The sequence below is a fragment of the Apodemus sylvaticus genome, chromosome 20 (genome assembly GCF_947179515.1).
Source record: "Apodemus sylvaticus chromosome 20, mApoSyl1.1, whole genome shotgun sequence".
Lineage (NCBI taxonomy): Eukaryota > Metazoa > Chordata > Mammalia > Rodentia > Muridae > Apodemus > Apodemus sylvaticus.
The window spans coordinates 54,316,050-54,603,549 of record NC_067491.1 but is presented as its reverse complement, the minus strand read 5'-3'; the positions used below and the strand labels follow the sequence as shown (position 1 = coordinate 54,603,549).

The following is a 287,500-nucleotide window of genomic DNA, read 5'->3' as shown; positions in this document are numbered from 1 at the left end:
CTGTATTCCTCCTGTATAAGTCATAGTTCTCTAATGGAACAATACTGATAGAATGAACATGTGCGTGCGCGCGCGCGCGCACACACACACACACACACACACACACACATGATTTATCAGAGCGGCTTATGGGCTATGATCACACACACATGATTTATTAGAGTGGCTTACAGGCTATGATCACACACATTATTTGAGTGGCTTACAGGCTATGATCACACACACACGCGCACACACACACACACACACACACACGATTTATTAGAGTGGCTTACAGGCTGTGGTGCCAGTTATTGTAACTGCTGAGTCACCTCTCTGACCCTGCATAAGTCTTACTCAATTTTTAAGAATGCTCTGTAAGAAGGCAGGTACACACTTCCAAATTTAGTTCATGGGGAATTGCAGAGAATATATTCAAGTCCCTCACCAGTGGTGAGAAGAGTGATTAAAGGCCTACTTGTCTTAGTCACTGTCCTATTTCTGTGAAGAGACACCATGACCAAAGCAACTCTCTTGAGTGGTGTTTTTCTTCCCATGCCCCTGTTCCCAGAAATAATGAGTTTAGGACTCCATTATGTTTACAGACACCTTGGCTGTGATCTTGGGCTTGTTCGCCCACTACCTCATCACTTATATTCCGTCTAATCTAATTTCTGTCCTGTGGCTAGTCACAGTCTGCTCAGCTCTCGAGTGTCTGTGCCTCCCCACCCCACCCCCACCCACACAAGTGCAGGCCTGGCTCTATCCCAGAATCCTCTACTGGATGGATGTCTGCTGGATGCCTCACCTTCTAGTCTACCCTTTCCTCTGGGCCACAGGTTTTTAAATTGACAGATAGTATATCCATTCAGTACATGAGAGATTCTCTCTTTACGACTCTGTTTTGGGTAGGACAGGAGGGTACTGGGAATGGAACCCCAGTCCTCTGTAAAAGTATCCAGTGCTCACAACAAGAACCATTGCTCCAGCCCCAACAACTTTTTTTTTTTTTTTTTTTTGAGGCAAGGTTTCTCTGTTGTAGCCCTGGCTGTCCTGGAACTCACTCTGGAGAACTAGTCTGGCCAGGAACTCCAAAATCCACCTGTCTCTGTCTCCTGAGTGCTGGGATTAAAGGCGTGTGCCATCAATGCCTAGTTTCAGCTGGATTCTTAAAGATTCCTCTTTCAGAAACTATACTGAGTCTAACCAAATAGGTTTTCTCTGATAACCGTATGGAAATACAGTATGGATTAGGAGAGAACACGTGATAAAAAAGGCCACACATTGTTGCCATCAACTGTTTAGGAAAGCCTCATCCTTTTTTATAGTTACGTGTGTCAATCTTAACCGTAGTTCCCACACACCAAGAGAAATAGAACTTATTCCTTCGGTGTTTATAGGAATAAATGGGACAGATAACATCATATTTTCTTTGTGGGATTAAATAATGACAATTTGTTATAAAAGTTGTTACAGTGACTCAGCGGACAAAAAGAAATTAGCACAATTTATGAGGGCAAAGGTTGTCCTATTCCACTGATGCCTTACCAGATTGTTCGGGAATTGCTGCGTTAGAGAATCTTAGCATTATGAACAGCTTAAGAGTATGGTAACCATGGTAACCAAGGTAACGTGCGTATATGGAGCTTGAAATACTGTGTCACAGTAAGTTCTTATGAAACCTAGGTCTCTGATATCATGAAGTTCATCCATGTGAAAATGCTCGTGAGTCTCTGATATCATGTAGTCCATCCGTGTGAGAACGCATGCGGGCTCTTTCAGGAGTCGGCGACCTTTGTGGACGTAGCCGCGCATGTCACCATGGAGGAGTAGCCTCTGCTGGATCTGTCCCGAAAGGAGCGCTACAAAGACGTGATGAAGGAAACACTGAGAAACGTGGCCTCCGTAGGTAAAGGCATTGTCATTCTCACAGTCGGTCATTCTTCATTCCTGCTGCAGAGGCTGAAATAGGGTAAAGAGCCAGTGGTTAGACTTCCCTGGCGCGGATAGGCTGTGATCAGGAACCATTGGTTATACTTCTTTGGCGCGGATACGCTGTGATCAGGAACCATTGGTTAGACTTCCCTGGCGTGGATACGCTGTGATCAGGAGCCATTGGTTATACTTACCTGGCGCAGATACTCTGTGATCAGGAAGGTGGTTTTTCTGGAGTGAGGCTCATCCGCTGTACTTGGGATGTGCCGACCCCTGAGAGTTCCCCAAATGAAGAAAACCTGAGTGAAGAATTGGGGTAGTGGGGCACCGTGTTCGCACTCTGACCTGAAAAGGTGGGAGAATGGGTAAATATGTGAGCTGGGCTTACCACAAGAATTTAGTTGAACTCTACTAATGTTTTTAGTGTAATATTATGATGCATAATGATTTATCTTAATCTGTATTTTAGGAAACATAAGCAAACACCAAAAGATTGAAATTGAATACCAAAATTCTGGAGGAAACCTAAGGTAATCCAGGCTCCTCATTTTATGCAGGTCATAGGACATTTTATCATGAGATAAAAGATACAAATGTATCAACTTTCAATCTGAGTTGACCTCAGGAAATTGCCTCCAAAACTGCTAATATGTTTCAGGTCATCAGTGAGAACTTCTCAGATATTCAAGTGTTGGGAACAATGGGAGTATCATGATGACAGGAGTGAAAATCAGTCATTCTTCACATGTACAAACTTTACACCATATACATTGCAGAAAATGAAGTATGAATTTATCAACCATCTCAGGTAGGAGGTGCATATGAAACAAAACCCAGAGAACGCTTTATACAGGAACTAATAGCTGACATAACACTCATGAGTGGGGGCGGGGTTGCACCTTTAACGCTAGCACTTGGGAGTCAAAAGCAGGTGGTTCCCTGATTTAGCTGTCACTCAGCACTGCAAAGTGAGACTCTGTCTCATAAAACCAAAAATATCTCAATATAGACTTAGATGGGGTTTCTGTTACTGCGAAGAGACACCATGACCACAGCAGAGTTTGTTTGTTTGTTTTTTGTTGTTGTTGTTGTTGTTGTTTTGGTTTTTTGGTTTTTTGGATTTGGATTTTTTGAGACAGGGTTTCTCTGTGTAGCCCTGGCTGTCCTGGAACTCACTCTGTAGACCAGGCTGGCCTCGAACTCAGAAATCCACCTGCCTCTGCCTCCCAAGTGCTGGGATTACAGGCGTGCGCCACCACCTCTGGGCAACAGCTGCTCTTATAAAGAAAAACATTTCATTGGAGCTGGCTTACAGGTTCAAAGATTTAGTCTGCTACTGTCGTGGCGTGGAAGCATGCAGGCAGATGTGGTACTGGAGAGGAAACTGAGAGTTCCACATCTGGATCTGCAGGCAGGGGGAAGCGAGTCTGATGCTAAGCCTGAAACCTCAAAGTCCGCCCAGTAACACACTTCCTCCAACAAGGCCATACCTCCAATATTGCCACTCCCTATGAGTTTATAGGGGCCATTTTTACCCAGACTGCCACAACGCTAATTAGTTCAAAATACAACATGATTGTTGTCGTCGGTATTGTGCATGAAATTGTGTACAATATTGGTACTGAAATGTCTGCTTAAATGTGACACTGCATTCAATATCTGCCAAACGTAGAAACAATAGAACACAACTTGTCGTTGTGCATTTTTAAAAAGATTTATTTATTTATTTTATTTATATGAGTACACTGCCGGGCGGTGGTGGCGCACGCCTGTAATCCCAGCACTCTGGGAGGCAGAGGCAAGCAGATTTCTGAGTTCGAGGCCAGCCTGGTCTACAGAGTGAGTTCCAGGACAGCCAGGGCTACACAGAGAAACCCTGTCTCAAAAAAACCAAATCCAAAAAACCAAAAATCAAAAAAAAAAATGAGTACACTGCAGTTGTTTTCAAACACACCAAAAGATGATAACAGATCCCATTGCAGACAGTTGTAAGGTACCATGTGGTTGCTGGGAATTGAACTCAGGACCTCTGGAAAAGCAGTCAGTGCTCTTAACTGCTGAGCCATCTCTCCAGCCTGTCATTTTATTTGTTTTTTTCATACCATCAGCCCACTTGCTTTGATTATAGCTGCCCTCAAATCATGCTGCATAACATCCAGTCAAAATATGTTAAAAATCACCAGAATGTATAGAACCGATATTTCTACTAGTCAATCATTAATAATTAAAAACTGAGCAATTCACTTGTTTATTTCTTACAGATGTCAACTTGTGGAGAAACTTCCTGACTGTAAAGAGGGTCATGAGTATGCAGAGATCTTCAAACTCTCTACCGAGGGCACCGTGAACCATAAATTTTATCCAGGAGTACATGTATGTAAAAGAAATGGGTTCGTCAACGTTCTCATTGGGCATTTAGTTATAAATGTGCGACTGAAACCTAGGCCGGGGCAGAAGTCAAATGAGGCTCAGAAACATGGAAAAGACGTGAATAATAAGGAATCTGAGGGCAACTCCCGCTCTCCCTGTCTCGTCGGAAGCGTCAAAGTGCTGAGCCTGCAGAGAAGTCTAATAAAACTAAACAGCCTCATGAAGACTTCAGACTTGGTCAGAATCACGAAAGAACTGCTGAAGAAAAACGCCACAAATGTACGGAGTGTGGTAAAGCATGTGCTTCTTTCTCTCCGGTCCTTGAAGAGGCACGAACAACATTTCCACACATAGAAGTGCTTTAAGTGTAAGCAGTGTGGGAAAGGCTTCCCTTTCCCGAGCTCCCTACAAGTCTGCGAAAGGATCCACCCTGGCAGGAAGCCCTATCTATGCATGTGAGCAGCGTGGGAGAACCTTTGTGCATTCCAGTTCTCTTCTAAGACATGAAAGAATCCACACGGCTCGAGTCCCCAGAGTGTAAACTGTGCAAGAAAACCTTTACTCGTCTGAATTTGCTGTTAAGGCATAAAATAATTCATACTGGCGAGAAGCCCTATGCGTGTGAGCAGTGTGGGAAAGCTTTTTCTCACTCTGCTTCCCTCCAAAGACACGAGACTCCACCCGGGAGAGAAAGCCTGTGTGCAAGCAGCGTGGGAAGGGCTCCATCACCTCTGTTTACCTGCAAGTTCATGAACGAACTCACACTGGGGAAAAACTACACGTAAGGAGTGCGGGAGCCCCTTCATGCTTTGGACTCAATTCCAAAAGCATAAAGTCGTTCACAGCGGGGTGAATCTCTTTGTGTGTAAGCCATGCGGGAAAGCTTTCACTCGTTTCGGCTCCCTACAGGTACATGAGAGAATTCACACTGGCGAGAAGCCCTGTGTGTGTAAGCTGCGCGAAAGCCTTCTTGTCTTTGACTCAGTTAAGGCAGCGTGAAATAACGCACAGTGGCGTCAAACCCTACGCGTGCGAGCCGTGCGGGGAGGGGTTTCTCTGCTCCGGTACCTTTCGGAGTCGTGGGAAGATGCACAGGGGCAGTAACCCGTAGTGTGTTCACAGAGTGAGAAAGTCGTGAGTTCGGAGAGCGCTTTGCGGAAGCATAAAATGCTCCACACTAGAGAGAAGCCTTGTGTCTAGCAGTGTGGCAAGACGTTCACTCACTCAAGTTCTCTTCAGTACCATGCACTGATGCACAGCGGAGAGAAACCCCATGAATGCAAGAAATGCGGGAAAGGCTTTCAGTCTCTTAGCCACCTTAAAAAGCACGAGAGAACGCAACACTGAATAGAAACTATATGCATGTTAGGAACACGGGAAAGCCATTCTCGGTCGCATAGACCCACAGGTTGGTTGTAAGGGTGTGTTTACAGCCTTTAAATGGCTACGGTGCTTTCACGTAAACTCCTGCGAGAAAAGGGGGCCTTTTTGCTACCGATGTGTGAAAGCCTCCTGTAAGATTGATTAAAAATAAATAAATAAATAAATAAATAATAATAATAATAATAATAATAAAAAAACAACGAAAACCAAAACCCGTGAACTAGCCACAGTGGAGGGGGAAACTTTAAAAAAAAAATAATATGGAAGCCAGGCAGTGGTGGTGCATGCCTTTAGTCCCAGTACTTGGGAGGCAGAGGCAGGTGAGTCTCTGTGAGTTCAAGGCCAGCCTGGTCTACAAAGGGAGTTTCAGGACAGCTGAAGTTGTCCTGTCTGAAAACAGAGAAACCCTGTCTCTAAAAAAGCCGAAGAGGTGATGATGATGATGATGATGATGATGATGATGATGATGAAAGAGGAGGAGGAGAAGAAGAAGAAATGTTTATATTAAAAGTTTTCTTCAATTACATGAATAAACTTATCCTGGTGAAAAGCTGTATGAGTGCCAAGTGAAGCTTAAACTTTTTGTAGTCCTAAATCATGGAAAAGGCACGGAAGTGATTAGATTGCAGAGAAACCTGGTGCATGTTTGCCATGTAGAAAGTCTTCACTTCTCTGCTTCCTCCAAATATGTAAAGAAGTCAGCTAGAGGAGGCTGGAGAGATGCTTCAGTGGTTAGGAGCACTTGTCTTAGAGAGGACCCAGGTTCGATTCCCAGCACCCACATGGAAGGCCACAACTGTCCCAACTCCAGTTCCAAGAGAGCCCTCTTCTGACCTCAGTCGGGGCCTTCATGGGCACGGCACACAGACATACATGCAGGCAAATTACACCCTCACACACACACAAAAGTCATAGCAGAGAGAAACCCTTTGTGTGTAGGCAATATTGAAAAGCCTTTCATTAGCACAGTCAGTTTCACAGACATTGAAGGTTACTCTACCCTAGAGTAACCTTAGATACGGGGCTTACTATTAAAAATCTTTTTAGACTATTTATTTCATGTGTGTGTGTTGCCTGCATGTGAATGTGTGTCACATGTGTGCAGTACCCGCCCCACCCTGAGGAGTGCAGGAGTTACAGATGGTTGTGAACAGTCTTGTAGGTGCTGGGATCTGAACGCAAGCCCCCTGTAAACACAGGGAGTGCTCTTAAAAAACTGAGTCATCTCTCCAGCCCAGTAATTCATTCTGGACTCGTATTTCTAAATTTTGTTTTGCAAAATAAGCATAAGCCGAGTATGTGAGATAGGATGACAGCTTAGACTCACGGAATGGAGAATAGTAATCATTTGAAGAAAACAAAACAAAACAAAACAAAAGGATGTAGAAATAAAGTAAACTATTGTGAAATGATACTGTAAGGCTTCTTAAAGCAGAAGTGCAGAAGTCTAGAATTTTATGGGTCATCTCGTCTTGCATTAAATCTGGAATGTTTCTGTTTGCATTGTGAATTGCATTAGATTCTTTTTTGTTTGTTTGTTTTGTTTTGTTTTGAGACAGGGTTTCTCTGTGTAGCCCTGGCTGCCCTGGAACTCACTCTGTATGTAGACCAGGCTGGCCTCAAACTCAGAAATCTGCCTGCCTCTGCCTCCCAAGTGCTGGGATTAAAGGTAGATTCATTGTTGAACTGACATTTAATTGCAACATGCCAATATTTATGAATGCCTTTTTTTCCAAGCAATTGTGGTTTAATTAAAAATGACTTTTTGAGAATATTGGAATTTTTGCACTGCTTTCACGTGCCTGGGTCTGACCATTTTGTATGAACTTTTATTCTTTTTATGAACAAAAAAATATGAAGTGTGTGTATGTAAGACCATGCATTTGTATATATGGTGTGTCTGTGTTCATGCTGAGACCATGCATTTGTATATATGGTGTGTCTGTGTTCATGCTGAGACCATGCATTTGTATGTATGGTGTGTCTGTGTTCATGCTGAGACCATGCATTTGTATGTCCGGTGTATCTGTGTTCATGCTGAGACCATGCATTTGTATGTCCGGTGTGTCTGTGTTCATACTGAGACCATGCATTTGTATGTATGGTGTGTCTGTGTTCATGCTGAGACCATGCATTTGTATGTATGGTGTGTCTGTGTTCATGCTGAGACCACGCATTTTTATATATGGTGTGTCTGTGTTCATGCTGAGACCACGCATTTGTATGTATGGTGTGTCTGTGTTCATGCTGAGACCATGCATTTGTATGTATGGTGTGTCTGTGTTCATGCTGAGACCATGCATTTGTATATATGGTGTGTCTGTGTTCATGCTGAGACCACGCATTTTTATATATGGTGTGTCTGTGTTCATGCTGATACCACGCATTTTTATATATGGTGTGTCTGTGTTCATGCTGAGACCACGCATTTGTATGTCTGGTGTGTCTGTGTTCATGCTGAGACCACACATTTTTATATATGGTGTGTCTGTGTTCATGCTGAGACCACGCATTTGTATGTCTGGTGTGTCTGTGTTCATGCTGAGACCACGCATTTTTATATATGGTGTGTCTGTGTTCATGCTGAGACCATGCATTTGTATGTATGGTGTGTCTGTGTTCATACTGAGACCACGCATTTGTATATATGGTGTGTCTGTGTTCATACTGAGACCATGCATTTGTATGTCTGGTGTGTCTGTGTTCATGCTGAGACCATGCATTTGTATGTATGGTGTGTCTGTGTTCATGCTGAGACCATGCATTTGTATGTATGGTGTGTCTGTGTTCATGCTGAGACCATGCATTTGTATGTATGGTGTGTCTGTGTTCATGCTGAGACCATGCATTTGTATGTATGGTGTGTCTGTGTTCATGCTGAGACCATGCATTTGTATAGATGGTGTGTCTGTGTTCATGCTGAGACCATGCATTTGTATAGATGGTGTGTCTGTGTTCATGCTGAGACCATGCATTTGTATGTATGGTGTGTCTGTGTTCATGCTGAGACCATGCATTTGTATGTATGGTGTGTCTGTGTTCATGCTGAGACCATGCATTTGTATAGATGGTGTGTCTGTGTTCATGCTGAGACCATGCATTTGTATGTATGGTGTGTCTGTGTTCATGCTGAGACCATGCATTTGTATAGATGGTGTGTCTGTGTTCATGCTGAGACCATGCATTTGTATAGATGGTGTGTCTGTGTTCATGCTGAGACCATGCATTTGTATGTATGGTGTGTCTGTGTTCATACTGAGACCATGCATTTGTGTGTATGGTGTGTCTGTGTTCATGCTGAGACCATGCATTTGTGTGTATGGTGTGTCTGTGTTCATACTGAGACCATGCATTTGTATGTATGGTGTGTCTGTGTTCATACTGAGACCATGCATTTGTATGTATGGTGTGTCTGTGTTCATACTGAGACCATGCATTTGTATGTATGGTGTGTCTGTGTTCATACTGAGACCAATGTAAAAATAACAATGCGTGGCTTGCTTTATTACTTTCTGCCTTGTTCTCCTGAGAAAATGTCTCTCACTGAACCATGAGCTGAACTGGCCGCAGCCAAACCCCTCTCCACTCCCCCATAGTGTTGGGTGTATGGGCATGACTGAAGGCCTGGGCATGACTGAAATCTTGGGCACAACTGAAACCTTGGGCACGACTGAAGCCCTGGGCATGACTGAAACCTTGGGCACGACTGAAGCCATGGGCATGACTGAAGCCTTGGGCATGACTGAAGTCTTGGGCACGACTGAAGCCCTGGGCATGACTGAAGTCTTGGGCACGACTGAAGCCTTGTGCATGACTGAAGCCTTGGGCATGGCTGAAGCCTTGGGCATGACTGAAGCCCTGGGCATGACTGAAGTCTTGGGCATGACTGAAGCCTTGGGCATGACTGAAGCCTTGGGCATGGCTGAAGCCTTGGGCATGACTGAAGTCTTCGGCATGACTGAAGCCCTGGGCATGACTGAAGCCTTGGGCATGACTGAAGCCTTGGGCATGACTGAAGCCTTGGGCATGACTGAAGCCCTGGGCATGACTGAAGCCTTGGGCAAGACTGAAGCCCTGGGCATGACTAAAGCCTTGGGCATGACTGAAGCCCTGGGCATGACTGAAGTCTTAGGCATGACTGAAGCCCTGGGCATGACTAAAGCCTTGGGCATGACTGAAGCCCTGGGCATGACTGAAGCCTTGGGCAAGACTGAAGCCCTGGGCATGACTGAAGCCTTGGGCATGACTGAAGTCTTGGGCATGACTGAAGCCATGGACATGACTGAAGCCTTGGGCATGACTGAAGCCATGGGCATGACTGAAGCCTTGGGCATGACTGAAGTCTTGGGCATGACTGAAGCCTTGGGCATGACTGAAGCCCTGGGCATGACTAAAGCCTTGGGCATGACTGAAGCCCTGGGCATGACTGAAGCCTTGGGCATGACTGAAGTCTTGGGCATGACTGAAGCCATGGACATGACTGAAGCCTTGGGCATGACTGAAGCCATGGGCATGACTGAAGCCTTGGGCATGACTGAAGTCTTGGGCATGACTGAAGCCTTGGGCATGACTGAAGTCCTGGGTATGACTGAAGCCCTGGGCATGACTGAAGTCTTAGGCATGACTGAAGCCCTGGGCATGACTGAAGCCTTGGGCATGACTGAAGTCTTGGGCATGACTGAAGCCATGGGCATGACTGAAGCCTTGGGCATGACTGAAGCCGTGGGCATGACTGAAGCCTTGGGCAAGACTGAAGCCCTGGGCATGACTGAAGCCCTGGGCATGACTGAAGTCTTAGGCATGACTGAAGCCCTGGGCATGACTGAAGCCTTGGGCATGACTAAAGTCTTGGGCATGACTGAAGCCATGGGCATGACTGAAGCCTTGGGCATGACTGAAGCCGTGGGCATGACTGAAGCCTTGGGCATGACTGAAGCCTTGGACAAGACTGAAGCCCTGGGCATGACTGAAGCCTTGGGCATGACTGAAGCCTTGGGCATGACTGAAGCCGTGGGCATGACTGAAGCCTTGGGCATGACTAAAGTCTTGGGCATGACTGAAGCCCTGGGCATGACTGAAGCCTTGGGCATGACTGAAGCCCTGGGCACGACTGAAGCCTTGGGCATGACTGAAGTCTTGGGCATGACTGAAGGCAAGGCTGAAGCCTTTCCCAGGTTTACATGAGTGCACAGGATTCAGACTCAGGACTTCATGCTTGCAAAGTGCTTTTACCCACCGGGATGTCTTCTAACCCCTTTAAACCATCCTTCTATTGATTTTGTATTGCTTATGTTTTGTGTATGTTTATTTTTCTCTTCAGTGTTTACTCTAGGAGGTTTGGCTTTAATGTTAGTTTGCCACTGATTGATAACACCTGAGTGAGGAGCCTCACCCGAAGATCTGTTCTGATTTTCTTGTTGATGTGGGAAGGCCCACTCTATCATAGATGGCACCTTCTGGTTCAGCTAAAAAGGGTCTGGCAGAAGGAAGATCCAGTTGGCTATCTCTCCAGCCTCCCAGTTAACCTGCCCTGTAGATACCGCTGTTCACTTCACAGATATCAGACCTAGTGTTTCTAAACCTTCTTTGTGGCTAGGGACCCTTGGCTGTTCAGGAAATTTCCGGGCTTCCTGCATCAGATTGGGGCAGCTGAGGCCTCTCCATCGCTCAGCCACCACCTTACTCACGCACCAACCCTCACACTCACTCGCCCACTGACTTACCCTGAATGCTGAAGCCCCAGCCTTAAGGACTTATTAATGGCCAGTTCTCAACTCTCAGCTCTCTCTCTCTCTCTCTCTCTCTCTCTCTCTATATATATATATATATATATACACACACACACACACACACACACACACACACACATACATACATATACATATATTAGATATATTAGTACTTTACTTAATTCCATTCCTCTACAGAAACCTGATAACTACAGTGTCCTTCCCTTTAAGGTTGAACTATTTTAAAATTGTTTTTAGAAGAGAGAAAATGTTAACTTTTAAAAAGTGCTAAGTAAGATACATACGTATTACATTGTATTAATCATAGATCTCTGTGGTGTTTCCAAGTATATTCAGTTTGTGTTGTGTGGTAAAAGAAGGCCTCCTCTGAGGTGAGTGGATTGATGTGGTAATGACCCCGGAAGTGGGGTGTTAGTGTTAGGAATTGTCTTAGTTGCTATCCTAGTGCTGTGAAGAGACACCGTGACCAAGACAAGCCCTGTCGTTGTTGTTGTCATTTGTTTTTCAAGACAGGGTTTCTCTGTGCAGCCCTGGCTGTGCTGGGATTCACTCTGTAGACCAGGCTGGCCTTGATCTCAGGTGCCACTTGCCTCTGCCTCCCAATGTGCTGGGATCAAAAGCACACAGCACCAAGGCCTGGTGACCAAATGGTGGTCTTTTGGGGTTCACGAACCTTTCCTGGCACAATGTTACAAACTTCCATTCAAACCACATAGGGCATAGAGGAAAAACCTGAACAACTTCACTCAGTTCCATCTCAGTGAACACACGAGATCCTGTGGTGACTGGCAGAAGCCCAGGTTACGCAAACCCACCTGCATCACTGAAAAGCCAACCCCAGCACAGCGGATGAGTCCTTAGGGCTTCATCCCTGCCGCTCCCTGCACAACTTCCAAGTTTCACAGGGCCAGAATCTCCTTTCCCTAACAATTGCTTCTTGTGAACTCTGTAATTCTCTGATTTTCCTGGGCCTTGTGTCATGAGACTGACTCACATGAATTTTCATTCCCTCTCTCTCGGGACAAATGTTGCAATGTGGAAGGAATAACGACACGAGACTCCAAGTCCTTTTCACACTCTCGTTTGCTTGCTTGCTTGTTTTCGAGACAGGGTCTCACCATGTAGCTCGGGCTGTCCTCCTCAGTCTGTAGACCAGGCTGAGCATGAATTCACAGAGATCTGCCTCTTCTGCCTTGCACGTGCTGGGATTGAAGGCCTGAAGCACTACACCCAGCTGTGCCTCTCCAGTCCTCCTCTTCCTTCTCCTGCAGTGTTCAGTGTTTGGAGTGTAACGCTGGAGGCGGGGATACCGATGTCTGTTTTCCTTCCTGTATGGCTGACAACCAGGAATGTGCATATGCACAGAGATGCACAGATGCGTACACAAGAAGTAAAAATAAAATCTTAAGAATAGAGAGCATGCCGGGTGGTGGTGGCGCACGCCTGTAAGGGATCACTCTGGGAGGCAGAGGCAGGCAGATTTCTGAGTTTGAGGCCAGCCTGGTCTACAGACTGAGTTCCAGGACAGCCAGGGCTACACAGAGAAACCCTGTCTCAAAAAACACCAACAAAACAAAACAAAACAAAACAAAACAAAACAAACAAACAAAAAACAGAGAGCAGTGCTGAGTAGAGCGGTATGAAGGAAGCAGCTCCTAACCCACCACACTCTGAGCCGCAGCCTGCTCTCCTTGGGCCACGGAGCTCTTTCGTCTTTAGGTGCTGTAGTGGCAGAGGGGTGGCTGCATGTGACCCTACCACCAATGGTCTTGGCAGGGCCAGCTTGTGGTTCTTGGCAAAGAATGGGCCCAAGATGTTAGGCAGGACCATTCCAGTTTGTAAAGAACCTTGATTTTGATTGAACTGGAACCGTTTCTGTAATGACAGTTATCTGATTTCTAGTACTTGAAGCAGTTCATTTTTTTTTCTAGGTTATTGCAGTTTCTGCTCCAGGGTTATGGAGCCTTTATCCCAGATAATGACTAACCAGGGATAAACCATCACCTAACATTGTTTAACTGACTGCTCACTGCCTCCCTGTAGCAGAGGGCAACTGCAGGCCTAACATGGAGCCTTGAAATGCCCTTCCCCCACTGTTTCTTTTCTGCCCTTAAACCACCGCAGTGTTGGCAGATAGAAAAGCTTTGATTTTTTTTTTTTTTTTTTTTTTGGTTTTTTGTTTAGTTTTGTTTTGTTGGTGTTTTTCGAGACAGGGTTTCTCTGTGTAGCCCTGGCTGTCCTGGAACTCACTCTGTAGACCAGGTTGGCCTCAAACTCAGAAATCTGCTTGCCTCTGCCTCCCAGAGTGCTGGGATTACAGGTGTGCGCCACCACTGCCTGGCTAAGCTTTGATTTTTATAGAGAATCCTTTTGTAGGCTTTTTCCCAAATAAAGGCCTTCCCTGTCTTAACTCACTCGTTTCTTTGTCTTTTCTATTCAGTAGACATTCAAAGGGGGCACAGAGCGGTGTCCTAACCTTCCAGTCACCTGCTAGAGCTGTCTATCTGGTTTGAACTGGCTCCTGGTCAGCAATATGTCCCTTATCTTTCCAAGACCACTGTTACCGAATGGAACACAAACTGGATGAATAAACTCTCTTCCTATTATACTTTTTTTTTGCAGGGGATAAATATAAAATATACTGGGAAGATAATTGCCCCGTTCTCAGGACTAGCTTTCTTAAAAACAGAGCAAAACAAAAACAAATAAAACACAAAAACCTGAGCTGTTTGTAACCTTACAGCCTCTGTGAATTACTTCTCAGGCTTTAAGTATTTTCAGAAGTGAATAAGCACTTCTTATTCACCATTTTTCTTATTACTCATATTCACACTAGGATCTCCATCTCAGCACCGGTCTTCCCGTGTTTGACTTTGAGTGGCCAGGGTAATCCCCTTTGTCTATTTTACTCTTCTTTCAATGCCCCTCCTTGGTCTCACATTTTAGGAACAGTTTGTTCAAATGATTCACATATTTCCTACTTCATAATATTTCTGTCGCACTAGGGGCTTCAGCTCAAGACCTGACCTCTTTGTTCTCAAAGGAAAACAGTCCTATTTTGGCCAAGTGAGCTAGTCAACATACACCGCCTGTGATGGCTGTTCTTGGTTGTCAACTTGACTAAAATTAACTAAAACTCTAAAACGGAGGACCTTTGTGTGTGTGTGGGGGGGGGGGATTGCTTAATTTAACTAGGAGGCTCCACTTCTTTCTGTTTTTGGATTTGGTTTTTTCCTGACAGGGCTTCTCTGTGTAGCCCTGGCTGTCCTGGAACTCACTCTGTAGATCAGGTTGGCCTCGAACTCAGAAATCCGCCTGCCTCTGCCTCCCAAGTGCTGGGATTACAGGCGTGCGCCACCACCGCCCGGCAAGGCTCCACTTCTAATCCAGGTTTTCGATGTAGAAAGAAGCCTTGAATTCAGATTTTTTGAGGGGGGGAACCCCACCTCTAATCTGGGCCACACCTTCTGGACACAGAAGAATGCTATTGCTCTTTGTCTTCTTGCTTTCATCTTACTAGCACATCCATTCCTTCACCGGCATGAGAGGTTACGTCTTCAGGACTCCATTTGCACTGAGAGCAGCTGAGACATCCAGCCGTACGGACTGAGCAGCCACCAGACTCTTGGACTTTCTGTTCACAGCCAGCCATGGTTGGATTAGCTGGACTGCAGCCTTTAAGTCATCCTAATACGTCCCCTTTCTATATATTTCTAGAGTCTAGACTAATACAGATTTTGGTATCAGAAGTGGTTCTAGAGTACCAGAACTGTAAGGATGAATCTGTTAAGTATCTGAAAGAGGCTTTTCAATTTGCCAGCATCCACAGTTACTGAAGCCTTTCAGTTAGTGAAGCCTTTGCTGGGTGTTTAGATCTAGAGGCCTAAAAGCTCATATAGTGAACTATTTTACAAACTATTTAGAGAATGCATTTGATTATCTCTATTCACCAGTTGCAGGTGGCAATAGGTTTGTTGATTCTCTATATAATACTTCTGACATTTTTGGGAAAAATAAGGAAAATGATGATGCTGGTTGGTTGCTCTCGGTATCTCTGAATAAATGACAAAGGATAGGAATGAACTTAGTGATGGGCATAAACACTCTAAAGGTTCCTAAGTGTCCCCTGAAAGAGAGTCTTCTTTCCAGCAGACACAGAGCCCAAGCTGCAAAAAAAATCAAATGAAAGCCCTCATTATACGTTTGACTGCATTACAGCAAAAATTCAAGTCCCAGACTCGAAGGGTGTTGGCAATTAAAGAAAGGCCATTAATTATTAAAGAATGAGATCTTGTAACTTGGGGTGTTGACATGTGGGAAGACCCTATTGAAGCTGAGAACATTGAACTCTCAGATTCTCAAAAGTTCATCTCACCTGAGGTAGTAGTACCCTCAGCCACCTCCTCTTGAAAATATTGCCAATTTTTTTCCACCTTTGACTGAGATTAGCAGTCATTTAATTCCTAATTGTCTGCTAAATCAGTAGTGACTTACTCAGAAGGAAGTGCCAGGCAAGACAATACTGTTGTCCCTCCGGGCCCACCAATAGTTGCATCTAGACCTATAACCAGACTTGAGGAAAATCAGGCTTCTAGAGAGAAGGTAGAAAGTGTAGTCCATGAGGAGGTTCGCTATTAAAGAGCTTAATGAGCTTGCTTAGTCACTGAAGCAGAAGTCTGAGAAATACGTGGGAACGGATTTTAACGGCTATTAGGATTTATTAGGATAATGGTAGAAGGAACTTAAAACTCAAAACCATATCAAACTGAGTTTATTGATATGGTTCCACTGAGTGGAAATTCTAGGTTTAATATGAAAGGTCACACAATTCAAAAAGTTGTCAAAAGTCTGCTTGAAAGGTTGGCTGAAGCGTTTGTCAAAAGATGGCCTACTGAAGAGGAGTTCCAGATGCCTGACATACCTTGGCTGAGGTAAAGAATTTTTAAGGCTCAGAGAAATTGGAACAAATAGAGTGAGTAGGCCTCGTAAAATCCAATCCGCCAAATGGGAAGGCCTAGAAGACATCCCCTTCACTAGTCATTGGTTTGTTTGGTGTTGGAGACAGGGTTTCTCTGTGTAGCCCTCACTGTCCTGGGATTTTCTCTGTAGTCCAGGTTGGCTTGGAACTCACAGAGATTTGCCTGCTTCTGCCTCCTGAGGGCTGGGATTAATGGCGTGTACCAGTGCTACCCGGACACCCCTTCACTAGTTTTATAAGACAGATGGTGAGAGGGGCACTGGCACATAAAAAAGAGCTTTGTTGTCCCCCTTTCTGTTAGACTTTAGGGTTGTGTTCAGCTAGATGAATTAAATGTCATGGGTTTAATTGAGCCCTCAAGGTGGCAGGGGCCCTCAAGGTGGCAGGAGCCCTCAAGGTGGCAGGGGCCCTCAAGGTGGCAGGGGCCCTCAAGGTGGCAGGAGCCAGGTGGCAGCACTGAACAGCGATGGCAAAGCGATACTAGTTATTGTAATGGGCAGCACAGACAGAGTAATGTCCACAATGGTCTAATCCAGGGGCTATCGATCTCCCTAATGCTTTGACCAACAGTTCCTCCTGTTGTGGTGACCCCTGTTGGGGTTTTGTCTAAGCTCCACCCCACAGCTACCTGGCAATGGCCAGGTATGCCCCGCCCCAGAGATCTGGCCCACTATAAGAGGGGCTACTTGCCCCTCCTCTCTCTCTTTGCTCACCGCTCTCCCACATACTCTCACCTCTCTGCCCCTGGGGCTCTTCCCCCCCCCTCCACATGGTCATGGCTGGCCTCCACTCTCTCTCTCTCTCTCTCTCTACCTCTCTCTCTCTACCTCTCTCTCTCTACCTCTCTCTCTCTACCACTAACTCCCATCCCCTATTCTGAATAAACTCTATTCTATACCATGTCTGTGTGTGTGTGGTCTCTCAGGGGCAGAGGTGCCCAGGCAAGGGCCCGCCTGGACACCTTCCCCCACGCCGCCTAGCCACACTCACCTAACTCACCTATATTCTCACCTAACCCCTTATATTACCCCCTTTAAGCCTCATCATCCTTCAACCCCCCCCCCAAAGTACAGTTATTTTCATTGCTACTTCCTAACTGTAATTTTGCTACTGTTATGAACCATAATGTAAATATCTGATACGTAGACCATCTGAAATTTGGTCCCTACGAAAGGGTCATTCAACCCTCAATGGGGTCATAACCCACAGGAAGAATACTGCTGGATCTTATCCCATAATGGGCCACTGGCAAAGTGAATTTTATGGTGCCGTGACTCATATGGGTCATTAAGTACTAGCTAATAAATCATACTGTTTCCAGGCGTGAGCTAGGTAAAAAGCCTACTGAATAAGAAAAACAGAAACAAAAACAAAACAAAACAAAAACTCAAACAAATGAAAGAAAGACCACATTGGATCGTAGCAAAAGAGACTCTCAGCTGCCGAATCAATGTCTAGACTGGAGTCATTTTGCAGAACCCCCGAGTCATTTGCAAGATCCCTTGTGGAAGGACCTTTATAAAATACCTAAAAGTTTTGCTATAAGCCTTTCTTCACTCTTTCCCCAGAGGGACCTATAACCTTTTACAAAGGTAACTAACTGTATCCTGCGGTAGAGGAAACAACCAGACTTCGCAGGGTTTTTTGGATACCGGTTCAGAGTTAATGCTGATTCCCAGAGAGCCCACACAACATTGGGGTCCTCCAGTTCGAGGATGGACATATGGAGGTCAGGTGGTTAATGACGTGCTGGCTAAAGTGTGACTCACAGCAGGTTTAGTGGGTCCCAGAACTCATCCTGTGTTATCCCCAGTCACAGAATGTATAATTGGGGTACTTAGAAATTGGTGGAATTCTCACATTTGTTCCTCAGCTGACCTGTGGAGTGAGGACTATTAAGGTTGGAAAGGCTAAATGTAAGCCTTTAGAGATGCCTCTACCAAGGGAAATAGAGAATCAAAAGCAGTATGGCATACCTGGAGGAAATGCAGAAATTAGTGCCACCATCAAGGACTTTAAAGATGGAAGGGTGGTGGTTCCCACCATATCTCCATTTAGTTCTCCTATCTGGCCAGTGTAGAGGACAGACAGATCATGGAGAATGACAACTCAGTCACACTGTGACTGAGATTGTCCCTACCGTTCCAGGTGTGGTGTCCTTGCCTGAGCAGATTAATGAATCTCTGTACGTGGTATGCAGCTATTGACCTAACAAATGCTTTTTCTTAGTACCTGTCCATGAGAAGCACCAAAAGCAATTTTTCTTCCAGCTGGCAAGGTCAGAAGTATACCTTTATAGTTTTACCTCAAGAATATATCAAATCTTTAGCCCCGCATCATAACTTAGTTAAAAGGCATCTCTCCCACAAAATATCACCTTGGTGCACTATGTTGATGACATTATGATGATTGGATCAAGTGAGTAGGAGATAGCAATCATTTTGGACTTACTGGTAACAATATGAACATCAGAGGATGTGAAATAAATCCAACCAAAATTCCAGGGCCTTCTACCTATGAAATTCTGAGGAATCCAGTGGTGTGGGGCACTCAGAGATAGTCCTTCAGGCCAAAGGAATTGTTTTGGTTTGGTTTGGTTTTTTGAGACAGGGTTTCTCTGTGTAGCCCTGGCTGTCCTGGAACTCACTCTGTAGACCAGGCTGGCCTCAAACTCAGAAATCCCCCTCCCTCTGCCTCTGCTTCCCAAGTGCTGGGATTAAAGGCGTGCGCCACCACTGCCTGGCAGGAATTGTTGAATGAAAACCACTGATGAGGAACCTCTTTATAAGTTGTCAGCCCCAAAGGCCACAGGATTTGCCCTTTCTCTGTTAGTGTCCTTAACTTTGTGTCTATGTTCTGTTGGAATTTGTAAATAAGGCATTTGTGACCTCTTGTGTGTGTGTGTGTGTGCGCGCGCGCGCGCACACTTATTATTTGGATTTCATTGTCTAAGATTTCATTTAATTCGCTTGAATTGGCGTCCACTACTATGGGGTTAGTAATTTTTGTTGGAATTATGTTTTCTTGATTTTAATGTTTATTATAGTTTTTCAGTAAAGCTTTTTAATTTTGGGTTAAATCACTGGTTATTTGTTGTTGTTTTTTAAATCATATTGCTTTTTTCAAATGGAATTGATTGCAATTTTCAGGTTGTAGTAGGGTTGACGTTTTAGTTAATTCTGTTCCATAATCTTTGGGCCACCAGGTTAAAAGGGAAATAATGTCTGTAAAAATAATCATTATCCTTGGGTAGGCCCACTATAAAAATATATTTAAAAATCACAAAGTATCATCCCTCAAATTCCAATCATTTTAGGAAAATGGAGGAATATTATGACTTTGTTTTGGTACAAGTGTATCAGTTACATTAGGTATGAGTAGAAAGGAGAAGAAAAATAAAGGTGGTGACATTTCTGCGTTGATGACAAACAGAAGACAAGAAAAAGTAAATACAAGGGGGCAGTAGGAACACAAGAGTGCAGTCGAGGTACGTTTGTTTAAAACTACAGAATTGCAACCTGATAACCTAAAGCAGTTCCAGCCATTAGCGGGCTGAGAACGGAAACACTGAAAACCAGGCCAGCCTCTGTTCTTTGGGAAAATCTCTGGAAGGGAAAATAATACAGAAAGGATAGGGAAAAGAACTAAAGACAAAAAGAGGTAAACAGAGAAGACAGAGGAGGACACCGTTGCCTCGCTAATTTGTACGTAAATATTAAATATCATTTTTATAAATGTAAATCTCCGCGGATGCAGTGCCCTCTTCTGGCCTCCATGGGCACTTGTACACGTGTGACATGCACACACACAGAAACACACATTTTTGCTTTTGTTTTGTATTTTGTATTTGGTTTTTTTCGAGACAGGGTTTTTCTCTGTATAGCCCCGACTGTCCTGGAACTCACTCTGTAGACCAGGCTGGCCTCGAACTCAGAAATCCGCCTGCCTCTGCCTCCCAATCACTTAAAACACCTCTGTCTATCCAAGCTTGCACCTTCTTCGCCTGGCTCACAGCAGGAATCTCCTATCTGCCCACTGCTTTTTCCCTGGCCTCTCATAACGCTTTCAGCCCCTAGAGCAGCCTTTCAATTCTAATCTTCTGTCTTCAAGGCTTCCTTTCTAATTTCTCTGTGACCTTAGTTCTACCTCCCCAGTCAGGCTGCTCCTCCTGATAGCGGGAATGTCTGCCCTGGAAGTCATCTAGAGAGTATTCCAGGTTTGTGTTCAGTGTCCTGGCGCTCCACTGCGACCTGCGCAAACTTGCACTTCTTGAAGCATCTTTGGAATGCTTCGAATCTTAAAAATAGTTCTCTGCCCCTCCATTCCCAGAACGTCCGTCATTTCTAGAGAAAAAACATTCTCTAGAATGTTGTGAGAGCAATAGTGGCAGGGTGGGTTCAAAGAGACTTTCAAAAGAGTAAACAGAATGGATAAATCCCCAGCCACAGAGACCTGGGTGACAACCATCGATCGCAAAATACGAGAACATTAGAAGCTCAGACAAATTGTCACAATTCACGTCATTCTTTTCAATGCTATTTCTCACTCATGCAAATAGAATTTAGCTGATATCTTTGCCTTGCTAAAGAATAGACTTCTACCTATTTTTAATTCCATGTAAAATACAGTGTATTCATCCCTTTCACACCTAACGCCAGGAGTGGAGCTGGGAATCTCATGGCCAGAGGAGACCCCAAGTATGCAGACTTGTGTTCGGATTAGAGATTTGGCGCCACAGTCCACTTTAGAGGATGTTTTTTCTGTCATTTAAGCAGTAGGAGGCGTGCACGTGACTCACTGGCCAGTAAGAAAAGTTGCTCGTCTGGCACAAACCGTCCAATGAGGTTTTCAGATGTTGGGAGAGGGCGGGCCCAGAAACGGAGGATGCCACTTCCTGTCCAGCCATTTTAGGCGTTTGTGTCTTCTGTGGAGAGAGGCCCGCAGGTTGTTTTCCCCCCGGTGTCTGCGTTCCATCCACTCACTGCAAGAGCTGCCGGAGATCAGCGGGACACCCGGTGATCGGAAATGGTGCGCGCGGCCGGGCGTCCCGGGTGTGGGGAGGAGGCTGCTGGAAGCGGAGGCGGCGCCGGGGACGCGGCCTTGCGGGGCAGCTGAGTCTGCGTCTCCTCGGGCTCCGCTGGGCCGCGCTGCCCGCGTCCCTCTGGGTGGAGCTGGGCCAGCAGGCAGAGCTGCGGTCCTGTCCTTTGCTGAGAGCTCGGTGCTGCGAGCCATGGCCTCCCTAGGCATCCGGGCACCCGCAGCGCCGCCGCTCCGCAGCCTGGGCGGTGGCGGCAGCGGCAGCGTCGTGGTGAGACTCGGGACCCTGGAATTAGTGTGTGTGTGTGTGTGTGTTGGGGGGGCAGGGAAGCATCAGGGTGTGGTGACCTTGTGTCCTGGGCATGTTGTCACAAACAGGGGGACAAGTTTGTGTGTTTCCAATGCCAGAATTTATCGAATAATTAATAATTCACAAGTCATGTGTATTTCGTTAATAATTAGTCAGGTATTCCCGATGCTGCTAACCAGCCATTAGCAAATCATAGGTTTTTATATAACAGTCTCATTACTACCATTAACCGGCAGATCACATTAATTGAACATTTCACACAAAAAACATAACAAATGCGCAGATCACAGAATGACTAAGAGCTCAAGTGGGTTGAGTTTAGAGTCTGGTCCGAAGTAGGAGGCATTGAGCTGAGGCGGGTGCAAAGAAGAATCTGAAGGGGACCCAAAAGTGATGTCCTAGCAGTGTAGGCACAGAGATGTCACGCATTCGTGCACCGAGCATGCAGTAAGTCAGTGGGAACTTGGCTGACGGTCCTGGGCAGGAGAAACCGCACTGGACATGGAGTCCAAGAATTGCCTCAGGTCTTCCTGTGGGTAAGTCTGACAGTTGCCTGCCATTCTTTGGTCTTGGGGCTGCTCCTTTGCGGTGCTAGGCGAGGGGATTATCTGTTGTATGCTTTGTGTGGTGTTTCTAATAAAATTCGGCATATTTTTAGTTGATGATAGTGTCAGTTTGCCCTTCTTAGTGTTCTAGCAGATAGTGTTTTTTTTTGTTTTTGCTTGTGTAAACAAGTTGTACTGACCTTTTTTTTTTCCGGGGTGCGTGGGGGGGGGGGCTCTTAAACTTACAGTAACTCTGGTCGAGGTTGTTACTTAATAAAATGGTGTCACCCTAGGCTTGACCCTGTTGGAAAGCAGATATTCCCTACGGTATAAAGTATCACTGAGCAGTCTGCCCCTGGCTCCCTCACTCTGTCTCTCCCAGGTTCAAGGGAAAGCTGTCTTTAAGTTCCGTGACTTGTGCCTGTGAGTTGGTGAATCTGACAGTAAGCCCCGACTTTCTACCTTCTTCTGATACTCCCTGACTCATTGGAAAGTAGTATCTCCCTGCAGGGGTAGGGCTGGAGCTGGCCTCTGTCGTCATTGCTGCTGCCCTCGGACGGTTCTGGACATTGAATGTTGTTTTTAAATTTTATTACTGTGCGTATGCGTGGTGTGTGTGTGTGTGTGTGTATTTCCTGCATGCTACAGCTTGCGTGTTAAGAGGTCAGAGGAGAATTTCGTGAACCATAGTCTCTTCTTTACATGGGTTCCCAGGATTGGACTCACGACGCCAGGCTTCTGCAGCCAAAGAAATGTCTTTCTTTACCTGCTGAGTCATTTTTGCATTCTCTACACATTATTTTAAAAGGCAGAGAGCCCTAGAGGAGGTAGGTCTTACTGTCTGCGAGCCCAGTATTGGCTTAGAAAACCCTAAGTGTTAGGCTATAAACTCCCCAATGGTTACCTAGAACAGGGCTTTTCTCATTCTTTTTTTTTTTAAATTTATTTATTTATTTATTTATTTATTTATGGTTTTTTGAGACAGGGTTTCTCTGTGTAGTCCTAGCTGTCCCGGAACTCACTTTGTAGACCAGGCTGACCTCAAACTCAGAAATCCGCCTGCCTCTGCCTCCCAGGCCCTGGGATTAAAGGTGTGCGCCACCACCGCCCAGCGGCTTTTGTCACTCTTGGGGAGGACAGGAGTAAGCAAGTATATACAGGAGTCAACAGAAGGCCCTCGAGCCTGGGGTGGCGTATTCGGGTGGCACAATCAGTTCTCGTTCGAGCTCTCAGTTTTTTTCCTTAGACAAGCTGGCTGCTTTGTCTGGGCCGTTTACCAGCTTCTGGCGTCTGCCTGGAGCACACACATTCAGTAGTCACTGGAGGCCAGGGTGGAGGCAGCAGTCACCTGGGCCCTGAGTCAGGCCCACCTCCCCACTCATCTTGTTAGTGTGAGTGGCTGTGGAAAGAATATGGTGTTAGAATCCAGCTAATGCTTAGGAAGAAACCTCTCTAGTGCCTTCCCCCTCACAGATAATGACGTCCGGTCTTACTAAGATATTGTCGGAATTGCTAGCTAACGGACTTCTAGGTGCCAGGATTTCCCACCTAGAGAAGTGAGTTTACATTAGAATGGGAACTAGTGGCCACACCTCCTGCTCCCCACCTCCTTCACTCCCTGGCCTCCTGCTTGGTAATCTGAGAGCCAGCTCCTAGCCTGCCTCCCTCTCTGAATCTAATTCCATCCCCAGGAAGCTGTAAGAGCACCTCTTCCAGGCAGATCACAGTCCTGTCTTTAGTGCTAAGGCCAGCAGGGCAGTGGTGGCTCACGCCTTTAATCCCAGCCCTCTGGGAGGCAGAGGCAGGCAGGTTTCAGAGTCGAGGCCAGCCTGGTCTACAGAGTGAGTTTCAGGACAGCCAGGACTACACAGAGAAACCCTGTCTCTGGGGAAAACAAAACAAAACAAAACAAAAAACAAAAAGAGCTAAGGCCACACTGCCTGCCTGCCTGCCTGCCTGCCTGCCTGCCTCACAGACTCTCATGGAAACATTCCCAGTGAGAACATTTTGGCCATCTTACATAATAAGGACTGAGAAAATGATCAGCTGGGAAACAGACTAAGACTGTTTCTGAGTGCATCTTGGGTTTTGTCTTAATCCTTTTTTATTTCTGTTATTACTGGGTTTTTTTTTGTCTTTTGTTTCTTATTTTTATTAAAAAAAAATAGAAATATGTGTCAGATCCCAAAAGTCAGATCTGGCGTGATCCGACCCTTCCATTCGTTCTCTGCAAAGCTAGATTGATTGATCAGACTGCCGTTCTAGATTGATTGATCAGACTGCCGTTCTTTTGCTCTCATTACTGTGACTCTCACTGGCAGTTTGGGACTGCTGGCCCATCTGTCATGGTGGCCAGAATCAGGATGTGGAGTTTTAGATTTTTGAGTTACTTATGAACTAGGAAATATTTGGACTAATTCAACTGGCTTAATTTATGTGAGCACTTATTCAACTTCTGAACCAGTTTGTTGTCATACAACAATATGAAAATATAAGCAGGTGTAGACACTATCCTCATCCAGCCATGCACAACCTTACATAGAAAATGTTAAAGCATTTATTTCCAGTTATCATTTGTCAGTCATAAGCTAAACTGTTAATTTAATTATTGTTCTCTCTCTCTCTCTCTCTCTCTCTCTCTCTCTCTCTCTCTCTCTCTCTCTCTCTGTGTGTGTGTGTGTGTGTGTCTGTGTGTCTGTGTGTCTACTAAGCATGTCTAGATGCAAAAGAAGACCAGAAGTGGTGTTAGATTTTTCTGGAGCTGAAGTTACAGGTGGTTGTGAGCTGCTTGTCTTGGGTGTTGGGCACCAGACTAGGGTCCATTTGGGAGAGCTCAGCCAACTCTTAAGCTCCTGTGTGTCTTTTCTTTTTCTTTTTTTTTGTATCTTTTCTATCATTTAATAATCTTCCCAGCCAGGCAGTGGTGGTGCACGCCTTTAATCCCAGTACTTGGGAGGCAGAGAAAGGTGGATTTCTGAGTTCGAGGCCAGCCTGGTCTACAGAGTGAGTTCCAGGACAGCCGGGGCTACACAGAGAAACCCTATCTCAAAGAAATGCCTCCCCCCCAAAAAAAACTTCCCAAAATCTGTACTTTTATAAATACGTCTATAAATATGAACAACATAGAAAATTTAAGACCTTTTAAAAATGTATATTTGTTTTTCTTTGAAAATATCCCACCGTGCACTCAGTGTATTTAGATTAAATCGATCCAATAATCCCACCCTCCCGGTCTCCTCCCAGCCCTACTGCACTATATTTGGCCCCAACTTGATGTACTCTTTGTTTAACCCACTGAGTCTAATTAGTATTTCCAGTATGTTCGTGGGTGTCGGCTCATCCATGGAAGCATCAGCAGCCCAACAGGAACAGCATTTCTGAAGAACACTGATCCCCCCTCTGCCGACAGCCATCAGCTGCCAATGAGTCTTCTGTTGGGAGTTGTGCTTCATTACTCTTTCCCATTTATTCTGAAATTTTGACTGGTTTCATCTTGTGCTGTTAAGCAACCCGCCACAGCTGCTCTGAGTCGGTGGATGCAGTGACCCTGTTGGCTTTGGAAACCACGACTTCCTGTAGTCCTCCCTGACCTCTGCCTCCTACAGTGTTTCCCCTCCTTTCATAACGAGCCTCGTTGGGGAGAGGATGTAATATAGATGTCTCATTTAGAGCTGAGCTCTCCACAGACACTTATCAATTTTGATCAATTGTGGCTCTCTGTATTAACTTCAAGAAGAGGCAGGCTTCTTTGATTAGGGTAGAAAGCTACACTGATCTATTGATTGGTATTACCATAAGTATTTAGAAGAAGTTTTAGTAGTATAATAGCACTGAGTTCTCCCCTAAGGCCTGTGACCTACCCAGCTGTCAGTTTGGCTTTTGGTCCAGTTATCAGTACTAGCTGTGGCTTCCATCTTGTAAAGCAGGCTGTGAATTCAGTCAGAAAGTGGTTGGTTGTTACCATTACATTGATGCCACAGTTGGGCTAGCAGGTGTGTCTTGCCAGGCAAGTCATTATATTTTAGGTTGGAGTGTTCACAGCTATATAAGACTGCCCCAGCAACCTACACAGCACCGTTGGTATTGTATAAGCTAGCTAGTAGGGATAATAATTCCATGTAAGAACCAAGTTCATGTCTTGTGACTCAAGTATGAGGTGTATTCAGTAATAGGGACTTAACATCAAGCTCTGGTGGGTAACCAAGAGCAGTGGTGATACCCTGGGCTGTAAAACTCAAGCCTTGATGACACAGAGTCTCCCCTGATCTCTAAGCAGGCAACAACACTTAGGTTTTAAAATACATTTTCTGTTTTTATTCTCCTACACAGTCCATAGCAAGAGCCTTGGAAAAAACTGCTGGGTTTGTGTGTATCACGGAGGAGAGCAAACAAGTGTGCAAGTGACTGTGTGCTTAAGCAATTCTCTGTCAGAATTTATCTGGAAAAATGCAAGCTGTGCTATTTTTCCTCCTTCCTAAGACATGGCCCATTCTGAGATTACAGAGTACATTTAGCTCTCTGCTGGAGGTCACTGGCTGTCGTGCTGCATCTTCTGAAAAGGCAGTTAAAGATATTTATTAGACACATTTTTGGTCAATATATCAAGCAATATAAAGCAATATAAAGGAAACGAGACTTTATAAGACTTAGATATTAGCACAAAGATTATTGGAAAAAAAGATATTTAGGGAATAAAATAGTAGGCATGGCTTTTCCCGAGGGAGAGTCTCAGTGGGTGCCTTTACAGTGAGTATATATAAGATCTTACAGTTAGCTTTTGAGTTAAATTTCTAAGTATTGGGAAGATTTTTATTCTCTTACCAATTTTAAAAAATATTTTAATGTTAAATGTGTGGGTCCGCCAGGCGGTGGTGGTGGCGCATGCCTTTAATCCCAGCACTTGGGAGGCAGAGGCAGGCAGATTTTGAGGCCAGCCTGGTCTACAGAGTTTGTTCCAGGACAGTCAGGGCTACACAGAGAAACCCTGTCTGGGGGGGGGGGGGGTATGGGTACTTTTCTGGCATATATGTGCAGGTACCACATGTGTGTAGTATCCACAGAAAAGGACATTGGATCCCCTAGAACTGGAGTTATGGGCATTTGTCAGCCACAGAAGGGGTGCTGGGAATCAAACCAGATCCTCTCCAAAGAGTAGTTCTTAACTACTGATCCCCTGCCTCCCGATTTTTTAACACATTGCTCAAAGAATACAGTTTACAACAAGGTTAAAAATACAAAGAACTTTCTTTTGTAAACAAAATTATATGCTCGATTGACAACGGGGCTTGTTTAAATTGGTAATAAGAGGGCATTATCTTTTTGACCCTATTGGCCTAATTCATTCTCTTTGATGAGATCTCTTAAAGAAAACCTATCGTGTGAGCAGTCTTAGCTTTGCCATTGGTGTCTGGCTTTTCCTGACTCCATAATCAGGAATGGCAAGCCCGTGGCCTCGCTTCTTTGTGTTTTCCCCTAGGTCCCAATAATCTCCTGCTTGTCTCATTTACCTTTTCCTTGTTTTGTTTTGTTTTGTTTATTAGAACAATACAATTTAAAATCCTTTCTCATTAAAAGCCTTTACATTTGTATAGTACTTTTTACTAAAAATGTATCCTTAGGCCTGTGAGTTGACTTGGTTGGTAAAGGTATTTGCCACCAAGGGTGACTTTCTTAATGAAGTCCCTGAGCACCAGCTCCTGGAAGCTGTCCTCTCAACTCCACAGGTGCACCATGATACCCAGGGTCTCTCCCACCCTCTTCCCCATCTGTCCCAGGCCAAGGCTAACCACATGGAGATGTGTCTCTTAGGTGATTCTAAAGTCTGTCAAGTTGATAATTAATATTAAGCATCATTATTCAGTCTTTGTCAACTTGATTGAGGTTGAGACTTTCCACTTCTTATCTCCATAGACTGATGGCCATCTTATAGTGTAATATGAATTTATCCCAATACCAGAAACGCCCCATTGTCATTAAGCTTGTTTAGACAATTGAAAATTTCAAAGTGTCTTAACTGTGATCTCTGATAAAATGAAAAACAAGTTGCATACTTCTAGTATATACATCTATTTATTTATTTATATTTTATGTGCATTGATATTTTCCACATGTATGTCTGTTTGGCCGTGTAAGATCCGCCCCCCTTCCCCTGCCCCCAGGAGCTAGGGTTACAGACTGAGTGAGCCACCATGTGGTTGCTAAGAATTGAACTTTGGTCCTCTGGAAGAACAGCCAGTGCTTTTGACTGTTGAGCCAACTCTCCAGCCTCACATACTTCTGATATCCAATGACCCAGAGCAGACAATCCAATTGTAAAATGGAAGAATTTGGGCCTGGCCAATTTTGCCTTGCTTTGCTGGGCAAAGCAAGATACAAATCCAGGGAGGCAAACCTCAAATCTGACATCTCTGCCCAATATCTAACTCTAATGAAACTGGATGTGGGGAGGGTAGGTGGTCCCACAACCCCAGCTCTGCTGCCTGCGGCACATATAGTGTTTCTTGGACTGGCTCCTCTCGGGGCCTGTAGCTGCCCTCGGCAGATATCTCAGGGTCTTGGCAGCTCCAGTATCCTGCAGTCTCCAGGGTCACTTAGGCTTCATCTTCAGATCGCCACACAGGGAATTCTGAGGGTCACTTTACTCAGACTCTCAAATGGTGCCTGGCCTCAGCTGTTCTGTATGGCCTCCATATCTTGCATCCATCATTCCGTCAGAACTATCTGACTAACTGTCACCCCGTGGATGATCACAGTGCCAAGTTTTACTGCCGCCTCAAGTAAGAACCTTTCTTACTGTTCTACTGTGCCCCAGCAAGTTTCCCTCCAGTGACACTGATATTTTTATAAATTACAGCTGGTCTTAGCATTGTTGTTTTGAAGCTTCCACAAGCATGACTCCTTAATCCCTGCTTTTCTAACCAAATACCATTTTTTCCCATGTTCCTTCCACAAACAATGCCTATACACATAACAAAGGTATATCACATAAACAACCCCAGTGTAAGGTACCAGTTTTCTGTCTTTGTTTCTTGCCTGGTTGCTGTGATAAAATACCCTGATGAAAGTAACTGGAAAGGGATTCATTCTGAGTTACATGCTAGGGAAGTCACACTACCAGGAGCTTGGATCTCCTGCCTTCATTACCCACAACAGGAAGCAGAACGAATACTGGCGCTTAGCTCCCTTTCTTCATTTTATACAGTTCAGGATCCCCTGCTCAGGGACTGCCTACACACACTTGAGGTGTTTGTTCCCACATCAGGTAATGTGATCTGGATAAGCACTCACAGCTGTGCCAGAGGCTTGCGCCCTAGGTGATTTTTGTTTTTTACTTTGTTTTTAAAGATTTATTTTGGGGTGTGTGTGTGTGTGTGTGTGAGTAAGTGACAGAGGGGAGGGGGGGGAGAGAGAGAGAGAGAGAGAGAGACAGAGAGAGAGAGAGAGAGAGAGAGAGAGAGAGAGAGAGAGAGAGAGAGAGAGAGAGAGAGAGAGAATATGTTCCTAGATGCCAGACGAGGACCTCAGATCTTTGGCACTGGAGGCACAGGTGGCTGTGAGTCATGTGATGTGATTAGAGTTTCTATTGCTGTGGTAAATACTATAACCAAAAGCAACCTGGGAAGGAAAGGTTTGATTTCCAAGGACAGTTCCCCATCATAGTCCATCACTGAGGGACGTTACAGCAGGAGCTCACTTAGGACAGGGTCCTGGAAGCAGGAATTGATGCAGAGGCCACGGAGGAGTGCGTGCTGCTTACTGTCTCGCTCTCTGAGGCTTGCACGGCCTGTTTTGTTAGAGCTTCCAGGACCAACTGCTCAGGAGTAGCACCATCCAGAGTCATCTGGGCCTTTCCATATCAGTCGTCAGTCAAGAAAATACACGGCACATTTGTCCATGGGCCAATCAGTTGGGGGCATTCTACCCACCCCCCCCCATTTTTTTTTCAAGACAGGGTCACACTATATCGCCCTCACTATGTAGACGAGGCTGGCCTCACACAGAGATCCCCCTACCTCTGCCTCCGAAGTGCTGGGATTAAGTTTATGTGTCACTCACTATGCCTAGCACCTGGTGTGTTTTTTCTATTGAGTTTATAGTTCTTCCAAAATGACTGACTGGTGTCAAGTTGGTGTACAACAGTGAGCATACTGGTCTTCACAAGAGCAGCAAGTGTTCCTCATTAGCAAGCCATCGCTACAGTCCGCCTAAGACGTCATCTTGATGCTATTTGAGGCTAGGCTATTTTGGCTTACAGTTTAAGGATACAGACTGTCATGACAAGAAAGGCATTGCAGGAGGAGCTTGAGGTGCCTGGTCACACTGGGAACCGGCAATAAGTGCTGGTTCTCTAATCCCTCTGTTCTCTGAATACGTTGTGTTCTCACCTGTGTCTGATGAGCACTTAAAACATTACAAGAGTTCTGAGAGAAGATAGATACTATAAAAGTAACATGTGATTGACATCAGCTGTTGGGAAAGCTACTCCCTTCTTTACAGTTGAGTGGGGGAAGAATTCGTCCAAATAGCAGTTGCAGATACCAGGAGAATTAGAATTATTTTCTTCTACATTTGTGAGAATATGCAGTCTTGGGACTGACTATTTTGGTGCATTGAATAATCAGAATTAACTGTAAATGTTGGCAGTGAGCCAATGTACAAGGAGAGCTTCGCATACTATATTGGAACAAGGATGGTCTTGTCCTGTTGGCGCTTTACTGGATGGCTCCAATCTGCTGTCAGAATTACTGTGTGAAAGATTCTTAGTGTGCATGAAACCTAAGAGTGTGATGGCCAGGACATGGATGACACAAAGAGCAGTGTATCTTATCAACTTATGAACTAAGATTAGATCACTACTATGAGACTCACACTTCCTTGTGGAAATGTATATGGGCTCTTTCAGGAGTCAGTGGCCTTTGAGGATGTGGCTGTGAACTTCTCCCTGGAGGAATGGGCTATGTTGAATCCATCCCAGAAGAACCTCTACAAAGATGTGATGCAGGAAACCCTGAGGAACCTGGCTTCTATAGGTATATCATTCCTTTAATCAATCAATCAATCAATCAATCAAAGAAAACATGCTTCTGTATGAGTTTAAATATAGTAAAGAGATTTGAATGAATACTTGAGTCATTTTATACTGCAAATTTTGTTATAACCTATTAATATATTTACTATGATATCATAATTTATAATGATTCTACTTTGATTGTATTTTAGGGAGCAGTTTGGAGCACCATATCATTGAAAATATATACCGAACTTCCTGGAGAAAACTAAGGTAATACGACAAAAGTCAGCTATACTTAAGGGTTGTGTACTTGTACACTTTATAAAGTAGTAAAAGACACAGGAACATCCAGTTTCAACTCAGCTACCCTTAGGAAATTTTCTTCAACACTAGAAACATAATAAACAAAATAAATCCTGAAAATGTTACAAGGATTCCAATACTGGAAATAACTTGAACATAATTATGCCCAAAGTGATTTTTGTTATATTTAATACGTACCAATTTTACTCCATACTATAGTCTTAAATTTTAAATATTGTTTTAATCACAAATAAATCAATATATATAAAATATATGTGACACAAAAATCAGGTATCCTTTTAGGCTTGGACTAAATATCAAAATCTCATTGTGGCCTTTCCTGTAGTTTAGAATGCAATGTGATTGTGATCATCCACCTTTACTTTTTTAGTTTAGTTCTGTGAGAGGTATATGGATTCTGTGTCCAATAACCTTTCTTTCTTTTTTTTTTTGAAACAGTATTTGTCTAGTCTTGCCTGTCCTGGAATTCATTCTGTAGACCAGGCTTGCCTCAAACTCTGAGATCCACCTGCCTCTGCCTCCCATGCTAAAATTAAAGGCATGTGCTCCCATGCCTGGCTTACAGTAGCCTTTATAGCAAGTTTTCTTCAGAATTCAACATGAAGCCTGCTACTGTTTCATGGACTTGTGTTACCTCTTCCCAGATTACTCTTTTTTTTTCCCCTCTAGGAATCACTTTTAGTTTGGTTTGGTTGCTTTATACACATAAGAAGTACATTTCTTGCTTAAGTAGAATTTGTTTCCATTTTAGACATAAACTCCTTAAGTTTTAAGAAGAGCTACATGCCTCCTTTGGTTCTAGAGTCTTTGCTAATTATAGCCAACAAAAATGGCTTGCACCTTTGGTTCTGGAGACCTTGCTTGTTTATAGCCAGCCAAAATGGCCTTCCACAGCAGCCTTTGAGACACAACTTGCTGATAGACATCCTGTTTTTTTAGCAGGTCTCCCTAGGTGCCAAGATGGCATTGAGAATTGAAATAGGTATTTTAATGTTATGTAAGACATGCTTGCTAGACCTGTGTAGGTGATAGAACAGCCACCTGTGAATACCACTGTTTTTGTTACAGTTGTCCTCGGTTGCTGAGCATTTAGGTACATGTATTAAAAAATTCAGATAGCAGAAAGCCTACATTTCTACTGGTAAGTAGTTAATAAAATATTAGTGATGTACATCTGCTTTCTTACAGTGGTCAAGTGGTGGAGGGACTCTATGACTGTAAAAATGATCATCAGTGTGCAGAAATCTTCGACTTCACTACACACAGTATTGTAAACCAGAACTCCTTACCAGGAGTACATATATGTGAAAACAGTGGATGTGCAACAGTAGTCATTGGCCATTTATCTCTAAGTGTACTCCTTAAACCTGACATAAAGCAAGAATCGTGTGACGATCAGGAATATGGGAAGGAATTATACAATATGGAATTTGGGGCCACCTCCAGTTCTCTCACATCATTTGAGAACTATGAAAATACTTACACTCTAGAGAGACTGTATAAAACTGAGCGCTGTGATGAAGACTATAGATATGGTCAAAGTGTTGAAAAGACTTTCACTGAAGACAAGCCCTTTGAGTGTAAGCAGTGTGGGAAATGTTTCAGTTCCTCCAGGTACTTTCGAAGGCACGAACGACGTCACCGTGCAAAGAAATGCTATATCTGTAAGCAGTGTGGGAAAGCTTTTGCTTTTCCTACTTATCTACAAACACATGAAAGAATTCACACAGGGGAGAAGCCATACGTGTGCTTGCAGTGTGGGAAAACCTTTGCTCATTCTCGTTCTCTTAAAACACATAAAAGAACTCACTCTGTTAGGGACCTCTTTGTATGCAATTACTGTGGGAAAACCTTACGTCATTACAGTTCTCTTCAAATCCATACAAGAATTCACACGGGAGAGAAACCTTACGTGTGTAAACCATGCGGTAAAGCCTTCATTACTTACCGTTCCTTTCGAATACATGAAAGAATTCACACTGGAGAAACACCTTATGAATGTAAGCAGTGTGGAAACACCTTCATGCGTTGGATTCAGTTACGAAAGCATGAAATAATTCACAGTGGTGTGAAACCCTATGCTTGTAAGCTGTGTGGAAAAAGCTTCACTTGTTCTGGGTCCCTGAGAACACATGAAAGAATTCACACTGGGGAGAGGCCCTATGTGTGTGACCAGTGTGGATATAGCTTTACTCGGTTGAATTCGCTTTTAAGACATAAAATAACCCACACTGGTGAGAAGCCCTACGTGTGTAATCATTGTGGGAAGACTTTTCCTCGTTCTGCTTCCCTTCAAAGACATGTTAAAATTCACACGGAGGAGAAACCGTACGTGTGCAAGCAGTGTGGGGTTGCCTTCGCTAGTTCTACTGACCTTTTAGAACATGAGCAGACTCACATTGATGAGAAGCCTTACATCTGTGAGCAATGCGGGAATGCCTTCGTGCTGTGGAGTCAATTTCAGAAGCATAAAGCACTTCACGCTGTCCCAGTTTCCTACGTGTGTAAGCAGTGTGGGAAGAGCTTCACTTCTTCGAGGTCGCTGAAGACGCACGAGAGAATTCACACTGGTGAGAAGCCCTATGAGTGTAAGCAGTGTGGGAAGACCTTCCTGTGGTCTTACTCCCTCCAGAGACATGAGAAAACTCATACTGACGGGAAGCTCCACGTGTGTAAGCAGTGTGGGGAAACGTTCCCTTACGACAGTCATCTTCAGGTGCATGAGAAACTGCACTTTGACGATGAACCTTTTAATTGTAAGTACTGTGGGAAACCCTTCTTCACTTTGAACCATTTGCATAGACATGAACTACTTCACACTACCCTGGATGCCAGCATTTTTTAGTAATCTGAGAAGTTTTTTTTTTGTTTGTTTGTTTGTTTTTTTTTCTTTGTGGCTTTCATAGAAATAAGAAAAATCATACTGGAAAAGGACTAGATTTGTGCTAGCAATGTGGAAAAATTTTGTTTCATTGAAACAAACATGAGATGTCACAATAAGGAGAAACTTTTTTTTAAGTCAATGTACAAATGGTTTTGAGCTTAAAGCTCCTTGAAGTACATCAAAGAGAAATGGGCCTTTGACTGCAAGCAGTATGGAAAAGCCTTCTGCAGTCCGGGATCTTTGGAGACAGGAGAAAACTCCACGCTGTAGAGAAACTTTTATGTGTATGTATGTGGTGTTGTGAAAAATATGCTTTCTGCTTCCTCATTCCCTTTGAATACATGGAAGGAGTCACTGGAGAGAAACCCTTCATATATAGGCAATCTTGGACAGTCTTGGGTTATCACATCCTTTTACAGACATGAAAGAACCTACTGTAGAGAAACCTTAAAGAGGATTTGTGAACTCTTCATTATCAACTTCATAGAACTCACAAGAATGTACATGGGGAGAATTCCTATCAGTGGAAACCTATATGAACACCATTTGGTTCAATGGACAGACAAGGAAAAAACTTGATATGGAGTGCTAATCTTCTCAAAAGAGATGTTCAAGGTTTCATTTGACACAGGTGGAAACACATACCGGACGAAAACCTTTGCTGTTGAAAAGCATTGGAAAATCTAGAGCAGTAGTGAATAAAGGAAAAGTCCTTTGAATTTTTTTTCATGTTTAATCTGATAAATGTCAGTATTATGAAGGACTGGACATATTTTTTTTTTTTAGCATGCTCCAGGAAATGCACACTCTGAAGAGAATGTTATCAGTACAGTATTTTGTATTTATTGAAAATGTTCAGGGGCTGATAGGGCTGAGTTGGCCTTTAAGAGCATCTGCTGCGCCTTCCAAAGGACACTGAGTTAGCCTTTAAGAGCAATTGCTTTTCAGCACCATGTCACAGGGCTCACAACTGCATTTGACTCCAGTTACAGGAGATCCAGTTCTTCCCTCACACACTTGTACACATAAAAATAAAACTTAAATATTTTTCTAGTTTTTTTTTCCCATAAAAGCTTTTGTTGTGTATCCCAGGTTGGCCCGGAACTTAATCTTCCAGCTTTCAGCTTTTGAATGTTTAAGATGAAATGTCTCTGCTTCCACATATACCATCATGTTTAAGAGTCCATCTCTTGACTTGTTTTTAAATTTTACTCTACAAAAGCAAGCAGTAAGCAGAGCATTGAGTAATGTGGAACGGCAGCTTAAACGCATGCACTGCAGACCAGTAAGACCTACCTACGAGAAATGCTGACAGGAATAGAAAGTACGTTTGATTACACTTGTGAGACTTCCTAAAGCAATCATGGATTAGTTTAATGGGTGAGATCTTTTTGTATCAAATAAGTAGATGCTTCTCATTGTAAACTGTGTTGGATTTCATTGGTGAATTGATATTTGAAGTATGCCATCCCCCTTAAATATCTTCAAAAGCATTTTAAGTACTTACGTGTGAGCATGTGAGTGTATGTAGACATATGCCCAGGGAGGGGCATTACAGACATTGGGACATGTTTGATGTGTGTCATGGGATCAGAATCCTAGTCTTCATGATAGAATAGTAAGTACTTTTAGCTGCTGAGCCCCTCAAGCCCTTGCATAAGTGTCTTTGTTTTTCAATCATGATTAATGGGTAGTTTAAAAAAATGACTTTGTGAATATTGGAATAGTCCTATTGGTTTTATTATTGTCCTATTGGCTGATTATAAGCATTTTGTGTATATGCTCATTTTTCATGGAAAAAGTGTGTGTGTGTCTGTCTGTCTGTCTGTCTACGAATGTGTTTTGGGGCACTGTTTATGTGTTGCTGGTATGGTTGGTAGTAGTCACAAAGTGAACGAAGTAATATATTGGATGTCTTGTTCTATAACTATAGGCGGCAGCCAGCAGAAGCATTTCTTGTCTCTACTCCCCATAGTGCTGAGTATAGCCACTGTAGAGGTTGGGTCTGGTTCTTCCTCCCAGCCTCATGTTCCCAGAAATAAGACTCAGACTCAAAATATATTTACAAATACCTTAGCCATATTGCTCAGCTCTTCTGACTAGATCATAACGAAAGATGACCCAGTTAGTCTAACCTACACTCTGCCACGTGGCTCGTTACCTGCACTGAGGTACCATGCACCCGTCTAGTCACATCTTCTCTATCCCAGAATCTCTTCTGCCTCCTGGGTGTCCCACCTTCCATTTCCTGCCTAAGTCATTGACCATGGGCTTTTTAATTACCGGTACAATACAGAAGATATTCTCTCTGGAGATAGTCAGTCCCAGCTTTTATTGATTGGGAATGAAACTCCTCATGATTGCACAGCAAGTGGGCCCCCCACTCAGCCACCTCCTCAGGCCTAAACCAGTTTTAAATAGTTTCTTTTGTTTATGTTGCTCTCGGATGTGTTCTCACAATCCTAAGTATGTGTTCTTTTAACTTTGATGTATTTTCAAAATATTTTTTAGAATAGCAAATGTTGATTTTGTTTTTCCCATTGAGAAGGTAGGTATAAATAAGTATATTGTAGTCATAGGCCAGACCATCTTTCCGAGTTGGCTTATTTCTTACTTTGAGAATTTCATACGCATATACAATAAAAGAGAATCATGTATACCCATTGTTTTCTCCTTCCAACATTCCCTATTTCTCCCCAACACCCTCTCTTAACTTTGTCTTTAAAAATAATCTACTAGTCTAGTTAGTGTTGCTCATACATGCATGAGTATGGGGCCATCTACTGGAGGATGGGTGACCTACCAGTAGTTACATCTTCACAAGTGATTCTCTGTGCCCCAGCAGCTATTCACAGACAGTAGCTTCTCAGTACGTGATAGGCTGGGGTTTGGGCATACTTAATATTACAATGTAGGTCTTGTGCATGCAGTCACATTTGCTAGGAGTTCATGATTATAGTAACCATCTCCAAAAAAAAAAAAAAACCAAAAAACAAAACAAACCAGCATTGCACAGAATTCCCTCTCCCTGGCTCTTATATTCTTGTTGCTTTTTCTTTGATTTTCCCTGAGCCTTGCTGATGATGGAGATTAATATAACTGTCTCATTTAGAGGTGAATATTCAGTCTCTTCATAGCCAGTTGTGCATCACTCCATTGACAGCTGTCCACTGTAAAAAGAAGCTTCTCTGACCAACGTTGAGAGCAGTCAAGGTCCTTTGGTACCCAGAACTGGATGGATGGCAGGAACTTAGTTTTTAGGGTTTTTTTCCCCCTTTTTCTTTCTTTTTTTTTTTCCAGATGGGGTCATGTTATCTGGCCGTGGCTGGCCTAGAACTTTATGTAGGCCAGATTGTTGTCAGCTTGTGCTTAATATTTATTTTAAGTCACGAACTATTATCGTGTTTGTGTTCATGTAATTTTAGTGTGTAAATTTTCATTTTCATTGTAATTAGTTATTTCACTAAGAGATATATTGTTATCACTGCCTTACTGGAACCATGTGTTAAATAAATGTACTAACTCTGTACATGTGAGTGGCTCATTTAAGAAAGGATTGTCCACATTGCTTCTGACAGAACTGGCGTTTTAATTTAGGAGGTCTTACAGGGAATGGTTTTGTAGTTTGGTGTCCCCTGTGTTGGATGCACTGAGGGTTGACTGTAGTTCTGCTCTCGTAAGCACAACAGTTGTTACCCAGAAGGCAGAGTGCTGGATTAAAGGGAGATGGAATTCATGAAATGTGCTAGTTAGTCCACCAGGGAGTAGGAGGTACTTTCCTATTTCATGAACCAAAATGTTTCACAGTTTTTCAACTTACGATGTCCTTTTATTTATTTTTTTTATTTTTTGGCTTTTTCAAGACAGGGTTTCTCTGTCCTGGAACTCACTCTGTAGACCAGGCTGGCCTTGAACTCAGAAATCTTCCTGCCTCTGCCTCCCAAGTGCTGGGATTAAAGGCGTGGGCCACCACTGCTGCCCGGCCTTTTTTTTTTTTAATATATATATATATAGTGTCCTTTTAGAATGCCTTTCTGTAGTAGTCATTAAGGAATTGCTCACTGGTGGAGGCTGGGGACATTATCCTTCAGTGGCAGATGTGCCTTGTTGTGTGACGTGTACAACAATGTTCTGGATAATTTTTGCATTTCTTAGTTTCTGTGTAAACACTAATATTTACTATAATATTGATAGATGCAGTTGTCCACATATATAGGTGTGCCTAGAGTTTCCATAACATTACAACATTACATTCTAAGTAAAGTGCGTCCAAGAAAAGCACTTTACACTCAACCTAGTGATCATCACACCTTAGCCTTGTCTACAGCAACAACTCAGCCTAGTGATCATCACACCTTAGCCTTGTCTACAGTAACAATTTTGGCCACACTTCTGTTTTCCTTAAGTTGGAGAAAGGGGCTTTTGCTTTGTATATATTTTTTTAATTTAAATGTTTTTTAAATTGTTAGTTCATATGTTGGCAAAGTTACAGGTTTTCAAATGACATTGTGACCCAGGTTTCCAAGCACTAACCGTTTCTTGTTCCGTTTCTTCTCCCCAGTGGTTCTGTTCTCTCAAATAGAACTCACTTAGGAGTTCATCTCTCTAGTTTGTTAAAATTTAGATTCTGTTCTGTATAGAAGGAACACCATTTGGAGCTGAGTTGTCACTTACATATTGATATCCAGTTCCATCCATTTTCCTGCCAATAATAGTTTTTGGTGACCTAGAATAGTCTACATTTTATATATACCACATTAAAAATTAAAAATTTTTAGTTTATCTATTGATGGGCACTTAGGCTGATTCTATAGTTCAATGTAGTGAGTTGTTTAGGAACGTGAGTACAAGTGTTTCTAATATAATCTGACTTAGATTCCTTTTGTTGTATACTAAACAATAGTACAGCAGGATCCTAAGATAGTGTATTTTGATTTTTGATGAAACTTCTATTTTCCCCGAGTGACCATGCTAATGTACATTTCCAGGAGCAGCCGTACATTCTCACCAGTTTGTGTTGTAGTTTGGTTTCTTGATAGCTATTCACACTGGGGTAAAGTTAATTGTATTGAGGATATTCATGTATTTATTGGCTATTTGTATGTTGTTTGAGAATGGATTGTTTCCACTTACGTTGCTTCAGTTACTTGTTCATTTGTAATATAATTTTTGTTGCCTTTTACTGGTTTTCTCATTGAGTGTTTCATGTACCTAAAGTTGCTTTTAAGCTTGCTGTGTGTGTGTGTGTGTGTTGTGTGTACTTTTTGTCTTTATGTTAAATCCCTTGTCAGAAGAATGTGAGTCCAAAGATTTTTTTCCCCACCCTGTGGCTTTCTCCGACAATTGTTTCCTTTTTCTTTATTAAATCTCTTTAACTTCTTGGAATGATTAACTCCCACTTATACTTTGGAGGGTTTTGTTTATTTTTGTTTTTAACATGGGTTCTTGTTTTGTAGGCCTGACTAACCTGGAATTTGCTGTATACATGGGGCTAACCTCTAATTTACAGCTCTTTCTTCCTCTGTTTTCTGGGTGTTAACATTATGGTCCTGACCTGCTAGTCAATGAAACTGTTCAGCTGAGAATGCCATTGTCTACGCCTGTAGCTTCATGTATTCTGTAGATTTTCCTCTGAGTTTCAAATTTTGTAGGCCTTACGCTAAGGTCTTTGGTTCATTTTGTATCGCTTTTATACAGAGTGATAGAGGGACTTAGGGATATTCTTATATATACGATGTTGATTTCCTGTTGAGGCCATTTATTATCCTATGCATGATTTGGATACCTTTGCTGAAATCAGAAAGTGTGGCTCCATGGTTATTCTGGGACTGTACCCTTCCATTGCTGTGTGTCTGTGTTTAAGTTCACTGGTTTTAGAGCATCATTTAAGTTGGTGTGGTGATAACTCTAGCATTGTTCTCTGTGCTCAGTGTTGCTTTGGCTATTTGGAGTATTTTGGTTTTCTTACAGTTACAGGATTGTGTTTTTTATTTCTGGAAATAATGACATTGGAATTTTGAGGGGGCGTGTGTTAAGTCTGAACCCTTTACACTTTTTCATATTATGGTGCAAATCTGAATAAATGATTTGTAAGCATGGGAATGATGTCTATGTTCTAGAGCCTTCGGTTCTTACGTGTTTTTAAGTTGTCGTTGTGTATTCATCGTGACTAAGTTTATTCATGGGTGAATTAGACTTTTTGTCTTGTTACTTGTTTCTTAGGCTTTTGGAAGACAAGTTTTTAAAAATTATTTTGCCACCATTTTCATTGTCATATAAATGGCTACTAGTTTTTCTATACTGAACTACTTGGGTGAAGTTATGATTGGATGTAAGAGTCTTGTGCGGCACTTTGGGTCTTTTAAAAATATGAACTTAGGAGCAGTCGAGCACTGGCTCCCCTCCTAGAGGACTGAAGCTTGATTCCCGGCACCGGTGTGGCACCTCAACTGTAACTCCAGTTCCAGGGAATCCAACACCCTCTTCTAATTTCTGGGTACCAGATATGCACATGGTGCAGAGAGAGACATGCAGGCAAAACACCCTTACCAGATAATAATAATTTTAATAAGATGGTCCTATTGTCCATAAATAGAGATTTGGCTTCATTTTACTTCCACTTTCTTTCCTCAGCGCTCAGGGTTGAACCCAGGAGCTTGTGTGTGGTAGGCAAGCGGTGTACCACTGAACTGCAACCACACAATTGTATCTCTTTCCTTTTTCTTTTTAAACTTTCCAGTTAAGAATGTAAGAGATGTATACAGTAGCGTAGAGAAGGTGAACACCTTGTGTAACTCCTGGTAGTTGAAGAGATACTTTTAGTTTTCCTGTTTGGTATAGTCTTGGCTCTAGTTTCGTTGTGTGTAACATCTCTTACAGTGAGGTGTCTTCTTTCTAATCTCAGAATATTTCCATCAGGGAACATAGAGCTTTGAAGTCCACTTCTCCATGTATTGAGATGATCAGTGGTCTCAATCCTTGAATATCTATATTCTTGACACTTAGTGATTGATATCTGTGGAAACATACTTACATGCAAAGAATGAAATTCACCTGATTATAGTTTGTGGTGTTTTTAATATGTTGCTTGGTTTTAGAGTGTAATCTTGAAATTTTTTTTCTATTTTTATCAAGGAAATTGTGTTATGGTTTTCTTTGCTGTTGAGCCCTTCATAGTTTTGGCATCATGGTAATAGAACTACCTTTTAAGAATAAATTAGTTAGTGTTTCTTCCCTTTGTATTTAGTGAAATAGTTTGGGAAGCTTGGAAGAATTGAACAGTGACTTCATCAAGCCCTGTGCTTTCCTTGTAGAGACAGTTCATTTCTAGCTTAAGGGTGTTGCCCTTTTACGCTGTTCACATTCCCTCGACTTATTTTCTCCTCTGTTGGTTTTGTTATTGAGAATTTTATACATGCACATAATGCATTTTGATCAAGCCCATACACTCCCATTTCTTTCCCTCTAATTCTTCCATCCTTCTCACCACTTTTGTTCTCAATTTCATTTGTTCTCTTCCATTTTTAACCTAAAGTCTCCTTAGTGCTTCCAGTATGTACATGGGTGCAGTGCCATCTTTTGTGGAATGAGTAGCCTCTCCCTTACCCAGCAGTCATCAACCGCCAATCGCTACTCAGAGCGGGCCTTTCTGCACACCACCCACCGCGGTGCTGGGAGTTTAATCTGGCTTGAGCGTGTGTATGCAGTCACAGCTGTTGTCAGTTAGGAGGTGCAGCTGTCCTGTTGTATCTAGAACACACTGTTCTACTGTAACACTCTGGCTCTCACAGGCTTTTAGCTTCCTCATCTGTAATGATCCCTGGTCCTTTGAGAGAAGAAATGTGATATAGGTCAATGTTCCATTTAGAGCTGAGCCCTCAAATCTTTTATTCTTTATATGTTCACCAGTTGTGAGTCTATTAATTACCATCTACTGCAAAAACAATAACAAAACCCATCTTCTATGATGAAGATACATTTTTCTATGGGTATAAAGATACCCTTTAACAGAATAATAGGTTAGTAGAAAGTTTCCTCATTAATACTGCCAGACTTGGGTTTTATCTTGTGGATTGTATGAAATGAGCCTGAAATCCAGTCAAAGTGGTTGGTTATTCCATTATTCATGCCATACTCAAGGCTGTGTCTTGCCAGACTGATCTGTAATAGTAACTCAGAGGCTTCTCGGCTGGGCAAACACAGCATCATCTAGCAGTATGAAAGCTAGCCAGTACAGTGAACCTCTAGGTCAATGTAAGCTAGGATTTAATGCTCTATGACTCAATGTGTGGTGTCTTCAGTAATAAGGTCTTACTGTCAAGTTCTGTGTGGGTAACCAAGGACAATCACAATAGCCTATAATATTTGGAGGGGGAGGCCTATGAAACCTCCAACTTTTGGCCTAATTTTGATATTTCATGTATGTCTTGAAATTCTTGAATTTCCAGTTCATTGTAATATAAGTTTTCAAAGTATCCTCAAATCATTCTCTGGATTTCATTTTCTGTGTATTGTAATCTCTTCCTTTTCAGTGCTAACTTTATTCATATGAATAAATGTATAAAAGAAAGCATAAGATAATAAACAATGAAGTACTTAGTTAAAATTTGTAACTATTATGACTGCCTGGAAGTTGTGTAAGGAGCAGCTACAGGGTTGAAGTGTTTTGAGCGGTCACCCCTTCTCAGTGTACTTTTTGGTGATGCAACTGACTTTGAGTCGCCTTTATTCCTGTAAGTAATCCCTTATTGATACTCCTATAAGTAAATCTCAATAAAAGCATTGTTCTCCAAGCTGGTCTTTGGCGGTATCATTACTTTGATGTGATGTTGGTTTCTTGTCTGTAGTGCATAGATGTTTGTTTGTGTCTGCCCTTGAACTGCCATACTGTATTCTCTAATAGCAGAATCTTCCAAGGAGGGACAGAGTGAGTCTAAGCAGGAGCCTCTTGTCATTCTGTCTTTCCAAACTGTTGCATGACAGCTGAGAACTGCCGTGACAAAAGCTAAGTGTGTGGACCTGCATGATGGCTCAAAGCTTAAAGACATTTTCTGTGAAGCCAGAAGACCTGACTTTGATTCTTGGGAAGCACATTGAAAACACCTTCTGCAGGTTTACCTTCCACCCACCTCACTCACTCAAAGAAATACTTGTAACTTGAATGGCTTTCAAGAGTCAGTTCAGCCTAGGAGTACCTTCATTTTAAAGGATGCCCTTTCCATGTTCATTGCTGACCAGGCTCCAGCATACTCTCTGACTTGCTGTTTCCATCCTGTCAAGCCTTGCCCACAACAGTTTTAACAATTAGTGATCACAAATGCCAAGATTTAAGGTATAGCCCCATCGTAAACGTGTGGGAAAAGTAAACTTAGCACTGACATTTGCAACAGAGTTGGCAACTGAGGAATCTCAGCATTCTGCCTGCCAGCCTTATACTTTTTCCCCCTCTTTTAAGCACTCAGTATTAAAGCAAATGAAGAAGGAGATGGAATGTGAGCTCATCCCTAGGATGTGAGCTTAGGTCTTCGTCTCCTTTAGCCAAAAACACTTGTATTCCAGGGTGGCAGATTCAGATTTAGAGGGGTGAATAATCACTGACTGCAGGCTTGGATTTATCTGCTCTTGCCCTGGCCCGCGGGGGTTTTCGGCAGGGGACCCTAGAAGAGAGGGGCAAGAAAAAGAGACAGGAGATGCGAAGAACGAGGTCAAGACAAATGAACTGCTCAAGACCTCACAAACTGCATTTTCTCAGGGAACTTATACAGGCAGGGGAAGAAGTGAGCAGGTGGGATTCTTCACGTCCTCTGGGCATTCAGCCAAGGAGAACCTCTGGCAGCTGCAAGATGTTTTCTTCTTCTGGGAGGGCACAGTGACCATTGACCACCCGATCTCTCCAAGGTCTGTAGCTGAGGAGAAGTCAAAACCTAAGCCTATCTTTAAAATGAACTCTAAACATAAAGTAAGGTCAGTTTGGCTCCCGGCAAGCTCTGACAGTTAATAGGCTTACTCATTCATAGACCCTAGGTCCCTTCTCAGGGTGGTGCCATGTTGAAAAACTAAGATAAATAAAAGCCCTGCCATCAGACCTCACAACCACCTAAGTCTGATCTCTCATCCACATGGTATATTGAACAGACAACCTAAAGTTGTCCTGTGACCTCCATACTCAGCTTTGGCAAATACATATGTGTAGCCATTTATGGCTTTTCTATGCCTGCCCTAGCTCCCGAATAACGACAAGAAGACATATTAATCATTAGCTTATAGCATTTTAGCTAGGCAGATTTTGAGTTATTTTAACCCGGCAATACTGGCCTGGCCTACATCCCAGCCACATGGCCATCCTGGTACTTGTTTCTCCATCCGTGTCTGTCTTGAGACTGAAGCTATTATTTCAGGTTCCTACTCTCTATCGGTCAGAAGTCCCACCTTAATTCTCCAGCCCAGCTCTTGGCCCTTTAGCTCTTTGACCAATCTGGTCTGATGGAGAATGAAATTTACAAAATAGTAACACAGGATGTGCTTGGTAATGACAATACCGAAGACCAGCCTGTAATCTGATCTCTGCAGGCACAGAAATCAACACAGTGACATCACTTGCACCATAATGTCATTCCGTTGTACATGTACATGAATACTAAATAAGCATAATTTAAAAGGAAGTCTTGTCATGGTAATGATGTATATGAGCCAGTCCATGAGAAGGACTTGCTTATGTCCCTTGTGTTCCTACAAATGAGGTAGTCTTGGTCTCAGGGGAGAGTAGGTGGTTATATTTCTGTTTCTCTCCTCCAGGTTTGCCTAATCTGATCCTGTCCGAGAATGCGAGAGGCTCTTCGATGCATTGTGTAAAGTTCTCCCCAATTCAAACCATTTAGATACGGTGCGTTTTCTGAATATAATAGTCTCCCAAATTTGGATCACAGTAAGACCCATCTATAGGACTAGTGAAATGGCTCAGCCTTTACAAGTTATTATTGCTTGTCTAGAGGACTGGGATATGGTTCCCAGCACCCATCTGCCCTTAACTTTAGGATCAGTGTATCTGACACCCTCGTCTAGCCTCTCAATACCTATACATATGAAGTGCACACATTAAAAAAACAAAACAAACCTACAAATCATGTTTTTTCCCTTTTTGTGTATTAAAAGCAGACTGGATATTTCTTTTATCACTTCCACTTCACTTCCTTCTCATTGTGTGAGTCTTCCTGTGAATTCCTAGGTTTGAGATCTTAGGAAGGGCTCTTTGCATTTATTTACACTGTACCCTCTAACCTTTGCATCCTGCTAGGTATTAAAAAATGCCAAACCGACACCTTTTCGCCTTTCCATTTCGTCTGTAAATAGGCTACTTTAGAGGATAGTGTCTTCTCATTGTAATCCAATTTCCTTTTAACGTGTGTATGTTGGGGGCAGGACAGACAGCTCAGCCTCAGTTCTGTGTCTTTTTATGCATAGCAAAGTTACTCTGCAGCTGATATAGCCTTGTTAGGATCCCTGCCTATACATAGTACTTACAGGAATTCCAATATATTCTTTGCTTCATCAACTCTTTCGAAGCATTCCTGTGTTTAAGGAGATGTTCCTTCTGCCTTTATACATGACTTAATGCTTTCTCTCACAACTTTCATTGTACTGTCTTAGCGTGGGCACACATGCATGTGTGTGTGTGTGTGTGTGTATGTGTGTGTGTGTGGTAGTGTATGTACTATTATATACCATAAGATCCTTTGGTATATAATCCAAAGGATCTCTGATCCTTTATGTTTGGTGTGCTAAAATGCCTTTTATTCCTGACTTGACTTCGTTCCCCAGAATTCAGAAGTTTTCTGGTATAATATTGAAAATATTTTCTTTGCCTTTCACACAAAATATTTCCATGCCTATAAATCAAAGATTTGACTTTTACAGTGTTAGAGCATTTCCCATTTACCTATCCATTCTTTTACTCATTTATTCCCCCCCCCCCTCTGTCTCTCTCTTTGCTGTGTGTGTGTATGCACATATGCTACAAGTACATTTGAATAATCACCTCATTCATGTAGAGGGGAGAGGTCAACCTTGGGTGACAACTTCCTCAGAAATTGTCAACCTAGTTTTTTGAGATAGATTCTTTCATGGGGACAGTGAGTATATTGGTCACTTGGCTAATGAGTCCAGTGGACCCACCTGTCTCCACTTTCTTTTCTTTTCTTTTTCTTTTTTTTTTTTTTTTTGAATTTGGTTTTTTTCGAGACAGGGTTTCTCTGTGTAGCCCTGGCTGTCCTGGAACTCACTCTGTAGACCAGGCTGGCCTCGAACTCAGAGATCCACCTGCCTCTGCCTCCCAGAGTGCTGGGATTACAGTCGTGTGCCACCACCACCCGGCCTGTCTCCACTTTCTATATTCTAGGATTACAAGTGTACCACTATGTTCACTTGGTACTTAGGGTGAGCTGAGGTCCCTGTGGCTTACAGGGCAAACAATTTACTAGACAAGCTGTTCCTTAGCCCATTGGTTAGATTTTGAGTACTCTACTGATTGTTCTTTTTTTAATTTTTTTTTAATTTTATGTGTTTAAATGTTTTGCCTGCATGTATGTATGTATACCATGTATGTGCCTGCTGCTCTCGGAGGCTAGAAGAGGGTTCAGATTTTTTTGGTTCTGGAATCACAGATGGTTGTTACCCATCATGTAAGTGCTAGAGATTGTTATGGAAGAGCAACCAGTGCTCTTCACAAACTCAGCCATCTCTCTGAGATCAGCCAGGTTATATAAGAATCAAATGAGGCCCCCTCAGCATTCTTAAAACAACTGATGAAAGCCCATTGTTACTTTTTCCATTGACCCAGAGGCAGAGGAAAAATCAACCCAGAGGTTGATTAACATAGTCTTTGTGTCCCAATTAGCTCCAGCCAGTAGGAGGAAGCTACATAAACTTGGAGGATTGAGGAAGAGAACCTCTCCAAACTACTAGAAATAACTACTAAGGTTTATAACAATAGAATCAGGAAGATAGACAGTCAAGAAAAGATCACTAAAACAATAATGGTGACTTTCCATGAGGACCAAGGCCTATATTGTAAGGAAATGGCCATTGCAAAAAGGAATGCCCCCTGTTCAACAAACCAAAACATAGAGTCCTTAGCCTTGGGGACAACTGAGAACTGAGGACATCCGGTCTTGGAATCCCTTCTGGAGTTCAGGGTAACTCTCAAAGTGGGAGGAAAGCGATCGACTTTTTAGTTGATACAGAGGTTCAACGATCAGTGATGCAACACCCAGAAGAACCTCTGACCAACAGACAGACCTTACTCCATAGGCTACTTATCCCTGGACTCCAACACCACAAACAGACCTCAGGAAAGGCACTGTGACCCATTCCTTTATTGCTATTCCTGAATGTCCATACCAACTCCTCAGACACTTATTGCAAAGGAGTATCTGATGAATTCTCACAGGAAGGGGGACCCATGGCTCAGGTTTCAAGCATTTGTAACCCTGCCCCTAGGAAAGGAATACCTCCTCAATCAACCCAGACATTGATCAAGTGTCCATCTCATTCATGCTGCAAGACAAGACTTTCAGCAGAAATAACCCCCAGGTATGAGCTGAAACCAACCAGGCTCCAATGATTGTCCATTTAAAACCATGAGTGGATTCAACAGAGACCAAGACAGGCATCAAAATTCACATCAACCAGCTATGGGATTCAGGAATCCTGGTTCCTTGTCCCCACAGAACACTCCCTTGTTGCCTGTGCAGAAGTCAGGAACTAATGATTTTAGACCAGTCCAGGATCTAAGACAGGTCAACAGAAGATATTCATCCCATATATCCAACCCATAGAGTATATGTTCACCAGAAAAATCAGAGGTATACAGCCCTGGACTTGAAAGATGCACCTCACCCCCAGCCATCTCCTTTGCCTTTGAATAGATGGACCTGTTTTAATGGACAGTTGACATGGATTTGTTTATTACAGGGATTTGAGAATTCTCTAACCACTAGCGAAGCTTTACATGCTGTCCTGGGTCAGTACCACCTCAACTTCTACTACTAGGTTACACTTCTACAATATGTAGATGATTTGCTAACTGCAGCCACAAACGAGGTGGATTGCAAAGAGGCTACTGATAAGAATCCTGTAGGCTCTGGATATGATGTGTCAGCAAAGAAGGCTCATCTTGGCAACCACAAAGCTGTGTACCTAGGATTCAGTCTCACAAACAGGTCACAGAGAGGCAAATAAGGGAATTCCTGGAGGTGGCAGGATACTGCAGACTAAGGATTCTGGGATTTGCTGAGATTGCTAAATCCTTATGTGAAGCAATAAAGAGCTGGAAGATAAGCCCCATGGGTGGAGTCAGAAGACAAGGCTTGTAACACAGCTCTGCCCTCAGCACTGGCATTGCCCCCACCTAGTATCTCCAAGCCCTTCCACCTATGTGTAGATGAAAGAAAAGGCATTGCCAAGGAGTACTAACCCAAAGATTTGGGAACTAGCATTGTCTTGTTACCTATGTATCTAAGAAATTACCTTATGTAGCTGCCAGATGGTCTGCCTACTTGAGAACTGTAGCCATTGCTTTACTAAGGGCTCTGACAAATTGACCTTGGGACAACATTTGATCATTACAACCCACTCCTCCATGCATTAGAGAGCCTATTAAAATGCCCTCCCAACTGATAGGTAACTAAGGACATGCTGACATGCGATCATGTGCTCTTGTTGAACCAGCCAGAAATGACCTTTGCCCATTCTTCAGCTCTCAACCCAGCCGCTTTGATGCCAGAGACAATCCAGAGTCCTCTACATGACTGTCTAGAAATTGGTGAAGATAGACCCTGTTTTTTCCTTCCAGACCACATGTTCCCAGAAATAAGATTCAGACTCAAAATATATTTGCAAATACCTTGGCTATATAGTTAGGCTCTCCTCTGACTGGATCATAACTAAAGACAACCCATTTATTTTAACCTATGTTCTGCCATATGGGCTGGTTATCTGCTCAGGTACCATGTGTCCTTCCCACATCTTCTCAGATGACTCTTCCTGTGCCTGGCTCTATCCCAGAATCCTTTCTGCCTCTTGGATGTCCCACCTCTATTTCCTACCTAAACCATCAGCCATAGGTGTTTTAAGTGACAGGTGATGATACATCCATACAATACATAGGATATTCTCTCCACAAGAAATCATCACCCATCTTCGGGGCCTGAGACCAGACCTGACTCATCCCATGGAAAGCCCCTGAAATGGAAATGTTCACTGATGAAAGCAGTTTTATAGAAAATAGAAAATGACTTGTTAGAGTGGTAATAGTGACATTAGAAGTTCTATGTGTACAGGCTCTCCCCTTAGGTATGTCTACTCAAAGGGCTGAATTGATAACTCTGGCACAAGTTCTCAACTTGGGCAAAGGGAAGACTGTTAACATTTACACTGATAGCCTTTACAACCATACATGTACATGGTGCTATCTATAAGAGTAGGGGGTAGGCACTTTTAACTGCAGAAGGAAAAACTATTTAAAGCAAACAGGAGATTGTAGACCTGTTGTCAGCCCTCTTGGATCCCAAAAACCCTTATATAATTCACTGTACTAGACAGCAGAAGGGAAATTTCTGAGATGCGGAAGGCAACAGAAGAGTTGATTAAGCTGCCAAAGAGGTGGCTAGACATCCGCCAGCCCTTGAACTAATAACCCTTCTAGTACCAGAACTGCCCGACTCTCCCATATATCCTACAGAAAACAATACTTTTTTTTCTAAAAACTTAACACCTCAATCAAAAAAGGATGGAGATACACCACTGATGGCCAGATAATCCTTCCTCAAGTCCTTGGAAAAACTTTAGTCAAATGACTTCATGAAAGCACTGACCTGGGTAAGACCAAACTAACCACTCTTTTAAACATAAATTAAATTACCTTATTCCCTCCTTGGTCTCAGTTCTCCAAGATATTGTCTTTGGATGTTTTGCCTGTCAGTCTACAATCCTGCACCCCAGTCTAATTGTAGCCAGGGGAAGTGAGAAGGAGGTGCTGCCCCTGGAATCTTCTGGAGGCTGACTTTACCAAGATAAGATCAGGACAATATAGATTATATTTACTTGTGTTTGTGGACACTGTCTTGGGGTGGACGAAGGCTTTCCCTACTAAAAGGAAAACAGCTCAGATTGTGTCAAAAACTACTTGAAGAAATTATTCCTAGATTTGGCTCTCCCACTGCTTTAGGATAGGATAGCTTTCATATCTCAGGTAGTTTAAGAGATCACTAGGGCCCTAGGGGTAAATTGGAAACTTCATTGTGCATATTACCCCCAAAGTTCAGGACAGGCAGAAAGGTTGAATCGGACCCTAAAGGAGACCTTGACTAATTAACCTTGGGGACTGGTGAGGACTAGATGGCACTCCTCCCTTTTGACCTTCTCTGGGTCAGAAAATCCCCTTATATAGAAAGTCTGACTTCTTATGAGATAATGTTTGGGAGACCTCCTCCAATTGGTCCAAAACCCAGATCGGATTTACTCACAGGACTATCTAACTTTGCCTTACTCCAGTCAGTGCAGGTGTTGCAACAGACTCAGGATGAACTCTGTCCTCCTCACCCTCACCTGCATGACCTACATCTGCGGAGCCTCATGACTACTAGACTAGTCCAGACTACTGGACATCTAGTCTAGGTGAGGCACCATGAGAAGAGACTCTGACTCTCCTATGGAAATGTCCCTACGATGTGATTCTGATCACTTCCACCATTGTCAAGATCAATGTCATTCTTTCTCAGATACATCATACTCATCTAATCTGTCCCAGATGGAAAACATGATACAGATACTGGATTAAAATGGGCCATCCAGCAACCCTCCCCCCAACCCATAAAAACAACTAGAGACTTGTCAAACCCTGACCCTGTTACTTTTCCTTTACCTGATGGGCCTATCTCCTTCATGGGCAGCCCCAAACTATTATTGACCTAAAAATCTATACTTGGGAAGTGAGAGACATACAAATGGGTTTGATAATAACTCAGGGCTTACAACACTCCATACAACCCCAGCCATCTTTAAAAATTACCCTCTGTACCTTATGACCAAGGTTAAGTCAGTATCTTATAAGCCCAGATACCTCAATATCAGGAGCATCATCAACCAAGCTTTCTGGTATGAATGTGGAAATCTAGATTTTGAAAAATATTTATGGGAATCATCCTCTTATGCATGCCCTGCTGAACCTGGTTCTACTTGCAAACCTGGGAATGCACATCATTATCTCCACTGAGGACGTGAGACATACACCTCTTGCTGGAAGATAAAGATCCTTACATTTACATTACCATAGAGTCCAATAAAACATGTAAAGCACCCAAACACTACAACCCCATGACTCTAACCTCGAGATTTGAGATGCGTTCCCTACTGGAAATATTTGGGAAGGAGATTGAGCTTGGGGGTCTCAGATAGGCTGAGTCCTGGGGACAGAATTTACTATCTAAAGACAACCGTTTAGGCCCAGGGCCAAATAGGAAGATCAAAACCAGAACCAAAACCTCCTATAGGGTCAGGGACCAATACATAACAGCAAAGCCTAAAATTCAAGCTCCTAGTTCAAATCCTCCCAAAGATAGGCAACCAGTTACCATGACTCCACACAGTTGGTAGATCCCACCCAAAGGAGGAACAATTGCTTACTCCAATGAACTCCTTCTTGATATTCTTACTGCTACTTTTATTTACCTCAATGCCACCCAACCCTAAGATGCCTCTGGGTTGTTGGCTGTTAGAACCTGGGTCCCCCTACTTTATTGCTGCCTCAGGACAGAACTCAGATAATGTCATGGTATCTTCAAGCCAGGCAGATAGCAAATGCCTATGGCCTAATCACTTGTCTATCACGGTATGAAAAGTCCAAAGAACAAGAACTTGTTTGAAATCTGTTGCTTTTCCCTTATTCAAATCCACCTACCAGTCTTATTATGATGCTAATCATGCATTTCCAGTTCCTAAAATGGAACCCTAACAAAACTTCCCTCCTACTGACATTCTCCCCCACCCCCTACAAACACACACACCTCGTTCACGTGAACCCTTGGCATTAGTCTATGCCTAACCCTGACCCATTTCTACACAAATTCTGAACTTTGTATCTTGGTTCCTATTTTACCCCAGGTTTTGTATTTCAATAGACCAGAGGGCCATGCCCACATCTAACTGGCGTCCACTTGGTTCTGAAGAACCGCCCCTCCATTCTGGTGCCCTTGCTTGTGGTTGTCAGCACTGCTGGTTCTGATACCCTGGGGACAAGTCCACTTATAGGGGGAGGGGAAACATCTCTGACTCCTAAGTGAACAAATAGATAAAGACCTAAGTCACCTTTACTTTTCCATACAACAATTAGAAAAACAAATAGACTCCCTAGCAGAAGTAACACTACAAAATAGACAAGAGCTGTATCTGGTATTCATCAAGGAAGGAGGCCTCTGCATGTCCTTCAGAGAAACCTGTTGCTTCTATGCCAATCATTCCAAAATGTCTGAGACACCTTAGCAAAAGTAAAACAAAAGGTAGGAATAAAGCAGACAGGCTGAGAGATGGTTCTTTGATTGGTTGGTTCTCTTGGCTAACCACCTGCTCTCCCCCTTAACAGGGCCGCTGGCCCTTCTTTTCCTCCTGCTCCTTGTAGGGACCTGTATTCTCAATGCTTTAGTTAAATTTATTCAACCGAGAGTTAATTCTGTCAAAGTCATGTCCTAAGAACCTAATACAATCATTTATACTCTAAAACCGATAAACAGATAACCAAAGATTTGAATAATGTACAAATACAGGGGGAGGGGGTGGGAGAGGGGGCGGGAAGGAATGTAAAAAGGAACCAGACTGAAACCATTTTGAATAAAACCTCCATTTTGAATATGAATCAAATTAAGTTTCCAAGCCTTCCAGGTAACTAACATCCTGCTTGCAGAGAGAGAGAGAGAGAGAGAGAGAGAGAGAGAGAGAGAGAGAGAGAGAGTAATCCTGGTTGGCAAGTTGAGATATGAGTGCTAGTCAAGTCACCCTGTCACAGTTGAATAAACCAACCAATGGGAAGAGGGTAAGTGTACCACAACAAAATATCCCTAATGAAGTCTCCTATCCCTAATTCCTAATCCTGATTGGTGGGAAACTGTAACAGTAACATGGTACAGATGTTTGTGGCTTTCAAGCTTAAAAGTTCTGTAACATCCTTTGGAGCTCAAGGCTGCAGTTCAGCTTCTGAGTCTGCTCTGTGGACCTGATAAATGAGTAGTGGTTTGATTGCAGTAAATTTTTGACATTTTCATTGACGTGGTGTTTGAGTTGTCCTGCAGCTAAATGAACCTCATAACAAAATATAATGTGTTTTTCTAAGTACAGACCAGTTTATCCTTGAATCAAGTGTTTAGATACTGTGATTAGATACTAAATTTGATACACCATTTCTTTATTAATTATTCTGTTTTTATGTTACAAAGTGTCCAGATGAAGATTGCTTTCTCTTATGAATTGTTTTCATTCGATGATTGTTAGTACCTTAGTTAAAGGATAGCTTAAAGACATTCTAATATGCTTTTTATTTGTATTACATTTTTATTTATTAATTACGTGTTTATGTAGGTGTTCATGTATTAATTTTGTGTATGTATTATATGTTTATGTAGGTTAAGTTCATGTAGAACAACTTGTGGGAGTTAGTTTTCTCCTTTCATCCTGTGGGTCCTGAGGACCAAACTCAGGTACCAAAGCTTTGATAGCAGATACCTTTACCCATTGAGCCATCTCACTGGCCTAGATTAATGTAATCTTTTATCTATATCAGACAAGCTATTACTTTCTTATTAAAAATATTGATAGATGTTTATTGCAGCTACTTTGTTTGGTCAAATAAATTTTGTTACATTCATTGCTTGTCTTACTTGTTTCCTGCTGCTGTGGTAAATACCCTGACCAAAAACTTAAGGGAGAAAGGGTTTATTTTGTCTCACAGGTCAAGAGGACAGTTCCTCATGTTCTAAAAATCAAGAAACTTGAGTAGCCAGTCAAATGACATTCACAGTCAATTGTGTGTTCTGTTCATTTTCTTCATTTTATATAGTCTGGGATCCTCTGTCCAGGAAATTGTCTTGACTGTAGTTAATTGTTTATTTTCAAATCAATTAATATATCCAACAAACTCCCTCCGAGATGATCTCAAGGACTAAATTGTATTTTTTTTTAAAACAGTGGGGGTGGGGGGGGTGGGGGTGGTGGAGGTGGTGGAGGTGGGGGTGGGGGTGGGGGTAGTGGAGGTGGTGGTGGTGGTGGTGGTGGTGGTGGGGATGGGGGTGGTGGTGGGGGTGGGGGTGGGGGGGTGGAGGTGGTGGTGGTGGTGGAGGAGGTGGTGGAGGTGGTGGTGGGGGTGGTGGAGGTGGTGGAGGTGGTAGGGGGGTTGGGGTGGGGGTGGTGGAGGTGGTGGAGGTGGTGGAGGTGGTAGGGGTGGTGGTGGTGGTGGTGGAGGTGGTGGAGGTGGTGGAAGTGGTAGGGGTGGTGGTGGTGGTGGTGGAGGTGGTGGGGGTGGTGGTGGTGGTGGGGGGTGGGGGGAGTGGTGGGGGTGGGAGTGGGGGTGGTGGAGGTGGTGGGGGGTGGGGTGGTGGAGGTGGTGATGCAGTGGGAGGGAACATCTCAGCGGCCCCATGCTGAGGCATCCCCCTGGGGAATCAGCCATAAAACAGCTTTAGTAGAGCAGGGAGTTTATTGGGGGGAAGGGAAGGAGACCTGGAAAAGGGATAGAGGCAGAGAAAGAAGGGGGGAGAGAAGGACAGTAAGAGAGAGGAGAGAGAGAAGAGGAGAAGAGGCCAACCAGGAGGGAGGCAGGAAGAGAGAAGAGAGGGAGCAGAAGGGGAAGCGGGAGTGAGATGGAGAGGAAGAGGGGAAAGGGAGGGGGCATTTTCTTACATGCCTGGATCCTGGCTCAAACCTGGTGGGCAGCTGTTGCTAGGCAACAGTGGGGCGGAGCCTGGAGGAATTGTTAACACTAACCTTAATCTAGATAACCCTTCACAGATATGCATGAAGGCTAGCTAGTCTCCTAGATCATTCTTGAATTTGTTGGTAATCACTCTAACCATTATCATGACTAATCTATCAACTACTACATCTAGAATCAGCTAAAACCCAAAAAGCTATGTATACCTGTGAAGGATTTCTTTTTCTTTTTCTTTTTCTTTTTGGTTTTTTCGATACAGGGTTTCTCTGTGTAGTCCTGGCTGTCCTGAAACTCACTCTGTAGACCAGGCTGGCCTCAGACTCAGAAATCTGCCTGCCTCTACCGCCCAACTGCTGGGATTAAAGGCGTGCGCCACCACCGCTCATCTGTGAAGGATTTCTTGAGTGGATCATTTGAGGTCCAATGACCCATTCTAAATCCAGGCTGTACCATCTGGTGGCAGCTCACATAAACAGACATGGAAGAAGGAAGCTTTTGTTTTTTGCTTACTTGCCTGTGTTTTCTCGCAGGTAAATTTGTCTCTTCTGTGGCTATGTCACTGATATTAAAACCTACTTCTTCAGGATGTCAGTGTAGACTGAAGATCAGCTGAGACATCTAGCCTTGTGGACTGAACAATTATCAGATTCTTGGTCTTTCTTTTGGGAGACAGCCATTGTTGGGTTAGCCAGACCACAGCCTGAAAACCACTCTTTAATAAATCCCCCTTTAAAGCATACAGATTCATTCTATGGGTTGTATTCTGAAGAATATCGACTAGTGTAACCATTGGACTATTTAAAGGTTTGTCTTAGAAATTATAGAATGTTATTTGCTTCTGTGAGAACAAGGTGACAGAGTGAGGGGTTAGAACTGTTCTGTAGAATATGTGAATATGGATCCTCCTTCCCTGGTTTTGCTTTCTGTTGACATTATTCTATAGAAACCGTGATATTGGGGCCTGCAAGATACCTCAGCTTCTAAATGCACTTGGCGTTTGAAAATATAACTCTCGGGAAATGAGAAAACATGAACATAGGAGGAGATAACACCTTCTACAGAGTTGCTCTTTAACCTTCAAATGTAGGAGTCTGCATGTATACATGCACACAAAATAAAAAGTATATATAAGTGGCTTTGTCAATTACTAGTGCAGTGACTTACCTTTAGTCAGATCTGTGTAAGCTGCTTGCTTCGTTGCTGTGGCAAGGTAGTTAAGAAGAGAACCTAAGTGAACAGGGGTTACTTTGGCTCAGAGTTCAAGGCTTGGCAACGAGAGTGGAAAGCCAGTGCTCACACTGTATCTGCAGTTGGGAGGCAGATGACGATGGTAGCATTTCTCTTGTTTTTATTCTCAGCCCAAGAAATGCTGCTGTCCACATTTAGGGTGAAACGTCTCATCTGAATTAATGTGATCAATGTATTTCCTCACATGCCCAGAGATTTGTCTCCTCATTGATACTCGGTCCTGCCAGATTTAAAATAAATGTGTACCCTCAGATGCTGTATTCAATATTTATATAAAAATATAGCAAGGATTCTAAGAAAAAAAAAGGTGATACCAATTAGCATATGGTTGACATAAACTCTTTGGGAAAGCTGTCATTCTTTGTATTCATGGCAAGGATTCAGGAAGGAATCCCCGTGGATAACAGCTCCCAGATCCCGGAAGAGGTAAACATTTTCTTTCTGAATTGTGAAGACCATGCATTTGGGCCATTAGAAAAACTCAGAATTTTATGAATGTTGGGATAGTGATGCAGTGTACAGAAAGAAGATAGCACGATCTGTGAGGTCCTGGTCACCGATGGTGCTGTTGTTTTAAGATAACTTCAACCTATTGTTGGAATTGCTGTGTGAGAGTCTTAGAATGTGAAACAGTCAGAGTGTAATGATGAGGCAAGAATTAAACATGTGGGATGTGGTATTATGTCAACTTTTAATATCTTGTGTCTTGAGCTTCAGTACTGTGAGGGTTACATTTCCCTGAGAAAATGTTTGCGGGTTCATTTACGAGTGAGTCTACAACCTTTGAGGATGCAGCTGTGAACTTCTTCCAGGATTCTATCCTGAATCTATCCCAGAAGAACATTTACAAGGTGGGGAACCTCGAGGAACCTAATCTTTATGGGTAAATATGTCATCATTCTCTTAATCCTCTCAGTCAAACAATTAATATTTGTGGTTTATCTTTGCTGCTGCATAAACTGAAATATGCTTAGGAAACATTAGTGAACAGGTCAGATGGGATCATTGAATACCATAAATTTATGTAAAATCTATTAATCATATTTCACCATAATATAAGAATTCATAATGGTTTCTCTGGATCTATATTTTAGGAAACACGGGGGAAATATTAAAGCTTTGAAAGTGAAATACCAGAATCCATGGGGGAAAAACTAAGATAATTTGTTTCTCAGGAGACACCCCGGTTCCTTAAGAGGTATGCTGTGATCAGACGTGTTACCAAGGAATAAAAGATAAATGTGCATCCAGCTTCAAATGAGTTCAGATGAACTCAGTTAAGCTCAGGAAACAGCTAAAACCTGCTGCCCACAGTGATACTTCAGCATGCTTCACGTGGACCAACTTTATTCCATACAAAATTAAAATTAGAATAGTTATTTATTTAGAAGCTTTTAGTATAAAGTATATATGAAACAAAAATAAGATATTTTTGACAGGGACTAATTGTTAAAACATCTCATTTTGGACATAAAAAATTTCAAAATGTTGTATGATTTTATCCATTAGTGTGCATCAAATTATGCATATTGCCAGATGGTAGTGGCACATGCCTGTAATCCCAGCACTCTGGGAGGCAGAGGCAGGCGGATTTCTGAGTTTGAGGTCAGCCTGGTCTACAGAGTGAGCTCCAGAACAGCCAGGGCTATACAGAGAAACCCTGTCTCATAAAACCAAATCCAAAAACCAAAACCAAACCAAAACAAAACAAAATTGTGCATATTATTGGGTATTACATTTGTATTACTTGTGACATAGACAATTCTGCCTGACATGGAGATAATGTAACCATTAATGAATACCACTGTTCTTATTGTATCTGTCCCCAAGGAAAGTTCCAGACCATTTAGTGAAAGCATATTCAAGAATTCTCACAGAACCTACACTTCTGTACTAAATCTTAAATAAGGAAAATTGAATACCTTTTTGCTTTCTTTCAGTAATCAGCTGGTGGAGAAACTCTGTGAATGTAGGAAAGGGTATCAGTATACAGAAATCTTCAACTTCTTCTATTGTAAATGAGGACTCTTCCTCATCAGTACATAGATATGAAAGCAATGAGTGTCCAAAAGTAGTTATTGGGCATTTACTTTAAAGTGTGTGCACCTTAAACCCAAGCCAGGACACCAATCATAGGAAGATCAGGAAGATGGAAAGAAACTGTATAGAAATTGTGAAATTGTGACAAAGAATTCAGATTTGATGAAGACCATGAAAGGACTTCTACTGAAGAAAATTGTAAGCAAGATGGGGAAGTTTTCAGCTCTTTCAGATCTTTCCAAAAGTGTGAACGACATTACCAGGCCAAGACATCCCACGTATGTAACCAATGGGGAGAAAATCTCTATTCATCTCAACACCTACAAAGTCATGGAAGAACTCACACTGGCATTATGAGAGTAAGCCATGTGGGAAACCTTTCCTCAGTAGTATTCCTTCCTTCCTACCTTCCTTCCTTCCTTTCTTCTTCCCTCCCTCCCTCCTTCCCTTCTTCCCACCCTTTCTTTCTCTTTCTTTTTCTTTCTCTCTCTCTCTCTCTCTCTCTTTCTTTCTTTCTTTCTTTCTTTCTCTCTCTCTCTCTCTCTCTCTCTCTTTCTTTCTTTCTTTTTTGTTGTATATCTTTTAATTAGTTGCTTTATTTACATTTCAAATGGTATCCCCTTTCCGAGTTACCCCTCCGAAAACTCCCAATCCAATCCCCCCTCTCCCTGCTAACCCCTCCAATTTCCTGACTTGCATTCCCTTATTCTGGGGAATTGAGCCTTCATGGGACCAATGACCACTCCTCCCATTGATGTCTGAAATGGTCATCTTTTGCTACATATGTAGCTGGAGCCATGTGTACTCCGTGTGTATTCTTTGGTTGGTGGTTTAGTCCCTGGGAGCTCTGGGGGTACTGGTTGGTCCATATTATTGTTCCTCCTGCAGGGCTGCAAACCTCTTCAGCTCCTTAGCTCCTCTAGCTGCTCCACTGGGGTCCCTATGCTCATTCTATTAGTTGGCTGTGAGTCATTGGGATTTTGATCCACTTTCCAATAAGGATCAAAGTATCCACACTTTGGTTTTCCTTCTTCTTGAGCTTCATGTGGTCTGTGAGTTGTATCTTGGGTATTCTGAGCTTTTGGACTAATATCTGCTCACACTGGAGAGAAACCCAATGTATGTAAGCGAAGTGGAAAGGGTTTCACTTTTTTATACTTCAGATCTTGTGCATAAAAGGATCGCTTCAAGCATAAACAGTGTGGAAAAGCCTTCATTACTTTACCTACCTTCATGTACATAAACACGCTCACACAAAGAAAAACCTTACCTATGTAACCAGTGTGGGAAAGCCTTGTTGTCATAGCCATTACAAAAATATGAAGTAATTCACAGGGGTGTGAATCCTTATGTTTGTAAGCAATGTAGAAAAAGCTTCACTTGTCTTTGTTCCCCAAAACACGTGGAAGAAGTCACCCTGGAGAGATGCCCCGTGTGTGTTAGCAGTGTGGGAAACCCTTTCATTCTTAGTCCCTTATAAAACATGAAAAAATTCATACTGGAAAGAAACATTGTGTATGCAAAAAATGTGGGAGAGCATTCACTTACTAGTTCATTTCACTTCTGTGAAAGGATGCACAGTTGAGACCGTCCTAAAATGCACATGGCATGGGAAGGCTTTTGCTTGTTCTAGTACCTTTAGAAAACATGAAAGGAACCACATGGGAGATAAGCTCTATCTATGTTTGCAGATGTGAGAAAGCTTTCATTTCTGACCATGCCTTTTGGAACTGTATGGTAAAGTCTTACTAGTTACAGTTCCTTTTGATACCTTGATACATGATACCTTGATACCCTTTGATACTATAAATGATACAGTTGACTACATGAACCTGGGCAAGGAGGACCTAAAAGTGAGGTAGACTAAAGTCTCATGCAATAACCGCTTTATCCGGAGAATCAGGAAATTCATGCTTGGTGGGCAAAGAGTCACTGAGCTGGGAAGTGTTGGCGCACGCCTTCAATCCCAGCACTTGGGAGGCGCAGGAGGGTGAGTCTCCAGTTCCAGGCCAGCCTGGTCTACAGATCAAGTTCTAGGACAGCCAGGACTACACAGAGAAACTCTGACTCAGAAGGGAAAAACAAAAGTGTCACCTAAATAAAGTGTACAATCACAAGAACACGCTACATGTGGCAAAACATGATTTTGGTAGGGGACGGGCCAAGCTGCTCAGGCAGGGACTGGGATGGACAGGTGAGAAAGATGGAAGAGAGGAGTGGTGTGGGCTGTGGAGAGAGGCACACTAGCAGTCATACTTTCTGTCTCATGTCTGCCATGAGGTGAACCACTGTGCCCCTCTATGTGGTCCCTGTTGTAATGTTAAAGGACCCAACTTCAGACTTCAGACTCAAGCCTGACTGGGAAAGTGTGAGCTGAAACTTTGTCCTATAATTTTTGTCTACATATGCATAAAACACTGATAGATGAGCCAGGCAGGGTTGTGCACACCTTTAATCTCAGCACCCTGAAGGCCAAGGGAGCTGGATCTCTGTGAGCTCAAAGCCAGCCTGGTCTACATACCAGGCCCAGACTGGCCAGTGTTGCATGGTGAGACCCTTTCTAAAAAACAAAGACAAAACAAAACAAAATTCCAAACAAAGTAAAAGCTAACCATAAATGACAAAACAACAACATAATCATAGAAAACTTCCCCTGACATAAATCTACCCATATAAAGAACTGGAAACTCTCAGTGTCATTCAGGCTCCAATTCTTTGTTTGGAATTTGTGGCCAAACTTGAATCCTCTAGCCACATTAAACAAAACAAAAACCCACCTACTTTTAAGTCTGTGTATATGTGTGGGTATGTGCACATGCATGGAGACATTGGATTTCCTGGACCTGGAGTCACAAGTGATTGTGATTCACCCAACAGCTCAAACCCCTAACATCTCTTTATTTAAATGTTTTTACTATATCTTACAAACTGGAATCCCAAAGTGATTCAGAAGTATAGTTAGAGGCTGAGCACAAAGATCCCAGTTGGCATCTTACGCCCTATGAGATGAGTTTTCTCCTGACGGAGCTTTGTTTCTAATACATTAGTGTGTGTTCTCAAAGACTTGGAGTGTGCTTGTCAGCCTAACTAAGGTATCCAAAGCAAGCCATTTGAAAGATATATAAACTCAGGCATTCGGGCAAGAAGAGGCTTGCACGAGGCACCTCAACCTGTCTTTCTGTGCCTTTCTCTATAAAGCCTTTGACTATCAGTTCGCTTTTCTCTGACCATTCTTGGTCTTTCTAAGTCCATATTTCATGATGAGGAAGTTTTGATAATGAAAGAATAAAAAGGAGGTTAAAAAGTGAAAAACTGCCGGGCAGTGGTGGCACACGCCTTAATCCCAGCACTTGGGAAGCAGAGGCAGACAGATTTCTGAGTTCAAGGCCAGCCTGGTCTACAGACTGAGTTCCAGGACAGCCAGGGCTACACAGAGAAACCCTGTCTCAGAAAAAAAAAAAGTGAAAAACAAAACAAAGCAAAACAAACAAACTTAAAATCGTCTCTCGAAGCCAAGACACACAGGGTCCCTGAAAACAAGTTCAGCCTATGATCTTTGTGAAAGCGTGTGAAAAATAAAACAGGAAAAAGAAAATGTAGACAGGATAAAACCAGAACTGAGCATGTGGCACACATCTTTAACCCCAACACTTGGAAGGGAGACACCAGCCGGGGGTACATTATGAGACCCTGTTTCCATCATACAGAAAACAAAACAAAACAAAGCCAAGAGCAGGACACGGGTCCACTGCATTGACATCGGGTGTTAGAGAAGGATAAATGTGAAGTGTAATGAGATCTTGTTAGTTCTAGTTGTGAGTCTACAAGTCTCCCTTCCCGATCTACTGGAAGCCCATCACAGCCATGGAGACTTTGAAATGTCAACTCTCAAATTCTGTTCTTGCCTAAGTGTAGTCCTGTCACAAACACGCTAGTCCTGTCAGTGGGCATTCCTTCATAGGTTTGGTCATAGTCTGGGGTGATCCTCTATGCATCAGCTGTGAGTGGTGGCCTTGTCTCATGGGAGGTAGTCTCTCACAGGAGTGATTCCTAGACAGGCTAATCCTGCCTTTTCCAGTTGGATTCTAAATTCAGCCTGCTCCCACCCCAGTCTTTTCCACCATCTGGTGTGCTGCATGGAATCTGAGTCTGTGTTTCCCAGCACACTCTGGTTCTGATCAGGTTTCCCTCTTACTTATTCAGGTTTCTTCCCCACAGTCAAGAGATTGCTGCATTAGCTATTTTTCTATTGCTGTGATAAAAATACCATGATTGTCTGTGTTCTTTGCTTTTAAAAGCTTGCTTATAGAAGAAAAAACTTATGTGGGCCTATGGTTCCAGTGGGATAAGGGGCCATTATGGGATGTATGTCAGCAGGCAGTAGGCATGGGAACTGGAGTTGAAGCTGAAGTCTCACATCAGGAATGGCAGGCAGAAGGCAGAGAGAAAAAGCAAGGAGTCTTTTTATTCTCAATGCCTACTACTAGGAACATACTTCCTCCAAAAAGGCCACACCTCCTAAACCTGCCCTGACAGTGTCACCTACTGGGAACCAAGTACTCAAATGCCAACCTATGGAGGGACATTTACCATTCAAACCACCACAATAGTCTACTGACCAAGTTTCAGTGGTCAGTCATATGACACTTGCTCTGAAATTCCTGAAAGTGCAGTTCAAAGAAAGTCTGGGGATGCCAGTCTCCCACCACCACTTAGGACATGGGGTCTTTAAAAATGGTTTTCCCGAAAAGCCCCACTCCATGTGCCAAAAGAGAGTTTCTTTGGCATACCCCCTGCCTCTGACAACGCTGTTGTCACATAGCTCTTGTCTAGTTTCCTCTTCTTCTATTCCTTTAAGTGTTGATTTCTTGGCATGTGAGAGGGTGAAATGAGTGAAAAGCCCTTGTTGCAATGAGTTTGATCTCTGGAGACTACATAGTGGAAACAGGGAACCAACTCTCACAAATTGCCTTCTGATCTTCACGTATGCATGATGCATGCACACAGATATGCACACACACACTAAATAAAATATGTGTTTATTTTTAAACTCTGTAATTGAAAATTCAGTGTAGACGTTTTCATTCTCTTGGTTTTGTTGTTACTGCTCTTTTGTTTGGCTTTCATTTTGTTTGTTTGTCATTCTTGTTGTTTGGAAACGGGATTTCTCTATGGAGCCCTTGCTGTCCTGTAACTCACTCATTATGTAGACAAGGCTAGCTTTGAACTCACATGATGTGCCTGCCTCTGCTTCCCAAGTGCTGCTGATTTTGTTTTAAATTGTGTGTTTTTGTGTGCGCGTATGTGCCTGTGCCCTGTGTTTGTATGGATTTGTGACCATGGGTGCCTATAGAGTCCTGAGGAATCAGATGTCCCTGGAGCTGGCATTATAGGTAGTTGTAAGTCAGTCAACATGAATGCTAGGAACAAAATCTCTGGTCTTTGACAAGAGCAGTATGTGCTCTTGGTCACTAAGCCATCATAAAATCATCTCTAGTCCCTCATCCCAATTCTCTTGTTTTAAGCCATGACTTTGTACCAGGGCATAGGTTTCCTCCGTCATGTCTTAGCTAGAGCCATTTTTGGTTTAACTTGAAACTGTCTCCCTACTTTCTACTCCTGCCCTGAAAAGTTCCATGGGAAAGTACCTAACTCTGTTTTAAAAATGTGGAGTCCAAATGCCCCCAGCTAGCTGCATGTTTTTGGCTTCTGTTAATCTGCTTGCTTGCTTTTATTCCCCCTACAACTGCCAACTCAGATATAGCTTTTCCGTGTTCTCTGCCTTTAAAAGCTCCCTGTAAAACGCGTTCAATACTACAAAACTACTCTGTGAGAAGTATTTCTATCCAGCCAGTCACCAGTGGATTAATTCAGACTCTCCATTCAGACTTCGGTCATGCTGAATCTTTGGGTTTCTACCCCCATACCAGTTTCTACCATTTGCTCTTGCTGCCCCCTCTCTCTGTGAGGACAGAGCACCCCATCCCAAGCCTGTGGTTTCAGGATAAGCTGGACTTACACTTCTGCTTTGTAGAATTCTCTATTTTATCCTGTTATTAAAGATAGAGATGCTTAGGCATCACCAGCCTTTTCTGATTACTGTTGTTCAACTTTCCAAAGTTTATTCTCTGGAGCATGCAACAGACTGTGCCTGCCTATCATTTGCCAACTTAGATTCTTTCTCCCATCCTGGGGATATACCTTATTTTTAGTTCCAAATGGGCAGAGGGAAAAGACAAGTGGTCCTCATCCTGGTTGGATTCTTCAGTGTTATAATGGCATGGGAACTTGTGGAGGACCAAAAGCAACCAGGAATTATTCAAAGAGAATCTGAGGTGTCACTGGTGGAAGCACATGACCAAACTGAGATACAGATAGTGTGATGGTTCGTATATGATTGGCCCAGAGAGTTGTGGCCTTGTTGGAGTAGGTGTGTCACTATGGGTGTGAGCTTAAGACCCTCAACCTAGTTGCCTGGAAGTCAGTCTTCTATTAGTAGCCTTCAAATGAAGATGTAGAACTCTCAGCTCCTCCTGCACCATGCCTGCCTCGATGCTGCCATGTTTGACATGCCTTGATGACAATGGACTGAACCTCTGAGCCTGTAAGCCAACTCCAATTAAATGTTGTCTTTTATAAAACTTGCATTGGTCATAGTGTCTGTTCACAGCAATAAAACTCTAACTAAGAAAGACAATAGCTCAGGAATGCTACTTTCCCACCACTCTTGGGAAACATAGCCCAAAAATCAAATATATGAACTAGTCATTGGTGGTTGTGGAAAAAGAATATTCTCTGTGTTTACAAAGAAATATGGGAACAAAGCAGTAACCTGGCAAAGTAATTCCTTTTTGCAAAATGGATGCACTACCACGTGAACTAGGCTAGTAAACAGCATGAATAGCCAAGAAGTCCTCTGTCTTTGATCCCTAATGTAAAGGGATCTTAGCTGTTTCTCATTGGCTGATGGCCAACTTCATAGTCTATTCCTGATTGGCTAATTCTGAAAACAGCAGGAAGGATATGGGTAAGAGGTCAGCCACTCAGTCATCAAGTTCTGGGAATGCAAAGGGTCTTTGTGTAAACAAAATTTCTGGGATATAGGTTATGCTACACTATATGTTTCTTAAGGAATTTCTCCTCCTCCATGTCCTCCTCCTCCCTTCATCTCTCCCCTTATTTCTTCTTTTTCCCCCATAGATTTAAGCACTAGGACTACTAAAAAGAGAAAAGTTAAGATATACCCAAGACTGGGTACAGAATTCTCAAGGGAGAATGCTATACTTAATTGTTTTACAATTGCTATAGGTATGGATTTTTCCCCCTGAGACAGGGTTTCTCTGTGTGATCCTTACTGTCCTGGAACTCACTCTGTAAACCAGACTGGCCTCGAACTCAGAAATCTGCCTGCCTCTGCCTCCCAAGTGCTGGGATTACAGGTGTGTGCCACTGCGACCAGCTTATAGGTATGGTTTTTAATGTGTTCTTTAGTTAAATCTTCAAAGGTTGCAAAGAATTTACATGAGATTACAGAGTAAAAACTGGGGAGATGGATCAGCACTTGAAGAGCACTTCAGTTCCCAGGCAGTCACATTAAGGGACCCACACCACCTGTACCTTCAGCTCCAAGGGAGCCAATGTCCTCTTCTGGCCTTTGCAGACATCAGCATATATGTACACACACACACACACACACACACAAAACAGAGAGAAATATGATGATGATGATGATGATGATGATGATGATGATGACAATAACAAATCTTTTAAAAGAGAGATTGCAGGCTGGATTCTATGGTGTTTTAGATAGGACTGCACCTGACAAAGTAGATCCTTAAGACACAGGTATTGCATGAGAAAGCCAGATTACTTTTACTACAATTAAAAGTTAATAGTCTTTTTGCTTGTGAGGGTCCCATAAAATATCTGGGACAGGAGTATGTGGAGTATAAAAGACAGACCATACTCAAGGTCATATATGTTCACATCTGAAACATGACTCATGACTCTTTCACCATTATCTCAAAATATCTATATGAAGAATATTGTCTTTGTGGCTTGGAGAGATAGCTCAGTGGCTAAGAACACTTGTTCTTACATACGACCTAGATTCAGTTCCCAACCACATTGCAGCTTACACTGATAGAGTATCTGTTGGGCAGCCTGTCTCTTTAGGAGTGTAATTTCATGAAAGAGGGACTTCAGGAGAAAGATGTGAGCTCTATGTCGCGACCATTTCTGACCCTATAAAGGGTGGTGACCACCTGTCTTTTCCTGGAAGATCCTCCGCTTTCTGAGGAAGAGAGTTTGCTCTCTCATTGAGTGCACCAGTAAACACAATCTCATTCTCTTTCTCTGACATCAGTCTCTTTATGCTGCCTCAGAAATCTAACAACAACCATCTGTAACTTCAGTCCCAGGAGATCTGACGTTCTCTCCTGATTTCCATGGGCACCAGGCACACATGTGGTACACATACATACATGCAGGTAAAACACTCATACCCATAAAAATAAAATAAATAGATCTTTAAGAAATTGTTTTGATCTATAAATTGTCTCTGTATAGACGGTCTTCACAGCAAATGTTAATCGTGCTTGGATTGTTTTCTTTTTATATTTTGTGTTACTGTGTATTTCTCTCTCTCTCTCTCTCTCTCTCTCTCTCTCTCTCTGTGTGTGTGTGTGTGTGTGTGTGTGTGTGCTTGTGTGCTTGTTATAGTGCTCACATGGAAGTCAGAGGACAACTTTCAGGAGTCAGTTCTCTCTTTCCACAATGTAGGTTCCAGAGATTGAGCTCAGGTTGTCCTGCAGGCTCTGTGGCAAGTGTCTTTACTGACTAAGCCATCAGGCCTCTGTGCTGGAATTCTTACCTTCTTGTTGAGTGGTTTTAACCAGGATGCTTCTGAAGGACTCCTTCCCTTCCCTTCCCTTCCCTTCCCTTCCCTTCCCTTCCCTTCCCTTCCCTCCCCTCCCCTCCCCTCCCCTCCCGTCCCCTCCCCTCCCCTCCACTCCACTCCACTCCCTTTCCCTTCCCTTCCCTTCCCTTCTCTTCTCTTCCCTTCCCTTCTCTTCCCTTCCTTTTCCAACTTCCTCTAAAATTTTCCCTTCTCTCTTGATTCATTCCTAATTAGTACATGGATTTCTTACTTTAGTGGGATGACAAATAGAACGATTTTCTTTCTTGTTCTCTGTTTCCATCCATTATGTCATGGACCCTGACTGTCATGGCTGTCTTAGGAACTATTGTTTTTCTTGTTTGGCGAACATAGGATGTGGCATTTTGTTAGGGGAGAAAAACACAAAACAGATCATTAGCTGTGTGTGCTATAGATTCTTTCCTACAAACTGAAACATAACAGTGCTGTTATAATACTAGAGAATACGCGGTGCCCCCTTCATTGTGGCCCTATTACTTTAATAAGCAGGAATCACTTGCTGCTGGGAAGTCGGGACAAGTTTTGTGGGTGAATGAACGCTTTTTCCTTTTGGCTGACTGAAACCTTTGTGCACAGAATCTGTAATCTGGTCTTGGCCCTGCCAGTTTGGGAATGGGCATCCTACCTCGGGTAGTTGCCGCCCAATGGAGGGGGGTGAACAGGGGTGTGATTGTTTCTCACTACATAAACTGTCCAACAAGAATTTTGGGCCTTAGGGGAGAGTCGCTGCAAATCACGTGGGATGCCACCTTCTATGTTTGCCATGTTAAATGCCTGTGTCTGAGAGAAAGATTCCAGGTTTTACCCCTCCATATCTGGGTCACATCCACCGGCCGCTGGAATCAGAAGAGGACTAGGACCCCTGGTGGCTGAAAATAGTGGCGGCTTCTGGGAGTCCTAGGTGTAAGGAGGAGGCTGCAGCAAGCCAAGGGAGCACTGGAAATGCAGCTTCCCCTGGAAGCAGAAGTCTGGCCCCGGTGGGTCGCGCTGTTCTGTCTCTTGCTGAGAATTCAGTGCAGCCGGCCCTCTGGACATCTGGGCGCCCACAGTCCGCATCTCTACCTACTGTCTGGACGGTGGTGATGGAGGGTGGTGAGGAGATTGCACTCGGGTTAGGGGGTCATTCGCAGGAGGTGGAGCGATCTCAGGTCGTGAACATTTTATCTAAGACTGGTAGACGGAATGATGAATAAGTTCCCAGGTATGTCTGTTTTGTTGCCAGATTTTGTTTGCTAGCCAGCAGATGGTAATCAAAGGTGATTTCATAACAATCTGATCACTTTTTTTTTTTGACTTTTTGGATTTTTTTTTTTTTTTTTTTTTTTTTTTTTTTTTTGAGACAGGGTTTCTCTGTGTAGCCCTGGCTGTCCTGGAACTCACTCTGTAGATCAGGCTGGCATCGAACTCAGAAATCTACCTGCCTCTGCCTCCCAAAGTGCTGGGATTACAGACGTGCGGCCACCACCGCCCGGCCAATCTGATCACTTATATTTACTGACAAATCACTGACACATTAATGTCTCACACAATTATAAGCAACCATGCTGGTCACAGAATGGCTAAGAAGCGGTGTGGTTAAACGAATAACACTGATAAGAGATTCTGGGCAGACAGCTGAGACTGGAGCTAGGAAAAGTCCATAGGGGGCAGGTCTTCCTAGGGCAGGGGCAGAGGTGGCCAATGCGTGTGATGATTGGCTGTGGGTTTGAAGGGTGCTGAGTGTCCTGGGCAGGAGAAGCTCTACAGGACTGAAGAGTCCTTCCTTGTGGTAAGTTTCTCTGGGCTTCTGACCAGAGATCACTCAGTGTGCCTGCCACACTTTGGGCTTGGGGTGTTCTTTCTTTCATAGACACAGGTAAAGGTTTGTACCTTGTGTGGTTGATAAGCTTGCCTGGACCAGGCAGTGGTGGCACACACCTTTAATCCCAGCACTTGGGAGGCAGAGGCAGGCGGATTTCTGAATTCGAGGCCAGCCTGGTCTACAGAGTGAGTTCCAGGACAGCCATTGCTATACAGAGAAACCCTGTCTCAAAAAAGCCAAAAAAAAAAAAAAAAAAAAAAAAAAAAGCTTGCCTGGCTGGAGTTTCTGATATGATCTTATATATTTTCAGATATTATTTATTGCTCTGAATAGTTGTTGAGTTTGTATCTCGTGGTACGCTGCCAAAGGGTGGCTGTGTAAACGACACACAAGGTTTATCTTTCTTGGCACATGTTCTAAAATGCAGTAAATCAGGTTAAGATTGTTTAATCAAAGGAGACATTAATTCTCCGCTGGGCACAGCAGCACAGCTGGCATGTCCTCCAGCACAGAATCATTCAGAGCAGTCGGCCTGTCTTCCTCTGTCACCTCATCAGCACCTGCTTTTACTATGAGCCTCACAGTTGAACAGAAGCGTTCTAAATAAAGCCTTGTGCCTTTACCCTAGTGCTTCTTAGGATTAGCAACAATGACCAGTATTGCTAAACTAATTGCAAATGGACATCCGTGGGGGACGAGTGTTAATCTTTGTCATCACTGCTGTTGCCCTTGGACTGTTTTTAGATGTTTTACTTTTTTTTAAAAAAAAAAAAAGGCAGACTCTCTTAAAAATTAATATATTGTATTGGTACAACATAGTTTTAAATTATATTTTGAAAAGCTCAAAAAAAAAACCAAAAAAAAGACAGACTCTCACTGTATAGCTCTGGTTGGCCTGGACCAAGTGGACCACCTAGACTTAGACATTGCATTAAAATGCAAAATCCTGGCAGAGGTAGGCCATGACTGTATGTGAAAGGTGTATTGCAGAGAGGGAAGGGACAAGTGTTAGGTCCTCAAAGTTCCCTAGGGCTGTTATTGGAAAAATTGAGGTTCTCTCTCTGTCTCTGTCTCTGTCTCTCTCTCTCTCTCCCCCCTCTCTCTTTCTCTCTCTCTCTCTCTGTCTCATTAAGAAAAGAATTTTTAAAAGGGCACAAGACAATTCTGTATTACAATTTAAGAGAAAACTTAGAAAGCAGGTTTTGTGCCCTTTTATGAGACAGTCCCGACTTGGAGGAAGTGTGTCACTGGAGGTAGGATTTGAGAGTTTAAAGACTCATGCCATATCAAGTCTGTATCTCCTCAAGATGTGAGCGCTCGGCCTTCTGTTTCTACTGTCATGTCTGCCACTTGCTACCATGGTTTCCTACCAGGCACTTCTGGAACCATGAACCCAAAGAAATCTAGGTCTCGGTGTTTTACCACAGCTACAGAAAGGTAGCTAGCACAGTAGACAGCCTGTAAGTCTTGGCAGTTGCCGGAATGGGTAAATGGAGACGAGGAAGGGAAAAGCCATGCCTTTCACAATGGAGATTGGTGTATCGTGGTAGAAAGTTGGGGTTAGACGAGTATTAACCTTCAGGGAATGAGTGACAATGCCCAGAATATCAGGAAAAGCACACACAGGCATTGGTCAGGATTCAAAAGAAAAAGATAAACAAAGTCACATTTTTCTGCGTGAGCATTCAGAAAAGTGGACAGGTTGCTTCTGGGAAGTGCAAAGGCTTCTGGGAAGGAAAAGCACCTCATCTCACTAAGGGAATAATTATACCTCTCATCTCCTTTTGAGTGGTTTTAAATGAATCAGTCTTCCTGGCCTGGTGATTGATTGGCGCAACGGAACTAACTCCTGTGTGTGACTAGATATGTTTTCTCTGTTTCCTACGCTTTCTGCCTTGCCCTCCCGCCAATGCAGACTCTAGTCCACTGGAACTGTAAGTCAAAATAAATGCTGTTCTTTCTTAACTTGCTTTTAACGAGGCTATTTTATCATAGCATCATGAAAGTAACTATCACATCTAGAGCTATCTCTACAGTGTTAGGCAGTATGGTGAGCTGTTTTGACTTCTACCAGCAGATATCAGAAAGAGTCAAATCTCCTGAAATTGATGTTACTCAGGGCCTCCATACATTAATCATTGTCTTAGTCAGGGTTTCTATTCCTGCACGAACATCATGGCCAAGAAGCAAGGTGGGGAAGAAAGGGTTTATTCAGCTTACACTTCCACATTGTTGTTCATCACCAAAGGAACTCAAGCAGGTCAGGAAGCAGGAACTGATGCAGAGGCCATGGAGGGATGTTTCTTACTGGCTTGCTTCCCCTGGCTTGCTCAGCTTGCTCTCTTATAGAACCCAAGAATACCAGACCAGGGATGGCACCACCCACAAGAGGCCCTCCCTCCTTGATCACTAATTGAGAAAATGCTGGATCACAGCTGGATCTCATGGAGGCACTTCCCTAACTGAAGCTCCTTTCTCTGTGATAACTTCAGCCTGTGTCAAGTTGACACACAAAACCAGCCAGTACACTGGATACTGTGACTGTTCTATATTGATTATATATCAAATTCTGTCCATTTTTTATACACTTTCATTCTCTGGTGCACAAAAACATGTATGATCACCTCCCTCTCTCCCTCAACTCCACCCATTACATCCAATCCCCCTTCCCTACCCGTTCAACTTTCTGTACTCATTTTTCCAAACCCATAGAGTCCTATTTATGCTGTCCATATAGTTTTGGGTGTGTTGGGATGTCTGCTGGGGCTTGGTCAACCTGCCAGGTACACACCCTTAAAGAAAAATTCACTTTCTCTCTCCCTGTAGCTATTAGTTGCCAATAGCTCCTCAGCTAGGGGGAGAGAGTTCATGCTGGCCTCACCTCCCCATGCTGAGATTTTGTCTGGTTGCTTGAGTTTGTGTGGGTCGTATGCATGCTGTCCTGTTTCTTTACAATATTGAGTATCTCACCTAGTCAATACTTGCATCCAAGGCAAGTAGTCAACCAGGTACCCTTTAGGCTGTATTTTTGTGGTAGTGGTTGTGTGGTTGCTTTGAGGGGGTTGGTTTTGTAGTTCAGGGGTAGAGTATAGGTCACATGCTGCTCATCTACTCTAGTCCAATACATAAAATATCTTGAAATGATTTTTTAAACATTAATGAAGAAAACTTTTTTCTGATGTGGCACAAGTCATAGTGCTCACAGATGTTACTAAGGCACCCCTTTCTTGTGTAACTTTAAAATCCAAAGCTATGTATCAAGGATTTGTAGATCCTCTTTCTGGTTACCATTTTGGGGGGGTTCTTTTGAATAGAAAGCATCAATCTTTGACTGGTTTACAGCTCAAATAACCCTGTTATGTCTCATCGGGAATAAGCTGTAAAAACTGAATAGATAAACACAGATAGGTTTTCAACTGAATAGGTAATCACAGTAATTTCCTAGCATTTGACATTCCTTGGACTGTTTGGAGTATTATATGTAGTCTAGGGTATCTTCAAACTAACTTTCTTTCTTTGTTTCTTTGTTTCTTTGTTTCTTTGTTTCTTTCTTTGTTTCTTTCTTTCTTTCTTTTTTGTTGGTTTTTTGGATTTGGTTTTTTCGAGACAGGGTTTCTCTGTATAGCCCTGGCTGTCCTGGAACTCACTCTGTAGACCAGGCTGGCCTCGAACTCAGAAATCCACCTGCCTCTGCCTCCCAGAGTGCTGGGATTACAGGCGTGCACCACCACCTCCCAGCTTCAAACTTTCTATATAACCAACGGTGGCTTTGAACTTTTGGCCCTCCCGTTTTCACCCCCAACTGAGAGTACTAAAGAATTTCCTCACCATACCCGGTTGGTTTCATATATAAGCTTCAATAAAAATAGACACTGTAGGAAGAAAAAATAGACATTGTGTCCAGACACACCCTTGGCAAACTTTTAGGGATAGAAGACAGCCATGCCCACAAGAAGGAGTGGGGCCTTTTACAGAAGGTGAGAGTGTTACTGGCCTTGTCTTGCGCCATTTGAGCAGGGTTGAATTTAAATCAAACTTTAAGCTGACTGTTGACTCACTTGAAGTAGTAAATATTATGGTGCCATTTGTCCTCACAGAAAGTGTCTCTTTGGTATGAGGCACAATAACATTAGAAGTTGGGCTTATCTGTTTATATCAGAGGTTCTCAACCTGTGTGGTGCGTGTGATGCCTTTGAGAGTCAAACAACCTTTCCCAGGGGTTGCTTAAGACCAGAAAGCACAGATATTTACATTATAATTCATAACAGTAGCAAAATTACAGTTATGAAGTAGCAACAAAATAATCCTATGGTTGGGGGTCACCACAACATGAGGAACTGTATGAAAGGGTTGCAGTGTTACAGGGGGTTGAGAACCACTGGTTTATATAAAACATTATAAATCACTGGGCTTCAAGCCTTCAGGATCAGTGTGCTAGAGAATGGGGAGGGAATGTTGCCTCTTATTTTGGGCCATTTTGTTTTTATAGAAGTTTTGTCAGGGAGAAACTGCAGAGGATGGAGGGGTAGTAGACATAGGAGGCTAAAGTCAGACTAAGGTATTTGATGTTTTCTGAGTAGTGTTTTGGTTTTGGTATGCACAGAGTTTTTGGATCAACCTATATGTTAGTTACTTTTCTGTTACCATAATAAAACACTATGACCAAAAGAGGCTTATGGAAGAAGGGGTTTAGTTTGGCTTATAGCGCCAGAGAGATAAGAGTTTATCATGGTGGAGAGACATGACAGCATGCGGCAGCCAGGGAGGCCAGAGTAGGAGGCTGAGAGGCTCACATGCAAGCAGAGAGTAAAATAGAAAAGGCATGTGTCTCTAAAGTCTCAGAGCTACCTCCAGTGACCTTTAACAATGACACATCTCCTAAACTTCTCCCAACAGTATGTGAATGTCTGAACCTGTGGGGGATCCTTCTCATTCAAACCACTACTGCCTCTAATGCATCTGTATGAAGAAGTGAGGCTTAGAGAAAGACTAGAGAGACAAAGGACTACTTCAGGGTAGAGAGGAGAAAGGAAACAGACACAGCACATTGAAAAGCAGCATATATATATATATATATATATATATATATATATATATATATATAGTGGGATGAGTTGGCTAATTTTGACTGAGCGTGTAAATTAGGTGAGCCAAAAGGGGTCTTTAGATTGCTGGACTTCAATACTTTGATAGCTGGATCTTGGTGTTCAACCTCAGGAAGAGGAAAGGGCCAAACAAGGGAATAGGCCCTGGTGGCTAGCATTAGGAATGTAATCTAACAGTTTAGCAAGGCAGAAGGAATCAGGGAAAGGGTAAGACCTCTGAGAGCCATGCTACCTTGCTAGGGCCTGCTGGAGCCTTCAAAGGGACCCCTATTGAACTGCCGAGAGTTAGTAAGTATCTTTATCATCTACTGAAGTTATTTAGTTTTATCTCGTGGACCATTCCTGTAGGGATCATATTTGCGGGGCAAAGGCTAGATTTCAAAACATTCACTGTCTCTCTTGAGAGTGACATGTGGGCTCAGGAGCCATGTGTTATTTGGAAGGTAAATGTTTGCATATGACACCAGAAGTCATTGGTCAAGTTAAACAGTCAGCATCTCATCGTTAAGTGTTGAGTATGTTTGCTTTCCCTTTAATCTACACAAATTCCACCATCTCTATACCTCGAATAACTGTATTTATTGGTTTGTGTGTTTGAATTTTATTAGTTGAAAATGGAGAGACTTGAGAAATGAATGCCTTTTCCGCCAATGTAATAAATTGAATCGAGTAGAATTTATAGTTTTGTTTTGGTTTTTTTTTTTTTTTTTTTAAATAAACCTATTGGGGCAGTTCTCAGGCAGGTTCAGCAACCTCACAGAAGTGAAATCACAAGGCAGGGCTGGGGTAGCAGCTTCTTAAAGGGGAGTGTGTGGAGAAGTTGTGATGCAATGGTGAGGTACTGGAATTAAAGCATTATTTGGTGAGTTTAGGGCCCTGTAGGTGGGACATAAGTCCGGTAGTCACTTTGGAATCGGGAACTAGGAGCTGGCTTTACCCTGTGTTTCGCATGGGATTATGCAAGCACCAGCACCTGGTCAGAAGAGGAGGCCAGGAACCTCTTGGCCCAGACCATCTTGCCTTTGTCCCAAAATATCCAGCCTAACAAGAAAGCCTTGGGCATGGTCCTCATTTCAAATTCCTGAGCTGTGTGGCTATCAGTGTTGCAGGCAAGGACTTGACTCTGGAGGGCAGCAATTGACTTTTGAGATGCTCAAGGCCTTTTACAATGAATTGTACAAGAGATTGCTTATTAAAGGAGAGATACAGAGGACCTTAGGGGTATGCCAGATCTTTCCTGTGGCCCAGCATCAAGAAGAGGAAGAAGAAGGGACTATGTGACTATTATTATTATTATTATTAATTTACCTTTAATTTTATGTGTATTGATGTGTTTTGCCTGGCATGTCTGTGTGAAGGTCTTGGTTCTCCTGGAACTGCAGTTAAGTGGTGAGCTGTTATCATGAGGGTGCTGGAAATAGAGCCAGGGTCCTTTGGAAGAGCAGCCAGTGCTCTTGACTACTGACCCAGTCTCCAGTCCTGGATATATGACCTTTTATGGGTCATTTACAATTATCCATCTCTTCCACGTTCCTACAACAGGCTTTTCAAGCATTCTCCCTTGGAAATGTGAAGCTCAGGTATGTTGAGGGCAGCTAGTCTTCTGCTGTATGTTAATGCCATCTTCCTCTGCTGGACATCCCCTGTTCTCCAGCATCACCAGGCCCTCCTTCATAGTCCAGTGTGACCTCACCTGTCCTAAGTGGTCCTTCCTCTCTAATGTCACATGATATCTCCAGGGACACTGAGTCTGGACATCCCTGAACATGCCTATAACTCTTCTTAGAGGAGGAGGAAGCAGGAATTGCCCCAAGTGCTAAAAGCAAGCATCAATCAGGGCAGGAAAGCCAGGACCCGTTTTGCTTATGATCTTTTCTTCAAGGCAGGGCCAGCATGGTTCTAGAGGAAGAAACTAGGTCAGCAGGGAAGTCTGGTGCTCTTTCAATTACGGGGTGCACCTCCAGTCACTCAGCCTTTAGAAACATGTGCTCGTAACCTCAGCATTGGAAGGCAGATACAATCAGATTCCAAGAGCTTCTGAGTCAGTGAGAGACTGCCTAAAGGAATAAGACAGAGCCCGATACAGGAAGACAACATCCTGTTTTGGCCCCTGAGTGCTTATGCAAGCATGCATACACGCGCACACTCACATGAGTGAACTACAACACACACCTGTCAAGATGTGGTCCCACTCTTGACCCATCATTGTCTGGTGTCAGTCTCATCCTGTAAGTGATCTAATATGTTGTTAGAACTGTGTGAAATACCTTCCAGGACACAAGACCCCCTTGTGTGGTGTTCTTTCCTAGTATGAGATTTTTATTTCTTTGGAGGCCATTGTTTCAGTAGCCTGATTGAGAGACCGGAGAGTCTCAAACGTCTCAGAGTAGTGGTTCTCACTTTCCTAATGGTGTGACCCCCTTAACACAGTTCTTCATGTTGTGATGACCCCAACCATAACATTAATTTTGTTGCCACTTCATAATGTCAATCTTTCTACTGTTATGAGTCATAATGTAAATATCTGATATGCAGGATGTCTAATATGTCACCTGAAAAAAGGTTCATTTGACCTCCAAAGGGGTCCTGACTCACATCTTGAGGACCACTGTGTCAGAGTCTTCATTTCCGCCAAATCCACGAGGAGCATTGAAGTGGAAACCTCTAGTTTCTTTGGAAAGTTAATTATGTCAAATGATGTTTTGCCAGGGTGCACAGGTTAAAGAATGCCTTGCTAAAGCAGACATGTGAAAGGCTGTTTTCCTGAAGCAGGCACGGGTGAAGGATGTTTGGATATGGCAAAACATGAAAGGAGGCTTGGTGGAGTGTAACTATGACCCCACAGACAGTGGGAGAGGAGCACTGAGCACTGATTTGGTTTGCTCTGCCTTGTGTTCTTCGCCAAGGACAGGCACGTACTGGTTTGCCTCACATAGCATTGTTGAGCTTAACTTGTGGTAACGGTGCCACTTCAGGAAATTTGGCCAAGGACTGCACATGAGGCAACCTGCTGCTTCTGTGGCCTCGCCTGCTACTTCCTGTGTGGTGTCTGCCTGCCTAGAGGACTGGACTTCAGCTGCTGAACTGTATTTGGTGTTTGCTGTGGGACTGATCTGCTGAGGAAGAAGATCAAGCTGCCCCCAAAAGGACTATTGTTGAACAGGACCACTCCCCCACCACCCTAATAACTTTTCTCTTATACTACCTCTGCTGGGTGGTGGGCTAGAGGAGAGGTGAAACCCCCCCACCCCTTTTTATTTGGTTTTTTAGATTTGTTTTTTGGTTTTTTTTTTTCTTCGAGACAAGGTTTCTCTGTATTGTCCTGGCTGTCCTGGAACTCACTCTGTAGACCAGGCTGGCCTCGAACTCAGAAATCCACCTGCCTCTGCCTCCCAAGTGCTGGGATTATAGGTGTGTGCCACCACCGCCCGGCTGGTGGAACCCTTATTAAAGCTAGGTGGCAAAAAAATTTATGCCTACAAAGCATTGTTAAGACTTGGGCATGATTGGGCGATAGTGGAGCACACCTTTAATCCCAGCACTTGAGAGGCAGAGGCAGGCAGATTTCTGAGTTCAAGGTCAGTCTGGTCTACAGAGTGAGTTCCAGGACAGCCAGGGCTACACAGAGAAACCCTGTCTCAAAAAACAAAAAAACAAAAAAGACTTGGGCATGGCCAACTGCAGTTGGCTAAGCAAGAGGATTTTGCCCCTAATTAGAAACTGGCAAATGGAGGTACCTTTATTTCTATTCTTCCTGCTACTTTCCTTCTTCCTCTCCTTTCCAGTTGGTTTTTGTTTGTTTGTTTGTTTGTTGTTTTTGAGATAGGGTCTCTCTACATAGCCATGGTTGTCCTAAACTCCCTTATGTATACCTGACTGGCCTTGAACTAACAGAAACTAGCCTGCCTTTGCCTCCCAAATGCTGATATTAAAGACATGCACCACAAATGCTCAGTTCTTTTATTCTGATCTTAGTTACTAACATTAATTGTTTTGTGGTAACATTCAGATGTGCATGTTCCAGAGTGACCTGGGAAAGGGTTAAGGAGACTACAGTGTTTAGAGGGTGCTGAGAGATCAGAAGCCCATCCTGAATACAGGCAGAGTATGGTAAAGAAGCAAAAATAAGGCTGTAGGGGACCAAGTCAGTAGTCCAGCAGCTGCAAATACAGGGATGTCAGATGTGCCCAGAGGGCAAGCTGTGGGATGCACAGCTGGAATGGAACTGAGTGTCCTGGATAAGAGAAACTGCTGTGCCTTCAGCCCCTAGTAGAGTCATTGCTATTTTGGAACTCACTCTGTAGACCAGGCTAGCCTTGAACTCAGAGACCCACCTGTCTCTGCCTCCCAAGTCGCTGGGATTAAAGGGTTTACCACCACCACCCAACTAGGCAAGTCTTTTACTGTACTAATTTCTAGAAGAGTCTCTTGAGGATCGATTGTGTGAGTAGGCAATGTTTCTGCTACCCTTTGGTCTTTGGTCTTGGGGGTGTTCCTTTCATAGTCTCAGGTGAGAGGGTTACATTTGGCATAGTTGATAAGTGCAGGTGTTTGGTGTTTCTAATATATGCTTATTTTATTTTTAATACTGTTCTGATTTCTATCAGTCATATAACAGATTTAATTTATCTGTTTGTGTCTGTTGGTGTGATGGTAGATGATGGTTGGAGTTTCCCATTTATCTATCCATCTATCTTTCCATCTATCTTTCCATCTATCTTTCCATCTATCTATCTATCTATCTATCTATCTATCTATCTATCTATCTATCTATCTATCCATCCATCCATCCACCCAGCTATCCATCTATCTATCCATCTACCTATCTATCTGTCTGTCTGTCTGTCTGTCTATCCATCCATCTACCTATCCATCCATCCATCTATCTATCTATCTATCTATCTATCTATCTATCTATCTATCTATCTATCCACTTTACATCCTGATTGTTTCCCTCCTCCCACCTCTCCTCCCAGTCCCACTCTCCAACCCCTTTTTTCTCCATTCTCCCTTCTCCTCCTCCTCCGAGAAGGGGAGACCACAACCACCACCCCTGGGCACCAACCCACCCTGTCACATTAGATGATGGCTGTTTCAACGTGTAAAGAAGCTAGATAGCTGGGCAGTGGTGAGGCACTCCTGTAATCCCAGCAGTCTGGGAGACAGAGGCAGGCAGATTTCTGAGTTTGAGACCAGCCTGATCCACAGAGTGAGTTCCAGGACAGCCAGGGCTACACAGAGAAACCCTGTCTCAAAAAAAAAAAAAAAAAAAATCCAAAAAAACCAAAAAAATAAAAAAATAAAAAAGAAGCTAGATAATTCTTTTTTGACACTGATACTCAAACTGGAGTAACTTTAGTGAAGATTGCTGCTTAATAATATGCAGTCGAGTCAAAAAGTGAGGTATAGGCCATTTGCACCAGGGAGCTGGGCAACTCCACAGCCTTCTGTGCACAGCCTGCCAGGAGAGAGTGATCTCCCAGCAGCACTTTCACTTCTGAGCAAGGAGGTGAGATCTCCACCTTCCCTCTGGAGGGGAACAGCTAGGAGCACACGCACGCACAGCACGCACAGGGCATACATATGCGATCAGTGGAGCAGCTGGGACAGAGGTCTTCAGGCTTTCATTTGCACCAAGGAGCCAAGGGACTCCACAGCCTTCTGTGCACAGCCCGCCAGAAGAGAGTTGGTCTCCCAGGAGTACAGACACAGGCTTACAGGCTCACAGGAGGGACAAGCTCCAGCCAGAGACAGCAAGACCAACAGCAACAGAGATAACAAGATAGTGAAAGGAAAACACAAGAACCCTACCAACAGAAACCAAGGCTACTTGGCAACATCAGAACCCAGTTCTCCCACCACAGCAAGTGCCAGATACCCCAACACACCAGAAAAGCAAGAGTTGGATTTAAAAATCACATCTCCTGATGCTGATAAAGGGCTTCAAGAGGGACATAAATAACTCCCTTAAAGAAATACAGGAGAACATGGGTAGAAGCCCTCAAAGAGGAAACTGGGGCTTGACAAATTGTTTAGTAGTTAAGAGTGCTTGCTACTCTTATAGAATACTTAGCTTCAATTCCCAGCAAGCACTCAAACTAGTATTGTGGATCAAAAAATAACTAACTGGATGTATATAAACATAGGCTATAAACATGTAAGCATAGGCTTTCAGTGTTGGCCAGCATGGAGGGAGTATAATACAATCATGCATGAGGACCATTGTTATTATAATTGTCCTAATCCATGTGGCCAAGTCTAGACATGCTCAAAGACCTCAGTAGGGAAGAGATTTGATAGTTCTTCTGACAGGTGATTCATAAACTAGATGTGTTGGTACACACCTTAAATCCCAGCACTTGGGAAGCAGAGGCAGATGGATTCCTGAATTCAAGGCCAGACTCATCTTCAGCATGAGTTCCAGGACAGCCAGGGCTACACCGAGAAACCCTGTCTTAATCCCTTCCCCTCCAAATAAACTTAGCAAAATCTTTCATTTTTTAAAATAGAAATGTTGAAGAAAACCCTACACTTGATCTTAGCCAAAAGGCCGAGAAGCGATGGAGAAAAACCTAAATGTGAAGAAGATAATATGGAGAAATGAGTCATTTTTGCCTGTGTACCTGATATGTTACAAAGAACACAAAACATGAGTGCCAGTGATATGAAGGAGAAAGTATAAGCAATTTGAGAACACTTCTTTTTTCCCTCACTACAATTAGAAGCATGAAAGTGCATGTATTTGGGAGACACCTAAAAATCATGCCCATAATGAATGTTGCGTGGAAATATTAAAAATTGACCGGCAAGCTTCCCGCTCTACTACCGGACACTGGCAACTCTCTGCCTCATGGGGCTGGCCAGCCATGCACTGGCAGGCAATGGCCGACCTGTTATTATCTCATGTGTGTGTGTGTGTGTGTGTGTGTTATATGCAAGCACACAGCACAGCAAATGTGTGGGACTCAGAGGACAACTTTCAGGAGCCACTTTCATCATTATACCCTTGTTTCTGCCACGCCTCGTCCTCCAGGCTGGCCAGCCCATTAGCTTCTGGGTGGCTCACCTGCCTTCACCTCACATCTCTTTGGGATTACAGATATGTTACACCTCATGCAGCTTAACTGTCCAGTGCCTATCAGTATCTTATCCAGGGTATGCCTGTGTAGTGTGTAGTTTTGCACTACCCACCTTTGCTCTGGGAAATGACCACACTACCAGCTCTCTCCCAGCTTCCCTTGAATCCACAGATAAAAGGCGCGCACGCACACACACACACATGTACACAGTTATTTATTTTCAACTTGCCTTCTTGGCCCAATTGCTGGGCGCTACTGTCTCCTGCTTAGAAAAATGTGCCCTTAAAAATATTATCTCCATTCTCCCACCTGCCCTAAACTTCAGTTGGTCGGTTGAATCAAGTCCCTGCTAAACTTCTCTGACCACATGCCTATAGAAGTGGCCACGGCCCACTGCTCTTTCTGAGACCTCACATGGTTGCTTGGTTCTCCTCTCTCCAAAGTGTGTCGAAAATCTTTTTTTTTTTTTTTTTTGATTTGGTTTTTTCAAGACAGGGTTTCTTAGTTATCCTGGAACTCACTTTGTAGACCAGGCTGGCTTCGAACTCAGAAATCCACCTGCCTCTGCCTCCCAGAGTGCTGGGATTACAGGCGTGCGCCACCACTGCCCGGCTGGACCTGGAAGTCTTGCCTGTACTTTCCACCCAGCAATTGGTCCCTGACTTTCTTTATTAACAGATCAAGAACCAATTGGGGAACAGGACCTTAACAGCAGAACTTCCCCCTACATGCCCATGATTTTTTTTTCTTTTACTGAAAAGTTTCTTTAGTAACCAAGTGTGAGATGTAACTTCAGAAACAAACTTAAGTACTGGTTATGAAAAAGAGACTTAAGCACATTTTTTTCTCTCAGGAAGCTCACACTCACAGCCTTTGGTGTGACTATTATTTTGTGCAATACTGTTCTTTCTACTAACTCCCTGTACAAATCTATTCTTTAAAATTTCTTCTTAATAAATTCCAAATCTGCTTCATACTGATTGGCCCTGAAGTTAGTGTGTGTGTGTGTGTGTGTGTGTGTAAGTCACAACTTCATTTTTACCTGTATAGAGGCCTCTGGAAAGAGCACACAAGGCAGCTAAAGGTGGCAGAATGAAGCTTTGTCTCTGTCTCACTCTGTCTTGTTGCCACTGCTACTAGATGGCAAATTTGAATGGAAGTTCTCCCAAATATTTGTACTATTATTGATAAATCTGCAAGGCTGACTCTTTAGAACCTCCATGATAGTGGAGAGTTACATGTTTGAATTCAAATTATCTTAGTCTACCTTTAACTTGCCTAATAACTAGCCTTGAAGACACATGAGGTTCAGTGAGTAAAAGGGAATCCACCAAGGCTGAGAACCTGAGTTCAAGCCCTAGGAATGACATTGTGACAAGAGAACTGACTTCCACATATGTCCCCCGCCTCTTTCCCCAAGTCTCTCTCTTGACTTTCCTTTGCCCCCAGATCTACCCCCTCCTCCCCTCAGAAAAGAGCATGCCTCTCAGGTACATCAACCGAACAAGGCATAGCAAGGAACAATGAGCCAGGCATATACCATCATACCAAGGCATGATGAGACAATCCAGAAAGAGGAAAAGGGTCCCACACATAGGCAACAGAGTCAGGGTCAGCCCTCACTCCCACTATCAGGATTTCCACAAGAGCACCAAACTGTTTAGCCATGACACCCCCTATTTCCTCTTTTAAATATTGGAGAGCATTAAATAGAATCAAGAATCACTGTTTTCAGGGAACAGTGGAGAGATGGCTCAGTGGTTAAGAGCACTGACTGCTCTTCCAGAGGTCCTGAGTTCAAATCCCAGCAACCACATGGTGGCTCACAACCGTCTGTAATGTGATTTGATGCTCTCTTCTGGTGTGTCTGAAGACAGCTACAGCGTTCTTGTATATAATAAATAAATAAATTTTTTTTAAAAAAGAATCACTGTTCTCTAGAGGAAACTTACCTGTTCTGAACCAATAGCCAAGCAGATCCAGTGGGAAAAGAAACTTAGTGAGTCCTTCTCTACCATTGCACTATCATGTCTCTGTCCCAGTAGAACTTAGTAATGGATGTATTTTCATGATATCAATCAACGTGACAGAGGATACAGTTGCTATTATGCATCATTATTAATTCATGCCAAGTTCTGAGCAATGGTATACTGTGGCCTCTTCAATCTGAAAAGCCTTCCATTTGGTCTTCTTGTGGGAATCCTACTTCCCTACAGTCTAAGCACTTCATGTGGTATTTCTGCTCACTCCCTCTGTCACAGCAATGTTCAACCCTACTGTCTACCCTACCGTAGGTGTGCCACCCCCATGTGAAGAATCTCCCTGTCCAAAGGATAACTCACCTTTGAGTTTATAGTAGCTGGGTCTAGATGGCACCCCTAACAGGAGTGTAAGGAGAGGCTCGGACACTAAGGTCTTGTTCCACAGTTGGTCCTTGATTTGTCAGTAAAGAACTCAGGGGGCCAATGGCTGGGTGGGAGGCACAGGTAGGACTTCCGGGTCCCAGGAGGGAAAGGAGATGCAGGGAAGGAGAGGAGGGCTTTTCTGCCATGCCTTGGAGGAAGACGAACAAAGCAGTCATATAAGGTCTCAGGGGTGGAAGGGAGCTAGGACCTGTGGCTTCTGCTACAGGTGGATGGCCAAGGATGGTTGACAGGGATGTTTGCCACTAAATCTAGGGCAGGTGGAGACAGAGATAATACATTGGTAAGGGCATGCTTTTCCAGGAGGGAGATAGTAATGCCCAGCAATTGTGCCAAGAGGGCAATTGTAAAGGAATTAATCTCCCTCCCCTCCTCTTTCTCTCTCTCTCTCTCTCTCTCTCTCTCTCTCTCTCTCTCTCTCTCTCTCTCTGTGTGTGTGTGTGTGTGTGTGTCCGTCTCTCTGTCTCTCTGTCTCTCTCTGTGTGTGTCTCTGTCTCTCTGTCTCTCTCTGTCTCTCTGTCTCTCTCTGTCTCTGTCTCTGTCTCTCTCTCTCTCTCTCTGAGTGTGTGTGTGTGTGTATGTGTCTGTCTCTCTGTCTCTGTGTGTGTGTGTGTCTGTCTCTCTGTCTCTCTGTCTCTGTGTGTGTCTCTCTGTCTCTCTCTGTCTCTCTCTGTCTCTGTCTCTGTCTCTCTCTCTCTCTCTCTCTCTCTGTGTGTGTGTGTGTGTGTGTGTGTGGTAGCATAGCCGACCCCAGGCAAAGGTGGCAGCATTTAAAACTCCACACAACACAGGAGTCCAAGCATATCCATGGAATCAAAGTGATTCAAAGAAGCACACACCAGACACTGACCAAGCCATGCACCTCTAATTGCCATTTATCCAGTGTTCCTCGTACTGCACTGTACTCTGATTTCTTCTCTCAGACTTACAGGAATGTGTTATTGTTATCTCCGGTCCAGAGACTCTGAGCCTGAGGGTCTCCAGTGTTGCTGATCTGACCATGTAAACTTTCACCGTGGTTCCTGTGGCTGTCAACGCTGACCTTAAACACAGTGCACTTGTTCTCCCACCAGACAATGCGTCCTCTGCCTTTGATGTCAAGTGTATATTAACTCTTTTATAAGGTCACTTTAATTTATAGTTCTATCTATGGCCACTCATATTTCATGACTTAAGATATTTTCCTCCCACACAGACTTTCTGCTCCTCTCTCGGTATAATTACTAGGTTGGACTCAGAAAACAATAATCAAAGGACAAATATGTATGGCAAGATGGCTCAGCTCCCACCTTCCTGGGAGTGTCTCTTGGTGGATTCAGAACTCTTCAGGCCCAGTTTGTTCCCCTGCAGAACTTGGAAGGTTACATAAGTAATAGTTTCTCAACATTCTCAAGAATCTAGTTTTGGCACAAACAAAACCATCTGTAACTTCGCATGTTGTTCCGGTTAGGTTTATTGTGCTCCTTGCAAGTGTGTGTGCGTGTGTGCATGTGCGTGTGCGTGTCCGTGTGCGTGTGTGTGTGTGTGTGTGTTTGTGTGTATGTGTGTGTGCACATGTGTGTATGTGTGTGTGCGCGCGTGTGTACGTGTGTGTATGTGTGTGTGTATGTGTGTGTATGTGTGTGTATATGTGTGTGTATGTGTGTGTGTATGTGTGTGTGTGCGCGTGTGTACGTGTGTGTATATGTGTGTATATGTGTGTATATGTGTGTGTATGTGTGTGTATGTGTGTGTATATGTGTGTGTGCGTGTGTGTATGTGTGCGTATATGTGTGTGTGCATGTGTGTATGTGTGCGTGTGTGTGTGTACATGTGGGTGTGCATGTGCGTGCGTGTGTGTATGTGTGTGTGTGTGTGTGGTTCTGGAATACAATCAAAGGCCACTGAACTATATATCCAGAAAAATAAATTCCTTATTAAAAGAAGGCACACTGGAGTGACGGCTCAGCTGTTGAGAGCACTTGTTACACTGGCAGAAGAAGATGCGGGTTCAGTTTCCAACACTGCTGCTAAGACCCATCTGTAATTCCAGTTCTAAATGATTTGATGCCCTCTTCTGGCCACTGTGAGCACTTACACACATAGTACAGAGGCATACATGCACGCAAAACATATAAAATAAAATAAAAATAAATTAATTTTTAAAAAATCTGGGGACTGGTGGTAACACCTTTAATCCCAGCATATGGGAGGCAGAGGCAGGCAGATATCTGTGAGTTTGAGGCCAGCCTGGTCTACAGATTGAGTTCCAGGATAGCTAAGGCTACACTAGAAACCCTCTACTAAAAAGCCAAAATGAATGAATGAATGAATGAATGAATGAATGAATGAATCTGAAAAGACAGAGTTGTCTATGTAGTGGTTTGATTAGGTTTGGCCTCCATAGGCTCATGTATTTGAATGCTTGGCCCACAGGGAGTGATATTTTTAGGAAGTGGGTCCTTGTTAGGACAGGTGCATCCTCGTTAGGGGAAATGCGTCACTGTGGGCTTTGAGGAACCCTAGTGCTCAAGCTCCACCCAGGATGGACGAGAGCCTCCCCCTGAGGAGCAGCCCATGGAGAACAGTCTCTCCTGGCTGCCTTCAGATCAAGATGTAGAGCCTCAGTTCTCCTAGCACCATGTCTGCCTGCACACTGCTGTGCTTCCCGTCATGATGATAAGGAGCCAAACCTCTGAAACTGTAAGTCAGCCACAATTAAATGTAACGGCCAAGGTCATGGTGTCTCTTCACAGCAACGAAAGTCTAACTAAGGCAGTCTACAATACTTCTAACGTATTGATGATTGATGTGAAAGTCCAGTGACAAAACTGACAGCGTTTCTCAGCTAAACTTAGTGAGGACATCTCTACCTATCAGTCACAGTCTAGCCTCCCTGGCAGATACACTGCTGCAGGGTGCAGGCCTAGCACCTCAGAGTGGAACACAGCGACACTAACATCGCGGCTCTGTTATCTTTGTCTTTCCACTGTGTTACACTGCCTTCTTTGGAACATCATCCACCCTCTTGGACTACCCTGGGTTACATACAGGGGGAGACAGGGATCTTTTCTTGGGCTCTTAGATTGATTAATGGAAGAATTTAAGAATAAACTTAACTGGAAGCTCAAGGACAATCTTATTGGAATTTTAAAAAGAACACTCTTCAGGAGAGGGGAGCGGTAAATCTCAGCAGATGCGCAGAATAAAGCGGAGGAGAAAACCCGTGTCATTTAAACTGGCATTGAGGTTAGACACATGGTGAGCTAGCAGACGCAGGGGAGAAAGGGAGGCTTCAGAGAAATTACAGTGCAGTCCAAAGTATAGGGGAAGCCAAAGTTAGCAAAGCATGCTTATGAAACAAACAGAAAAAGTATGGTATTCTTTTGACCACACCTTTTAACTATTGGTCTCAGCTGAGGAGACGCAGAACACAAGTGTGTTTTGATGTGGACATTTCAGTATCGTATATGCCATGGATGTTTTTTCCTAGAACCTCATCCTTTTGCCAAAGAGTGGACAGATCCCGACCCGGGGGGCCCTCGCTGCCGAAAGGACACTTTTGAAGGACTTTCCTTCTTATCCTGCAAGCCCGTGGCTGAAGAGACTAACACTTGTACACGTTTCCATAGTAACTGGTAACATCAATGCGCGTATACTCATGACTGTGTGTACCAGATGGCATCTGCCCAGTGCTTCACTGACCACTGGGCTCATCTCTGAGGTCAGAGGTTGTCTGTGTGTAAAGCCACAGACATGATGGCCTTCCTATTCTCTCTGTCCCAGGCCAGGCAAGATCTGTCGATGTGTTCTCAAGTGTCCACTGGATTCATTTTCAAGAAACACTTAGAGGCCAGAATCTTGTTGTGTTGTTATCCTTTCTGGACTCAGCACTCCAGAAAACAAGGTGAAATAGAACTAGAGTGGGGGTGGACAATGAGCTTCTATTACATAAAGACTCTAATGTAGGAAAGAAATAACCCAGTTTAAAGAAATGGCAAGGGCAGAGAGTGTGGTCAGTAGGGATGCCCTTGCTAAGCACACTCAGAGTCTATCACACACAGCAGGGGAGAGGCACAAGGGAAAAGTTCTCAATGGAGACTCTGCTTAAAGTAGAAATTCCCATGGGAATCCACAGCTCACCAGGGCATTCACGTGTGAGACTGTTACAGTGGTTTGTAAGAACCTGACATCTCCAGCCCTGCGCAGAAGTTCTCTGTGCTTATCAGTCAAAGCCCCTGGGCTTCTGTCCTGGCGGACACACTAGAGATGAACAATGTTTAATTGTTTTTACTAGCTTTAAAAAGCCAAATGGGGCAACTTCCTGCAAACAGCCAAAGTTCCCTGCCATCACAGTCCCCAGGAAACCAATTCCAAGTTTTGCCAAGACTCACAGCAGGAGACTTTTTACTGACTCTTGGGGCCTCATTAAAAGTTGACAGGCAATTCCAGTCTTGACTTCATTTGCACAAATTACAGAGCCTCTGAGGACCAGCCACAGAGATGCAGGCATCTGAGGCTGATGCATATACAGCTGCAGGCTAAGATGGGGAAATCACAGCTACTCACTTTGAAGCAATGCTCCCCAGGTGTTTTCTCTGCTTAGCTTCAAGTCTAAACTTTAGTGTCTGCCTAGGAAGCAAGACCTACAGTGAAGTATTGGAGGTGACTCTGTTTTCCCAAGACACAAATGTCCCAGAGACCCACACAGCCCAATGTTACAGAAAGCACTGTGACATTCTGCTATGCAGAGCAAGGTCTCCATGGGTCTCCCATGCCTCTGGTGCACAGGGATGTCCTGCAGGCTCTGACACCTCTTCCTCCACTGTGGTACTCAACACCTTGTCATGCAAATGACTCGTTCAGCACTGTCCTTTTTACCTGAATAAAGCCACAGCCCTAAAAGGACAGGAGCACAGGGTCTTCTGCAAAGATGTGTTCTTCCTGCCTCAGTAGATACTGTGCTCAATAACTGTGGGGGGTGGGGGTGGGGGAGGGGAGCAAGAGATTGAGACACAGACCATGAGGAGAGTGCTTGCCCCCAGCATGGGAAATAGCACAGAACAAAACATAGCAAAGCAAAACAAAACCCTCCACAAGTGGGTTGTCCAGAAGGCTCAGGAGGTAAAGGCATTTGCTACCTAATGGCATGGGCTCTGTGACCTGAGTTCAGTCCCAGGTAACCAGATGGTGGAGGAGGGGACCCAAACCTTGTGTAAGTTGTCCTTTATCTTCCACACACACGCTGGGCCATAGATACCCACACCGCATAAACATGGCATGCACATACTTAAAATAAGTAAGTAAATGTGCTACTATAAAACTGAAAAATAAGTGAAAACAAAACAAAGAAAGAAACAAACAAAAAAGAGCTAACAGGGCCTGGAAGATGGCTCAGCAGCTAAGAGTGCATATTGCTCTAAGTGGGTTCCTAGAACAGAGTTCTCACAACTGCTTGTAAACTCCAGCTCCAGGAGAACCCAAGGCCTCAGCCTACCATAGGCTCTAGCTCTCTCTCTCCACCTCTCTTTCTCATATACACTCACATGCACCCACACACAACATGGACCCATACATATAATTAAAAATAAAAATAAATTTGAATTAAAAAAAAAACAGCAAGTGAATTGTTCTCTTACTCAAGTTGGGTGGCTGGACACCGTGAATCACAACATTCCTACCAACTGTAGATTACTATTCTCTAATTTTGTCGAGATGCATTTTCAGTGTGGGTGGTATCCTTTGAGCTCCCTGGCCTGTGCGTCCTCATGCCGTCATCTTCAGTATCCCACAGGTGCGTGTGGGCTGGGACGATGGGGAAGGTCCTTCCTATGTGGAGCCTTGTCTGTCTGTCTAACCATCTTGAGCCACTGTCCTCCTGTGTCTTCTGTCCTAAGGACCGTTTCTCTTTCCTCGGATGGGAACTTACCTTCTGACCTCAGGTCTTTGGTATGTGTGGGTCCCTCTGGCTAGTGAGGCCTTTGCTCCCTCCTTGCCTGCATTGATTATTTTCCTCATTACTGGGACAAAATAAACAAAGCAATTGAAGGAAGGAAGGAAGGAAGGAAGGAAGGAAGGAAGGAAGGAAGGAAGGAAGGAAGGAAGGAAGGAAGGAAGGGAGGGAGGGAGGGAGGAAAGAAGGAAGGAAAGAAGGAAAGAAGGAAAGAAGGAAAGAAGGAAAGAAGGAAAGGGAAGGAAGAAAGGAAAGGAAGGAAGGAAGGAAGGAAGGAAGGAAGGAAGGAAGGAAGGAAGGAAGGAATTTGGATTACATTTGAAAGGAAATTTTCTCATGCAGGGAAGACAAGATGTCTGGAGCTTGAGGCAGCGGGTCACACTGCATTCTAAGTCAGGAATCAGAGAAGGAGGGGGATAGCCTGTGCTCATCTCTCTTTCTCTTGGTAAGCAGCCGAGGACCCCGGGCCATGAAGTAGCAGCACTCACTTTTTGGATGGACCATCCTACCTCAATTAACCAAATCACAATAATCCCTATCTGAAATTTAGAGTCCTGGAGATTCTAAGTTCTATCAATAGGATAGGATTAATCATCACATCACCTCAGGAACAAAATACCTCAAATGAAATACCATTTTCTCCATGGTATTTGACCATTCTGCATGCATGTTGACCTGCTAACTGCCCACTGCACTCTCCCCTCCCCACTCCTGATCAGCAATGAATTTAAGCTGGAACTGAGCCTTGTCCCAGGGCTTTTCTAGCTCAAAGTCATTAGGTGCCAGCCTAGTTGTCTTTATCACTTATGACAGCTACCTCTGCTGTCCCCACTTCTTTCTTTACCTCATCACGGAGTATATCACATATGAGGTTTCCTGACTCTGTAGTCAGGAAGCTGCTTATCACAGGAAGAAGAAACTACACATGGAAGGACTCTTCAACACTGATGCAACCACCTTCTTGTTTTAGTGGAAGGTTGCTTTCTTAAGTTTCTTTTTTTTTTTTTAACATTTATCTCATTATTTGTGTGTGGGAGTGTATGTATGTGAGCACGCATCTCTCTGATTGGTTATATGGTGTTGGTGATTGAAGCCTTACGCATGACAGGAAACCACTCTACCAACTGAGTGGCTCCTATATGCAGTTTTGAAGACAGCATCTCAGTAGGTAGCCAAGACTAACCTGGTAGCCAAGACTAACCTGGAACTCAAGATCCTACTGTCTCAGCCTCCCAAGTGCTAGGATAACAGGCATAAACTACCAGGCCCAGTTACCCTTTATTCATGGATTACCTACTATGTGTTAGTGATAAAAGACATTTGTGACTCAATGCTACTTTTGAAAATTCCAGGCAAGGGAGAGAAATGTCATTCAGAAACTTCAAGATAAATGCAAGAAAGACTTGATGTTCTGGGTTGATTATCATTATTTTTTTAAGATTTTATTTATTTATTTTATATATATGACAAGTACACTGCAACTGTCTGCAGACACACCAGAAGAGGACATCAGATTCCATTACAGATGGTTGTGAACCACCATGTGGTTGCTGAGAATTGAACTCAGGACCTTTGGAAGAGGAGTCAATGCTCTTAGCTGCTGAGTCATCTCTCCAGACCCTATCATTATTTTTTTCTTCTCTAAAACTTCTCCAGGTAAAAAAGACCCATGTGTTTGGAATCAGATTGAAGAGACAAGGTTTCTAACCCACACCCAGGAAAGTGGACTGTGACACTCCCTCCCCCTCCTATCTACAGAGCTGAGCACAGGCCCTGTGCACAGCAGGGACTGATGGATTCTTGAGACATAAGATGACTGCACATTCTATTAATTGGACATCCTCTGGGTCACGCAAAGAGCAGAATGAATCCACAAGACTGTTGTGCAAAGAGATTTGATTGTTTCCTGTTGTTTTTCCAGTGGGCACACATTGATTGGCATACTGTGAATGCATAGTGAATATCTGTGGCCTGAAAAAGAGAACAAAGTCTCTAGCTCAAGGGAAGTTTGATATGGGGAGAGAGACAGGGACTTGTTCCAAGAAATCACATATATTGTGCCAGACTCCTCATACCAAAGTGTTTCATGAAAAATTCCTAGGCTGTGGAGGTGGCTCCACTGGAAAAGGTACTTGCCACCAATCCTGACAACTTGGATTCCTGGGAACCACCTGGAAAAGGAAAGTGACTCCTACAAGTTGTCATCCAATAAACACACACACACACACACACACAGGCACACAGGGGGAAGAGGGAAGGAGGGAGGGAAGATAAAAAAAAGGAGAGAGAATATGCAAATACATATAATCTTAAAAATTAAAAAAAAAGAATAATTTGGGCTTATTTATCCAAGAGAAAATAATCCCAGAAACACCAACTCACAGCGCACCCACCAGATAGGACGTCAAAATGCACCTGTACTACGACCTTGGTTTTTCTTTGTTCGGTGACTCTAGCCCTTTGTTGGGCTATCTCTGGGTACCCAGAGCCCTTTTCTATAAGGTGTGGCTTCATTTCTTAGCCAATTTTTTCTCCCCTCCTGGTTTGGGCTGTGGTTGTGTTACACGAGTGCTTCATGAGAGAGTACATGGGGCCCAGCCCAATACCTTCAAATTCTGAGTCTCCAGTTCAACCAGGAGGCTGGAACTTAGGTCATAACCTTTTACTAATCTCTTTCAGGAAGTCAAGGAGCCCAGTGTGGCTTCAGGATTGGCCCAAAACACCGATGATGCTCTCTTCCCCCACCCCTGCCCAGTCTCTCCCCGCCCCTACAGCCCTCAATCACTGATCAACATTTATTTAGGACTTAATACTCTGAACTAGGTTTCAGTGTAGAAAGAGTATTTTCTTCCTTTTAAAGCAATTTTGATATATATTCTTTAACAAGTTCTCTCTCTCTCACACAACATGTTCTGTTGACCCTCCCCACCCACCTTCTTTTCTTTCTTCTGTCCCCTTCTGAGTTACTCAGAACTCTTTCTTCCAACTCTTTCTTTTTTTTTTCCCGCTTTTTCGAGACAGGGTTTCTCTGTGTAGCCCTGACTGTCCTGGAACTCACTCTGTAGACCAGGCTGGCCTTGAACTCAGAAATCTGCCTGCCTCTGCCTCCCAAGTGCTGGGATTAAAGGCATGCGCCACCACTGCCTGGCACCTACTTTCCTTTTTTCCGTTATTTATACTTTAACTTTTATTACACTAAAGATCTCAGAGCTCCGAGATCAACTACATTCGTTTTCCTGTGAAGCTCTAATTGTAAAATGACACGGGCAAAGCTTCCAGGCATTACCTCGGCAGTTCTATAGCTTTCTGCTTCTGCACGTCGTGCACAGTGACTTTCCTAAGAGTCCCAGTGTTTTGACTTAGTTTTACTAGTATAAGATTTTACATATTCTATATGTGCTTATTCAAGTACCACTCTCAAAGGTTGCGCAAAACTCATTTCATCACCTCAATAGCCTTTTCCTTTCTCAGGCTCCCAAGATTAGCTCTGCCTCATTTTCTTAATTTTTTCAAACTTTCTTTGCAAGTCAAACATTAATCCGAACTACCATGGTGCAGTTATTTCCTTGTCTTCAAGATGAGAGCATACAGCCTACACCTGGGCCAACAGGATAGATGTTCTGTCCCCCATGCCTCAATTTTTAATTGTTTAAGAATCATTATATCAAGGAACATCTAGTTTCACAGAATTCCCCCTCCTACTTTCAAGTCTTTTTTTTTTTTTTTTTAAAAAAATAAGGCCCCAAATGTAGGCAGGCCTCTTGCCTGTGGGTTAGCAGTCCCGAGCAGGCTCCCTCTCCTCTGCTGACACAGAACAGGGACTCGGGCTCTGCTTGGTCACAGCCCCACTAACTGTGACACAGAGCTGTTCCCTCCCATCTCTGAGAGTCGCTGCAGAGGAGCAATAATCTGTGAGCGACAGGTATTGTGGGCTGTGTAACCGAGGTGATGAGCTCTGAGAACCGAGCTGTGCTGGGGTGTGGCACTTGTGAGCTGCTGTCATCGACGGAAGCCCCACATCCTCTGAGGCTAGCTGAGCTCTCCCTCTGTATTCTGGACAGTACTATTTCCTCTTGGTGACTTCCGTTTGTTATGCTTTGGGGACATCGTCTCATCATGTAGGCTTGGAGGTGGCATCTAATCCAAGCAGAACAGGAACTCCTGATTACGCTCACAGACGTCAATCGTCACCCTGACAGCTAAGCTACTCTGGGCCTCTCCTCTGCCCTCTCCCTGGTCCCTACCAGGTTCCTCCCATCAACAGCCTTGTGTTTGCTGCAGAAAAGGAGGAGGCTGGCAGCTGCGGTTCTCTCTTCTCTGAGTGGCTGCAGGTCTCATCTGCCCCAGTTCTGCAGGGTGGGGGATGGTAGACTCACCTTCACTCCGGTTCTAACTCCGGATCTTTCCTCTCTGCCACCTTTCTACCCCTACTTGCTTTCCACATTGCAAACAGGTAAACTGCAACAGGGAATGAGTGATGACAGATATTTCATTGTTTTAAATCTATGGAGGTTTTTTTTTCATGACTTTGTGCTGAATATGGCACTTTCTTCTGGAGCAGTAAAAAATGTCTCAGAACTAAATAGACATGGTAGTTATACCTCATGTGGACGACTAAATTCTACTGGACTGCCTGTTCTAAAATGCTTAATCACTTAACTAAACTTAACACTTAATTTTACGTTAAATGAATGTCATTTTGAATTAAAAAAATAATAGAATACATGGTACAACATATCAGTCCAAAAAAATTACTATGTTCACTGGAAGAACACAGGAAAGAGATCATGTGAGTTCTGGTTCTCCTAGGATGTGTCCTTCACAGGCCATCCAGAGATGGCAAGCAGGTTCCATGGCTGCTAGGACTGGGGGACAGGAAGGGGAAGTGACTGCTGCTGGGACCTTGGAGGCGATGCTGAGGTTTTGAAAGCAGGTAGAGATGCTGGCCACCATACAGTGCAACTCGATGCCTCTGGGTTGCAGTCAACAAAAGAGAAAATTGCACATTATTTACAATGTACCTCACGTTTTAAAAAGGGAAGTGGGAATCCAGCTGAAATCCCAGCAGTGGGTGTTGGGGGTGGAGAATCAGAAGGTGGAGCCTTTCCTGCCCTAAGAGTGTGACTCTGAGTAGTGGGAGGGAGGGAACATGGCAGAGGCAGAGGTGAGGCAGCAGAAAAGGGGTTGAAAAGGAGGAGGATGAAGAGGGGAGAAAGGGAGGAGGAGAGAGAATGATTGAGAAATGGAGGGAATGGAGCAGGAGGAGGAGGAGAAGGGGGAAGGAAATTAGAGAAAACTCTGCACCCAGATGTGTGGAAGCATCTTAAAAGGCCCTTAGGAACGCACTTTCTAAATGTGTACAGGCAGTTGGGAGAGTGGGACAAGGTACCCACGGTGACCACTGTGTCTCGTATTCCTGCACATCTGTGAGGAGACACACCCTCTACACGCCAGCACCCACCTCTCACCATTTGGGCTGCACACCCCATTAGTAAACCAAGTGTGCCCACAAAGCTTTCGAGTGCACAGCCTTGCACAGGAGCCACCATCAGACCTGAGCTCTTACACAGATCCCAAGACTCCTCTGGCCCCAGAAAGAAGACTGTTGTAGCTACACGTGAAGCCGTTACAGGCAACACAACAGACACATATAGATGATGAGTTAATGCCAGTCCCTGTCCCTCTAGAACTATCACGTGTGACAATAAGTATGGTTTTCTCAAGGGCAAACTGTAAGGAAATCCACCTTGTGGGTGGACCTCACCTGCTTTCCGAGTTGAAGGCCCACCTCTAGTAATCCCTTTGCCCTGAGAACTCCCAGAGAGCAGAAGCCAGTGTCACCTTCCGAAGGATGGCAACCTGAGATCTCCACTGGTCTTTGGTGGAGGCCATCAGGACTATCCTGCCCAGTAGCAGAGGAGACTTTGCCCCCCTTTGCCTGCACCATAGCTCTGTAAGCCCATAGGCTTAGGTGGGAGAGAGAGAAGGCTGAGCCCTTGCTTTATGCTTATCCTCTGTAGCAAATATTTTGCAACTCAGAAGATCCCTGGGTGGCAAGAGGCTGCACTGGGGACCCAAGAGGCAAACTGAGGCCTCAAGAGACTTCTTCTCCAGTCTTCCTTGGGATCAGTCTACAACATCAAGAGCAGCCCTTGTATCTACTCTGAAGTCCTTTTGTGCCCTCCCTGGTCAGAGAGGAACTCCTCTGGACCCAGAAAGATGACAAATTACCTTAAGGTATAAGAGTGAGAAATGGGAGTGGCATGGCTTCCTTCAGGTCTGTCTGGGATGGCGCAAGCTCTGCAGCCAGTCCCACAACACCCAGAGGAAGCTCCACTCCAAGACGCTTTTACATGCCTAGGATCCCAGGATCCCAGGATCTCAAGATCCTAGAATCCCAGGAGTTTGGTCACACCAGGATATCAGGGTCCCAGAGGCAGCTTGACTCCCAGGACCTCGGACACACCCAGGATCTCGGGATCACAGGATCACAGAATCCAAGGATAACAGATATAGCTTGACTCTGAGGAGTTCTGACATAACCAGGATCACAGGAAGGACAGATTCCAGTCAGATACAGCAAGGGCAGGTAGCACTAGAGATAACCAGATGGCAGGAGGCAAGCGTAAGAACATAAGCAACAGAAACTAGGGAAATATGGCATCATCAGAACCCAATTCTTCCACTATAGCAAATCCTGGATAGACCATCACATCAGAAAAAGCAAGATTTGGATCGAAAATCACTTCTCATTGAAGGTGGGAGACAGGAGTTAGAAAAGATGCTAGACCAAAGGATGCAGCAGTTCACAGATCAGACTGAGCAGCAGAGAGAAAATAATGAAGGTTAGAAGCTAGACTTGGAGAATAACTTTTTTAAATTAATCAATCAAAATAAAATGGACAGCAGACCATCAGAACTGCAATATAAAGAAAATATCAAACTGTGGAGGCAGAACCTTGAACAGAAAATACAGGAACTCAAGGAAAAGGAAAATACTCAGGTAGAGATAGAAGATAAAAGTAGAGAAAACCAACCAAAGGTTATTAAAAATCAAACATTAGTTTATCCGGTCAATATACAACAAAGACCTCCAGATGATGATCATCCACAGGGTTCTCATGGAAACCTGTGGATGTGTTAGATCTGAGAAAATTTAAGGAACATGTCACTAATTTTAGAATGCATTCTCCATTTGTAAAGCAAATCCTGACTTCTTGGGCTATTAAAAATAGAATAATCCCCAAGACTGCAAGGATATGGCAAGAGCAGTACTAGAACCTGCTGCTAATTTTCAATATGTCTGCATGGTGGACAGACGAGGCAAGGGAGATTGCACAACAAAATAGAGCCAGGGGTAGAGAGATTTCCACAGATCAACTGCTTGGTGAGGGTTGCTTTGCTGAGGCAGAGGTGCAGGCTATATATGATGAAGACACTCTAGCCTTGTGTCGATTGTCAGCTTTAAGGGCCTGGGACAAAGTTGCAGAGTCAGGGAAAAGACTTGAACCATTTATTCAAGTCATACAAGGTCCACAAGAAACCTTCCCTGACTTTTTACAAAGACTAACCTCAGCTGTGGAAAGGGGTATATCAGATTCCACAGCAAGGAAGGCAATGACTGAGTCTTTAGCTTTTGAGAATGTGAAAACTGAATGCAAAGAAATAATCAGACCACCGAGGGCAAGGTCAGCATCAATAATTGAGTGGATTAGATATACAATTGATGTTGTATCTCGCTCACCTGATATGACTATAATAGGAGAAGCTGCCACTGGACACCTAGAAATGACCCAAGATTTCAAATGTTTTAATTGTGGTGAGTGGAGTCATCTCAGAAATAACTGTAGAAAAAAACATAGTAATACCAAAAGAGGGTCTATGCCTTTTGGAATATGTCAAAGGTGTGGCAAAGACTGACATTTGACTAGGGAGTGTAGAGCAACAACAGACAAATGGGGCAACATCCTGCCAAAAAACTCCCAAGGGGGTCTCTTGCAGGCCCCAATGCCAGACACAGAGAGCTCTCTTCCGCAGGACAATTAAGTGTCACTACTTCAAGTCAGATGTTCTAAGACCAGATAAGACTGAGGCAAGTTCTATAGACAATTCAGAAAGCCTCAAAGGGACCCAAAAAAGAATATTTTGGCAAACTTCTACAGAGGATCACAGGCCAAAACTAAGAATATTAGTAAACAATATTGAAATTGAAGGAATGGTTGACACTGGAGCAGATGTCACTATTATTTCTCCAAAATCTTGCCCTGTAAGTTCAAGAAGTAGACCAAATACAAGGAGTTGGGACCTTATCCCAAATAAAGCAAAGCACCAGATGGCTTAAATGTATAGGACCAGAAGGTCAGGTAGGAAAATTGAGGCCATACATGGCTGATATAGCCATTAATTTATGGGGAAGAGATCTATTACAGCAGTGGAAAACCTAAATTAATGTCCCCTCAGCCTCAGTATCTAGCCATGAAACTAGTCAGGCTCCTAATAAAAATCTTAAAATAGTTAGGGAATGTTATCAAAGGCAATTGTTACAGACTGTCCAAGCTGTCCATAAACAAGATATAGCAGAGGCTGACAATTTAGCTTTACTCCAAGGAGCCACTGCTGCTAAAACACCAACAGCCTTACCACTAAGGTGGTTGACTGACCTACCCATTTGCATTGATCAATGGTCTATGACAAAAGAAAAACTACAGGCATTAGAACAGCTAGTCTAAGACCAGCTGGAGGCTCAGCATATAGAGGAGTTTACCAGCCCTTGGAATTCTCCAGTATTTGTCATTAAAAATAAATCTGGCAAATGGAGGATGTTGACAGATCTCAGAGCAATTAATAAGATTATTCAGCCAGTGGGTTCCTTGCAGACTGGGATCCCATTGCCTTCCTTGTTGCCTAAGGAATGCCCTATCATAGTGACTGATCTGAAAGATTGTATTTTTTTTTTTACCATTCCTCTACATGAATGTGATAAGGAAAGGTTTGCATTCTCAGTACCTACTTTCAATAGAGGTCACCCAATGAAAGGATATCATTGGAAAGTCTTGCTGCAAAGAATGTTAAATAGCCCTACCTTGTGTCAGTATTTTGTTCAACAGCCATTGGAGATGATTCACAAACAATTTCCCCAATCCACTATTTATCATTATATGAATGACATTCTATTGGCTGATTCAGATATAAATTTTGTGGAAAGAATATTTGATGAAAAAAAAAACTCGCCTTCCTGGGGATTGCAAATCGCCCTGAAAAAATACAAAGAGGGGATTCTATTAATTATCTAGGATATAAAATAAGTCTGCACAGGGTTAGGCCACAAAATGTTCAAATCAGAAGAAGCCAATTAAGGACCCTTAATGATTTTCAAAAACTACTGGGAGATATCAACTGGCTGAGGCCTGCAATTGGCTTGGCCACTCAAGAGCTAAGCAATTTATTTTGAAACTTACAAGGTGATAAGGATTTAAATAGTCCAAGGAAACTGTCAGCTGAAGCTGAGAAGGAGTTAACTTTGGTAGAAAGGAAATTGCAGGACACATATCTAGATTGTATTGATCCAAAGATGGCTTGCATCTTAGTTATCTTACCTTCTACTCATTCCCCTACAGGAAATCTTATGCAGAGGGAAGAGTATATCTTAGAATGGATTTTTTTAGCACAGAAACAGAGTAAGAAATTAAAAACCTACATTGAGAAAGTCTGTGAACTGATACTTAAAGGAAAAATGAGACTTCAACAATTAGTTGGAATGGATCCGGCTGAAATTGTGGTACCAAAATTCCAGAAGTCTCACTACAAACCTTTTTTGTTTGTTTGTTTGTTTGTTTGTTTGTTTGTTTGCAGATTTAGAAACAGTTCTAAAAGAAATACAGTGTACCTAAGGAAATGAGGGTGAGAGATCAATCCATACAAGGGTAAAGGGACAGGCTCAGTCGTAAAGTTCTTGAAAATGCAATGGTCTGGTCAAATGCATTTGATAATTGACAAAGTTACAAAGAAAATTCTACAACAGTTAGTGTCAATAAATGTAAAAGAGCTGTGCATATTCTTAGGGCTCCTGGCATATCAGCAGACTTTCATACCCCACACTGCCCAAGTTGTCTGTCCTTTGTAGCACCTGATAAAGAGGAATGCCATATGGGATTGAGACAGAAGGTCTCGAGAGTCTTTTGAGGAGGCTAAGATCTTGGTGGGACAGGCTAATCAGTTTCATGCCCTATTATCCCAGGGTCCCTCTGGATTAGAAGTTATCACACTCAGAAAGCTACAGTTGGGAGCTACTGCAGAAACAGCTTAAGCAAACAATTCCACTGGAACTTTGGTTTTGGTCATGGAAAGGAGTAGAGGTTTAAAATACAGAGCTGGGGCACAATTTCTAGCAGCATACAAACATCACAGCGCTTGGTGTCCATAAAAGTAGCTTATCCAGTTAAGGTTTAGCTTGAAGGCCTTCTGATCAAGCTGCTTTCTGTGGCATCACAAAATCAAACTCTACAAAAGCGGCATGCATGTTAACAGAAGAATGGTATCGTGTCTGCAAATCCTGTCACCAATACCATATAGTCTATCCCAGAGCCAGCGTCACTTCAGCCATCAAATCCCTCCAGTAACTGAGCCAATAGCTAAGTTAGATAAAATATTGGAAAGGATGTCACCTGTCCCCATAAATGCCTAGCACATAAATGGTGAGAAGATCAAGAAACAGGCGCCCTTACTAAAGCAAGGATCGTCTGCCCTCTTGTGCCACAAAGACTGCTCACTGGGTTCATGAAAAGCCGAGTCGCAGGGGAGTCAGCATGGGTTAGAAGACAGCAAGAGCCACTGGCATTCCTGTACGACATCTGAACAGTCGATAGCCTGTCCGTTTTCATGTCAAACTGTGGCCTCAGCAGATGGCTGCCAAGACTAGGCATTATTTAAATTGGCTTGCCATGTTAAGTGACTCACAAATAGACTTTAGAAGGCCTATGGCTGTCGTTGAGAGGTGCAAATAGTCCCTCTCCCTTGAGGGATGTAAATACCCCCTCACCCATGTGGACACTGCCATAAATCTCTTACACAGCATTTTAGAACGAGTGGGTGACAGGTGAAGCCACAATCGAGGGTCTCATCCAAATCAGTATTATGCATGGACGCCTATGGAGAATTAATAGGGACAGGACAGTCATTTCACGAACATGGATGTGCAGAATTGGGCTGCGATCATGTCCAATGGTACTTACACCCACTGTGCGATCCAAGTGGACATGAGCTAATTGAAAGAATGAGTTTTTAAAGAAGAGTTCCTCTAAGACAATACCGACTATTGGCATTCCTCTTGTGTTTGCACCAGAACTTGATGGTAATGCTCCATTGCTGAAGACACAACTAACATTGGTCTCACGACATGGAGAAATCAACAAGTTGGACTTTGGTGCAGTCATTACTTTGATCTTTCATGGGTTCCCTTTCTGTGTCGAGCAGACATGTATGTATTGCTTCTTTCCGGGAAAAGTCTGTCACATAACAGCTGCTTTTTCTTTCCTCTTGTAGATACTTGCTAAGCACCTACTGCATGTCAAATAGTATGCAGCCACTGGAGAAACAATTACAAATAAGCAAAATCTATTCAGCTCTATTCCCAGTCTGGATGCCTGCCTCTCTGAGTCTCTCCATCGAAATGACCTGGAGGATGCTTAGTTAAATAGAAGTCTCCCGGAAGCTAAGGTTCACTTGGAATCTTATGCTGTGTTTTAAAACGAGGACCTATGTTTAATTTCAGTTATGTATTTATGTGTGTCCTTATCTGGGGAGAACGTATGTGCATGTGTGTGACCACATCTGTGGAAGTCACAGTCTTTCCGTCCATCTGGAAATAAAGTTACAGGTGGTTGTGATCTGTCCTATGTGGGTTCTAAGAACCAAACTTGGGTCCTCTTCGAGAGCCATATGTGCTCCCGTCCACTGAGTCATCTCGCCAGGCCCTGTCGGATGTTTTTCTTTTTTCTTTCTTTCTCAAATCACATCACATTCATTTGCTTATTTATTCATTTATTTATTTTATGTGTAAGTATGTGCATAGGTGAGTAGGTGTCCATGTCACAGCATGTGTGTGGAGACCAGAGGACAAATTATAAGGTGTGGGCCCCCTCTTTCACCATCTGGTTACCTGGGACTGAACTCTGGTCACAGAGCCCATGCCATTAGGTAGCAAATGCCTTTACCTCCTGAGCCTTCTTGGACAACCCACTTGTGGAGGGTTTTGTTTCACTTTGCTATGTTTTGTTCTGTGCTATTTCCCATGCTGGGGGCAAGCACTCTCCTCATGGGCTGTGTCTCAGCCTCTTGCTCCCCTTTCCCCCCCACACACAGTTATTGAGCACAGTATCTATTGAGGCAGGAAGAACACATCTTTGCAGAAGACCCTGTAGTTCCTGTCCTTTTAGGGCTGTGGCTTTATTCAGGCAAAAAGGACAGTGCTGAACGAGTCATTTGCATGACAAGGTGTTGAGCACCACAGTGGAGGAAGAGGTGTCAGAGCCTGCAGGACATCCCTGTGCACCAGAGGCATGGGAGGCCCATGGAGACCTTGCTCTGCACAGCAGAATGTCACAGTGCTTTCTGTAACATTGGGCTGTGTGGATCTCTGGGACATTTGTGTCTTGGGGAAACAGAGCCACCTCCAATACTTCACTGTAGGTCTTGCTTCCTAGGCAGACACTAAAGTTTAGGCTTGAAGCTAAGCAGAGAAAACACCTGGGGAGCATTGCTTCAAAGTGAGTAGCTGTGATTTCCCCATCTTAGCCTGCAGCTGTGTATGCATCAGCCTCAGATGCCTGCATCTCTGTGGCTGGTCCTCAGAGGCTCTGTAATTTGTGCAAATGAAGTCAAGACTGGAATTGCCTGTCAACTTTTAATGAGGCCCCAAGAGTCAGTAAAAAGTCTCCTGCTGTGAGTCTTGGCAAAACTTGGAATTGGTTTCCTGGGGACTGTGATTGCAGGGAACTTTGGCAGTTTGCAGGAAGATGTCCCATTTGGCTTGTTAAAGCCAGTAAAAACAATTAAACGTTGTTCATCTCTAGTGTGTCCTCCAGGACAGAAGCCCAGGGGCTTTGACTGATAAGCACAGAGAACTTCTGAGCAGGGCTGGAGATATCAGGCTCTTATGTTGTAACAACCTCACACGTGAACTCCGCAGTAGCACCACTTCAGCTGGATTCTCTTGGGACTTTTGTGTTTAAACAGAGACCTGGCTGAGACGCTTCTCTCCTTATGTTGTTGTTTTACTTTGTGGCATTAGGTTTGGAACTCAGGACACAGAATTTTGGCCACACTGTACTACTGAACCACACCTTGAATTATCTTCAGGTTCTCCAACACAGATAAGTAAACCAGACATTCCTACACTAATCACATTATGGCCTCAGAACAACGATGACTCCTATACTAAAGGCTGCAATGAGCAGAGAAGAAGGGATGAGGGAGGGATTTTTTCCAGCAGTGTAGCCAATGATACATCGCCCATGCTCCAATAAACGACTCCGTACCCATGCTCACCAGAGCAATCCTAATACAACTCGATGAATCATTACTCAAAACAAACAAAAACAAAACAAACCTGACATTCTCGCTATGAAGATCCCAATGGTCTTCTAGAAAAAAATATGTCTTATACTCTACTGAAACATGTATCTCTTAGAAATGTCTTGTCCTCTCTGTCATCTCCAGCTGATGGGAACAGTGAGGAAAGCGGGAGCAAACCAAAGGAAACACAACCACAAGCCCCATAGGATCTGTCCTGAAGGGAGGTTATTGATCAGTGATAGGGCAAGTCAGTCTAGTCTACACTGCAAACCTTTAATTAAGGATGCATATTTTAGGAAGGCTGATGCACCAGCCTGCTTTCACATTGGGATTGAAAGCTCTCTTGTAGTAGAAACAAATGAGGTTCATTCTTCCTCATGACTGTCCCATCTGCATCCTTAACTACAGATCGTTCTGAACTACCTGCCCCAGGAATGGCCGTTAAGTCTTTGTTTCCCACAGTTGTTATGACCACCTGCGGTTATGACCAATTGTTGTTACTACTTTACAACATCTCATAATCATGTTTTTTGTTTCAGAAGGCCATTATTGACTAACTCGCTATGCTTATATTCTGATTCTGTAATTCCATCCGTTTGTCTGCCAAACCTCCCATTTGGAAACTCCCTAACCCCGAGATTTAAAAACCTTACCTTGTCCACCTCCAACTCTGACATCTTGAACCCCACCATAAGGGGAGATCGCTTGTGTATGTGATTTAAAAGAAGCTTGCTTTAATTAATTGCTTGCTTTAATTTAGCCATGATGATTTGAGTCGATGGTCTTTCTCCTTGCTACTTTGGGACTAACAAGACAACATAGCAACAGCTAACGGAGAAGCCTGTGAGGGAAAACGATGACCTCCAAAACGAGTTATCCTGAAGTAGATGAGATGAGGGAGTGAGAAGGACTTAGACAGTAGGAGAGAAGGAAATAAGTGCTATCAAAAATGGTAGCATTGCTTGGAGCCATTATGAAGACTCTAAGATTTCACTGGATGGGAAGATCATAGATTAGGGAATATGGGGAACCTTCGGTAAGGACTGTGAAGTAAGGGGGTTCCTTCAGGAAACTATGACCACTGAATTTCAGGGGCAAAAGTCTGTGTGATTGAAGACAACAATAGCAATTTCTCACTCGATTCAGTGAAGTGATAACAGCTCGATATGATGCTTAGCTGTGTGTATGTAGGGTGGTAAATGGAAATTAGGGTTATTATTACAGGTCCAGGATTTGATCAGTACCTAGGTCTCCATAAGTCGCTTGACACACGAAATCCTAAGATTCCACTAAGATACATGAAATCCTGTTTGGAGTCTAGACTGAGTTGTAGTATTCATGTGTGTCACATGCATGCAGTGCCTTCAGAATCCAGATGGGAGAATCAGGTCCCCTGGAACGGGAATTACAGAGAGTTGTGAGCTGCCCAGTGAGTGCTGAAAACCAAAACTGGGTGCTCTGCGACAGCAGCTTGTCGAAGGCACAGGGGTCTTTGCACCCACAGACCACTAGAGAGCCGTGAATGTTAAACATACAGGGGCCTTTCCTCGATGGAGGAGATAAAGTACCTGTTTTCCTGCCCAGAAAGCTGGGGGTAAATATTGTTAACAGTCTGGTGACCTTTATGCTGTGTCGGCATAGCTCACTCACCTTTTGCTATAGAGGCAGACTTCACCTAAATTACCCAGAATGTCTATCTCAGACTCTCCTTCTCTAGAAGTTAAACCCATCCCTAGAGAGATATCACACGCATTTTATAGCCTGCCGTCCCCTATGCTATCTGTCGGAGACCACACTATATTCTAGGCCTTTTAACTATAGAACCCGCTCTCATGGTCACAGGCACTTTGTAAAGGGGTTTTTAAGTAGACACACGTTAAGCTTTATTGAATAAGAATGAGTGTTGCCTGGAAACTTCCCCCCAAATTACACTGTGATCTTAGCCAAAAGGCCGAGAAACAATGTACTGTGTTTTAAATATGTTGGCAATGAGCAACCTGGCATCAGACTCCCCAAGTATGACGCAGGTTGATGAAGTCAGTAGGAACCAAGTTTCATTCTCATCTCTTCACATGTTCACTTCCCTGCCTGTGAGGACCCCTCAACAGTCAGCATGTGAGGACCCCCCTCAACAGTCAGCATGCTTGACCACTTTCTTATTAGATGGCTATAATCCCAGATATCCACCAATATGTAATCAGCTGAAAGACTTGAACTCTGTGACCTAAAGGTCTTGAGATTCTTTCCTATAGCACAGATGGGGAGTCCAGGTCTAATCACAGTTCTGAAGAGTGTTTCCCATGACATACTACTGTTATATGATGCCAAGTCTGGCTTGGCTGTGGCAGGAATGATATAGCATGGTTCCTGCCTCTTGAACAGAGCCATCAGGGCACGGGCCTTCATGAGTATCAATACTTGCTATGGGCGTAAGGCTTGTGTGAATAAAAAATATATATTTTACTTTGAGTTCCTCTTTTGGGAAATGTTCTCCCTGCCAAGGTTAATGACTCCATGATAATTAAAAGCAGCACAAGTTTAGGAGGCAAGGGTGTGTCTATGTCTCAGAAAAATGGTAAATGCTGAGACCTTCAGGACAGACCTTAAGGCTGTGGGAAAGAACTCTGAAAACATTATATATATATTATGGATATAATATTATATATTATCAATATACTTTGTAAAGGGTTTTTTAAGTAGTTTATATATATACATATACATAATTATATATTATATATAAATTATATATACCACATATATGCTTTATATATAAATTATGTATATTTATATATAATTTATATATTTATAATTTATATAATTTACATATAATCATTATAATATTAATACTATTAGGTATATATATATACATATATATGGATGCAATATGAATTATGTAAGGAGCTTCACAAATCTAAAAGAACAAAGGCAGCTGCACTATGAGCCAGCTTGTGAGACAGATTCAGAGTTCAAAGTCAACGTGGGACAGAAGGAGTTTAGGTCCAGGTCCAGGCTTAGTAGGAATGGTAATTTCAGGGCAGGGTCCCATCAAGCTAGCTTACTGTCCGTGCAGTATCTCTGATTTTTTTTCAACTAAAAAAATGTGCTAGTTGTCTCCTTCTAAGAATCTAGGGGCTGGGGTCATGGGATACAGATTCATGGGATAATCAAAAGGGAACCTGCGATAATGACTGCATTGAGGTGTAAATAAAAGACTGGGCTTGTGATCTGCAAGACAGGAGCCATCCAGAGAGTTTTTACAATAGCAAGAGAAAACTTTCTCGAGCAGAACACACACACACACACACACAGGTATCTACACACACACACACACACACACACACACACACACACACGTATCTGAAAAGCTATCTTGAGCAGAACATAGCTAAACAGTTTGTAACCCTTGACGTGACTTCGAGTCATTCTTTCGCTGCTCCCAGGCACTTCCTCCTCAGGGCCCCTTGACGGCCGAAGCTGGGCCTTGGCAGTATTTCTTCCAAACCAAAACCATTTGAGTCTAGAGAGAGGCTTTCAGACTTACGAAGTGAACAAAACTCAAAGGGCTCAGAAAGCAAACGCTGCTATAGTCTGACCCCCACCCACCCAGCATAGCTGCAGTCATTTTATTCCCTGCCTGCCAGCCACCGGCACAGAGAAGTGACTTGGCTCACGGACATGCTGATCACATGTTTTGTTCTGCATGTTCTGTATGAGGCTTGCTAATCTTAAGGGATTTCCACGAAGCTTTACATAGGGCCCATCGAATCAAACGCCAATATGAACTGTTACGTCTAAAGTATCTCACGTCAGAACTTACCGCTGAGCAGCCCTTCCTGCACATATGAACTTACTGAAGTTGTTGTTGTTGTTGTTTGTGGCTGACACTGAAGAACGCTACTAATAAGCCAACAGGTCATGATTATAATACTCATGCTCTGTTACCTCAACGTTCTGAAATTCCCCCGTTCGCCACCCCTTCACCACCCAACTTACGTTATTCAGGACCAATCAGCTTAAAGGTTAGCTGAGGACGCTCTGCCTAGTCAGCCAACTGCTTCCCTCCTTGTGCTTTAAACCTTTCAACCTGGATTTTTCCTTTAAAAAGCCTACCCGAGAGCAGACTGCGACAACAGTTGGGGTCCCGAGTCTTTTTTGTGGGCCTGGACATCCGGTGTTAAGGTGTGTGTTCGATAATCTATTCTTTCTTAACTGAGATCAGTATTTGTTTGGTTTGAGCGGTGATTCCAGACCCCAACAAACACCTCGCAAATGTCAGGAAACCCCTGAAAGTTGCAAGATTTACAATGTTATACAAGTAGTAAGGAATGATAGCAAAAAGACTTTATAAGGAACACCAAGGCTACAGCCCTCACGAGCTGTCAGAAGCAACGTGGGTTTTTCTGTGAAATAGCTGCCTTTGTGTCCGCTGTGCTTCTGTAAGTAGCCCTTTCTCTACCCCTGGTAAGCAGGGTCAACAATCTCACTCGTTTTCTCTGCCAGGCTTGGGCAGATCCTTTGGTCTGTCCCTGTTTCCCTACCAGGGGGAATAGATGATTGTTCAGTTCTCAGACAACCACCCACCACTCCCAACTTCCTTATCCTCAACAATGCATAGCAGATAAGGCTAGCCCAATACAGTGCTCCACAGGCTTAAGTCCCAGCCTTTTGGAAGGCTGGTACAGAGGTCCCTTTTAGACTAAAAGTTTAGACTCACTGGGGGAACAGACCACTCTTACGAGCAAGCGTCAGGCCCAACAGTAGATAGCCAACACCCGAGGAACTCAGAATACATTGTATGAAAAAAAATCTATAAAAGATAAAAGAAAAAAAGGAATGATGGAAAAAACACAATAAAATGAGGCATTAACAATTTGGGGAGGGGTTAGAATAGGAATGTAAGGGCACCCAGGGCAGTGTCGCGAGACGCCTATTCAAAAGCAAAACAAAATAAACAACAAATGGCAGACTTGCTAGGTTTAATAAACCTAAAATTTTAGTTTTCACAGAAACACTGAAGAGTCCCAGAATGAGTGTTTTGAATTTAATGAGGTCAAGGAAATGTACCTCAACTTAAAGGTTCTCTGAGCCCCAGCCTGGCCTCCGTCCTGCCCGGACACTTCCCTTAGCTCTCTATTGCCCAAGAGAGTAAGTCCAATGGACAATGTAGAGGCCTGTGACCGGCCAGATGGAGTCAGGGATCTGGACAGAAGGACACCAACCCCATCTCCCGCCTCACAAGAGCTGGTTCCCCGTTGTCCTCCAGCGCTCCCTACTGGTGGTATTCGGCGAGCCTCTGGCACAGGTGCCATCTGCAGAGGTGTGTGGGTGGGTGGCACCCGTCCAGGTGCAGAGTCACTGTGCGCTCAGCGGCTCCACCCGCAGCCACAGCCCGCCCTCCGCGCGCAGGATCAGCTCCGGCTTCCGGCGCGGCTCCTTGTCATCGGGCAGGACGCGGAAGCGCAGCAGCGTCAGCGCCAGCGCCACCTTCATCTCGTTCATGGCGAAAGTCTGTCCTATGCAGTTCCTGCGGGAGGATGGGGTGGGGAGTCTGTGACCTGAATCCCATACAGGATCCACCTATCCTTTCAGTGATTTCAGTCTGGCCTAGGTCAGCCGGCTGGAGGGCACCCAGGGAGAACTAACTTATTTGGGACTCCTCGCCTACGCTGCATTCTGGATCCGGTGAACCTCAATCAGACTTCAGCCTTGCTCTTTACTTAACCTGCCAAGATTCAGGAACGAGATCCGGATCCTTACAGTCCCAACTTTCCATCCTTTCCATCTTGCCTAAACCATTGTCCCAGCATCTCAAGCCTCCTGGCATTACCTGGGCCCAGCGGAGAAGGGAATAAAAGCCAGCGGTGACCTGTCCTTGACATTCTCTGGGTCAAAGCGGAAGGGGTCATAGACCTGAAAGAGACAGTGAGTGTCATCTCCTAGCACAGCCAGAGAGAATCCCGTATGTCCTAAGGACGGTAAGTTCTGATTTCCCCAGCCCAAAACTGCTCCCTCCTCTAGGATCATTTGTGATGAAAAAGAATGGGAGAAGGGGGCTACAGCACCTCAGGGTCAGGCCACACAGTTGGGTTGTGATGGGTCCCGAAAATACTGATGATGCAGATGACACCTGTATGAAGTGGGGCCAGGAGGGTAAGCCTGCTGCTGAGTAAACTTTGCTGTGTGCCCAGGACCTTCCTTCCCCGTCCCGTGGGCACCTTTAGGGATGACCCGGCCATCTGGGAGCACGACGTCTTGGGTACAGCGACGGGAAATGACGGTGACTGGGGGGTGCAGCCGCAGGCTCTCCTTGATGCACATGGTCAGGAAGGGCAGCTGGGCCAGGTCATCCCTAAGGAAACCGCCACACAATTGTCCAGGAGCAAAGCAGACCACCAGGCCCTGTGCTGGCCACATAACCTTTCCTCGCAGTGCTAAAACATTCCCAGGGAAAGAAGAGAAGTGGGAAACTGCTGGAGAGAATTTAGCCAGGGATCTTAAGAAGCTTTTTCTGAATCTAACACATCCAGCTGTCCATCATAAAAAGCAACTCAAAAATTCCTTAAAGAAATCTTCCTTTGGTAAGAACAAAATCAAAATGAATTAAGAAGCAACACAGGCACAGTGTTTGTCCTTCTTCATCTGTTTCTACTGCCTGTGTGTTTGAGAATCTCCCTCCTTCCCTCCCTCCCACCCTTCTCTCCACCCTCCTCTCTCTTCCCTCCACACTGTCTTGTTTTTCTTTTTCTCACTCTACTCCTCCACATACAAACTCTCTGTCCTCTTTTCCCCCACGATCCTCCTCATTCCCTTGGTTCTCCTTTGTCTTTTTCTCCTGTTCTTCTTCCCTATCCTCCATCACTCCTCCTCCTTCCTTCTACATTCTCCTCCTTTTCTCCAAGGCCTTTTCTTCATTATTTCTCCTCTTTCTTGTTCCCTTCTTCCTCTCAGCACCCTTCTGCCTCACTATGTAACATATCTGTCCAAACTAAAACATTCCACCCAGAGGGAGCTCCAAAAGACTCAGGATGTGCATAAAACTTAAAAGGATCAAGGTGGGGACAACTCACAAGTCCTAGGAAATTCCTGAAACCTATGAGATCCACAATACCCATCCTCAAGTTTAAATAAAAGGTAATATCTACCGGACAGGGAGATATTCTCTAGGAGCTTTTCTTGAGTCCTTATCTATATTGGGGTGAGATTTTCAGTGATACAGCTATAAACAGCCCCTCATTAGTCCTTTATCTGTATTAGGGTGAGATTTTCAGTGTCACAGTTATAAACAGCCCCTCATCATTATCCATGTGAATAACCCTAATAAACTCATTGTTTTGCCAGTGAGTCTGATGGAATCATTTCTTTGGTCTGTAGTCCACAAAGGCAAGTAGGCATTTGTTCACATCTCTCCGAGTAAAGTCACAAGACACCCCCCTTCTTGTCTCGATCCGTTTCTGCCACCTCCTCTTCCCTGTACCTCAGTCCCAACCACCTGCCTCCCAATCCTCATTCAGGGTCCGGAATTGAAACACAGCCTGTGCTCCAGCCTTGATTCTCTTACTTTACACCTCGCACGGGCCAGAGCATCCTGGGGAGTGTCCTGATGCAGGACTGTTCTCCCAACAAGCTTGGAGCGCCTGACAACGCTTCTCTCAGCTGCACCCTTAGCACAGGGTGGAATCGTTATGAGAAGCCATTATGGGAAGATTAGCTGAATGGATGGGTGGATAATTCAGTGGATCACACAGCACACTGGCTGATTACTTGACACCCAAGGTGTCACTTATGAATTCCTATTCTGGAGGAAATAGGGAAGAGAAGAGCAAACAGGAAGGGAGGGAAGACATTGAGAGCAAATGCTATCTGAGACAAAGGAGAGGAGGGAAAGTGTGTGTGTGTGTGTGTGTGTGTGTGTGTGTGTGTGTGTGTGTGTGCGTGTAATAGAGAGATGATATATATATATAAAACATCTGCATCATGACATTATCTGCCCTCACACACTACATTGTTAGTCTTTCCCAAAGCATACAATTTCCTCTTGTATTAACAAAACACATACTCTTCCCATCAAGTAGTAATGGAAAAATCATAAAAAAGAGACCCCTCCTCTACCTGAGGAGCAGAGACAAGTCCCCCCCCCGCCCCCCGACCCCCATAAGACACCGAGACCTATGCTCACCACTCAATCTCTGTAGACTCTCGGTTCCTCAGGAGCTCCCGTACCTCCTGCCGGCAGCGCTCCTGGTATTCCGGGTGCCTTGCCAGGTTGTACAGGATCCAGGAGAGCCCACTGGCTGTGGTGTCGTGGCCTGCGGGGCAGATAGGTAGGCTTAGCTCTCAAAGCTGCTCCAGCACAAAGTGGGTAGCAACCAGGCAGGAAGAAGACCAGGAAAAGGGGACAACAGATGATAGTGGGATGGTAGTTGGATAGACAGGGTCCAATCAATATGTGCCCAGAACGGAGGTTTCCTGTTCACTCTGTAGTCCCACACTGGAAGCCTCACCCTCAAACATGAAGGTGTCGGCCTCTGCTCTGATGTCCTCATCTGACAGCTCCTTTCCGTCTTCGTCCTGGAGATAAGACACCAGATCACAGCAGTTCTGGGGCTATGTCTAGCTTGAGACAGCTCTTAGATCCTAAGCGCACTGCATCTCTGCATCTCTCTGATCACTATCAGAAGTCTTCACCTCCAGATACAGTTCTTGACTGCCCTGCCCCCTGTTTGTTTGCTAGTTTGTTTTTCCTTGAAGGAATTAGTGACCTCTGACTATTTTCCAGTTTCTGTATGATGAGAGATTTCTAGGAAACAAAGGAGCAAGTAACGTTGCATATAGGATGACTTCGTGGCCGCATTCCTTTGGAATTGGAGCTTAAGCATTACTCTCATTACAAGGACATCCTCCTTAGGAAGGACTGGAACACTCTGTCAATTGTTCCATAATTGTGTGGTGGGAATGGTGTCTACCTACTCGCTGTCAGCAAGGGAAATGCTGCACACTTTGGGACAGAAAAGGTTGGACTGGCAGGAGAAATACTGACAATCTGACAATGTGCGTGCACGGATGATGTCACCTTACCTATGACCAGGAAATAAACTTCCCCCTTTCTTTCTTTTTCACTTTTAAATATTTTTGTGTTTTCCTCCCACGACTGTTTTATCCTGCACCCCAATTCCTATTGTGTTCTCTTGTTCAATTCATGGGTACTACATGCAGCAAATGTATATCTTATGTCCTCTGGAGTCTATTACGCTTGCATACCTGTAGAATTCACCCGTGATTGGAGAAAACGTCAACACACAGTGGTATGTGTACACGAACATGCCATAATGAAATGCATTTGTTTGCACACTTGAAAATTAATTTAAAATTTTTCTTTTTAGCTCTCATCTCTTATTCTCTTCCTTTCCCAACATTCCTCCCTTCACTCCTATCTCGTCTCCCTATCTCCATATCCCTCTCCTCTTTCGTCTCCTGCTCTCTATCTCCTTTTCAATCTATTCATACTCCCTGAAACAAAGAAGACACAGAAGTGCTGGCTCTCCTGTGAAACTTGCGAGACTCATACTGTATTGATCTTTTCCCTGTGGTGTAAGATCTACTGACACACAGATAAAATCATAACATCACCTGAAAATAGAGGATCTGGGAATGGAAGCCATTCTTACAGTTCTGGGCACACAGGCAGCTACAGATGATTCTCAACAACATATTAAGTTATAAATAGAGTAAAATCTGAGGTTCTTCACTTTCAGACCTAGCAGGGGTGTGCTGAGTGGATTCTCGTGGTATCTCTATAATTTTTCTTTCTGGCCTGTCCCTCCTTTCCTAAAATGACTTCCATGACCCTTAGGTATCCTCTATGTCAAGTCCCAAATCTGAACTGCCCTTTGATCCTATATTTGACATTAAAGCCGAGTTTGTGGCACAACCATGTAGTCCTCAACTTGGGAAGTTGAGACAGCAGGACCCATTCACTGGCAACACAGTGAGACTACTCTCAAAATGCTAACTATACCTGGCACACATCTGTAATTCTGGAGTGTTCAGGGTGAGAGCAGGGAGAACATGAGTTTGAGGTCATCCAGAGTTGTTTAGTAAGATTCTACCTTTTAAAAAAATCCCCTGCAAACCAAAAAGAGCTATTTAATGAATTGATTAATTTTTTTTGAGATGCCGTTTCACTGTGTAGCGTTGACTATGCTGGAGCTTAATGTGTAGACCAGGCTGGCCTAACTCGCCATGATCATTCTACTGCTGCCTGTAGAATGCCGGGATTGAAGGTGTCCATTATCACACTCAACAAATCAAGTCTAAGCAGTGTCCTCTCACCTCCTGAGAACCCACCTTACTCAGCAGCAGCACGTCAATGAAATCCAGAGTTTTGGACTTGGCCTTGGCCTTGAAGACACCATCCTCATGCTTGCTGGGGAGAGTATGTCGTCGATCCTGGATGACAGCATCTGTGAAGTCGTGCACCAGGTGGCAGGCCTTGCGGAAGCGCCGCCCATTACGGGTGAGCTGATAGAGTGAGTCTACGTGGAGAAGCAGCTGCTGGTACCGTTTGGCCACTAAGGCACTGAGCTCCAAGATGGCAGAAATATACTCACTGGGCTTCCTGCATGAGAACAGCACGAAGGGAAGCAAGAATTCAGCGTGACTCAAGGTCAGTATTTCCCAATAGGACACTCAGTACTCAGTCAAACAGATGGCCACACACAAATACACGAGTGCCATTTGTGGTGACATCTGACCGTGAAGTCTCACTTATTTCTCTATGGCCCATCCTCATGAGCCTTGGGACTTCAAGGCATCCGAGAGCATCTGTCACTCCTTTCTTTTCTCTCCTTCTCCAGACCTAGCTCTCACCCACCTGCTTTCCAACATCCCACTCAGCTAGGCACTCTTTCTTCCAATAATCCAGTCTTTCTATAAGATCTCTGCATTCAGTGATAGCCCCACCTTGTATCTACAAGACAATCAGTGTCTACAGAGCTGATAGGATCATGTCCATTTACTGTGGTTTGGAGCTGTCTCGCAAAAATCCATCTCTGGAGCTCTTAGAAAGTGTCAAAACCATTAAGAGATAAGGTTTAGCCGGACGGTGGTGGCACATGCCTTTAATACCAGCACTTGGGAGGCAGAGACAGTCAGATTTCTGAGTTTGAGGCCAGCCTGGTCTACAAAGTGAGTTCCAGGACAGCCAGGACTACACAGAGAAACCCTGTCTCGAAAACAAAAAACAAAAAACAAAAAACAAAAAACAAAAAAACAAAAAACAAAACAAAAGAGGGGGGCTTAATCTAGAGAGGCTAGGACATTATAAGTGTGTCTTGGTGTCTTGAAGAGGATATTAGGACCCTGACCCTTTCCTGACTCTCTTTACTTCCTGACATGAGGAAAACATTTTTCTTAACACATGCCCCCACCAAAACAATAGAGTCAAAGAACCATCAACAAAAGACTCCAAATTTGTGAGCCAAGAACCCTTTTTTTTTTTAACTCAATACACTTAGGAACTTTGTGACAGCAACAGAAGTGACTATAAGCACAGACACCCTTAGTAGAAATAATAGGAGAACATTCTCACCTTTGGCTAGGTTTCAATGTCCTAATAGTTTAGACACTATGTTGCTGTATACTGATTGTCAACTGGACAAGATCTAGAATCATCTCATAGACAAATTTCTGAGCATATCTGGATTCTCAAAACTGGGTTAATTAAGGTGAGACTAGTCACCTTAATAGTAACACTATTCCATGTCTGGGTATTTCACACTACACAAAAAGGAGAAAGCTAATTGAACATAAACACTCATTGCTCTCTGCTTCCCTGCTGTGTAAGCAATGTGACCATCAGTCTCACATTCCTACCATAGTGACTCCCTTAACTCGATGGACTTCCCCTCAACTTTAATCCAAAGCAAACTCTTCCATCTTTTAAGTTGATTTTCATTGCATCAACAAGAAACCCGGGAAATACATAAAATTGGTACCAGAAGTGGGGTCATAGCTGTAATAATCCTGACCATGTGGTTCTTAGGCCTTTGAAACCTGTTTGTAGTAGAAACGTAGAATTTAAAATGCTGATCCTGCCGGGCAGTGGTGGCGCACGCCTGTAATCCCAGCACTCTGGGAGGCAGAACTCAGGATTTCTGAGTTCCAGGCCAGCCTGGTCTACAGAGTGAGTTTCAGGACAGTTAGGGCTATGAGAGAAACCCTGTCTTGAAAAAAACCAAATCCAAAGAATCAAAAAAAAAATGCTGATCCAGAAACATCATTAAATTCTGTAAGGGGAGCTTAAAGGAAATTTACGATTGGAAGTCAGGAGACCAGAGTGTCAAAGAGAAAGGCAGACAAGAGAGACCTGGATCGTATGGCTTTTGGTTTGGTTTTGATTGGGGAGGTGCATCAATCAGGAGCTAGACTAGAATCCATTCTTGCTATTTTTATGCAAGTTAATTTGGCAGCATTCTGCCTGTCTTCTGAGAACATGTGTGGGGATGCATTAAAAGGTGATAGATCAACAAGTGATGGTGGTGCACGCCTTTAATCTCAGCACTCAGAAGGCAGAGACAGATGGATCTCTGAGTTCTAGGCCAACCTGGTCCACAGAGTGAGTTTCAGGATAACCAGGGCTATACAGAGAAACCTTATTTCAAAACAAAACAAAAGAAAAGCAAAAAGAAAGAAAAGGTAAGAGACCTTTTGAGTAAAGGAAATTTCAAAATAGCATAAATATTCAGGCTATCAATGACTTCTGCTCACTGCACACTTGTTTGTATTTAAAATGAGAAGTGTGTTTTAGAGTATGCACAAGGAGAAAGCTAGACGAGGGTTGGCACATTCATTACTCTTTGCTTCCTGACTGCAGATACAATGTAGCCAGCCACCCTGCTGCCTTTCCTTCCATACCATGATGGGGTTTTCCCTCAAACTGTGAGCTAAAATAAACCCTCCCTTAAATTGCTTTTATCAACTATTTTGTTACAGCTGTGAAAAAAAGTATCTAATTCAGTGTCAGCCTGACTATCCGGTATCTAAGGTGTCTCCTCAATGCCAGATGAACCTGATCTACTCACCAACATCCCTACTCCTTGTTCTACATCACCTCCTCCAAGAAGCCCCCTCTTTTTCCTACTGGCCACCCGTCCCTACTATATCACCTCCCAAGTCCATAATCCAGGTTCTCAGACCAAAGGGAGGGACTCACTCCTGGCAGTTGCTATCAAAACTGAAGACACATTTTTGCAGACTATCCAAGGTCATCAGGCTGATGTTCTTAAACATGTCCAGTCGAATGCTGCCACCTGAGGCCAGGCACTGCCACTTGGCCTTCACGGAAAAAGAAGTCGTATCATAACCAGATCTGAGCTCCTTGAGATTTTTTCCCAGTCACAACTATAAGAACTGATACCCACAATCAGCCTCCCATATCTCCAGCCAAGCACTTGACCCCAGGGTTTACCACACACAAGTGAAGACCCAAAAATTGAGACCAGAAGCTCTGTGTGATCAAGCCTCAGTTCTGACTACCGTGCTCTGTGCTCCATCGGTCAGCTCACGGTCCTCTGTCTCACTTGACATGTCTTCAGCTGACTACATCTGATAAACCACGATGGAGCCCGTTAGCCACTATTTCTAGCTCGCTTACTCTCTGGCATAGTGGGACAAGCTTCTTTATGCCTCCGAACCTCAGGTTCATTCTTAATGAAGAAAAAATAACTTTTATCTCACAGGTTGGTTAAAATTAAATTTGCAGTATAAATTAAGGAATTGGGTCGTGACCATCAGTTCCATAACGTGTGAAGAATTCAGTAAATGGCATTATTCCTTATCTTGGGTGTTGTAAGTTGGACTTAAAGCTATCTCTGTGTCAGGGAGGGTGGATATCCATTGGTTTCTAAACATCCTGTTCCAAGCCCCCCCCCCCAAAAAAAATCATCCCAGTGTTCTTCACCTGGACTATCTCACAGATATTTCAGAAAACCTTGAGAGATATAGTGATGGCCTTCTATGGGTAAATATCAGGCTTGTTTCAGCTTGTTATAAAAGCAGAGTCTCTAAAACTCAGTTCTGCAATATAGGGCATGTGTTGCATCCTCCAAAGGCCATTTGTAATACCCCATGGAATTTATATGCTTTAAAGAAAGGACGGAAGCCAGGAGTGTACTACAAGCACCTGACTACGTTCCTTCCATATCTAAGGAATCTTGTATGGTTTGGCAGAATCCACAAGTGTTGGGGTTGGTCTGGTGCTGCTGTGGATTCAAATGTTAAATTCTGTACCATACGATTTGGTTGGTTGCCCCAAGACAATCGTATTCTCAAGTACATCATATTTTGTTGTACAAATCGTGCTCCCCGAGATAATTGATCAATAAAAGGCAGGGCCTGAGGATGAGTGGGGGGGCAGTCTAGGGAGAGACCAGGGAAGGGAAAAGGAGGAGACAAAGGGAGGAAGAAGCATACATGATAGGAGAGGGACTGTGAGCATTTGGCAGAGAGAAATAGCAAATAACAAGGGATATATGGCTAAAGTTAGAATAGCTCAAAAAACCTGCCCAATCTAGGCATACAGCTTGCAAATAAATAAATAAATAAAATAAATAAATAAATAAATAAATAAATAAAAATAAAAAAAATACCAGGATTGTGTGTCTTTAATGAGGGCTAGTTGGAATACAAAAATATCATTTACATACAAGTAAGCAAGCTGAGCAATCAGGTAGCAAGTAGAAAAGAAAATTGTTGGCCCCACACGTGGCACTCCCTCCCTCCCATGCCTATCTTGTTCCTCAAGCCATCGTCATGTGAGTTTTCAGCAATGCCCTTGACAACGCTGAGCCTATTCTGCCACCCCTTTGCCTCTGTGTTAGATTGATGACTTTGACTAAAAGGAAGAGGCTATAACCTCAATGAAACCTAAGCTTCAGGTGACTTCTAGCTTTTTTCCTATGGAACTCTGTGCCGTAGGAACAAGCCCGGGACACTGAAAACTAAGATGAATTAGCTTGAAGTTGATAAAATCCCAAGCATCAAGGAATTATGCTGATAATGAGCAAGCTGACTGACAGGCGATTCTATGTCACCCACAAGTAACCCAAACTCTATTCAGAAGGGCCAACCCCCTGACCCACACCCCTGTTAGTAACATCAGCCCTTGTTGTTTTAAAATCAGTGTGTGTGGAAGTACCCTGCTTTTTATTGACAGTTTCTAGGTAGTCACCATGTCTGCATTTAGTTTTCAGGGCAACCACCTGAGAAAAATAGAACCTAACTCTTTATAAGCCCTCATCATGTATGAAGATATGGTTCTATGGTATCATCTTGGATACAAAATGGAGGAAAAATGAAATAAAACAATGGCCCCATTGTGGTGGTTTGAATATGCTTGGCTCTTGGAGTGGCACTGTTAGGAAGCGTGGCCTTGTTGGAGTAGATGTAGCCTTGTTGGAGGAAGTGTGTCACTGTGGGGGTGGGCTTTGAGACCCTCATCCTAACTCTCATAGATAATCGCTCCTGACTACAGTTGGATCAAGATGCATGCAGAACTCTCAGTTCCTTCTTCAACACGTGTCTGCCTAGGCACTGCCATGCTTCCCACCGTGATGATGATAAACTGAACCCCTGAAACTGTAAGCCAGCCCCAGTTAACTGTTGTCTCTTACAGTTGCCTTACTCATGGTGTCTTTTCATCGCAACGGAAACTCTTAACACACCCATCTTAACCCTTTACAGAACATCTCAGATCTATCTGAAGTTCCTTTGCCTCAGACTCCAGCTGGGCACATGGATTCTGGGGACTCACATGCATGATGTTGGTGCTGTCATTGAAAATCTTCACATAGGGCTTCAGGATGTTGAAATGGAAAGCCGGGGTCAGCATGCGACGGTGGCGGCTCCACTTGTCCCCATCACTCAACAGGAGCCCATCTCCTGGTAGGACACCATGGTGGTGAGCATGGTATCGTGTTCACCTCCACCCCTGGGGATTTTCCCGGGCCCTTCATCTGCAGTACTCACCCAGCCAGGGTTTCAGGAAACTGTAGAAGATCACTTCCTTTAGGGCAACTGAAGCTGACATGAACAAGAATGATCAGGAGCCGTGCAGACAGCAGGAGAGGGACTTCAGAGACCGTGGGGGCAGGGCTCAGCGAGGTGTATGCATGTCTGCCCCAAATCCAGCATGACAGGGTTAGAGAACACAGGACACAGAGGAGGAGGAGGAGGAAGAGGAGGAGGAGGAAGAGGAGGAAGCAGTGTACTAACGAGATGACATAGAAGCAACTCACCTCACGATCCCTTCACTTGGCTTCAACATAGTCTACTATGTCTGCCCCTCGAGTGTAGCATGACCTTCTACAGACCTAGAATACCTGACCATCTCAGCATGCTCTGACATCTCCTGATGTGTGTCACGGATATATAGGGAGTAACATGGGCTAACATGGGTGAAACACATATGACCTACCCTAAATGACCCCATCTGCTTTAAAATGGAAATAGATGGTCTGATATATCTCAATGTACCCCCTAGGTAGGTCCCAGATACCATTTAAAAACAGTCACAATAATCTCACAGGCATGGCATTGATGGGGTCCAATTAGATATCAGACCTCCCTTAAACAAGAATTCTCAGCCCTGTTTCTATTTCAGTGGGACTCTACGTAACAAATGTCAGAAAACTCTCAAATGGCCAAAGCGTTTTCATCAGGAGCAAAATATAATTTCAGACAACTGCTCAGGCAAGAAACAGATGTATTCCCAAGTGTCCACAGCTCTGTGTGAGCCCCAGATAGGGATATATTTGTTTGATTCGACTTGGTTCATACATGGGACAACATACACCAGTTGTTATAGTGTGACTACAAAACACCTTCAACCAACTTGTGTTTTGAAGGATTTAGTCCTCAGATACTGCCTCTATTTTGGAAGATTCTAGAAATTTCAGGAAGTAGAGCTTGGCTAGAGAAAGTAGGTCACCGGAGTAATCCCTTTGAAACATCTTGAACTGTGTTTCCCTCCTCTTCCTTTCCTCCCCTCTTCTTGCCACTTACCTGTCTGCCTTTCTTTTAGCACTATGAATCCCGAATCACAAGGAAAAATCAGTCTTGTTCAATGGAGTTGTGCTAGTAATAGCCACAAAAAGAGCTAATACAGAGGTGTGATCAGGAGATGGCCATATCAATCTAGTTGCATAGTGAAGGTAAGGTAGAGGCAGGGCAATCACTACAACAGTCCCATCTGCCTGCACTCTGGTCTCCTGCACAGCTGGAGACACCACAAAGACCTCGGCAGTAGGCAAACAGGTTAGTCCAATGTCCACTTGGATCAGAAAAGAGAAGCCTCTTTGATGTGGTGAAAATGTGGATAACTACTTGCCAGGTCTCCGTCTACCGGTAGCATACGCCCCCAGCGGTGCACACGGCACCGTCCTCTCAGCTCTGAATGGAGCGAGCAGACAGGGATCCCGGGATCTCTAGGCTTTCCAAACAAGGACTATTAAGGCATAGGGCCAGAGTGAGCCCCGAAGATTCTCTCATCCTCTGGGCTGAGTCCCACCTAGGCTTCCTTCTGCCATCTTCAGCAAAAGGTGGAGAAAGTCAGGAGAGAGAAGGACTGGGCTACCTCAGAAATCACAGCGAGGCTTGAGCGTGGAGACCAGAAGCCCTCAGCGTCCCACGGCCACACCACCTGCAGCTTCCCCTAAGTACCTGAAGCACTAAGAACAGATCGAATGACGTCAGGGTGGCAGAGGGTGATGATAGGGAGGACAGGTCCCATCCAGGTCATGAAGCCCCGGGGGTAGGTGGCCACCAGCTTCGTCACCTCCTTCAGACCGTGCTCAGAGGGAGTGACCTACAAGCAAGAGAGGAGCGGTCACCTCCTGAGTTGGTTTGGCAGGAGTCGAGCACATCATGCTCTGAGACGGCCAGAAAGAAGCTGATACACCATGGCTTCTGGATCTCGCTAGGACGGTGTTCCCAGAAGGCACTGGTGTTTACATCAGTCGCCTCAATCAGGATGACTCACCCTCTACAGGGTGGGGCAGCACCATCCAACCTGCTGAAGAAACATAAAGCAGTGGTTCCCAACCTTCGGAATGATGCGACCCTTTAGTACGGTCCCTCATGTTGTGGTGACCCTCAACCATAAAATTATTTTGTTGATACTTCATAACTATAGTTTTGCTACCATTATGAATCATAATGTAAATATGTGATATTTGATGTGCAACCCATATATCCACCTGTGTGTGGAGACGAGACCCCTAGGCTGAGAACTGGTAACATAGAGCAATTAGATAAAGAAATCTTAATCTCATTTTCTGACTGCAATAGCCATCTCTTCTGCCCACAGACATCACAATGCAGGTTCTTGGCTTTTGGATTCTTGTGGCAGGATCACACTGTGAACCCCAAGTCAGTGTTGTTTACTAGGAAAAAAAAATGTCTCTAGCTGTGGTGTGGCTCAGCCCTTCACACTCACCTTTGATTCTTTTGATTGGAATACAGACACACCCTTAGTACACACCTTTAATTCCAAGCAATGAAGGTAAAGTTAGTCAAAAACAAACAAACAAACAAAAAAACGCATGTTTGAAATTGATGTCTAATTGGGTAGCAGACAATGTGATGAATCAGAGAAAGAGGTGACAGAAAAGTATATGCCCAACTTCCTTGAGAAGAAAGAGGAAAGGGAAGCTTCTTAAGAGAACAGTGCAGAGAAAAAGAAGAAAAGGAGGGAGAGAGGGAGGGAGGGAGGGAGGGATGGAGGGAGGGCAAGAGGGAGAGAGAAAGGGAGATGGAGAGGGAGAGGGAGGGAGGGGAAGGAAGAGGAAGAGGGAGAGGGAGAGGGAGAGGGAGAGGGAGAGGGAGAGGGAGGGGAGAGAGAGAGAGAGAGAGAGAGAGAGAGAGAGAGAGAGAGAGAGAGAGAGAGAGGCCAGGTTGAATCAATCAGCCTGGAGAGGAGTCTGGGTCAGAACAGCTGAGTGAAACCAGACAGTCAGAGTTCAGAAAACACACACAAGGCTGAGCTTATTAAGCAGTAAGTCCCAGAGGCTGAAAACCTCTAGGCCTAAGTAAGATTTGACAGAGGCCAGGAGTAGGCCTAGGTTAGCTGACTGAGGCAGCAAGCATCAGAGACAGCCATTCCTCATAAAAGTTACAGTTACAGACTCTGCCACCAGCTCCTCCCTCCCCCAAGGTCTCCCCATACACAGGAGGCCGACCCTTTGGCCTCAGATCGAATTATTTACAGGTTGACTTCCACCTTGCAGATAGCATCCTTAGAATCCATAATTACATAAACCAATGACCATAATACAATGTACCCCTCTCTGCCCTCACTCTTTTATATATACATGTGCATTGTACAGAATTCATATATATATCATGTATGTCTCTATGTATATACATGTATATATTTAATTATATTAATATGATCATATATTGCATAACTATATTCTTATCACTGACACGGTACATATGTGTGGTCCTGGTCCTACAAGCTCATAATGGACCCAAAGAATTCCTATGCACAATACCTTTCATTATTATTATCCTATTTATACATGTATTTAGTAGATACATAAACACCATTGTCTTACAAATACCTACAATATTCAGGACAGCATTGTGCTATAAATTTGCACAAGTAGCCTACAGAGAAGGCCTCAACTGGGGCTTAGGGGTGTCTAGGCAATACTGTAGCCTGTTAGTTGTGATTGACAACTTGACAGGGCCTCTACTCACCTGAGAAGGGAGTCTGAGTTGTGTGGTATTGCCCAGATCAGAGTGGACTGTGGGCACGTCTTTGGGGGACTCTCTTTATTGTTAGTTGGCTTAGAAGGGTGCAGTCCGTTCCACGTGGCACCATTTTCTGCACAGATGGTCTTGGACTGCATTTTTCAAAAGGTAGTTAAGCATGTGCTTGAGAGTGAGCAAGTAGACAGTGTCTCTCCATGCTTTCTGTCTCAAGTTCTGCTGGAGTTCCTGCCTTGACTACCCTCAAACTCTTTCCTCCTGACATCGCTTTTGGTCGATGTTTAATCACAGCAACAGAATGAAGACAAAACGTGGATTCTCCTAAATGTTTGTGTCTGTACGCCCTACTGGTCTGCAGTTCCAACTATGCAAAAGGTCTATAGAGCAGGAACTAGTCAACCCGAGGACAAGAGGTGACCACTAACTCTAGGAGGGCAGCAGCTCCTACCCATGAGCCCCATGCTCACCAAACGTCACCCTGTGGATGATGTCACTGACATGTACAGATGTTTTGAGCTTTGCTATTTTCAAATGAAGCAACTGAGACCAAGTCTCCCAAGGGCAAGAACAGACTTGGTCAAAGTCCAAGGTGTGGGGTCAAGGAAAGCTTACGGGAGGGAGGGTGAGTAGATAGCTCTTATCCCGGTCAGGGTAACCGGGACTCAATGGTCCATCTTGGGAAAGAACTGCCAGCTATTTTTTAAAAAATGGGGGCTTCAAGAACAAGAGGCAGGAAGACAGCCCATAGCTCTCCAGCGCTGTGTGTCATAGGAAGGGAATACCAGAGATCACCCCCAGAAAAACATGGAGGGCCTGATATGGACTGACAGAAAAATGGCACTGACCTTGGACAGAGCTTCTCAAGAGTCCTCAAGTCCTGCGGACAATGAGGGAACACCAGGGGTCCTCAGTGTGTGGTCTACCCTGGAAGCCCCTCAGTGTCCCCCAGTGTAAGAAAGACAGACTAGAAATGAGTCCAGAGCAAAGGAGGGGTGGAGGGCAGGAACAGGAGAAAAGCTAAGGAAGGATGCTGGAGGACTAGAGACCCAGGTCCCTGAGCTCCATTCCTGGTCCATTCTCTCCGAAATACAAGGCCCACAATCTGTTGCTGCACTCACCATGCCCAGGTGACCCAAGAACCAATTCCGTTTGGGGGGTTGAGGGAAATCACAAAGATGATGATATGTTTTGTAGACGGTATAGGTCTGAATCAGGACACGGGCCAGGAGCCAGGAAGCCCCGATCAGGAGCAAAAGTAGCCATGGTGAGGAGGCCTCCAGCCTCGGTCCCAGCCAGGACAGGTCCAGCTGTGGCATCCTGTGGGGAGGATGGACAGACAGTGAGACGGGGAGGTAGGAGGAGGGTTGGGGCCATCAGGGATAATGGACCAGGGATATGAACAATAAAATCTGTTTGTAGGGGAGCAATCCATGGGGTGGAGAGAAAAGAAAGAGGAGAAGGAGGAGGAGGAGAAGGAGGAAGAAGAGGAGAAAGAGGAGGAGGAAGAGGACGAGGAGGAAGAGGAGGAGGAGGAGGAGGAGAAGGAGAAGAAGAAGGAGGAGGAGGAGGAGAAGGAAAAGGAGAAGGAGGAGAAGGAGAAGGAGAAGGAGGAGAAGGAGGAGAAGGAGGAGAAGGAGGAGGAGGAAGAGGAGAAAGAGGAGGAAGAGGACGAGGAGGAAAAGGAGGAGGACGAGGAGGAAGAGGAGGAGGAGGAAGAGGAGGACGAGGAGGAAGAGGAGGAGGAGGAGGAGGAGGAAGAGGAGGAGGACGAGGGGAGGAGGAGGAGGAGGAGGAGGAGGAGGAGGAGGAGAGGAGAGAAGAGAAGAAGAAGAAGAAGAAGAAGAAGAAGAAGAAGAAGAAGAAGAAGAAGAGAAGAGAAGAAGAAGAAGAAGAGAAGAAGAAGAAGAAGAGGAGGAGGAGACCCAAAAGCCTGAGAGAGGCTTGCCAGGAGAGGGTACCTGGAAAACCCCATGTCTGAAGCCAACAGGATCACTCTGGCCTTTTGACTTCAGAGAGCTGGTTATCGAGAAATAAGCAGGCAGGCTCAGACTCAGGCTCAGCGCTCTGTCTAACCTAGTATGGGCGCTCTTAACCAAGCACCTCCTCTCAGGAACAGTAAGTTTCCCACAGTTCTCCTTCCTCTAGAGTGTCTTTGTTCCTGGCTTCTGCTCTGAAAGAGGCCGAGGTCAGTTGTGCCAGCCAATCCTTCACAGGCCCATCTGCCTCCTCCCGTCCTGGGCAGATGGCCAAAGGGAGGGGATCGGCTCTACAGGGCACAGAGGAGAACCAATCCAGGGTCACAGCGTGAACACCGGATCTTTAGAACTTGGTCGCTCTCACATCCTGGGGGTAGGGGGTGGGGGTGGGATGGAGGTTGGGGGCAGGATAGATTGGGAGTGGGCAAAACTCTGAGGTTAGCAGAGGTAAGGCTGAGCCGAACATCCACAGCAAAGTAGGGGTTCCCTACTCGTCCAAGACGACGGTGCATCTAGTAAAATCATTAACAGGAGTGCAGGGGCCAGGAGTATGCAGCCGGGCCGGGCCTGGCCGCACACCATCTCCCAAAGTCCTCTGCACTGGGCTGCACTGACAGCATGTACCTTTAAAATATATATATATATATATAAAATATATATAAATATAAAATGTTTTATATATAAAACATTTTGTAAATATATATAATATTGTAATATATAATATAATATATAATATATATTACTAATTTTGTTGAGAATTTTTATACACACATAAAATGTGTTTTGATCAGGTTTACCTCTGCTCTCCTGTTTAATTCCTTCCAGATCAGCTCCTTACCCACACCCCTCCCTTTTCTTTCTTTCTTTTTTTTTTTAATAGCTTACTGATTCAAACAGGTGTTGTGCCTATTAGGGACAAAAGGCTTACCAGTGGTCAGACTGTCAGAGAAAACTGACTCTTCCACCACCATCAGGTGTCACTAGCTCCTCGGCTGGAGTTTAGGGCTCAGGATCCCGTCCCCAGGTCCCCAGGGCTGGAACGTTGCCTATCTTGAGCCTGTGCAGGTCTTAGGTTCGATGCAGCGGCTGTGAGTTTCTAGAGCAGAGGTCCTGTCATACCCAGAAGGCATTGCTTGGTCCTCTCCTCCCAGATCTGGCTCTTAGAGTCACTTTGCCTCCACTTCCACAAAGATCCTTGAATCTCGGGGGGCCATGTGGGCATGGTATGGTCCACTCAGTGTAAGTGCTGTCCACGCTGCTTTAAGTGCTGTCCACTGCACAAAGAAACTTTTCCAACGAGGTCTGAGACCTGCGTGCAGCCTTTCAGGGCACCAAAGTGGGAGGCTCCCGGATGCCTCTGCCTACCGGCTACACAGTCTGGCAAAATTCAAATCCCGCTCCGAAGCAGCCCAGGGTCTGGATAGAGACACTACTCTCTGGAGCTGGAGCGAAGAGCAAAGCCCAATGACTGAGTCCCCAGCTCAGTCAGGATGCCAGAAGCCAGCTGCCCAGTTGGGAGAACGTAGCTTAGGGTGATCTGGATAGGAACTGAGACAAGGCAAGAGGGAGGAGACGTGATGCTGAGGTGAAGGGCGGCCCTGAGAAGAAGGATCCAAGCAGAACATAGCACTGGTCAGAAGACACAGTCTGCACGGCCACTGGTCAGAAGACACGGTCTGCACGGCCACCTTTTGTGAGGGTTGCTTATTGATTTGGCAGCTGTGTAATCCAAGCTCAATGACCCACTGGCTTCCAAGGGTTCCCCCATGTCCACCTCGTTTTCTACAAAAGGACAAAGATTATGGGGGTGTGCTATTACGCCTGACTTTCTATAGGTTCTGGGGATTTGAACCCAAGTCTTTAGGTTTGCACAAGTATAATAACCCTCTGGGGTTGCAGGAACAGGTTTGTTTGTTTTGGTTTTTTTTTTGGTTATTGTTGTTTTTGTTTATTTGTTTTTGTTTGTTTGTTTTCTAATTAAAGGTTTAAAAGGCAGAGAAGAAATGTTACTGGAGGTCTTGGGGAGTTTCTGAAAACTCATCATATGATAACAAAAGAATTACTTCCCCATGGTTTTTTTGTTTGTCTCAATAATTAAAGTGTTGTGAGAGAAACATCTCCCACAGTCTAAGGCATTTGAATACTTTGTTGTTGCAGGATCTTTGATAACTGCATGAGCCCTGAGATAGTGTAATTTACTGGAAAAACCTGTTTATAGTTTTAGTTTGGCTCCACCCTAGCACGCACCTTGAATCCAAGAACTTCGTGCTTGAATTACTTGTAAACAGAATTAAATAAAGTCCACCTTAGGTCAAGAGGCGGAGCAAGCAACCAGTTGACAGGAAGTGAACACAGGATTATTAAGAAAAAGCCATAGAGAGTAACAGGAAGTCAGGAAAACTGATAGAGAGACATGGGAAGTGGAGGGAGGGAGACAGTGAGGGAGGAGATTTGCTTCTGGGAGGCTGGCTGAGGAGAAAGGTCAGCTGGGTCCTCTCTCTGCCTCTCTGAGCTAGCAGACATTCACCACAGCCTCTGGCTCCCCAGTGTTCACTGACAAAAAATCAAACGATTGAGATTTTGTTAGAAACAAGTTTGTCCCCACCTGGTGGCTTGTTTGGGGAGGGTTAGGAGGTGTGGCCTTGCTGGGAGAAGGGTGTCTCTATGGGATGGCCTTGAGGGTTTAAGGCCTCACCCTACTCACAGTTTGCTTTTTCTGGGGCTTGTGGTTCCAGACGTGAGCCCTCAGTCTTCTGCTCCAGCCCCCATGTCCCCCTGCATCATGGATTCTGTCCCTCTGAAGCCACAAGCCAGAATAAACTCATTTATGGGCCGCGACGGCCAGGCTGCTTCATCACAGCAACAGAAGTGTCTAATTAAAAAAAAAGCTCAGAGACAATAACAGACTCAAGCAGACTAAGGATAATTTCCATGGAAATTCCCAGGGCCACTAGCTGTCATTCTCAAAGCTGTGTTGAGGGGGACAACAGAAAAGCCAAGCCAGCATGCAGGAAAAGCCTGTAACGTGGTGACAGGTAGTCCCTCGATGAAGAAAAGACCTTTAGAAAAGGTGCTAGGAGGTCCACAGCATGAGGGAGTTTAAAGGGCATAGTTAGACTCTTGCAGGTGTCCAAAAGAAAAAGGGCAAATTACTGACTCAGAAAGGTAAGCAGACCAAATCAACCCCATGTTGGTTCCTGGGCATTGCACTAAGGTCTGGGAAGACAGGGTATATTATTTTAAGGTGAGCCTCCCTTCCTCAGGCTGGATGTCTAGCTAGACCCCCATCCACCCTGCTGGATTAATACAAAGACAAGGGCATGTCTCTGCCTACAACTAGATCACAGTCACGCACCTAGCTATCTCCACAGCCCTTTTATATGAAATGTAGATGGTAGTTTGCCCAACATTTACTATTCTACAAGACTATCATTTATATTTTAAAAAGGAAACTAGTGACAATTTTGTAATTTTGTTTTTTTTTAAACACAGAAATATAAGAATACGGTTTCATTTTAATCTCAGGTCTGGGATATGGGTCTACTTTAGAGTGTCCACAGCAGTTGACTGTGATTTGCCACCTGCTCTCGCAGGGATGTGATTTTGCCAGCTGCAGATGTTTCTGTGATTGTGTGACACTTGGCATTCTGGGGACTTTTTAGAGGGATTATAAGTGCTAGAGCCCCAAGAGGCATGCTGGTTGGTTGGCTGCTGTTGGTCACAGTTTGTTAAGTATTCATAGGCAAAGAAGAAACAAGAAGAAATTAGATACCTGACTTCGAAGAGCAAACTTGCCCCTAACAACTACACACCCCTCATCAGCAGGAAGTAGTCTCGCAATGGTATCACCTGTCTTTCAACCCCTGATTTATTCAAGGATCTCTTTCCTCTCCGTTTTTTTTTTTGGGGGGGGGGTGAATGAAAAGGGGTAGAGAGTGGTAGAAGAAGGAAGAACTCAGAAATTAGCCAAAGAATGGCTACAGGAAACTGCTACGTGCCGGGCTTAACCTGCAACAGGATTCCACATGTGTGACTTTTGAGAATCAGCATCACGTGTGGGAACAGAGCGCATGGCACCTGTCAGCTCCAGCTGTCACACGGGGCGCTTTTCCTCAACTCAGGGCACTGCGGCTTTCTCATATTATCCAGGGGAAATAGCAGGACTGGTATGGAGAGTAGGTGTATAATACATATTCAATACATATTGAATTATTATATATTAATGAGGAATTAAAACAGCATTCCCTAGTGTACAGATAGCACCAAGACTGGGCTTTCCATTCCTACCTTTGGGGTAAAATGAAGACATTCTTCTAGCTAGGATTTTTGAGTCCCTTTCACACACATTTCAGAGAACGTGGCAGCTCTAAACATCCATTGCGCATCCTCTGACCTTAGCAGCCTTTTAGAAAAAACTGTGAACTTCTGGCTTGGGATCCAGTAACCCTATAAAAGAAAATAGCTGCTTTCGGTCTTTCACCAGCTGTGTGGCCTTGAGCAAGTGAGTTACCTTCTCTGAGCCTCAAATTCCTGAGGACATGATCTGATGTATGCCCGTGGGTGTACCTGTGCCAGTCACCATGTTCGTCCTATTTTAGGTTCCCTAGAAGTAGGCTGTAAAAAAAAAGAGAGAGAAGCTCAAATTCTATTCTTTGGAGGTGACCCTTAGACAAGGTTTTAACTGCCAGGTGCTAAAAGATGCCCCCCTGGAAACCACAACACTGTGGGAATATGGTGGGAAGGGGAGTCGGGAAGTAGAGTTAAAGGCATGTACTGAAGTTTGCACAGCATCCACCTGCGTGCACACATACTGTGGGTCTCCCAGAGACAAACAGTAGCATGTGCATGCCTAGAGTCGTCTTGGAGCTGGGATAGTTACCCACCCATAGCCATCCTTCAGGACTGAAGATTGCTTCTAAGGGCTATGTATGTCTGGGGTGTGTGGCCTGCACTGCAAAGGTCAGATCTAAGAACAGGGCCAGGGCCAGGGAGCTCCAAGAAAAGCCCCAGCGATTGCAAAACACACACACACACACACACACACACTTAAAAATCAGCACACATATACAAACAGACACACATAAAACCCTCCTCCACACTACACATTTTCCTCCACATGTACACACATGGCGCACATTATAAATACATTTGCACAAGTGCACACAGTCACACTCAGACTTAACCATCAAACACATCCACAAAGTTACACGTTGAATGAACGACCCAAGAGCCTGATGTTCTCAAACCGGCCAGCAGAGGGAGCTTCTTCCATTCCCAGCCCCACCGCGCTGGTTCATTTCCCATCCTTTCTGATCTCAAAGCTTATTTGTTACGAGCAAGAAATGAAACATTCAGGACCCCACATATCAATTATGGCATGAAGCACATTTGCAAAGAATAGATTATCTTGTGAGACAGAAAAATGTAAGGTCTGTCTTTCTTTCTTTCTTTCTTCCTTCCTTCCTTCCTTTCTTTCTTTCTTTCTTTCTTTCTTTCTTTCTTTCTGAGATACTCTGCTTGTCGCCTGAGGATGTGTGTACAGCAACTATGAACTTATAAAGCAACCGATAACACCTCCAAACACAGTTCCACTAAAGCTCACCCGAAGGAACAATGAGTTTTTGGGCTTACTTACAGAGCATGAATGAGAGGCTGTTCACAAGAGTGTGCATGACTCCAAAGCAGTTTTCCCGTATGTGAGGACTAAATGTTGGTTGTCAACTTGACGATATATGGAATCAACTAAAACCCAAGCAGCTGGGCAGCCTCTGAGGGACTTTCTTGACTGCATCACATGAGGTCAGAGCCCATCCTAAATCTGAGCGGCATCTCGTGGTGTCAGCCCACATGGGAGAAGGACGCTTTTGCTTTTTGCCTGCTTGCCCTCACTCGTGCTGGCAAGCTCACCTGTCTTGTTGGTGAGCACTCCTTCTCTGGTCGAGAAACTTCTTTTTCAGGATTCCCATGCAGACTGAAGACAGCCTAAAGCAGTTCTCTAGGAATCAATCCTCCAGGACCTCTGCTCCAGATTAACACGGCTGAGATATCCAGTCTTAAGAACAGAACCCACAACTGTAGATGGCCATTGGTAGGTTACCCAGACCATCAGCAGGCCATCTGAGTTAAACTCCCATTTAAATATATATACAAATATATATTACTATGTATTTTCTATCAGTTCTGTTTCTTTAGAGACCTCTGACCAACACACTATACCTGAATAGGCAAACTTCAGTTAACCTTCCTGAGTCTGTATACTCTAGAACTTCCTCTAATTAGAACAGAATAGTTGACAAATGCTAGGAGGACTGGCTTGAATCTCAGTGTGTGTTCAGGGGCCCTTCCCACCCTGCCTTCTATGACAGAATGTCTAGACATAAGCCCCGTTGTGATGGCTGTTGGTTTTTCCACCCAGTTCATCTGCCTGCATGCCGCGCAGGTCACCTGTTTGCCCACCGCAAGGGCCATGGGGATGTGGTGGAGACGCGGGCCACAATGAGGTCACACCAGGCCAGACAGTTCCATGTGGGGCTTTATTTAAGATGGGGAAAGGTGTAGCGGGCGGGAAGAAGGAAGGAAAAGAAAGAGAGAGGAGAAATGCTACCCAATTATATACGGGTGATGACGTAAATTACAAGTAAAGGTGGGCCATTGAATTCTGGGTATATGGTGGCTGTTGCCTTGGCAACAGGCCTATAGTCGCACTATGCTAATTGGCACTTATATGATGTCACAGGTCTCGCAGGTCTCTGTACTAACAATGGCCACTTGCAAATAAGCACAGCCAATCGAATGAATGTAGTAGCAGTTTTGTTTAGGTGGCCACGTCCTAAAAGACCATTCAAAAGGGAATGCTGATTCAAATGGCTTAGAAGCTGTGTATGTGAGGGCAGATGAGAAAAAAAAAAGATTTAAAATGCAATAGACCTTATTCAAGTAAGAGCCAAAGAAAACACTACAAGATTCTGGAAAAGCGCCGAGGTGTGGATTGGGGATTGGGAGTTGAGACCAGGGGAAGAAATGATCACATCTACCAGGCTGTGGCGGTTTGAATGAGAATGGCCCCCATAGGCTCCTATATTTGGATACTTGGTCTCCAGTTGGAGCAACTGTTTGGGAAGGATCAGGAGGTGTGGCCTTCTTGGGGTGGGCGTGTCACTAAGAGAGGGCTTTGAGTTTCAAAAGCCAATAGCGTTCTCACTTAGCTCTTCTTCTATCTGCCCCAGTTGTGGATCAAATGTAAGCTCTCAGCTATCGTTCCGGTGCCATGCCTGCCCACAGCCATGTTCCCCTCCATGACGGGCATGGACGGACCCTCTGAAACTGTAAATCCCAATAAACTCTTCTATGACTTGTCTCGGTAACGGTGTCCCTTCACAACTAAAAAGCAAAACAGAAGTTGGTATCAGGAAATGGTGTTTTTCTGCGATAAACTTGACTGTGCTTGTTTTTCTTCAGGAATGTGGAAGCCTTTTGAACTTTGGACTAGAAAAGTGGTGGATGAATGCTTTTAGCAGAGCTTAAAGCGTAATGGACCGTCCTAGGAGGAGCAAAGAAGAGACTCACGGCGAGGGCCGTGTGGACTAAGAGGTTTCAGAGGGGAGCAGTATTAGCAACTGGCCTAAAGACCATTCTTAGGATATTTGCACAAAGAATGTGGCTGCTTTCTGTCCTTGTCTAAGGATCTGACTGAGGCTAAATTAAAAAGTTTTGGGCTAATTTCATTGGCAGAGGAAATTTCAAGATAGCCTAATATTGGTTAAGTCATTTTGTTTTTAGTAATCACTCTTATGTAGGTCTATAACGAAAAAAACGAAACACAAGCTGGGTAAAAAAAATTCAAATTTGAGGGAAAAATGAGCTCCAGAAAACATATTTTTTTATTTTAATTTTTTTATTCGATATATTTTTTTATTTACATTTCAAATGATTTCCCCTTTTCTAGCCCCCCCCCCGACTCCCCAAAAGTCCCGTAAGCCCCCTTCTCTTCCTCTGTCCTCCCACCCACCCCTTCCCACTTCTCCGTTCAGATTTTGCCGAATACTGCTTCACTGAGTCTTTCCAGAACCAGGGGCCACTCCTCCTTTCTTCTTGTACCTCATTTGATGTGTGGATTATGTTTTGGGTATTCCAGGTTTCTAGGTTAATATCCACTTATTAGTGAGTGCATACCATGATTCATCTTTTGAGTCTGGGTTACCTCACTTAGTATGATGTTCTCTAGCTCCATCCATTTGCCTAAGAATTTCATGAATTCATTGTTTCTAATGGCTGAATAGTACTCCATTGTGTAGATATACAGAAAATATATTTAAGCAAAGTCTTGTGCTCAAAGAGTTGGGATGTTTAAAGAAAGGTCTGATGCTAAATAGAATAAGGGAAGTTGTGCCCTCTACACAGCTAATCCTGAAATTTGTAAAAGACCCAAGGGATCATCTCCACTAAAAAGTAACAAGAATTCAAAGATTATGCAAACGTGATCCAAGGAAGGAGCCACGTTTCGTCCCAAGCAAGCAGAAAAACTTGGTTATGGCTTTAGAGTCAAGAAAGATGCAGGTTAAAGGGCTTGCGGATTCCCCTCCAGGGCTAAGGCGTGAGGCCAGGCTTGGGGCAGCGAACTGCCTGCGCAGAAGCCCTGAGAGGCCAGTGTGGGACTCTCTGAAAGCGAAACCTGGACTGTGTTGGCGATGCCAGTGTCAGGGGGGGGGGGTTACCTGCCAAGGAAAGCTACAGACAGGAAGTGGAACCAGCTCAACGTAGAGAAGTGTTTGCAGTCACTGGTCATAGAGCCACGGGATTGGGACTTTGTTCTGCTGGGTTTTCACCTTCCTTCGCTCCAGTATTTCCTCACTATGCCACTGTTCTCTCTTTTTGGAATGGTCATGAGTGTCTTGTGCCCTTGTGTTCTGGGAGTATATAGTTTGCCTTTGGATTTTCCAACAGGTTGCTATTAACAGATTGCCTTGAGTCTTGGAAGAGACTGAAACTGGATTTGAGACTGTGAAAGACTATAGAGACTTTCAAAGATGAACTAAATGCATTTTGAATTATTATATGGCTGTGAGCCTATGAAGGCTAAGGAGTGGAATATGGCGGCTTAAATGAAAATGGCCCTAATAGGCTCATATAGTTGAATATTTGGTCCCTCAGTAGGTATATCTAAATAAGAGCATTAGGAAACCTGGCCTTGTTGGAAGAGGTGTGCCACTTGGGGCGACTTTGAGGTTTCAAAAGGTATCATTCCCTGTGTGTACGTGTGTGTGTGTGTGTGTGTGTGTGTGTGCGCGCGCGCGCGTGTTATCTGTATGTGTGTGGGTGGGGAGTGGGGGCTAGGGGGTGTCTGCCCACGTGCATGTGCACATGCCCAAATTGTGGATCAAAGCATAAGCTCTCAGCTGTTCCTAGCATCATACCTTTGCTCTGCCAGCCTGGACTGTATCCTCTGAAACCATAAGCCCTAATTGCTTTCTTTTATAAGTTACTTTGTTCATGATTTTTTTATAACAGCACTGGAAAAGTAACTAACACACAGACACAATTTTAAAAAGAAATCTTTAAAGAAATACACTAATAACAAGGACAGCCCCAAACAAAAATCAATTAAGTTAAAACAAACTAATAATATAGTAATATGCTCCAGTGTTCCCAAAAAGATCTTAAAGGTCACTAATGAAGACTCGTAAGAGCCGGGTGGTGGTGGCAGCGGCAGCGCACACCTGTAATCCCAGCACTCTGGAAGGCAGAGGCAGGTGGATTTCTGAGTTCGAGGCCACCCTGGTCTACAGCGTGAGTTCCAGGACAGCCAGGGCTACACAGAGAAACCCTGTCTCGAATAAACCAAATCCCCCCCCCAAAAAAAGACTCATAAAACAGTTTAGTGTCTTGGCAAGATAGTCACAGTATTTCACATGAATTAAATCAATAACAAAAAAGTGTATAATAAAATATTTTTGTGGCAGAACTCAACGTGAACATGAAGCATTGAATGATAGAGCCTTCTACCCACTCTATTTCACTAGCCCACAAAGGAATCATTTTCCCATTAAGCAGCCCCTCCTTTTCCCCCCTCTCCACAGCCTTATCAGTCACCTACAGGCTTTTGGTTGCTCTTAACATCCCATAAGAGAAATCATAATATGCGATTTTTTTTAAAGATTTATTTATTTTATGTATGAGGTACACTGTTACTGTCTTCAGACACACGAGAAGAGGGATTGGATCCCATTACAGATGGTCATGAGTCACCATGTGGTTGCTGGGATTTGAACTCAGGACCTCTGGAAGAACAGTCGGTGCTCTTAACCGCTGAGCCATCGCTCCAGCCCATAATATGCGATTTTTATGTATGGCTTTTGTGACTTGTGCAGTGTGAAGGCTCGGCCATCTTATAATTTGTCAGGATCGTTCCTGTTATGCCTGTGGAACGTGTCATTGTGTGACTACAATGCTGTGTCCGTTCATTCATTTGAAAGTGGGGACTTGTCTCGTTTCCACGATTTTGCAACTGTGAGTAGGACATAATATAGCTTGAATGTGAACCACCCACACAGGCTTATTTATCAAACATTTGGTACTTGCTTAGAAAAGGGAGTGAGTGGTTGGTTCCGGAAAGGAGCTAAAGCAAACAAAATGACCCTTCAAAACTTAACTTTATTAGGGAAAGAGGCCTCATAACTTTGGGAGCAATGGCCAGGCCTTGAGGTAAGAAAACATGAAAACCAGGAAGTTTGTCAAGAGGGCATCATGATGGTGCCCTTAAAGGAAAGGCAGGCTTCGCTGTAAAACAAGGAGAGGAATTTTATTATGTGGTACGGGTTATAGTAAAAGTAAGAGGGGTTGCTATCATAAACATGACAGAAGGGGAGCCCTGGGGATGCTCGAGCCTTCAGAAAAAATCTGAACAAAGGAAAATATCTGACGTTTGCATTTTTTCGGCTGGTGGTGGGAAATGCGACACCACGTGATCGAGTATCATGGAGGAGCCAGGTGTCATAAATTAGGGCCTGTTGGGCCTGTGATCATGCAGAGGAAGCCAGGGATCTTTGACTCACATCAACCAGCTGGACTCCATAATTCTGACCCCTGGATGGGTGCCTGGCAGCCCCTGCTTGCAGGGGGACAGGCAGCACTGCTTGCGCTCTGCCAGTCTACAAGGGCAGAGTCACGCCTATCGACTTACTACGAAATCCAGGGAAAAGTAGATGGGTTATTGTGCTTGGGCGCTCAGAGGCTCCACCCGCAGCCACAGCCCGCCCTCCGCGCGCAGGATCAGCTCCGGCTTCCGGCGCGGCTCCTTGTCTTCGGGCAGGACGCGGAAGCGCAGCAGCGTCAGCGCCAGCGCCACCTTCATCTCGTTCATGGCGAAAGTCTGTCCTATGCAGTTCCTGCGGGAGGGGAGGACGGGGTGTGGGGACTCCGACTGCGCAGGGACCCAGCCAGGCATCCTCGGACCCAATCTGACCCGGTCCTGGTCATGGAGAAAGATGCTAATATACCGGGCGCACCACTAATGCTTATTTCTAACCTTCTCCAAGAGTTTAGGCCACAATACAACCCAGTGCGAGAAAGAGCCGCAATGCCACCCATCACCATCCCTGGCTGCTCTCTGAACTTCCCAAATAGGTTCTCCCAACCCTGTTGAGACCTCCACCATCTCAATCCACCTCTCCTCACTACCAGACCCAGATCCTGCTCCACGACCCGGAGCTTGCTGGCCTCACCTGGGTCCCGCCGAGAAGGGAATAAATGCCAGAGGTGATCTACCCTGGGTGTTCTCTGGATCGAAACGGAAGGGGTCATAGACCTGCAAGAGACCAGCCCTGGTGACTAGGTGGCATCTACCGGTACAGCCAGACACAGAGTCCTGAATGTGCTAGGAAAAGTGAGGTCTGATATCCTGGGGCCATTGGGGATGACCAAGAATGGGGACACAGCACACCTCGGGATCCCGCCACACGGTTGGGTTGTGATGGGTTCCAAAAATATTGATGATGCAGATGGTACCTGTGGAGAAGAGGGGCGGGGTGAGCTGCCTGATGAATATTGCTGTGTAGCCTTCCCTAAATGTTGTGGCTACCTTTAGGGATGATCCTGCCGTCTGCGAGGGAAACGTCCTGGGTGCAGCATCGGGAGACCATTGTGACTGGGGGGTGCAGCCTCAGACTCTCCTTGATGCACATGGTCAGGAAGGGCAGCTGGGCCAGGTCATCCCTGAGGAACAGACCACGCAATTATCCAGGAGAGCAAAAAACAAAGGTTGCTAGCCTCTGCGTCGCCCGTTTAAGCTTTCCTCGCGGTGGTAAAATCATCTTGAGGAGAGCAGAAAGTGAGGAAAGCATGAGAAAAAAAATTAGCGAGGAATCTTTAGAGAAGTTTGTGTGTGTGTTTGTTTCCCCGAGACAACGAACTGTTCAAACGCCGCCATTTTAAAAACTCAACAAATTTACGTTAAAATGAATATCTCTTATGGCCAAAAAAAAAAAAAAAAGCAAATACACAAAGAAAAAGAATACAGTGATCTAACTTGTTTGGTCTTTTGTCTCTCTTCCTCAAATAGCCCATCTACCCTTTCCCTCCTCCCTTGTCTTCTCTCAGAGTTATTTCTTCTATCTCAGGTCCTTCCATCACTTGCCCCTTCGTTATCCTACATCTCCCCATCTCCATGCCTCTTTACACATCTCCTCTTTTTTTATACCCTCCTACTACCACCATCTTACTGGCTTCCTCCTCCGTCAGCCAATATCCTTAGACCTACCACTCTATCCATCACTCCCACACGGATGTTCAGAGACTTTCCCAATCAAACGCATCCTTTCTTCCTGTCCTTGCTTCCCATACTCTCAGTCCCAAGCCTTCCTGTGCGACCTAGGGCTGTCTTAACCGAAGACGGTTCTCCCACCAAGCTGAGAGCGGAGACAGGCTGTCCTCTAAGCTAAGTCTTTAGCTCAGACCACGCTGGGCACCAAGTTAGGATGGAATGGCAGTGCGGGGGAGTTTGATGAGCGAAAACTAGACGCATGGATGGTTCAACAGTTCAAGAAAACATACGTATGACTTTTATTCCCCGATGTCTCCTACGGGTCCTGAGCAGAATAGTAAGGAGTAATTAGAGAACAGAAGAGCAGCCTATCAGGAAGGGAAGACATGGGGAAATGTTACAGAGGTCAGAAGTCCAGGAGAGGAAAAGAAGTTCGTTTATTCAATGCATGCAAAGTAGCAGCATCCGCCTTCACTTAGTGTTATCATGTCCATAATTCTCCTTGAAGTCCACATCTTTCTTTCCAATGCATAGACCCTTTCCCTGCTGATGAAGTGGATGCCTCCCCCACCAGCCAACAAGAGAAGAATCATTTGAAGAGTCCCCTTCCCCACCTAAGAAACAAAAGCAGGAGAGGGCCCAGGGACAGTCTACCATGACCTATGCTCACCATTCAATCTCCTTGGGATCACGGTCCCTCAGGAGCTCCTGCACCTCCTGCCGGCAGCGTTCCTGGTGATCAGGGTGCTTTGCTAGGTTGTACAGGATCCAGGAGAGCCCACTGGCTGTGGTGTCATGGCCTGAGGGACAGACAGACTTAGGTCTTTGGGCTATTTCAGCACCGCTGAAGTGGACAGCACGCAAGCAGTAATGTTTTAAGGAGAGATGGGGAAAGGAGAACAGAAGAATGAGAGGCAGAGACTCCTGGCCCTTCTCTGGTCTCACACTGATGTCCTCACCCCTAAACATGAAGGTGTCAGCCTCAGCTCGGATGTCCTCATCTGACAGCTCCTTCCCATCTTCATCCTGGACACAAGGCAAGTTCTTACATCACACAACTTCTGAGGGCTCCCGTGTCTAATATAAAATAACATCTAGAGCTCCTTTTCCAACCAGGCACACAAGACCTTCATATTCCTGAATTTCTCTTTGTCACCAACACACAGGCATGTTCTTGGCTTCCTATTTTTTCCTAGTTGAAGGAATCAAAGACTCATGGGTATTTCTACTTCTGTATGATGAGTGATTTCTGTGGGAAGTGCGACTAACCACCTTGCAAATAGAATCACTGCAGGGCAACTTGCCTTGGCTATTCAGACATTAGCATCGCTTTAAGTAAGTGTTCCTCAACATGTAGCAAACCACTATCTCCAAAAATATTTGCATCACAATTCATAGCAGTAGCAAAATTACAGGTGTGAAGCAGCAACAAAAATCATTTTATAGTTCGGGGTTAGCCCAACATGAAGAACTGTATTAAAGGGACACAGCATTAGGAAGGTTGAGAACCACTGCTCTAAGTCTTTGACTTTGGTCACTAGGTGGGAAGAGTGGGCCTCCTTTGTACCATTCTTCTTTCATTGCTACTTGATTTATCACGAAGGTTGTGTCTGCAGGGTGGGAAGATTTAGACTGATGGGAGAAATAGGAGCAGTGTGTGACTGTGTGGGTCCAGATGATATCACAGTGTGTGTGGTTGGTAAGTGGGCTAGCTCCCTCTTCTCCCCTCTTTCTCAATGACTAGTTTTCAAATGTGTTCCCTCTCTGGCTTCTGTCATCTTGCATTCTGATTCCCTCCCTCCTCTCCTGCCCCACTACTGGGTCTAAACATAGAGAACTTTTCTTATTACCCTTAGAAGCTATCAGGTTTACAAAACCTATAAAAGTTACCTCAGTACTTGGTTACAGTTGTTTATATTCAAAAATAAAGTCCCCTCTTTACTTAAGGAAATTTGAGAGAAATGTAGGGTGGTTTATGTGCACAAAAACGTCATTGTGAAATGCATTATTTTATAGCTAAAAAAATAATCTTATATTCTTTGTTTGCTCTCCCGTTACCTCTGCCTCTCCTTTCCTATAATCTGTCTATCCTTCATTTACTTTACCTCTTCTGTCCCCTTCCCTCTCCCTGTCATCCTATTCCTCTCTCTGAAACCAAGAAGACATAGATGTGACATCCCATAAGCTTCCACGACTCATAATATATGGGTCTTTCTCCTGTTGTGTAAATCCTGTTGTGAATCCTGTTTGAAAGAGAATTGTCCCATAGACTCACATATTTGCATGCTTAGTCAACAGTTGATGAACTGTTTGGAAAGGATAAGGAGGTGTGGCCTTGTTGGAGGAGGTGTGGCCTTGTTGGAGGAGGTGTGGTCTCGTTAGAGGAGGTGTGGTCTCGTTGGAGGAAGTGTACCAACAGTGGGCACTGAAGTTTCAAAATCCCACTCTAGGCCCAGTCTCTCTCTCTCTCTCTCTCTCTCTCTCTCCCTCCCTCCCTCCCCCCCCCCCTGCTGCCTATGAATCAGGTTGTAAAGTTCTCAGCTATCACTCCAGTTCCAGCCTGTCTACTTCCAACTATGATGATCATGGACTAATCCTCTGTAACTGTAAACAAGACTCCAGTTAAGTGCTTTTTTTAAAATAAGAGTTGTTTTAGTCATTTGTCTCTTTGGAGCAGTAGAACGGTAACTAAGATACCTGTCACCAGTCACCCTCTCCTACAATCCTTCCCTCATCTCCTTCCCTTTATCCTCTGAGCAAATGGATCCCCCTGGGTATCCCCCAACCCTGGCTCAGCAAGTCTAACATTGGTTTTTAACTATAAAATAATGCATTTCACAGTAAAATTTTTGTGCACATAAATGCCAGATAAAATAATCAAATCACCTGGGAAGGAAGATCTAGAAATCAAGAGTGATTGCTACCTTCCTAGCATGACTGCTATAATGTGTGATACACACTGACTATGAAATTATGTGCAGCATCTCCCAAATACAGATACTATGATTCACTAACTTACCAAGTAAGGCCCTTCAGTTCCAGACCTAGAAAGACAATGTTGGCTATACCCCAGTGTGCTCTATATAATGTGTTTTCTCTGACTTGTCTCTCTTTACCTCAAATGCTTTCTATGAATTCTAGGTGTTCTCTACATCAAGCCCAAGTCATTACTGAAACATAAAAAGTCATATCATCTCACATTCAATACAATCGCCCACTCTATTTCTTATAAAATCATAGAGTTGGAGCTGGAGAGATCGCTCATGATTAACAATACCCATCACTCATATGGTGCCTCACACTCATCTATAACTTCAGTTCTAGGGAATTCAGCTCTTTCTTTTGGCCTCATGACCAAGCAGGCACACACACACACACACACACACACACACACACACACAAAACAAAAATAAATAAATCATTTTTTTAAAGTCATGAGGAATGGTACAAACATGTAGTGCCAGAAATCGGGGCAGGAAACTCCATCTACCCAGCCCTGAAGATGAGCCTGGCGACATATTAAGACACATTTCAAGAAAGCTACCAAAAGCCAAAAGGGCCGACATGAATATGTAATCCTAGCACTGACAAAGCTGAGGCAGGAGGATCATGAGGTTGAGGCCAGCCTGGCCTACATTGAGATTCTATCTAAAAGAAGAAAACAAAACAAAAACTTCAACTCATTAGTTTTAAAAGGCTCCATTGCACCTCTTAAGAAGCTGACCTTGGTTAGCAGCAGTACATCAATGAAGTCCAAAGTCTTGGACTTGGCTTTGGCCTTGATGACATCACCACCGCCATGCTCGGGCAGAGTGCGACGTCGCTCCCGGATGACGGCATCAGTGAAGTCGTGCACCAGGCGGCAGGCCTTATAGAAGCGCTGCCCATCTGGGGTGAGGCGGTAGAGCAGGTCCACGTGCAGAAGCAGCCGCTCATATCTTTTCACAACCAGGGTACTGAGTTCCAAGATGGCGGCAATATACTGGCTAGGCTTCCTACACGGTGGGAATGAGAAGAGAAGTGGGAATGCTGCAGACCTAAAACCCGAGGGCCATCTCTCAGCAGGAGGAGGAGGAAGCTATTTCCTGACAGAATACCAAGTAGTCCAACTCATGTAGAAACGATGGCAAGGTGTGACAGGCATGGGCCTTGATGGCGACATAGTAAGACACATCTCAAAAAGGCTATCTCAAGATGGAAAGGCTTATTACATATGTGATCTTGTTACATATATGATCCTAGCACTGCATACTCAGTCTCTTCTCTCCCTTTATTCCAATCACACGAGCCTAGGCCTTTCCCTAAGCATCTGCCACATAGTGAGGACACCAGAGTCCTCGCTTTCCTTTCTGACACAGGGTCCAGTTCCGCTTCTCTGCTCCCAATATTGTCCACCCAGATTAGAACTCATCAGTTCTTGCAATTTGCTATGGCCAGTTTGGCCTACCTCCTTGTACACTATCAACTCTATTTTCTTTTAAAAAGCAGTCACTGTCTACAGAGCTCTTCTGTACTATGGGTATGCCTTTAAAGAGGTGTTAAAACCTTGGCGTATCTCTCTCTCTCTCTCTCTCTCTCTCTCTCTCTCTCTCTCTCTCTCTCTCTCTCTCCTTATTAGCTGCCTGTGTTTCCTCCAACACATGGTCCCTTCCATGATACAATTTTGAACACAGATCCAAATGGCACTGAAACCATAAGCTGAAATAAGTATTTCTTCTATTTTCTAATCTTAGATATTTGTTATAGTGATAGATAATGAAGATCTCTCATAGTTTCCTAGAAGCTATGACCTTCATTCACAGAATGAAGTTGGGCACTATTCTTGACTTTGAATGTCTGCTTGCTTTAGTTACTGTCTGTTCTCCCAACCCCCTTCCAAATGCCTCATGCCAGATGCCCTTGATCTAACTCCCCTGAATCTCTGTGCCTTCTTCCGAATAATTCCACCTTACGGGAGGGGCTACTGTATGCGCCATGGGGTTGGTTCAGGGTCAGTTCTGACCCACTTCTTCCATGGAGTCTCTTCCATTTGCTCTGGCCAGCCCTCCCTCTTCTACCTCTCGCCTTGAGTCTGTGGACCGGAACTCACCCAAGACCTGAAGTTGAAACTTACTCCTGACAGTTGCTGTCAAAGCTGAAGACACATTTCTGCAAGGTGTCCAAGGTCATGAGGCTGATGTTCTCAAACATGTCCAGACGGGCACTGCCCCCTGAGGCCAGGCGCTGCCACTTGGCCTTTGTTGAGAGAGAGAGAGAGAGAGAGAGAGAGAGAGAGAGAGAGAGAGAGAGAGAGAGAGAGAGAGAGTGTTGGATCTTGGCTCCCTGAGGCTCTGTCCAATCCCAACTACTCAAACGGGCAACCTCAAACCAGCCTTCTGGATCTTAGCCCTAGATAACCGACCTCAGGTATAACCCAAACCGTGTAATAGTGGAAACGGTTCCTGTAGCAGATGAAGGCCCAAGACTGGGGCAGAAGTCCTGAGTTCAGGTCCCAGCTCGGAGTCCCACGTTCTGTGCTCCCTCAGTCAGTTAATTTCCCTCTCCTGGTTCTTGCCTGTCACATCTTTAGGAAGCTGATCTGATCTTAGTTTAATCTGCTAAACTAAGAGGAACCCCATGTGCACCATTTTTAGCTCACCTCCTGCAGGATAATGTGAACAAGGTCTCTGATATGTTTGACCCTCAGATTTATCAGTAATGAGGAAAGGATAATCACTGTCCATCACCAGCATATATTATTGAGCTGGAACTGCACATCAGGTCTAGCCTGTGACAAGCACTGAACGCACAGTGTCCTTCTCTTTAGATTTATTTATTTATTATATGTAAGTACACGGTAGCTATCTTCAGACATACCAGAAGAGGGCATCAGATCCCATTACAGATGGTTGTGAGCCACCATGTGGGTTCTGGGATTTGAACTCAGGACCTCTGGAAGAGCAGTCGGTGCTCTTAACCTGCTGAGCCACCTCTCCAGCCCCTACAGTGTCCTTCTCATTATCACTTCTGTAAATTGATTTCAAAACCCTCCCTTTGCTGAGAATGTCAGAGTTCCATTGTTCCTTGAGAAACTTGGTTAGACACTCCAAGAATGAACTATCATGATGCTCTTAACTTGGGCTATATCTTAGATGTGATGGCAGAAGACCTGTGGATACAGTGACCGTTCTCCATGAGAAAAATAAGACTAGATTCTGCTTGTTATAGAAGCAGATTCCCTAAGACCCAGTCATAGTATTACATGTAACAATATTTATCATTGTGGTTTATTATTAAAATTCCCTAAGACTCAGTCATATTATTATATTACGATTGGGTCATGAGGAGCTCCTACTGTAGCCCACTTGTTTTGCTCTCAGGAGCTCTGGGTACCTTGAAGAAAGGACAGAGCTGGAGTGATTGTGTTCATGCTGCCTGCTACCCAGTGAGCAAATGTCCGGCTTTCCCACCTGACTCAAGGCGATGGAATGTTGTAGCAGAATCTAAAACCAGTAAACAAGCTAACATACCAGGTTACAAGTAAGGAATCATTCTGGGACCCTCACCCCAGTCCTATCTTGTTCAGGTACCACATCTAGTACAGTGTGATTTTTCAGCAACGTCAGATTCTGACCCACTTTTAATTTTGTGTTTGGCTTATGATTTGACAAAAACTGGTGGGACGATGAGGTTACCGTCTCAATTAAATCTAATTTACATCGTATCCTGTTTCTCTCATTCCGGTGGAACTGTCTGTGCCACAAGCCTTGGGTGCCTCAGGGGGGGAAAGAACCCTGGGGACACTTGCTGAGTTCTCCCTGCCAAAGCCAGTCTATAAATTCTCTTCATGTCTGCAAGGTTCAAACATAAGAGAACTGAGTCAGAATCAGCCGAGCTGCCCACCTGATCCACAGCTGATCGTAAGACACCAGTGACCTGGACATTGTCAAGAACAAACAGCCAGTGTGTTTGGAACTGCCAAATCATGCCTGTTTTCAGTTTTCAGGCCATCAAAAATCAACACCCAAGCACCCACCATGTCAGGGGCCATGACTCTATGGTATCATCATGAACACAAGAAAAATTTTAATACTAAATCACACATGAGGAAATCAAGTCTGAGGGAAAACTGCAATGGGACACCATGGCCCTTCAGAGCCAGTACTGTGGACTAGATCTGTCTGCGGTCCCTTACCCACCCCTCCCCAGACTACAGTTGGGCGCATGGATTCTGGGGACTCACATGCATGACGTTGGTGCTATCACTGAAAATCTTCACATAGGGTTTCAGGATGTTGAAATGGAAAGCCGGTGTCAGCATGTGACGGTGGCGGCTCCACTTGTCCCCAGCACTCACCAAGAGCCCATCCCCTAGGAGAGTGACCATCGGCAGTGGGCAAGGGTGGCACCATTCCCTGGACCCTAGGGTTGTTCCCAACCATCTCACCTGCAAGGACTCACCCAGCCAGGGTTTCAGGAAGCGGTAGAAGATGTCATCCTTTGGGGCAACCGCAGCTGACAGGAACAAGAATCATCAGGGACCAATGGAAAATGCAGAGGATGAACTTGGGGAGCATTTGGTGCCCTCATCAGAGGCATGCATGTCTACATCAAGCCAGAATAGCAAGATTGTGGAGAAGGACAGAGGAGGCAGGCAGTAGGGAGAGGTAAGCAGGAGCCAGATTAAGGCACAGGAGGAGGTAGGGCAAGAGTGTGGCTGACACTGAGTAACATACCTGTGATGGTTTGTATGTGTTCGACCCAGGGAGTGGCAGTGTTGGGAGGTGCGGCCTTGTAGGAGTAGGTGTGTCACTGTGGCTGTGGGCGGAACACCCTCACCCTAGTGCCTGGAAGCCAGAATTCTGCTAGCAGCCTTTAGCTTCAACACTCTCAGCCCCTCCTGCACCATGCCTGAGCAGATGCTGCCTTGCTCCTGCCTTGATGATAATGGACCGACCCTCTGAATCGGTAAGCCAGTCCCAATTAAATGTTTTGTTTGTTTGTTTGTTTGTTTTTGTTTTTGTTTTTTGGATTTGTTTTTTTCGAGACAGGGTTTCTCTGTTTAGCCCTGGCTGTCCTGGAACTCACTCTGTAGACCAGGCTGGCCTCAAACTTAGAAATCCACCTGCCTCTGCCTCTCAGAATGCTGGGATTACAGGCGTGCGCCAATGTTGTTTTTTATAAGAGTTGCCTTGGTCATGGTGTCTGTTCACAGCAGATAACACCCACGTGTGCATTCACATGGCTCCTACATGGCCTAACATGTCAACACAGGACAACATTCTAAGGCCTTTACGTAGACCTAGCACAACCATTCATCCAGCACTTTCTGTCATCTCCTGACATGCACATGTGACACGGGTGCATACTACATGTGTGTGCACTGTCTTAGTCAGGGTTTCTAGTGCTGTGAACAAACACCATGACCAAAAAAGAAGTTGTGGAGGAAAGGGTTTACTTGGCTTATACTTCCATATAGCTGTTCATTATTGAAGGCAGTCAGGATAGAATCTCAAACAGGGCTGAAACCCAGAGACAGGCACTGATGCAGAAGCCATGGAAGGCACTGATGCAGAAGCCATGGAAGGCACTGATGCAGAAGCCATGGAAGGCACTGATGCAGAAGCCGTGGAAGGCACTGATGCAGAAGCCATGGAAGGCACTGATGCAGAAACCATGGAAGGCACTGATGCAGAAACCATGGAAGGCACTGATGCAGAAACCATGGAAGGCACTGATGCAGAAACCATGGAAGGCACTGATGCAGAAACCATGGAAGGCACTGATGCAGAAGCCATGGAAGGTGCTGCTTACTGGCTTCCTTGCTCATGCCTTTTTCATCCTGCTTTATGGTGCTTATAGAACCAGCACCACCAGCACCACCAGCACCACCAGCACCACCAGCACCACCAGCACCACCAGTACCACCAGTACCACCAGCACCACCAGCACCACCAGCACCACCAGCACCACCAGCACCACCAGCACCACCAGCACCACCAGCACCACCAGCCAGGGATGGCACCACCCACAATGGCTGGGCCCTCCATGATTGATCACTAATTAAGAAAATGCCTTACAGCTGGATCTCATGGAAGCATTTTCTCAGCTGAGCCTCCCTTCTCTCGAATGACTCCAGATTGTGTCAAGTTAATGCACAAAGCCAGCCAATACAGCATCCTAACACATAACATGTGCTAACATAACTAAACACACATAGTCTTCCTTGACACGGCCCTCCCTAATGTAACATGTCGCTGTGAACTGACACCATGACCACAGTAACTCTTCTAAAGGAAGTTATTTAACTGGGACTGGCTTATGGTTCGGAGATTCAGTCCATTGTTGTTATTGCAAGAAGCATGGCAGCGTGTAGGTAGACACGGTGCTGGAGAAGGACCTAAGAGTTCTACATCTTGATCCATAAGCAAGAGGAAAAGACTGCCACACTGGGTATGACGTGAGCACCTGAGACTTCAAAGCCCACCCCCTAGTGACATACTTCCTCCAACAAGGCCATACCGGCTCCAACAAGGCTATATCTCTTAATAGCGCCATTGTCTGTAGACCCATGGAGGCCATTTTTATTCAAATATATATAAGAGAAGGTCTGATGATTCTCAGGGTATACCAGAGTTACCTTAAAATGGTCACTGCAGGGTGTAGGGAGACTATTCATTTGGCAAAATGCTTGCCATCGGAGCAGAGAGCTGAGTTCTGTCCACAGCACCACATAAAGAGTTGGTGGTGGAGGCGTGCACTTTTAATCCCAGTTCTGAGGAGGCAGAATCCAAGTAGATTCTGGGTATCCATCACAGCCTAATCAATGATCCCTAAGTCACAGTGAGACTCTGTTCCCTAAAACCATGTACATGCATCATGAGGAGTGATATCCAATGTTGTCCTCTTACCCCACATACATAGACACACATGCAAGTGCAATCCCATAAAGACACACATATACTTGTACATAGACAAAAATTATAGTCACATTAGCATCTCAGATGTGTAACCAAATGTAATCTAACATCAGACATAGATACACACTGAGACCTACTTACACAAATCTCAAGGTCTCAGTCACATCTCAGTGCAACTCTGGATGACAGATATCAGAAAACCCTAAACATGATCAAAATGTTATCAGAAGGATAGAAATACACTCCCAAACAACTACTCAACCACACAGAATCCAACATTCCTCCTATGTCTGTGACCCCTTAGGAGTCCCAGACAGGGCCATCACCACATGATCCCAGGTATAAACCATCTTTATTCAAGGATAACATATATTGTCCTGGCTACCCAGCAGGACAATCATTGCTACCGCCAACCACCTTGACTTGGTCACCTGACTAGCTAGAGACAGCACAGATACTGTAGCAGTGGGCAAACTGAGGCCAGTACAGTGCCCATCTGGAGCAGAGGAGGAGCTTCACAAAAGCAGGAAGCCGATACAGATGGCCACCAGCCAGGGTCTCCATCCCCCTCAGCCTGCCTCCCCACAGCACACACCAGGATGGCTGCACAATGCCATCTTCCTACTTCTGAATTAGAGGAAAGAAAGAGAACCTGGAGCTTGCTCCTTTAGGCTGCCAGAGAGGCGGGTTAGCTGTGCAAGAGTCGGACGGAGCCTGGGAATTCTACCCAACCCTGGCTCCATCTCTCTGCTGAGCCCTGTCTGGGCTTCCTCCAGACGTCTTCTGTGCATAGCGATCCTCAACCCTCAGTTACAGGGACAAAAAGACACACTCACTCTTAGGATCCCAAACACAGCATTAACCTGGGTTCTCTTCCCACCGTGCTCCAGACGGAGACCCAGGCGTTCAAGTCCCCTGAGCTCAGCCTCCCACGCAGTAAGTGAAGCATCTAAGACCCGACCCTGGGACTTTGCATCAACAGCCCGGATTCCTACCCATGCATCTACTTTCTGTTTCCCAGGCCTTCCCAAGATCAAGTCAAGGCAGTGACTTAGTAAGAACTCTGTCTTGTGGCTCAGGCCAGCAAATGAAAATTAATTACAAGAACAGAACCCCTGGGAACTCCACGAGTGACGCAGTCTGTCCCATGATCAGAGGCTCATCACTTAGACCTTGATGAAGAAAAGGCTTGTCTAAGAGGCGAAGACAAGCCTGGGGCGGTAAAGCAGACCTGAGGACAACTCTCCCAGACAGGCCTTCACAGTCTGTAGATTCCCTTTATCTCTTTGAACTAAACCAGGTAGATATCACTCACCCGACAGAGACCTAGCCATGCACAGAGAGCAGGCAGCCTTCCTGGCAGATGTTAGAGCCACGGTCACTCCCTCCCCCAACCCCCGCCCCAGCCCCAGATCTCTCTCAACCATGACCTGGGCAAGTATGGTAATGTCAGAGGGCAGGGAAAGTGGGCCAGGCTGGAGTGGAACTTCCTAGTGAAGATTCTAGGCCTACTCCGTGAGCAATGGACATATGATGGACAAACCAATGGAAGAAGAAAAATATAGAAATAACAGCTGGATCCCACATTCGTGTACACTGGCTCACTCCTGTGCCTGGGGATGGGATGGACTGCAGCCCTACAGAGGCCCCGCACAGCCTGCTCTTACTTTAAACATTCCTATTATCCGGGTAGGTTTGTGTTCATTCCAAATGCCTAGCTTTGTCCCTCTTAGACCTTCCCTGGTCTAGCGTCTGGTCACATCTGGCCTGGTCATGCTTCCTCCTCTAGGAAGTCTCCCCACGCGCACTAGCAGAGACCTCCCTTCTCCATCCAGTCATCACCTTCCTTAGGGACATTCCTGATCACGGGTGGTTGGAGTGTCTTTGTCAGGACACATCTCTTCCAGATCAAGTTCCACTAGGACAGAGCCTTGCTCATGTCATGATGTCCTGGCATCCCAGGAGTACCAAGAATGCTAGGATGGGGAGGGAGGCGATGGCTACAGTAGAGGAAGAAGAGACTGATGTGGGACAGTAAGTCCATGGAAAAGCAGAGAGCCTGAGAAAGATAAGGGAGGGGAAGACTGGGTTGCTGCAGGGGCACACACCGAAGAATAGACGTCAGGACTAGAAGTTCTCGGGTTCCCACAGACACACCACCAGCAGCTCCCATGAGTACCTGATGCATTGAGGACAGATCGGATGACGTCGGGGTGGCACAAATGGATGAGAGGAACTACAGGGCCTAACCAGGTCATGAAGCCTTGGGGGTAGATGGCCACCCGCTCAGTCGTCTCCTTCATGCCTTCTTCAGTAGGAGGGCACTGGGGGGGGAAGACAAGGGGGATCCCTCTTGAGATGGCTCTTTTCAGGGATCAAATTGACTGGATGCCCGCATACTCTGATGCAACATGACTTCTTGTTGCATCCGTGATAGTCTCAGAACACAGTGTAGACTGGGTCAGGATGTCCCTCCCTCCACAGTGTGGCTGGTACCATCCAACCCAGTGAGGATCCAAATGAAACAAGAGACAGGGGAAGGGGAAATTCTCTCTTCCTAACAAAACCGGAGCACTCAGCTTCTCACGCCCTCAAATATCAAAATTCTGGTACTTGACCTTTGGACTCCAGCATTTATGTCTGGCACTCCACTTTACAATGGGCCTTTGTTCTAAGGCTAAATTGCTACACCACCAGCTTCCTGTTCCTCCTATGTGCATGTGGCATTGTGGGATTTCTCAATCTCCTTTATCACTTAAGTCCAAAATACTTTGTCTATGTATCAATCTACCTATCTACCGACCCCTACCTTCTTCTCTCTCATTTACATACCTGGACGTGCTAGATGTGTATTGTGTTCATTTGTATATCTGCATAACTATGTATAGAATTGTGGTACATAATGATTTTTAAATTAAATTAAATTTTTTTACTTATTCATTTTACAACCTGCTTACTGTCCCCTTCCCGGTAACCCTCTCCCACAGGTCTTTCCCAATCGCCCCTACCCTTCTCTTCTGATATACTACCGTCTTTCAACTTTTGCTATTAGTCTTATGTTTATATACATTTGGCTAAATAAATACCATTATCTAAAAACTGTCTGCAATCTTCTCAAGAGTATCATAAGGTACAGGTTTGTATGCTGGGACCAATAAGTGATCTCTCAGAACCTAGATATGAAGTAGGCTTTGCCAAGATGGTTCGACTCAGTGTACTCTATATAGGGTTAGTAAAATGATGAAATCATCCAGTGATGAATTTTTAAAATTTGTCCCTATAGCTAACTAATGCAAAATGGTCTATCTGTGTGTATAGGTAAATGTGTACATGCATGTGTGTGTGTGCACTTGTGTTTATTTTGCTGTTTGTGTGCACATGTGTTCATGCTTTTGTTCTGGTGCTCTGGAGAGCACCAATATACTTCCTCAGCACCTGTAATAGGTTTCCCCCAGAAGCCCTTGGAAGTGATGCAGTCTCTGTAATGACCATGTGTCTGGACGTCGCAAGACAGAAGAGGAAATCTCCGCTTCTGGCTTTGTCTTTATCAGCCATGGCCTGGTATCAAGCCTGAAACTTATGGTCAATAGACAAGCTATATTGTCATACTGTCCACCTCAGAGAAGCCCCCTTTGTCTTGAGAAAATTAATTTCTCAGATGGAATCAATTTCAGCTCCAGGAAAAGCCTCAAGGCAAGGTCCTGACAGGGACATGTGTGGACTGCGCTGCACGCTCAGGGTTTGTCCCCAAGGTTTCTCGAACACACTTTTCTGACTGAATATACCAAAAGTCTCCAATTCCAACTAGGCAGAATGGTTCAAACACTGGATCCTCAACAGATACCAAGACCACAGAGGGGACCCCTAACTCTCCATGAAACTCGCAGCTCCCCAGGGAGCAACCACCACCCACAAGATAAAGGATCCTGTGCGTGGTTTCAAGGATTTGTATGCATGCTGTGAGATATGAGAATGTAAATGAAGCAATTAGGACCAAGTTAACCAAAGGAGAGAACAGAACTACGTTAAAGTCCAAATGTGTAACAATTTTTAGGGAGGTCACCAAAGGATGAGCCTTCTAGTCTAATCCAGGTGCAACAGGCATCAGTGATTAATCTTGGTAGAAAAGAGCAGTCTAAGGAAGATATGACCCAGGAACAGGAAGTGAGGATTAAGAAACGAACTCTCCAGTGGCACAGGTGTGCTGGAGGTGTATGAGGAGGGCATAAAAAATCCCTTCTGGAATAAAGCAGGAACTCACAGATAGACTAACAGAAAGAAGAAGCTGACTCTAAACCAGAAGCCTTCAAGAGACCTACGCAGCAGACCATGTGTGAATGTGAGGTGTCTTGGGGCTATGAAGCCCATTCTAGAAGCACTTCTGTGTGTACCAGAAAGGGAAAAGAGGACAGGAATAAATCCAGAGTAGACTGGGGATATAAAAAAAAAAAAAAAACAGGAATGTGAGAAGAACTTGAAGTGTAGCACTTGAAGACCCTAACTCATTCTACCCTCCATTCCCACAGCCATGGGGAGCTCTGCACCCTCATGCCCCAGCCCCTAGCCTACCTAATCCCTGACTAATCCATGCACCCTCATACCCACATCCCAGGCCATCCTTCTAACCAATTAACCACTGGGAGGTCCTCACACCCTCATAATCCAGACCCATCCTGTTACCATACTCACCATGCCCAGGTGACCCCAAAGCCAACTCTTCTTGGGTGGCTGAGGGAAACCACGGAGACGTTGACACTTTCCATACAAAGTGTATAGCTGGGTAAGGCAGCGGGCCAAGAACCAGGAAATCCCAACGAAGAAACAGAGGAACCATGGTGAGGCTGACATGGGCCCCAATCCCAGCCAGGATGGGTCCAGATGTCGCATCCTATGAGACAGATGGTAGAATGTGAGTTCCTGAACCTCGGGGAATTGACAAGGGCACCCTGTAACAATGGACAGGGTGGGGGCTATGGATCCTGATGTCAAATCAGGCGGTAGTGTAGATCCAATGTAGGAGAGAGGCTGTGAGATGAGATATAAAGAGCAGAACAAGAGGCAGATGACATAAAGAGTCTGAATGGTGTCCCAAGTTGCATGCATGAGACCAAGCTTTCCTGGAGCTGTTACCCAGAAAGCACCATATCTTCAGGACAAGCTTCATCACTGTGAGCATCTGGCTTTAGTCATCTGGCTCTCCAGCACCACACCAGACATGAGCAAGGCTCTCAAACCCAGGAACTCCATTTCCCCTAGCCTGGCACCTTCTCTCAGGAACGGTGTCTCTCCCACAGCTCCTCAATCTCTCTCTTCTGTGGCCTCTTTGGGTAATTGCCTAAGGGAAGGCTGGGCTCATGTGTGCCAGCCAATCCCAGGCCTGACAGTTTCCTCCCAGCCTGGGCATGAGGCCAAGAAAGTAGGTTGAGTCAGCCAGCTGCACAGTGGAACCAAGTCAGGGTCACACCGAGCATGGAAAAGAGATCCTCAGGGCTCGACTCCTCCCACATGAGGTAAGGGACAAGACTGGTGTGTCCAAAGGAGACCTTGAGCCCCACCTTAATAGCCCCTCCTGCCCTTCCAAAGACAAGATATATTGTGTTTTTAAAAATCATTAACTTGGGACTTCAGGTGCCAGGAGAGAAAGGCCAGGGACATCCCTGAATTTCTCCAGAGCTTCTATGCATGTTTGTATGGGAAGAAGGCCTGCAGGGTTTCTTGGCACAGAACTGGGAGACTCTGGAATTCCTGTCCAGCCCACAGCCAGACAGCAGTCAAACTCTACCTCCATGCAACACCAGGTCTTGGTAGACATGTTTCTTTTAGACGCTGTTCAACAAGTGATTTCCCTGAGTGGATTCCAGGGATCAATATCCCAGCTAGAAGAACACAGCTGAGGCTGGCCTGGGCTGGAGCTAGGATACGAAGGGAGGAGGAAAGGAGTGTGAGATCGAGGCTAAGGTAGGGTAGCAGCAGATGGGATCTGGGCAGAGCAATCCAGGGGCCTTCTTGTTCTTCTATGAAACATGGACAGCATTTAAAATAATATTTATGATTCTGTACATTGGTTATTATATATTTTTCAATCATCATCCTTGGTGCGTGGTAAAAGTCCACATGTCCGCTTGTGAGACATCAATGTCCTTTAGTACGAAGACTCACATGGAGACCGGATGTTTCCTGTTTGACCAGCTGTGGCCAGCACTTAGATTGGGCTTTCCATTACTTTTTGTGAAGGAATGAAGACATAACCAGACATAAGAACGACTCTTAGTTCCTGTGCCACACATCAGGGAATATGCTAACTTTAACCATCCCTTGCGCATCCCCTAACCCCAGCAGCCTTTAATGAAAACCCTGAGCATCAGGCTTGGCATCAGAGAGGCCGCTCAGAAGACCTATGACCTTGAGCAAGGGAGCTGTCCATGGGCCTCACACTCCTCAGTAACTTGGCCATGATGAGACCATCATGAGGTATCATGGTGAGGTTATGGTGCTGGAGCTTGCTGAAATGTGTATTGGGTTTGTGTTCCCCAGAATTCAAACTATTCTTTTGGAGGTGAGCCTAAGACATAGTCTCAACTGCCATGCATCTTTCTGGAAGGCAATCCCAAGAAGCACCAGCAGCACTGTGGAGAACAGAATGGGAAGAGGAGACAGGAAGCAAAAGCTGCTTGCTGACTGAGGTGTGTACTATGATCATTGGGGCTCAGCTTGGTGGAAGACAAGTGCTCTTGGAGACACAGTACTGAGCATGCTTCTTAATCACCCCACCCAGATCAAAGGAATATGAACATTTATCTGCCCACACCTATGGCTGAGAATTTGAAATGTGTGGGCATGTTACTGTGCGCTGTGTAATTCGAGTCTTGGAAAGATCAGGAATTCAAGGCACATACCTAAACATAGTAAAAGTGATATACAGCAAACCAGTAGCCAGCATCAAACTAAATGGAGAGAAACTTGAAGCAATCACACTAAAATCAGGGACTAGACAAGGCTGCCCCCTCTCTCCATATCTTTTCAATATAGTACTTGAAGTTCTAGCTAGAGCAATTAGACAACAAAAGGAGGTCAAAGGGATACAAATTGGAAAGGAAGAAGTCAAACTATCACTATTTGCAGATGATATGATAGTATACTTAAGTGACCCCAAAAGTTCCACCAGAGAACTCCTACAGCTGATAAACAACTTCAGCAATGTGGCCAGATATAAAATTAACTCAAATCATTTGCCTTCCTATACACAAAGGATAAACAGGCTATGAAAGAAATTAGGGAAACGAAACCCTTCACAATAGTCACAAACAAGATAAAGTATCTTGGTGTGACTCTAACCAAACAAGCGAAACATCCATATGACAACAACTTCAAGTTGTTGAAGAAAGAAATTGAAGAGCTCAGAAGATGGAGAGATCTCCCATGCTCATGTATTGGCAGGATTAATACAGTGAAAATGGCCATGTGGCCAAAAGCAATATACAGATTCAATGCAGTCCCCATCAAAATTCCAACTCAGTTCTTCATAGAGTTAGAAAAAGCAATTCTCAAATTCATCTGGAATAACAAAAAACCCAGGATAGCTAAAACTATTCTCAAGAGAAAAAGAAGTTCTGGTGGAATCAGTATCCCGGATCTCAAGCAGTATTATAGAGCAGTAGTGTTAAAATTTACATGATATTGGTACAGTGACAGGCAGATAGAGCAATGAATGGAATAGAAGACCCAGAAATGAACCCACACACCTATGGTCACTTGATCTTTGACAAAGGAGCTAAAACCATCCAGTGGAAAAAAAGATAGCCTTTTCAACAAATGGTGCTGCTTCAACTGGTGGCTAGCATGCAGAAGAATGTAAATCGATCCATTCTTATCTCCTTGTAATAAGCTCAAGTCCAAATGGATCAAGGACCTCCACATAAAACCAGACACACTGAAACTAATAGAAAAGGAACTGGGGAAGACCATCAAGCACATGGGCACAGGGGGAAAGTTCCTGAACAGAACATCAATAGCTTATGCTCTAAGATCAAGAATTGACAAATGGGACCTCATAAAATTACAAAGTTTCTGTTAGGCAAAAGACACTGTCAATAAGGCAAAACAGCAACCAACGAATTGGGAAAAGATCTTCACTAACCCTACATCCGACAGAGGGCTAGTATCCAATATATACAAAGAACTCAAGAAGTTAGACTCCAGAGAACCAAATAACTCTATTAAAAAATGGGGGACAGAGCTAAACAAAGAATTTTCACCCGAGGAATATCGAATGGCTGAGAAGCACCTAAAGAAATGTTCAATATCCTTAGTCATCTGGGAAATGCAAATCAAAACAACCCTGAGATTTCACCTCACTCCAGTCAGAAAGGCTAAGATCAAAAACTCAGGAGACAAACAGGTGCTGGTGAGGATGTGGAGAAAGAGGAACACTCCTCCATTACTGGTGGGAGTGCAAGCTCATACAACCACTCTGGAAATCAATTTGGCGGTTCCTCAGAAAACTGGGCATAATACTTATACTGGCTGGTTTTGTGTGTCAACTTGACACAGGCTAAAGTTATCACAGAGAAAGGAGCTTCAGTTGGGGAAGTGCCTCCATGAGATCCAGCTGTGGGGCATTTTCTCAACTAGTGATCAAGTGGGGAAGACCCTTGTGGGTTGTACCATCTCTGAGCTGATAGTCTTGGGTTCTATAAGAAAGCAAGCTAAGCAAGCCAGTAAGAAACATCCCTCCATGGCTTCTGCATCAGCTTCTGCTTCCTTACCTGCTTGAGTTCCGGTCCTGACTTCCTTTGGTGATGAACAGCAGCATGGAAGTGTAAGCTGAATAAACCCTTTCCTCCCCAACTTGCTTCTTGGTCATGATGTTTGTGCAGGAATAGAAACCCTGACTCAGACAAATTGGTATCAGTATTGTGGGGTATTCCTGTGATAACCTGACCATGTTTTGGGGAGAACTATGGAAGGATTTTGGAACTTTTGGCTAGACGATCTAGTCAGTATTAAGAGTTCTGTGTAGGAGCTTGGAAGATAATGTTAAGAACAGCATAGAAGATGGAGGCCTGGCTTGTGAAATTTCAGAGGGAAGATTAAAGACTCTTTTCAGGACCATGTTTTGATTGTGAAGATTCTATGGTTTTGGTTAGCTGGGGCTGAAGAATCAGCTGTGATTAACAAGAACCAGTAAAGCAAACCTTTGTGTTACTAGGACTATTGATGCTGGTTAGCCGGAGCTAAGAAATTAGTGGTGATTAAGAAGAGACCAGCATCACTGAGGTGAAATCTTCTGGGAGGTGTTTTCTGAGAACACAGAGGCTGTGTTCCAGAGATATCCATGGTTGTCCTTTGTGCTATGGCTGGACTTGGTACTGTGTAAGAGTCACCCAGGTGGTATTGGTTTTGAAGGTATGAAGGGGTCATGAAGAGCAGCTGAGGCTCTGCACTGTGAGAGGCCACGGAAGGCCATTGGTGAAGGTGCAGCCTCAGTTGAAGTTGATGGTCCTGGACTGAAGGTATCATGCATAGGAGCTGAGGCTTGGCACCATGAAGAGAGCCTATGAGAGGCTATTGGTGAAGTCTAGCTACAGCAAAAACAGCAGTGTTTTGCAGATCCCATCCCAGTGCCATGGGATGACCACCAAGAACAGCAGCAGCAGTGGAGTACAGGCAGCTGGAGCCTAGAAGACAAGCTGTGTGCTTCAAAGGGCAGAGCAGGAGAAGTGACCCAAGTCCTTGGAGGAACCTGGAAGATCATGAGTTGGATCCCAGACATTGAACCATTGGAGTTTGAGTTTTGCTTTTGATTATGACTGTGCCTTGATATTTTTCCCTCTTGAAGGGACAAAGTATTTTAGTGGAGCCCACAGTTAAGAGACTTTGAATTTTTAAAAGACTGAATTTTAAAAGATATTGGACATTTTAAAGGGGTTAAACTTTTAATATGTAAAGACTGTGGGACTTTTAAAGTTATTTAGATCTTGGAGATGAATAAGAAATTAAGGGTTGAGGCTTAATAGTGATATGTTTGTGTGTCAAGTTGACAAGGGGTCATTGTACTGGCTGGTTTTGTGTGTCAACTTGACACAGGCTGGAGTTATCACAGAGAAAGGAGCTTCATTTGGGGAAGTGCATCCATGAGACCCAACTGTGGGGCATTTTCTCAATTAGCGATCAAGGGGGGTAGAGACCATCCCTGGGCTGGTATTCTTGGGTTCTATAAGAGAACAGACTGAGCAAGCCAGGGAAGCAAGCCAGTAAGGAACATCCCTCCATGGCCTCTGCATAGGCTCCTGCTTCCTGACCTGCTTGAGTTCCTGTCCTGACTTCCTTTGGTGATGAAAAGCTGTGTGGAAGTGTAAGCTCAATAAACCCTTTCCTCCTCAACTCGTTTTTTGGTCATGATGTTTGTGCAGGAATAGAATTCCTGACTAAGACAATCCCAAACCAGGGTTTCTACTCACCTTCATTATTCAGTTCCCAGATAAAACACACACACACTTTATATTTACAATAAGCTTTAAACAGCACAAGAGCTGGGCAGATAGCTCCTCTCTTATTATTAGAATCTAGGTAAGCTTCTAGCCCCTCTAAATCATGGGATTGATCCCCTTTGGACTGCCTTGGGTTCCGTCCAGAGTTGCCCTATCGATGTTCTCAGAAAGAGACTGTTCAAAGAATCAATGCTGTGTAAAAACTTCCTGGAGAGATGCAACACACACAAACCCAAAGACACAAACACACAGGCACACATTCACAAGAACATACATACATACATACATACATGCATCTACTTATCCCAGATAAGGAACTAGTAAGTGGTATAGCATTTTTCTCCAAGAATAAAACCTTCCATCTTGGTGGGAGGCTTATTAAGAAACAAGAGATTTGCAGGGCAGTGGTGGGCGCACACCTTTAATCCCAGCACTTGGGAGGCAGAGGCAGGCGGATTTCTGAGTATTAGGCCAGCCTGGTTTACAGAGTGAGTTCCAGGACAGCCAGGGCTACACAGAGAAACCCTGTCTCAAAACAAAAAATAAAAATCAAAAGAAACAAAGAAATTTAAGGGAAGATTAAGGATGAGACAAGATATACTAAGATATTGGGTTGCAAACTGTGCGTTGTGATTCTTTTGAGAGTCAAATGACCCTTCCACAGGGATTGCCCAAGACCATCTGCATATCAGATGTTTACAATTTATAACAGCATCAAAATTACAGTCATGGCCTAGCAATGAAAATAATTTTACCACCACAGCCTATAGAACTGTATTAAAGGGTTGCAGCACTAGGAAGGTTGAGAGCCCTGTTCTTGGGGAATGAAACATTCTATCCTGTAGGGAACCTACTGAGATCAGAAAATAAATATAATCCAGAAATAACTGAGCAGCTTCAGGAAGTCAGTGAACCTGACCAGATTCACTAGACCCCTCCCTCTTCTTCAAGCCTGTGTAGAGCAGTAAGGGCTGCAGGGAGAGACTCTCTGACTGAGTTGCCTGGAGGAGCAGAGGTAAGCTGAGTCAGAAGAAGCTGAGAGCGACTGGACCACCAGGAAAGGAGCCCCTCCAACCTGCTGGGCGGACGGCACCACACTCCTGTAGGAAACCCCAGAAAGCTCAGAGCTTCACTAAGTTGGACTTTGGTGGTGCCATTACTTTGATCTGTCCTCGTTTCCCTGCCTGGTTTGTTCATTTCACCACGGACCAAAGTGACAATTACACCAAAGTCCAACTCAGTGAATCAGTGATTTGTTTTTTTATTGAGGTCACTAACCAGAGTATTGGCGCGGGCTTACTTACAGAAGCAGGGATAGCTCAAAACAGTCCACCCATGACAAAAGGGAAACTACGCTGGAAGGCTTTAACCCTGAGCATGCTCAGTCTCCTCCCCAATCGTTGTTTGTTTCTTCTATAAAATTCGAGAGGGAGCTTCAAGAGTTTGGCGCGCTGAGCTACATAAGATGCTGTTTGCCTATTGAGCCTCATACGCCTTCCCTCTTCCTTTCGAATAGAACGTTTCAAATAGGAAGAAACTGCCTTAGAACATGAGAAAGACAGCGATTCCGGCAGTGGCAGAATGTCAGAGACCACTGCAACCCCCACCTACTTACCCTCACTGCCCCCTCTGTCCTGTCATCAAGGACATCGGGCGTCAGGTCTTAGAACTTTTCAGGAGAGAGGTATGTGTCCCTCCTGGGATCCCACAGCAGCCATTACCCTGAACCCAGGAAGGCTCGTCTTTTCAATGCCTGCTGTTCCCAAACTGTCCTGCAGAGGGAGCGTTCTCCATGGTCAGAAGGCCAACAGATTACTCTGCAGCCAGTCAGAAAAAGACCTAGCTGTGTTTTTTAAGAATTACACAGGTCATCTGTTGCAGTCTGTGGAATGGAAAGACCCACACTTCCCCACCCCCCGCATCCGTATGTCCTCACGATCCTAGGCAAAAGCAAAGGGAAAGTATCTGCACAGAGTACCCAAGAATTATTTGCTTCAGAGGGACAAAGGGCAGTGTATATGTAACAAAAACAAGAGGTAAAGGACAAGGGAGAAGTGGCCGAAAGACAACACATGGGAGAGGGTTATTTGTCACAAAATGGGACAAAGACCTGCTTCTGGATAGAGAGGACATAGACGTGGCCCACAGGCAAACGGCAGTTTATAAGGGTAAAATGGGAAACCCTGTGTTAGGATGAAATGTTTAATTAGCATGTTAATTAGGGGATCCAAAGAGGGCTTTTGATTGTTGTCCTTCAGTAGTTTAATAGCTGCACATTGATCGTCAGCCTCATGAGGAGGAAGTGCCCAGATAAGGGGACAGACCTCGATAGCAGCTTAAGGAATGCAACCTCACAGTTTAGCAAGGCAGAGGGAATTGGGAAGAGCAAGGCAGAGGGAATTGGGAAGGGCAAGGCCTACCATGTTGGGGGTCAGCGGATGGCAGCGGTAGCACAGCTCCAGAAAGACCACACCAGGCCAAACAGTTCCACGTGAGGTTTATTGAGAGGGGAAAGGACCAAGATGGTGGTGGAAAGAGAAGAGGGGAAGAGGTGGTGGGGGGAGGGGGAGGGTGCTTCTCTTATATATACACGGATGGTGACATGGTCTCAGGTAAAGGAGACCCCAATGGATTCTGGGAATATGGTGTCTGTCGCCTTGGCAACAGGTGTATAGGTTGCACTGTCGCCTGTGTGATGTCACAGGTTTCGGAGGTCCTGGTACCAACATACCAGGCCCAGGCTGGCCTTAAAATTTCTATTCTAAGATGTTCTCCAATTCATGGTCCCCCTTCACAGGTAGTAGATTTCAGGTACGAGTCACCACATCCATCTGACACCGTTTTAGTGGTTTCATGGTGAGGGTGGAGGAATCAAAGCCCAAAAGTGCTACTAGAAAGGAAAATTATAAGATTCTTGTGAAGTAAGTGGGACTCTCAATGAACACTGCCAGGGACAAAAAGAGTTAAATGACAGATTCTGGAAGTGTGACTTCATTCATTTTAAGTGTGCCTTAGTGATCTTCGGTATCACAAGCCTAAAATACCATTTAACATGCTTCTCAACGGTGCTAACATATACCTTTTCTGAAAAACCATTTTAGCCAAACTTTACAAATACACACTCTATCAGGTGTACTGTGGTAGCCCACTACTGTAAGTGCAGCATCGAGAAGTCAAAAAACTGGAGGAGGGCTATAATATATAAAATATATTATTATATATATTATATTATATAATTATATATTATATTATATTATATTGAAGAGGAGGCGGAGAAGGCAGAAGAAAGTGGAAACAGTGTAATTAAGGCTTTGTTTCAGTGACTAAAGTCTCAAGCGTGCCAGAAACTCGATTCCCTCTCCTAATTTGCTCCAAGACCTACAGTGGCTTTAACAGGATGAAGTCCAAGCTGCAAAAGAACTCTAAGCATGAAAGCCTTGCTGGGCCAATCAGCAAACGGGTTCTTTGGCTCCTTCTCGTCTGCAAGACCATTGCTGAGGCTGTGGCCCTCCAGCGCCCCCTGCTGGCGATAGGTGGAGCCCCGCTAATTCTGGGACCCAGAGAGGACAATTGGAGGATGGGGTGAAGCAGTCCCAGGTCAGGTTTGGGGTCATTGCTCCCCCGCGCTCAGCGGCTCCACCCGCAGCCACAGCCCGCCCTCCGCGCGCAGGATCAGCTCCGGCTTCCGGCGCGGCTCCTTGTCATCGGGCAGGACGCGGAAGCGCAGCAGCGTCAGCGCCAGCGCCACCTTCATCTCGTTCATAGCGAAAGTCTGTCCTATGCAGTTCCTGCGGGAGGACAGGGTGGGGACTCTGACTGCCGGGGCCTAGACAGGAGCTCCTGGACCCAAGCTGACCCAGGCAGGGCCACACCTGGTTAGTCCTTCACCTTCCAACCCTGGGTTCTGCAGACTTTTGCACATACCCTGAGCAGAGCGTAGGAAGGAGAACTAGAACCCAACTGTCCCAACTCCACCCTATTCCCACTGACCGTCCCAGAATTCACCCATCACCACAAGCCATCTGGCCTCACCTGGGCCCCGCGGAGAAGGGAATAAAAGACAGAGGCGACCTCTTCTGGTGGTTTTCTGGGTCAAAGCGGGAGGGGTCATAGACCTGGGGAGGGGAGACGAGGCTTTAGGTTGTTTCTCTGTGCACAACCAGCCTGGCCCTGGAGGCAGGCGTGACAGCTTCTTGTGTCCAGGTTGAGGCCGCATCCCCTCCCCAGGTCCCATAAATGCCTGGAGGAGCCCCCACCTCAGGGTCTGGCCAGACTGAAGGATTGTGATGAATACCGAAGATGCTGATGATACAGATGTTCCCTGTTGGGTAGGAGGATCCAGTCAGCACTAGGTCCGAGCTGCCCCCTAGAGGCCATCACCCTACTCAGATGCTTCTCATCTGCTCCTCCCTTCACCCTTGACTTTGAAGGCACCTTTAGGGATGACCCGGCCATCAGGGAGCACAATGTCCTGGGTGCAGCGGCGGAGGAGGTCTAGGGCTGGGGGGTGCAGCCGCAGGCTCTCCTTGATGCACATGGTCAGGAAGGGCAGCCGGGCCAGGTCCTCCCTAACGAACACAACACACAAGTATTCAGGAACAAAATGAAATCTGGGCTCAGCCTCACCAGCATCTGGTTGGATTATAAACCTCTCAAGCTTAGTCACAGAACAAACCATGTTCCAGATGAATCAAGGCTGTTTGCAAGCTCCTTTGGTTAGTTGTGTCTGGCTACGAAGAACCTTGAACTCCTGATATTTATCATCCACTTCCCAAGTTTTGATGTCACAGTGGTCAACTAAGATCCAGGGCCTTGAATCAAAGATTAACACTACTCTCCCCCCAAATCGCAAAAATACAGGGAGGGGCAAGCTTAACCTGAAATATTTCTGATTAAAGCATCCCCTCCACAGATATCCTACATTTGACAAATTTGTTGTGCACAAGCTGTACATTTTTTATATACTGACCTGGAAAATGGAGGGTGGAAATTCAGAAATAAATAACCAACCTAGGCTACAAGAGACATTCAATCAAAAATCAATTACGTAATAAAGTTTTTTAAAAGCAGAAATAACCAACCCTTGAAGACCTATAAGGTTATTTAAATGAGTACGTTTAATACTCAATAGCAGAGTGGCAGTGGCGGAATGGCCTATCATTATAGAGGTGTCAGTTCTGTCCTGTCCTGTCATGGTCTGTCTGTCTGTCTGTCTGTCTGTCTTTTTTGACACAGGATTTCTCAGTCGAGCTGTGGATGTCATAGAACTTACTCTAATGACCAGGCTGGTCTCGAACTCAGAAATCAGCCTGCCTCTGCCTCCAGAGTACCAGAATTAAAGCCATGCACCAACACCACCTGGCTAGTCCTTTCTATATTAACAGTTTTCAATACTATCTAAAAATTTTTAGCTGGATTTTCTTGTCATTTTAAAATGCATTACTTATATTTCCATACATCTATGTAATGAATATTGATCATAATCACCCTCCATTACTCTCTCAGCCCTCTCCCACACCAGCGGAAACCCCTTTGTCCTCCTAGCCCACCTCCCTTCTATTTTGACGACTTGACTTTTCTCTTTGTGACCTGACAAAGTTAACTAATGTTGCCTGCATAAGCAAGAGTGGTGTGTGTGTGTGTGTGTGTGTGTGTGTGTGTCTGTGTCTGTGTCTGTGTGTGCGTGTATCTGTGCCTGACAATGCTCTCCCAGGACTGGTTTTCACAGGGCCCTGCATAAGAATCAAATGTCCACCACTAACTACACCCCCCATTCAACAACTTTATTCTAGTTAGAAGAATAGTTAAGCCAAAATAGTTAATCAGAAGTCCATGCAGCAGAAAGTGATTTAAAAAAAAAAAAAAGATGGCACCAATCTACCACTCACTAAAACTTATTACAAAACTATACTAATAAAAATGAAAACATTTTCTTAAAAACTAAGGGTCTAATGAGGCCTGCAGAACACAGAGCTGGGGCAGGCATGAGAGGAGAGTCCACACACAGTTAGGAGACAGAGACATGGTTTGGAGGACGACGCTAAGAATATTAGCAATTAGCAACAAAAAGAATTAAATGCAGCAAGGAAAAGAATCGCAGGACGGGAGAAGTGGATGCAGGAGAACTGAGGTCAAAGTCAATCTCAGCTGAAGAGTAAACCGGAGGCGGCCATGGCCCGAACAAGCAGCTGTCTCAATAACTAGATACACAAAACAGATACTGGCACAGCATGCTGGCACACACCTTCAAACCCAGCCATTGGGAAGTAGAGGCAGGCAAATCTCTATGAATTTAAGACCAGCCTGATCTGCAAAGTATGTCCAGGTCAGCCAGGGTTACACAGTATAACCCTATCTAAAAACAGAACAAATTAAAAAAATTCTTAGCCACTCCAAATATAGGGTAGATTCTCTCAATATGTCAGAAACACTAAAACTATAAGTTAATGAAAATATCTATCATTCCAGAGGCTTGTCATTTCTTGATGGTGAGACTATCAAAATCCTTTCTTTCCCCTTGGTATTTCATCTTAAAATAGATTGTTTGTTTGTTTGTTTAATATATATGAATATGCTGTTGCTGACACATCAGGAAAGGGCATCAGATCCCACTACAGATGGTTGTGAGTCACCATATGGCTCACCTGAGTTCTTGGAGTTGAACTTGGGACCTCTGCAAGCAGCCCTGGTACTTTGAAATGTACAAAATGTTACTAAAAAGTAGACAAAGATGACTTTGAATTCCTGCTCCACCTGTGAGATTTCAAAGGATTGAGGAAGTGTCTATAAACTACAAAGACTCAAACAAAAGCCAGAAGGAAATTCACAAGATGGACGGAGAATCAAGAAAAACAAACTGGGTTTGAAAACTCCACAATGGCCTCTAACCCGCTATGTGAGACATAATTAAATGAAGATGTCCAAACTAGCCGTGGAATCCCTAAAAGCACAGGGGTTAAGACTCTGTACGCCAGCCTTGGCTACACAGACACATCGTGTAAGAAATGCAGCAATGAGCGCGTGACCAGAAGCTGTAACAGCAGAAACTACCGTGCTCACCATTCGATCTCCACAGACTCTCGGTCCCTCAGCAGCTCCTGAACCTCCTGCCGGCAGCGCTCCTGGTATTCCGGGTGCCTCGCCAGGTTGTACAGGATCCAGGAGAGCGCACTGGCCGTGGTGTCATGGCCTGAATGGTAGAGAGACAATCGGATTTGTGTCTCTGGCCTGTTTCAGCAAAATGGGGTACTTGTATCCAGACAGTAAGGCTCCAAAAAAGGATGGCTGGAAGGAATGAAGGGATTCTAGATCCCAAATAAGTATTTTGGAATACACAAAAGGAATGGAGGGATTCTGGATATGCCCACAATACCTACTAGCGATTGGCAGACCTCTACCTGCTGTGTAGTCCCACACTGAGACCCTCACCTCCAAACATGAAGGTGTCGGCCTCTGCTCGGATGTCCTCATCTGACAGCTCCTTTCCGTGTTCATCCTGGAGACAAAACAAGGCCCTCAAGTCATTCCATGCCTGAGGTGGTGTTCAGGCCACCCATGTGTTTGAAGGTTTGACCACAGAGAGTGGCACTAGTACGATGTGTGACCTTATGGAGGGAGGAGGTGTGTCTTTGTTTTTGTTTTTGGTTTTTGGGGGTTTGTTTTGTTTTGCTTTGTTTTTGTTTTTTGGGATTTGTTTTTTTCTCGAGACAGGGTTTCTCTGTATAGTCCTGGCTGTCCTGGAACTCACTCTGTGGACCAGGTTGGCCTTGAACTCAGATATATACCTGCCTCTGCCTCCCAGAGTGCTGGGATTACAGGCGTGCGCCATCACCGCCCGGCTGAGGTGTGTCTTTGTTAGAGGAACTGTGTCACTGTGTAGGTGGGTTTTGAGGTCTCCTGTGCTCAGGCTCTGCCCAGTGCAGAAGACCATGGCTGCCTTCAGATGAAGATGTAGAACTCTCAGCTCCTCCTCCAGCACCACGTCTGCCTGCACGCTGCCATGCTTCCCACCATGTTGATAATGGACTGAACCTCTGAACCTGTAAGCCAGCCCCAGTGAAATGCTGTCCTTTATAAGAGTTGCCTTGGTCATGGTGTCTCTTCAGAACAATGAAACCCTAAGACGGGTAGTAGGAGACAAACTCTAATACCTGTTGTGAATACAAGGTGTCTCCTCTATCTTCTCTATAGTCTGCTTCCATTTCTTCCTTGGTTTCTTGCCCACTGTTTGCTCTTTTACCAGAGCCTTCAAAAGAGTCACATCTAAAATAAATCTCTGTGTGGTGCCTATTTTCATAAGCACCGTCTGTAATTCCCCAATATTCTCCTGGTTAAATCCAGCTTCTATCTAACACTGTCCATGACGGTTCCTGTAACCCAGACCCCACATGAGCCCACCTTGGCCAACAGGAGCACATCGATGAAGTCCAAAGTCTTAGACTTAGTCTTGGACTTCAGGAACTCATCAAGGCTTTGCCTGGAGAGGGTGCGACGTCTCTCCCTGATGACAGCATCGGTGAAGTTGTGCACCAGGTCGCAGGCCTTGCGGAAGCGCCGCCCATCAGCTGTGTGGTAGTACAGGAAGTCCAGGAACAGGAAGAGCTGTTGTGACCTTTTTACTATGAGGGAGCTGAGTTCCAAGATGGCAGAAATGTATTCACTGGGAGACCTGAAGGGCAGGGCAGAGAGAGGAACCAACTTAGCACATAACAAAACTCCAGCCAGAGTCCCAGGATTAGGATCCATCCAGAAAGGGCATCCATGACACATAAATTCTGCTTCCTGCTCCCCCAATAGCCTCCTGACCCGGATCCCAGGGTAGACATGGACAGTGCTTCGTCTCTGCGTCCACTCGGCAGCCACTCCTGCTCCTCCCCTCCATCTCCTGGGAAGGGCAGACCCGGGCTCAGACCCTCCTCTCCAGCTTCCTTGCATCCTCTATCTCTCCAAAGCTCCTCTGTCAGTCTGACTGTCCAAGGGCACTGTGACTAGGAACGCCTCCTACACAGACACCTTCTCTTATACTCAGGATGGAGTTCACACCCTTCTGGCTGGATATTCAGCATCTTTAAGATCTGGCCACTTGCTGGAAATGGTTGCTCCTGACTGTGATCCCAAAATGCAGGAAGATCAGAATCTCATGGCCAATCTAATCTACATAGTGAGTTCCAGGACAGACTAACTACAGACTGAGACCCTGTCAAGAAAGAAAATAAGGAAGGGGATGGAAAGGCAGAAGAAAAGATAAGCTTTACGAGCTGTCTTAAGGTCCTGTTCCAAGGCGGGGACAGGGACTCACTCCTGACAGTTGCTGTCAAAGCCAAAGAGGCATTTCTGCAGACTGTCCAAGGTCATGAGGCTTATGTTCTCAAACATTTCCAGACGGGCACTGCCTTCCGAGGATAGGTGCTTCCACTTAGCCTGAAGAGAGAAGGGGCAAAGACGGGGATGAGCCTTTGATCTTCGAGATCCTTCTCAACACCAAACACCAGAAAAGGCCCCTGACACCAGGGAAATCCTAACTCTGGTGGGAGCAGATGTTACTAAGGCAGATGAAGACAATAGGTTAAGAGATGAAGACCTAGCTGGGCGGTGGTGGTGCACGCCTGTAATCCCATCACTCTGGGAGGCAGAGGCAGGTGGATTTCTGAGTTTGAGGCCAGCCTGGTCTACAGAGTGAGTTCCAAGACAGCCAGGGCTATACAGAGAAACCCAAAAATCCAAAAACCCGAGAGAGAGAGAGAGAGAGAGAGAGACGAAGACCTGAGTTTAATTCTATCGCTGTGTACCCTTGGTCAGCTGCCTGCCTTCTACGTTGGTCAAGTCTTCCAGCACAATTAAATTGACTTGGTTTGTCACCTGTAAGCTACATTTCAGTGCTCTCTCTACCTTTTATGCTGTCTTATTCCTTGTAAAGTTGAAGAAAACAGATCTCTCTGCCCTTTCGTTTAATCATCCATAATATGATAGTCATATTCATCTCTTCAATGCAGCAATATGGAAATTACATCAACCAATGTAGACCATGGAACTGGCATAATATTTTGTATGCAGAAGGTACTCAAAAAGTGGTAGTGATGATTATCATTCTACTTGGTTCTAGAAATTACCTCAGTTTTTGGAAAATACTCAATTCTCAGTCTTTACATTGAGTGCATGTAAAGTTTCTGCTTTCTGAGTGGCCCCTTGTTCTGAAAAGACTCAGTGAAGCAGTATAGAGCAAAATCAAACAGGGAAGTGGGAAGGGTTGGGTGGGAAAACAGGGGGAGGGAAGGGGACTGGTGGGACTTTCGGGGAGTGGGGGTCCAGAAAAGGGGAAATCATTTGAAATGTAAATAAATATATCAATAAATTAAAAAAAAATAGAAAAAAAAAGTTTCTGCTTTCTCCCCTTTTGAAACCAGGATTTTCCATACTTGACAACAGAGTGAACTCAGCTCTGTACAAGACCTTAGGTTTGGTTTGATTTTTAAATAATTTTGAACATATTCACCCATTCCCCAACAAACTTTTCCCTGAAGGATCTTAGTTTTTATTTATTTATTTTTTTGAAACAAAGTCTTGGTGATGTAGCTTGGACTGGCCTATGATTCACAATCTTTCTTCCAGAGTCTCCCCAGGCAGGTATTAAGAAGTACGTCACCATGTCCAATTTTAGAGCAATGAAGTCTAAACTAGTACCCTACACAGAAAGAGCTTCTTCTGTAGTCAACATCAACTATTGCTTGACTTTCCAGGGGTTCTGTGAATCTGTCTGCTGTGAACTCATCTACATGCTAGGAGCATGACTCCAGGGTACCATCCTGATCACCTTTTAAGTACAGATTTTTATTCTCTGTTTGAAGATGGAGAAACTTAGACACAAGAAGAAAACTGATGTCCCCAAGACCACAGAACAGAATCGCAACTTCAGACTACATCTGTCTGAAGCCATTACCCTTTTCTACAATACTCTATGTGGGACCCTAGATTTGAGGAACTTACATGCATGATGTTCACACTCTGGTTAAAAATCTTCACATAGGGCTTCAGGATGTCAAAGTGGAAGGCGGGCGTCAGCAGACGGCGGTGGCGGCTCCACTTGTCACCTGAACTCAGAAAGAGCCCATCCCCTGGGAGGGCAGCAATGTCAGTGGGCAAAGGTGTTACCTTCCTCTGACCCCAAGATGTCCTCTGACCCCAAGATGTCCTCTGACCCCAAGATGTCCTCTGACCTCAAGATGTCCTCTGACCCTCCCCCTTGATGTACTCACCCAGCCAGGGCTTCAAGAGGCCTAAGAAAGTCGTGTCCTTTGGGGCCACCAAAGCTGCCATGGAGGAGGACATTGTATTAACTATGGGAGGGGAAGGAACTCCCAACCCCAGGGCTTTCCACTTCCCCTCCAAATACAGGGCAACAGGATGTGGGCAGGGACCAAGTAGGCATGAAAAAGAAAGGAGATGAAACAGGAGCAGACCAGGCTGCAGCAGCAGGGAGAGCAAGGGTCACCTGACAGGGCACGACATGCCTCAGTGCCCTTTCACATGGCTGCCACACGGTCCACCACGTCTTCCACATCTGAGACTACTGCAAACACTCTACAGGCCTTTGCAGAGACCCGGGACACACCATCAGTGTGGCTCTCTGACATGTTCTGACACATCTTGGTACATATGAAAGAGGCACATGCTATCATGTGTTAGAACACACGTGGCATTCCCTGACATGCCACAGCACAGTCCCATTCAAGTCCCAAATGTGACCTACATATGTGACAGCTCTCTTTCCTCTGTGCCACACTAAGGATTAAGTGTTCAGAATTAAGGGCTCATCATGGAGAGCTGTGTCTGCCTCTCCAGCCATTGGGCATTTCTGGGGCCAACCAGACACAGCTGACCCTCTGGACTCCGGTGCATCTTTCCCTTCAGTTCTCTGCATTCCAGTTCTGTCCCAAATCATCTCCAGCTTGAGTCACTTCTATCCAAGATGACTGTGACAGCTGAGACTTACTGAACTGGGGAGGTGAGTGAGAGTTCACACTATGTTACACGCCTCCCACAACCTCAACTCTTCACCCAGGAGGTACCCATCTTGCAAGAGTACTGTTGAATGTCACTGGGGACAAACTGGAAGTAAAAAAGCACTATGTTGTTCTGTTCTACATAAGACTATACAGACCCATTTGCACTCTGTATTTTGAAAGGAATCTGTATGTCCACATTGTAAATAGCGCAAGATACACACATTGCTAATAGTTTGGTATTCTGAGTTAACTACTCCCAATCCTGGAAGTACTAAAAAAGAATGTAAGACCACAGAGCTTTATCAAGCTCAGCATCTTTAATCTGAACCCAGCAGCACAGAGGGTTCACAAGGAGGGATAATGCAGGACACGATAAGGAAAGAAACCTTGACTCTCAGAGGCAAGACTGACTATGTGACCAAAGGATTGGATCTGAGCGCTGGAAAATCTGTCCACTTTTGCTGGCTGCAGAGGAGATACAAGGAAGTTTTTCTGGTGGTGGACTCAATTACTCTCTTCTCAGATCACAACATTCTGATTAAAGCACAACTTACAGATTTCATCCCTGTACATGGAGCGATGGGACAGGAGAAGATAACTCTTGCAGAAGACCCGGGTTTAGTTCAAGGCACCCACATGGTAACAAATAACCACCTGTAACTCTAGTTCCAAAAGTTCTGCTACCCTCTTATGGCCACCGAAGATACTGCAAACATGTGGTTCCCATACATCCATACAGGCAAACACTCATAAAATCAAAATAAAGGCCTGACATAGTAGTACACACCTTTAATATCAATACTCAGGAGGCTGACAAAGGTGGGTCTGTGTGAGTTCAAGGCCAGCCTAGTCTACAAAGTGAACACCATGTCAGCTTGAGCTACAAAGTATCTCAAAGTAAACAAATAAATGCCTCAAAAAATATTTTTTAAATGTCTATATGGTGTTGCTGCTGCTGGGAAGGTAAAGAGAGGAGAATCCCTGGGGCTTACTGGCCAGACAGTCCAGATGGACGGGTGAGCTCCAGGGAAGAGGGAGGTTTGGTCTCAAAAAAGATAGAATTCCAAGGATAGCAACTCGGGTTGTCTACTGTCTTCCACATGCGCGCGCACGCGTGTGCACACACACACACACACACACATACACACACACACACACACACACACACACGCATATGGACCCACACACATGCAACCACAGCTACATACATACACATAGAGACACAAAAAGTTTCATCAAAGAGATAGGTTATTTATCCCAGCTCTAGGATGGAACCTTCCACTTTCTTCTCGGTAGGCACGTGTTCTACCACCAAGTAGATCCCCGGCGATACATTTAGATCACACTGGGTCACGCTTCTAGCACTCACAGCTGAGATTGTAGCAGCAAGAGAGACTCAGGACCTTATCCAAGGTCACTCAACAGGTTAGCCACACAGACATGGCCACCGTCAGATACAGTCCCATCTGCTGCTCAGCCTGGTCAATCCAGGGATAGAAAGATCTTAGATAAGAGACAGAGAAGAAGCCAATGGTCAGCATCCTGGAAGGGATACCTGGGGCCTGGAGCAGGGGGGCAACAAAGGCAGGGTCAACAAGCCTCAGCACAGGGATGACGGGTCCCAGCCAACAGAGGTGGACATCTCGGAAGGTCTGGCCCATGTCAGTCACCAGCCGCATGCCTTCCTCATTGCTTTGGATCTGGGGATGGAGAAGGCTGAAGCCAGTCTGTGCATGGCGTCGTAGGTGCTCCTGTCCTCTGTGCAGCACGTGCATCCCTCTAATCCTCCTCCTTGAACCACTCATCCAAGCCTCTTGACGAGTCAATAGTTCAAGTACACGTGTCCCTTCCTGTACCCACCTGTCTCTCTACACCCCTCACTCTGATGCATCACTCTTCTCGTCCCTTTGTTTTGTGATGTAGATAAGGATAATTGAAGAATCAATTGATGGATGAAAGGATGGATGGATGGATAGATAGATAGATAGATAGATGATAGATAGATGATAGATAGATAGATAGATAGATAGATAGATAGATAGATAGATAGATTCATACACAGAGCCTGAAGTAGGCGACTTACTATTGATAGAGGGATTGATGAGGAGGGGGAGGAGGATGACAGATGATAGGCTACTGAGAGATATATAGAATATATACAGACAGACCCGTGATAGACAACATAGGTAGATGACATTGAAAGATGTGACAGGTAACTAACAGCAGAAGAAGATGATTAGAGGGTGTGTGTGTTTATTTCTTTATCACAATCCTGATTTTTCTCCGTGTCATCTGATGACCCCCCTCTCCCCTCTCTCCTGTATGTGTGTATTATTTTATCTATGGATTTTTTCTCCAGTTAAATCATCTACCTCCCTCTTCCTCCTTTCCCTCCTCACTCCTCCATCCTCCACTCCAGTCAGGTGTGAACTTACAGCTAATTTTATCCCACCCAGTGCTCTCACGCGTTCCTAATTCACCACAGCCTAGTAAGACCACTCTGTGCAGGGAACTCCCCAGAATTGCAGCAAAGAATCGTGGAGGTTTCCAAATCTTGATTCCCAGCTCGAGAAAGATGTGAACTTGGAAGTCATCTAAGGTGAGAACTGATGGCTGACTTAGGAGCTGGGTCCCTGGGATAAGGAGAAACTATAAGAAAGAGAACAGACGGACGATGGAAGAGGGTTGCAGAAGAGTCATGTGGGAAGGTCATGGGGGAGGGGACCCAGCAGTGGACAGAGAAGGGCCTCAGGGAGCTCAGAGGAGACCAAGAAGGATGTAATTCCGGAACCAAATGGGAGCTTCTAGGAAAGGTGGACAAGTCAGTGCACCAGAGAGCTGTGAGGAAATGAAGGAGATAGAGCCAGGGCTCAGGGACATGGAAAGCACAAGTGTGAGAGAAATGGGAAACAGGTAGGGAAGGGAACAACGAATGACAATGATCCTTTGTCCACAAGCAGACGGCAGAGGCCAGATGGTGTTGGCACAAGCATTTCATCCCTGGGGAGGCAGAGGCAGGCAGGTCTCTGTGAGTTTAAGGTCAGTCTGGTCAACAGAACAAGTTCCAAGTTGGGCTGCTGCCGGGTAAGGAAATGAGAAAGACTGAGGAGCACAAGTTGGAAAGGAAGACAAATGAATGTGGGGCTGCGATGGAGGGAGAGGGGCCCAACTGGCTTTCCTAGCTGCTCGCCGCTTCAGGCTCCAGACCTTTCCTGAGTTCTAGGGAACGCACACACCCGACACCCGAGCCTCTCCGCTGGCATACTCACCATGCCCAAGTGACCCAAAAACCAGTTTTTTCTAGGGGGCTGAGGGAAACATCTGAGGCGGGAGCAGGTCTCACAGAATGAGTACGTCCAGGCAAGAATTCTGGCCAAAATCCAGGAAGCCGCTCCAAGCAGCAGAAGCCGCCACGGCGAGGTCACCAGAGAACCCAGGTCCAGCCCAGCCAAACTTAGCCGCAGCATCCTGCTGAGCGACGGACACATGGTGAGATTCTGAGATTTGGAAGAGGAACCTGGACAACTTCTGGAAAACTTCAGAATTTTGAGCAAGGGCAGAGACTGTGTGGCTCTGAGAGCAGAGCAAGTGAGGGGCGGGAGATGCAGGAAGAGACAGAATGAAAGTGAGAAGAGGCGGGGAACGCACAGACCCGGAGCGGTCGGGAGTCTGGGATGGCTCTGCCTGAAGCACAGTTATCCAGAACCAGGATACCCCCCACTTGTACCCCCCAGCCCGCAATACTGATAAACTCTTCCTGATCAGAGTCAGGACCCTGTCTTCCCTCAGACTCCAACCCGGTACCTTATCCCAGAAGCAGCCTTTACTAAGATCTCCCGACCCCTGCGAAAAGCATTTATCCCCAGCTTCCTAACTGCAGAGCGGGGTGTGGGAGGCTGGGTTAGGCTGGACTGAACCAATCAAATCCCACCCAGGCTCAGTCACTTCCTTCCTGCCTGGGCAGCCGGCCAAAACGAGTTGGGCAGGACCAGACTGGAGTGGAGGGGAGGGACTCAGGGTGACAAACACACACAGACCGGCGATCTATATTTAGGATATGGTATCTGAGTCAAGGGCAAAGGTGACTCTGGGCCACCAAATTTACAGCCTCCCCTGCCCTTCCGAGGGCAACAGTATGCTGATAAAGCATAAAGGAGGAAGTACAGGTGCCGGACTGGATGTTCCCGGAGCATCTCCTAATGTTGTCTGCACAAACTCTGCAGCGTGCAGTTTCTCACTGCATAACTGCAGACCTGTCTCTAGAATGCCCCTGTTCACCAGCTACGTCTTCAGCTGGTGACTGAATTCAGCCCTATTCCCTTTACAGCCCAGTCCCTGGATAGAAACAATTCCAAATTAGACCAGAGAGTCCAGCCATGATCAGACTGAAGAGATAAATGTCCCGGCTGGGAAAACACACCTGGCAGCTAAGGGGTCAGAGTTCAGAGTGTTTGTGTGGAGGAAAGGAGTCAGACTGAAATGCTATTAGCAGAGGGGGTACAGGCAAGAAGGGGCAAGCCTGGGGTGAATTGTCTTCTCATCATTGACCTTAACAGGAGTGTATGTTGTCCAGAAACCCTACATCACCATGTCTTGAACTTAGCAATCCCTGAACCCTCCCATGATCATGCTCCCCATTATTAGACAAGTAAAAGAGCCAACAGTCCCCCAAAGCCAGGACATAAAGAACTATGGGTGGGCCAGCTCAAAGGTTGGCAGATAAAACAAGCGCAAAGTCCTGAAGCTGAATGTAAGCGTGATTGATGGTGGTTGATACGGAAAGATAAGGGCAGAGGTCAGCGGAGAAGCCCAGATTCGTCAACTCAGGGCCTCCCAAGCAAGACATGAGGGACTGTGAGGCTAGCGGTCCATGACAGAGAGATGGAAATACAGCCGCCTCATGGCTTCCTCCCCAGGGGATTCTTCACAAAGTGTGGTTTCCCTTTCCCCTGGTAAACTTTCCAACGCCACAGGTACTTCAAAGCACATGCCCAGTCCTACAATTCTACAACTACTTATGACACTGAATTCTGAAGTAAGCCTCTGAGGGAAGCACTCGTCTCTTCTGAGAGTCCGTCCACATGGGAGGAGGCAAAGGGACCAGAGCAGTGTGAGGCTCACACTTGTCGGGGGTGTGAAGCCACGGCTGCCCAGCTTGGCTTGGCCCTCTTATTTTGTGTGCTATTTATTTGATTCATGTATAGAGATGTTCTGTCTGCATATACGCGTCTGCACCACGGACAAGCTTTGCAGAGAAAAAGAGTGTGAGATCCCCTGGGACTAGAATCACAGAAAGTTCTGAGCCATCATGTGAGTAGTAGGAATTGAACCTGGTCCCAAAGGACCAGAAGCCAGTGCTCTTAACCACCAAGCCATCTCTTCAGTCCTGAATGGCTCTTTCAAAGAATATATTCTTGCTTCCTTCCTAGCTCTGACTAAACTCTTGACTGCTCCTTCTACTACTGTGTCCCAACCCAATCCTCCTCTATCAGAAGAATCGGAACTCAGACTGCTGGAGTAGCGAACAGAGGGAACTGATTGCTTCCTCAGAACACTGACCACTGGAAGGACCTGAGCGCAAACGCTGACTGTAACAGTCAGGAAGGAAGGGTGGTATGAAAACAAAGCTTCAGTATCTGTCTGAAGTCCTACCAGGTGTCTAGGGTCACAGACTTTGGTCTTGGCCAAGCCCATAATCACAGATGCCAGTTCCTAAAAATAAACCTGGTAAGCTATAAATAAACCAAGGATTACACCTATAATCAGGCCATTTGTGAGGTTGACGCAAGAGGAATAAGAATCAAGGCCTATCTGGGCTACATATAATATGATAAATGCAGGGCATATGTCATGTCTTCAGATAATATGCATAGACACTGGCAAAATGGTCACAATGGTCAATCATCACATGGAAGCTGACTTCTGGGAGTGTCTTTAAGAGTCTTTCAGAAAGGATGCATTGAGAGCAAAGACCCACTCTGAATGTGGGCAACTTTATCCCAGGACTGTGTTCTCCAGCTAATCAAAAAAAAAAAAAAAAAAAAGACCTGAATTAGCACCCACAAGTCTCTGCTTTCTCACATAAGATGTCATGTGAGAGACCAGACTCTTCAATGGTGAGCCAAAGGAATCCCTTCCTTTCTCAACTTACTTTCCCAGCCATTTTCTCACTGAGAAGAGATACGTAACTAATGCAGAAAGTTTGTATGAGGAGTGATGTCATTGGTGTGATAACCTGACCAAGTGGTTAGGAGGAACTTAGGGCTGAAGGGATGTGGAGGAGTTTAGAACTCTGGGTTAGAAAATCCCTAAATCGATGTAAGCAGATCAGAATGGGAGCATTCTCACTGTGGTCGCTGTGTTCTATTTAAGTTTAAATTACTTATGAAATCTATAAAACGAGATAACGCCTGTGATCTATAAGCCCTTCTTGCCCAAGGATACATAACTTTCTGGAATCCTGGGGGCTGTGTGTGACCACAAGCTTTACCACCCATGGCCCAGTTCCCAAAGTAACAGCTCTGAGACTTAATTATGAATAAATGCTTAAGCCGTAAGCTTTTGCTCATTCCCTGACCAGTTCGTAACTTAAATGGCCTGTTTATTCTGTTCTATGTATGCCACGTGGTTGGTTACCTCTCCTTAGTTTCATATATCTGTCTCCTCCGAATCCAGGCTGAAATCTTTTCCTGCACCTGACTCTATCCCAGAATTCCTCTCCCCCTACTGGAACTCCCTCCTCCTATTTCCTGTGTAAACTAATAAGCCAACAGCTTTTTTATTGACAGGTAATGTTTCCACACAATACACAAGAGGTTCTCTCTACAGCTTTTTCATATAAGATAACAAACCACATGTTTTCACTTCTGTAGACGAGGCCAGTTGGCCTGGGTACACAGGATGTGCTTGATCACATGTAGCCAGGAAATGTGTAACAGGAGGCATGCCAGGGTGTGTGCTTGCCTCTGATAGCAAGAAGAGAAGTACGTGCCTAGCCTGTGAGTTTTCCCTTTATAAGCCCCTGACTAAGGTGATTTAGCACCACACTCTACGCTGCTTGAGTTCTGGGTATGGGCATAGCCAATACCCATTGTCCTGGGCCGTGTATAATAAAACCACTTTGAAGTGGAAAGTCTTTGGAAAGTAGGTTATGCTAAATAATGTTTTACTGGGGCTCCCAGGTAAAGGGGTGCTCTGCTAAAGCAGACATGTGAAAGAGCACATAATGTTTAGAAGAAATGTAAACATGACATGCACGCACTGGTTCACCTTACACTGCATTGTTGAGCTTCACTGCTGGTGACTTGATAGAGAGAAACTCGCCAACGAACTCGTGAGGATCCTGCTGCTTCTCGCTGCTTCCACCGTGGATGTGGAACAGTTGGTGTCTGCTGGATTGAACTGCCCTTGCTGGTTCGTGTGTGGTGTTTACTGAGTGGACTGGACTGCAGCTGCTGATTTGTGTTTGGTGTTTGCTATTGGGCTGGACTGAGAACAACGAAGATTGGAATCCCCCTCCCCCCAAAGAACTGTTTCTACACAGGTGCACTTCCCTGTATCCTAATAACCTTTCCTTTCCACTACATCTGGTGGGTAGTGGGCTAGAGGGGAGATTTAACCCTTATTAAAGTAGATTGAGAAAACATTATGCCTATACCTCCTATTTGTTAAAACTTATTCATGATCAGATGTAACTTTGGGCAGTTACAGATTATAACTGATTGCCCACAGTTACATCGAATGAGTTACCTGGAAGAGAAGCAGGGGATGTAATGGGAAGGCTGCAAAAAGAGATGGAGACCAAGACAACATTGCTGTTCAAGGTCTCAAAGTTTAATGAAGAACTCCAAGTATAAAGGCAGGGGAAAACCCTTCCCCCAAAGGCTGGAAGCTTCTCAGCAGAACCTGTTCAGTTGCTCAGCGGGTGGCTAGTGTCTCTCAGGAAACTGCAGGTCCTTGAAGAACAGTGGGCTTCACCTTGGTCTGAGCACTCCACCCTAGGTGGAGGGGATTAAGGCTAACACAGGAGTTCCTGCTCAAAGGCTGGGAGAGGAACTTCACATTGGTCAATGTCAAGTTCCTTCCAGGTGGTATGGCACCTCAATAAGGCTTTCTACAGTCAGACTGGTGAATCTCTGACCTGTCACTCCAGGCCTACAACACTGATCGGTGTTCCGAGCACCACAATGCTGATGGGAATATGTACAATGAGGATGTTGTTAGTAAAATTTCTGAGGGGAAACAGGAGTCCACTGGCCTCATTCTGCTCATGTCCTGAGGCTGATTCAAGCTATGGACTGATCTGATGGCAGAAGACACCTGAGGATGGGCTATATTCAGGTTGGACTATATAGTTACTGCTCGTGGCTCTTGCCCGGGTCTCCTGTGAGAAAGCAGTGAGCAGAACAGAAAGACATGACCTCATGCAGCGTGCACAGAAAGCAAAGTGAGTTTGAAGTTACAAACAAGGTGTGGGGGAGGGGAGGAGACAACAGCTCTCACCACGCTCAGATTAACCCATTAGAGAGAAACCTCCTATCCTGGCTGGGACAGTAGGGCAGGTAGGCACATTAAAGGCAAGACTACATCCATTGAGGGCTCCATCTTGAGACAGTATAAATGCATTTGAAGGGGGGGGGGGCATCTGAACTGAGAATACTGCTGAAGTGAGTCGCTTTGGCAAAATGGTCAACTAGGGAACCATTTTCCCAGGACCAACTTTAAAGGCACGCAGAGGCCATTGGAGGTAGAACCTGCCAACAATGTCACATACGATTGCTTCTGCAAGCGTGAAAGATAGGAGAACAATGGGAGACTTGAAGGATTGCACAAGCGACCAGAAAGCCTCTGAGGCCAGGCAATGTGCATGAAGCAGCAGAAGTGGCAAGGCTCCCAATGGCTGCTGGAGCAGGGATGATTCCACCAAGAGCCCCAGATGCTGGATATGAAGCTACCGGGGTGTCTGCTGTACGTTTCAGTCTTGCGTTTTCAAGTTTTCTTTTCCTGTTTTTTCCTTTCTTTGCCCACATTTCTCTCTCTATTGCACTGCAATGTTTATACTGCCCTGTATATATTAGAAATACTTTAGTAGGTGGGTTTCTAGTTTGTTGTTTGTTTCTTAGAAGACCTCACAATTAAGGCCTCCCCTCACATCTCCTAGGAAACTGGACTTTTGAATAAGTGTTGGGGTTACTTTATTGTTTTGTTGTTTTTTTTTTGTTTGTTTGTTTTTTGGATTTGGTTTTTTTGAGACAGGTTTTTTTTTTTCTCTGTATAGCCCTGGCTGTCCTGGAACTCACTCTGTAAGCCAGGCTGGCCTCGGACTCAGAAATCTGCCTGCCTCTGCCTCCCAGAGTGCTGGGATTACAGGTGTGCGCCACCACTGCCCGGCTTAGGGTTACTTTAAATGATGGCAGGTTTAGAAACTGAAGGAATGCATTTTGCTTTTGAAAAAATTAGAGCTTGTAGGACACAGGTGGGATGTTTGTAACCCCCACTGTGCCCCTGCATGCAGACTGGAGGTGGAGACAGGAGACTGACTCTCTAGAGAAAGGGTTCTCAACCTTCCCAACGCTGTGACCCTTCATGTTGTGGTGAAACCAATCATAAAAGTATTGTTATTGCTACTTCACAACTGTAATTTTGCTACTGTTATGAATCATAATGTAAATATCTGTGTTTTCCAATCTGACGAGGTAACCACACATAGGTTGAGAGGCATGGTTCCATATGACCAAGGGCATCAGAAACGAAGAGAACCTGTCTCAAAGCCAGTGGGATAGTGGATATCAATCTAGAGCTTCCTCTAGACTTCACAAACACACATGCACTCCTGCACACATGAACAAATACTCTCAGACATATACAAAATCTATTAATGAGTTAAATACTTAAAATTATATCAGAACTCTCTGTAGAAATCGATACCATACTAGAAAATTTGATGTGGGAAAGAAGAAAACAAGAAATAGGGGCTGGGGCACTGACTCAGAAATTAAGAATTTGTACTACTTTTTCAGAGAACCCTAGTTTGGTTCCCAGCAGTCTTATCAGGTAGCTTACCGGCCTTCTAGGCACAGATACAGAGGGAGGGGAAAAGAGTCAGAGAGAAGGGAGAGAGAGACAGAGAGAGATTTTGATTCTGTTTCTGTGAAGAATGCTGTCTGATTCAGGAATGTGGCCTGGTCCCACTCTCTTTGAGTCTTTACAACATCCATAACTTCTTGGATAGTGGACTTTATGTCATAAAGTATAATTTCCTTTGCACCCCTACTGAAGTACACACTTTTGGACCCCAGTAGACATGATAAAGGGAAGGCCAAGCAGCCCTGTGAAGAGTCTCTATCTGAAAGGACAGTGCATCACAAGAGTCAGCCATCTTGAAAAAAATGGCCTCTTCCCCTTGAGATGAGCTACCCTAGATAACAGTGACTAAGGTACAGAAATCCAGCCCTGCTGAACCCTGCCCAAAGTGTACATTCCTACACTAATGTGCAACCTCCTACACATAATAGAGGGGTAGCTCACAATATTCCTTAACGCACGGTCAGCAAAGGTCACGTAGCTCAGTGGTGGAGGATTTCCCTAACATGTGCAAGGCCTGCACCTCAACCAGACGCTACCAAACACCCAAAGACAATCTACAGACATGAGCAGAATAATAAAGGATGTTTTCAAAAATTCAAAAAAGCTGTAAATTTTTTGCTCTAAAGTCATTTCTCAAGTCAAACATATGTAAAACTCTGGTTTTTAAGTTTTGAGACAAGGTCTTCCAATGCTGGGCTGTTCTATATAGCCCAGACCAGTCTTCAAGTCATGAAAATGTTTTAATGACTTCCTGGTAGGAGGAAAGAAATTAAATTCTAGCAGAGACAGAAAAGTTAAGTGTGTGAGTGAGTGAGTGTGTGTGTGTGTATGCATGTGTGTGTGCATGTGTGTGATGCATGTGTGTATGTGTGTGCATGTGTCTATGAGTGTGTGTGTATGCGTCTGTGTATGTATTGTGTATGTGTGTGTATACATGTGTGTGTGCGTGCATGTGTGTATGTGTGTATGCATGTGTGTGTATGTGTGTGTGTCTGTGTGTCTGAGTGTGTGTCTGCATGTGTGTATGCGTCTATGTATGTGTGTGTGTGTGTGTGTTTGAGGCACATCCAGACTTGCTCATGAGGAGACCAGAGGTTTACGTCAGGTGTTTTCATTCAGCACTGTCCTGAGATATAATTTCTCACTGAACCTGGAGCTCCGATTCACAAGACTGGCTGGCCAGTGAGGCCCTGGGGTCCTCCTGTCTCCCTGAGCTCCTCCCGGTCCCAAGAGGAGACCTTGGGACTCTTGCCAAAAAAACTGCCTCAAATCTGCCAATAAACCTTGTATCTCTCCTGCTTAAACATCGATGGTGCCTCCCTATCACCAAAGGAATAAAGGCTGTTCTTGCGCTTGGCTACAACTCTCATCAGTCGGCAGGCCCTGAGGATCACCCAGAAAGGAAGGCTCTTGGACTCAGACTCTGCTGTCCTGCAGCGCCCTCTGATGGCTTTGGGTGAGGCTCCGCTTTCCTGGGATTGGCAGAGGAAAGTGACAGGGACAGTAGCAGGCCCGGTCATTGCTCGCCCCCACTCAGCGGCTCCACCCGCAGCCACAGCCCGCCCTCCGCGCGCAGGATCAGCTCCGGCTTCCGGCGCGGCTCCTTGTCATCGGGCAGGACGCGGAAGCGCAGCAGCGTCAGTGCCAGCGCCACCTTCATCTCGTTCATGGCGAAAGTCTGTCCTATGCAGTTCCTGCGGGAGGACGGGGTGTGGGGACTCCGACTGCGCTGAGACCTAACCAGCCCCCAAGGTTTGAACTTGACCTGGTCCCTCTGGAACCTCGCCAGCCTGAGGCACAGAAGGTGCGCTGATGCTCCCGGGACGCCAAGGGTTGTGTTGCCAATCCCAAAGCTTTCTCAGACTCCGCGCCCAAAACAGATCAGGCCAGGGCTCTGAGCACAGGGCCCCGGCCTTTCACTTTCCAGCCCTGGCTTTCTTGATCTTTGCATGTACCCTGAGTAGAGGGCAGGAAGACCAAGAACCTAACCATCCCAACTTCCCCTGTCCCCGCTGTCACCCCCAAGCCCTCTCGCCTCACCTGGGCCCGGCAGAAAAGGGAATAAAAGCCAGAGGAGACCTCTTCTGTGGGTTTTGTGGGTCGAAGCGGAAGGGGTCATAGACCTGCAAGTCAACCAAGACTAGACTTATGGGTAGCGTCTGTACTCACACCCAGCCGGTCCCAGAAAAGATGGATACGGAGATAGAGAGTGACAGATCTGGTTTTCCTGGTAAGGGCCACACCTCTTCCCTGGGTTCCAGAATTAGAGAGTGGGAAGGGTCGTACCTCAGGGTCTGGCCAGATTGAAGGGTTGTGATGAACCCCGAAGATGCTGATGGCACAGTCATTTCCTTTTGGACAAAAAAGAAGTCAGTGCTGCTCCTGGGGACCGCCAGGATCTACCTCCCATACAGTCCACACCTTTAGGGATGACCCGACCATCTGGGAGCACGACGTCTTGGGTGCAGCAGCGGGAAATGACCGTGACAGGGGGATGCAGCCGCAGGCTCTCCTTGATGCACATGGTCAGGAAGGGTAGCTGGGCCAGGTCATCCCTAAGGAACCATCACATAATTATCCAGGTGTGAAAACAAAGCCCTAACCTGCTAGAATGCTTCTAATTAGAGGGCTAGCCCCAATGTTCAGTGACCTGAATTCAGTAGCCAGACCACACAAGGTGTAAAGACAGAACCCCAACTTCTATCCAAGAATTGTCTTCTAACCTCCACACATGTCATGGACTTCACACGCACACAGAATTCCTATTCTGACTAGGACAGAATTTTCCACTATCTAAAAAAGTGGACCTATAAAGTTAATTATTATGTCTACCGTTTCCATTTGTCATGTCTTTGTGGTGAGAATAAACGGGCAGTATGTACTGTTAACCACACCTGAGCTGGGGAGGGGGGGAGGCGCCACTGACTGACTGCAATTCTGAACCCACCTCGTCTGTCCCACTCCTTACCAGACTGATTACGGAGAATTAAAAAAAAAAAAAACAAAAACAAAAAAAAAACAAAAAAAAACAAAGTCCAAATAGAATTCCACAAGTGACATTTTTGTGACAAAACAACAGAGGTTCTTTAAATTCCAAAAGTGTGAGCTTAAACACCAGAAGGAAGGGGCAGTGTGTGTGTCATTCACAAAAATCAAGGATCTATGTGTCTTAAGATACCATGGACCACAATAGTATTCAAAAAGTCATTCACGGGTCTCTAGGAACCTATCTGTCTGTTATGAGTGTGTGTGTGTGTGTAAATCATAATAGTATTCAAAAAGTCATTTACAGATCTCTAGGATCCTATCTGTCTGTGTGAGTGAGTGTGTGCGTGAGTGTGTGTGTGTGTGTGTATGTGTGAGTATGTGTGTGTTAATCATGCAAGCAACAAGCAAAGGATACATAACCCAAGAGAAAAGTAGACAGAGGATATGATCTGGGAATTCACAGGGGTCAGCCAGTAGAGATTTAAGAAGCAATGTCCTAGCTTGTCAGGTAATCCCAGGAGGCAGACACAGAAGAGGAGGATGGTGAGTTCAGGGCCAGCTTGAACTACATAACTAGACCAAAAAAATCAAAAGTAGGGCCAGGTGGGTGGCTCCTCAGGTAAAGAGACCGGCTACTGACTCTGACCAGCCTAGAAGTCACAGAACTTTCATGGTAGAGAGAGAGAACCAGTTCCTGAACATTCCTCTGACCTCCACATGTATGCTTGGCACATGCACACTCCCAACCAGACACACACACACACACACACACACACACATAAATAAATAAGCAAATAGACAGATAAATAAATGTTATTTTACAAATCAAAAATACCGACTGCCATCCCGGCTCACAGCTATATTCACGGCACTGGACTCACCATAGGATCTCCTCAGGCTGTCGGTCCCTCAGCAGCTCCTGAACCTCCTGCCGGCAGCGCTCCTGGTATTCCGGATGCTTCGCCAGGTTGTACAGGATCCAGGAGAGGGCACTGGCCGTGGTGTCATGGCCTGGAGGACAGACAGGAAGGGCTGGGTGTCTGGGTTGCTTCAATACCCCAGGGTAAACAGTACTTGGGCATCCATGTCCCCAAACAAAGGAGTGGATGGACAGAATGGAAGATCTGATGTCTTCCCAAAATACCTAACTGGAATTGATTGACGCTTGCCCTCACTGTAACCCTACCCAGGGACCCTCACCTCCAAACATGAAGGTGTCGGCCTCTGCTCGGATGTCCTCATCTGACAGCTCCTTTCCGTGTTCATCCTGGAGACAAAAACCAGGACCCTCAACTCATTCCATGTCTGAGAACTTCTGATGCTGATCTGAGACAGGCTCTGATATCCACTGGGCACACAGGAAGTCCTCCCTATCCTCTCCAGAGCCTGCCCCTGCAGTTTCCTTGTCAATTTCCTTTTGTTTGCTCTTCCATACAGTGTTCAACAGAGTCAGCTCTAAAATGTCTCTTTACCCTGTCCTTAGTTATTGGGAACCCCATCTATTGCTTCCTCTTGATCAAGTCTAGCTTCTATCTAACATTAAATGTCAAGGTTCGTGGTTAAGTTCTCAGTTCAGACCCCACATGAGCCTACCTTGGCCAACAGGAGCACATCGATAAAGTCCAAAGTCTTAGACTTAGTCTTGGACTTCAGGAACTCATCAACGCTTTGTCTGGAGAGGGTGCGACGTCTCTCCCTGATGACAGCATCTGTGAAGCTGTGCACCAGGTCACAGGCCTCACGGAAGCGCCGCCCATCAGCAGTGAGGTAGTACAGGAAGTCCGAGTAGAGGAACAGCTGGTGATGCCGTTTCACGATGAGGGAGCTGAGCTCCTGAATAGCAGCAATGTATTCACTGGGAGACCTGCAGGGCAGGCCAGGAAGAAGGACTGTGACACACATGAAACCTCAGAGAAGTTCCATCCAGAGTTCCAGGTCCTGGATTTATCCAGAAAGGGGATCAGGCCAAGCAAACCTCTCTCTCCTTCCTGCTTCCCATGAGTAGCCTTGTGCTCCAGGATCGGAAGGTAGATCGGAAGGTCCTGTCCTATCCCCCTTTCCATCCTTTCTTTCCTGATTTCTTACAACTCTGTCCTGTTTTCTGTATCAAGTTCCTATCTTCCTCTTCAGGTCCTTCGTATCCTGTGACTCCATGACACTCCACTACTGGGTCAGTTGTCCAAATCTCAGCTGTGACTCTGACTTCCAGTTGGAAAACTGAGAATGGACTCCACGCCATTCTTGCTAGGTATACAACATTCTTAAGTTCTGTCCACTAGCTGGACATGGTGACTTGTGACTGCGGTCCTAACACTTGGACAAGAGAGGCAGAAGGGTCACGAGTTCCAGTCCAGCCTACTCAGTTCCAAACTAGACTAGACAACATAGTAAAATACCATTAAGGAATAAAGGAGAAAAGGAAGGAAGGAAGGAAGGAAGGAAGGGAGGGAGGGAGGGAGGGAGGGAGGGAGGGAGGGAGGGAGGGAGGGAGGGAAGAAGAAAGGAACAAAGGAAGGGAGGGAGGGAGAGAGGAAGAAAGATAGTTTGAGAAGTGCATCATAGAGGCTCATGAATTGAAACATTTGGTCCCCAGTTTTTGACCCTTTTGGGGAGCTTATAGAGCTTTTAGGATGGGAGCCTTGGTGGAGGAGTGGACTTTGAGAAGGTATAGCCCTCTGCTTTGTGGGTGCAGCTGAAATGTGGTCAGGTAGCTTCCAGCCCCAGGCAGCAGTTACCACGCCCTCCACGCCATTATGGATTTCCCCTTTAGAACTGTAATCCTGGATTACCGCTCCGGCTATAAGATCATAGTGTTTTATCACTGCAGCAGAAACTTAACTAATACAGAAAGGCAATGGGGGTGGGGCACTCTTTGACTCCATGTTAGAGAGAGAAAGAGTGAGGCACTTTTAATTCCCTATGATTACTAATTTTGGTTATCAGCTTAGATTAAATAAATCATACCTTTTCCAGTATGAGTAGATTGTGTGTGTGTGTGTGTGTTTCTTATATGTACATGTTCATGTACTTGCCTGAAGAACATATAATGGTACACTTGTGTGTGTGTGTGTGTGTGTGTGTGTGTGTGTGTGTGCATGCAGAGTGTTGCCCATACCCCAGACATCTCTCAGAGAGCACAGCAGGAGTGGGGCTGCTCCTTACCCAAATCAGGCTCGGGCCTACTCAAACTCCATAGAAACAAAGACATCATGATAAAGCCAGTTAAACTTCTGTTTCCCAGAGAGAGAGAGTTGGCTTCTGGGAAATCACGTGACCGGCAGTCTGCTAATCTAGCTGATACGACTCAAAGGCCCCAGCCCCTGCTACAGCACTTGTCACCTGTCTTCTTTCCTCCACACCCCCTGACGTGAGCTCTATAAACTAGGCCCACTATCTCGATAAATGAGCTGCCAAAGGCAAAGACTGGGACTCACTCCTGACAGTTGCTGTCAAAGCTGAAGACACATTTCTGCAGACTGTCCAAGGTCATAAGGCTGATGTGTTCAAACATGTCCAGACGGGCAGTGCCCTTGGTGGTCAGATGCTGCCACTTGGCCTGGCCAGAAAAGGAGGAAGAACTAGACCTTGGCTCCTGAGTGCCTGGTCAACCCCAACACCAGGGTAGACACACACACACACTCTTACACACACATACACTCACACACACATACATACTCATACATACACACACCATACATACATACACACTCACACATACACACACATACATACTCATACATACACACACCATTCACATACACACACACACACTCTTACACATACATACACTCACACACACACATACATACTCACACATACACACACCATACACTTACACACACACTCACACATACACACATACATACATATATACATACTCACACATACACACACCATACTCATACACACACACTCACACATACACACATATACACACTCACACATATACATACATACATACACACACACTCACACATACACACATATACACTCACACATATACATACATACATACACACACACTCACACATACACACATATACACACTCACACATATACATACATACATGCATACATACATACATACATACATACATACACATTCACACATACACACACACACACACACCACAATACACATACAAACCCCACTGGGGCCTCTGCCTCAGGCCTTCCAGAATAGGCCAGACTTAGGTGGAAGAAGATATAAGTCTGGGAGTCAGAAACTTTGAGTTCAAGTCTAACTTCCGTGTGCTCTTCAGCCAGCACATGTTCTCTCCTAGTTCCCACTTGGTAAACCTTCAGCAACAATTCATTTGGTCTAAAATCAAAAATCCCAGCCATTCAGTTTTACCAATGAAGATTCAGGAGCCAGGCAGAGAAAGCACCCAGCTGAGCGTCCTCCATCCCGGAAGGGAAAACAAAACTTCCTCACATTGTGTCAAGCATCGGTCTATCAATGCCCCTCCTTTCTACTTCCTTGGGTCCACTCTCTCTCCAGGATTGATTGCTCCTCCTATTGACCTGTCCTCAACTTTATTTATCTCTTGTTTACAGAAAGCTCCGGGGTTAAAGGTGTATGCTACGGTTGGGCCAGCCCACAACTACTGTTCACAGTGAACTGAAATCTCTTGGATAAAAAGTATGTGCTAGGGCTAAACACACCACAACAAGGTTTTTCCGGCTCACCATCTTGGGGATCAAGTATCCTGCAACGTCGTCCCTTGACCTCGTCTGCTGCCCCGTAAGCCACACTTCCGTGGCTGCTCCTCCCCTCACACGCTCTATCGCTCTATCGCTGGCAAGCCTGGATGAGCTCCCTGACCTCTGCCGTCCCCAGCTTCATCATCCATAATCTAACTTCCATAGCCATTTCTACCTCTCGGCAGTGTGGAAATTACAACAGACAACGTAGCTCGTGGAACTGGCACAGTATTTCTGTTTCATAGTGGGTACTCAATAAATGGTAATGGGCTACAGAAATCACCCCATGTGGGGCTGTAAGGGCGGCATATGTGAGAGCCTTGTACATGCTCTTACAGAGGATCCGGGCTTTACTCACATAGTGGCTCACGACTGTCTTTAACTCCAGTTACAGGAGAGCCAATGCCCTCTACTGGATTCTACAAGCACATAGTCATATATGCAGGCACAACTCCAATACACATACAACAACTACAACAAGAAGGGGAGGGGAGCCAGGTGGTATGACTAAATATAGTCACACACGCAGGCAAAACTCCCATATACAGACAACAAATACATATCCAGGTGGCAAATGCCTTTAATCCTAGCACTCAGAAGGAAGAGGCAGACAAATCTCTATGAGTTTGAGGCTAACCTGGTCTACAGAGTGAGTTCCAGGACAGCCAGGGTTACACAGAGAAACCCTGCCTCAAAAAAGAAAAAAAAAACTATCTCAAATATATATAGACAGACAGACAGACAGACACACACACACACACACACACACACACACGGAATTTTATATTTTACATATAATTTTAATGTTAAAAAGAAATATACACCCAAACTCACATGCATGATGTTCACGCTCTTATTAAAATTTTTCACATAGGGCTTCAGGATGTCAAAGTGGAAGGCGGGTGTGAGCAGGCGGCGTTGGCGGCTCCACTTCTCCCCAGCACTCACCAGGAGCCCGTCCCCTGGAAGAGCAGTAATGGTGGTGGGCATGGGTGGCACCTTCCCCTGGCCCAAAAGGGTATCTCCTGCCCCTGACCTTGGTACTCACCCAGCCAGGGCTTCAGGAAGCCATAGAAAATCATTTCCTTGGGCGCCACTGCAGCTGCCAAGAGGAAGGACAATCAGGGGTCATGGAGAGGTTAAAGGTGAACTTCAGGATTGGGTGGAGAGCCCCAGGCCCAAACCAGGGTTTCGCACTTCCACTCCAAGCACAACAAGGTAGGAAGGGAAGAAGAGAAGAGGAAGGAGGTGAGGCAGGACCAGACCAGGCTACAGCAGCGAGGAGAGCAAAGATCAGCCTGACAGAGCAGACATGCCTCAGCAAGCCTTCCCATGGCTGCTCCATGGCCCGTCACGTCTTCCGCATCTAAATGTCACATCCTAAAGAAGACCTGTAAGGGAGAACTGGGACCCACCGTCTATTCCAACTCCCTGACATGTCCTGACATGCTCTGCACACACAATATGGACACAGTTATGAACACAACATATATGATCTTCCCTGAGATGATACTGAAAGACCTAAGCCCCTCATGAGAATATTAGACCCCAGCGAACTTAGACCCTGAGACAGAAATAGAGTTGGAACTGCATGTTTGGCTAAGCCCCACCTGACTGGACCCTTAGTTCTGGGAATTAGCCTGGCCCCAGGGCTAGAACATCCTGCTACAGGAACTAGGTAACCTGCAAAATTTGAGCCATCCTGTACTTCCCCATCCTGTGCTTCCTCATCCTGTACTTCCCCATCCTGTACTTCCCCATCCTGTACTTCCTCATCCTGCACTTCCCCATCCTGTACTTCCTCATCCTGCACTTCCCCATCCTGTACTTCCCCATCCTGCACTTCCCCATCCTGTACTTCCCCATCCTGTACTTCCCATTCTGTACTTCCTCATCCTGTACTTCCCCATCCTGTACTTCCTCATCCTGCACTTCCCCATCCTGCACTTCCCCATCCTGTACTTCCCCATCCTGTACTTCCCATTCTGTACTTCCTCATCCTGCACTTCTCCATCCTGTACTTCCCCATCCTGCACTTCCCCATCCTGCATTTCCCCATTCTGTACTTCCCCATCCTGTACTTCCCATTCTGTACTTCCTCATCCTGTACTTCCCCATCCTGTACTTCCCCATTCTGTACTTCCCCATCCTGTACTTCCCATCCTGTACTTCCCCATCCTGCACTTCCCCATCCTGTACTTCCCTATCCTGCACTTTCCCATCCTGCACTTCCCTATCCTGTACTTCCCCATTCTGTACTTCCCCATACTGTATTTCCCCATCCTGTACTTCCCCATCCTGGACTTCCCCATCCTGTACTTCCCATTCTGTACTTCCCCATCCTGCACTTCCCTATCCTGTACTTCCCCATCCTGTACTTCCCCATCCTGCACTTCCCATCCCACACTTCCCCATCCTGTACTTCCCATCCTGTACTTCCCCATCCTGCACTTCCCCATCCTGCACTTCCCCATCCTGTACTTCCCCATCCTGTACTTCCCCATCCTGTACTCCCCATCCTGTACTTCCTCATCCTGTACTTCCCATCCTGTACTTCCCCATCCTGCACTTCCCCATCCTGTACTTCCCCATCCTGTACTTCCCCATCCTGCACTTCCCCATCCTGTACTTCCCCATCCTGTACTTCCCCATCCTGTACTTCCCCATCCTGCACTTCCCCATCCTGTACTTCCCCATCCTGTACTTCCTCATCCTGTACTTCCCCATCCTGTACTTCCCATTCTGTACTTCCCCATCCTGTACTTCCCCATCCTGCACTTCCCCATCCTGTACTTCCCCATCCTGTACTTCCCCATCCTGTACTTCCCATTCTGTACTTCCCCATCCTGCACTTCCCCATCCTGTACTTCCCCATCCTGCACTTCCCCATCCTGTACTTCCCCATCCTGCACTTCCCCATTCTGTACTTCCCCATTCTGTACTTTCCCATCCTGTACTTCCCCATTCTGTACTTCCCCATCCTGCACTTCCCCATTCTGTACTTCCCCATTCTGTACTTCCCCATCCTGCACTTCCCCATTCTGTACTTCCCCATCCTGCACTTCCCCATTCTGTACTTCCCCATCCTGTACTTCCCCATCCTTTACTTCCCCATCCTGTACTTCCCCATCCTGTGCATGTTTTTCCCTCCACCCCTTACCTTGTGATGTTCCCCTTTAATTACCCCTGATTTCAGTTGCTCAGGGGTCGAACTCCTCTACCCCAGTGTGGGATATGAACTCGACCCCAGTGCACTGGTTTCCTGAATAAACCCTGTGTGATTGCAGCAAGGACAGTTTTTCGTGAGTTCTTGGGGGTCGCGTTATCCCGCAATTTGAGTGAGGGTCTCCCCTCTCTGGGGGGTCTTTCAGTACAACATGATCTGACTTGGGCATACAACAGTCTGATATGATCTAATTGTGCCCTTCAGATAGCCCAGATAGGATTTAAATATGACCCACTCACCTCAAGTGTGACCTAGACATACCCAAAAATTCCCATGTATCCTCCTTTATGCCATGCTAAGCATTAAGTATTTAGAGTTAAGGGCTTCCCCTTCCTCAGAGACCACAGGTTGCTACCCCCATGTGGTCCCCTGGAAGTGCTACCACTGCCCCCCTCCAGCCATCAAGCAGCTTCAGAACCAACCAGACACAGCTGACCCATCAGATCCTCTGAAGTACTCACCCTCTCTCCTTCCTAAGTCATTTTCCAGCTCAGAGTCCTGAGAAGGAGCAGAAGCAGTAGGACACTGAACCAAGATGGGTGGAGTCCCTGGTGTGTCGAGTGCCTCTTTTGGCATCAGTTTCCTGAACTCTAAACTTTCTGTTCTGTTCCGTTCTGGTCTATCTGGTCTACTTCAGAACTCTGATAGAACAGACGTCATGACCTCCACTCCTGGTAACAATCGCTTGAGAAATATGTTCCGATAAATGGATCTGATTATGCGAATGACCTCCACAAAAATGATGAATGATGGTAATAATGTTTGGCCATGCTATATTCTGAATCCCGTGACACAATAGTCATAACATTGGTTTGCTTGTTTATTTGTTTACTTATGAAGGAAATAAATTTGTAGAGCAGAGATCTGCCTGCCTCTGCCTCTGCCTCTGTCTCTATATTGCTAGACTTAAGGGAGGGCTCACTACACCCAACAGATGCCACATTTTTATTCTAGTTCATTACTTGATCTGTTTGCCAAGGACCAAAAAATAAATATTGTACTTTAAGTACACAAGTGACTTTCATCTTCTAACCTTTTGTTTCCATTTAAGAACGAGCTATGAAGACACACATGTCCATTTTTACTCGGCTTCTGTTTAAGACTGCACTCTGACTTGATGTACTGGTTACTTGTCATTTTGTGTATAAAATATTATGAGACAATCAAGTCACAGCGGTGGATGAAGAATCTGTCCTATCGCCCAAGTGAAGCAAAGGTAAAAAAACTCTTCCTGGATCTATGGGGAAAATTTCCCCACATGAGAGGGAAGCCAGCCCAGGAGAGGAAGGAAATGAGAGAGAATGGCTCCAGCAGCATTTTCAGACCTGAATCCAGCTGTGCTTGAAGAATATTCTCCCTGGATTTTTCTGCCTAAAGATTTCTTTATTGTTTTTCAGTGCCTAGAAATGCAGCCTAAGGCCTTGTATGGGGCAGACAAATGCCTCCCCACAGAGATACAGCCCACACCAGTAGATTTTCTTTCTTTGCTAAGACCACACTGGGTTGAGTTCTCATCATTCACAACTGAACAGACCCCTGTCCTAGAGAAATCCAAACCTCTGTCCAGGTCAGTCGAGCTAGTGGCAGCGGCTTCTATTAGACTCCATCCTCCCCTGAACAGCCTGACCTGTGCAGGAATAGGAAGCGCTAGGAGAAAAGGAAGGAAACAGACAGGGATCCTTGGAGAAATACCTGGGGCCTGGAGTATGGGGCCAATAAACTTGGGGTGAATAAGCCTCAGGATAGGGTAGACGGGCCCAACCCAACAGAGATGGACACCAGGGAGTTGATGGCTCATGTCAGTCAACAACTGCAGGCCTTCCTCATTGTTCTTGACCTGGAGATGGGAAAGGTTGAGGTGCATGCTGAGAGGGTGCCTCAGAGGCTCCCACTCTCTTCCCAATCAACCCCATACCACCCGAACTCTTCTAACTGACTCATTCATGCATGGCTCTTGCTAAATCAACGTGGATTAAACTGTGCACATCACTTTTTATATTTATGTATCTATTTACATATCTCTCTGAAGCCTAGTCTCCAATCTGTTTTTTAATATTTGTTGATTTATTATTTGTATATGTGTGTGCCTACATATTTTATGCAGATGGTTATGGAAGGCAGGAGAAGGTGTTGCATCCCCTGGAAGTGCAGTTCCAGGTAGTTGTCAGTTGCCTGATGTGGGTGCTAGGTACTGTAGCCAGGTTCTTTGAAAGAGCAACAAGTGCTCTTAACCACTGAGCCATCTCTCCAACCTCTATTTCCTGGATGGATGGATGGACGGATGGATGGAATGGATGGATGGGTAGATAATTGGTTGATGGACAAATATGAATACACAAATGATCTATAAATGTGATACTTAATAGGTAAGTAAATTGCACAGGGATACATAATAGATAATGATACAGGTAAAATATATTAGATATTAAATAAATGTGTGAGTATATCTATGTATCTATTTTACCACCAATTATCTGTTCCATTTGTTTCTGTCTATCATTCTCTGCCCTATCTCTCTTGCTCTCCCTCTCTTCCTCTGACCTCTCCCTCTGTTCACCTCTTTAGTGTCTTTATCAGATACATTGTATCCAGTTTGTACTGGTTGGTTTTGTGTGTCAACTTGACACAGGCTGGAGTTATCACAGAGAAAGGAGCTTCAGTTGGGGGAAGTGCCTCCATGAGATCCAGCTGTGGGGCATTTTCTCAATTAGGGATCAAGGGGGGAGGGCCCCTTGTGGGTGGTGCCATCCCTGGGCTGGTAGTCCTGGGTTCTATAAGAAAGCAGGCTGAGCAAGCCAGGGGAAGCAAGCCAGTAAGAAACATCCCTCCATGGTGTCTGCATCAGCTTCTGCTTCCTGACCTGCTTGAGTTCCAGTCCTGACTTCCTTTGGTGATCAACAGCAGCATGGAAGGGTAAGTTCAATAAACCCTTTTCTCCCCAACTTGCTTTTTGGTCATGATGTTTGTACAGGAATAGAAACCCTGACTAAGACACAGTTCTTCTGATATCTGCCCTCCTGTCTCCTTACCACTCATGTAAATTCAGTGTGGACTCAGGGAATTTTACCCCATCATTGGTCAAGTTTCTCCAAAGCTTTGAAGCAAAGGATGCTTCAAGACACCTACAGTGTTGTCCCCACATGTGAAGACAAGTGTGATTAAGAGGGAACAGATGGCCAGTTTAGGAGGCGGATCCTCATGTAAGGAAAAAGCCTTGGGAAAGAGAGAAGAAGAGTGGGGAAGACAGCAGACAATCCAATATAGAAAGTTCAGGGAAGGAGGACCTAGAAGTAAATAGAGTGACCACAGAGAAATCAGGGGCGATCAGTAAAAGTATCATCCTAGAACAATAAAGAGACTCTGGAGAGGATGACAGAGGAAGAACAGCAGAGATCAGATCCAAGGGTGACAGAAACGAGGGGCAGGCAGCGAGGGGGTCGATGGATAAAGATGTCCATGAGGCTATGGAAACATGAGCAGGCTGGAGGCTTAGCACAGAAGAGGGATGCTGGGCATGGGTGGGCAGGGCTTACATCACATACATGACACCAAACAGTCCATCATCACTGTGACCAAGTCATCGAAAACAGGGATGGTTGGGTTCATCCAAGTCCAAAGTCTTCCGAATGACCATCAAGGAAAATCCAATTGGCAGGAACTTTAGACTGAGTCTAAGCTACCTGTGCTCAAGAGACTGAGATGGCTCCTTGATTGATGTTCGAGTTTGGCAGAACATGGAGTTAACTAAGAGTTGTAGCCCTGGATGAGTCTGTGGAAGTGTTTGTTTCCAGGAAGAATTACCTGAGAAGACAGTGTCCCTCAGAGAGGGAAGCACTTTCTGTCAAGCGCCCAAGATGTGAAAAGGTCCAAAGAGCAGAAAAATGACTTAACTGCCTTGCTGGTGACTGTGTCTACCCTTCCTTAACATTGGACTGCAGCTTCTTTGACCTTCAGTCTTTACTGAAGAACAGCAAGTTTCCCTGCATCTTCAAAGCCTTCATCAGTAGATTTAGAAGGTGAGGCATGCATATTTGTGAACTGTGACTCTCCACCTGGTTTACAGACAACCACCAACCACCGTTGACCTACTACTACTTAAGAGTCATCCCAGTAAGTTCCTTTTAGAATGTAAATACTTTGTATTGAGTCTGTACCTGAAGAGAACCTCAACTGATACAAATTGTGCTGCCTGGAGCAGTTCCAAAGAAAGAGAATTATAAGGATACTTCTGTCTGGTGGGTTATGGGAATCCACCACTAACTCTGCAATCCATGAAACCTAAAACTGCTGTAGTGGTTTTAATGAGAAATATCTCATAGAAGTTCATTTATTGGAACACTAGATCACCAGTAGGTGATGCTGTTTGGGGACATTATGGACTCTTAAGGAGATGAAACCTTGCAGAAGGAAATACATCTCCAGGGCAGGTTTTATTACTTTTTCTACTTCCTATTTCTCCCTCTCCCTCTCCATTTCTCTCCCTTCCCTCCCCCTTCCTCTCCTCCCTCCCTCTCCTCCCCCTCCCCCCTCTTCCCCTCCCTCTTCTCCCTCCCTGTCCCTCTCCCCCTCTCCTTCTCCTCTCTCTCCCCCTCCCCCTCCTTCTCCCTCTCCTCATTCTTCCCCTTCCCCTCCCCTCCCCTCCCCCTCTCCCTCACCTTTCTAGTTCTGGATGGAATGTGAGATTTCTGCTCCCGGCCCCTCCTATCACGCCTTCCCCACTATGAGGGACTCGATCCCTCTGGAACTTTCCTAATTGCTTTTGGTCATGGTGTTTCATCACAGAGGCAGAAAATAATTACTACCATTGTTGAAGGCTTGGTGGTCCAGAAAGCAGTGCTAAACCATGGTGTGACCTGCTTAAAGAACTATGCAAGATAAATGCACTTGATATTCCTGATTTGCCCACTGTGAGGACCTAGGGAGGTAATGACTCTGCATAAAACTTCTTAACATTTCTGGGAAATGTTAATGATGCTGGCTGGCTGTGTTCAATGTTTCTGGATAAAACAGCAAATGAAAACAAAATGAGCCGGGCGGTGGTGGTGCACACCTGTAATCCCAGCACTCTGGGAGGCAGAGGCAGGCAGATTTCTGAGTTTGAGGCCAGCCTGGTCTACAGAGTGAGTTCCAGGACAGTCAGGGCTACACAGAGAAACCCTGTCTCAAAAAAAACCAAATACAAAAAAAAAAATAAATAAATAAAATAAAATGAGTTTAACTTCCCAGCTCCAGTTCTACACAGATCATCTAAATGTTTGTAAGTGCGTCCTAGGAGAGAATCTGTTGCTTGTGTTCTTGTTCTTGTGGTTCTTGTTTTGGTTTGGTTTTTTGGTTTTAGTTTTTTTGGGGAGGGGTTGTTGTTTGTTTGTCTGTTTGTTTGGTTTTTTGAGACAGGGTTTCTCTGTGTAGTCTTTCTTGTGAAGCACTGTGTAGCACTCTGTAGACCAGGCTAGCATCAAACTCATAGACATCCACTTGTCTCTGCCTCCTGAGTAATGGGACTGAAGACATGAGCCACTGTCACCTGGTCCCAAGAGAGAATTCTATCTTGAGCAACCATAGGCCTGAAGATGCTGAAAGCCAAACACTAGCCCTTGTCATAAGACTGACTAACTTACAATGTGACTTCAGGTCGAAGAGTGTCAACCATTAATGGGAGGGCACAGTTTGGTGCCGAGTAAGACCCTGTGACGAGACAGAGATGAGAGCACAGAACTCTCAAAATCTGCTGTGTTTTACCCGGGGAAGATGTCTCCCCACATTTAATAGCAAATGTGTACCCAACCCCACTCCCTGAACTATTTCCCTCTCCACCTTTGTCTGGAAAAGTTAATACTGTGTTGTTGTCTACAAAACCAAGAATGGCCTTCCCTGAAAGAGACAACAAGCAAGATATCTCTGATGGCAGCTGGGATCCACCCTCACCACCAACTCAAGTTTCTGCAGGCCCCAGAAACAGAGTACCTAGTGAAAAGGTGCACACCACTCCTACAGAACTTGTGGCTTCTCTTGAATATGTGTGTGTGCGTGTGTGTATATGTAGACACACACATATACACACACGCACACACATATGTATGTGAATATGGAGCCAAGCCAATACAGGTAATGAAAGCATAGCAAGTTACTAAAGATTCTAAAATGCCTGTGGCTCCTCCTCCTGTCATAACACCTTCTGTTCCTAAGCATGCGCCTACAGAATCATGAAGCATGCCCTATGATCTGTTAAACAGAAGCCTAGGCATTTACAAATGTTTCCACATGCTATACGGGCACCGCCCAAAATAAGACAGGTGCAACTTAACAGCTTTTCTCCAACAACCCTAAAGAACACTAGTGAAGGAAAAATCGTCACGAGTATGTACAATTATGTTTTAGCTTGGAAAAGGAGATGATCAAACCTGCGATTATATAACTGCTTCTTGGGCCAAATGATTTCGCTGCATGGCAGGGTTCTTAAAAAGGGTGTGATTAAAAAAAAAACTGGAATGACATTTTGGGAAAAGAAATGTGGTAGAACTCTCCAGATGGGCAAAGGATGTGAAGATACTAGTGTCTCATGTAACTACTCAGAAAAAGGTCTATCTCAGCAGAGGTAGACTTCGATAATCAAGTAGATAGAGTACTTGTACTGTGGACTATAGTTAATATCTTTTCCCAGCTATCCCTGCCATTGGCCAATGAGTCTATAACCAACATGGTGAAGGTGGCAGGGATGGAAGTTATACATGGACTCAACATCACAGGCTTACACTCACCAAGACTCATCTACTTATGGCTACCGTTGAGTGCCAAATCTGCCACCAACAGAGACAAAATATGACACCCTAGGGAGACCAGCCAGTGACCCGAGGCAGGCTGACTATCTTAGACTGCTCCCGTCATGGAAAGGATTTTCCTTACTGAAAAATAAACTTATTCCAGTTATAAATTTGCCCTTCCTGCATGTAATGCTTCTGACAGGACTATCATCTACTCATTTATAGACTTCTTTACCCACCATCATGGCATCACACATACTTTTGCTGCTAATGAAGGAACTCATTTCACAGCCACTGAAGAGAGGTAGTGGGCTCGTGCTCATGGAATTCAGAGGTCTTACCAATTCCCACCATCCTGAAGCAGATGGCTTAAAAGAAGAGTGGAAAGGCCTTTTAAGAGGACATCTGCAGTGCCAATAGGTGGAAATAACTCAGACAGCTGGACAAGTTTTCCAGAAGGCTGTATATGCTCTGAATCTGTGTATAATAAATGGCACTGTTTCTACTATAACCAGGATTTACAGTTCAAAATTAAGCAAGAATTCCACAAACAACAATGGTGCTATGCCTAATTACCTCTAGGGGCCTGCTAGCAAAATGTTTTTTTCTTGTTCACACAAACTTATGTTCTGCTGACTTACAAGACTTGGTTCCAAATGGAAAGCTGCGTCTGCCAAGGGATATAATAAATATTCCATTGGGTGATAAGTTAAGCCTTGCCTTGAGCCATTTTAGATTCCTTATTCCTTCGAATTAACAGGCTAAGAGACATGTTATCAGGGGAAACTGATCCAAATGCCCAAAGGAAGAGTGTGTTGCTTCTCCACAATAAAAGGAAGGTTTTGTGTCAGAGGATGCCATTATCTGAATTAGGTCAAGGTTGAGCACTCTGTTTTCCTCTGTGGTGTTGAGAGGAAACACTACATCTACATAGAGTGCAGAAGATCTTGTGGGCATCTGTTGTTATCACGTTGTGTGGTTAAGGTCAATAGGAAACTCCAACAATGCAATCCAGGCATATTTGATAATAGTTCTTCAAGAATGAGGTCAGGTTATCCCTCTAGATAAAGAGCCAAGACCTTAAGAGATGTTTGCTGAGAGTAGAAGAAATACAGAATGTGTAGTTGAGGAAAGCAGTTACGAATACCAGCTAAGCTAAGGACTGAAGAGATGGCTCAGCAGTTAGGAGCACTGACTGCTCTTCCCGAGGTCCTGAGTTCAAATCCCAGCAACCACATGGTGGCTCACAACCATCCTTAATGGGATCTGATGCCCTCTTCTGGTGTGTCTGAAAACAGCAACAATATTTTCACATACATAAAATAAATAAATAAATCTTTTAAAAAAGGAATACCAGCTAAGACCATAAGATCAGTTACAGAAGGAATTACTGTAATTATTGTATGAATGTTTCTATTCTGTTTAATTAAGGATATGTTTGTGCACAAGCACAGAGGTATTTGGGTTTCTTTTTCTCCTATTGGTTTACCATGTAACAGAACATTGGTTGAAATAACATCAGTAGTTGGGCATTCTTCAAGTGGCTTTGCCATCTACTCTGGGAGAAAGAATCATGTAGTCCTGTGTGTGATCAGGCTGGGTGAGGTTGAAGCTCTATTATTATCTGTATTTGGTGATTCAGCGTGACACAAAAGACACAGATAAGTGCCAGGTTGACAGCAGGTGGGTTTCAGGTGGTTGGTCTTCACTGTCAACTTGGCAGGATCTAGAATTACCTATGAGAAACTCGTCTGCGTGAATCTGTGAGGGAGTTTCCTGGACGGATGAACTGAAGAGGAGAAGACCCTCCCTGTGGACGGGCATTGCCCTCTGGCAGGTAACCAAGATGCAAAGAAGTCAGACCTACTGCTTGGCCCGGGCCTTCATTTCCTGACGGTGAGTACATCTCTTCTTCATTAGCACCCAGCTTCTGATGAGAGATCATAAACTCTCCATGGTTCTTCTAGGCCTCCAGCAACAGGTCAGAACAGCTGAGGCACCCATCTTCGAGGTCTGAGTAGCTACTGGGTCCCCAACCTCGTCAGCATACAGAGAGTCATGGCTGGACTCCCCAGCCTACTGGTTGCACACCACTCTAGTCAGAGAACGGTGTGATATATGTGGCTCTCTTGGATCTCTGCTTAACACAGAGGGATTGGAAGGGAGCTCCTGGACTGGGAGAAAGAAAAGGAGGAGGTCCTGAGGAGATACGAGAGGAGAGAAGGCAAACAGGGAAGCTGGAAGAAAAGAGGGCTGTGGAGAGAAAGCAGCACTTGAATCCAGGCCACCAGAGGTAGTACTCTTACAGGTGACCCTGAAGTGTCAAAGGTGGCTCTGGAGGAAGGAAGGCATGGACCAAGGGGCACTGGATATGAGTAAGGAGCCTTTCCAGGATGTGTAGCCGTTAAAGAAGAGGCCACAGTGGTGCCCTCTAGAAAAACAGGAAAAATGGCTGGCCTAGTCGTGGAACCCTTCATTACCAAGGGAGCACGAGACAGTCCATGTTTTATCTCAACACCACAGAGAAAAACAGAGCGTTCAGCTTTGACCTAACTCGGACAATGGAGCCCTCTGACACAATTTGAGGATGAAGAACTAGATAAGAAAGGAAGGGGACCGGTGGGGCCAGAGAGATAGCTCAGAGGTTAAGAGCACTCGGTGATCTTGGAGAGGACCTGGTTTTGATTTCTAGGACCTACGAGGTGGCTCGCAACCACCTGTAACTCCAGTTCCAGGGGATCCAGTGTCTTCTTCTGACCTCTGTGAGTAACAGGCGCACAGGCATAGATGTTGGCAAGATACATGTGTATAAAATATAATAAATAAATCTCATTTAAAGGAAGGAAGGAAGGAAGGACAGGGTCTGAAGCATTGGAGAGGAGAGGTCACATCTTCTGCCGTTCAGCGTCCCTGTCCCTCCAGAGGCACAGAGAGCCTGAGGCCAACAGAGACAGAAAGGAGCATGCCCCATTTATTCCACTAGAAAGCCTCAAATGCAACAATGAAGAATGAAGATAGCACATGTGGGGATGGGGGTGGGCGGGAAGCTCTGCTCTCTGCAACCTGTCCTGGGGTGGGGGTCAGGGCTCTAATAACATAAAACAGGACTGAACGAATGACAGGAAGAGACATCAAAACATGAGTTCTGATAAGAACGGGATCCGAAGTCAGCTGAAAACAAGAAAGGGCAAAAAAGAAAAAAGCCTCAAAAGGTGGTGTAGACAGAGAGGCCAGGAGTAGATCTGCCAGGTATGTGACTAGACAGAGACTGGCTCGGCCTCCCTCGTCTCTCCACTGTGTTGGCCCCTGGCCCTCTCACAACTCCCAGGTTCCTGAGAAGAGCCTTTCCTGACACACCAGACCTACCTGTTGCCACACTCACCATGCTCAGGTGACCCCAAAACCAGTGCCGTGAAGGGGGCTGAGGGAAGCATTGGAGACGGCAGTAGTTCTCATAGAAGGCACTGATCCAAGTCAGAATTCGAGCCAGGAACAAGGAAGCCCCAAGCAGCAGCAGAAGCTGCCACGGAGAGACAGCCACGGGCCCCAGTCCCAGCCAGGACAGACTCAGTTGTAGCATCCTGCAAGAAAGATAGGCCAGACGTGAGATTCTGAGACCCAGGAGACAGAGGTGGGCCCCCATGGCCACTGGACATGGTGACTTGCCTGCAGAGCCACCCAAGCTGTAGACAGGGCTGCCACTGTTCAGTCAGGGCCTTCCGTTCTTGCACGTTTTCTCAGGAGTAATGAGTCCCTGAAACTGCTGTTCTTCCCTGGAAATGTTTTTGATCCTGTTTACTGACTATGCAGCATGATGAGCCGGACAGAGCCGATCGCTCCGTGGCCCAGAGGGCTCCTCCCAGCTGGACTGGAGGCCAAAAGGAGGGGGCGGGGACAACCCGAAACAGTTGGAGCCAATCCAGGGTCACATGCCCAGGCAAGCCGGGAATCCATCAGAAACCGGACAAAGGTGTCTAGAAACCCAACTCTCCCGTTCTCCCCAGGTTCCTCAGGTCCTCTGCACAGCACGCTAGAGGGCAGCAGGCAGTGTTTTCCAGTGCGGGACTGAGAGGATCAGCGCCTCTGCCCACCAGCTGCGCAGCCTGGAAGAATTCAGGTTCTCCCTCCATGTAATCCGGGTTCTGGGTGGAGACAAGACTTCCAGAAACAAAGAATCCAGCCGTGCTGGAACCGACTAAAAAAAAAAAAAAGATTCTGAAGATTAAAACTCCCAGCTGAGGGACCAGAGTTCAGATAGGAAGTAGGTGGGAGGGGCCAAGCTGAGAGGAGAGGAGTTGTAGGGGAATTCAGGCAGACTAGGAGAGAGCACTGGGTGTGGGCTCTGTGTCGGTGGCTCCACGTGGAGAACTCCAAGAAAAACACCATTCACATATAAAGGCAGGCCCGTCTGAATTATCCATTCATTATTCATTCAACTGAAAGGGTAAAAGTCGGAAGGTGTGCTGTGATGGATTTCACGCTGTAAAAGGTATCGATCTATAAGTGCCAACCCAGACTGCTGCATCCAGCAAAGCTATCTGCCACAAAGGAAGGACATTTTTTTTTAAACTGTCCGTGGTAAAAATAGAACAAAGGCATTTATGAGCACTGAGCCAGCTCTACAGAAGATGCCTGATAGAATTCTTCAGGCTGAAGAGGGAGGGAAAAAAATCAGGCTATAAAGTCCAGGAAAAAAATAATAAAACACACTAGAATAGTATTTAAGCGGGGGGGGGGGGGGGGAAGGGGGGACAAAATTAACAAAACTGCAGGAATCAACACACACCTTTCAATAATTCCGGTGTTCTCAGTCTCTACTGCGCCCCAAAGGCACAAGCTAGTAGATTGGATCAAATGCCTGAAACCGGGTATTTGTTGCTTCCGAGAAACACCTCACTACAAAAGACCTTAGGGTGAAACAGCAGACAAAACTATCTCAGAGGATAGTAAGATGGCTCAGGGTGCTAATGCTTCTTCACTCCGCTAACAGCTTCAGTTAGCAGTTGATCCGTAGAACCAACAGGATGAAAGGAGAGAACTGACTCCTGCAGGCTGCCCTATGACCTGCACACATACACACACACACGCACACACACACACACTGTTAGTTCACAGACTTTTAAGGGTACCCCAAGGAAATGGACCCAGAACATGCGCAAGCAGGTGTGTTGCTGCTCTATCATCTGACAAAAGAATCTTCAAACCAAACCTAGTGAAGGATAGAGAAGTGACTCATAGTCCAGTGAGATGCTTCTGTGTGTGAGACTCTTGACACCGTAGTCAACACCAGCCTGACAACCTCAGTTCAGTCTAGATGAAGAGGCAGTGTCCTCGTGGGGCACCTGTTGGTATCTATGAAAAGGAGGGGCAGACTGTAAGGTGTTATGGTCTGAATGGCAGCTGGATTCTAACACTATGTTCTGTGTGTGTGTGTGTGTGTGTGTGTGTGTGTGTGTATGTGTGTGTGTGTGTGTGTGTTTTGAAACTGTCGTTTTGGGTTTTTGGTTGTTTTTTGGTTTTGGTTTTGGGTATATATATATACCCAGTTAGCAGATATATATATATATATATATATATATATATATATATATATATATATATATATATATATATATATATATATATATATATCTGGCTGTCTTAGACCAGTCCTGGCCTGGAACCCACAAAGATCTGAACTTCTGCCACCGTGGCCACCACCACAGGGCCTCATACCACATCCTTACAATATCTGAATTAAGTGACGTCATTGGTCAAATGGACTTAACAGACATTTACAGAGCATCCCGTCTAAACTCATCAGAATGCGTTCTTCTAGCAGCTCGTGGGACTTTCTCTAAAGCAAAACGTAAGCACGGCTAAGACCCATCTCCTAGGTGATTTCTAGATTTTGTCAAGTTCACAGCAGTAACCATCACCAAGGGTATCTCAGTTATGGTGGTGGTGAACCTAAATCATCTCCTTGACTTAGCATCACCATGGAAGCAGACATCTGAATGTGTGTGTATAAGGCTTCCAGAAAGGCTCAGCTGAGAAGACTCACCTTGAATGTCGGTTGCCCAGTTCTCTGTTCTGGAGTTCCAAGCGGAATGAAAAAGAGGAAGTTCAGGTCAGAACTAAACTGGAAGCTTCTTCCCAGCTGGGTAACCTTCGTATGGGTGGAGCTGCTATGTCAGATGATGGAGAAGAATCATCAAGAGGTGTGGACTCAGGGTATGTAGGGGCTTGAATGAGAAACGTTCCTCATAGTATTAGCATTGGAACGCTTGATCCCCAGCTGGTAGTGTTTTGGGGGGAGGCTTAGGTGGTACAGCCTTGCTGAAGGAAGTATATCACGGAGCCAGGCTTTGGGATTTTACAAGCCTCCTCTGCTTCCAGTTTGGCCTCTCTCCCTTGGGCTTGCAGTTCCTCACATGAGCTCTCAGCTTCCTGATCCAGCTACCACGTCGACCAGCCATATTGTGCAATGTTTCTCTCGACGTTGCGGACTCTAACCCTCTGGACCTGTAAGCTAAAATAAACTTTCTCCTTGACCTTTTCACTCCCCTTTTCATTTGACCAAGTTGCCTTGGTCACGTGTTTTTTGTTTGTTTGTTTTTATCACAGCAACAGAAAAGCAACTGAGACAGTGTGCTAGATTAATGACTGAACAGGCGAGATGTATGCACTGGAACAATAGTGGCGTGTCTGTTATGGGGGTAACCCCCTTCTTTCAGTTTGGTTTTGAAATCTATTCCACAAGGAGGGATTCATGTTTGATGCATGTTTAACTGAAACCATCAAAACCCTATGGAATGTGGTGATGGATGTGATAGATCCTTGTGAGTGTAGTTGAGATTTTTATTGTTGTGATAAAATACCATGATGAAAAGTAACTCAGGCGGTGGTGGCGCACGCCTGTAATCCCAGCACTTTGGAGGCAGAGGCAGGCGGATTTCTGAGTTCGAGGCCAGCCTGGTCTACAGAGTGAGTTCCAGGACAGCCAGGGCTACACAGAGAAACCCTGCCTCAAAAATAAATAAATAAATAAATAAATAAATAAATAAATAAATAAATAAATAAGAAAAAAAAGAAAAAAAGAAAAAGAAAAAGAAAAAAGAAAAAGAAAAATAGAAAAGCAACTTGGAAAGGAAAGGGTTCATGTCATCTTATGTTTCCTGGTAATGGTCCAACACAAAATGAAGTCATGGCAGGAGCTGAAGCAGAAGCCATGGAAGAGCACTTACTGGCTTGATTTTCATGCCCACTCAACGTGCTTACTTACTCAACACTAGGCCCCTGGGCCAGAGGTGGTACCCTCCCACACCAATTATTAATCAAGAAAATGCCCTATAGACTTGCCTACAGGCAATCTGGACGAGGGCATTTTTCTCAATTGAGAGTCCTTCTTCTCAAATGGCTCTAGCTTAGATCAAGTTGTCATAAAACTAACCAGGACTGAGCATAAGGTGCTGTGCCCATCAAATTACCTTCTGTATGCTGATTTTTATGCCTACAGGTTGATGCTGCCCTCAACCCTGGCCAGAAAAGCATCTTTTTGCAGTGAGCAATAGTATTTGCAGGTGCTCGTGACTGGTCGGAGTGATTGTAATATGCGTTCTGTTGAATACTCAGTCATAACTGGGGCATTTCTGCCACCTCCTACAAGGCTCAAGGAGCATTATGGAAGAAGCAACAGAAAGTTGCAAGAGCCCTGGTCCTGGAAAGGCTCGATGCTGCAGTGTAGGGGATACCAGGACAGGGAAACAGGAGAGGCTTGAGTGGGGAACAGGGGGAGGGGAGATGGCTTATGGGATTTTTCGGGAGGAGGGTAGGAAATCAGGAAAGGGGAACTCATTTGAAATGTAAATAAAGAATATACCTAATAAAAAATAATTTAAAAAAAAAAAGAAAGTTGTAAGAGGCAGATAAAGGAGTGGAGTATTGGGATATGCTTTCCTCTGAGCTACTGCGCTCTTGAATTCACAGCAGCTATGATTACCTGCCTAAGACCTGCCCAAAAGTGGGCCTGCCAAGTCCGCCCATAAGGTGGAAGAGAGTCACAATGTTTCACCCCTTCCTAGTGGCCTGTTGGTTAGTGCTTGCTGAGAGAGGAAGACATTTTCTCCAGTGGAGTAGCTCTGGGTAATGTGCACACACTCCTGTAAATAACCTCTCACCAGTGAGTGCCTCTGCTAGGAGCCCTAATAGAACTCATGGAAACGAGTAAACACAAAGATAGGAAAGGCCAGCCAGGAACCTCTGCAGGGAAAGGTGCCTCTGCCAAACCTGAGTGGAGTTCACCGCCTGGGACTCCTGAGAGCTGTCTTCTCACATCTGTCCGCATGGCGTGTGCATTCACACAAAGAAATACATAAACTTCAAAGGCATAAAAGTTGAAAAGAGGCCGGAGTGAGTGGGGGAGGGGGAGTTGAAAAGAGAAGAGCTAGGCATGGAACTAAATGAAAGAGCAGATACCAATAGCCAGTAATGGAGGTGATTGCATCATCACCCATTATGTAGGTGCGAAATGTCCAGATGAAACCCGTTGCTATGCAGGACGGATATATGTCAATCAAAAGCATTAAAGGGGAGAAACAAAATGTAGACAGCATCTATCCCCCTCCGTGCACACTGTTTTCAGATACAAGGTGTAAAGCTGCCTTTACTACTGCCGCCAGAACTTCCCAAGCGTGAAGGTCTGTCCTCTTGAACTGTAAATATTACTCATCCCTCCTGAGGTTGCCTTCACTGGGTATTTGACACAGTAAGAAAAATAAGCAATATGCAAAGCTGGTGTTGAAACCAAGGCAGTGCTGTGAAAATCGGACTGTGTGGTTCCCAGGCTTTGGGCCTGGTTTACAAGAGGGATGGGGAGGAGTTTTGAACTTCCGTCTAGAAAAGCTCTAGAATGCAGTAAGTAAGGAGTGGTGGGTCATGGTGGCAGGAGCTTGGACACTAGAGTGCCGACATGTGGACAGCGGAGGCTCGGTTCATGAAGTTTCAGCGGGGATCAAGACTGTCTTGGGCACTGAGGTAGAGGTCCTCCCTGTTGTGACATGATGAAGAGTCTTGCTACAGGGCTGGAGAGATGGCTCCGTGGTTAAGAGCACTGGCTGCTTTCCCCAGCACCACATGTCAGTTGACAACTGACTGTCACACCAGTTCTTGGAGATCCAGTGCCCACTCCTGACTCGCACAGGCAGCAGACACGCATGTGGTGCACAGACACACACAGGGGCCGAACATATTCGATGAAATGAAGAGGAGAACATTTTTCAAAGAATCTGGCTACGCCCTGCCATGTTCTGAGAAGCTGAGCTTAGATAAATGTTGGAGGACAGTTGTCCTCGTCATGGTTTCTATTCCTGCACAAACATCATGACCACAAAGCAAGTTGGGGAGGAAAGGGTTTATTGAGCTTACACTTCCACATTGCTGTTCATCACCAAAGGAAGTCAGGACTGGAACTCAAGCAGGTCAGGAAGCAGGAGCTGATGCAGAGGCCATGGAGGGATGTTTCTTACTGGCTTGCTTCCCCTGGCTTGCTCAGCCTGCTCTCTTATAGAACCCAAGACTACCAGCCCAGGGATGGTACCACCCACAAGGGGCCCTCCCGTCTTGATCACTAATTGAGAAAATGCCCCACAACTGGATCTCATGGAGGCACTTCCCCAACTGAAGCTCCTTTCTCTGTGATCATTCCAGCCTGTATCAAGTTGACACACGAAACCAGCCAGTACAACAGTCTTGTGCACTGTGTATTCAGATGCTGATTTCTGTGCCCCCAGGATCTGTTTACAGTCCATGTAATAAGATTTCTAATAAGTGGTGCAGTTTTTTCTTTAACCCAACTAGCTCCTGAATAATTGAGACTAATCTAATATATTTATGTAACAAGCCTTAAGAGCTCAACAGCTGAGCAGTGTTAGCCTATTTTAATCCTCTAAACTGATCTGGCTGCCTCCCAGACAAAATCCCCGAGATACTTACATTCCAGTACTAATCTGACTCTCTGGCCTCCAGATGTTTTCTCACGATGTCTCCTGAACTCTTTTACTCTGACTCATCCCCACTTTCTCTCTCTTCTTTCCCCTTCCCTACCTGTAAGGAAGTTCAGCCCTATTCTCTCCTCCGCTCAGGCATTGGCTGACCAGCTTCTCTATTGATCACTCAGGGAATAATCGGGGGGCAATGTTTACTCGACATTGGGATAGGAGATCCTCAAAAGAAGAATTGCAACCCGACACGGGAGCACAGAAATTAGCATTTGAATAACACAAGAATAATCTTTACACAGGGTATGATAACATTATGCCTACAAGTCAGGACACAGCAATGTCATGAATATTGAAGAATCTCCTGTATGAATGTGGTGTAAAGAACGCTCCCCAATTATCTCTAAATGGTTAATAAAATCTGGACATAGAAAGACTGGACTTCTGATCCCAGCCAAGGGGACCCGGGAGAAGAAGGAGTTTACCATGAAGGAGGTGAGGGTTCAGGAGAAGAAGGGTCATGAGGTAGAGGAAGAAGATGGTTGCCATGAGGAGAAGTCACCAAGGGAGTTCTCCATGAGAACAGAAAGTTACAGCCAAGTGAGTCAAGAAGAGTTTAAATAAAAGTAACTGGGGGGCGTGTGACTGGGAAATCACTAAAATAGCATAGAGGATGAGGAATATCGGTTCAGTGTTATTGTGCTTAAAGCTTGTAGAATAAATCAATAGGCCCCTGTCTCAATTATTTGGAAGCTAGCTAGGTATCAGGATGGCTATTCCTGGCTGTCAGCTTGACTCCATCTGGACAGGACTACAATCCGGAAATGGAGGGCACATCTGTGGTCCAGATCTTGAGGCACGATGGCTATGAAAAACTTAGGCTTGGGTATGTTAGTATACACCTTTAATCTCAGGAGACAGAGAATAGCAGATCTTTGGGTTCAAGGCCAGCCTGGAGCAGAGGGAGTTCCAAATCCAGGTGTGGTGGAACACACCTGTAATCTGGGCCACACCTTCTACTGAAGGCCTACATCAGGACCATGGAAGAAGGAAGCGTTTGTTCTTCTCCATTTTGCTTACAGTTACTCTCCATCACATCTGTTGGAACTGACATCTTTAGGATTCCAGCTCATACAGAAGGGCAGCGGAAGCCAGCTTTGCATTAGGTCCCACAAGATAGGTCCTAACACAAGGCTCCAACCATGAGTGGTTCCGATATATCCATGGGCCAATAAAGTGGCTCGGCCGCCTGATGTCTGATCCCGTGTTGGACGGACAGAACTAACACCTCAATGTTGTCTTGTGACCTTCTCATGTGTGCCATAGTTAATTAACTTATTAATTCACACATATGCACACATGTATGTGAGGGACATTGCTGAAGGGATTTCCTACTGCAAAATGGCCACTTAGAGGAACTTTTTTTCCCCTAAGGTTAACCTCAAAGGCACGCAGAGGTCACAGCAGCTGTGGTCCAAGAAAGCCAGGCTGTATCTCTAGCTGGCAGCAGAACCTAGCATCCTCAATGTGGCAATCGTGAAGATTTACATCAAAATTCCAGAGAACTGCTGAGGCCAAGCACTGTGTATCCATCCAGGTAAGATTTCCTGCAAGGTGGATGTGAGAGGCAGTTGCTCAAAACTGGGAAGGTCAAACCTCAGCTCCAGTAGAACCAGTGAGATGCAGGGAACACAGGACCATTGGATACCCACGGAGGAGGACTTCAGGCACCCAGTGTAACTGGTTCAAGAAAGAGGGGATGTGCGCTTCAGCAGGCAAAGCAGGAGAGGCTGGAGCCCAGAGGAGCCGATCATAGGCCCCAGGCGCCAGATGCTGACGGAGCTGAAGGTTTTCTACTTTTCCTGATGGCTTTCAGTCTCGCTAGACTCTCATTCCCCCATTTCGTAGTATGGAGTTTATTCTGAGCTATTAGGTATTGGAAATATGCAACTTGCTTTTCTTTTCTTTTCTTAAGTGCTATGAAAAGATAGCTCCATGCATTTAAGAATGCTGGCTTCTCTTATGGAGGACCTCAATTTGATTCCCAGCACCTGTGTAGCTGTTCACAGCTGTCTGTGGCTCTGGTTCCCAGAGGTCTGATAACGTCTTCCGGCCTCCATGGGACACAGGTAATGCAATACATGTGGGCAAAGCATCCATACTCATTTAATTGATTAATTCTTAAAATTAAGTGCTGTGTCAGATGTGTTGAGTGACACTATTCCTGGGGAGACGTAAACGAGTGTTCACTCATCCCACACAGGGAATCAACAACGGACCAGGATAAAAACGCAGCAAAAGTCCAATTTATGGCAGTGTGGGTGAGGGTTCCCTACACGAGTGAAGATTATTCAAAGACAGCTGCATCACTAACAGCTTGTCTTAACAAGGATGATGGCTCAAAAAAGCTGGCACCCTAAAGCTCACTACGTGTACAACTTGCAGGTAATTCAATAGGTCAGAGAGTCTCTCCACTATGTTTACAGCTTATGTCAGCTTGGAAAGGGTGGGGCCCTGATGAATCTGATCAGTTTCTAGGACTTCCTGAAGCTGTCGAGTTGTTTATTAAAATATACTTACAACAGTTTCTCCTTTCCCTTGCCTCCCTCCAAGCCCAAACATGCACACCACACATAACTTACTATCTCCCAGATTCATAGACTCTGTCCTCTTTTTAACTGATATGTGTGTGTCTGTCTGTTGATGGCTGTTTGGATGGATATTGAACGTGTACCATATAAATACAATGGAGTATTATCTACCCATAGGAAAGTGTGAAGTCAGGGGGCTGGAGAGATGGCTCAGCGGTTAAGAGCACTGACTGCTCTTCTGAAGGTCCTGAATTCAAATCCGACCAACCACATGGTGGTTCACAGTCAAGGAACTCACTGCTGCAAACCCCCTCACCAGTTCTCTGACTCTTAGCAGGCTGTTTGGAAAGCAACGTGCACCTGGCTTGGTAGAAGACAGACCAAGGTTAAAGCTGGCTCTGTCACTCACCAGCAAGAGAATCACACTTGAGTGGAAAAAATAATAGTAGAGAAAGGATGTGTCTGCCTCTAGGTATGGTAGACAAGAATGGTTATTGTAGATAAAAGGGAGAGCATAGCCAGGGGCAGGTCTTGCTAAGAGTCCAGATGAACATGATCAGACTGTGCTGAGCCATGCTAGGAGAGGGCTAAGAAAGGGGAGAGGGGTGTCTTAGGCAGGGGTTTTACTGCTGTGAATGACACTGTGACCAAGGCAACTCTTATAAGGACAACATTAACTGGGGCTGGCTGACAGGTTCAGAAGTTCAGCCCATCATTATCAAGGCAGGAGCATGGCAGCATCCAGGCAGACATGGTGCAGGAGGAGCTGAGAGTTCTACATCTTCATCTGAAGGCTGCTGGTGGGAGACTGACTTCCAGGCAGCTAGGAGGAGGGTCTTAAAGCCCACCCCCACAGTGATACACCCACTTCAAGGCCATACCTTCAAATAGTGCCACTCCCCGGGCCAAAAGTATTCAAACCACTACAAGGGGGAACCAGGCACAGCACCCAAGAGGCCAAAGGTACAAAAGGGGTGGTAACCAAAATGGTTGGATTGTATAGGTAAGAACAGCCCAACCCACCCACCCACCCATACACCACCACCTCGCTAGAGAGTTCAGGATAGGAGCCGGGTATGCAAGGAGCCTGTGACAGGCAGGGACTGAGGGGCGCTGGGAGAACCTTTGATATGTTAAACCAGCACCTCAACCCCTTGTCCCAGGGTTTGAGACTTGACTGTACTCTGATCGCAAACCCCTCCTTGGCAATCAGGACACAAGAATAGAACTATAGGAACTGAAGGAACTAGCATTGTATCTTAGTTTGAACTCGCCAGCAGCGGACTCTGATGCAAAGATTCTGGGATAAAGACTTTACCTGGCAGCAACCCTAAGACAAGGTTTCAACCACCAAGCATCTTTTTGGGAGGATAGCCCAGGAAACATCAGAAACACTCCTGGGGAAGTGGAGTGGGACAGAGAGACAGGAGCCAAGGGCAACGTGAAGGAAGCTTACAGTGCTCAGTTCTGGGTGGAGAGAAAGAAGCACTCACAGCCAGGCGGCGGTGGTGGCGCACGCCTTTAATCCCAGCACTTGGGAGGCAGAGGCAGGTGGATTTCTGAGTTTCAGGACAACAAGGGCTATACAGAGAAACCCTATCTGGGGGACGGGGGTAAGAAGCACTCACCTTAGCGTCACCCCAGCCAGTGAAGACCCAGGGCTGCTTCAAAGGCAGCGTCTCTCTAGAGTGTGGAGCCTGCACTACAAGGGTCAAGGCTGGGCACTGGGGCAGGGAGCTGTGACCCTGGCCATAAGCACAGCTGTTGTGGAAGGTTGCGGGCACAGTGAATAGTGTTTTTTTTGCTTTGCCACAAACACATGAACACATATTACATACATACATACACACATACATACATACATACATACATACATACATACATAGGCTAAGGTGTGCATGCTATCACCTAGACACATTCAGGGTCGCCAGGGCACACAAGATGTTGCAAATCTGCGAGCATTCACACATAAACATGGGAATTCTTGGTAGAAGAACTTTATAGGCTGGTGCCTCTGGCCAGCAGAGGGAGCCTCTTACACACGTGTGAGAGAAACAGGGTGCCTCCTCCCCAAAAGAATCAAACACAGACTGTATACACAGGCCTAGTGGTGCTACCTGAAACCCTGTTTTAAGAAAGAGGGCTGGCGGGAGAGTGTAAAGGTGTGGCTAGAACCGTAGCCCCATCCCGCCCTTCCTCCTTCATCTATTCAACTTCACCGGGTTCATGAATTTCGAGTTTTATGATCCTGTAAGACTCACACTACCAGGGAAAATTGAGGGGCAGAGAAGAGCAGTCCGGTGCCTAATGCCACCTCTAGGAAAGGGTCCTACCAGGATTAGATCTCACAAATATTGCCTGCCCAAACCAAATTTTTGAGGTTGTTTTGTTTTTGTCATGTTGCTGGAGGAAGGCAAGGTTGCATATGAAAAAAACTGAGTCGACTTTGGAGAATGATGGGCGTGGTGAGTTCCTCCATCCTAGCGACAATGTGGGAGCCACAGCACCACGGAGAGCCAAGTGGCTCGGACTGAACACGAGATTGTAACTTTACCACTCAGCCGGCATGTACCGTGGACAGTGGACATCGGCGGGCGGTCCCGTAACGTGCCACCAGGGGTCGCCCCAGGACACAAGGCGGCTCTGCCACTGCCACAGTCTTTAAATTCAGCGCAGCAGATCCTCTCCAGGCACCTGCTGACTCCCCACACTAGACTGAGGCTTAGGGTTGGAAGCCAGACTCGTGCTGTAGTAAAGACCCTAGGATCTGCGCTGAGATCCCACGATAAGAGGGTTGAGTGAGTTGCTTCCCTCTGAGACCTCAGTTTGTGCATCTATTAAATGAGACAATCAGAGCCATCCAAACAGCGGAGCGGTGTTGTGGGAAGGCGACCGAGCCCGTGGCAGGAGTCACCCCATTCGTAAGAAGCCTGGTGTAACCGCGTCATTCCCGCCCCTGCTCGTACGGACCATGACTCCCTGTCGCTGTTTGTCCCTGTCCACGACCCTTCCTCCATTCTGCTTCCCCCACCCAGAGGCAAGCAGTTACTGTAATGAGCTTCAGGTGAGAACTAATGCTCCCTGTGCTCTTCCCGGGCTCGACTGAGGTTCTGAGGAGACTGGGTGTCCACCTGGCCCAAGCTGGCCTCGAACTCCAGATGGGATGACTCTTGCGGCGGCTCAACTGTCTTCGCGCATGCTCGCACCGGATCCACGCGCTGCTCCACGGTTTGGATGACTTCTGATTATCTCATTTAATAGACACTGAATCTGCTGCGAGCCCTTCCCCAACCCAGGCCTCAGCTGGCGCGGATCCTGGCTCTGCCTGGGACACTCTTCCCTTCCCACAGTCCACTCAACTTCTGCTCTTACTTCCACCTCAGACTTCTCCTGACCCTCCACTCCCCATACCTCTGTCAGATTCACCCAGAACCGGGGGTGGGGGTGGGGGGGTGTCTCACGTTTGAAGCATTTGCCATACGTTGTTAATAATCATTCACAGCTGGTTATTGTTTGTTCAATTTCTGCTCCTCTCTGATGAGAAGGAGGAGTTAGGCTGGCCCACTGAATTAATATGCAATCTATTGACCAAATAAACAGTGCACAGGTTGCCCCCAAAAATCTGAGTTTAGTTCCAGACCAAACAAGTATGTCCCAGTTCTTGTACCAAGAAGGAGGGGGCTTGCAAAGGTCCAGGTTTACAAAACAACAACAAAGCAAACAGCCTAAATCCTGAGAGTCGGCATGAACTTCCGTGGAGCCGTGGGTCTCGGGAGAGGTGAAATTGAAGATTTCAGGACAGCAACCTCAGACCCCAGCTTCTAAAATCGTCGGTTTAGAAGCTAACCTGGGCACAGCCAGAGGGAAAGCCAGAGGAGACAGCCCCAGCGGTGAGTCTTAGGAAGTTTCTGTGGGCCGGGCCTTAGGAATCGCAATCCTCAGGGTCAGGATAATCGGATTTATGATGGGGGCGTGGCCCAGGTCCGAGGGGGCGGGGCCTAGCATGATTCCCTCACGCTGAAGGACCGGTGAGAGTAATTCAAAGCGGAACTTTGATCTCAAGGGGTGGAATCAAATCCCAAGGGTGGGGTCTTGTCTTGTCCTGAGGGGCGAAGTCAGCACCAACGAGATGCTCCTCTGCAAAGCTTCGTCCTCCAGTTCTTTCGAGGAGCGTGGTCAACGCCCTCAAAGTCTTGGGGGCGGATCCAGGTCCTTGGAGGCGTGGTCTAGGCCTGAGTGGGCGGAGCCTGAACCCCAGGACCTGCGGAGCCCGAGCGCACTCCGGCCAGCGAGGGTAGCGGTTCCACGTTGAGCCAAATGCCGTTCTCCGTGCGTAGAATAAGCTCCGGCTTCCTCCGCACCTTGCGGGTTCGGTCCACGCTCAGGCGGAAGCGCAGCAGTGTCAGAGCCACGACCACACGCATCTCTGCCATGGCGAAGCTCTGCCCGATGCAGTTCCTGCAGGAAGGGTTCCAAGAAGACACAAGAATCCTTAGGATGCGCAAGCCCTGGCATTCAGATCCTAGCACACAGCTTACCACTACCAACGCATCCCGACGGATGACCGCCCTTATCTAAGCTTCAGTTCCCTCCTCTGTGGAACCCGAATGAGGACAGCATCGCAGAGCTATTGGAAGTATGATGCTCAGAACCCGGAGTCTGACACACTGGAGGGGAACCCTGTTGTCAAGGACGAACTGCAGTCTGATTCGGAACCTCTTGCTTCAGTGAGGGAAGCGGAGGGGACTTGAGTTGCCCACACTCATGGTACTCGTGGGCAGGGCTTGGTCCCTCCTCGCACGCTCCTGATCTGACACTGACTCTGCCCCTTCCGTTTGTGGTGATGTTTTGGGGTTAGTAGAGGCCTTACCTGGGACCTGCTGAGAAGGGAACGAAGGCGAGCGGAGAGCGCTGCTGGGGTGTGTCCGGGTCAAAACGGTAAGGATTGTATACCTAGATGAGAATTGCCTGGGTGAGTCTGGGGACTGTCCCAACTGTCCAGTCCACCTGGGCCCCAACCTCTGAGGGTCCCTATAGCTGGAACACCTTGGGGCCATTTGTTCCAATCTGTCACCCACACTCCAGCCTATCCATGCCTGTCTCCTGTTGTCGAGCACCCAGGCTCATTTTCTACCTCAGGGCCTTTGCACTTGATGCCTCCTCAGCCTGGAACAGGCCTCTCTTCATACGGATTAGGTCTCAGTTCAAACGTGACCTTGTCTTTGGGGCCTCTCTGGATCCCCTGAGAGTAAATTCCCCCCACCCCATCTGTTTTTTACCTCCTTAGAACATTTAGCAGTGCCCAAAATGAGCTTATCTATTGGGTAATTAATTTTCATGAGCTTTACTTTAAGGCCCATGAGTGTCATTCTAGACTATCACTGCTGAGCATAGACGGGTGACACACAGTAGGTGCACTATTTGTTGACCTTGAGAATTAACAAGGACTGAGCAAGTCAGTGGGTGACAGCAGGGCCAGTCCCTGCAAGCAGCTCTGAGAAGGAGCCACACGGCCCTGGGGTGACAAAAGCAGAAACTTACCTTAGAGTCAGGCCACACTATGGGGTTGTGGTGGGTTCCGTAGAGGCTGACCAAGCAGATAATTCCTGGGGGGACATTTGGAATCAGTGGGGTCCAAGGGAGTCTCTGGAAACACACACACTTACACACACACACACTTACACACACATACACTCACACACACACACACTCACACACACACCCAAACACATACACTTACACACACATTCATACACCCAAACACATACACTCACACACACACTCATACACACACCCAAACACATTCACTTACACACACATTCACACACCCAAACACACACACACACGTACATGCCTCACCTCTTCCAGCAGTCACAGGATGGATCCCTGTGAGCCAGCAACAATCACTTCCTGTCCATCCTTCTGTGAAAACATTCGCTGCCCTGTCTACTCTCTCTGCTTCTTTCTAGCCCTTCTGCATGCCCCGCTGTCCTCACAGGATGACAGTTCTGCTCCTCAGCGTGTCAGCCATTGCTCCTGCTACCTCCCATGGCTCCCTCTTCCCTCTGGACAGAGGCAGGGGCCTGTGCTTGTCATTCACGTCACGCGTCATCCGCACGTCACTCGCCATCCGCACACTATGCGCCATCCGCACACTACGCGTCATCCGCACGCCACACATCATCCGCACACTGCAGTTCTGCTACACACAAACACACACACACACACACACACACACACACACACACACACTTGTTCTTACATCTTGGAGAACGTGGCCTTCCTGTGCCTGCCCCCCACCCCCGTTCTGTGCTTCTCAAGTCTCTGCATTCTGTCCACCCCTGATGCCACATGGCCAGGAATATGTGGGGCCTCTGCTTAGAGACTGGGTGGTACTGCGGCCTGAGCTCCAGGCATCGCCACAAATGCAGCTTGGTTCTCGGGGAACAAATGACAAATAACTAAAAATGGCCCTCAGGTCCAGCCCCTTCCCAGAGGTTCAGCATGTAAAAGTGCTTTCTGTGACATCCGGAGGGCGAAGTTTCAAGCCTTAGAACTCATGGTGAAAGAAGCGACTAGACTGCTGAGAACTGTCCTCTGACCTTCCTATGTGCATGTGTGCACGCACACACACCACCATCATCTGACCTTCCTATGTGCATGTGTGTGCACGCACACACACCACCATCATCTGACCTTCTATGTGCATGTGTGTGCAGGCACACACACCATCATCATCCTCTGACCTTCCTATGTGCATGTGTGCACGCACACACACCACCATCATCTGACCTTCCTATGTGCATGTGTGTGCAGGCACACACACCATCGTCATCATCATCATCATCATCATCCTAGCTTTTTAAAGAAGCTAACCTACCATCAGTGCCTACCCAGATCCACCCTGCCTCACCCACTCCGTCCTTTCCATCTGGATACAGACCCCTCTCCCTCCTCTGTAAACATCTAGGTTTCCCTCTGATGATTAGTTTTGTCAATGTGACAAATCTAGAATCCCCTGAAAAGGGAGTTTCCGTGAGGGATTGCCTAGATTAGATTGGCCTATAGGCATGCCAGTAAGACATTTTCTTTTTTAAATTTATTTTTATTTTATATGTACTTTGTGTGTGTAAGTGTGTGTGTGTGCACATGACACGTGTGGGGGGGGAGGGTCAGAAGCAAGTGTCAGATTCCCTGGTACTGGAGTTATAGGTGGTTGTAAACTGCCCAACAAGGTGTTTAGAACTAAATTCAGTCCTCTGGAAGAATAGCAAAAACTTTTTTTTTATTTTTAGGTTTATTTGTTGTGTATATGAGCATTTTATCTGTATGTGTATATTAGTATTTTACCTATATGTGTATATGAATATTTTACCTGTGTGTGTATATGAGTATTTTACCTGTATGTGTGTATGAGTATTTTACCTGTATGTGTATATGAGTATTTTACCTGTATGTGTATATGAATATTTTACCTGTATGTGTATATGAGTATTTTACCTGTATGTGTATATGAATATTTTACCTGTGTGTGTATATGGGTCTTTTACCTGTATGTGTATATGAATATTTTACCTGTATGTGTATATGAGTATTTTACCTGTATGTGTATATGAATATTTTACCTGTATGTGTATATGAGAATTTTACCTGTATGTGTATATGAGTATTTTACCTGTATGTGTATATGAATATTTTACCTGTATGTGTATATGAATATTTTACCTGTATGTGTATATGAGTCTTTTACCTGTATGTGTATATGAATATTTTACCTGTATGTGTATATGAGTATTTTACCTGTATGTGTATATGAATATTTTACCTGTATGTGTATATGAGAATTTTACCTGTATGTGTATATGAGTATTTTACCTGTATGTGTATATGAATATTTTATCTGTATGTGTATATGAATATTTTACCTGTATGTGTATATGAGTATTTTACCTCTATGTGTACCTCATGCACACCTAGTACCTACAGAGTTTAAAACGGGGCGTTGGATCACCTAGATCCAGAGTTATAGCTAATTGTGAGCCACTGCTCTTACAGTACTGAGCTATCTCTCCAGCCCCCATAAAACATGCTCTATTGATTATTTAAGGTGGGAAGACATGCTGAGTGTGGGTGGCACCCTTTCCTGGGCTAGGACGTGGACAGAATAAAAAGAAGAGAACTGAACTCTGGCGTGTGCGTATCCGTCCATTGCTCTTGTCTGTGACTGCAATATGACTGAGTATTCTATGTCTCTGTCACTCTGACTCCTCAGCCATGACGGTCTATAACCAGGAACCGAACAAACACTTGACCCCTAAAGTTGCTTTTGTTGGGTTATGTTATCACATCAGCAGGAAGTGAAACTAAGACATCCTCATCACTCCCAAAGCAACACACACCCAGGGGTCTTTCCCGTCACAGGGACCCCGCACCCACAGCAGGCATGGCCAGACCCTGCAAACAGTGCCACAGCATCAAGGGACACAGATCAGGCACCTTTGGGGATGACTCGTCCGTCTGGAAGCTTGATGTCCTCTGTGCAGCGTCGAGAGATGAGGGTCACAGGGGGGAACTGGCGAAGACTCTCCTTGATACACATGGTGGTAAAGGGCAGCTGTGTCAAGTCATCCCTGAAGAGAAAGGAACTGTGACTCCCTGAACACACACACACACACACACACACACATCCGGAATGGTCCCCAGAGCTTGTGCAATTTGCACATGTCCCAGGCAGGTATCATGTGTGTGACTGACAGGAAAGAATGAAGATTCTCTAAAGAGACACTCTACCCTCATTCTGGCTATACGATACCGAAGCAATGGAGTCCAGAAAATTCGAATTCCCCCCAGGGATCTAATTCAGGGAGAGGGAGAAATGCTAAGGCTAGGCCACCCAGAAGGGAAACTTCTCTCCCAGAAAGAGACTTAGAACTTGTTAGACCACTTTATGGAGGATATGATGGGCCAGTCATGGGTGGGACCACATCTTGACAAAGACTGCTTAGACACACATAATGCTGGCCTCTACTTAACCTTTAACCTCATTGCAAAAGAGGACTTGGGAAAAGTGTCACTGTCACTCTCTTATCGTCTCCCGCCATCCCCTTCCCAATATGGTCACACTGAATAGATTTCCATTATCTGTTTTCTATTATTAATTTGGCTATTGTCATTGGTTAATGGAAAGTGAACCACGGTTTGTTGCAGGCACAGGCCATGACCTCGAGAAGGCAACACAGTGGTTCAGTGAGTTAGGGACGTTGCTACCAACTCTGACAATCTGTGTCAATCCTTGGGGAAGAAGAGAACTAACTCCTGCAGGTTGTCTTCTAACTTCCACATGGATGCAGTAGCACACACTACACACACACAATAAATAAGCAAACGTAATAAAAACAAAAAAAGGGGAAAGGTGACTGGGGATATAGCTCAGTGATAGTCCAATTGTTTGTCATATACAAGGTCCTAGTCTCAGACAAAACTATCTGACTGTCCACCACTCACAATAGTGACAAATGAAAACAGAAAGCAGTGGTCCTTGTTTCTTGAGCTGCCGCTGGGCCCCACACTAACCGACCATTGAGGAATTGCTGTCCAGTCATGGGAGACGTGATGGCAGCTGGGAGCCTCAAAGTCACAGCAAGTTACTAGCTTGTATGCATCCTTTCCAGATTTCATTTGTTGTGGGATTTTTTTTTAAATGCGTTATTGCAGATTTCAGAATAGTTTATTATACTTGGGAACCCAGATTTGACTAATTATAATCGTTAGTTTATGATCGGGTTCATTTTTTAAAATCAAGACACTTTCGTGCGCGTGCACACGAAAAGAAATGTGTGTGTGTGTGTTGTTTTGAGACAACTTTTCACTGTGTAGACAAAGCTGGTCTCCATCTTGCAGCCCCTCTCCTGTCTCCACCTCCGGGACACTGGTATTATAGTTGTGCAATTACAGTTGTGCATCATCACACCTGACTCTAACAGGCTGGCTCGGGGCTTATCTGTCACATGTGTGCAGTGCCCAAAAATGCCAGAAGAGGGCACCAGATCCCTGGATCTGCAGTTACACACCATGGTAAGCTGCCCAGTGTGGGCGCTGGGTTTGGGATTTGGGAACCCTGGAAGAGCTACAAGCATCTTTAACCACTATGCCACCTCTCCACCCTACCACGGAAGCTTTACGCTCCAGTCATAAAGAGCCAAAGAACGTCCTTGTCATTAAGATACCAATAAATATAAACATGACCCAGAAAACAAGAGCAGTTAGACCAAGGCAGGCATCACCTCCTGCCGGACTCCCCAGGCAGACCCTCTGCCATCTCCCTTTGTTATAAAGGCAGAGTAGCAGGATGTTTAGGGTACTATGGTACCGAGCTGACGGTCTCCCTGGAAGTGTACACGGAAGTCTGAGAGAAGTGAGCAGACCGTCTCACTACACTGCTTAACTGAGGGTGGGCGTGGGGTAACTGAAAGCGATGCTTTGTTCAGAGAAAGCGATTTCCTGCCTCTCCCTGATACAGGCCAAAGTGAAACCCACAATATAGTCCAGGCTAGCCTCAGACTTTCAGTCCTCCTGCCTCCGCATCCTCAGTACTGTGACTGTGGGTTTGTTTACAGTGTGTGTGTGTGTGTGTGTGTTCCAATGTCATTTCTCAGGCATCCTCCGCCATCTTTCTTTCTTCTTTCCTTCTTTCCTTCTTTCCTTCTTTCCTTCTTTTCTTTCTTTCTTTCTTTCTTTCTTTCTTTCTTTCTTTCTTTCTTTCTTTCTTTCTGCCTTTCTGCCTTTCTTTCTGCCTGTCTGTCTGTCTTTCTTTGGTTCTTTCTTCTTTCTTTCTTTCTTTCTTTCTTTCTTTCTTTCTTTCTTTCTTTCTTTCTTTCTTCCTTCCTTCCTTCCTTCCTTCCTTCCTTCCTTCCTTTCTTCCTTTCTTCCTTTCTTCCTTTCTTTCTATTTGGACAAGGTCTTTTATTGGCCTAGAAGCCCCTAGACTGGCTGGGCAGTGAGCCCAGGGACCCACCTGTCTCTGCCTCCCCAGAATTTGGATGACAAAAGTTTGGCACTATACCCAGCTGTTGTGTTTTGAAAAAGAATGGACTCTATAGGCTCGTATATTTGAAATAATTAACATGTGTGACCTTATCGCAGGAAGTGTGTCACTGAGGATGTGCTTTGAGATTTCAAGGGCCAAACCAGAGCCAATGTCTCTCTCCTCCTGCTGTCTATAGAGCCAAGTGTACAACTCTTCAGCTCCTTCACCAGCACTACATCTGCCTGCATGATGCCATGATGAAAATGAACTAAACCTCTGAAACTGTAAGCCAGCCCCAAGTACACTTTATAAGAACGGCCGTGGTTATGGTGTCTCTTTACAACAATAGAACACTGACTAAGACACCAGCTTTTGTTTTAGCACGGATTTTCCTTCATGTTTGCAAGGCAACCAATACAGGGCATCTCTCAATCTCTCAGACTTTTTTTTTTTTTTTTTTTTTTTTTTTGGGAAAGTGACTCAATTAGTCCCAGCTTGCCTCAATTTCAATATGTAGACTAGGCTGGCCTTGAACTCCCCCCCCCCCCACACACACACACAGGGTTTTTCTGTGTAGCCCTGGCTGTTCTGGAACTCACTCTATAGACCAGACTAGCCTTGAACTCAGAAATTTGCCCGCCTCTGCCACCCAAGTGCTGGGATTAAAGGCGTGCACCACCACCACCTGGCAGGCCTTGAACTCCTGATCCTCCTGTTTCATGCGCCACCACGCCTGGCTACAGGGCTGGACTCTATGATCCACTCAGTCAGCTTCCATCTTAAGACTGTCTTCCCATTCTCTATTCTGCACTGCCTCTCCGCATCACGATCACATGACACACCATTTCATCCAGACTGAAACATCCATCCCAAGGGCTGATGTGTCGAAGGCACTTTTCAGGACAGTTAGACCTTTGCTGCCCCACGCATACTGAGCTTCATCACGTGACTTGCCTCCTCCACATCATTGCCGTGCACACAGAACTTTCTTTTTACACTTTTGGAATTTGCATTGAGAAGAACATGTCCCAGAGTAGCCCAGATCCTAGGAGAGCTAGGAGACATTTGGAGAAGACCCGAACCCAGCCGACAATTTGGAAGCAGCCCCACTGCATTCAACGAAGCCCGGTGGCCACCGAAATCTTGTGCGGGTCAAAGCTATAACTAAAGGCTTGCCACGGCCGCTGAATTTATGTTATGTGGTGGGACGGCAACGGTTGCTGGAAAAGTTCAGCCGGGAAATGCTGAACTAGGGACGGGCATCACAATCATTCCCGCGTTGTGAACTGGAACTCTGAAAGCTGCTGAAAGGGACTTGTCTAAGACACACAATCAGAAAGTGGCAGCTCGGAGATTCACGCCCAAGACACGGGCCTCAGTTTTCTCCCTCCACCTCCCCGCCCCCCGGCCCCCCCAAACTGACCAGTCCAGCTCCTCCAGGTCTCGGCCTTTCATGAGTTCTTGGATCTCCTCCCGGCACTTCTCCTGGTACTCTGGATACTTCGCCAGGTTGAACAGTGCCCATGACAGCCCACTAGAAGTGGTGTCGTGACCTGTGGGCAGACAGATGTTGGAAGATTAGAGTGTCCCCAGACTGTTCCCCACAGCAGGAGGGTGGTGGCACATCTCCCCACCAACCCTCAGCCTCGCCCAGCATCCTTACCTTCAAACATGAAAGTATCTGCCTCAGCCCGGATGTCCTCGTCAGATAATTCTTTCCCCTCCTCATCCTGAAATGGACAGTGGAGGATGCTGAGCTCCCCGTACTCAACGTCTGTACCCCACACCCTACATCCTAGGGGCTCCCCCAACGTCAGAGATACCTGTTTCCCGTTTGTCTTTTTCATTATTGCCTCTCTTTCGACTTTTATTTTTCACCTTTATTCATTTGTTGCGTGCACACATTGATTGAGTGTGTGTATTTAGTACACGCACGTGAGCACTGTGTGTGAATCATACGCTGTGGTGCGCACGTGGGAACCAGAGGACAACTTGCTGAGGTCATTTCTCTCCTTCAGACATGTGGGGGCCGGGGATTGAACTCGGATCTCAAGGCTTGGCAGCAGTTGGATTTACAAGCTCAGGCGTATTCCCAGATGGTCTTGTCTTCCACTGCACTCTATCAGAGACTCGGTGCGCAGCCCAGACTGGACTCAGACTTGAGATACTCCTATCTCAGTCTCCCAAAAGTTGGAGTTGCAGCTGTGCACTGCCGTGCCCAGCTTGCCACCCTGTCCTGTCTTTAATAGGTGTAGATATTGCAGACAGAGTGAAGGACACACCTACTATAAGGACAGATGGGGAAAGGGGTGGGGGGAATATCAAAGGGAGTTTGTGCACGCATCACTTGATAATTATGTTACAGTCCAAAAAAAATGAATTAAGGGAACAAAAAGATGGATCGATAGAAAAAGGTGTCTTCTGCCCATCCCAACAGCCTGAGTTCAATTCTCAGAACCCATATGGTATAAAAAGAGAATCGGCTCCTACAATTTGCCCTCTGACTTCCATTTTTTCCTCACAAGTTATATGGCCCAGATCAGTCTCAAGTCCACAATCCTGTTTCAACCTCCCAAGTCCTGGGATTCTGTGTCACCACAGCCAGCTACTCTAGGTTGCCTGGAGATACATCCAATCTACAGAAGGACCGACACCCACAGTTGCTTAATCTCCATGCTTCACACCTGCAGTTACTGAGCAGCCCTGACAGCTATTTATACTCTGGACCGCCAACAATATTATCATCAGGTCTTATCAGCACCAAAATACAAGAGAGAGGTAGCGTTATAGCCATTAAATGCCCTCTGATTGGCAAAGCCATGACTGGAATCCAGAACCATACAAAAAATTCTACACAAGAAGCTGGGCATGGTGTCGTCATACGCCTGGGATACCAGCACTGGGGACACAGAGGCAGGAGGATCAGAGATTCAAAGTCATCCTCAGCTATACAAGGATTTTGAGGCTGGCATTGACTAGACAAGACACTGCCTCAAAAAAACAAAACAACAAACAAATAAAGCAACAAACAAGGTAAGATCTGGACAGATAGCTAAGAGCTGTTGCTGCTCTTGTAGAAGACCTGGGTTTGGTTCTCAGTGTTAATCTCAGGTAACTTACAACCACCTGTAACTCCAGCTCCAAGGAGTCTGACCCTCTTCTGGACCCTAAGGGCACGTGTACTCAGACACACACATACACACATATTTAAAAGTAAAATAAATGCAAAAACAAGGGGCTGGAGGGAGGGTTTTTGAAGGTAAGAGCACTTGCAGGGTAAATAGGAAGACCTGAATTTACATCTCCAACATCCATGTTAAAAAGAATAAAGGGAAAAAGAAAAGAAGAGAGAGAGAAGAAAGAAAGAAAGAAAGAAAGAAAGAAAGAAAGAAAGAAAGAAAGAAAGAAAGAAAGAAAGAGAAAGAAAGAAAGAAGGAAAGAAAGAAAGAAAGAAAGAAAGAAAGAAAGAAAGAAAGAAAGAAAGAAAGAAAGAAAGAAAGAAAGAAAGAAAGAAAGAAAGAAAGGAAGGAAGGAAGGAAGGAAGGAAGGAAGGAAGGAAGGAAGGAAGAAGGAAGGAAGGAAGGAAGGAAAGTCGTGGCTTGGTGTACATTGGAAACAGAGGCACGCAGATCTCTTTAAATGAAATGGCAAGACCCCAGTCCAAGAGAGACCCTGTCTCAAGGTGTTAAGTCAGAGAGCAAGAGGAAGACACCAAACTGTCTGTTCTGCCTTGCCAGATCCAAATGTGCCTGCATAGGTACACGCACCCACACCCTTACACACACACATCACACACACAAATCCACATAACAGTGACTATAGCTGGGTCTGGGTAGCTGGCTCAGCAGTTAAGAGCACTAAATGCTCTTCCAGAGGTTCTAAGTTCAATTCCCAGCACCCACAGAGTGGTTCACAACCATCTGTAATGGGCTCTGATGCCCTCTTCTGGGGTGTCTGAACAGCTACAGTATGTATATACATGAAATTAAAAAAAAAAAAAAAGAGTGACTGTATCTGAATGAGAGAGCGTTCACTTCCTATGCGGAATGGCTTCCCTCTCTGTCACGACAGGTTATCTACTGCCCTTTTTTGGCCTCCATGGGCATTGGTACTTGTATGCACATACCCACAAACAGGCGTGGAATTAAAGTCAAGAGTGCCTGCACAGAACCTGCAAACACATTCTTGTATACTTTAATCCGTGTGTAGCTGGGGCGTGGTGCCATACACGTAATCTCACCATCCAGAAGGCTGAGAAGGATTGTAGAGTTTGAGTTTGAGGCCAACCTGATAACTGGAGAGGGAAAGGAAGGGGGTGGGGATAAACAGGATGAGCTGTCGAGATGGCTCAGCGAGTGAAGGCACTTTGACGCCACGCCCAGTGGACCTGAGTTTGAGTCCTAGGACCAGACCCACATAGTTGAAGGAGAAAACCAACTCCCACGAGTTGCCTTCTGATCTCCCCAGGGGCTCTGTGGCAGGCATGTGCACCCTAGATACAGACAGACAGACACACACACACCACAAATAAATCAGCGTGACTGTTTTGTTTTGAGACCAGGCCCTCAGTGTGGAGCCCTGGCTGTCCTGGATCTTGCTTCATAGACGCCCCTGGCCTGTAACTCACAGAACTCTGCCTGCCCTTGCCTCCTGAGTATTGGGATTACAGGCATGTACCACATGCTTGGCCAATCGCTGTAGTTAAAAAAAAAATTGTTTTGAAAGAAAGAAGCTATGCACGTGTCCAGTAAAGAGCTTAATTGTTTTGACGTCAGTTGTCCCAGCAGGACTCACAGCCACTTTCTTACCTATACGGGGATGTTCCACAGGGCAAACCACACGCTAGACTGTGATGGGGCTCATTAAATTAAAAGGGCTGAAGTGCTCTGTTGTGACATCTGAATGAACCTACCCACATTATGCACCTATCCCTTAACCGCAATCCCGCTTCTGGTTCCCGGCAGTGCGTGCACTTCCCAGCCGGCCTGTAGGGGCAGCAGCACGGTCTCACCTTGGCCAGCAGCAGCACGTCTATGAAATCCAAGGTCTTGCCCTGCTTGGCCTGGAGCCACGCCTCGGCGCCCTGCTGGCGCAGCGCCCGCCGCCGCTCCTGGATGACTTCAGTGGTGAAGTTGTGCACCGTGTCGCAGGCCCGACGGAAGCGTCGCCCGTCGGCTGTGAGGTAGTAGATGAAATCCAGGTAGTGATGCAAGCGGTATTGACGCCGCACCACCAGAGCGCTCAGCTCGATAATGGAAGAGATGTAATCGCTCATTCTCCTGCGGAGAGAAGGGATGTGAGCCACCTGCACGGCCCAGAGGCACACACGGGGCCCGGGGTCCGTTGCATAACGACAAACAGAGGCCTTCTATTAACCGATTTGGTTATTCTTAAAAAATTATTTTTGTTATGTGTGTACACGTTTGCCAGCGCCTAAGTCTATGCAGCGCGTGTGTGTGCAGTGCCTCAAGAGACCCAAAGGGAAGTCTGATGGCTGGGGGCTGGAGTTACAGAGGATTGTGAGCTGCCATGGGGGGTGTACGGTGTATGGAACTGAACGCTGAGCTCTCTAAGGGCAGCGAGTGCTCTTAATAGATGGGCCATCTCTTTTAGTCTCTCTCTCTCTATCTGTGTGTGTGTGTGTGTGTGTGTGTGTCTGTCTCTGTCTCTGTGTCTCTGTCTCTGTCTCTCTGTGTGTGTGTGTGTGTGTCTCTCTCTCTGTCTCTGTCTCTGTGTCTCTGTCTTTCTCTCTCTCTCTCTCTGTGTGTGTGTGTGTGTGTGTGTGTTGGTAGAGATGGAATGCAAAGTTTTTCATATTCTTCTAGGCAAGCACGTTACAAACTGAGCTATATCACCAGCCTTCCTTTCTTCTTTTCTTTCTTTCTTTCTTTCTTTCTTTCTTTTCTTTCTTTCTTTCTTTCTTTCTTTCTCTCTCTCTCTCTCTCTCTCTCTCTCTCTCTCTCGCTCTCTCTTTCTTTCTTCTTTCTTTCTGAAATGGGCTCTCATGTTGCCCAGGATGAACTCAAACACACCCTGTAGCAAAGACTGACCTTGAACTTCTGATTTTCCAGTCTTTACCCACACAATTACTTGACTTATACCTCCGCACAGGACTTATTTTATTCAGAGGCTTTTTGTCTTATCGTTATATTCTTATTCATGTTATGTGTACGAGTGCTTTATCTGCACATCCGTACACACATGTGTGTGCATTCGGAAGTCAGAAGAGGATGTCGGATGCCCCGGAACTAGAGTTACAGATGGTGGTGAGGTGCCAGACAGATGCTAGCAGTCATCAGCCCTGGATCCTCTGCAATCGCATCAAGTGCGCTTGATCACTTCAACAGCTCTCCTGCCGTAGTTTTATTATTATTAACCCCGGGGGAGGAGTCCTGGGTGTATGCACGCCTACCACATGCGTGCAGGTGTCCTGCAAGTGAAGGCTTTTAGCTGCCCACCCTGAGTGCTTAGATCTGAACCCCAGTTCTCTGCAGACACCATGCTCTTGCAGCCACTGCCTCATCTCCTCAGCCCCCTACCGGCTTTATTTTCCCTTATTTCACAAGACTACAGATGGAGCAGAGGGCATTACTCATGAGAGACACAGTGCTTCAGAGCTGCCCATCTGGCCCCACAACAAACACTGAGGCATGGACTGGGTAATCGTTACTTTATTAGTTCAGTCAACGAACATTCGCCGAACGATTTTTCACATGCCAGAGAAACCGCCAAGCCATTTTATCCTTAGAACATCTCTCAAAGTCAGATTTTTTATCTTTGCCTTACAAAGGACTGGAGGCTGTGGCTCCGTCCTGTAACCCCAATACTCAGGGGGTGGAATCAGGGGGATCAGGAAGCCACCCTGGGTGTGGAAGCCTGGGGCAGAAACCAGGAGGGTGGGATGGGATGGAGGTGACCTAGCCCTCAAGAGCACACTTTGATTCCCGGCAGCCATGTTGGACCCCTCGCAGCTGCCTGTAACTCCAGCCCCAGACCATCCGACACCTCTAGGTTGTACAGGCACCTGCACTCACGTGCACACACCTCCGCACAGACACATAGCCTTACTATTTAAAGAGAGTAAGCTTTTCGTATTTTTTTAAGGAAGAAAAGGAAGTACGATAAGGTAGGAAAAGAGGGGCTAGGGATGAAGAAAATAACAACACAGGAAGAAGAGGAAGAAAAGGAAGAGGGGATCAGAGGAAAGAAAGGAATAAGAAGGAGAGGAGGAGGGAGACGGAGAAAAGAGAAAGGAGAACTATGAAATAGAATGAGCTGACAATTCTAGGCTATACCCTCTTTGGGGAGAAATGGGAAAATAGTGTTTCCTGAGTATCTATTAAGTGCCAAGATTCTGGCTGACAACAGTTTGCTTACTTAATTATGTATCTGTGTGGGTATTTTTTAAATTTTTGTTTGTTTGTTTTTTGCTTGCTTGCTTTTGAGATAGGTTCTTATGAAGTGACCCAGGATAGGCTAGAACTCACTACGTGAGCTGGTCCTGACTCAGAGCGATCTGCCTACTTCTGACTCCAGAGCACTGAGATCATGTGCCACCATATTGCCTGGGGTGTTTGAGACTGGTTTTCACTACCTTGTCCAGTCTAATTTTTTTTTCTTTTTCTTTTTCTTTTTCTTTTCTTTTCTTTTCTTTTCTTTTTTTCTTTTCCTTTCTTTTCTTTTCTTTCTTTTTCTTTTCAAGACAGGGTTTCTCTGTGTAGCCCTGGCTATCCTGGAACTCACTCCGTAGACCAGGCTGGCCTCAAATTCAGAAACCCTCCTGCCTCTGCCTCCCAAGTGCTGGGATTAGAGGGGTGCTCTGCCACCACTGCCTTGTCCAGGCTTAACTCAAACTCAGCATCCTCTTGCTTCAACCTCTCAAATGCCGAGTCCAGGGATCCCAGGTGTGGATCACCACACCCAGACAAAATCTCATTTAATCCTTTTTATAAGAGGACTGAAGCTGAGAGAGGTGATGTCACCTTGGGGGCCAAGGCTTCTTTCTGAGGGCGCATGGTCCTAGATTGCGACACAACAGGCACGGTCCCTATCTCCTCCCACCCCCGCCCACCCCGGGGGCCACACTTACTCCTGGCAGTCACTGTTGTAACTGAACACACATTTCTGAAGGCTGTCCAGGGTCATGAGGCTGACGTGCTCAAACATGTCAAAGGAGGTCACTGAGCCCTCTGCCAGATGCCGCCTCCATTTATCCTGTAAGGGAGACACAGGGCAACCGGGCATGAAGAACACAGACCACAGGAGCCAGGCGGGATCCTCACTGCCAATCCGGTTCACACATAGCCAGGGAGGCCCCGCCCCCAGCTCCATTTGTGGCCTCACGGATGAGGCAGACCTCTTCCCGCACTGTGTCTTAGGACTCACGTGCATGATGTTCACACTCTGGTTGAAAATCTTCATGTAGGGCTTCAGGATGTCAAAGTGGAAGGCGGGTGTGAGCAGACGGCGGTGCCGGCTCCATTTGGTCCCTTTGCTGATCAAAAGTCCGTCCCCTGAACCCAGAAAACCAAGGCTAGAAGCCTATCCCCGCCGAAGCCCACACCCTTCCCTTACTCCCTGTATGAAAGATAATCGATATGGCTCCTGTTTCAGTACGAGGCGTGCTTAGAGCCCATCACAGAGGAGGAGGCACTGGCCCCATTTTCCCCAATTGCCAACTGGTGCCCGCTTTGTGTGACCTCAGTTCATCCTAAGAGTGAACGGTTATAGGAAGTCTAAGGATATGTATCAGAAACGGAGGGAATCTTCAGCCCCAAGACATACACCAGGTAGGGCTTTCGTCTTGAACAGCTGGGATAGGAATCTGGGGAGGGGACAAGGCTAGACACCAGAAGGAGAAGAACCTCCTTGAAGAACTCGCCTAATGAGAAACCCAGAGGGGCAGAGAAGTACTAGAAATATAAAAGCAAGTTTGGGATCAAATTGGGGGATGGGCGGCCACGTGGCTTTTCTCTAGGCTAACCCTCCACTCTGTGTCACGTGTAAGAGAAACTGACTCACTGTCCCCACTCTGAGTCTCCGGTACTCAGTATGAAGTGAAGATCATTGTTTCCCACACCCCAAAACTCCCGCTCCGTTGTCCTCCCCTTCAGCACTTACCTAACCAAGGCTTCAGGAAGCTATAGAAAAACTCATCCTTGGGTGCAATGGCGGCTGTGGAGAGAGGAGAGGCAATGATTGTGAACAGGGTTCTGACCCTTGACCTCTGCTCTGACTTTCTCGGGCCTTTCTCTGGGCTCCTGCCTCCCCGCCCCTCCCCCTCACACCGTGAGAAATCTTATATACTGATCTAAACTTGAGTCTCTCCTGCTCAGACACCGCCCACGGCTTGTGGCTGCTCTTGCAGAAAGAGCCTGGAGTTGGGCATGATGTGCATTATGCTTGTGATCCAAGCAGTTGACAGGCTAAGTGGGGAGGATCGCTGCGAATTCCAGGACAGCGTCAGTTGTCTACGTAGTGAGTTCCAGGCCAATCTGGGCTGCTGTGTAATTATAGCTTTTCTTGGAGTGGGGTGGGGTGGGGTGGGGTGAGGTGGGGGAGGAACCTTGTGCCTGCAAGATAGCTCTGTCTGACAGGTGCTTTCCTACCTGATGACCTGGGTTTAACACCTGGAACTCGGAAGGAAGATGGAGAAAACCCCTACAAGTTGTCCTTTGGCATCCACATGCATCACGTGGTACACACTCGTGCTAGTGTGCACACACATGCACACACACATACACACACCAAATTAATAAATATAAAAGAAACCCAAGCTTTAGAAAAAGTGCCATCTATCTATCTGTCTGTCTGTCTGTCTGTCTGTCTGTCTAGCTATGCTTGTGTTTGTAGGCACACACACATGCCCTGGCACTTGTATGGAGGTCAGAGGACAAGCTGTAGGAGTCAATACTCCCCTTCCATCTGGGTCACAGAGATCAAATTCATTTGTCAGGCTTGCCAGCAGTCTCATTTACCTGCTGAGTCATCTCATTGATCCTGAATGTTGGCCTTTCTTATATTAAAAAAAAATAAAAATAAAAAATAACCAAGTCAAATAAAAAGTCTGTTCTCAGCCTGCCCGTGCCGGTTCTGCCCCATCCAGTCCCTGCCTCTTCTGCTCAGCTCTTCAACAATCTCACAGCACTCGGTCACTCACGGAAGCAGCCAGGCTGTGTTCCCATAGGACGGAGGACACCCTCTGGCCTTCCTTGCCCTTTGCTGTCCGCTCTGGCCCTCTGAGTCACAGCAGTCCTCCTACCACCAGCCTTACTTTCCGTGTCTGTCTGCCATGCTGACCCCAAGGGTATCCAATTTGCCGGCATTGACAGAGTCTTTACCAACCCGCCGTTTTCATTCTCAAAGGGCTCCCTTTCAAAGCCAGCTGTGATAACCCTGGTCCAGACTTTGCTCCAAGCAGACAGCTCCACACCCTCTGAGTCCTCACCACTCTGTGGCACAGAACCAACAACACAGAGCCTCTCTGCTCTTAAACAATGTCAGGTGCCCCTGGCAGTCGGGGAGCACGCAAGCGTTCCCCCAAGTTCTGATGCAGAGGTAGGAGATTGAAGTCACCTTGTGATACACAGTGAGGTTCTTTTAGTTGGTAAGGCACTTACCTCGCAAGCACAAGGGCCTAAGTTTGCTCCCCAGAACCCACATTTAAACATTAACAACGAAGCCAACGAGGCTGAGTAAGCAGGTGAGATGACACGTCGGCTAAAGGTGTTCATGGCCAAGCCTGACCCCTAAGTTCCCATCTCAAGTCCCACAAGGTGGAGAGAACCAACCCCTGTGGCTTGTTCTCTGACCTCCTCACATGTGCTGTGACACTAGAGCATCTCTGCTCCCCTCTCCACATCCCAGCCACGCGGAGATAGTCGAATGTCTGGAACTCATAGGCCAGCCAGCTTTGCCTACTTGGCCAATGAGAGATCCTGTCTCAAAAATAAAGTGGACAGAACCTGAGGAATGACAGCTGAGGTTGTCTTCTGGCCTCCACATGTACACATACATGTATACAGCCCCAAAGCATCACACACACACACACACACACACACACACACACACCAAAAACTGGATATTGCTGCCCAAATCACAAGTTAGAGAATCAGGAAGGCCCCATTTTCCTTTTCTAAGTCACATCCACCAAGTTTTAGTTTTCTGGCTGGATCTGGCTACCACAGCAGTTAGGGAAACAATGAGGCAGGTCAGGGTGTCCTACAGCGGGGTGTTGGGGTGAGTTTCCTGCTATTGATGGCGTTGGATAAACGCCGGCATTATACTGCTGCTTATTTTTGTGGAGTGCAAGCTTTGCAGTAAGATCTAGAAGGTAACCCCATGTCACTGTGAGACACCATTCCCCCCCCCCCCCAAGAACTTCAAAGAGGAGGGTGCTATTTGGCACTACGAGGTTCAGAACGTCAGTGGATCCCAGATCTTTGTAGGTGATGCTACAAAGACCGCTAACAGCAGAAAGCCAGAGAAATCAAAGCTGATGTAATGAGATGGGTTTGGTGGTGTGTCCCTGCAAGACCAGGAGGAGGCAGGGAGTTCGGAAGTTCAAGAACACCTTGAGCTACACAGTAAGCTCAAAGCCAGCCTGGGACACCTGAAACTCTGCCAAAAAAAATCTTTCATTCGGTGAATGAATGCATCAAAGGGTGCATGGATGACAGAAAAAATAGGAGTTGGGAAAATGGCTTTGAACATAAGAGCACTTGTCATATAAGCATGAGAACGGAGTGTTGGTTCCAGAAGGCAGGGAGATGCTTCTGCAGCTAAAGGTACTTGTCACGAAGTCTAAAGACCTGAGTCAGATCCTCAGAAACCCCACGGTTAAAGGGGAGAATAGATTCTTGCAAGTTGTTCTCACCTCTGTATATGTGGCATGCCTCATGCCTACTCCAACACACATAGGAAATACATAAATAAATAAAACTTGTAATTACAAAACACCAGGTCAGACATGGCTGCACCCACCTGTGAGCCCAGTGCTGGAGTGAAAACAAAGTACCTAAGGCTCACAGGCCACCAGCCTTGTGAAAAGCATCAAGCCACCAGGTCGGTAAGGACAGGCTCCTTGTACTGCAAGTGTGCAGTCACACACACACATCCTCACAGGCATACTTGTTTTTTAATTTTAAAAGAATAAAGCAAAGAAAGGGAGAGAAGGAGAATGAATATTGGATGGATGGATGGATGGATGGATGGATGGATGGATGGATATTTGAGTAGGTGGATAGATGGATGGATGGATGGATGGATGGATGGATGGATGGACAGATAGTTGAGTAGGTAGATAGATGGATGGATGGATGGATGGACAGATAGTTGAGTAGATAGATGGATGCATGGATAGATGTATGTATGTATGTATGTATGTATGGATGGATGGATGGATGGCTACATCCTCCTTGTATACCACAGAAAGGTTTGAGTGAAGAAACATCCAAGAAGGAAATATGTACACCCAACGTGACTCAGCCACCAATGCACACTCCCCTCCCTGCGTTGGCAAACTGTATGCACAGTCATCCTTCATTGGCACACCCCTTCTGTGCCCAACCCATGCAAAGTGATGTGTGCCAGTGACCTAAGGCTGACTCAGCTCCACTCCCTGCCCTCAGGAGCTCCTGGGTAGGGTGGGAAAGGGAAGGAGGGTCCTCACCAGCCACAAGGCAGACACTGTGCCAGTTGCCATGAGCGCCACAGGGGAAAGGCTACTGGAAAGCAGCAGAGGCACTGAGAGTTAGACAGCAGGACAGTCAACCTCTCTCCTCTCTTAGTGGTGGAATCCAGGCTAAAGTAGTCAGGAAGTCTGACTGATACGCAGAGCTGATTCACTGCTGCCTGGATCATATACCTGCCATCAGCCCTCGTGCACCAGGATAAAGTGCAAGCCTGTTTGCTTTTTGGTCCAGCCTCTGCTTAACTCTCAGCCTCATCTCCCACTTTCCCATGCACACACCTTCCACACCATCCAAGTCAGGCAACCTGCATTCCCATAGTACCTTCTAACGTCTGTACCTCTGGACTGACAAGCCTACCTAACTCCTACACATCCTTCAAAGCCTCACTTTACTGACCCTTTTTCCAGGAAGCTCTTTGCTTTCCTATCCTTTGTCCCCTTCCCAACTCTAACACTGTCCCCTCCATGATGGTCATGCTAGGAAGAACTGCCTCTACCAGGCTGGTAATGCCACATCAAAGGAAAAGTCTTCAGAAAGATTCCTGCAACACGTTGCCCCACTCAGAGGAGCTCATACACGCAAAACCGTCTTAGCACCTTGGCCTGGGGCCGGACTTGAACCCTGCCACTACTTATTATGCAAACCTAGTTATATAGTTCACCACTCTGGTTCTCCTCCATCTCACTTTCTTTTTTTAAATAAATTACATTTACTTGTTTGTGTGTGTGTGTGTGTGTGTGTGTGTGTGTCTGTGCGCGCGCGCGCGCGCGTGCGCACGCACGCGCGTGCATGCGCACGCATCAAGCAAGATATGAAGGTGGAGGCCAACAAAGGACAACTTGCAAGAGTAGTTTCTCTCCTTCCATTGTGGGGATTCTGGGGTCACTCAGGTCACCAGGCTTGGCAGCAAGCACTTTCCCTCCATCCTGGCACAGGGCAGCTGCTCCTTGACTCTGCACATGTGTCAGTGACCAGTGAACCGACAGTTGGCTGATCCGTTACTCTAATTACAATTATCACTTGTTGGTAGCAAACACTTGTGAGAGGAAGGCTCAGGAAGCCTGTCAGTGAGCAATGAACACACAGCCATTGTCTGGAAAGCAGCTAGAGAATTCCTTAGAAAGCAAAATGTAGGGATGGGGAGTGTGGTTCCGTAGGTAAGACACTTGTCCCACAAGGACAAGGGTGAGGACCTGGTTCAGGTCTCCTGGAGCCATTTAAGGCCAGACAGGGCACCACACCCACAGTAAGATGGGAGATAGGGACAGGTAAGATCCCTGGCCAACAGCAACGAACAAGAGACCCTGGACCCAAAAGCGGGTAAGGCTGCTTGCTTCCAAGTCCCACACTCATATACATAAACCTGCTCGCACAAATAAAAAAAATAACAAAACATTTTTAAGTCAAATATAGGACTACGGAGACCAGGTTCAGTAGCAGAGTGTTTGCTTGCCGTGCTCAAGGCCCTGAGTTCCATGTCCAATATCGGGAAGAAAGAGGACCAGCAAGATGGCTCAGTAGCTAAGGGCACCTGCCACACAGGCCAAACAACCTCAGTTTGATCGCTGGGACCTACATGGTAGGAGAACTGATTGGCACAAGTTGTCCTCTGACCTACACACACACACACATACACACATACACACACACTAAGTAAAAATAAATCTTATTATGCATGACAGGAGCTCTGAGAGGATCTATCCAGCAGCTAGACTGAAACAGATGCAGAGATTCACAGCCAAACATTGGACAGAGGTTGGGGGCTCTTATGGGAGAGCTGTGGAAAGGATTGGAAAGCCCTGAAGGAGGAGATAGGAACTCCACAGGAAAATCAACAGAGCCAACTAACCTGGACCCCTGGGAGCTCCTGAGACTGAGCCATCAGCCAAAGGGCATACGTGGGCTGGAATGAGGCCCCCAGCACATATGTAACATATGTGCAGCTCGGTCTCCACGGCTGCCTTGTCTGGCCTCAGTGGAAGAGGACGTGCCTAATCCTGCAAAGACTTGATGCACCAGAGTTGGGGGAAAGATACCCAGGGAATGCTCTACCTTCTCAGAGGAGAGGATGAGAGAGGAGGCAAAGGGACTCTGGGAGAAGGGCAGCCTTTGGGATGTTAATTAATTAATTTTTTAAAAGAAAAAAATAAATGGACAAATAGCAGGCTGGGGGTGGGGCTGGGGGTGGGGCTGGGGGTGCAGCCCTGTGTGACAATGTTCCCAAGAGCATCGTTCACAGCAGCCCTTGAGTGACTAAACAAAGTCTGGTCCATCTAGACAATGGATCATGAAAGGAGCACAAGACCGACCTGAACAACCAGGCGATGAGCCTGGAAGACAGGAGGCTGCCTGAGAGAAACCAGACACCAAAGCGTCTAGAAGCAGTCAAGTCCATCGGGTAGAAAGCAGGTTCTGGGAGCCAGGAGAGACAGCGGGGAAGAACCAGAGGCGAAATTGCCTCACAGCACAAGCTCGCTGTGCGATGATGAAAACACTCTGAAACCAGAAAGAGTGAGTTCTTACGCAACCTTCTGAACACGCCCAATCATCACTGACGCTTCACCTACAAACACTGCACTGCACACTGGGTCAGGTGAAGACAGAAAGAACGCAGCCAGGCGTGGGGGCATCCTGAGCAACAGTGGCAGTGGTGGGTGAGCAGGCCACGGTGAGGGGCAGGAGGGCAGGAAGCTGCTCGGGCCCCTTACTCCACTGCAGGCTGACCCCCGCTCCATTCAGTCCCTCTCAGCTCTCCATCCTGCTCCTCCTGTGGAGGCAGCCAGGGCTACAGACCTGAACGGGAAGGAAAGAGAGGAGAGGAAACCAGCCCTGTCTGCCAAGCGCTCGAGCACAGTTGAGGCTCTCTTTGGAGAATTCAGCCTAGGGAGGAGGAAGAGGAAGAAGAGGAGGAAGAGGAGGGAGAGGAGGAGGAAGGAAAAGGAAAGACAAGAGAAAAGGCAGTAGAAGAGTAAGGTGGTTTTCTCTGAGTGTAAGGATGCTTGCTACTGAGCTTGAGAGCCTCAGCTACACCCTCAGCACTCCCAAGGGGAAGGAGAGAACTGACTTCCTTCATCTTATGGCTATATGAACACACACACACACACACACACACACACACACACACACACAAATGTAATAATAAACATTTTTAATGTACAAGAGGACAGAGCAATCACTGGTGTTAACCAGCCTGAGTTACACAAAGATACCTTGTCTCCAAACACCAAACTGCAGTTCTGACACCCCAGCAGCAAAACGAAACACAGAATCACACCAAACAGTCCCCCCCTTGGCTATGAAGATGATCAGCTCCATGCAAGGTCACACCAAGGATCCGTTTCAAGGGGAATAGACCTGGATAGACTCACCCACCCTGAAGGATTAGGACTGAAAGTGGCACACCTAGAAAACAGACCCCTGGGTGATTATGGAGGACTTCCTGGAAGAAAGAAGAAGAAGAAGAAAGAAAGAAAGAAAGAAAGAAAGAAAGAAAGAAAGAAAGAAAGAAAGAAAGAAAGAAAGAAAGAAAGAAAGAAAGAAAGAAAGAAAGAAAGAAAAGAAGAGGAAGAGGAAGAGGAAGAGGAAGAGGAAGAGGAAGAAGAAGAAGAAGAAGAAGAAGAAGAAGAGGAAGAGGAAGAGGAAGAGGAAGAGGAAGAGGAAGAGGAAGAGGAAGAGGAAGAGGAAGAGGAAGAGGAAGAGGAAGAAGAAGAAGAAGAAGAAGAAGAAGAAGAAGAAGAAGAAGAAGAAGAAGAAGAAGAAGAAGAAGAAGAAGAAGCCGCCCTTGGAGCTGAGTGTTGAAGATGAGTGAGAACGCATACTTGGGATACGTGGGGACAGTAGACAGAAGTACTAGCTTCTGCCTCCATGCCAGAAGGCTGCTCTCTGGGCCAGCGACATGATTGGTCATGGTAGACGGTAGACATGTCACAGTCTTAATGAAGGGACTGTCACGGCCTACAACTGAGCAACACTTACTTACCAAAGCCTTGAATAAATAAGTTACTTAGATGGGACGGCAGCAGGTGCCCAGCCTCACAACATTCCTGAAACTCTTGCACGTCACCCCACTGCTGCCCATGTCCTCACAACCTGCTTCGCCTGCCCTACTTTGGTGAACTTCTTTCCATCCCTCAAATCCTCTGTAATCCTAGGAGGGTTCTGGGAGTCTAAAGTTGACTCATCCCTCTGAGGTCCAGCCTGCCTACCTGAGGCACCCAACACAGGCTTGATGTAATCGGGATGTACAAGCACCAAGAGAGGCAGGAAAGGTCCGACCCAGGCCAGGACGACGTGATGCATGGTATCCAGCACCGTCTTCTCATTTTGAAGGCCCTTCTCATTGGGAAGGTACTGCGACAGATAGAAAGGGGCAATGAGGACATGACAGCTTAGCTTATTCTGTTCCTCCTCCCTTCCTCTCTCCCTCTCACTACTCTCTCTCTCTCTCTCTCTCTCTCTCCCTCTCCCTCTCCCTCTCCCTCTCCCTCTCTCTCTCTCTCTCTCCCTCCCTCCCTCCCTCTCTCCTCCAGAACACTGAAGGTGAAGACATGGTGTCTTGTTGAGCATCTCTGAGGCACTCCCTACTCACAAGAAAGAATAGGACTGGAGGCATGGCTCAGAGATAGAGCACCTCACCAGAATTCCCCAGTGAGAACTTGGGGACATGCCTGAGGGGTAGAATGTGTGAGGCATTGCCTCATATGTGTAAGAACCTGGATTTCAAAGCCAGCATAGCAGAGAGAGAGAGAGAGAGAGAGAGAGAGAGAGAGAGAGAGAGAGAGAGAGAGAGAGAGAGAGAAAGGGAGAGAGAGAGAGCCGCCCAGATCTGACTGGCCGTTAACTGTATGTGTGTGGAATAATTATCTTTACACTTCCTCTAGATCAGTGGTTGTCAACCTTCCTAATGCCACAACAATTTAATATAGTTCTTCATGTCATGGTGACCCCTCCAACCATAAAATTATTTTTGCCGCTATTCCATAACTGTAAGTTTGCTACTGCAAATCATGATGTAAATATCTGTGTTTTCCGGTGGTCTTAGACAATCCCTGTGAAGGGGTCGTTCTATCTTTGAAGGGGTTGCAACTCACACATTGAGAACCACCACTCTAGATGGTAACAGAAGCCATGGTAGCATGAGCTGGAGAGGGTCGTGATTAGAATCCAGAAGATGGCAATTTCAAGGCCAGCCTAGATACAGAGGACGAGCTCTTTCTATATTTCCCAAGAACTAGCTCCTTAGTTCAGATGATCCTTCAGTAACTGGGACCAGAGGTTTGCGTTGCCATGCAAACTGATCTTTATGTCTTGAATGGGTCGTAGCCGTAGCCATAGCCATAGCCCTAAGCTAGGGTGCTTGGTTCTTGCTTAGCTCCCTAACTTTTTAAAGAGACCCTTGGTGTCTCAAACGTGGTTGCTCACAGCCATCATCTCAACATGCCTGAGGCTAAGGCAAGAGGTGGACTTAGACAATCCCTGTGAAGGGGTTGTTTTATCTTTGTGTTTTCCGGTAGCGTGATCTCGAAGCTAGCCTGGGCTACATATGAATTCCAGGCCAGGCTGAGCTGCAGAGTGAGACTGTCTCAAAGGAAAAATTAAAAACCAAAATGGATGAGGCAGGCATGCTGACATATGTCTGTAATCCCAGCACTCAAGAGACTGAGCTAGGAAGGTTATGAGTTTGAGGTTAGCCTGGCCTACATGATATGACTTTGTTTAAAAAAAATGCAAGGAGAGAGTTTGAATCCTTGTATAGCATCAGAGTTTCAATAATGAGAAAACCCACATCTGATCGTGTACACCTTTAGTGCCTTCAATCCCAGCACTTGGGAAGCAGATACACGCAGATCACTGTGAGTTCAAGACCAGCTTGGTGTACATAGAAATTTCTAGGACAGTCAAGGCTACATAGAGAGATCATGTCTCAAAACAAAACAAAAGAATAAGAGTAGATTCACCCCAAGAGGTAAAGTTTAAAAAAAAAAACCACAATCTCCAAGAGCCCCTCCTTGCCCCCACTCTGGGCCTGGACCCCAAATTTTGTGGGCATCAGCACTCCCCTGCTTCAGTGTTAGCTTTAGAACCATAGGAAAACTTATCTTTATTTTTTATTCTTTTTATTTTAGTTTTCAATAATTTATTCTTATTTTATGTGCATTGGAATTTTGCCTACACGTATGACTGTGTGAGCGGCTCAGATCTCGTTGCTACAGACAATTATGAGCCAGACATACGTGGAGTGCATGGGAACTGAACCTGGGTCCTCTGGTCGAGCACTTAACCACTGAGCCATCCGTTTCTCCAGCCTCTCTCCCCACCCTGGTTGGCTGTTGCTGCTGTTCTAGGCATGGATAATTTTCTCTGAAAGCAATTGGTTGTGCCCATAACTGTAGTGCCACTACTGCACCCGAGGGCACATCTTGTCAGATCCAGTAAGACCACTGACGTCATTCGACCTCCAAAGGCCTGCATTCCAGCTTCCGATACTGCGAAAGCTAGTCAGCAGGAGACAGTTAACTTTTAGTCAGCTCTGCCTCCTCCCAGCTGTGTGACCCTGAGCAAATTGCTTGCCCTCTCTGAACTTTGGTCTCCTACTCCATACAGTGAAATCTACTTCTAACCCAGCCTGCCCAGCTCTGCCCCCCACCCCCGTGCACTCACCATGCTCATGTGACCCAGGAGCCAGTGTCGGCCTGGAGGCTCTGGGAAGCAGCTCAGCCTGCGGCAGGTGACTCGGAAGTCACTGAATAATTTGAATGCCTGCAGGAGCAGGCGGAAGATGAAGAAGAGGAGCAGGAGCAGCAGAGCGGACAGGACGTACACTCGGAAGGCCGTCTTCTCCAGCCCCAGCAGGTGCAGCAGGGAGTCGGTGATGGGCAGCATCCTAAGAGACACACAGGCACCAATCAGCGAGGGGAGGAGAAGACCCAGCCTCTGGCTTGCCTGCTTCTCACAAGGGAGCGACTCGGCGTCTCTCCTGGCTGACCTACGACCTTCATTTGTCAGCATATACATCTTTCTTCAAACAAACAAAAACAACAAAAAACACACAAAACAAACCCACTGTGTCCTGGCAGTGGTGGCACGCACCTTTGTTCCCAGCTCTCGGGAGTCAGAGGCAGGTAGATCACTGAGTTCGAGACCAACCTGTTCTACTTAGTTCCAGGACAGCCAAGGCTACACAGAGAAACCCTGTCCCCTCAAAACAAATAAATAAAAATGACTTTTTAAAAAGTGTCATGTTTAATTATGCATTTATGTGGGGTGAAGGTTATGCGTGTGAGTGCGGTGCCTATAGAGGCTCAAAGCCACGTGAAATGAGTGCGGGACCCTCAAACTCAAGTCCTCTAGAAGCGAAGCAATGGTTGTAACCACTGAGCCATCTCCCCAACCCTACTTTTTCACCCTTATTTCCTGTCTACTTATTTATTTGTTTATTCATTTGCATATTTATTTATTTATGTGTTTATATTGCAGCACTGGAGATGTTATACCCAGGAAGCTCTCTAGCCTCCCTCAGTGAGCCCAGCCCCAAGGCACTCTCTTGATCTTCCTATTATTGGGCTTTCCCTGCCTGGACACAGATGGTCAGAGTCCTGGGAGGCAACACACACACACACACACACACACACACACACACACACAGAGTAGCCTTCCCAGGGTTCTTGATAAATCAACTCTCTCTCTCTCTCTCTCTCTCTCTCTCTCTCTCTCTCTCTCTCTCTCTCTGTGTGTGTGTGTGTGTATGTGTGTATGTGTGTGTATGTGTGTATGTGTGTGTATGTGTGTATGTGTGTATGTGTGTGTATGTGTATGTATATATGTGTATTTGTGTGTATGTGTGTATATGTGTGTATGTGTATGTGTGTGTATGTGTGCATGTGTGTATATGTGTGTGTATGTGTGTGTATATGTGTATGTGTGTATATGTGTGTATGTGTATGTGTGTGTATGTGTGTATGTGTGTATGTGTGTGTATATGTGTGTATATATGTGTGTGTATGTGTATATGTGTATGTATGTGTGTGTATGTGTGTATGTGTGTATATGTGTGTGTATGTGTGTATGTGTGTGTGTGTGTTAAGAACTTTCCTGATTGGCTTTCTCCTTTCCCTTTGTTACTCTTTGCTCTCTTCTTTTTCCTTCTTACTTTTTTCAGGTTTTTGGTTTGGTTTGATTTGGTTTTTGGTTTTAGTCTGTATAGCCCTGGCTGTCCTGGAACTCACTCTGTAGACCAGGCTGGCCTCAAACTCAGAAATCCGCCTGCCTTGCCTCCCAAGTGCTGGGATTAAAGGTGTGCGCCACCACTGCCCGAGTCTTTTTTCAGTTTAAAGTGAAGATTCACATAATATACATCATATTTTTAATTTTTGGAAATGTAAATGTTTAATTGTGTGCATGTGTCTGTGTGTCAGTACATGCACTCATGTGCAGGTGCCTTCAGAAACCAAAACAGTGGGTCCTCTGGGGCTGGGATTATGAGCAGTTGTGAGTCCCCTAACACAGGTGCTGGGAACAGAATTCCCCTCCTCTGCAAGAGCAGTGCACACACTAAACCATCATCCTAGCCCCTAAAATGCCATTGTTAAATGAGCAGTTTATATGATAGAATATTATTTGGCCACAAAAAAGGTCAGTTATTATTTTTGGCCAACTAGGTGCAGGAAAACATCATGTTAAGTGAAGTAGTTCACTCAATTTTCATTCATTGGTTCATTGATCGATTGAAACAGTGTCTTGACACATAGCCCAGGTTAGCTTTAACTCTTGATGTGACGTCACACTCAACTTCACCCTTCAAGTCGTGGGGACTGCAGGTTTGTGTAATCATACAGGGCAAGGAAACAAGCGAAATGCAGGAAACATAAAGCGCAGGCCAAGCACGGTAGCCCACGTTTACGTTCCCACTTCTCAGGAAGCTGAGGCAGGAGGATTACACGTGAGGTCAACCTGGGTGGTATAGCTAAACGTTTTCCGATGAGAGGCAGGCAAGAAGAGAACACCAATTCTCTCTCATCCGTGAATACATTCTTTTAAAATTCTTTGAAGTACAACAATGATTATTTAGAGGCTGAGAAGAAAACTGGATCTGAGAGCACACACCAGCCATCCCCGCTCTGAAGACTGAGGTAGGAGGATTAAAAGAATCCAAGGTCTGAGGGGCTGGAGAGACAGTGGTTAAGAACACTTCATGCTTTTCCAGAGGACCCAAGTTTTGTTCCCAGAATACAACCTCTGGCAGCTCACAACCCCTGTAACTCTGGCTCCAGAGGATCTGACACCCTCTTCTGGATTCTTCAGGCATCTGTGTACACGTGCGTGCACACATATATCCTCACACGCACACATGCGCAGACACATAAAAGTGAAAGAAAAAAATCACATTCGAGGTTTGTTCAGATCACACACTAAGTTCCAGGCCAGACCAAAAACGACTGTCTCAAATACACACACACACACACACACTTCTGGAAGCCAAGTGTGGTAGTGTATGCCTGAAATCTCTTCACTCAAGAGACTCAGACTGAGGCCAGCCTGGGCTTCAGAGTATGTGCTGAGCCAGAACTCCCGCAGAATAGATCCCATCACAAGAATAATAATAATTAATAAAAATTATGAAATGAATAAGGAAGAACATTTTTCACTGGCATTAGCACTGGGACAATGTTGTGCAGCCACTGCCTCTATTGTAACCCTTTTATCAGAATAATACTTGGTGTCCATTGGCAGTCACTTCCGTACAAATTTTGGCATCTACTGATCTCCCCTCCTTCTTTTCTCTTGTCCCTTTAAAACAACTTTTTTGAGACAGACATGGTCTCAGGTAGCACAGGTTAGCCTCAGACTCTTATAACACAGGCTAGCCTCAGACTCTTATAACACAGGCTAGCCTCAGACTCTGGTAGCACAGGCTAGCTTCAGACTCTGGTAGCACAGGCTAGCCTCAGACTCTGGTAGCTCAGGCTGGATCTTATCCTCTTCCTGAGCAGTACCTCCCAAGTGCTGGGATGGCATAGTGAGCCGTCCCACCCGTTCACTCGGTGCCTGGGCTCCCTGGTGTTTCTATGGGTTTTTTCTCTTTCATATAAATGACACTGTCTCGCCTGGCTCATTCCCTCTGCCTGTCCCAAGTGCAGCCATCCTGGCCAGGATTGTCGCTATGATCTTTGTACTGCTGAGTGGGAGGATCCCATCATCTGGACAAGCCACGCTTGGGTCCATCAGTTGATGGATATTTGCTCTGCTTCCATCTCTGGGGATGGGGAAATGTGCTACTCTAAAGCATGTGTGTGTGTGTGTTTCTTCAGGTACCTGCTTTAAATTCTCTTGACTTTCGTCTTTCTTTACTGGTATTTGCTGAAACAGCTTCTCAGAGAAGTTGCTGGGACTCAGATCCTTGGCTTTGGGCCAGCTCCTGAAGGGAATAAACCAGTGACGGGAGTTGAGGAGTGATCAGGGATACACAGTCTGCAGGCTGCACCACACACACCACAGGGCTGGGAAGCCCTCCTCTCCGGGAATCCCACACAGACCAGGAAGTCGAATCTCAGCTCAGTTCCTCCAATCCGAGGAAGAATTGAGTACCAGGGCAGGGTGTGTATCTGCTGCAGAGTGCCCGCCTGGAGTACCCAGGTGAGGGGCTAAGACCTGACTCAGGGCCAGAACCCTGGACCAGCATGCCCAAAGCCCTCAAATTCCTAGCACTGTAAAAGTAAAGTAGAAGAAAATAAAAGTTTTGGTGAAGAAGTGGAGAAACTGGAACCTGTGTGCACCAAGGAGGAGAAGGAAAACAGTTCAACCACTTCAGAAAGTGCTCCAATTGTTCCTCTGAGAGCTAAACAGAAGGTACTGGGGGTGGGGGTGCCTGCTCTTTTCAGCTCTCAGAGGACTGAGGCAGGAGGAGTAGGAGTAATTCAGGTCCATCCTCAGGTCCACTGTGTCTAATTCTAGCCTGAGCTACACAAGACCTTATCTTTTTATTAAACATGTGCACACATGCATGCATGTGCACACACACTCACACACACACAAGAGCCTAATATAGCCCAAGAATCACATGATCTAGCAATTCCGCCTCAGGTTGTATATCCGGATGAAAGATCGCCAACGGTTATTTGTACAGTCTGTCCACAGCAGCCATCTTCACAACAGCCAAAAAGCACAAACCACCCTACCATCCCCAGGTCGGGCAGGTGGATAAGTAAGAGGTGGCAGGTACGTACTATAGAAGATTTATTATTCAGCAAAGACCAGGAAGGAGAAGTCAGGCACATGCTGTGATACAGGTGAATCCAGAGGACATTGCACTCAGTGAAGTAAACCAGTCCATCATGAAAAGATCACTATTAGCCAGACATGGTAGCTCGTGAATGTAATCCCAGCATTCAGGAGGCTGAGACAGGGGGACTGTGCATTCAAGGTCACCCTGGGCTATATCGTAAGACTCTGTCTTGTACACCGAACAAGACACAGATAAATGGAAAATCAACGCAATGGTGCTGTTCTATTTGAGTCATTTGAGGTCTGGAGGTAGGAAGCAGAGTGGACGATTCAAAGGGCGAGGGAGAGCCTCGTGCTCTGAGTGTGTAACAGGGGCAGTTTTCACCGCGTGGAGATGAGTGGCTATACCACACGGTGAATGTGTTCTGTGCTGCTGAGCTAGACCCCACAACAGCCCTGTAAGGAAAACTTCCATGGACTCTATCCTATTACAATGGAAATCTATTTATTGGGTGTTGCAGATCTGTGGGTGGATGGAAATGCTTGCTTTGAAAGTCAGGGGCCTTTGAGTTTAATCCCCAGATCTCACTGTGGGAGAAGAAAACCAGCCGCACTGGGTAATCCTCTGACATTTCACACAGGAACTATGGATGAATGCACACACACACACACACACACACACATCTCTAGGGTTGGGGATCAGATGCAAGTGTGGAGCCAGAAACAGGAAGATTCTGGGAGCCCCAAAATGACAAACTCAAGTTCAGTGAGAGACCCCAACCCAAGGAGAGAAAGTAAAAATAAGGAACACCTGAAGTCCTCCATTCTCCTCCACATGCATTCACCAGCACCCAGGCACACACACAGACACACAGACATGCATACACATACATTTACACACAGACACACAGACACACACAGACACACACATGCACACACACAGACATGCACACACATACATTTTCACACAGACACACACACAGACATACACATATACACACACACATGCACAGACACATGCATGCACACACACACACACACACACTTACACAAGTACAGGCCGGGAGGAGCAGGTGCATTCCCGTTAGAAGACTCTGAGGAAGGGCAGAAGCAAGTAAGCATCATCCCAAACTGAAACACAGCAGCTCTGTGGGTCAAGTCCCAGGCAGATGCTCAAAAGTAGTCATGACACCTGGGCATTGTGGCTCAGGCCTGTAATGCCAGCCCTCAGGAGGCTGAGACAGGAGAGTCACTCTGAGACCAAGGCCATTCTGAGTCTGGGTTACACAGTGAGACCCCGTATCAGAAAAAAACCCAAACCCAAACAAACAAACAAACAAACAAAAACCAGTCAGGTGAAGTGACACGTCTTTATTCCCAGCATTCAGGAGACAGAGGCAAGTGAATCTCTGTGAGTTTGATGGAGGACAGTCTGGTCTACAAAATGAGTCCAGGACAGCCAGGCCGCACAGAGACACCCTGTCTTGAAAAACCATAGATAGATAGATAGATAGATAGATAGATAGATAGATAGATAGATAGATAGATAGATAGATAGACAGATAGGCTGGTAGACAGACAGACAGACAGGCAGGCAGACAGACGAAAGTGTTGAGGGTGTATCTCAGTTGGTAGAACACTTGCCTAGGGTGTCCAGGCCCTGTGTTTCATCCCCAGAACTACATCACAGGGGAGGGGGGAGGGATGCATGTCTGTGATCAGCACTTAGGAGGGAGAGGCAGGAGGAGCAGTTTTCCAAGGCCATCCTCAGCTACATATATGCTAAAGCAATGGGTCTCAACCTTCCTAATACTGTAACCCTTTAATACAGTCTCTCATATGTATATGCACACATGCACACAATTTTTTTTTTAATTTGGTTTTTTTGAGACAGGATTTCTCTGTATAGCCCTGGCTGTCCTGGAACTCACTCTGTAGACCAGGCTGGCCTCAAACTCAGAAATCCGACTGCCTCTGCCTCCCAGAGTGCTGGGATTACAGGCGTGTACCACCACCGCCCGGCTTCACAATTTTTTAAGTAATAAAAATAATTCTTTAAAAGGGGCCTGAAGAGGTGTCTCAGAGGCTTTGCAGAGCACTGATTGTTCTTGAAGAAGACCTGGGTTTGATACTCAGCAACCTGTGGTGATTCCCAACTATCCACAACTCCAGTTCCAGGGGAGCCAATGCCCTCTTCTGACCTCTGTGGATGCCCTGCATATATGTGATGCATAGGCAAATATGCAGGTAAAACACTTACATGCTCTATAGAGTGAGTTCCAGGACGGCCAGAACACTGTATCAAAAAAAAGAAAAAGAAAAGAGAAGAGAAAAAGGAGGATGGAGAGGGAGGAGGAGAAGGAGGAAGAGGAGAAGAGAAGGAGGAGGAGGAGAAGGAAGAGGAAGAGCAAGAAGAAGAAGAAGGAGGAGAAGAAAGAGGAGGAAGAGAAGGAGGAGGAGGTAGCATTTCACCACACAGCTCTCAAGGGAACACACCCTAAGGAGTATCCATAACTCTTTATTTGTTTAACAATTTAACAGTAGCTGATGAGAAAGTCTCTCTGACAAGGCCAGGGAAGTCAGCCAGTGATTGATCCCATCCATTGAGATCCTTTCCAAAGTACCTTCGCCTGCCACACCCTCACTAAGTGCTCCTCGTGCTTTTTCTTCAAAACACTGGGTGGCGGATACCTTCAGAGGCCCGGTAATGTGTGTGACTCAGGGCTAGGCGTTGGAACTAAAGTGGTGAACATGACAGATGTGGCCCTGCTCTTGAGGGAGGAGGCCTTACGCAACTAAGGGACAAGGTATCTAACGAGAGAGCAGAGGGGAGTGGCGTTTAGGAACATTCTTTTAGTAAAATTTACATGTATTTATTTGTGGGTCACAGTATCATGCTGAGGTCAGAGGAAAATGTGCAGGAACTGGTCCTCTCCTTGCACCATATTCAGTCAGGGGATCAAACTCGGGCTGTCAAGCTTTTGCTAAGTAGCTGCCCCTGTCGATTTGTGGTACTTTCTAATCTCTGGAATCTGTGTTAGGAACCTTCCTTCCTTCTTTCTTTCCTCCACTCTTCCCTTTTCCTGTCTTTGTTTAACTTTAAAATTACATCTATTTATTCAGATATTTATCAAGGAGACAAGTACACCACTGTGTGTGTGTGTGCGTGCGTGCGTGTGTGTGTGTGTGTGTGTGTGTGTGTGTGTGTGTGTGTGTATGTGTATGTGTGTGTATGTGTGTATGTGTGTATGTGTGTATGTGTATGTGTGTATGTGTGTATGTGTGTGTATGCGTGTATGTGTGTATGTGTATGTGTGTATGTGTGTGTGTATGTGTGTGTGCATGTGTGTGTATGTGTGTATGTGTGTATGTGTATGTGTGTATGTGTATGTGTGTGTATGTATGTGTGTGTATGTGTGTGTGTTATGTGTGTGTATATGTGTGTGTGTGTGTGTGGTGTGTGTGCCTGTGAGAGAGAGGGAGAGAGAGAGAGAGAGATGCATGACGGGCCTCTTTCTCTCTTGTCTCCATCTTGCTCTCATTGCACTCCCGTCTCTCACTGAACCTACAGCTCACTGCTTTATGAGCTAGCTGGCCAGCAAGTCCCACAGCTCCTCCTGTCCCTGCTGCCCCAGGGGGGAAGACTCACACTTTTGTGCCCAGTGTTTACATGGACCCTGTACTGGCTGGTTTTGTGTGTCCACTTGTCACAGGCTGGAGTTATCACAGAGAAAGGAGCTTCAGTTGGGGAAGTGCCTCCATGAGATCCAACTGTGGGACATTTTCTCAATTAGTGATCAAGGGGGGAGGGCCCCTTGTGGGCGGTACCATCTCCGGGCTGGTGCTCTTAGGTTCTATAAGAGAGCAGGCTGAGCAAGCCAGGGGAAGCAAGCCAGTAAGAAACATCCCTCCATGGCCTCTGCATCAGCTCCTGCTTCCTGACCTGCTTGAGTTCCAGTCGTGACCTCCTTTGGTGATGAACAGCAATGTGGAAGTGTAAGCTGAATAAACCCTTTCCTCCCCAACTTGCCTCTTGGTATTAATGTTTGTGCAGGAATAGAAACCCTGGCTAAGACAGGTGCTGAGAGCCGGACTCAGATCTGCATGTTCACCAGCTAAATCATCTCTCCAGCCTCACCATTCTTGTCTTTCTAAGTGCTTGCCAGTCCCACGCTCTAACACACTCCGTATCTCAGCCTGGCTCCGGAGCCCGTTAGGAGTTCCCACTTCCAACATTCTCTTTCCCACCACGGGTCCTCTCCCCCAGTTATAGGGTTTGGGGTTCTTCACTGTATCCCCCCACCCCCCACCCCCGCTTCTTGTGCACACTTCTGGGGGACCTTCAATTCCAGGTCCTATCAGCAATGTCCTATCAGAGCTGTTTTCTGTTTCAGTTCCCAACCATGTTTTCCCGTCATGTGTTTAGAATACTCCCAAATACTCAGATTTGCCCCATCCCCTTCCTGCATTAAAACTAAACATGTTTTTATTAAAATAAATAAATAAATTCTCCAGGCTGAAGAGATGGCCCTATGTGGAAAGCTGTCTCGGAAGTTAAAAAACACGTGCTGCTCTTGCAGAGGACCTGAGTCCGGTTCCCAGCGCCCACAACAGCTGGTGTGCAACCACATCTGACTCCAGGGTTTCCCCAAGCCTCCGGCTTCTATGAGAGGTACATGAAATTATGAGTGCAAGCATACAGGCGTGCACATGCGTGTGTGTCTTAAAAATTAATTTTTAAGCCAGGCGGTGGTGGCGCACGGCTGTAATCCCAGCACTCTGGGAGGCAGAGGCAGGCAGATTTCTGAGTTCGAGGCCAGCCTGGTCTACAGAATAAGTTCCAGGACAGCCAGGGCTACACAGAGAAACCCTGTCTCAAAAAAAAAAAAATATCCAAAAAAACAAAAAAATTAATTTTTAAAAACACTAGGAAAACTTAATGTAGAGCAATACCGTTTCCATATTAAATGCCACTACAACAGAATGGTTTTATATAGTTTTAAACCGAAGAAGAGGAAGAGGAATTTTTTAGGTTGCACAACCCCTCCCCAACAATCAATTCCTTTTTATCTCTTTCTCTGAGTGGGTCAACTCAACAAACATATTCAGTGACATCTTTGTTGGGTTCCTGTCGCACCAGTGGTCATCAGGATTGTCTTAAAGCCCAAGTTTCTCAATCACTGCCTCAAAAGAATGCCATGTGCTCACAGACACTCCTACAATGCAGAACCATTCTTCCTCAGGTCCACCTTCCCACCGCACCTCTGCCCAACCCGGTGACAGCCTCCCACTGATCTGCCCTTGCTTCCCCAGCCTTCCATGGGACATAAACCAAAAGCATCTTCTGGAAATAAAATCAGGAGACAGCAAGACGGCTCAGCGGGCCAAGTTGCTTACTGCTAGACCTGACCCACAAGGCGAAAGGAAACCATCAACTGCAAAGTCTCCTGTGACCTTGATGCATGATCCGTCATACTCACGCACATGTGCACGCACGCATGCGCATACCAGGAAAAATGTATTTTTTTAAGCGTATAAGATTTAAGTCAGATCATTAAACTCCCCTGCTCGAAATCTTCCCGTGAGTGGCATTCAGACACCTTGCCTGGACCGTGACACCCCATATGACCTGGCCTCTGTTTTTCCCAGTAATGCTGTCTCCCACCCTGTCCTCCTCATTCATGGTATCCAACACGGCCTGCTCCAGCCGCGGGCCAGGCCGGTTCTCACTCTAAGCTTTTGTATGAGCTCCACTCACAAGCCTTTCCCCTGTTCTGCCCACACCAACTCCTCACTGCCAAGCCCAGCCCCGTCAACAGCTTATTTCCTTTCGCCCAATCGGCCTCCGCCCTCCATCACTCTCAGAAGAGTGAGTAGCAGCCCTAGGCAGTAGCTTTCAAAGTCATCCATTGCTTCTGGCTAGGAGCCTTTGGAGGAAACCACATGACATCTCAGTACAGTCACAGCAAAAGCCATATCAAAAGCTAAGGTCTTGGCATTGAAGAGGAGCTTGCCATGCAGCGAAGGGATCTTGGCTTGAGGACTCCTGACTTTGATTCTGTGGGCTGGGTGCACAAGGGGTGCGACACAAGGATAGGAAGGGTTCTGTGCCCACCTCGTCTCATCCCAGGTCAAGGGTGGGCTCCAGCCTACCTGAGGTCACACTCAGTTCTGCCCCTGGGAGAAGAAGGTGCTATAGCCTCCAACTGAGACTCTCTGGGGTGAGGTGGTTCCTCATCTAAGAATGGGAATAATTGGAAAAGGTCTATTGGATGTCCAAGAAAGGCCTTGGTAAACAACACATGGCGGGGGGGGGGGGGGGTAGCAGATAGACGTGTTTGCTGGCAACCTGAGTTCAGCATCCCAACTCTTCACAGTAAAAGGAGAGAAGCGACTTCTGCAGGTTGTTCTTTGGACCTCACGTAGACTCCCTGGCTGAGTGTCGCCCCACCAATACAATAAATGTGGGATTTATTTTGTTGCGTTTATAAAAAGGGTAACCCTGGTAGTTTGAATATGCTTGGCCCGTGGAAAGTAGCACTCTTAGGAGGTGTGGCCATGTTGGAATAGGTGTGACCCTGTTGGAGAAAGTGGATCACTGCAGGGGTGAGCTTTGAGGTCCTATGCTAAGCTCCACCCAGTGCAGGAGAGTCCCTCCTCTTAGCTGCCTGCAGAAGAGTATCTCCTCCTGGCTGCCTTTGGATCAAGATGTAGAAGTCTCTACTCCTCCAGCACCATGTCTGCCTGGATGCTGCCATGCCTTCCACCATGATGATAATGGACTGAATCTCTGAAACTGTAAGTCAGCCCCAATGAAATGTTTGGCTTTATAAGAGTTGCCTTGGTCACGGAGTCTCTTCACAGCAATGAAACCCTAACTAAGACAATCACACTCTATAGCACTCGCTGGCCTGGATCTTACTGTGTAGACAAGGCTGGACTTGAATTCAATGACACACACACACACACCTGCCTCTGCTTCCCAAGTGCAGGGATTAAAGGCAAGGATTACCATGCTAAAATAAAGTTTAAGTTCACTGGAGTGAACTCCAAAAATGATGGAGTGCATCTGTAGTTCTAGAACAAGCATGAGTTCCTGGGTTTTAGGTCACAGCCATTTAAGTTCCTTCAAAACTGGTGGCACTCGCCATCTCTTCGGGGCTCCAAAAGGAGACCGAATACCTGTCAACAGTTATTCGCCACTCTCCCTCCCCTGGCCCAACGCCCACTCATCTGCTTTCCATCTCTGTGGATTTTTGTCTTCTGCACATGTCTCTTTTCCAGGGTCATAGATGATGTGTGTGGCCTCTGTGCCTGCTGTCTTTCACTTAGAGTTAGGTTTTCATATTCTAGCATTATAACAGCTGCATTCGTTTTCATGTCTAACTAGCATGCTATTGTGTAAATATATCTTGTTCATCTTTTCATCTGTGGTGAGCCTTTGGAGCTTTCTTCTTTTTGACAGTTGTGAATCGTACTGGTATAAAGATTCTTTAAATAGTTGTTTTCCAGTTTTTTGGGGGTATGCAGCTGAAAATGGAATTACTTGGTCATGTGATAATGACAGCATATACCAGGGCATGACAGTGTATGTAAGGGCATGACAGTGTGTGCCAGGGCATGACAGTGTGTGCCAGGGCATGACAGTGCATGCAAGAACATGACAGCATATGCCAGGGCATGACAGTGCATGCAAGAACATGACAGCATATGCCAGGGCATGACAGTGCATGCAAGAACATGACAGCATGTGCCAGAGCATGACAGTGTGTGCCAGGGCATGACAGTGTGTACCAGGGCATGATAGCATGTGCCAGGACATGACAGCGTATGCTAGGGTATGATTGTGTGTGCAAGAACTTGATAGTGTGTGAAAGAACATGATAGTGTGTGAGAGAACATGGCAGTGTGTGCCAGGGCTTGACAGTGTGTGCAAGATTGTGACAGTATGTGCAAGAACACGACAGTGTGTGCAAGGCATCGGATTCTGTCCTTAACATCAAAAAAGTTAATTTTATGGTGAGTAGCTAAACCTCAATAAAAAATAGATATATGGTTCCCGAAAGATGGTTCAGTGAGTAAAAGTGTTTGCCACGGAAGCCTGATGACCTCAGTTCAACGCCATGAACCCAGATTAAAAACTCATGCTGCTCTTCCAGAGGACCTGAGTTCAGTTCCCAGCACCCACAGCGGGTGCCTCCCAAGTGCCTCTGACTCCAGGGGAACTGACACTCTTTCCTGGCCTCCACAGGTACCTGCACTCATATGCACAACCACAAATACATGTGCTTGCACAAATCATTACAAATATAAAAGAATAACAACACAATAGCCAGGCGAGAGTTTAAGACCAGCATGAACTATACATTAAGACTGTTTTGTTTTGTTTTGTTTTGTTTTGTTTTGTTTTTAAGGCAATATTGACTCATCAAGAAGACTCAGGCTCAGTGTGAAGAGGTGCTTAACAATACACACACACACACACACACAGACATACACTATAAATAAATGCACTAACATTTAAAAATGTGGGACTGGGTGTAGCGGTACACACTTTTAATCCCAGCCACTCAGAAGGCAGAGACAGGTAGATCTTTGTGAGTTCAAGGCTAGCCTGGTCTACAAAGTGAGTGCTAAAACAGCCAAAACTACATAGTGAGACCCTGTATGAGAGAGAGAGAGAGAGAGAGAGAGAGAGAGAGAGAGAGAGAGAGAGAGAGGACAATATAGCAACAACTGGGTTTATCTCTTGGAATGGTTTTGGACTGAAATAGTGTCTTGCTGGGTGGTGCTGCACATCATTAATCCCAACACTCAGGAGGCAGAGGCAGGCAAATCACTGGGAGTTCAAGGACAGCCTGGTCTACACAGCAAGTTCCAGGACTGCCAAGGCTACACAAAAAGATACTCCGTCTCTGAGGTGGGGAGGATGGAGGGAGTGAGGGATGGAGAGGGAGAGAGGAGAAGAGAAGAGAAGAGAAGAGAAGAGAAGAGAAGAGAAGAGAGGAGAAGAGAGGAGAGGAGAGGGGAAGGGAGAGGGGAGGGGAGGGGAGGGGAGGGGAGGGGAGGGGAGGGGAGGGGAGGGGAGAGGAGAGGGGAGGGGAGGGGAGGGGAGGGGAGGGGAGAGGAGAGGAGAGGAGAGGAGAGGAGAGGAGAGGAGAGGAGAGGAGAGAAGAGAAGAGAAGAGAAGAGAAGAGAAGAGAAGAGAAGAGAAGAGAAGAGAAGAGAAGAGAAGAGAAGAGAAGAGAAAAGAGTGTTTTATAGCCTAGGCTAAGCCAAACTTACTCAATAGCCCAGGCTGGCCTGGAACTCAGATCCTTCTACCTCGGCCTCTAAAGTGCTGGGATAACAGGCATGAACTCGTTCCTACAGCTTGTCAGTATTTTTGCAGAGGCAAAGGGAAGGAGACTGAGAGTGTACCTCAGCTGGTAGAGAGCTTGCCTAGCATGCACAAAGCTCTGGGTTTGATCTCCAGCATCACAGAAAACCAGATGTGACCACGCATGCCTGCCATCCCAGCACCTGGGAGGTAGAGGCAGCTGAGTCAGAAGTTCAAGGCCATCCTCAGCCTCAGTTTGAAGCCAGCCTGGGCTACAAGAGACACTCTCTTATCAAAATAAAAGTTGGAACGAATTTCAAGCCAGCACCCTAGGAAGGCTGTGGGAGGCTGGCAGGGTCATTTGTCCCATGAACCAGACCCTCACGCCATCCCGTCTGCCCTGGGAGTGCCTCAGCACTCCGCCCCTTCTGCTTGGATCTGCCTTATCTGGCATCGGTGGTACCAACGACAAAACTTGCAGCCTGGCCCAGCCCAGCCCACACCCAGGGAGCCTGGTTTGACAGGTCAGACTGGCAAACTGCCAGCCAGGGACTTGTTATACAAGGTGTGTGGGCTCACAAGAAAAAGAACTCAGGACATGGATCCCGGCCAGTGCCTGGTACTGCGTACATGCCTTTTCTTGAGTGTCAAGCGTTGGTTAGGGCTTGACGTAGGAACATCCCAAAGTTGACACATCACCCCACAAAACAGCTCCCTTCTCCCAGCCAATAGTCAAGGCAATCTGTTTCCTGACCCGGCCTACTCTTTACTCTCAGCATGAACTATCTACCTGCCCCTAGACTCCAGGTCTGGATTGAAAACGGCTGTTTAGGTCTATCTCTCCACACTGAAGACCCCCAAATTTCTGGAAATCTGAGGGAACGCTCAGGGTCAATTATAACAAATGAGGATAGAGCCAAACTGTAAAATCAAGTAGGGAAGAGCCCTCACAGAAGCTCGAAACATGAATAACTCTGTCCCAAAATAAGTACTGCCTTTAAAAACAGTTTTAAGGTAGTGGCGACTTGGAATATAATGACCTCTGCACACCATTGCAAGCATGGGCCAATCCCAAGCCACAGAAGGGATTCCATGGTGCCCCCTCCCTGGTAGCTGTGGCACTTGAGACAAGTGTCCACACCTCTCTGAGCCCCAGTTGCTTCAGACAGGAACCATATTTCTCCACCTCACAGAGCTATGATGACATATAGAATATATATGAGCCATCAAGATAGCTCAGTGGGCTCCGTGCCTGCCACCACGCCTCACAACCACGCCTCACAACCTGGGTTCAGTCCCTGAAACCCACATGTTTGAAGGAGAGAACACACTGCTGAAAGCTGCTCTCTAACTTTCACACTTGTGTGTGTGTGTGTGTGTGTGTGTGTGTGTGTGAGCGCACGCATGCGCACACGTGCATATACACAAATAAAAAGCAACCATAAACAAAGAACATACTGAAAGCGCTCACTCACTCTCTCCGGTAGCATAGCACTCGATACTGTCAACATGTTCATCCTTGCCACCTAGACATCTGGGCTTTACAGAACAAAGCCCAAGGCTCGTCGAGTAGGAGAGATGAGGTCTCATTCTCTGAATGTCTCCCAGGTGTGATCCAAGCCCCTCTGTGGTTACTGACTCTCCTCACCGCCAAGACATGAGCCCAGAGCTAATGTTACCTTTCGGAAACCCAAGCTGGGCTCTACAGAGATGTGGGAGGCATCAGAAAGAGGCCCAGGATTTTGAGGTCAGACAGGGTTTGTTTGTTCCAATCCCAGCTTGCCCACTGAATGTCCCTTCCTCCAGCCCTCATCGCCCCCCCCCCACAATCAAATCAGTGTCTGGGCGGGGATCTCAGGGGGGTTTCATCTCCAAGACATTTAGATGTTACAAGCTCTTGCTGGAGTCAGCTTTAAGACAGAGAAATTGGGAGGTGGGAGGGGAGGGAACACGTGGGAAAGAGGGCTTAACTGTAGGGTCAGGGGTGCACAATGAACTGTGGAGGTATATTGACCAATAAAGGGACTCTTGCCTATGCAGAGCCAAAGGCAGCCTCTTCCTCCTTATCTCTCACTTCAAGCCAGACACACACACACACACACTCAGGTAGTGAGCCACAACTCTTCTCAAGGACCAAGCTGGCCAGGTTCTAAACCTGTCTGGGCCAGACTCCTGAAACACCAGGCAGCACTCACAGGACAAATCTTTGACTAACTTCCAGGTCTCACTGACAAAGGTAGAGTGACTAGAGCACTATTTTATTTGCAAAGAAGGGAACTTGGAGATGTTGACACTTCTGTGGATGGACACAGCATTCCTGATGGAGCTGGACCACAACCAAAAGGCCAATTGGCAAGATGGACAGCTTCAAGTATGCTTAAAAACAAAACAAAACTTGTGCCCCAGAACTACACGCCCAGCCCAGGCTTTCTCTTTCAGACAATATGTCAGCTACTCAGGCAGACCCTATAAGGAGGTGTCCCAGAACTGAAATCTCTGGTCCAACAAGCTTCCCCTCTCTTTCCACCACCAGCACTCAAAAAGAAGCGACTCCCAGGGCACTACGCGCGCTCAGAAAATAAAAATGAGCATAACCCCAGCAACCTTTAGTGATACACTGACATCTCACTCCTGGTCATTCAACCTCACCGCTGGTCGGTCGTGGGGTCCTGAAATTGGTTGTGCCCACGGATGTTCGCCCCGCCCCGCCCAGCCCGGCCCTGCTCAAGCCACAGTCGCTGGACCCACGCACTCACCCGGGTCTCAGCCTGCCTGCCGCTCTTGATCCAGATCCTCCGCTTTGACAGTGCGGTCTGACAGCTTCAACACTTTAAACCTGCCCGGCTGAGCCCCAGCCCTTTACAAGCTTCAGGCTGAGCCCTAAGCCCCGCCTTACAACCCCGAGGCCACGCCCATACTGGCGACGCCCCTGCCCGGTTGCTTGAAAGCCTGGCCCCCAAGATCTAGACCTGAGACAAGGAGGCTGAGACAGAGAAAGGGAGAGCTTAACAGACAGAGATGGAGACGTGAAAATGCAGACAGCTAAGAGCCCGAACCTTCAGACAACCCGGTCTTGACTCCTATCAGAGCCTCATTTCCACTCTGGGTCACCCATCTCCTATACAGGCCCTCAGAGCCCCAAGGCAGAACTGGCTCCCACGCTTGCACAGGAGTTCCTACACCATCACCTCCAAGACTCTCACTGTTCCACAGGAGTATTCTTTGGGGGCTCTCAAGAGTTCTCGGACTCCATCAGCCCCCGGGGAGGGGGAAGGGAATAAACAGGGCTACCTGTTTTTCCTGAAGCCTGCCCTATCTGTCCTGCTGGGTCAGATTCTACATCTGTTCCTCCAGTCCAAACAATCCCCACAATCCATTGTCCCAGGACTTGGAAGCACAAACTTCAGCCCAGCCTGAAGAGATAGATAGATAGATAATGGATGGATAGATAGATAGATAATGGATGGATAGATAGATAGATAATGGATGGATAGATAGATAGATAGATAGATAGATAGATAGATAGATAGATAGATAAATAATGGATGGATAGATAGATGGGTAGGTAGATAGGTAGATAGATAGATAGATAGAAGGATAGATGGATAGATAGATAGATAGATAGATAGATAATGGATGGATAGATAGATAGATAGATAGATAGATAATGGATGGATAGATAGATAGGTAGGTAGATAGATAGATAGATAGATAGATAGATAGATAGATAGATAGATAGGTAGATAAGTAGGTAGGTAGGTAGGTAGATAGGTAGGTAGGTAGGTAGGTAGGTAGGTAGATAGGTAGGTAGATAGATGGGTAGGTAGATAGGTAGGTAGGTAGGTAGGTAGGTAGGTAGGTAGATAGGTAGGTAGGTAGGTAGGTAGGTAGGTAGATAGGTAGGTAGGTAGGTAGGTAGATAGGTAGGTAGGTAGGTAGGTAGGTAGAGGAGAAAGGGAGTAATGAAGAAAAGGGGCTCTGGAGAGATGGGTCAGAGATTTAAAACACTTGCTCACAGCTGCTTGTATGTAAGTCCAGTTCCAGGAGATTGAAGGAGCCAGAGGCTCTACATCCGTGTATATACACCTTCACACAGATAGACACACATAACCAAAAATGATAAAAACAAATCTTTAAATAAGAATAATATCTTTTTCAAGAGAGGCAGCCAGATGACTGACTCATCAAGTCAAAGGCCATTACCACTAAGCATGACTTCGTGAGCTCATCCTCAGGACTCATGATGGAAGGAGAGAGCCAACTCCCACAAGTTGTCCTCCGACCTCCACAGACCCACCACAGACCACTGCGACACACACACTACATTAACAAGTATGGAAATGTCGGGATAACTCAGAGCTTACGAGCACGTAGTGCTCTTCCAGAGGACTCATGTTAAGTTCCCAGCACCTAGCTGACAGCTCGCAGCCATCTCCAATGCTAGTTCAAGGGATCCGACGCCGTCTTCTGACCTGGAGGGTATCAGGTACGCCCATGGTGCCCATCTATGGATGCAGGCAAAACACTCACGGACGCAAAATAGAATAAATAATATAGCTTAAATATAAACGTGTTAAATGAATAGATACAAACATAAATGCTTCTGGAGCATTAGACTTTTCAGGTCCCACCTCAACCCAACCCACTCACTCATAGGCACTTGACCTTGCAACAGGATACAGTCCTTGACCAACCCATCTGCTTCAGAAGTATCCAGTCAGACCCACACTTGAGACAGAGCATATGGCTGGGCTGGGCAGGCTGGTGAGTGGCAGGCTTGGGTTGGTGGGCAGAGAGAGGAGCGAACCAATTCAAGAAGGTTCGCTTGCCCTCCACTCCAAAGATTACTTTCTGTCTTCAGTGGCTCTTTCGCCGCACTAGGCGCTCTGCTCTGGAAGGGTAGGGATCTGAGGTGAAGAACAGGAGAGAGAAATAATCGAAGCGTTCCTGCGTGGAAGCCACAGAAGGGAGCGCGGACTAGGTGGCCTGAAGCGTGTGACATTTGAGCTAGGCCTGTGGGGAGAGGTTGGATTTCAACGGGTTTGCCAGAGGGGGTGGGGCTCAGACCCAGAGAAACCAGAAGGTATAGCCTGGCAGGTAGCTTTTCCTGGCCTGGGCTGTGAGAGGTGGGAAGGCTGGAAGGGTCCCGGAGCTGACGTGAAAAGCTATGGGGGCAGTTGCAGAGGGCAGGGGTTGGCTAGCTGGCAATGGGGAGTCCTGAAGGGTGTCTGAGCAGAGGAAGAACCCCATGCCGTTTGCTAAGTTTAAAGCACAATAGAACTTGCTTATCATTTCAGCCCTGTGGACTAGATTTTACTCATGATGTTTAACGAAGGAGACCTTACTGGGGACACTAGAAGGTTCACAAGTTCCCAAAGGCAGAGAGATTGGGAAGGATCTTTCTAGTGGCTGAAGATGGCTAACGGAGGACTGGCAGGGTAGGAGGGGTTTGCTGAGGCGACGTCCAAAAGGCTTAACCGCATCTGTCACAGGCTGGATGTGGGACTGGAAGAAACAGAAATGAGCACAGGGAAAGAGGGGGAAACCAAAGAGTCTGGGGTGCAGAGGCACTGACAGGCAGTAGGTGTCCTGGCTGTGTGGTCTTGGGAAACTCACACAACTGCTCTGAGCCACTCATCCTTCTACAGATGAAATGGACAGTGAGATGAAGCGGTGCTTGCAGGGTGTTTAGCCCTACGTCTGATTTAGCTCAAATGCTGGCTCTTTGAGTTTGAGGATTGATTTGATAGGTACGCAGTTGCTGGAGCAGACAGAGGCAGTATCTCCTTTGGGTCAGCACATCGGGGTAAAACTGACATGCCCCTGGCATGACATCACTGGAGACCAGAGATACTGCTCAGTGTCCTGTTACACACAGCATGCCCCAGCAACTGAGAATTAATGGATCACACATGTCAGCAGTGCTGAGGAATACTCTGTGCAGGTCACCTTCCGTCCACAAGGGCCACAGGAAGTTCATGGAGATAGCAGGATGCATGTGAGAGTGTGAGTCATCTGCACTGGAAAGCAAGTTAACTTGGTGGTGGGTGGTTAGATCACTTATTGAAGGAGGAGGACAGAGCTGTGGATGAAGACAAGTGTGGGTGATAGCGCTTTCACAATGAGGACAGGCAGAGACTGTCCTCCAGATGACTGGAGGTGGAGATTAAGAGAGGGTAATGGCCAGTAACATCACATGAACGGCCCATCATGGGATCCTGGGAAAGTGCAGAGCTACATGGTTACTGGGTCACTAAAGGATCCCTGGGCTGAGCCCCTCATTCTCCCCCTTCCCTTGAAAGCCTGCTGTGCCTCTCTGTAGCTTGAACCCAGTGGAAAAGTTACAAGGTCCCTGTGGGTTCACAGTGGTCATCTCCTGGTTCACAGCATGGGAGTGGGCAGAAGAGAGGGGACAAGATGGAAAGGACGACAGAGAGACCAAACCTGGATGAGACAGCCATGACTAGAATCAGGAGACAATTTAGGACAGCTGTGTGGGCCACAAAAGCAGAACAGAGCTGGGTCTGTCTGTCAGTGCTCCAGAAAGTAGGACTTCCCCGACACATACTTATATAAGAAACCCCTATTAAATCAGAAGGACAAGAAAGTGGGAGGGGGATCGTTGGGGAGAAGGATATGAGAGTGAGATGGAGGGATGAGTTTGCTCAAAATGTAGTATTACGCATCTATGGAATTCAAAGAATTCGTTTAAAAATAATTTTTGACACAGGGTCTTAGTAGATCTTGACCCAGGCTGATCTCAGACTCTCAGAGATCCATCTGCCTCTGAAAGGCATGTGATATGTACTGGCTGGTTTCGTGTGTCACCTTGACACAGGCTGGAGTTATCACAGAGAAGGAGCTTCAGTTGGGGAAGTGCCACCATGAGAGCCAACTGTGGGGCATTTTCTCAAATAGTGATCAAGTGGGGAGGGCCACTTGTGGGTGGTGCCATCCCTGGGCTGGTAGTCTTGGGTTCTATAAAAGAACAAACTGAGCAAGCCAGTAAGGAACATCCCTCCATGGCCTCTGCATCAGCTCCTGCTTCCTGACCTGCTTGAGTTCCAGTCCTGACTTCCTTTAGTGATGAACAGCAATGTGGAAGTGTAAGCTGAATAAACCCTTTCCTCCCCAACTTGCTTCGTGGTCATGATGTTTGTGCAGGAATAGAGTCCCTGACTAAGACATGCTACAATACCTAGCATCCATCATTAATTTTTTTAAAAAGGTCTTTCTAGGGTCTAGAGAGATGACTTAGCTATTAAGAGTACTTTCTGTTCTGAAGGAGGACCCAGGTTCCATTCACTGCCCTCATGCTAAACAACCCACAACCACCCGAAGCTCCGGCTCCCTCTTCCGGCCTGCATGGACCAGCACGTGTGTGTACACGCATAACTTCACTATGAATAAAAATGATTAAAGAATATTTTTTTTAATCTTAAAAAAAGTGAGAGTTAGTGTTAGAGGCAAGCTGGTCTCTGTAAATTCAAAGCCAGTCTGGTCTAGATAGTGAATTCTAGACCAGTCAGGCTATATAGACTCTTAAAAAAAAAAAAAAAAAAAAAAAAAAACCTTAAAAAGTAATTATTTCGATCAGAAAGAGGGCTCAATGAGAAAACGTAGCTGCACGTTTGGTCCCTAGAGCCACATTTCGATGGCTAGTTTCATGTCAACGTGACAAAAGCTTGAGGTCAGGCTATAGGCAAGCCTATAGGTTGTTTTCTAAAACACTGATGCACAGAGGGTGGCCCCAGCTGACCGTGGGTGGTACCACCCCAGGGCTGGAGGTCTCAAATTCTAAAGAAAAAAAAAATCAGACTGAACAAGTCAGTAAGCTGCCGCCCTCCATGACCTCTGCATCAGCTCCTGCCTCCAGGTTGCTGACCTGGTTCGAGTTTCTGTCCTGGCTTCCCTGACTGTGGTGAACAGTCATACCGAAATGTAAGCCGAATAATCCCTTTCCTCCCGCAACGTGCTTTCTTTCGGTCATACTGTTTCATCACAGCAAGAGCAACCCTAGGTAGGGACAGCGCATGATGAAAGGACCGGAACCAATTCCTGCAATCTATCCTCTGACCTCCACACTGCCGATGATACAACTCTTCGGATAGATGAATAAATGTAACTAAAAAAAGAAATAAAAAAGATATTTCCCGGGGCTCCCAGAGCTGACGTCAGCTGAGACGGAGAGCAAGGGTTTGCTCTCCTCTGACGATGTGTCTGGGAACGTAAAGGTGGGTCCGCGGGGACTCCAGGAGTTCAGAACAGAGGCATGTCATTCAGAGAGTCCACACTCCCAAGTACACTGAAAATCCCAAGGAACTGAAAATAAATACACACGTCCTCTTCCCCACTTACAGTAGTATTATTAATGAATGCCAAAAAAAAAAAAACAAAAAACAAAAAACAAAAAACAATGGAAGCCATAAACCAGTGCTGCTGAGCCAACTCTCCAACCCTTTAATTTATTTCTATTTTAAAAGATTATGAACTAGTGGAGTGGCTCTGTGGTCAATCACTTCCACAGTGTGTATACAGCTCTGGGTTCTACTGTAGGTTCTGACAGAACGCTGAAACGAGGGAGGATGGCTAAATAGAATCACCCTGGAAGATAGAAACAGTTATCAGTCCCATTACCAGGACCATTAACAGTCCTAGGACCAGGTTCAAGCTTCAGCAGTTCCCAGAAGTTGAACCAAACAGGGCTATGTGAACAAGGCTGTGTGGTCAGAACCACACACCTTCCCTCCAGAGACACAGACCTAGATGTGAGCCTCACAGGGAAAGAAATGGAGTGTCTGTAGCCTCACTCTCTTCCCTCTTCCTGGTGCTACCAGTAGCTCCCCGTTAGTTGAGCCAAGTGGAAAATCACAAGGCAAAGCTCCCCGCATCAATCCATCTGTATGGACCTGCTCCATACATCAACCAAAGAGACTCAGATCTAATAAAACTGCTCTTGGCAACATTGGCTTACCAACTCCGTGGGTCAGGCTGTGACTGTCACCCCCAACACACCTGCTGTGCATAGAGTCATTCAACAGACGCTGGCTATCTAGGATGGTGAAGAATTTTTTAAAAAAATGGGCAACCCAAGAGGGTACATTCTATACACGGCCTGCTAGGAAGTAAAATACAGCGAGGCAAGGTGACAGAAGGAAGGGGCCTCTCTGAGGAGGTGGGATTTAAGCACAGACTTAAAAAGGGGGAAGAAAATAGAGGATACAGCTTTCAGGGCTGCCCTCTGCCTGGAAGAACAGTCGGGAGGTGACTGCAGCTGGGGTGGAGTAAACGATGCAGAGTGGGGAGGAGAGCAGGGCTAGACATCTGCAAAGCTCAGCAGGTTCAGCCCTGTCAGCTCTTACTCCATGACGCCTCCTAGGTGGTCGGCTGTGACAGGATGAAGCTGAGTCTCTCCCCCCCTGCCACCGGCTGTCAGAGACTCACTGAAGTCGATGAGGAACGAACGCAAGCTTCGGATGGACGGTCTGTGAGAAGCGCATGGCCTCAGAGGTAGCTGCTGAAGCTCTTGGTGAAGAGTAGAAGGGCGTGGTCCGGATCAGCGGTGGGAATGACAAACAAGGCTTTCCCATGAAGCAAGGTGTTTTGACCCACGGCAGAGTGCACCTGCTGTTGAGTAAGGGGCATTCTTGTCACAAAGCAAGGAAAACTGGAGAGGGGAAGCACAAGTCTGTTTGTGGGTGCATTGTAGATGCCAATCTGTGTGTTCTCAACTTGGTTATTTTAAAGAAAGGAGAGAAGGATATTCCTGGACTGACAAATACTACTGTGCCTCGTCGGTTGGGACCTAAAAGAACTAGTAGAATCCGAAAGCTTTTTAATCTCTCCAAAGATGATGTCCACCAAGATGTTGTCAGAAAGCCCTCAAACAAAGAAGGAAGAAGCCCAGGACCAAAGCACCCAAGATTCATCGTCTTGTTACTCCTCGTGTCCTCCAACACCAACGTCAACGTATTGCTCTGAAGAAACAATGCACTAAGAAAAACCAGGAGGAGGCTGCAGAATACGCTAAACTTTTGGCCAAGAGAATGAAGGAAGCCAAAGAAAAGCACCAGGAACAGATAGCCAAGAGACGCAGGCTGTCCCCGCTGACAGCTTCTGTTTCTAAATCTGAGTCCAGTCAAGATTAAGTGTTTAAGAGTAACAAATAAATAATGACCTTGGAAAAAACAAAACAAAACAAAACAAAGAGGACCTCAGTAACTTATTTCGAGTGTGTGAGTCTGTGAATTTCAGAGGACATGTGTCAGCACTCCCATGTGGGTTCTGGGGATGAGTCAGGTCGTCATCCTTGGTGACAAACACCTTTACCTGATAACTGTCCTGGCTAGTTTAATGTCAACTCGATGCAAGGTAGAGTTATCTGAAAGGAGAGAACCTCATTTGAGAAGATTCCTTCATAAGGTCTTACAGCAGGACGTTTTTTTAACGAGTGGTTGGTGGGAGAGGTCTCAGACCACTAGGGGCCGAAGTTCAGTGCCCTCCCTGGGCTGGTGGTCCTGGTTCTATGAGAAAGCACACTGAGCAAGCCACGAGGAGCAAACCAGGACGCAGCACCCCTCCATGGCGTCAGTACCATCTCTTGGCTCCAGGATCCTGCCCTGTTTGAGTTCCTGCCCTCCCTGTTTTTGAAGACAAACCGTTATATGGGAACCGTAAGTGAAACAAACCCTTTCCTCCCCAAGTTGCTTTTGGTCATGGTGTTTCATGACAGCGATAGTGGCCCTAATTAAGACAAGTTGGAACCAGGATAGGAAGGTATGACTGTGACAGCCCTGACCATGGCTTTGGAGGGAGGACTGTGGAAGGACTTTGGAACTTTTTGGCTAGAAAAAACAGTGAGTGTTGAGAGTTTAGTGACCCATTATTCTGTAGGAGCTTGGAAGATAAGAATATTGCGCTCACCCCAGGTGTTAATGGCACATACCTTTAATCCCAGCACTCAGGAGGCAGAGGCAGCCAAGACTTTATGGGGCCTTTTGTGGGAAGAAGCTGTGGTGTCTGGTCAGCTGGAGCTGGAAAATCAGCTGTGATTATCAAGAGACCAGAACCACTAAAGTTAAACTATTGCTTTGCTGGGACAACAGATGTTGATCATCTGGGGCTGAAGAATCAGCTGTGGTTAAGAAGAGATTGGCATCATTGAGCTGAAATATGGGCAAGTCTTTCCTCAGAGCCAAGATTGTATGTGATGCTGGCAGCCGACCTTGGTAGGTTAAGAGTCACCATGTGGTACTGGTTTTGAAGGCATGAAGGCTTCATGGAGACCAGTTAAGGTTTGGCACAGTGTGACAGAGCTGGAGGCCAGGAGAGCCCAGGAGAAGCTATTGGTCAAAGTGCAGCCCAGTGGCAGTAAGGGACCCCAGCAGTTCTGGAGGTTCCATCGCATGACCACCAAGACAGCGTCAGGAGTGCCGTGAAACCTAGAGGACAAGCTGTGTGTGCTACAGAGGGCCAGGGAGGAGGCCAGAGCACGGGTAAATTCCACATAATTGAACACTGAGTTATGGACACTTTGGGGTTCAGTTTTGCTTTGTTCAGATTGAGCCCTGGTTCTTCCCTCTTGAAGTAAGAAAATATTTAGCTTAATTTTGATTTTTACAGGAGACCACAATTGAGAGACTTTGAACTTTAAAAAAAAATTTCCGAATTTTTAAAGAGACTGGATATTTTAAAGAAAATGAACTCTGAGTGTGTTTGAATTTGTGAAGACTGTGGGGTTTTTAAAGTTATAAGTTTTAAAATATAATATCAGCATGGCATCTTGGGGTTAAATAAGGAAGGAAAGGCTTTAATTGAGTGATGTGTTTGTGTGTCAAGTTGACAAGGGGTCAGTTGAGCCTTGATAGTTTTATGCCAACCTGACACAAGCTAGAGTTACCTGAAAGGGAGCCTCGGTGGAGAAAATGCCTCCAAACCAGATGGTGGTGTCTCACACCTGTATTCCCAACCCTCAGGAGGCATAGACAGGAGGATCTCTGTGAGTTTGAAGACAGCTGAGTCTATAGAGCAAGTTTCAAAATGGGTTATAGGCAAACCCGTAGAGCATTTTCTTAATGATTCATAACGGAGGGTTCAACCCATTGTGGGTAGTGCCCTCCCTGGGCAGTGGTCCTGGTTCTATAAGAAAGCATCAAGGGCAAGCCATGAGGAGCAAGCCAGTAAGCAGTGTTCCACGGCCTCTGCTTCTTCCACTGCCTCCAGTATCCTGACCTGTTTGAGTTCCTGCCCTCACTGCTTTTGATGATGAACTGTTATATGAAACTGTGAGGGAAATAAACCCTCTCCTCCCCACGTTACTTTTGGTCATAGTGTTTCACCACAGCAATAGCAGCCCTAACTAAGACACCTGCTCAGACATCTGACCTGTCCAGAACTGAGATCATCACTCTGGGAAAAGTGGGAGCTCTACAAGGTTCTCCTCAGAAGAGGTGCCAAGCAAAAGTTGTAACCGGCGCCCCCTGGCTGCAACGTTAGGAATAGGTTGAAGGAGGAACCGGCGCTCCCAGGGCCTAGCCCTGGAGCTGGGGAAAAAGAATGGACGTTTGGTTTTGGAGTTCTTTGTTGGTTTTGTTTGTTTGTTTGTTTGTTTGTTTGTTTGTCTTTCGAGACAGGGTTTGCCAGGTGTGTCCCTGGCTGTTCTGGAACTCAGTCTGTAGAGCAGAGCTCTAAAGGCATGCTCCACCACAGCCCTTCTCTCTTGGTTTTGCTTTTACTTCCGGTATTGGAGTTGGAGCCCAGGGCCTTGAACATGCCGGGCAACCGTTCGATCACCGAGCCACGTCCCAGCTCTGGAATCTTCAGAGGTGAAACAAATGGGATTTGCTGACAAACGGAATGCAGCGATCAGAAGACAACTCGTAGTGACAAAACAAATAAAAAAGGTTTTAGTCTGAGGAGCATACGAGCTGAGGTTTTCAAAAAGGGATTAGGAGAGAAACGGTTAAGAAAGGGGGACAGAGAGAAAGGCCCCTGGGAGGAGAGGGCGGGAGCGTTTCCAGATGAGACGATGCACAGTAGCAGTAAAAACCCAGATGAGAGCTAAGCAATGAACGAGGCTCTTGGTGAGCTGAGGCACATGAGAGTTCCAGGCCAGCCTGGGCTACAAAGTGAGAGCGGGAAGGGGCCACCCCTGGAGGAAGTGCTACGGGGGGTGGGGGCAGGGTGATGGCTTATTAAGAGTCTGTGTTGGAGGAAGGAGCAGGCAGGTGCAGAGGGAGGTGCCTTGGGATGGTGGTCCTTGTCCTCAGAAACCACGGGAAGAAGCCTGAGGGTGGTGGAGGGCTAGAAAGGGACATCGCGTCCACCCACTGCCCACCTGAGACATCTCACTGGGCTGTGCTGCTGAGCTGGAAGAACTCCTCATCCTCATAAATTCATGTAGGGGCAAGGACATTTGTATTTATAACAAACAAAAGGGAGGGAGCTGTGGGTGTAGCTCAGACAGTAGAACATCTCTATGTACCTGTCCTGGGTTCGATCCCCAGCCCAGGAAATAACAACTACAGAGGGTCAGTGGAAAGCATGATGAGGTCAGATGGCAGGGGATTCAACTTCAGTTCCCAGCACCCACATCATCTGTAACCCCGGCTCCATAACTTCTACTAGTCTCCAAAGCTCCAGTACACACATGGCACACACACACACACACATGGCACACACACACAGGGCACCACACACATGGCACCCCACACACACAAATCTCTTTTACATTTAAAAAACAAAATTGTCCTTGACTACAACCTAGGTTACGAGGGACCTTATCTATCAATTCATTTGTAAAATGTCTGATAAAGATTTATGCAAATAGAATAAGGTCCCCAGAAAGACCTGGATATCTAATGTAGAATATGATCAACATATTCGGTCCAAGCCAGCTTGAGAACAGCATCACCAAGGAGACAGAGTGAGCAGGGCCCGGAGGAACAGTCAGGAGAAGCAGTGAGAGCCACGTTGCCCACATTCTTGCATGATGCCACAGTGTGCCAGGCAAAATCAGGAGGGAACCTGTTAGCAGGTGTGGTGGTTTGAATATGCTTGACCCAGGGAGTGGCACTATTAGGAGGTGTGGCCTTAGTGGAGTGGGTGTGGCCTTGTTGGCATGGGTGTGGCCTTGTTGGAGGAAGTGTGTCACTGTGGGTGTGGGCTTTGAGAGACCCTCCTCCCAGCTGACCGGAAGTCAGTCTTCTCCTGTCTGCCTTTGGATCAAGATATAGAACTTTCAGCTCCTCCAGCGTCAAGTCTGCTTGGACACTGCCGTGCTCCCGCCTTGATAACAATGGACCGAACCTCTAAACCCATGAGCCATCCCAAATTCAATGCTGTCCTTTGTAAGAGTCGCCTTGGTCATGGTGTCTGTTCACAGCAATAGAAACCCTAATAACCTGTTCACAGCAGGAAAAGGCACTTGCAGCCCAGCCTGAAGACCTGAGCTCCATCCTGGGACCCACATAGTGGAAATAGAGAACTGACTCTTGTAATTTGTCCTCTGACCTCTACACAAATACAGCACACATACCCAGTCTAGAATTGATAGAGAAAATGCAATGAAAGAAAGAGAGGGGAGAGAAATGAAGGAAGGCAGAGCAGAGGCGCCCACAGGAGCCGGGCCTTGCAGGAACAGAACCCCTGCCTCTATTGCCCCATCTGGAATGCCTGAGGTCCCTGGGCTCCGACGGTGCAGATATGAACAGAGAGGGGGAGGGAGTGGGCTGTGACTAGAGCGACCTAGCACCTCTGCCAGGGACACAGCCTCTGCTCTTCAGAGTCAAAGGCTACTTCAGGCAGATTTGGCAGAGTACAGTGTCAAAGGTCAGCTCCCCAAAGAATAAATCAGGGCAGTCAGCGTGCCTCCTTTCTGGAGGACCTGGCTTCCAGCAGGGTTAAGAAGATTCTAGAAATCTGAAAATACTTGCAGGCTGAATCCAGATTTTGTCAGTTGCTAGGTGGCTTTTATCAAGTGACTACAGCAGTCTTTTTGCTCATCAAATCCACCCTCTACCTCCATCATTAATTCCCTGCCCTGAGGCTATGAGGTAGGGATCTGGAGAGTGCCAGACCCCAGGAGAATCCAAGAAACTTGGAATGAGGAAGTGACTTATCCAGGTTAGCAGTGAACCTCAGATCTGTTGGTTTCCAGGGATCTTGAGGCTTTCTGGGGACTGGCCCTAAGTCCCTTCGTAGCAAGTAGCTGGCACACAGTAGGGTGACCCTGGTGCTGGTGGTCTTCAGTCTCAGGCTGGCACTGTGATCACCTCTCCCAGCCTCAAGTGACTTGTCCTCAAACTGTAGCTGTAAAAGAGCCTCCACCTAGCGCTCTCCTCCCCGTGCTTGGGAGAAGGCAGGAATACAAAATGTGTTTAAAAAAAAAAAAGTAAGCTTTGCTAGTTCCTCAGAATGTTGCACACATGTTGGGACTACACAGCCCGGCAGAGCCTCTCTTCCGTGAGGCCTAGAAGAATTGGAAAGAAAGCTGAGCCCGATGGCGCGCACCTGTAAATCCCAGCACTGAGAATGAGGAGTTGAATGATCAAGAATTCAAGGACATCCTCAGTTCGTTCCATACTGGGTTCAAGGCCAAGGCTTGGGCTACAAGAATCTCCAAAATAAAATAAGATAAAATAAAATAAAATGAAATAAAAAGTTCATTGAATGAAAAAGCACTGGCAGTATACACCTGATGACTTGAGTTCGATAGTTAGAGTCCAAAGTGGAACGTGAACCAACTTTCCAACTCCCAACTCTGACCTCCACACACTCACCAAGATGTATACATGGGCACACACGAACACACACAGAGTTGTACTAGTAGTAACAATAATAGTAAGTATCTGAAGACAAAACTGAGCCGGGCAGCACACACCCATAATCTCAGTCCTCAAGAAGAATGAAGCAGAAGGGTGGACCAGTGTTTGAAGCCGTGCTAGGCTACTTGGCAAGTTCGAACCCAGCCCAGACTACATGAGACTTGACTCAATAAGCATTAGAAAAAGAGCTGGGGGAAGAGGAGGAAAAAAAAAAACACACACAAAACAGAGCAGAGCTAGGCCTGGTAGCGCATACTTTTACTTGGTAACACAAGCACTCTGGAAGGACTGAGACTTTAAGGCCAGCCTGGGCTACCTAGTGAGTTCTTGTATTTAAAAATACAAAACTGAACAGAAAAAGAACCAGCAAGGTGTTCCAGTGGGTAAAAGCGCCTCTGAGAAGCCTGACAATCTTAGAGGAACCCTTGTAATGGAAGGAGAAAACCAATTCCCAAAAGTAGATGTTCTCTGACATCCAGACACAGGTGCATACACACACACACACCTTCCCCTAGGTGTTGTGAGAACTTGTGCACATTGCAATGTTGCCGATACACAGTTCAAAGGGGCACAAACAGAGAGAACTCAAGTGAGCCCCCAGGGATGAAGAAAGTGCCACCTAGCCATGTGGTGTGGCGTCACCCCAGTGTATAAGGGAAGAGTGCCAACACACACCATAGCACGACGAACCTTGAAAGCACAGTGATGCTGAAAGAAACCAGACCTAGCAAGCGGGACAGTGTGCAGTGCCATTGATATAAAATGTCAGCACAAGAGCTCGCAGGCACAGAGAGCAGAGCTGAAGGCTCTCTGTCTGGGGCTGCAGGGATGGGGACGGGAAGCAGTGTGGTTAGGGTTTCCATTGGGATGGAGAAACTGCTTTGGCTCCAGGTGGAGGTAGTGCTTACCCAACTCTATTGATGTGTGCTAAAGGTCACTGATTGCTCAGTGGACACTTTCAATTTGTTGACTGTACAATGGTTACTTTCATTGAGCACGGTGGCACACACTTGCCATTCTAGCCCTTGGGTACGGCAGAAGGATCCTTCACAAGTTCAAGTCCAGCCCACGGTTCCCTGAAGCTCTGTCCCAAGAAAACAAAATAAAGGCAGCGGAACGGAACGGCTCGATGGATTAAAATACCTGGCCGCCAAGTCTGACAACTTGACTTTGATCCCTGAGACACATGGCAGAAGGAGGGAACTATCTCCTGAAAGTCACCCTCTGACAACCACATACATAACACTCGATTAAATATAATTTCTGTTATATTTATTCAGTTGGTGTGAGAATGCAGAGGACAACTTCTGTGAGTCAATTTTCTCCTTCTAGCATGTGGATCCAGGGTATGGAGGGTGAATTCAGGGTGTGAGGTTTGCCAGCAGAGCCTCTACCTCATCCTGACCCCGCCCCACCCCCAGCCATCATGCCAACCAAAACATAAGGTTTTTTTTAATGTCTTTAAATAAAATAAACTGAATATGATGGTGCATGCCTATACATCAAAGCACTTGGGAGGCAGAAGCAAGATCGGTCTCAGGGCATATCAAATTAAAGGTCAGCCTGGATTATATGAGATTCTGTCTCAAAAATAAGTATGTAAGTAACTAACATTTTGTCCTATGAATTTCTATCAGTAAATAACATGTAAGTGGCGGGAAATGAGTTGATAGATTTACATTCCAACAATTTCTTTGCCACAGCCAAGGGATGAGAGCACTGCTGGGCCCAGTGTAGAGATAGAGAAAATAAGGCACAGAAAGAAAGGGCTCTACCTAGGCAGCTAGGAAGCCTTATGAAAACTGGGGTTGCCTTGAACCTTACACTCATTTCTTCAGGCCAAGGAATCACACAGGTAACATACACCCACAGTGAAGTCACCACTCCAACACAATGACTCCGAAGGAGGACAGAGAGCAGAATTCCAGAGGTTGGCCATTTTGATCTAGAACTTTTTCTTTGCCCAGAGGAGCCCACAGCTCAGATGCAGGGCCCACATCAACCCTGTGCAGACCACTCACTCATGGTCCGGAATGGATGAAGCCAGAAAAAGATGGTCCCCAGTTCTCACAGTCAGGGATGAGCCTTTCTTAGAGTCTCGGGGAACCAGGGAACTGGGGAAGCCAGAGAAGAAAGGATGGCTTTTTGGAAAGGGGGCTCTTACCAAAGGACTTTGAAGGATATATAGGAGCCTACAGTATCCAAGTTAAAAAGCTTGGATCTGAAAATAATAAACAAACAAACAAATAAAATCTTGTATCCTCACACTATTAGCGTATATCTTCAATCAACATATTGGAAACATTATGGGATGTGTTGTGTCATTCACTGAAGTCAGTCAGGTTCTCTAACTTAATTCACCACCATTACTTCTATCCCTCTCCTCCTCCTCCTCCTTCTCCTCCTTCTTCCCAAATAGCTCTACTTTCATGCTGTATAATATCACACACACATGCACGCAGGCACACATGCACACATGCATACATGCACACAGGCACACATGCACACAGGCACACAGGCACACATGCACACATGCACACAGGCACACATGCACACATTTTCGCTATCCATCTATTGATAGACGCCTAGGTAAAGTTCATTTCCGAGCTGTTGTGACTATAGCTGCTGCACTGACCATGGATGAGCAAGTGTCCCTGAGGTATGCTGACGCATGTCCAGGAGCCAAATCCTATGGAGACTCCGCGTTCAATTTTTCGAGAAAATTTTCAAATTTCTGTAGCGACTGCACCAATTCAACTTCCCGCCCCAGCAGCGTATCAGGTTCCTCTTTCCCAGTATGCTTTCCGGCACTTGCTGTCCTTAATTTTCCTCTAAAACTTAGCAGCAGGGCGGTGGTGGCGCACGCCTGTAATCCCAGCACTCCCGGAGGCAGAGGCAGGCGGATTTCTGAGTTCGAGGCCAGCCTGGTCTACAGAGTGAGTTCCAGGACAGCCAGGGCTACACAGAGAAACCCTGTCTCAGAAAAACCAAATCCAAAAAAAACCAAAAAAAAAAAAATATTAGCTAATTCGTTAATTTAGTGGGTGTGTGTGCGTGGGTCTGAGAACTGCCTTGGCGCTTTTCTGGAGGGAAGAGGGAAACATGTATGTGAGAGTCAGGTCTTCTCCTCCACCACATGAGTTCTGGGGACTGAATTCAGGCTGCCGGCCTTGGCAACAAGTACATCTATCCACTGAGCAATCCTGCATGCCTCTGTTTTCCTGGTGCTTGCCATTTTGACTGGGTTATAGTGGAGAGTGGCGACGGCGGGGGGTTGGGGGGATGGGTATTTTACACACTCATTTTATGAGTTGGCGTGTAAAGTTATGAAAGTCACGGAAAAGGAAATTGGTGATATTTCGCACAGTTTATTCACTTACCCACATATAAGAATATAAGCAGTCTGTTGTAATCCTATACAATCAACAAGGGTGATGTGTAGTGGCTTAAATATGTGTGGCACTGTTTGAAGGTGTAGCCCTGTTGGAATAGCTGTGTCTCTGTGAGAATGGGCTGTAAGACCCTCTGACTAGCTGCCTGGAAACTGGTCTTTTCCTGTTTGCCTTTGGATGAAGTTGTAGAACTCTCAGCTCCTCCTGCACCATGCCTGCCTGGACGCTGCCATTCTCCTGTCTCTGAACCCGTAAAGCCAGCCCCAATTAAATGTCATCCTTATATGCGTTGCCTTGGTCACAGCGTCTGTTCACAGCAGTGAAACCCGAACTAAAACATGATGTTTCTACTTTAAGTAGCAAAAACAAATAAATACAAAGAATATAGGCCAGCCCGGCAAGACGGCTCAGCAGGGGCTTGTTGCACAAGCCTGAGTTTAATCCATGGCACTCCACAGAGTTGGCCTCTAATCTCCAGATGCATGCCATAGCGTGTGCTAATAAAACAAATCTTGAGACAAGGTCCCACTCTGTAGCCCTGGCTGGTTTTGAACTTGCTGTGTAGACCAGGCTAGCCCGCAACTCACAGACCCTCCTGCTCTGCCTTCCAAGTACTGAGATTGAAGACATACACCACCACACACAACCTAAATAAATAACTTCATGTCGGCAATCCTTGGACTCACTGAGCAGAAGCAAGACAATCACTCACAAATTCTCGGGCAGCCTGGACTAGGAAGTGAATGGAGACCAGCCAGAATTACATAGTAACAAACAAACAAAAGCCAAAACAAAAAGAGAATGTGTGCCAATGATTCATGTGCAAACACTCATGTTTTACTTTTTTTTTTTTAAATTACGTGCATTGAGTGTCAAAACCGGATATATGCAGTGAGTTCCAGGCCAGCTTCTGCTACTGTGAAGCTCTGTATCAAGAAACAGGATGCAGGCCGGGCAGTGGTGGCGCACGCCTTTAATCCCAGCACTTGGGAGGCAGAGGCAGGTGGATTTCTGAGTTCAAGGCCAGCCTGGTCTACAGAGTGAGTTCCAGGACAGCTAGGGCTACACAGAGAAACCCTGTCTCGAAAAACCAAAAAAAAGAAAAAAGAAACAGGATGCAGGACTTGTGAGTGAGATGGCAGAGGGGAAGCCTTACCACGTAAACTCTGTAAGAGGAAACAGCAAAGGAAATGGCTAAACAGCTCCTACCTGGCAGGGGACAAGATTAAATCTGGCCCCACCTTGGCCAGAGAAGATTCTTTCTGCCAGCGGGGCAGCAGTTGGAGCAGAGGCCCAACCCATCAGAAGGCAGAGAATAAGTGTCTCTGCGAACGTTCAACCCTAAATTGGACATCTATCTACAAGAGCCTCTCCCACTAAGGCCTAGGGGAACGAACGTTCTTGAAGAGGGGGCAAGAGCTAGAGGCTGGGGAGGGGAGCTGTCTGCTGGATGTGACTTGTCTCAGCAACTGCGGCTTCCTGCCCAAGATCGAGCCAATTAAAACTCCCAGCATGCAAGGAGGAGGGGCTGCAATGGAAGGCTCTGAGGAAGAGAAAGTTGGGAAGATTTTCCTGATCCAGATGGCTCCACACACTTTCCTACAAAAGCAGTTCCCATTGCGCTTAGTGGGTTGTTTTTGAAAGAAAAGAAAATGAAGTGGGGAAGGAGAGAGGAAGGATCTGGGATCAACTGGTATGATGGAAAGGAAGAAATTCTCAAAGAGCAGGGAAATTTTTTTTTTGAGAAGCCTAGCATCATGGCTGAGCCTGCCTGTGATGGGGGCGTGGGAGATGGCACTGTGACTACGAGTGACTCTGCTCTTCAGAGGACCTGGATTTGGTTTTGAGCACATGACAGCTCAGAACCGTCTGTAACTCAGGAAATCAGACACCCTCTCTGAACTCTGTGGCCTCTGCATGGACATGGTGCACAGGCATACATGCAGGAGAAACATCTAAAACATAACAATACATAATAATCTTCTTATTTTAAAAGTGGGGTTGTAGCCAGGAGGTGGTGGTCACGCCTTCAGTCCCAGCACTCAGGAGGCAGAGGCAGGTGGATCTCTGTGTGTTCAAGGCCAGCCTGGTCTACAGTACTAGTTCTAAGACAGCCAAGGCTACACAGAGAAACTATGTCTGGAGATGGGGAGAGAAACCGGTGGTGGAAAGATGGATCAGTGGTTAAGGGCACACGTCTTTAATCCCAGCACTCAGTAGGCAGAAGCAGGCAGATCTCTGTGAATTCAAAGCCAGCCTGATCTACAGAATGAGTTCCAGGACAGCCAAGGCTACACAGAAAAGCCCTATCTTGAAAAGCAAACAGACAACAAAAACAAAACAAAAAACTCTCTATTGGACAGTATTTTATGCAGACCAGAATGGCAATGAACTTCATATGTAACTGACTCTGGCCTGAATTTCTGATTCTGCTGTCTCCAACTCCCAAATGTCCATGTGCCTGTCTTCTGTGTTCCTCTTTTGAGGGAGTGACAGCAAGCCAGCCTGTGGGCAGTGGGAGCTATTTTTCCCAGGCCCTCCCCCACTTACCCTCCAAGCCCACTTACCCAACCCAACCTGGGCCCCCTAGCAGTCCCTCAAGGGCTGAGCTCACAAGTCTACATAATGTCCCACATCTTCACTTACAAAACTTCCCAATTCCAGGATGAGATGCCTGGGCGATTAAATTTCTCTCCTCCCTTCCAGAGACTCAGCGCAGGCCACCTACTGCCTATTGGAGACTGCTGGAGGCAGAGTCAGCAGCTCCAACAGCAGAGGCTTTTTTTTTTTCCCTGTTGGTGCTCTGGACTCCTCTAATTCCTGTGCTGGCCTAAACCAGCTTCGATGGCGATGGCTTGGCAGCTGCTTCGGATGGGCTTCAGTCCCAGCCCTGAGGCCCGGAAGCCCACAGGAATCTGGGGGCGCTCCAGATGAGGAAATACTGGACTCCTGTGGGCCTGGATTTGCTCAGATGTGGGAGTCCTGACACCAGATTAATGAAATGAATCACTCCCATTGGCTAGACTCTGCCATAGCTGGGGCCTTCGAGACAGGTGTGTAGGACAGAGAAGCCTAAGCGTGCCCTCCCTCTCAGGGCTGTCCTCAGTCACGCCCGCCGCACACAGCGTTCAGATCTGTACGGCCCAGTTTCACCTTCCCAGTGACTATGGGAGGTCTTCTCTTTCCATTCTCAAGGTGGACGGGATGAGAGCAAGGCATGAAGCTACTTACTAGAATTAGAGGTAGACCAGGGATCTGTTAAATGTTTTAAATGAGCTTTTACTGTTGAAGAATTTCAGGGCTGGAGAGATGGCTCAGCGGTTAAGAGCACGGACTGCTCTTCTGAAGAATTCAAATCTCAGTAACCACACGGTGGCTCACAACCATCCATAATGGAACCCGACACCCTCTTCTGGAGTGTCTGAAGACAACTACACTGTACTTACATATAATAATAAATAAATCTTTCTTAAAAAAATAATTTCATGCATGAATACAATGCGTTTTAATCAAATCTCTCAATCCCATCACCTCCAATTCCTGCCTCATACCCCTCCTCAACTCCCTCCCAACTTCATATAATTTTTTTTAACCCATTGAGTTAACACTAAATGCTGCCTGTACCACATGGATGTGGGGCCATCTACTGGAGCATGGGCAGCCTCTCAGATGCCATAGCCTTAAAGGAGACTGACTTGTCCCTCCTGACAGCCATCACTTAGCTACTGGTGAAGAGCTTCTCAGTGAGGGTGGGACTTCCTGACCGCCCCGCCACTTCACGCTGCAATCCTGTCTGGGGTTGTGTATGCGACAGAGCCACCATGAGTTCATGCCACGTGTCCCCTGTCATGTCCAGAAAACAGTTTCGTGGCAGTCACCCATGACCTCTGGTTCTAGCAATCTCTCGACCTCCTCCTCTTCCAAGATCCCTAAGCCCTGGGAGGAGAGCGAGTGACCCACTTAAGGCCAACACTCTGGTGCCTCTCATCCTTCTCACGTTGACTAGTTGTACTGAGAGGAATGAGACAGGCTGGCACCATGGCAGGCTTCAAACTGGCAGTTAAGGAGACTGGCCTACGAACTGGGCAAGTCCAGGCAAGTCCGTTACTAATAGAAAAGACCCCAGGCTCCAGCCTTCACGCCCCGATAATGGTTCCAGGATGCCTAGAGAGAGAATAGGATAAAGCTCAGCTACCCTGGAATTTCAACGTGCTTTAAATCAAGCCTGAGAGCTCACTTGGCTGTCTCTCCATCTTGGAATGAGGGACCCCACACACTGGACGTCTGCAGAATAAATGCTCCTTGTTTTCACACACTATCTGAGTCTGGAGCATCATGTTTCCATGAACAACGGACCCTTACAGTAGGACTCTTTCAATTTTCTTTCATTTATACGGCCTGTGCGTGGGATATATGTGGAGGTCAAAGGACAATTGCGGGAGTTACTTCTCCACTCCCACCATGTATTTTTCATGGAGCTCACGTCCTCAGCCTTCAAAGTAATCGCCTTTACTCACTGAGCCACCCCATCAGCATGTGTGTGTGTGTGTGCGTGCATGTGTGTGTACATGTGTGTGTGCATGTATGTGTGGGTGCATGTGTGCGCATGTATGTGTGTGTGCGTGCATGTCTGTGCATGCATGTGTGTATGTGTGTGCAGTGTGTATATGTGCAAATGTGCGCGTGCGTGCGCGCATGTGTGTGTGTGTGTGTGTGTGTGTGTCTGTGTGTGTGTGTGTGATATTTGTTTTATTTGTGTGATTCTTTACCTGTATGTCTGTATACTACATGCCTGTCTGGTGCCCGCAGAGATCAGAAGTAAATATCAGATCATCTGGAACTGGAGTTACTGATGTTGTGAGCCAGCATCTATGTTCTGGGACCCAAACCCAGGTACTCTGCAAGAACAGGGGCTCTTAATCACTGAACCATCTTTCTAGGCTTGAACATATCTTTTTAAGTTGTATTATTGATTGATTGATTGATTGATTGATTGATGCCAGTGTGTACATACTGAAGGTCAGAAGACAACTTGAGGGATTAGTTCTCTCCTTCCACCATATGGATTGGGGCTGGGGCACCATTAAAATCCTATTGTGAGGCATGAGAGCAGGTCCTTTCCCTCCTGTGGTGGTTTGAGTAAGAATGGCCTCATAGGCTCATATAGAGTGCTTAGTAACCAGGGAGCCCATTGTTTAAAAGGATTAAGGTTTTGGCAGAAACTTGTCACTTGGGGTAGGCTTTGGGGTTTCAAAAGCTCATGCCAAGCCCAACGTCTCTCTGTGATGTAGCTCTCCAACTACTTCTCCAGAGCCATGTCAGCCACGCCTGCTGCCATGATTCCTGTCATGGCAATAATGGGCTAAACCTCAGAAACTGTAAAGAAGCCCCCGTTTTTAAAAAAATTATTTTTTTGGTAAGAGTTGCCACAGTTGTGGTGTCTCTTCACAGCAATGGCACAGTGACTCACACACACACACACACACACACACACACAGAGTACACATTTATACCCATTAAAAATTTTGAGCTGGGATGGGAGAGTAGATGCTTATCACGCACGACAATTCCATCTCCAGCAACAAAACTCAAATAAAAATAGTTCGCCTATTTAAAAACTGTTTAAACAATGCAATTTTATATCAGATAAATTTTACGTACCACCAAAAAACGTTTATAAAAAATGGTCAACCCATTAGCTGACTCTATTCAGTGATTTGTGTGAGTAAAATCTAGAGCTGAATTAACAAAACAGAGACACGGTGCTGGAGAGATGGCCCAGCGGTTAAGAGCACTGGCTGCTCTTTCAGAGGTCACGAGTTCATTTCTCAGTGGTGTTACATGGTGGCTCACAACCAGCTGTAATGGGATCCGATGCCCTCTTCTGGTGTGTCTGAAGACAGCAAGAGTGTACTCTTAAAAATGAAATAAATCTTAAAGAGAGAGGGTGTGTGGCCTAGGGGTTCAGCTGGAGAGAAGAGTCCCTGCCTAGAGCCTCCAGTGAAGGGCTGAGGGCTTGACTCACTGAAGACGCCCCGCACCCAGCACTGAAGAAAAAGCCTTATAAAGTCTCAGCTCGGGGGCTGGAGAGTCCTTCAGCGATGAAGAGCACTGGCTGCTTTTCCCAGAGGACATAGCTTTCATACCCAGCACCCATTGTCACTGTTCTAGGGGATCTGACACTATCTTCTGGCCTATACCTGCATGTCATACACAAACATACACATAAACAAGACACCCATACACATAAAATATATTAATTTTTATTTTGTCTATTTATGTTATGTATGAGTACATTTACCTGCGAGAAGAAGGAATCAGATCCCTTTATAGATGGTCGTGAACCACTACATGGGTGCTGGGAATTGAACTCAGGACCTCTAGAAGAGCAACCAGTGCTCTTAACTAGCTGAGCTATCCCCCCAGGCCACATGAAATATAAATAAGTAAATCTAAAAAGAAAAATTCAACCCAGGACAGAACAGAATGGCACATACTTTAACCCTACCACTCTGAAGATAAAGGTGGGTGGATCTCTTCGAGTTTGAGGTCAGCTTGGTCTACATCGTGAACCATTATCTCAATTTTTAAAAAAAAAAAATCAGATGAAAAGTCTTGAGCTGGTAAGATGAGTTAGTTGACGGAGGTACTTGCTGCTAAGCCTAATGGCCTGAGCTCCATCACTGGTTCAGGCCCAACTGGCTAAGGAGAGAAGCAACTCACAGAGGTTCCCTTTAACTACTCCATTAGTCCTAAGGAGAAGCCTTCTGCACACTGCAATTTACACCATCACCACCACCACCACCACCATCGTCATCATCATCATCACCACCACCACCACCATCATCACCATCACCACCACCACCACCACCATCGTCATCATCATCATCATCACCACCACCACCACCATCATCACCATCACCACCACCACCACCACCATCGTCATCATCATCATCACCACCACCACCATCACCACCATCACCACCACCACCACCACCATCGTCATCATCATCATCATCACTACCATCATCATTATCATCATCATCAAGGGTTTTGCAGTGATTACCATGACTCCTTCCACAGTAGAATTTGACTTGATTTGTTTCTAGGAAGCAGAATTTTCAGGGCTGGGGAATGACCCTAGGGCCTTACTAAGCAAACACTCTACCACTGAGCTATATCCTAGCCCCCATAGCAAATTTCTTCTCCTTTTTCTTAGTGTGTGTGTGTGTGTGTGTGTGTGTGTGTGTGTGTGTGTGTGTGTGTGTTTGCAGATGTGCTGTGTTGTACATGCAGAGGTCAGTTCTCCCCTTCTACCCTGTGAGTCCTGGAGGCCTTGCCACCTCACAAGCCCCATAATGAATACTTCTAACTATGATCATGATCCCAAGTGTAGCCCTTCTTCAAGTTTCTTGCCCTCTGACTCTGATCCTTCAGAGAACCTCTGGGCTCTGGCTGTCTCTGCCACTGCTCCAGGTTCTGATCAGTGTTTGTTTGCCTAAGACCCTGGCTTACTAACTGACTGATAGCCTTGAGACGCTGGCCTCTCCTTACAGGCAGGCCTCAAGAATTAGGAGGGCATCTTGGGGGATGGGGTGACTCATTATGGAATCTCCAGATTTTCTGCTGCCACCCAGGCTCAGCCCGGCCCAGGTGCGTTGGTGACTTGGTATCTGACGTGTGGGCATGTTCGTGCATTTCAGAGCCTGACCCAACATGACCCTGAAGCCTTTCTTAGATTTTTACACACTAAGCAAACAATCCTTGGTACCTAAATTCTCCCTAGGCTTCCCTTTATCTCGGGGCAACAGAACTCGTCAAAGACAGTGTATGGACATGTGGGCCTAAAGACAGCAAAATGGCGGCTCAGTGGATGAAGCTGCTTGCCTCAGAGTCCGACTACCTGACTACCTGAATTTGACCCCCTGGACTCACATAGTGGAAGGAAATGACTCCCACAATTTGTACACACACACACACACACACACACTATGGCACACAAAATAAATGATGTACAGAAAAAGAAGATTAAAGAAAAGATAGGACAAGCCTTCAGCTTCGGCTACATAAAGCGAGGCTGGATCTGATGGTGCGCATCAATAATTTCCGCTATTGCGGGGGTTGACACAGGAGGATTGATAGTTCGAGGCCTGCCTAGGTGACAGAATGAGTTCAAGGCATGGCTGGTCGACTCAGTGAAGTCCTTTCTCAGAATGAGACAGACAAACAGACAGACAGAGACAGAGAGACAGACAGAAAGACAGAGACAGAGAGAGACTGCCAAAATGTTGTAAGAACTCAAGTTCATACCCTCAGCACCATTGTGGAAAAAAAAAAAAAACAGATACGATGGTTCATTTCTGTAATTTCAATACTAGGGGAGACAGGAATATCCCTGGAGTTCACTGTCTATCTAAAATCTTTAAGTTCAAAGTTCACTGAGAGATCTCCTCACGAAAAGTAATGTGATAAGAATTGAGGAATAATCCCTGTCAACCTATGGCCTCTACGTGCAGAATACACACACACACACACACAGCCATACGAACACTTACATACAAAATATAAATATTGGGAGACAGGTTTGTGGACCGCGTATTCCAGATGCTGATTTCTGTGCCCAGAGATCTGGCTTCGATATGGATGTTGGCACTGCCATGGCTATCGGAGCGTCTTCCTTATCGATGATATATAAAGATTGTTTTCCATCACTTCTGATTGGCTAATAAAGTGCAGATCAGCCAATAGCTGAGCAGGAGAAGAGAATAGGGCGAGGCTTCCGATCCCAGTCAGGGGTTCCAAGGACAGAGCCAGAGGAGTAGAGAGAAGGAGGAGAAAAGGAGGTGGACCTGGAGGATACACCGTGAACTCATGAAGACAGAGCAGCCATGAAGACACTCGTGGACCAGAGTGAGCCAGGGCTAGACCAGACGGCAGATTCCGGTGCATGTGGCTGGAGAGTAGGCAGCCTAGTCGGGTGAGAATAGCTCAGAGCCTGCCCAGCTTAGTGCTTGCACACAGTTAATAAAAATACCAGGTCTTGGGGGGTGGGTGGGGGTGGAGAGATGGCTCAGTGATTAAGAACACTGACTGCTCTTCCAGAGGTCCTGAGTTCAAATCCCAGGAACCACATGGAGGCTCATAATGGTCTATAATAGAATATGATGTTCTCTTCTGGTGTGTCTGAAGACAGAGACAGTGAACTAACATATATATATATGTCAGGTCTCTATGTCATTATTCAGGGGCTACAACAAGCTAGAGTGGGTATATATAGAAGCTCCCTGCAGTTATTCTGGAGCAAAGGAAGTGAAGAAAACCCCTAGAATTTCATTTACATACACGCACACAATTTTTTTTTCCTGAGAGAGGCTCTCACTGTGTAACCCTGGCTGGCCTGGCACTTATTATGCAGACTAGGCTGGTTTTGAACTCACAGAGAGCCATGTGCACGACCTTCTGATATTAAAGCCTTACGCCACCACACCTAACTAAAACTTGTTTTCAATTGAAAGGACCGAGAGGACAAGGCTCAATGGTAGATCACTGGCTTAGCATGTGCTAGGCACTAAGTTCGGTTCCCAGGAGTGATTGAAAGAGAGAAAAGGAGAGAGGGATGGAGGGAGGAAAAGAGGGAGAGGTAAAGCTAAGCAGTGTGGTCCGTCAGTAATTCTAGGACTCACGTGGTTTACGCAGGAAAGAGTGCCATGACTCTGAGACCAGTCTGGGCTACGATGTACCTTACACCAAGCCAGCCAGTGCTCCATACCAAGACCCCATCTCAAGAAGCCAGGAAGAAGCAGGGGGAGCAGTGCATGCCTTTAATTCCAGTAATTGGTGGATAGAATCAAGCAGATCTCTATGAGTTTGAGGCCATGGTGGTCCAGAACAGCCAGGGCTATATAGTGAGACCCTGTCTCAAGAAGCAAAAGAAAGAGAAAAAGAAAGAAAGAAAGAAAGAAAGAAAGAAAGAAAGAAAGAAAGAAAGAAAGAAAGAAAGAAAGAAAGAAAGAGAGAGAGAAAGAAAGAGAGAGAGAGAGAGAAAGAAAGAAAGAAAGAAAGAAAGAAAGAAAGAAAGAAAGAAAGAAAGAAAGAAGAAGGAAGGAAGGAAGGAAGGAAGGAAGGAAGGAAGGAAGGAAGGAAGGAAAGAAGAAAGAAAGAAAGAAAGAAAGAAAGAAAGAAAGAAAGAAAGAAAGAAAGAAAGAAAGAAAGAAAGAAAGAAAGAAAGAAAGAAAGAAAGAAGGAAGGAAGGAAGGAAGGAAGGAAGGAAGGAAGGAAGGAAGGAAGGAAGGGGAGGGAAAAGAGAAGACAAACAAACCAGGAAAATGTTGACCTTTGACCTCTACACAGCACAGGAGTGCATGCAACTACATATACCAATGTGCATACAACACACACACACACACACACACACACACACATAAAATTCAATAATTTTTAAAGGAAACATAGCCCCCGACACCAGTAACGATCCTCTGCTATGCTCACGGCCGGAACCTAGCATAACTGCCTTCTGAGAGGCTTCACCCAGCAGCAGCTGATGGAAACAAGATCCAGAGACCCACAGCTCCTCAGGAGGAGCTCAGGGAGGAGCCTTGTGGGGGCGTGGGAGGAAGAACTGGCATCTGGGAGAGTCAAGGGCACCATAAGAAGACCTGCAGAGCCAATGAACCTGGGCCCATGGGGGTTCGCAGAGACTGACCCACAACGGAAGAGCATGCGGGGCTGGACCTGGGCCCCTGCTCATATGTAGATGTACAGCCTGGTCTTCCCGTGCGTCCCCTACAATCGGAGTGTGGGCTATCTCTGACTCTGGTGCTTGACTTTGTATCTCCTTCTCCTACCTGTGCTGCCTTGTTGGGCCTCAGTGGGAGAGGAGGCTCTTAACCCTGCTGTGACTTGGTCTTGATTGCTGGGGCAAGTCGGAGCAATGGCCACCCATGGGAGGCCTTCCTTTCTCTGAAAAGAAAGGGTTGTGATGGGGGAGAGAAATTTGTGAGGGTAGCACTGGGAAGAGAAGAAGGCAGGGGCTGTGACTGGGATGTAAAGTGAATAAACAAGTAAGTTAATGAAAAGAAAAGAAAACGCAGTGAGATTCTGTCTCAACAGGAAGAAGACTGGAGTTTAGCCCCTGGGCAGAGCACTTACCCAACGTGTGGGGCCCTGGGTGCCACCCACACGCAGCACAGCAGATAGTGTCTGTGATGTGAGTCCAAGGGACCGGCACAGGGGACACAGAGGACACTGATGTAGACTGTGGACTCTGAATGCCTGCTGTGCAAATATGGGCTCATCGATTGTCACTAGTGTGTCCCTCTGATGTGGGATGTTGACAACAAGAGACCCTGCCTGTGTGGGGGCAGGGAGAGCGCTTACAAAAACTCTATATTCTGTGTTCAGTTTTGCCATGAGCTTCAAAGTTTTTGGAGAAACCAAGGCAGGAACAGCACTAGTTTGGAGCTAGCCTGGACTACATAGTCCCATCAATTTTTTTTTAAGAGTAAAATGGATTGAAAATCCTGTATTCCCAGCTGTCAGGAGCCTGAGGCAGGATTATAAATTCAAGCCAATTTGGCTAAACAGTGAAGCCCTGTTTCAAAAGAGGGTAGGGAACTGATGATATAGACCAGGGGTAGAGTACTAGCCCAGTATGCTTCGGAACCTATCTATTAAATAAGTGATAAATAAACTCTCTTAAAAATCATTTTATCTTAGTAACTGGGGTTGTCAGTTTTACCAAAGGACAAACTTCACCCTACAGCAGGCTTTGAAAGAGCACGCATCCTACATACTTCGTTTCTAATTTACTTATCGATTCGTTGATTTTGTAGAGGTCCATGCCATGGACAACTTTCAGGCGAGTGCTTTCTCCTTGCACATTGAGGGTTCCAGGGACTGAGCTCAGGCCTTCAATTCGGATGACAACCAACACCTTCACCTGCTGAGCCATCTCTCTGTCCCACATGCTTTAGCAGACAGAGAACCTTCCATTCCTAGAGCTTTGGAAATCTAGGCTTGACAGACAATATCGCTTCACACACCCCTGAGAAACAGAGCCCGTTCAGCCTCATGCCTCGGAGATCTGCCATCTGAGCTGCTTCCGTACACCTGCCTTCATCCTGGGTCACCAGAAAGAGAATAACTGGGGCTGAAGACGCGTCCCTTGGTAGAGTGGTTGCCTAGCATGAGGGCCTCCTTAGGTTCAATCCTCAGCACCACATAAAGTAGCTGTGATGGTGCATGCCTATAATCCTAACATTTGGGTGCTGATGGAAGAAGACGGTAAACGCAAGGTCACCCTTGGCTACATAGGAAGTTATATAGCCTGGGTTACACGAGACCCTGGAGAGAAAGAGGAGAGAGGGAGAAGGAAGAGAGGGGGGCGGTGGTGGGGAATACACCACTGACTACAATGAATAAGAATACCAGGTAGGTGAGCAGGCCCTGGGGTAGTTCCCTGGGGAACTCCAAGTGTGCCTCAGCCTGGGCTTCCCCGGCCTGGCCTGGCCTGGCCTGGGACCTGCCTCATGCTGAGTCCGAGCCTGGTGGGCCTCTTTGAAACTTGTAAGGCTGGTTTGAAGGTGGAAGGCCAAGAGGGAAGCAGTTTCCATACTGCTCAGCCTCAAGGAGCCCGCCCAACCTGATGCCAGAATAAAGGGGAGTTAGATCTGGCTGTCCTGGGATTCCAGCACTTAGGAAGAGCCAGGAGGTTAGAAAAACTCCAGGCCAACCTAAGCAATATAAGAGATTCGAGGACATCCTGGAAGGAGAGGAATCGACAAGAGACGGAACCATTCAGGAGGACTCAGACGTCAGCACCCGGAGAAGAGGACAGACCCTGTACTACAAACCTGGTGAGCTCCTAGGATAAACCAGAGCCCTGCTCTTTGTTTAATCAGGGGCTGGAACTAGGCTGGGAGGCCAGATTCAAGAGCCAGGCATCGTGGCTCCCACCTGTAATGCTAGCACTTGGCTTGCTAAAGCATGAAGATTGCTTTACATCCAAAGCCAGCCTCCATGATAGATTAAGACCCTTTCTCAAGAAGCAAGACACAGGAGACTGAGAAGATGGTTCAGTGGGTCAGAGCATCTGCTACATTAGCATGAGAGGCTGAGTTAGAATCCCTTTCTACCGTGTTAAAAAGCAAGTAAACCCAGCATTTGGAAGCAGCGACGGCAGTAGATCCTG

General features: G+C 45.8%; 3 protein-coding genes, 1 non-coding gene and 3 pseudogenes across 17 annotated transcripts; 4 read left to right on the top strand and 3 right to left on the bottom strand.

Moving 5' to 3' along the window:
• The first annotated feature begins 1,619 nt into the window (after positions 1-1,619).
• LOC127670560 (zinc finger protein 709-like) lies at positions 1,620-5,771 on the top strand (annotated as a pseudogene).
• On the top strand, positions 2,101-2,262 carry LOC127671358 (U1 spliceosomal RNA). Its single transcript, XR_007974724.1, has one exon. It is a non-coding gene; the product is annotated as a U1 spliceosomal RNA (small nuclear RNA).
• A 15,515-nt stretch (positions 5,772-21,286) lies between the features above and the next one.
• On the top strand, positions 21,287-43,297 carry LOC127670367 (zinc finger protein 136-like). The gene is made up of 4 exons (XM_052164686.1): positions 21,287-21,423; positions 31,190-31,316; positions 31,507-31,567; positions 32,810-43,297. Exons 1-4 carry the CDS (start codon positions 21,421-21,423, stop codon positions 34,464-34,466), a joined length of 1,848 nt encoding a protein of 615 aa, XP_052020646.1. The 5' UTR covers positions 21,287-21,420; the 3' UTR covers positions 34,467-43,297.
• A 37,724-nt stretch (positions 43,298-81,021) lies between these two features.
• Positions 81,022-81,170, bottom strand: LOC127671361 (uncharacterized; annotated as a pseudogene).
• A 27,453-nt stretch (positions 81,171-108,623) lies between these two features.
• LOC127670386 (cytochrome P450 4F4) lies at positions 108,624-202,398 on the bottom strand. 14 transcript variants are annotated; one of them, XM_052164717.1, is made up of 14 exons: positions 160,119-162,104; positions 152,703-152,901; positions 150,193-150,337; positions 145,555-145,608; positions 145,337-145,464; positions 143,228-143,349; positions 141,839-142,109; positions 139,074-139,140; positions 138,785-138,914; positions 137,434-137,567; positions 137,296-137,360; positions 137,078-137,160; positions 136,537-136,741; positions 135,979-136,133 (listed from the first exon to the last, which is right to left on the bottom strand). In XM_052164717.1, exons 2-13 carry the CDS (start codon positions 152,898-152,900, stop codon positions 136,564-136,566), a joined length of 1,575 nt encoding a protein of 524 aa, XP_052020677.1. In that variant the 5' UTR covers position 152,901; positions 160,119-162,104; the 3' UTR covers positions 135,979-136,133; positions 136,537-136,563. The 14 variants fall into 14 exon arrangements, with proteins under 14 accessions (XP_052020683.1, XP_052020681.1, XP_052020687.1 ...); XM_052164716.1 differs by lacking the exon at positions 135,979-136,133 and adding an exon at positions 153,796-153,925 and having other exon boundaries at positions 136,157-136,741; XM_052164718.1 differs by lacking the exons at positions 135,979-136,133; positions 160,119-162,104 and adding exons at positions 153,796-153,925; positions 156,779-156,840 and having other exon boundaries at positions 136,157-136,741.
• A 10,473-nt stretch (positions 202,399-212,871) lies between these two features.
• On the bottom strand, positions 212,872-257,957 carry LOC127671098 (ultra-long-chain fatty acid omega-hydroxylase). Its single transcript, XM_052165774.1, has 14 exons — positions 257,852-257,957; positions 244,868-244,970; positions 241,217-241,439; positions 238,762-238,906; positions 230,985-231,038; positions 230,250-230,377; positions 229,954-230,078; positions 226,876-227,143; positions 223,528-223,594; positions 223,288-223,417; positions 219,335-219,468; positions 216,380-216,444; positions 215,709-215,791; positions 212,872-215,296 (listed from the first exon to the last, which is right to left on the bottom strand). Exons 3-14 carry the CDS (start codon positions 241,436-241,438, stop codon positions 215,065-215,067), a joined length of 1,653 nt encoding a protein of 550 aa, XP_052021734.1. The 5' UTR covers position 241,439; positions 244,868-244,970; positions 257,852-257,957; the 3' UTR covers positions 212,872-215,064.
• A 6,535-nt stretch (positions 257,958-264,492) lies between these two features.
• Positions 264,493-265,243, top strand: LOC127670559 (40S ribosomal protein S6-like; annotated as a pseudogene).
• Positions 265,244-287,500: the final 22,257 nt, after the last annotated feature.

What these genes read in the sequence shown, in the direction of transcription:
- LOC127670367 (XM_052164686.1), top strand. An exon ending in GAGGAACCTGGCTTCTATAG is followed by an intron (nt 31,317 to 31,506) that starts GTATATCATTCC and finishes ATTGTATTTTAG; the next exon opens with GGAGCAGTTTGGAGCACCAT. An exon ending in ACTTCCTGGAGAAAACTAAG is followed by an intron (nt 31,568 to 32,809) that starts GTAATACGACAA and finishes GCTTTCTTACAG; the next exon opens with TGGTCAAGTGGTGGAGGGAC.
- LOC127670386 (XM_052164719.1), bottom strand. Translation starts at nt 201,850, where the DNA reads ATGCTACAACTGAGTCTGTCCTGGCTGGGACTGGGGCCCGTGGCTGTC. An exon ending in AGAGCGTGAACATCATGCAT is followed by an intron (nt 187,136 to 189,117) that starts GTGAGTTTGGGT and finishes TTTTCTGGCCAG; the next exon opens with GCCAAGTGGCAGCATCTGAC. An exon ending in CAGCCTGAGGAGATCCTATG is followed by an intron (nt 183,147 to 184,460) that starts GTGAGTCCAGTG and finishes ATGGTTCCTTAG; the next exon opens with GGATGACCTGGCCCAGCTAC.
- LOC127671098 (XM_052165774.1), bottom strand. Translation starts at nt 241,438, where the DNA reads ATGCTGCCCATCACCGACTCCCTGCTGCACCTGCTGGGGCTGGAGAAG. An exon ending in GCCTGTGTTGGGTGCCTCAG is followed by an intron (nt 231,039 to 238,761) that starts GTAGGCAGGCTG and finishes CTCTCTCCACAG; the next exon opens with CCGCCATTGCACCCAAGGAT. An exon ending in CGGACGAGTCATCCCCAAAG is followed by an intron (nt 216,445 to 219,334) that starts GTGCCTGATCTG and finishes ATGTCCCCCCAG; the next exon opens with GAATTATCTGCTTGGTCAGC.